Source organism: Sitophilus oryzae, unplaced genomic scaffold (assembly GCF_002938485.1).
Source record: "Sitophilus oryzae breed Bouriz unplaced genomic scaffold, Soryzae_2.0 scaffold_576_pilon_pilon, whole genome shotgun sequence".
NCBI classification, from domain to species: domain Eukaryota; kingdom Metazoa; phylum Arthropoda; class Insecta; order Coleoptera; family Curculionidae; genus Sitophilus; species Sitophilus oryzae.
The window spans coordinates 1,703,407-1,983,379 of record NW_022147169.1 but is presented as its reverse complement, the minus strand read 5'-3'; the positions used below and the strand labels follow the sequence as shown (position 1 = coordinate 1,983,379).

Genomic DNA, 279,973 nt, shown 5'->3' with positions numbered 1-279,973 from the left:
GGACTGTTCGTCTACCTTCGCCAAAATTAGTAAAATTTATTTTCAATTATTTGAAATTATTTTTATTTTTTTTAACAATATAGAAAGAAACGGTTCAAGGGATCTGAAAGTTCAAACTCACTGGATGGTGAATCATGAATTAAACAACGATTACCTTTAAACTAAAACAATGTGAGCTAGTAAAAGTTTCGCAAAAATCAAAACTTCTCAAGTATGTATTGATTTTTACTACCCACACTATATATTTTAAAGATCCTGTTATATTTTAGGAATACAGACTGAATTTCACATTTCAAGATTTATTGCGGAATGTAAATTAATTTCGAACTGGAGGAAGCAAAATTTGGAGCATCAATTGATAATATCTACCCTATGTACTGCAATGTTTCTCAGTTATATTATTATGCAGGTAAGATCATATCTTCATTCACATATTTTCCTCAAATTTATCACAGGTATTTATTTAATGAATTCGTCTCAGAAACAGAAGCCAAAGGAATGAACACTTTCGTAGGGACCTTTTCTCTACCTTCCTTGATATTCATGTCGCTGGCTGAGTTAGATTTAAGTTCAGTAAACTGGATGTTCCTTTTATCTATATTAATATCAAAAGTATATTTTTCTCTGATAATTGTAAACAATTGTTTATTAGGAGACCAATTGAATCTGGGAAGAGCTGGAATATTTTATGTTTGTACACAAAGCGCTGACTTTGCCATAGGATACCCTATAGGTTAGTTCAATTTTAACTGTTACACCAGTATTTTAAAGTCAAACAATGTTTTTAGCGTGGCTGTATACTATCCAGAGCCTCTTCTACCAACTGTTGATGGCGCCTAAGTTTGGCAGCAATTTTAAACAGTATCTTTGTGTAATGGAAGTGGCAAAAACATGCTATGACGAAGAAGAAGCTCTGCTTGTTGAGGGGAATCCCAGCATAAACAATGGAGTTTTCTTACACAAAAAGCGGTTCAAGATGGTGATTGTCATAGTGAAAAATATATTTTTTAATCCCATTATTCTCATGACTATTCAGGGCATTGTGGGAAATTATATGTTTAAGCATGTTGTACCACTGTATCTAGCTGGAGTCCTTAATGTAAGTTTTGTTAATTTATTATTTTAGCTATTAAGTTCTTTGATATATAGTCTATAAAATATGAATAATACTGAATTTTGACAAATTGACCTGCATAACAGGGCAAATATAAATCTCTCAAAGAAATTAACAAATTGAGTGCATGAATGAATCAGATAGGTAACTCTTTTTACTTTCGTGTAAAATAAGAAAATAATAAAACAAGTGACAGTTCTTACTCTTCTTCCAAAAATCAATACGAAATGTCATAATTGACAAAATAAAAGTATCATCAGCTTTTGACATTTCAAAAATATTAGACCACTATATTCTCATGAACAATATAATTCAAGATTTATGACTCGTCACGCTAGTTAGATACTAGGATTAATAAATATGGAAATACATGGACCTATAATTTCGTATTTTGGTTTACCAAAATAGTTTACTTCAAAATATACATAATATACAGTTAATAAATACATAATATATCTATATTTATAGTAATAAATACTTTGGCAAATAAACTATGAACAACACAAATGCAGCAAATGTTTACAATATTCCGCAAATAATGAATAGGTGGTACATAAGATAATGGATAAAATGCAAAATATATTTTAAATTTTGGGTTTGAAAATCGATCTAATTTAACAAAAACATTCAATATAATAGTGATGTACAATTTATTTGCCTATTATAATGTTCTGCAATTAATCAGCAACCTAAACTTGTCAAAAGATTACCACATGTTTTTAAATTATTATTCTTAACACAAAAACTATCTACATTGACTATGGAGTACGATTTTAGCCATATTGTAAAACATTTGCTGCATTTCATAGTTTATTTGCCATAATATTTATTACTATAAACTATATATATATATATATATATATATATATATATATATATATATATATATATATATCTATATATATATATATATATATATATATATATACTCATATATATATATATATATATCATAATAAAGATGGGTAGTCTACGCGACTGACTGGTTGAGAAAAATATTCAAACAGGTGTCTTGGGGATGCAGTCTAATAAGAAGGCCGTTAGTTCAAGTAAAACCCTTTATTGTTTAGTCAAGCTTTCGAGAATTCAGTTGTTCTCTTCTTCAGGACTCTTCAAAACTTTTCTTTTATGATAATTTATCAAGTTGTCTAATGCCTATTTCCCCGTGTAGCATTGATGTTATATTGCGCATGGTCGATCTTGATGAAACAGAAATAGTTGTCAAAATATTTCTATGTAGTTGTTTCTCTTTCACTCTTTTTAATATATGCATAAGTTTATCCTTACTTATCAAGAGTAACATATTTTACCTTTTTTTGAAACTATGGTTTCGTTGAGAGTGACGATCGGCGGTGCTAACCTCAAGCCTCTTACTTTACAAAGAAAATCTTGAAAATTAATTCGTTTCTTTGTCTTTTAATTATTTACAATAAAAAAAAATAATTAGATCGTTCATGAAGCAAAGTCAATTGCTATTTTATTTTAAGATTTTGATTTTTTTTTTTTTTTTTTTTTTTTTTTTTTTTTGTATTGTTTTTTATAAAGTTTTGTAGTTAGTTTTCACGTTTATTTTAAAAGTTGATTTTTACTACTGCATTTGAGAAATGAGGATTCTTTTGATTGTTGAGCAATGTTGCAAACTTTACCATAATCCCACTTTGGTGAGTTGCATTTTAATAGTTTTTTTTTTTTTTTTTTTGTATTTAATTACTATAATGGTGAAGAAGAGTCCTGAAGAAGAGAACAACTGAATTCTTGAAAGCTTGACTAAACAATAAAGGGTTTTTCCTTGACTAACGGCCTTCTTATTAGACTGCATCCCCAAGACACCTGTTTGAATATATATATATATATATATATATATATATATATATATATATATATATATATATATATATGCCACCATATATATATATATATATATATATATATATATATATATATATATATATATATATATATATATATATATATATATATATATATATATATATATATATATATATATATATATATATATATAACACTCTCTCTATATATATTGTATTTATTAACTGTATATTATGTATGTTATGTAAACTGCATCATTTTTAAAATACAAACTAAAAATACGAGGAATAATTATGTTTTCCATGTATTCTACAACATATTTATTAATCTGTAATATCTAACTAGCTTGACGTCATAAATCTCGCCCGAAGCTGTTCTATTAGAGACGGCATTGCGTCAGCATAGCCGCAAGTTGCTAACCTAATAAAGTTAACACTAATAAAGCCCGCGGGAACTGTCAAATTCAAAGTTATTCGTTTTACAGACTATACATATATTCTAAGGATGAGTCAAAATTAAGTGCAGTATTTTTCTTAATTCTTTCAAATGAAACACCTGGTATTTTGTATCACAAATCAACAGGGACATTTGATGTTCTTGGATATACATAATATACTAAATCATATCATATTTTTTTCCACTATTTCAAATGGAACACCCTGTATTTTGTATCATAAATGATCAGAGACATTTTACTAAGTATTTGCTATACCTAAATCGATATTTCTATAGAATATAATTGAAATTTTCTATCCTTTTAATATCAAAGTAGGATTTTTTTTGTTTTGCCACTGAAATTCTGTATTCAGATACACAAAACAATATCTTTGATACAATTTTTTGTTATTCTAAGTATATTAGTGTACATTGTAAAAAATGTACTGAATATTGTACAAAAATATTAGGAAGATACATCCCTTGTTTCTAGATAATCATATTCAGAAAATTTAATTTAATAATTAAATTTATTATATTTTGTTTGGAAAGAAATAAAAGCACTTGCTTAATTCAAAATTATTTTTTTTCAACATTATGATAGCATATAAAAAAATATATTTATTTTTTTTTATATCTTCTTTTTCAAAAAATAAAATAAATTGAATTTTAATTAAAAATATTTCAGGTGTTAGGCTCTGCGTTCTCAGCTAGCGCCCTCTTTCTTCTAGGACTCAGAATGGTCGGAAAAATCCATAAATTGACTGGAGCTACTTTAGTCGTTCCCGGTATATTGATCATGGTTAAATTGTAAGGCTCTTAACAACGGTCTACATATACAGGGACGTTCAAAACAAACTTGGTTTGCCTAGAATCTATCTTTATAAAAAAAATTCGCGTTTCTTTTGAAACGCCCTGTATATTTTTACATTTTTATTATTTTTTTCTAAAAAACTTATTTTAATACTTGCAGAATCGCCTTGCCATTGATTACCAGAGAAGTTATTAGTGTTTTACATGCGGGATATAACAGTTCAGAAATTTTAGATTTAAGTACTTACGGGTTCTTTTATGGTACCTTTCCTTCAGCCCCTGGCGTCTTTGTTTTCGCCACCCAGTATATGGTGGACGTCGATTTGGTAAGTTAGTTACATTTAATTGTTCGTTATTTCTTTCAGGCAATATAATATGATTAAATTATTTTTTTTTGCATATTTTTATCTGCATTATACCGGGTACGTCTCAAAAGTGGCCCACCCTATCACTTTTTTTATTTTTTCAATAAAACAACGAGATTTGTATGTTTAGTATTGGAATATAATTGGAATGATTTTGACGTATTCAATTGTTTTCGGTCACTTCCGCTTTCACCGGAAATGACTAACAACTTTTGATTTTTATAATGGCACTCGCTCGGTATTTTTTTCTTTATTCGATAGAAAATGACACTTTGATATCGAATGACATAATCATATGTCAATTTTTGACATAGTCACTCAAAAACAATTCCATTTTAAAATTTCAATCTAACAGTGCCATGGTGTGTTAAAAACACTATTTTTAATCAAGGAGCCTTGAAAATAGATTTGATCGTCTAATGTTTTTAATGTCTTGTCCTGGCTGGTTAAGAGATGCCTCAATGATCGTATTTTTAATCATATCTCAATTTTTTTCAAATGGAACGAAGGGGGCTCATTATAGTGATCAGGGCCCAAAACTGTTATTTTAGATATTTTTTTTTTTTTTTTTTTTTTTTTTTTTAAAAACAAGCTTAAATTAACACTTAAAAATAACAGGTTTTCTTTATTTACTGCTAAATATCTGAAAGAGTATGAGACGGTCACGCCAGGCGTATTAACGCAACGCAGTTGCAAGTTGCAACATATGATGTGCTCGGTGGTAGTATTCCCAGGGTGTCAAAACATTTCAAAATATCGATTGTTATCTAAAATACCTCTCTAAAAACGGTTGGTTGTTTACAATAAGCGCTGTTTTGACAAATTGCAAATATAAATAAAGCCATTAATTCCGCCACTCGTCTATACCTATTCATTCCGATCTACCTACGCCCTGCCCTCGATCCGCGTAGATCCTGATTTGCGTAGCAGTGTACAGGGTACATCTCACTCAACGGGCGAGAAGCTCTTAGTTATGATTTAACCATTTGCGGTCAAAAAAATAGGCAATATAAGAAAATGTGTAGTATATTCTTAATAAGTAAACCAACTACACTCTAGAGTTCGAATTAATTATATATTATTAATATATCACCTAAACTAGCGTGTACCCGCGACTTTTGTTCGCGTCGAATTAATTAATCATTTGTAATTGGTGATGATAAAGCAAAAAAGAAAAATTTCCTCATTAACATACAAACTGGAAATAAAATTTTCTCACATTTGCCAAAAATTAGCTTTTAATCGTCGAGCAGTTTAAGCAGGAATCGTGTTAATCAATTAACTCAACTTTTTGGAACACCGCTGGTACTGATTTTTTAAAAAATTTCAAAAATCATGTAAATAAAAGGGAGGGACAAAATAAATTATGCGTGTCCAGTTGCTTTTCCCCCGAAAGACTAATCCTGTTTTTTTAAAAGTAACAAATATTGGTAATATTTGAGGGCGTTTTCACGCCTTGTTGGAATCTTGAGTTTCGAGAAACCGCTCCTTATTGAACCTCTACATCCCACAAGTCAATCCGTTTTGCAAAAAAATCAGTCTTTAAACGTCCAGCAGTTTAAGCAGAATAGTGATTATATCAACTGGTTCATAATTTTTATATATATAAAAAAAAAAAACATATTTTTAAAAAATCTTAAAATTATATGTAAAACACTAATAAACACTATACGTGTTTTTAAGCAGTTTTTCCGAAAAATCTTCACCAAGTTTTTAAATAAAAAATATTCTAATATTTCAGAGTAGTTTCACCCCCCTTAGAATTCGAGTTCGTAAAAATCCCTTCTTTATCGAACCTCTACAACTACTAAAGTCAATCCGTTTTCCAAAGAATCAGCTTTTTTACGTCAAGAAGTTTAAGCAGATCGTGATTAATCAATGAACCAGATTTTTCAAAAAACACCCTGTATACTTTTTTTAAAAAATCTGAAAATATTTTCTAAAAATTTTTCAGAATAAATAATACTATAATAATTGAAACTTAATAATAAATACTGAACAAATACAGCCGCCATAATATCTCGAACTCCGTCCGTTATGCTCGTAACGGGTTGAAACAGAATGTATCTAAAACAAGTGATGGCGTTATTCCCCAACCTGTTTCGAACATCCATCGACAATCGATACCGGATGCAGCAGCGTTCCTTTCCCATTCCTATTATCTCGACCGCCGCTTGTTATGCTCGTAACAGGTTGAAAAACAACATATCTAAGATGACTGCTTCTCCACCCGTTGCGAGCCTCCATCGACAATCGATCGATGCAGCAGCGTTCCTTTCCCACTCCTGTTATCTCCATCGCCAGGCTTTATGCCCGCAACTGTTTCAAAAAACCTGCTTCTTTATATCCTATTATTTTTAAGCATGGTACAAAATCGACCATCGACGGTATCGCCCGAAGCAGCTACGTTCGCCGTAGCGCTTTCCCCACTCCGTTGTCCGTTGTCTCGCCGCTTGTATCGATGGTTGTCGAAATAACAATGTTTTCCAATCCATACTAATTGTTTTTTGGAATTGCTTCGAGCAGCATAGAATTTCGTGGTGATGCAGAGCGCCGACTTCGTTTTTCGTTTCACGAGCGGGCGATCTCTACGTGTCGTTATTTTATATCTGTTATTTTTTAGAAGTAGTAACGGTTGCGTTATGTTATTTATAAATAATTGTTATAAAATAACAGATAGTTAAATAACAACCCATCACTAGTTCATTAGCATCGAATAAAGTAAAAAAATAACGAGGGTGCTATTTTAAAATTAAAAGTTGTAGTCATTTCCGGTGAAACCGGAAGTGACCGAAAACAATTGAATACGTCATTCAATCCCAATTTATGTCATATACTGACATACCAAATCTCGTTGTTTTATCTGAAAAAATAAAAAAGTTATAGGGGTGAGCCACTTTTGAGACGCACCCGGTATGCTGCCGAAGTTTCCGGAATACAGTTCGGACTACCCTGTATAACACCATACACTAAATAAATAAATCTATATCCTGGGTTATAATATTTTTTGAGACCTTTAAACTCATGCGCATTAATAGCTATAATAGACATTTAAAATTATTTTAGATCGCTAGTGCCATGGTCGCGTGCACTTTCCTTAGCGCACCTCTGATGTTTGTCTCGGCAAAAATGATCACAATAACCAACTGCGACCCCTCGGAATATATAAAGCAACTGAATCAGTTCACTTTTGACGTCAGCATAGTGGGAATAATCGCCTGTTTTTGGATCGTTTTGGTTTTCATTTTGACCAAAAAAATCTCGAAGTTACCCCACAAAATTACCGCTTGCTTGATCATATCTCATGTAAGTTAAAACTTGCAGCGTTGTAAGTAGATTTTATAGTAAATATATATATTTTTTAGTTTATCAGTTGTTTAGGCGCTGTATTATGGTACGCCATGCAACAAGACGAGAATAGTCGCAGTTATCTACAGTTTTCTCTATTTACTATTGGCGTTTATAGTTCCAGAATATGGACTGGAATTTTATCGATAACTCTCTTGTTTTTACAGTGTCGAAGTTTGTGTTTCGTCTTGAAACTTCAACCGATATTTTTCTCTATTGGATGGGGGTAAAATATAAAATTATACACGTCTATTTCATAAAAGATGATGATTCAAAGTCTACACTATTTACTTCAGACTTGATATCTCAAAAAAACTGTTGTTTATAAGTAACATTTTGAACTGTTACTGCTTTGGAACTGTTACTCACTTAACAAAGTAGATATGGACAAAACTGTTATTTGTAAATATTAGTTATAACTGTTATTTGTAATAATAAATACTTCGTCACTGCTTTGGAACTGTTACTTGCAATAAAATTAGATATGGCAAAAACTGTTATTTCTAAATAACAGTGGGAACTGTTATTTAATAATCTTTTTTATATATGGACAAATCTGTTATTGGAACCGTTATATCTAAATAACATTTGGATCGGTTCTTTGGAACTGTTACTTAATAATATATTATATAATGGAAAAAAAACTGTTCTAAATAACGTCGTGGTATTTATTGCATTACTTCCACTGCATAGTTGGCAGGTTTAGTGAATTTTCCCTAGATTTAAGGAAAAATTGAGGGTTGAAAGTTGAAATCGATTTATTGAAGGTATTTGTTGATCTATAATCAATCATCTTTCGTGAAATAGAGTATATATTTTTATGATTTATTCAGATTCGATTTTTTTTTAATTTTATTCTTTTTAGAGTGTCCGTATTGATTTCTGTAGGTCTGTTGTTGTTGGATAAATCAAAGGACTCGTTTGACAAAAAAAATCCTAATTTTACATATGGCGCCCCTCAAGCTGTAGTGGCGGTGTCTCTTCTGGTTTTATGCTTTATTGGTAAGATTTTATATAAAAATCATGATTTTTCTAGATTTAAAAACCTTGAGAAAGGACAAATCATTTTCATGAATATCTTCATATAATTATTTTTGTTTAATAGTTACAGCAGGCTGTTTGGTACTTCACCAACGATACAGAAGGAGATTTAGTTATTACATGGATCTGAGTAATGAAAGAGGCGTACAAAATCCTCTACAAATTGAGGAGGGTGAGCCAAAAAAATATTTTTTGCTTTTTAAAATTAAGAAAGTGTAATTTAATGTAATTTTCAGAGAGTTCTCTTCAAGAAGCATCACAGACATCTTCAGTTTCTGAGGACGTTTCCCAGAACATTTCTAAATCGAAGTGTTGCGGGTTGCCTACAATTAAGGAAGGTTGCTGCGAGGATAAAGAAATTACCAGTCCAGTGGTTGATATTGAAGATTTGGGAGTGGATAAAGCCAGGTATGTATAAGAAAAAATGTTTTAATATATTAAATCTAATATTGGTACTATATTTTTTTAGTAGTATAATTCACAGAAAACCAGTTACAGAAAATCAAAACGGTAATGTAGAGGGTGGTTCTGTACCATCCAGTGAAAGTTGTTCTACAAAGTATGGTTGTGAAGGACCTCAAAAGGAAAGTTGCAGGTAAAAGGCTTTTTATAAAGAACACATTTATTTTCACTCTGTATATTGAATATTTGAAATTAATAGTTTAAAAAGTAATGGTATGTGGGAGAGGATTATATTACCAATTTTTTTTACTTAAAATATTTTATTCTAGGAGCTATATATGCTCGACGCACTATTATTGCCTGACCCTGTATATTAAAACAGGGCAAGCCCGACCCTGGTACAAAGAGATTAGGCGGTGTTATTCCGTCGCCGTTGCCAGCTTGTCTCTTTTAAATGTAAAATATCAGAATTATTTCTTCTTTATATGTGTACCTGATTTTTTTTGAACGTCTATTTTTCTAACGCAGAGCTGTGGTTGGTCAGTACCAACAACCAATCGACGAAGATCTAGAGCCAATTGAAGAAGAGCCAGAGTCACACGATCCCCAAATTTTGAGACACACAGTGTTGCTCATACTGTTGCTCTGTAGTATGTTTGTTGTAAGTCGAAATAAAAATTAAAAAACACTTATGATCGAAAAAAAAACGGCGTCACAGACAGTAATTTTGGGCGAGGCCAATCTCTATAGAAAAAAAATTGCTAATTTTAAACCATACCATTTAAAAATCATTTTTACTCAATACCAAAATAAATTACAAAGTTCTTAAGGCCAACTTAAGACGTCTAGGACTTAACCTCGCCAAGATTATCATCGATTTTTATTCTCCCAGCTGTCTATGACGCCGTTTTTTTTTTCTCGATCGTACGTTACACGTTTCTTTATCGAAAATTCAAATGTACAGGGTCTGGCCCTTTCCATATGGACGTTAGTGATGGAACAGATCTCTGGAATATATATTGAGCTGTCCTTCCTGGATGCCATCCTGAATTTTGGCCAAAGCGTCATTGTTTTTATAATTTTTGGACTCGATGTTAAAGAAGTAGCACTTCCTATTATAAAGTATTGGAGAAAAATATGGTACGGCGCAAATACACTCAGCCTGCCAGCTTGGGATGAACTGGGATCTGATACTAAACATATCTGTGATCAATTCATCTCGCATCACTTGCAGAACTGTAAATCTGCCATTGCTACTGATAGAAGGTACGTATTTCTTTTTTAAAAAATAATATTGTTTATATTATCATTTACAATGTCTGTTTTTATATAATTCAAGTTTTTGAATGTGGAAATGTATGTTATTTTACTGTAGAAAACTGTTATTTCTTAGTAACATTTGGAACTGTTACTTAATAAATTAGATATGGACAAAACAGACTGCTAAATAACAGCTGGATCTGTTACTTCTTTGGAACTGTTACTTAATAGTAAATTAGATTTGAAAAACCTGTTATTTGTAAATAACAGTAGGAACTGTTACTTCTTTTGAATTATTTCTTAATAATAAATTAGATACGGACAAAACTGTTACTTGTAAATAACAGTTGGATTTCTTACTTCTTGGAACTGTAATTTAATAACAAATTAGAAATGAACAAACAGTTGCAACTGTTATTTCTAAATAACGTTCGATTTGTTCCTTCTCCTAAAAATTTGTATATAACGGTTTCAAGTATAGTATCATAATCTTGACAACGTTCTTTGTATTTCAGATGGCGTCTCACAGCCTACCATGACGTCTTTACCGGCAGTCAATTCATCGACTGGCTGATCGAAGTAGGCCTGGCTATGGACAGGGTCCAGGCAGTGAATTACGGGCGTCACTTGATTGAAGGCAAAGTATTGAAACATATAAACGGAGTGTATCATTTCTATGACAGGAATTTACTCTATACTTTTGACTAAAAGAAAAAAATTAGATAGGTTTTTTTAATTGAATTGACATCGAATTTTTTTAGTTATGTATATATAAAAGGAGTGGCATTATATATTATATATTTTTAGATGAAATGTTTACTACAGCGTTGTGATATATTTTTAAACGTTATGTGATTGTTTTTAGGTACCTAAATATCTAAAAAAAAAATAGTATAGATAAGTTTTTTGTTAGGTTATGTATTATTAAGGAGAAAGTATTTAAAATAATCAGTTTTATTTTTAAAAATGAGGAATATTAAGTGGATGTGCTTGTTTTTAATTGTGCTTGAATGTAATTTAAGGCTTATCCTACATAAATCCAAAGATATAATATTATAAACAGGCAGATACAAATTTTTAAGATATATAATAGATGTGAGTGATAATTGTTAATATTGTTATTGAAAATGTAAAAAAACATAATTGTTGAAGGAAGTCTGATTGGAGACAATATTGTGAATAAAATTTAAAAAATCTTGTTTCTTTATTACCCAATATACCGTATGATCTAAAAAACGGCGTCAAAGACAGCTGAGAGCGACAAAGTCTCGAATTTTAAATTACACGGTTCAAAAATCATTTTTGCTGAAAGAAAAATAAATTACAACCTTCTGAAGGCCAACTGGCAGTAAGCGCCATTAATATAAAAGAGTACGGGCCAAGTAAACGACAACTAGGGCTTGACTTCGCTAAAATTATCATCGATTGTCTTTGACGCTATTTTTTTTATCATATGGTACACACAAATGAGTTGCTACGAATAAAAAAATCATACAGTCCTATCTATAACATTGTAGATGTTACACGTCTATAAAAAAACGCTGTCAAATGTGTTCAAAGAATAGGATTTGGAAATAATTTTATATATTTAAAAAAAATGAAACAATGACTATTATTAGTTGTTTAGGAAGGTTGATATGCTCCGTCTACTAGCGTGACGTCACGACTTAGGGTGTCTATTACATCTCCAACATCGACGGAAAAAAACAAACACTTAAAATATGCAAAACATTTTATTCACAGTAGTGTAAACACTTATACACTTAAAAGGCACATTTTTCAATATACACTTAAAATAAAAATATAAAACATTCATTAAATTAATGTTTTTAGATATATAAGCGCTTAAAAATATATATTAAATATATGCAGGTATTTTTTTGGGTTAGATTTTTTTAGTTCATACAGTCCGTAAAGTTAAAAAAATAAATACAATACCATCGAAAAAAACGGCGTCAGAGATGGCTGGGAACAGAACTGATCGAATTTTTTGTGTATAAAATTGTATGGAAAACGCCCCTAGCCAACTAGAAACCGTTTTTTATTCGATGATACGGTAAAGGTATTTAGGGATTCCCCCACATCCTTATAGCAGTGAGGGCCGCATTTAGTTTTGAGCACCACTGTATCCTTTCTTCTTTTGTGTCGGCTGACAATAAATGCCTATGGGAAAAAATATACAATCAGTTGATTTAAAAATAATATTTTAATATTAATATGATCATATAAATATTTATATATAGTCTATATCATGTAAGATGACGCTTAAAAATAAAGTTTGCCCTTAAATCTCAGTCATCTTTAACGAAATTGACTCTATTTTTTCTCGGTCCACCACGAACATAGAAAACCAAGAGTTAGAAGAGATTACTCACCTTATGATGGTTTTATCTCCTTTCTTTATAACCACCAATGTGTTCAAATCTGTCGGACATGCTGGCCTCTCGCGTTCCAGTAGGAACGTGTGCAGTCTCGCACAGATGTCGCGGCTTACTGGTCCCACGGTTTCTGACGTTACAGACTTTAGGTCGATGGTGTCGATTGGAGGCTAAAAATCATCAAAAAATTGATTTGCTTTTAAAGTATGCAACAGAAAATTCAAGACTGTATTATCAAGGAAAGGAAAGATCATACTAAGGGCTGGCAAAGGTTAGTCTTGGGTCGAGATTTCCGTATGTAAGAAAAGTACAATGCCTTTATAATGTACTGAACAAAGAGAGAACATTAAAAACGTTGCAAAACGTATGAAATAAACAGAGTTATTAAATTACACGTAGTAATTAATAAACTACATTTACTACATGTCACAAGTAGTTTTTTAAATGTCGAGTAGTAAATGTGTAGTTTATGTAACTAATGTAGTTTTTTTAAATAACAGTGAAAACATAACCTAAAAACTTTGTTTGTTGATCATTTTAAAGAAATAAAGGTATTACCGAAATAAAAAATCTATATTTTGTGATGTAAAAAATCATATATTCTCCTGGAGAATGTCTATGGAGAATTTCTCCATAAGAATTTATAGTTTATTTTGTGTTCAATGTTACTTCATAGAAAATACACTTTTGTTGAAAAAAATATTGTCTCTTTTTCTAATGTTGTTTAACTTATACAAATATAAATAACTTCATACTTCCATGATAAGAATTTGGCTTGATTTTTGTTTAAAGTCTAAATTGTTTATGTTTTACTATATTTTTGTAGGTAGTTTTTAACGTAGTTTTTGTGTAATTTTTGAAGGTAGTTTTTAAAATTTTAAAACGTAGTTAATATAAAAAACTACGTTTTTGGCGTGTTTTTTTTGCTTCATAAACTACTTAACAACCCTGGAAATAAACCGAGAAACTATGCACATTTCTAAAAGACGTGGAAGGAGATATAGCAGACTCGTCACGGTCGGCCGGTCGACCCAATCAGTACCATATCAGTACTTAAAATTCTAGAGAAGAGCTTCACGATTTAATTACGTCTCGTGATACTTTATTTGTTTTTTTATTATTAACGAGTCGTAATTTTCCCTATAGCTTGTAAATTTTTAAGTGCAAGTTAGAAACACTTGCACTTTTGGTAAAAATAAGTGAAATTGGAAATCAGTGGTTGGTGTTCGACAGTGGTCGCGCTATTAGAACTCTGAATTCAAAAATTGATATCTCCAAATCCATTAGAAACAATTGATTGTAGTTTTTTTTCAAAAACCTTCTTAATATATCTGCTATATTTTCTTCGCAGACAGTATGTGAAAATCTTTATAAATAAAAAAGTTACAAGATTGCTAAAATTTGCAAAAAGTAATAATTATCTAGTTATCTTTTCGAAAAAAAGTGTTTTAAAAATCAGCGGTTTCCGATCGTTATTTTACTTTACTTGATAGGGAAAGGCGTACCGGAGAAATGTGGCAACCCCGCAACAGCACACCGTTGCATTTCTCTCACTCCGACTTAATAAGATTCCTATGCGAGTTACATCCACACATGTAAATAGTGACCTAAAAGTAAGAGTTGCCAGCACGGTATAAGGGAAAGAGCAGAGGAGACAGAAGATAGATAAGAGATAAGAAAAGGGAGTAGTATGGGGCTTAAAACACCCCCCGAAGAGCGAAAAAAGATAGAGGAAGTAGGATAATCTGGACAGCTGGAACTTCAAAATTTGCAAATATTACTTACGACTTTTTTTTCATCGTCGGGGTACTTCCAGTAGCTGAGACTGTGCCCTTTCAGCAAGCACCATCGCCTGTGCCACGCCCCGAAACCAGAAATATCCTCGAACATGGTCAAAAATCCTCTGTGTTCCACCGAGACGGCCAGTTCACAATTCACCTTCATTTCCACGACCCCCTCCAAGGGACTCATAGGGGGAGTCTGTAAATTTTATTATTTTTTTATATTTCTTCGAATAATTTCCCTAAGGATGACTTACATTGTTCAAACTCCACATTTTCTTGTTAAGGTTTTGAACGGAGAAAATCACGTAACCCATGAGCGCAAACGAAGAAGTCCGTACTACCTGAGGTCCGGCAGGTGACTCTTTTGGCGGCCTTTGAAACCTGGACTCTTGCTTGTTCTTTTTTGGCGTGGTCAAACCTTTAGACGCCTAGAAATACCTTTTTACTACTATGTATATGCGTAGGAAGAAACCTTAGATCGTAAATATAAAAACTTAGCGGATAAAATTATAATATGCCTTAAGTTATTACACAAAAATTTGTTTATTCTCCGAGTAGACACGAAACACTTTTTTCTACTTATTTATTTCTAGAACGTAGTAGAGAGAAATAGAACGTAGAAGAGATAGTAGAAAGAAGTTAAAGGAGAGATGTAGAGAGAAGAAAAGGAAGAGTGTAGAGAAGAAAAGAGAGTAGAAATAAGATACAGGAGAGAACAGAGAATATAGGGAAGAGTAGAGGAGATAAGAAAGAGGATAGAGAAGAATATAAGAAAGAGATAGATGATAAGGGAAAGTGTAGAGCAGAGGAGAACAGTAGCGGGGAAGATAAGTGAGATAGTAGGAAATATAAAAAGCAGAGAGCATCTAAAAAAATAAAGGAGAGCAGAGAAGATAAGCGGGAGTAGAGAGAAGATAAAAGAGAGAATAGAGAGGATCTATGAGATAGTAGAAAGAAGTTAAAGGGAAGATGTAGAGAGAAGAAAAGGAAAAGTGTAGAGAAGAAAAGGGAGTAGAAATAAGATACAGGAGAGAATAGATTATAGGGAAGATTAGAGGAGATAAGAAAGAGGATAGATGAGATATTAGGAAGAGATAGATGATAAGAGAAAGGGTAGAGCAGAAGAGATAGAGAAGATAAGGGAAAGGGTAGAGCAGGGGAGACAGAAGAGGGATAAGTGAGATAGTAGGAAAAAAGAGTAGAGAGAAGATACGGGAAGTAGAGAAGATAAGCGCGAGTAGAGAGAAGATAAGAGAGAGAATAGAGAGGATATAAGACAGTAGAAAGAACTTAAAGGAGAGAGTGTAGAGAGAAGATAAGGTAGAGTGTATAGGAAAAAAAAGGGTAGAGAGAAGATAGAGGAGAAAATAAAGAAGATAAGGGTAGAGCCGAGGAGGCAAGAGAGAGAAGCTAAGTGAGATAGTAGGAAAAATAAAAAGGAGCAGATAAAAAAGATAAAGGAAGAGTAGAGAAAAGATACGGGAAAGCAGAGAAGATAAGAGAGAGCAGAGAGAAGATAAAAGAGAGAATAGAGAAGATATAAGAGATAGTAGAAAGAAGTTAAAGGAGAGAGTGTAGAGAGAAGATAAGATAGTGTATAGGGAAAGAAAAGAGGGAACTCCTACCTTCCTTAGAGTAGAGAATATAAGGGAAAGTAGAGAAAAGATAAAGGAGAGGGTAGAGGAGATAAGAAAGAGACAGAGAAGATAAGGGTAGAGCAGAGCACACAGTAGACTGAAGTGATAAAAGAAAAAATAAAGGAAAGAGTAGAGAAAAGATACAAGAAAGCATAGAAAGGGAGAGTGTAAAATGAAGTGAAAGAGAGAGTAGAGTGAAGATAAGATACAGAGTAGAGAAGAGAGTAGAAAGAAGATAAAAAGAATAGTAGAGGATATAAAGGAGAGCAGAGGGAAGATAAAGGAGAGGGTAGAAGAGATAAGGAAGAGATAGAGAAGATGAGGGGAAGGGTAGAGGAGAGGAGACAATGGTGGGCAGATAAGGGAGAATAAAAGGAGAGAGCAGATAAAAGATAAATGAAAGAGTAAGAAGATATAGGAGAGTGTAGAGGAAAGAGGATATAAAGAGAGTAGAGAAGATAAGGGAGAGGACAGAGAGAGATAAGCGAAGAGAGAGGGAAAGTGAGAGATTGACATTCCAGTAAAGAACGACAATTTTTTGACAAATATTAGCAGGATATCTGGACAAAAAAAAATAAAATATTTTAAAATAACGTGACGTAAAGGAAAAAAGACAAAAGAAAGACAGACGATTGATCTAGTCAATGTCACAGACAGAGACACGTCCTTGATGTTATGACGAACCACATTTATTTATCCACTTATTTTATATATGATCTAAGGTCGAAAAAAACCTTTCAGAGACAAACCTTTTTGTGTATATGGTATTTAACTTCATGAGGAAGGAATTCCTCCTGAGCTTGTAGACAATACACCTCAAAAGTCACAGTAAAATCGCTGAAAATATTGTTTAAAGTCACAGATCCGGGAATATACAAGTCAGTATCGGGATTTTTTTTACTGGCAACCGTGGACGTTAGCTTTGTTGGTACAACTTGTTCGCCGCATTTAATCAGGCACACCACGTGATGTCCTTTACCTCCAGCTTGAATAAAAATAAATATTATTATATTTTCATACTAAATAACATTAAAAAAATAGTTACTAACTCGCAGCCAAGGCAGTGACGTATTTCTGTTTCATAGGCAACACTATATTCGATATAGTTAGCGTTCCTTTCTCCAGGGGCACACTCTGTGACAATTTACTTATCGGTCTTAATGTTCTTTCCACTCTTAACCTTTGAAGTTCGTGCAACGCTGCTTGTCTTCTGTGACCTGTTTTTTTTGGACAGAAAAATCATAAAATTATAATAAAAATCTTAGAAAAAAAAACTTACTTGCAACAAGTAGTACTCTTTCGGCTTCGACTTGTTCGGTAGAACCGGAAAATTCCGGAGTACTACTGCACAAATTCAAAGCCTGACTCGTTTGGGCGATGATATTCTGTTGAATATTCACCTGAAAAACGATGAAATAAATTTTTAAATTATATAATTAATAAAAATATAACTAGTTACTTCTTCCTCCAATACTTTAATCTTCGCCGTTACTGCATCGTCCTCGGTACTATCAGTCTCTACCTCGGAACTTTCCTCAATCAAAGGCTGTCTCGAGATCTGCCTCAAAGGGGTGTGTACCTGAAAAACAGATATTGAAAAAACTGATATTGGTATTTATTTCGCTGAGTAAGAGAGAGAAGAAGAAATGGAGACAGAGATAGGACATGGAAATATGGAAGAGTAGAGGAGAGAGAGGAAATAAGGGAGAGAATAGAAGAGAGAAAAGAGAGTATAGTAGGTAAGAAAAAGGGAGTAAGAGAAAAGGAAGAAGATAGGGAAAGAGTAGCGGAGACAGGGTTGGGTAACGACACGTAGAAAATTATTTTTCTACGTGTATATAGAAAAATGTATAAAATACGCGTACATGTTCAAAATTAATTTTGTATATATAAAGCTGTTTTCTCTAAAAAAAGTTTTCTCCTAGATATGTTCTTTAAATTCTATAAGTGTTAAACCTGTAATATATTAACATGTCTCTATTGTGTGATGGTACTAACTACCGAAGTATAAGAGACATATATATTAAAGTATATTTTCTTAATTCTTATCATTCACTTACATTCATCTATATAGACTGGTGGTAGCAAGGCGGCTGCGGCTTCAAGAATCAAGTGCCTGAGAAAGCCCACTATGATGAGGCGAAACGTCGCATAAAAAAAGTTTCTATTTTCAATTAACTAAAAAAAACCTCATACCCAAGAAAGGAAAAAAATATATATGGATATTCATAGTTAAGGTTTTATGACATTATATTATAATATTATTATTCACATGTTAAATAATAAATAACAATTGATTACTGTTATTAATTTATTTCTTGTACTAATCATTGTGTTGAACTATTTAAAACAAATATAAACGCAAAAATAGTTTCCAATATACAGAACTACTTTTCTACAAATGGACATATTTAAAATGTAGACAAGTGGATGTAGAAAATTCGGTAGAATATGTAAAATTTTCTACCAACCCAACCCTGAGAAGAGATAACGGAGAAAATAGGAGATAAGAGAGAACAGAGGAGAGAAAATAAAAGAGGGAGTAGAGAGAGAATAGAACGGAAAATAAAGAGAAGAGAGGAGATATATGGAATAGAGAGGGAGAGAGTAGAGGAGATAATGGAAAGAAAAGATAAGATATAGAGAATAAGGGAGAGATTATGAGAGAGAAGATCGGGAGAGTATTGTAGAAAAGAGAAGAACATAAGAAAAAGAATAGGGTGGAGAAACTATAAGGGAGAATAGAGAGATAATAAAGAAGAGATAGGAGATAAAGGAGAATAGCGGAGATATATAGATAATACAGGAATATCTCCTTGCCCGAGCAGAGGTGAGAGGTTCTCGCTCTCTCTTGCCCTTTGGTGAAATCAGGCTGTTTCTTGGTTCTTTTACTCTCCCCTTTTTCGAGGAGCATTTTCGCTTTTGCTCCCTCCAAAGCAAATCCTTTGTGGATCAGTCGGAGGTATCTCCGTGCTCATGCTCTGCAGAGATCTACTCCCCGCCTGATTGATCCAGGCAGGGTAGAGGAACCGGTAACTTGTGTAGCCTGTTGGGTCTAGAGGTAGGCTCCCGACCCTTACTAGAGGAGGTGGTAGCTTGTGTGCCGCTTGTGGAGGCTGGCCTCGCATAAGTATCAGTTGCCTCTCCTGTAGTTTCCTTCTTGGAACTTGCCCTGTTAATGTTCCCAGTGTTTTTAGGGAGAGGGTAGAGGAGATATGGTAGACAATAAAGGATTTAATTAATAAGTACAACAAAATTACTTTTTTCCCAGTACATTTTTTAAAACTCTTACCTCATTTTGCTGCTTCCTGTAGAAACTGACGGTGTGCGTGAGCTGTAAAACCTCGTCACCGTCCACGACGACCGGAAGTTCGGTAGATGGCCTGGGCGACGCGGCGACGATTTTTTTCGGAGACTGAAAATTATTCTCCTTCTTTTTACTGTCGTTTGGAGAAGCGAAATTTTTGTAGTGGAACGAGTTGGACTGGTGTGCCCTTGCGTGCTGTAAATTTTTTTTTTATTTGATCAAATTAGAGATAAAAAATATTAGTGATGGGTTGTTATTTAACTATCTGTTATTTTATAACAATTATTTAGAAATAACATAACGCAACCGTTACTGCTTTTAAAAAATAACAGATATAAAATAACAACACGCAGAGATCGAGTGTTCGTGAAACGAAGTCGGCGCTCTGCACTGCCACGAAATTCGATGCTGCTCGAAGCAATTCTAAAAAACAACTAGTATGGATGGAAAACCTATTATTTCGACAACCATCGATACAGGCGGCGAGATACAACGGACAACGGAGTGGGGTATGCGCTACGGCGCGGCGCGTCGTGTTGGGCTGACAACAGCTTAAAAATAATAGGATATAAAAGAAGCAGCTTTTTTGAAACAGTTGCGGGCATAACGCCTGGCTGTCGAGATAACAGGAGTGGGAAAGGAGCGCTGCTGCATCGGTCGATTGTCGATGGAGGCTCGCAACGGGTTGGAGAATAACGCATCAGTTGTTTTAGCTATGTTGTTTTTTTACCTGTTACGAGCATAACAGAACGGCGTTCGAGATAATCGGAGGTTTGAAACAGGTTGGAGAATAACGCATCAGTTGTTTTAGATACATATTGTTTTTCAACCTGTTACGAGCATAACGGGCGGAGGTCGAGATATTATGGCGCTGTATGTTTCAATACTTTGTTATTAAGTTTCAATATTTAAGTATTTATTTATTCTGAAAAATTTTCAGAATAATATTTTAAGATTTTTTAAAAATGTATACAGGGTGTTTTGAAAAATCTGGTCATTGATTAATCACGATCCTGCTTAAAGCCCTTGACGTAAAAAGCTGATTTTTGGAAAACGGATTGACTTTAGGGTGTAGAGGTGCGATAAGAAGGGATTTTTCGAAACTCAAATTCTAAGGGGGTGAAACCACCCTCAAATATTAGAATATTTTTTATTTAAAAACTGGTGAGTTTTTCGAAAAAACTCTTAAACACGTATATTTTATTTTGTTGTTTTACATATTTTGAGATTTTTACAAAATATATACAGGGTGTTTCATAAAATATGACCACTGAGTAATCACTATTCTGCTTAAACTGCTTGACGTTTAAAGCTGATTTTTGGTAAACGGATTGACTGTGGGGTGTAGAGGTGCGATAAGGAGGGGTTTCTCGAATCTCAAATTCCAAGAGGGTGAAAACGCCCCTCAAATATTACAATATTTATTATTTAAAAAACGGTTAGTCTTTCGGGAAAACGATTGGACACGCATAATTTATTTTGTTTTTTTACATATTTTGAAATTTTTTAAAAAATAATACAGGGTGTTCCAAAAAGTTGAGTAATTGATTAACCACGATTCTGCTTAAACTGCTCGACGTTTAAAGCATATTTTTGGCAAATGTGAGAAAATTTTATCCAGTTTGTATGTTAATGGAAATTCTTGCTTTGCTTTATCATCACCATTACAAATTAATAATTCGATGCGAACGAAGTCGCGGGTACAACTTAACAAGTATAGCTAGAGACGTGAGAAATATAAAATAAGAGACGCCCCCCGATGCGCAGTGGACATCCCACAAATTTGCTTCAATCAGATTTTTCGTAGCGTAACTGCATCTCTCTTCCGCCGAATGCGTTCTCTCTCTATCGTGTGCGCGACCGGTGCTATCCCCAAGTCTCTTCCTATATTTGTCAAACTGTACATGCTAGTTTAAGTGTAAAATTAATTCGAACTCTAGTGTGTAGTTGGTTTACTTATGAAGAATATACTACACATTTTCTTATATTGCTATTTTTTGACCGCAAATGGTAAAATCATAACGAAGAGCTTCTCGCCCGTCGAGTGAGATGCACCCTGTACACTGCTACGCAATTCAGAATCTACGCGGATCGAGGGGTAGGGCGTAGGTAGATCGGAATTTATAGATATAGACGAGTGGCGGCATTTTGGCTTTTTTATATCGCAATTTGTAAACAGCGCTTATTTGTAAACAACCCCCGTTTTTAGAGAGGTATTTTAGATAACAATCGATATTTAGAAATGTTATGACACCCTGGAAATACTACCCCGAGCACGTCATTGTTGCAACTGCGTTAATACGCCTGGCGGTGACCGCCTCATATTCTTTCAGATATTTAGCAATAAAATAAAGAAACCTGTTATTTTTAAGCTGTTATTTTAAGCTGTTTTTTATAAATAACTATAACAGTTTCAACTGTTATCTAAAAATAACAGTTTTGCCCATCACTAAAAAATATACCTTTGGAGAGTAATGCCGACCCTGTTTCGGAGGTGACGGTCCTGTTCCGCTGTCATCATCGTCAATTTCGTCCAAAATCTCATCTAGTTCGTTCATAATACTAGAATTTTCGCTGCTAGTGGATTCTTCATATGTTACCTATAAAAAAACATATATAAAATGACGAAACCCTAAAAAAAAATTAAAAAAATATACCTTCTTGGAAGGAGTGACATTTTTACATACTGCCTCTAGGATATCTCTTCCGAAACTTGTGTTAGGATCAGCAGAATCAAAACTGTTATCTCGCGAGCTATTAAAAAATTATTTTGTAAATAGTAAAACTTTGTAAATATCTGTGAATATACATGTTACATGGATTAGTTACAGTGTGTCTTAATGTTAAACGAGTGTTAATAAGATGGAGTTTAACATGCATAAGAGGTGAATGAAATGAAAAAAATGCTATGATGAATTGTATAAATTTATTAAAATTACATATAACATGTATCACAGTATATTTACAGAGAGAATATAACCTTAAAATTATTCTACACATTTTCTAAAAAATTGCCTACACGATTATTATGAGTATTATTAATTAAATATCTAATAAAAAAATAAAGAGTCATATATAATCTTCTTTAAAGAACTAGTATCACTACAGGCCTCTGTAGTGATAATAGATTTTTAAAGAACATATATTTTATAAGGAACACCACATATATTGTAAACACATAAAAATAAAGAGAAAAAAATACCCAGCCCCTAGATTTCATGCTAGACAAAGACAAAACAATATCCAATTCGTTACTTTATCGCACCTGTTCTCTGTTTGGTTCGGAGTGGGTGTCCTTGTATCCGGATCGGTCGTAGTAGCCTCGATATCTGATAGATTCGGGTACAGCCTACCTACCTTAGGGGGCGACACCTTGATTCTTTTCACGTCCTCTAAAGTAAACGCTACTTTGGGACTGTCCGCGTCAGCTGCAAGGAAAATATTTAAGAGAAAACTGTTATTTCTTGGAAATGTTGTTCCTAAATAACAGTAAAAACTGTTATTTAGAAATAACAGGTGAAACTGTTATTTAGAAATAACAGTAATTGTGTAAATAATCGTTACTGCCTTGGGACTGTTACTTAAATTAAATATTGATAAAACAGTTATTTTTAAATAGCAGTTAGATTTGTTGCTGCTCTGGAACTGTTACTTACTTGAGAATAAATTAGATACGGATAAAACTGTTATTTCTATATAATAGTTCGAATTGTTATTTGCAACGACTGAATAATAGGTCTGTTTGTTATCAGTGTAATTGAGTGTTTGTGTAGAAAGTGTAACATAGTGTATATTAAGTGACCATAACGTGCAAAATGTACTATATATACCCAATTTGTAAGAAACACTTTAGGCTTAAGAGAATGTAGTTTAGGTTGCTCTAAGTAACACCAGCGCAGAATAACAAACATATCTAATGATTGATTTATGATAAACTGTCAATTAGAACAATTTAATTTTTAAATTATATTTAAAAATAACAGTTAAAAAACTGTTAGTTACTTTATAACAGAATAAACCGATTTGGTCATTTCAGAGAAGTGTGGTCTGGATCTTAACATGTAAGACACAGATGTAGGCAGCTTAATGGAAAATAAAATGTATTAAAAAGAGATAAAAGTTGGGTTGATACATTTCTTCTGTGCGGTATTGTCGGATTTTGCATCAAAAGCTCAAACCGCACAAGTAGGCGTTTATAGAAAATGTTGCATCTAGGGTTGGAACCTTATTTTTCACAATTAGTTACTCATTTTACTACAGATGTAATAGATTATATTTAGCTTAGATATATTCTCTTCAGTAGTGTGCATGAATGTTTTTAAAACAGTTTTTTTCTACACAAATTTTCTTACAAACGTAAAAACCGGCAACACTGTATGCTGCTTTTGATTTTGTATCTGTGCCTGTCAACTGGTCATATATATTATCCTCTATCTTACACGTTAAAATCCAGACCACACTTTTAAAATTACCAAATCGGTATATGGACAAAACTGTTATTTCTGAGTAACAACTGTAACTGTTATACCAAAATGGTTTAAACTGTTACTCCCTTGGAACTGTTACTTCCATAATAATTAAATTAGACAGGGACAGAATTGTTATTGTATTACTGTTATTGAAAAATAACAGCTTAAAATAACAGGTTTCTGTTATTTTATGCCGACAAAAACGTTACTAACTTGTAATTTTCCCACCGCTTTTCCTTTTTTCTGCCGATCTGCGAGGGAGAGGCGCTTGAACAGTCACTGGCTTAGATTTCAACATGGCCGTTTCCTCATCGGCATCTTCGCAATCTGAATAATCGGACTCGCTGGGCGCTTCTTCAATTATGTCTTCATTATTTGCCACCTAGAAATATACAGAGAAACATGGCAATCATCCATACATATATATTTATTGTCTTAAACAGTACCTGTTTGTTTTTGTTAAATCTGTTCAGTAACATATCCATTTCTTTCTGTCTCTCCGCCTTCATTTTGTTGAAGATTTGTTCTTCGGAAATCGTGGATTTGTTCTCTAACAGCGTTGCCATGGTATTGGCTATACCGCCAGCTTGATGCACCACTGCAACAGTTGGTATTTTTTTATTTGACTCAACTTTTTTATTCTCTTCAAATTTAATAATGTTTTTCTTAAATTTTCCCTGTCCTTCTTCCTTGTTTTTGAAGGTTTCTTTATTCTTTGCGTTATTTTCAGTAATTCCAATAAATTTGCTCTCCGAGGCCTTCATTGTGGTGTCAACTTTGACGGGAGCAGACTGTCCAAAAGGCGCTTTAGGTATCAAGGCATTACCCTTATTTTTCTCAAAAAGAGCTTTCCTTTCTGCCAAACTTAACAAGGCAGGATCTTTCTCAGGCTTTACCGGACTATTATGAACCTTACTCTCAAATATGGCGGCCTTATTTGCCACTGAACCCGGTTTTTTTAATTCACTAATCTCAGATTTTTTTACGTCATTTTCTTGAAGCGTTGGCAGGCTTTTTACGGTACTTTTAGCGGATTCCTCTGTTTTTTGACCACCCTGTGAATTGTATGAGTAAACTAAACGTGAAGACGAAGCCGTGCGTGTGAATCCTTGTGATTGCTACAAACACCACATGCAAATAATTTAAAAAATAACCCTACACTAAACGTTTTACCTGTCAGTTAAAAAGGTCAGATAAGGTGTAAAGATTTTGGTGTAAAGGCCATGGAGGAAGCACTACTATTATTGATTCAAAATTAAATATGAATAAAACTGTTATTTCTAAATAACTGTTTTGGAACTGTTATTGCTCCGGAACCGTTACTTAATAATAAATTTGTTATGAACAAAACTGTTAATTCTAAATAACAGTTTTGGAACGGAACCATTACTTAATAATAAATTAGTTATGAACAAAACTGTTATTTCCAAATAACAGTTGGAAAAATTACTTACTTTCGAACTGTTCCTTAATAATAAGTTAGATATGTGCAAAACTATTAATTATAAAGCAGAGTTGGAACTGTTATTTCTTTGGAACTGCTATTTAATAACAAATTAGATACGAATAAAACTGTTATATCTAAATAACAGTTGGATCTGTAATTCCTTTGGAACCGTTACTTAGTCCAGTTCAAGTAAAACGTTTTTTTACGTCACACAATATTTTATTTGATATCTTTAGACTAAACAGGTAAAACCTTACGTGTAGAAAATAGTTTTATGTCAAGGAATCACAAGAATAAAAAACTAACAAATAATCTACCAAACACAAGGAAAAAAAAAATATTATTTACCAATGTATCCAAAACTTTTGGATCCCAGTTTATTTGTTTGGGTACTGCCCCTTTTTCTACATTTAAAACAGTCTTTTTAGGACTACCATGTACTATCCTTGGACTCTCTTTGGAGACTATTTTTTTATTATCAGAATCTCCCTCAATACTATCTTTATCATTAGATGGTTTGGGTTTAAATAAACTTTTTTTAGGACTGTTTGTTGTACTACTTGGTGGACTTGGTGCTCGAGATTTTGTCGGTTTTTTAGTCGATTTCTGGGGGGAAGATTGATTATTTGTGAGAGGAGGCTGTGGTGCGGGTGGTTTCCATGTTTTTTTAGGTGTGGTAGTAGTAGTACTTTGAGAAATAATCTATTGAATAGTAAATAAATAAAAAAATAAATAAAAAAATAAAAAGAAAAATATAAAATGATGTATGTAAAACTTACTGGATGGCTCATGTCATCTTCCCATCTATTGATTGTCTCTGCCAAGTCCGCTAATTTGCTCAGTCCTTTGTGAGATTTTTTATCAATTTTCTTCGGTTTTTCTGCTTCCTCATCAGTAGCCATGTTTTTATAGAACTGGGCTTCCGTTCTGTGTATTGGAGAAGATATTTCTGCATCTTCCCCACCTAAAAATAAAAAATAGTTTGTAACTGTTACTTCTAAATAACAGTTGAAACTGTTACTTCTAAATAACAGTTGAAACTGTTACTTCTAAATAACAGTTGAAACTGTTATTTCCAAATAACAGTTTGAACTGTTACTGTCTTGGAACTGTTACTACCTTAATAATAAATTACAGTATGTCTCCGGATTGTCTTTACAAGAGGAAAAACTTTTTTATTATTGACAATTTGAGAAAAACGCATTCTTAAAAATTTTTGCTTGTTCTAAAATGGTTAATCCCGTTTATACTTTTACAAATTTCCATACCGTTTTTGAGAAAATAAAAAAAAACACGAAAATATGGTTGAATTTTTTCCTAAAAATCAAAAGGCGTTTCTATGGTAATATAATTTCGATTTTATTCTTTGACAGATGGTTATTATTAATTTTGATTAAAGTGTTATTTTTTTGCTGTTGTTAAAGAGTCTCATTTTGCCAGAACTATTAACACACTTTCTGTAGTACTGAACTAAATTAATTTTGTGCTTCGTATAGACAAAACTGTTATTTATAAAAAAAAATTGAGGAACTGTTTAAACTGTAACTGCTTTGGAACTGTTACTTCCTTAATAATAAATTAGATATAGACAAAACTGATCTTTCTAAAAAATAGTATGAACTGTTATTTCTAAATAACAGTTGGAACTGTTTCTGTTTTGGAACTGTTACCTACTTAGTAATAAATTAGATAAAAATAATAGAAAAAAAAACAGAAATAAGATTTAAAAAATAGAAATAAAAATTTAAAAAATAGAAATAAAAATTAAAAAAACAAATTGTTAAATATATCCCATTTAACCCATATTTACACTGTTTGGTTAGTTTAAACAATTACCAGCATAGAGTTTCCCCAATCTTTTCAGCCTATTCCTAGACTCTTCCCTAAGACCAGCATTTTCCTCATTGTGATTCGAAAACCTCTCTATATTTTCCTCGTTTTCCCTCTCCTCTATTTCCACTTCGACTCGCACATTCTCAGCACTCTTGACCTTAATCTCCATGTTAAAATCATCCTTCTGTATGTTCAGTGTCTTTGTGAGCATGTTATTGTTTGGGGAACCTTCAACATCAGAAGAAATTCGAGTTACTGAGTTTTGACGATGAAATTTAGTTGTGTAGGTTGAATTTAGCATGCCTAAAATGTGTTTGTTAGTGTTCTGGTGATGTTAATGATAGTTAAATGGATATAATAATGGTAAAGTCATATTTAATGCATACTTAATGAGTCTTCTTTGTTGGACAAAGCAGCTAAATTGCCTTCTGAGTGAATTTCTTTGGGGGGAATGGCAGTAACCTTCGTTAAGTTTGGTTCTGATTTATTTGTTTCCCTCAAAGGGTGGCTTTTGGCCTCCCCTATCATCCTTTGTCTTTCTCTAGCCCTTGACAAAATATTCTAAATAACGTTAAAACTAGATTATACTCATTATTTTCACTCAGATAATCCTTAAATCTTTCAGTAAAAACAAGAAAGATATATAAAACTACCCCAAAAAAATACAACTACAATAAAATACCTACTTCAGTGAAAGGGTCCATTTCAATTTTATAATTATCCTCTTTTACTACACTTTGAACTATTTTTGTTCAAATATCTTTGTTAAAAACACCACACCACAAAATTTTGGTACTTTCAAACCATAAAATTGATTACAAAACACAATTTGTCTATGGTTTTTTTAGACTGTTATTTTTGTAACAGTCGTTATAAAGACAAACACAACCGTTTTTCGACAATGCCATTTCAAAAAAGACGTTTTGGAGTTTTTCAGAAGTACCAACTGGTAATTCCTACAAGAATTGGTAGTACTGACATTTTTGTATAAACAAGGTATAAACAAAGAGTTCCACGGAAATACACTAGATGGGGTGGCAACTAGCGCAAAAAAAATAGGAAACTACTCTGATTTAAAACTATTTAAAAGATATATTTTTCAAATTTATAACTTTTCCTTCGCCATAATGTCAAGAATAATGATTTAACATTTTTATTTATGGGAATTACATTTCTTGACTCTTTAATAAAAGTATCTTAAAATACTTGAACAGAATCAACAAATTTCATGAGTGTATGTATGGAAAATGTCAAAAAATTGCCAATTTTTTGGCTGTTTTTTACAAGTTTTTACAGCTCTTAGAAAAATAGTAAACATTGTCGAAAAATTATGAAAATTTTAGCATTTTCAGCAAATTTTATATAGATTTAGAATATGTAATGATTTAATACTTTAAGTGTTTTTATTTTGTAAGAAACTTGATATTTCAAACCCTTGTTTTTGAACGATTTTTCATCGTAGCTAAATTATTATCTACAGGTCATACTGAACTCTTAAGACCAAAATGGCTTAAATTTTGTATTCTACGCCTTTTATTTAGTAATTAACACTGGTGCCATCAAAATCGGAGACCTGTGTAGTACCACAGAATATCTAGCTACTAGCATAATATTTTTAAAATTAATTTAATTTATTTTTCAATTTTTTTTATTAATATATCCTTCACCATAATGTCCAGAATAAGAGGTTTAAAATACAAACACGGTTCGTTTTTTTTTTAATTTTTTAATGATTGCTATTCCAGTAAATAGAATTATTACATTGTCACACATACGATTTCATACATCAAATTTGGTTAAAAATAATTGCAACGAAATTTCTCTAACTTTTTTCACATCATATTTTTTTTTAAATATCTATATCTTACAAATTATTTATTTTTCTCTTCAATAATGCCATACAAATTTCACAGTAAGTTTTCCTCTAAACCTAATTTTTTCAACGTTTTAAGTCATAGTTTTCCTGAAAAATAAATTCTTATTGGCCACTTTGGATTCGAAAAACTTTTTTTTTGTTATTACTAAACTTTATACAATAATTTACAATCTTTTCTTTTATTCAATATAATATGTTTATTTTTTTCTATACAAAAGAGTTTATTTTGTGTGGCAAATAAGGATATATTTTTTTAAAACACTAAAAAATAATTTAAAAATTCCAAAATATACGATTTTTTTTTCTTCACTTAACCAAAAGTGATAAAATTTTTTTTTTGCGCATACATTCTACAGTCTTCCATTCGAAAAAAATGTCTGCTCTACAGTGTATAAGATAGGAACTTAGAATAACTAAAAAAAAAGCAAAAAATATATAAGTTAAATCAAAAAATGGCAGTCAAATTCAAAATAAAAATGGCAAAAACACTTGTTTGTAGTTATTAATAGTAAAAAAAAAATAATAAATCGTTTACAATATAACTCTTAAACCTAAAAATAAACCCTATAATTACTAGGAATATCCAAAAGAGGCGTTTTTGATCAGTTTTTTGCCTTGTTTTGGAATTCTTTTAAAGATATTTATCTCTTAATTAAAGTTCAAGTCTCCTAAAAGTAAAATATTAATAAAAATATATAAAAAAACTCATACACGTATATCCTAAAAATAATTTTATATATATAACTTTTTAAAACATTATACATACATAGATTTTTTCTTTTTAACGTATACATAAAAAACAAAAAATAAATAGATACACCTATAACTGTAGAACACTAAAAATATTCATAATTTTTCGAAAAAAATCATTTGATTTTTTTTCTGTAATAGACTGATGTGTTTCGAAAAAATGAATAAGAGTTCATTAAAACTAAAATGGCATTACATTTTAGGCTTTTTTTAAAATAATAAAATAAATACAACTTTCAAAAATTCTTATACGTACATTATTACACGATACAAGTATTATTATCAAAAAATGACCCCCGATTCTACTAAAAACGTTTATCTTGTAACTTTTTTTGGTTTATACCGAGATATTTTTGTTCTAATTTTGATACAAAAGGAATATTGCACATTATATGTTTGGCTTATTACCCATCTCACTTAACATAGATAGAATCTGCTTTAATTTTTATAAATTGCGAGAAAAACTATAGGCGAAATATTAATATAGACCCTGTAGGTAGATTATATTTTTCGATTTGTTTACTAAATATAATATAAAAGTTTTTTTTACTTGGTTTATTTTGTATAATAAGATTATAGTTTGTGCCTAAGATTTGTTATAATTTTACACCCAAAATTAGATTTAGTTTTTTTATATATACAGTATGTCATCTTTCAAGGTATTAAAACCAAAGGATATTATCCTTATTTGATTTTTAGAACTTATTTAAGAACCATATTTTCATAATTTTTATATTCAGCAGCAAAAACAAGCATGCATTTTTCTTGAAAAGTTAACAATAAAAAAGTTTTTCATACATGAAATTTTTTAAAATATTCTTAGCGTTGTCATGTAACATGGGCAACATAATCCAACACATATTCACAAGCAAAACTGTTTTTTTTTCAGTCTTTCTTGTGTAGAAATAATAATGAAAAACAAACGTTTACAAAAAATGCCAAAAATTACGAATTTGTCAAGTTACAAAACCAAACTTTTTTAGCTAAAAATTGCCTCAAGAGTTTTCTGACATTGATATTTTACCTTTGTAACTGGTACAGTTATAAACAGAAAAAATAACATCACTTGTTAACTATTGTATTATTTAATAATTCAACAACATATATCTAGTAAAATTTAGCTATCATAGTGCGGGTAGTATAGTATATTATTATGTATGTTATGGCAAAGGTATACTTTGGTAAAATATCAATTTTCTTTATGAAAAACACTATTATTTTCTTCGTTTAACAATATTAAATTCATATTAAACTATAACATGGTGTTTTAAAGTGTATATTCAATTTTAAATCATTTTTTTTGGTACCTAAATTTTGCCTAAACGTAGTATCTAGTGAAATTGTGTATTCGACACTTTTTGAATACCCTGTATGATCAAAAAGTTTCATTATTGTACACACTGTATCATTATAATCATCACACAAGTGTTTTCTATGATTATAAACAATTTTTTCTTCAAAAAACAACCCAAAAGTTATTTAATTTTATTAAGTTTTGGTTTGATTATTTATTTAATATCTGATTTTGTATTTGCTTCTAAATTTTGAGCCTTTTCAGTACTTTTTTTAAGTAATTTATATATTTTTAAGTAGTATACAGGGTGTTCCAATATTCCGTGAATATAGTAATAAGGACTCCGGATTTTTTGAATTATGTAATAAGCTTCATATTTTTTTTTAATTATTTAATGTTTGGGTTTATTTTTTATTTAAGCGCTCTAACTGTCCTCTAAAAAAGAAAAAAAGAAAAAAAAAGAAAAATAAAACCAAAAAAAAGAAGAAAAAAAAAGAAAAAAAAGAAAAAAAAGAAAAAAAAAAAAAAAAGAAAAGAAAACAAAAGAAAGAAAAAAGCAAAAAAAAGAAAAAAAAGAAACAAAAGAAAAAGAAAAAGGCGAAAAAAGTTCTAGATCCACGGAAAATATTTGGACAGACTATATTATATCATACCTCTTTACTTAACCATGTTATATATACGTTTATATTACTAGACCTAAACGTAAAAACTTTGAGACAATTTTAGGGGGCCTCCCAACATAACAATTTATCAACAAATATAGCACGAAAACATAACCTCGTTTAACAGTTAATTAGCTAACATTAAAAACTACATTTATTATATAGTATGTGGTTTTATTTTGTGTGTTTGAACGCAATTTTTTAACCGCAGAGAATTTCCATTTTATGCAAGGCCTAAATGTGTGTAGTTTTCCCAAAAGTGACGTTTTGTTTATTTGTATCGGCACTCCTCCTCAAATCCTTTTAATAACTTAGTATAGATTCCAGGATATATATCTTGAATGAATGTGCGTTTTTAGGAAAAAAATCCTAAATTTTTTGAATTTGTGCGTTATTTCGAGATTCGGGGAGGATTGCCAATCAGTTTAAATGTGTTAATGTGTGTAATTTTGACAGAATAACATAAAGTAACACCCGCTAAATTTGATTTTAATTTTAAAAAACTATATACAATAATATATACGGGTTTTTACTGAGTATAGTGTGTATAAATTATATACACACTGCTCAACTCATATGAGATATAGTTTAAACCTCCATATATATTATCGCATAATGTAAAAAAGGATAAAAGTAAAAATATAAAACTTCCTAAATAGTATCATTTTACACAAAAGAGTGTATTTTATCGATTATTTTTGTAACATTACCCGAAATGTGTTTGTGTAATAGTGTTTTGTAATGTAAAAATGTAATATATTTGATTTTATATATTATATTGTAAAAAAATAATAAAAGCAACGAGTTCCTTTTTTGAAAAAATACACCAACCCTTGTTTTTCGTGTGTAAAAAAAATAATATAGTGTAAAAAAAAGTGTCGCGAAATGGTTTTTTTCCTTCTTCCTTAACAAGAATTTGAATATTTTCCCAAAACTATCAACTTGTCACGAAAAAACATTGAACCGAAGTGTGGATTATCGAAATTTTTTGTATAGGGCGTTTGGAAATAAACGTCCGTTTTGGCTATTGCAGTTTAACGGAAAATTTAAACGACCGACGATGCCAAGTCTGGCAATATTTCGTTCCTTTCCAGGGATTTTCTGAAGCTTTTTTCATTGGTTTATATTCGCCTTAAAAGCTAGCTATTATTTGTGTATTACTTATATTATGGGTACATTGAACCATGGGATGAGAGACAGGGGGTACATTTAGTTAGATATTCTAGGAAAAAGAAGAAATTTCAGTACTTAGGTACATTTAGAGGAAAATAACATCAAAAAAAGAGTTATCATCATTTCTTTTTCTGACAACTATCGAATTGACTAAAAGAGTTTTTTTTTTCGACAGGTATACAGGGTGTGTTAATGATTTTTTTCCACGAAAAAAAATACATTTCGAGAAATTTTTTGTCAAATGTATAAATTTACAGTTAAAATTTAATTTTTAGCTAATATGGCAACATAGGTAGTAGACTGTGTAGTCCAGTGGTTTTCATAATTTAAGTAAAAAAACATAATATATAATTAAAAAAAAAATCAATTTAAAATATTTTTTTTTGTCGAAACCTACCAGCCTTCGCGATATGTATTTGTTCTTATTTAAAGCTCACCCTGTGTAATTTATTCGTAATATTATACAGGGCGATTCTTAACTAAGTGTAAATATATTTGGAAGTGCCATATTTTGACACCAGAAATATTCCTTGAGTCTTTTTTCTATAAAAAACGCATTTTTCGATATTTTTTCTTGTAAAATTTTTAAATTTTCTGTTCCAAAATATAGTATCTTGCTAATATGGCCATAAGTAGGTGGTAAATTAAATTTACAGACACAAAAAAATTTAAGGTAAAATAACTCGGGTTTTTTGGACATTTTTAAAAAACGGCAAAGAGATAATTTGTTTCTTTTATCTAGGACTACTAGCTCTGACCATATTTATACTTATTTAACACACCCCCTGTATTTTAAAATACTTCTTTGTAAAGTATACTTAGTATCAAAGTATAGAAATATATTTTTAGTTTATAGACCTAAAATTTTAAAAGTTTTTCTTCTTAGTCACTGACTGAAAGCTATAGAAATTTATTTCCACTCCATATAATTTGCTTAACTATTACATTAAATATTATTTCATAAACCAAAATTGACACAATAACTGACATAACATCTATTGCTGTTCTAAGATTTCGAAATTTTTTTAGCGTGTATACTTTGACTTAGGGGAGACTGGGGGATAAAATCGGTGCTACATTTACTAATCTACGTGTAGGGGAAGCTGCTTGATGCTTTTTTTGGGCCCCGGGAAAGGAACGGCATGACAACGCCGGTCAAAAAACAGTGAACCGAACATTGAACTGAAAACTCGGTGAGAAAATTGAAAAACGACGTGAGCACGCCACTGGAATGGCAGTGACGTACCCGACGCCTTGTAATCGTGGGCTATTGCAAAAAAATTTCATTTTTTCATGTAATTTTACAATAAATATACGACAGTATCGGGCATTTTAGTCGTTATATTTTGTAAAATACACTTAAAACTGGCAACGGCTCAAGGCAACATAAACAAAACCATATTTTCACTCTCTAGAAAGAAATTTCAGTATTTCCAAAAAAAGTGAAAATAAGATTTTGTTATTAGAAAACAGAAAAATCTATACCCTTGAGTCCGCTACTGGAGAATCAAAACAATATGGTCTCGAAGGTCTATCCCAATCAAAGACGAACTCTTTGGGCAATTTCGTCCATCTTAAATTAGAAAAATTTCTTTTAGAAACAACCGTATTCTACTTTACAGCACATCCAAGCTTAAACGAAGAAAGTTCTGAGTTTAATGAATTTTTTTTGTGATTATTACTATTTTTTTTCGTTTATTCTCAAAATTTATACCGTATACACACGTAAAAAAAGGTGTTTCTAAAAAAAACCTTCCCCAGCAGGATAAACCTTCGATTTTGGGCTATGGAGTTTATTTTTGTTTGTGGTTAACTACTCAAGTTATGTCTCGAGTAGTTAAAAAAAGGGCAAAAATGATTGAAGCACTCTGTGCAACCGGGCTATTGTAGTATATTAATTTGTGTATGTATTTTAACTATATATGTATGTTGTATGTCAAAATCGGTTGGTTTTGCTTTGTTTTCAGATTAAATATTTGGCCCAAAAGGACCATACCATTTTTATCGCTATTTGTACCAAAAACTATGATATTTTTTAATTTTATCCCATTCATTTCTGAATGGGATAAAGTATTTTAACCAAAAATTGATTTATCCCATTCAAAAATGAATGGGATAAAAAAGATTATGAATTTTTACATTTTGTAATTTACTAAAATGCTTATAATCCTTCGAGCCAAATATAAAATCTGGGTTTAAAATTATTTGCAAAAAAATCACCTTAATTTTTTTACGAATTAACGGTTTTTTTTGCAAAGTATTTTACTTCGACGAAAATCGGGTGATTTGCGTAAAAAATTGACAGATTCTGTTTTAGAAATTCGTGTTTTTAGCAGAAAATTCTAAAAAATCTGCCACAAAATTACTCATTACATTACTGTCAGTCATCTAGCTACGTCAGAAAATATATTTTTTTTGCGGGGCTTGTAAATAATATTTTTAATTTTCCCGAGCTCACTAACTAGTGTTTTTTTTTTAAATTTTGCAATGTATATGTCAAAAAAGAATGTGTCCTGATATTTTGAGTGAGGGGAAAAATTAAAAATAAATTTACAATACGTTTTTATATCGAAATAAAGTGAAATTTTGAAATGTATGACTGAACTAAAAAGAGAGAAATAATTTTTACGCAAAGTATTGTAGTGAATATATTTTACACTATTGAATCTGTGTCGTTTAGTGTGTAAAATATGTCATTTCTGTCACTTTTATGGGAAATATTGGTCAACCTTAAGTTGGTTGTTAATATAACTATTGTATTTACTTTTTTAACTATTGACTCTTAGTGGCTATGGATGCGTTCTTTTCCGGAAAAAAGTGTAAAATTTTCCGTTTTTATTTTATTCGTTCTATGTACAGGATAATTTTAATGTTACCGAACACGTTTAAAGAGTTAATACCTTTTTTGAATTTATCCAAAATTAATGCTGAGAAAAAAACCACTTTTTTCCAAAAATAAAAACGCACTTGGGGCAGATATATACAAAAAGGCTTCTTAACTGTATTTCGCAGATACATATATACACTGTGAAAAAAAAACAGGAATAAAACCACATTTTACAGAAACCAAATATATCCAAATGTTATTTTTTAAAATTTCTCTTCCAACTGTACTAAAAAAAGTCGATTTTCTTATTTTTAAGTACCGTTTATCTCATTTTGTTTTTGTTTCGTTGAAAAAATATTTGTTCCATACATCCATTCTACATTCGTACGATATTTTCTTCTTTTAAGAAAAATTTCTTCGATTTTTTGTACTTTCAAAAAAAAAAAAATTTTAGCTGGCAGATCGAAAAAAACTTATTTATTTTTAAGTGGGCCTTAAAAAGGTTTTAACTTATTTTTATATTGAGCAAAAATGATTTTTAAATGATGTAAATAAAAATTCGAGAAAAAATAACTTTTTGGAGATTAGATTTTTATGTTTTTTAATTTTTCTCTAATTAGCGTTAATTTTTGACAAGTTTTATGTCAATTTTTAGTTAATGACCAAAATTATTATCGACTCTCATTCCCCAGCCATCTCTGACGCTCTTTTTTTTCGATCATACGATATAATACATCATTGAGTTTTTGTTAGAAAAAAACACTGTCAAAATCTTGTCCGCCAGCTTGCTTCATATTTTCTCTAACGCTTTTTTGATTTTCTTAAAAAATAATAAAAAAAAAACATAATAATCACAGTACAAATTGCAAAAAAAAATAAAAATTATTGCTAAACATACAGGTCCGGCCAATTGTAAATTTTTTCTATCTCTTTTTTATTAAATAAAAAATATTATAGTAACTAAAAAATATATATTTTTTCCTTGGTTGACTAAAATTTAGTTTTTGGTATAAATGGTTGGAATTTTTTTTAAAAAGTTCGAAAAGAAAAATATATTATTATTATTTCAAATTCTCCTATGGTCATTCACTCCTCAGTATTTTCAATATACTCTCTAAAAACAATGATTTCCTATGTACATCTTAAGTAGACTTAGAAAAGAAATGCCTTAAATCATACTCTCTCTTGACTTAAAACATTTCTTCTGTTATTTTTAACACTTAACCTAACATTCTTAAAACGACTTTTTGTAGTGGTGCACTTGTAAAGTGCGATATATAAATGATAAATGCCGTGGGCATTGTTTTATCTATACTGAACACCAACTTGTATTTTGTTAATTTAAAAAAGTTTTTTGGCACATTTTTCATTCTCTACTACAACGAAAATAATATTTTTAAAACATTCTTCTTTTGTTCTACGCATCTACTAATATACCGGGTGTTTCATGAGATTTTCTTTGATTAGGTAGGCGATGCAACACCCAGTATATTTATTTTATCGATATAAAAACATATAGTGTGACAGATAAAGGTCCGCATGCAGAAATGTATCATTAATTTTATCCCATTCAAAAATGAATGGGATAAAATCCCATATTGACGAATTAAATGGGATAAATCCCATAATAATAGAAGATTTAAAGAGATTTGGTTTTACCTTAGGTGAAATATTACTTGTGATAGATTTATCACAACAACTGGCTAAAAATGAGTTTTTTTATAATACCCTCTTTTTAATTTGATTTGGGATTTTGATGGGAAAGTTTTTCGTATTCTTGAGTCAATTTTTTTACAAACAACTTTGTTATTTCTTTAAAAACTATTTATTTATTTTATAAATTTATGATCACTAGATAAATATTAGGCTAGCATCACTATTTTTTTTTCTACCTGGATATTTTACTGCCTGAAGTTTTATCCCGTTCAAAAATGAATGGGATAAAATTCCATACAGACGAATTAAATGGGATAAATCCCGTAATAATTGAATGGGAGTTTAAATGGGATAAATTTCATATTTTGAGATTTTGTTAAAAAAGTCATTTTTAACCAATAGTAGCCGATTCTCTACGTGGAAGTTTATCTGTGACACTATATACATTAAACAAACTATCAGAAATTTAAAAAGTGTGATCTTCAATTATCAGTAATAATAAAAAAGAAGAAAAACTAAGACAAAAAGACTAAATCGAAATCAAACTATTATATTTATTGGCATAAGCTGAGTGTTCAGTAGTAACTGAATTCTCATGGTTGGTTACTTGAGTTCTGTTGCTGACTCTGCTGCTGTTGCTGCTGTTGTTGCATGTTGTTTTGCAGATTCTGTTGCAGATTTTGCTGTAGGTTCTGCTGCAGGTTCTGAAGGTTGCCTGTGCTGCCCAGGGAGAACCCTAGTGACCTGGGATCGCTGCCGTGCAGTCTTAGGGCCTGTTCGAGCCTTTGCTCTTGAAGCCGGAGGGCCTCGGTGAGATCAGGACTGAGCTGTTGAGAAGGTTGGGTCTGGTGCCCTTGGTAGTGCCCTGTAACAAGGAGAAGATAGAGATTTAATTAAAAAGGTATATTTTGAATTGTATAGACTTATAGAAAATTTAAATATTAAAATTATATATAGCAATAGAAGAGGTGTTTTATTCAACTGATTTAAGTGAAGCATATTCTGTGTTTAAATTAGCGATAATACGTGATTTAAAAATACAAAAAGTACGTAAAAATAAAAGACAAAGTTCTTATAAACATATTTCATGATTAAGTAACAGTCCTTGAGATCCTTTACAGCCCTTACAGCCTTTACTTGAAACAAGTCTTGTAAATTTTTAAGATATACTGACACCTTTGAATAAGAAGACTAAGGAAGGAGCATAATGCTATCCATGTATTCATGCATGGTGGGCGGAAAAGCCACCATAAAAGCTCTCTAGGGTGGGGATCCTTGACAGTTCTGTTTGACGATTCATTTGACACATTTGAATTTGATTTGAAATTTTGAGGATTTGTCAGTCTTTACGGAGCTTATTTTATGTTATTTATTATTTATTCTACTACTGATAGTTGTATAAAGGTAGTAAATCTAGATGGAAATTGTGGCAGAACTTAAATTAACAGTGACACTATCGCGATTTATCGAAAAAGACTCTAAAATAGTTGGTTGTGTAGCGTGCGGTAGATCTCGGCAAAAAATTGAGTGAAATAATGGAACAACTTTTCACTAGTAAGTGACTATATAATATACATACGTGTAGTAAACCGATCATTTATGAAATTCACTTAAATTAACTAAATTATATATTTTTCTTGCATTTTAGCTTTTATTTATTACTTGTCAAAGATTAGATGTCAAGAATTTAGATACGTTAATTTGACTTACCTGCTTCAGTAGCGTATCGGATGTTTGTGTTAATAAATACTTATTATAACTTATCTATTTTTATTAGAATTATATATTTTTATAACAATTTTAATAACTACCAACATTTATTCCCAACGTAAAATAAAACAACAAATTATTGAGTCTACCCCACGTCTACCTTACATCATAGTTTTACATTTTTTAAATAAAATTAGAACGACACTGATAAACCGGAATTTAAGTCGGCCATATTTGAGGCCTATCGCGGTGTACCTAAGATTTTTGATATGCTCCTTCCTTAGTCTTCTTATTCAAAGACTGACACTGAGTTGATTTTTTAAAGAATTTGTTGACAATTTTAGACTTTAAAAAGGAATACTAGAGGTAGTGGTTGATATAATATATGTCAAATAACATGCTCAATTTTTATACAAACAAATAATTTTATACAATTTTTTTACTACAGAATTTATGAAAAAATAAAAATAAAAAGTAGAAAAAAAATAAACAAAAAACTTACTTAAATTACAAAATGGTCCCTTTTATGGCCAAAAAGGCGCTATGTGCCTTTCTAAAAAAAAATAAAAAAATAAAAACATAAGCAAAACAATAATAAAGCCAAGCAAACAAAATAAAATTAATCATACACTAGAAATAATTTAGACAACATATTTAAAAATGTGTGTTATTATATTTTTTAGCCATTATTCTTTATTAAGCAGATATACTGAATTTTACCCTAATATTCAACTATACAGGGTGTTAAAATTATGTCCAATATTTACTTTGGTTGAATTACTTATTGAAAATTATTAAACCAAACTCAAAAAATACGTAGTATTTAGTAATTCTATATCAATGGACTATTGAGACACTCCATGTACTCATCAAAAGCATTGTCTATATTATACCCAGCATACGACACTCGAAAAAATCACACTCACCGTTGTGACGCAACGGACTGTGATTGTTCTCTTGCTGATGTTGATTGAGCTGAGGCAACGCCTGGTGCATGGCTAGCCTTAAGGCAGCTTCCGCTTGCGACCTGATGACAGCCTCCTGCATTCTCAGCGCCTCCTGCGCTGCTGATTGCTGCGCGGTTTGTTGCGACGCCTGCGACATATCCATCACGCTGTTGCGCATCACGTCCATGCGCATATCCATCGATGCGCGCATGGCGTTCATGGCGTTCACCGATAGAGACGAGAGCGCTTCGTTGGTGATCGGAGGCGTCGATGGGTTTGACGAATTGTTCACTTGGTTAGCCTGTAATAAGTTTATTTATCGGTTATTGTTGTGTCTACAGTACAAGATGCTGATAAGGATCTTGAATAGTAAAACCTCTCGTTAATTGATTGTGATAAGTTAAGAAAGGTTTTAAGAAATATATTTTTTTTCAATCTTGGCACTACTAGGGCCAATCCTAGGGATAGAAAGAAATTGCTTTATTGTCATAAAAAAATTTTACAATTTTGTTGACAAAGCTTACAAAAAAAAAGAATATAAAAAACATACAAAACTTCACTTAACAATAGAAAAACATATAAAAACTAACAGCAAACATACAAAACTAAAACAATACTTTATACAATTATAGAAATTGTACATTGTCAAAAATTTATTTAATTAAATATAAATAAAATATAAACATACATGTAAATAAACAGCTGTATATAATGTCAATACTAAATTTAAATGGATAGAAAACAAAATCATTTCTTAAATTTAGTGAATGTGTGTTAAATTTAGAACCCTAGATATTAATAAAAAAATCGTTAACCGCGTAAAAGGCTTTCTCCAGTAAGTATGATCTCAAGGCTCTGCGAAATGCAGGAAAGGATGAAATGGAATTAATTTCAGATGGCAGATGATTGTGCATTTTTTTGCATTGTACAATATGGAACTCTTTACTAACTCAGAGTGAGGGGTTGGCAGATACATGTTATGCTCTGCGTTCCTAATTGGATAGCCATGAACTGGCCCTAGAGAAATACTCGATACGTGCTTGCGAACTAGGCAGACGGATTCGAGTATGAATAGGGAAGGAAGAGTTAATATTTTATATCTTTTAAACAAGTCCCGGCAGTGAGCACGACTGGTTAGCCTCAGTGAATATCGCACAGCTCTCTTTTGTAATTTGAAGATACGCTCAAATTGAGTCGCACAACACGCACCCCAGAATGGAAGTGCGTATCGGAGATGCGACTCAAAAAGGGCATAATAGACTGTCCTAGATGTTGACAAATTAAGCACATTAGCAACTGATCTAAGTGCGAAACAGGCAGAACTTAATTTTTTAGCTAAAGCATCGATGTGCAAATCCCATTTTAAATAGTTGTCCACAACAAGGCCTAAAAATTTCACAGAATCAACGACGTCAATGGTGGTATTATCAAGTTGAAAAGGTAGCAACGTACTTTTATATGATAAGACTTTAGTTTTAGAGACGTTGAGACACAGATAATTAGAATCGCACCATGTTTTTATGTTGATTAAGTCACTGGAAATGGTTCTATGAAGTGCCGTGGTGTCCGGGCTGCTCCATGTGAAACAAGTATCATCCGCGAAGAGACAGATTTTACCACTGATGTCCAGACTAGCAATATCGTTGATAAACAACAGAAACAAAATAGGACCTAGCACTGAGCCCTGAGGTACTCCGCATTCTATTGGCTTGCAAGAAGACACAGTCTTATCAACCCTCACACGCTGGTTTCTGTTGTTAAGGTAGGACTTAAACCATTCAAGAGGCGTTCCCCTGATACCATAGTACTGCAATTTGTTAGTAGGATGTTATGATTAACACAATCGAAAGCTTTCGAGAAATCACAGAAAATTGTTGCTGTAACGAGACGGTTGTTCAGACTGGAGTATACATTATTAAACAGCGAAAACATAGCGTCATTTGTACATTTGTTACTCAAGAACCCAAACTGAAAGGGGGTGAGTATTTTGTATTTTAGAAGAAATGATACAAGCCTCTTTTTAACCAGTCTCTCCATGATCTTCGATAACGTGGGAAGGAGTGCAATTGGACGATAGTTGGAAGCTTGCTCTTTATCACCTCCTTTATGCAAAGGAATAATTATCGCCGACTTAAGGCAATTTGGAAAAGCACCATCTTCAAATGACATATTAATTAAGGCTGAAAGATGGTTTAATGTACATTCCGGCATACTAGAGAACATTTTAAGAGTAAGTCCGTCAGTCCCTGCTGAAGATTTATTTTTAATATCATTTAATGTATTGCGAAGCTCTGCCAACCCCACAGGCGTAAGGAAGAAACTGTGCAAATTAACATTATAGTCAGAGAGAAATGATAGAGGATCAAGGGAGGGTGAGATAGTATTCACTATATTCTTCGCCACATTTACAAAGTAATTGTTTAGGTCCTCAGGTGAAGTTGAGGTTATGTTGGACGAAGAAACCTTACTCCTCAAGTCATTCACAATCGACCATGTTTCTTTGGCAATATTACCGGACTCAGTCAACCTCCTATTGCAATAGATGTCCTTGGCGGCTTTTATAGCCTTATGGTAAATTTTCCTGTAAAGTTTCACGTACTCGTGACGATATCCCGATATCCCGCTTCCCGATAAACGATATCCCACTGGTTATGAACACAATAATTATTGGCATTACAGATCGCAGTGTGTTAATATTGAGGAGATTGGGAACATTAAAAGGAATAATTTAATTGAATCTTGTGTACTTACTTGTGTAACACCAAGCCTCATAGCTAAACTTGCGATGTTTGCAATGTTTGTTGCTGGATCCGAGCCTAAATTAGGCGGAACACCTCCTTGGTTTACCATGTTGGCTATAACAGCCATCCGATTGGCCTGGATTTGATCCTCCATATTGTACTGCTGATGCAAACCGTTATTACCTGAAATTGAGTAGTAAAAAGTTGTTATAAACAGATATAATATATTTTGCGATATATTAATAAAAATAACACTTACTTCTTAATATATCGCCTAACTTAGTGTTACAATTATTGTTATTGTTATTTAAGCCTCCAGCTTCTGAGCCAGCTGATGATAACCTTCCATTACCAGAAGAGCTGTCGCTATGAGCGCTAGGTGATGCGCAGATAGGAGACCCAGTTGCTGAAAATAACATTAAAACATTTTTTAGTATCGTTTATAAAAATATCTTCAAAGTTATGTGATATTTTCTTTGATTTTATTAGTTAATATACAGGGTCTTTTTTAAGATTAGTGTATTACCTGCTCCCATAGGAAGACCTAGCAAACCGCTACCACTAGCTGTAGCTGAAACAGCTGCTAATAGTGTCTCCCTCTCTCTTCTCTCCGCAGCTGCTCTTGACAAAACGTACTGCGCAGCGAACTGATGTTTTGGATCCATGCGCATATGTTCCATGTGGCTTAAAAGTCCTGTTAAAGAAAAAAACACAAAAATGTAGTTCAGGATTTTTGGGTTACTATAACTTAATAACATCAATAGCAACAGATTTGAAATAAAATAATGATTAACAATGTTATTACGGTTGCTATTGATTTTTTCTGCATAGTTTTGACATTTTCTATTTTTTTATATATACAGGGTCGACTAATTTATAAAAACACACTATCTATAGTTCAGTGTGAAAATAAAGATTAGTTTCTTCTATCAAAATAGCTTGAAAGTGATACCGTATGATCGAAAAAAAACGGTGTCAAAAACTGCTGGGTAATGACAATCGATGATGTTGAGGTCACTCTCTAGATGTCATTTACTAGAAACTGACTAAAAAAGATAGAACTTTTCCAATAGAACGTTAAATTACACCATTTGAAAAACATTTTTACTCAATCTAACAATAAATTACAATGTACTTAAGGGAAAAACCGGAAGAAATAGCCATTAAAAAAATAAAGAAGAGTCTAGGGCTTGATCTCGCCAAAATTATCATCGATTTTTATTCTCCAGCCGTCTGACGCCGTTTTTTTTCGATCGTATGGTACGTTCTAGTCGACCCTGTAGACTCCCTTTGTCCACATATGTGTTCGGTATGAAACTGAAAAAAATAGTCAACATCATGCAAACAAATCGAAGTGTCTACACTGTCAAAAAATTTATATATAAAAATATATAGATAAATACATAGTAACACGACATCAAAGTATGGAGGAAAGTGCCAAAAAGTCCTGATGTATCTAGGAAAACGAAAATAAAAAATAAAAATGTAAAATTAAAATAATATATAAAGACTGGGGGTTGCTTATTTTTGAAGCCCTTACACATATGTGGACAATTTGAGCGGTTTTTGAATGGTTTCATTGTTTTTGGTTGCATTGATTTTAAGTCCCTAATCGTTTTGTAATTGTTAAAAATATTTCTTTTGAAGAGTATACAGTCTGTTGCATTGCCTTCCTAAACATAGGAAATAGCACGTAAATTTTAAAAATGATGAATAAGTTTTCCCCATTTTATTTTACAGAAAAAATATATTTAAAACTTTCTAAAGAACTGCTCATTTTGAATGATTTATACGAATTCGTTCTTGAATTATGAGAGATATAAAAAAACATATTAATAAAAAAATACTGTCCTGATAAGAATAACAAACATGCCACCTTCAAATTCAATCTTTTAACGTCAAATAGACTTTATTGTTGCCAAAAACAATTTAAAAAGAAATAACTCTTTAGTGTCATATTGATTCGATACGTGCAAAATATAATTTGTAAATTTAAATAACAGAATTTACAATAACTAAAGAAAAAAAAAATAGTTTCTTGGTATTATAGATGAAAGAGTCTACAGGCTGTAAAGGATTTGTTTTTTTTTCCAAATATGCCAGACTAGTTATCGAAGACTATAAATGTAAGAGAAGAATTCCAACACAAACAGTTATTAAAGACTGTAGATATAAAAAGAAGATTAATATTGATGAGGATCATGCAGAAATAATAAAAATGAATTAAATATTCTATTACAAGTGGAATATGTAAGCCAAGAATGTATCAGAATACTTGGGGAAATAGTCGAAAAACATCGTACCAATGTTTGGCGAATTCGGAAGAAGAATTGTAGTGTAATATATCATTAAAAGTCATTTAAATATTCCGAACAGTACTTAATTTTGTGAATTGTTTAGTGTTGAATAAATAAATTTTCTTTTGAAGCAGTTTGGGTACTTATCTACAAAATGCATTTAATTTTTTAAAGGTTCTATTACCCCTTACAGTATACTTTCTGTAACTTTTCGTAGAGATTATAACTTAGGATGCGTTTGACAGATATTTAGAAGAAAATCATAATAGATTTGCCATAATAGTTATGTTTGTTTGACCAGGACAGGATTATATTAATTTTCGAAATAAAAAGTTTCAAATACCTTTTTCTGTAAAACAAAATGGCGAAAATTTACTCATCATTTTTAAAATTGGCATAAAATTTCCTACGTTCAGGCAAAAATAAACCACTCAAAAACCGATCTTTGATGCCTAAACTCTCCCTAAACTTAGAGAAGGAAACCTCCCGACTGTATGTGAGTGAGTGAGTGAGCTGGATACCTGATTCGTGAGTGAACACCGCCTGACAAACCGAACAAGGCCACATACGCAACGAATTGGACAGTTGCGACGTTTCGGGATGGCAAGCCAGGTGTTTCCTCAAAGATCCCTCGTTAACGTAGTGCTTCCCGCACACGGGACAAGGATGATTGGCCGTCCTCCTTTTGGCTAAATAAGGATCGATGACGTCAACAACAGAGAGAAAAAAAGATCAAGCAAAGCACCCCAGGATACCTTATCAAAAGCAATATTATATATAATATTATAGTTCAAGTTTTTTTTGGTTAGTTTTTAAAGTACTAAAACGAGGTAATCTACAACCGTGACGTATGCAGGGTCTAGTTCACTGTCTCTATGTGTTAAATCATTCCAACTAAATGTTCTTTTCGGTATATTAACGGAAATATTTTTTTTACAAAGAAGTGTAAATCATGTACAATCAAGTTATGAAAGTTTTTTTAATTTTACCTAAATAATTATTGTTTTTCTATATACAGGGCGAGTCTTAATTAAATGCACATATTTTCAGGGCTGGTAGATTTCGGTAAAAGACACATATCTTATCTTTACTGTTTTTCAAATCACTCTAAAATAACTGAGATATTTTATTATTTTTTGTTTAAATTTTAAAAACCACTGGATTTTTCTGTGTTTTCTTTACTCTTAAGCCTCGTTTACCACCACAAAATTAGTGGAATAAATTATTGGTTTCAATTAGCGTAGAAGTTTGTACCACTAATTTTAATTTAAGCATTCAGAACGTCAACATTAGTGGTAGTAATTTTTAGTTAGTAAAAAAAATAGAAACTTCTAACTTTTCGGTTAATTATACTTCAAAATTTGCGAGTAATGACATTTTTGGTCTTTGGTCAAAAGTTTATTGTTTTATAAGCTAATTATTAGGCTTTCTCTATGGATGCAACTGACTACACCAAGTATGTTGTTGCTAAGATATTCTATTAATTTTAATTGGCAATAGAAAACACTAATTTTGAAGTTCAGATTGAAGCTTAACTTGTGTTGTTATTTTATCAAAATATTATGTTTTTTAACTGAAATATATTTAAAAAACAAGATATTCCTGGAATATTTCTATCCCAGTGTTTCTGGGTTGCTGGATTGAAATACACCACCTCTAAAAATAGTGCACTTATTTAAGACTCACCCTGTATACAGGATGACCCGTTATTCCGTGAAAAGAGAACTACCACGTATTTTTGGAGTCAAAATGCGTTAATTGAACACTATTTAACGTTAAACAATTTTAACTTTATGTAATTTGTTAAAAATATTTTTTGAGACACTGTCATACCATTAGACATCTTTGCCAACTAAACTATTATCGTCTACTATATTTAAGCGCTTGATTTAGCAAGAAATATTTTTTGGAACTTTTTTTTTCTCAAAAACACTTAAGAGAGTACAAAAATGTAGTAAATACCAAAAGGGAATATTTTTACGAAAAATATGTGATTGATTTGTTGATATGATTCCAAAAATATGTAGTAGTTTTATCAATCATAATCAACAAACCTTTAAAAAGAAATTCAGATTTATCAAAGACATGCTAATCATATACACGATAATTATGAATGTAAACATTTTATTTTAAAAATTTAGTTGGATGTATATTATGTAACAGTGAACTACCCTGATATCGATATAATACACAACTGTAAATACAAATTCCCTAAATTTAGGGAAAATTTAACACAGTAACTGTGCAAGGGCGGAGTTTTTTTAAAGTATAATTAAATTATATCGATATATTTAATAAAAAATTAAATTAAAAAGTGAAAATAACTGATAAAACCAGTCGTATTAGCAAATATTTTATCAGTTACTGGTTGTGATTGGTTAGACAGGCAAAAATAAGCAACTAATTGGAGGACAGGTCCGCTTACAAAGCAATAAAAATAAATAAAAATTAATAAAATAACCAGTTTTAACATGCAAACATGCAATTACTTGTCAGATTTTGTTTATATTGTTAATTCTATATGTCTACGTTGATTCAAATTGGATTTATTTGTATCTAGTTCACGTAGAAAAAGTTTTATATATATAAAAGAGCCGTATGATCAAAAGAAGACGGTTGGGAAGTGACAATCGATTATAATTTTGTCAAGGTCAATCTCTAGACGTCATTTGCGAAAAATTAACTAATTAGTCACTAGAAAGATTAAAAAAGGATAGAACGTTCCCAGACACACAAATATAATAGTTAATGGGTCAAGTAATGATGTCTAGAGCTTGACCTCGCCAAAATTATGATCGACTGTCGTTCCCCAGCTGTCTTGACGCCGTTTTTTTTCGATAGTATCGTATTTTATTGATATGTCTAGTATTACATGGGATAAGTATGAAAAACTAGAAGAAAAATATTTTGTTTGTTAATTTTTCCAGGAAAATGCAATCTATTAAATTTTGATAGCTTAAAAAAAGGACATTTTCAATTTTTCTGTGTTAATTTTTCTTTTATCTTGCTGTCGATTTAAATAATGACGAGAGGAAAAAATAAACATGGTGTTAAGATGAACGAGACGGCATCGGAAACAAAAATGCTTTCAACTTTTGAATGGCTCCCAGAAGAAAAAACCCTTTTATATTTTTAAGTGCTCTCAAGACAGACGATGATTTATTATTGATAGCCATCGAGTTAACTTTCTTTTAGTTATTCTTTCGGCCGATTTCCGCATTCTTTTAGTAGCAAGAAGGGGTAGGGGGAATAAATATGATCAGCTGTGAGTGGAGCCCTAACTTCAAAAAAAAGTCTTTAATGATATTTTTTTTTCTATTGTAAATTTTTTTCTATATGTAAAATAAAGAAGAACTTTTCTCAATTTTTACTCAATTCAAACCAAAAACTTATCGCATTATTTTTTTTTTGTTAGAAGTCTAAAAAAAACTTTAAAAAGCTATTAATTTCATGCTGTAAGTATAATGTATCTTATAAGTGTTCATTTAGGCTATACAGGGTTGTCCGAACTGTATGCCGGAAACTTCGACAGCATGTGCGCAGTTTCGGAAATACAGGGTGTAGAAATTTCATTTTTATTTTTATTTTTTCCAAATAATTTCTGAAGTAACGTCAATATTTGGATGAAAAATGGTATCTGGGAGTTTTTTGACATGAGAAATTTGATTTTGATGTCAACATGGCTTCTATTTGTAGGGGGCGCCACCTACATGTGTTTTAACTGTTGTGAAGGGTAAGAAAATTTTCATCCATACCTGTATAAAAAAAAACTATTGAGTAAAAAATACACATTTCCGTTATTTTTTACGTAAAAGATGTCTATTGGTAGTCAATACATGTCAATGTTGACTAAAAATAAACATGTTGAGTAGATAGTTATTTGATTGAAATGATAAATTTTCTGAACTTCTTATTTTTTTAAATTAATCATCAATTTTTCTTCTTTTTCATAAACAGCACTTTTGGCACTAATAACTATTTACTCAGCATGTTTAATTTATGTCAATGATGACAGGTATTGATAATTTTGATTCCAAATATCTCGAGAACCATTATTCGTAGCGATTCTTACCAAGAGACCTTTTTTACGCAAAAAACATCGCAAATGTATATTGTTTTACCCGCTAGTTTTTTACAGGTACAGACGAAAAGTTATTACTCTCCAAACTATTTAACAAAAATATGTAGGTGGCGCCTTCTACAAGTAGGGGTCATATTGACATCAAAATCGAATTTCTCATGTCAAAAAACTCCTAGACACCAATTTTCATCCAAATATTGACGTTGCTTCAGAAATTATTTAGAAAAAATCAAAATAAAAATAAAATTTGTACACCCTGTATCCCCGAAACAACTCATTTTAAGATATACAGATTTATACGATTTTTTTACTTATTTTTATCAGCAGAACATGCTGCCGAAGTTTCCGGAATACAGTTCGGACCACCCTGTATATTGTTGCTAATAAGTAAATATTAAACGTCCACGGCTACACTACTCGCGAAGTTTTCCGAAGTTGTATGAAGAGCATACTTCGTATTTTTTTATGCAACGTTACTTCGAATTCGTGCAGTCTCTACTTCGTGTTGATCCCTGAAAACGACTCAAGGAAATCGAGAGGTTCTGAAGTTCAACAACGCTGTGCAGGCGACTTCGGGTGTTTCTCCAGGTTGCACGATTGCGTGTAAACGTACTTCGAACTTATATCAAGTACTTCGACTAGTAGGTACTTCATCCAGGCAACTTCGCGAGTAGTATATTATTTACATTTTTTGTGGAACATTTTCAAATTATTTTAGAATAAAATAAATACTTCACATAATATACGTTTAAAGAACTACCTACCCATGCACTACAGAGCATGCTTTAGTACTAACCAATTTTTTTAAATGTGGACTTATCTCAAATTGTCATATAATAGAGTACAATCAAATATTAGTTATTAAAGTAGATTTATTTATATAATTTATATAATACTACACTCAAATCTTAATGAAAAATTAATAAAAATAGTTATAAAATAAAAAAACGCCGACTTTTTACACAAAAGGAGAAATTTTTACAAAAAGCCTATCTATTTTCAGTCACTTTGCAAAAAGCCTAATCAGAATTAGGCATATTAAACAATGACGATATTTTCTGTACACTTCTGCAAACAAACTGCCTGTTTTCAATCATTTTACACAATGCCAAATCGAGAATAGAGCCCAGGCAGATTAAAAAACGATCAAAGTTTAGTCAGCTATGAGCATAAGCATATTGAATAATTTACGCTTTAATAAAAAAAAACCATATTTTCCTATACAAAAACAATAATTATTTATGTCAAAATTTTATTATGCTGAGACGAAATCAACAATCCTATTTCATAAATTTTAATTATAAATAACATAATTTATAACTAATATCACATTAAGATATTATATCGATTCTGTGTACAGGGCTGCTTCTTTGTGGAACTTTGCTTTCTTTTAGAATAAAATGAATTTAGATCTTTGTAATAATCATCCTCAACCATACTCTATTTAACAGAATTATCACTTTTTGTACCATTATTTTCAAATTTTGAAAAAGAAGTTTTAGAAATGTCGTTGGATAAATTTAGGTTAGTTATACCAGTCCCGCGTAATATGTTTTGTGCAATCTGACTAGTCTTCATTAGGCATTTTGCAAAGCGACTGAAAACAGATAGGCTCTTTGTAAAATATCCTTCTTTTATTATTGGTAGTCTTAATACCCAAATTTTAAGTTATTGACCTCTATGGAACGAATAAGAAAAATCCACATTTAAACCTCGACCATTTCAGTGGTATAAATAAATATATATTCTTCTCCAGCGAACTAAGGTACTTACTGGCTACACCCGACGCGTTGGGGTCTTTGTGAGTGTGTTTCATATGCTCCATCAGCGCCTCCCCTCCCAGGAACATCTTGTGGCACAACGGACAGGAAGTGGCGTTGGGTCCACCGATCAAAGCTGCATGTTGCTGCAAACGACCAAGACACTGTTGACAAAATCCCACGTTAATTTTGTCTATTACGAATCAGATTTTTGATGGTTGCGGGTGGGGCACCATGATTTAGCTTCGAGTTGCTTATTAGAGTGCATTTCGATTGACGATTGTCTTGCAAGGGAAAAAATTGTATTCCGTTTCTAAGCTTGGCAATGGTTTTCTGTTTCGTTTTTTGGGATAATAGATATGTTTTAGGAGCCCTTATCAAGCTGGTAAACTTGGTAAAACAACGAAATACAGCTTTACTGTATACTTATAGTTTTATAAAATAGTTTCTCGGATAGTAGGTATGATAATATGTTGAAGTTTTTTTTTGTTCAAGCCATTGATATTTTCTATTAATTCATGGAAGTTTTCTTTGTGACTTTTTTAAATATTTTTAATGCCTGTTTCACCGGAAATGACAACTTTTGATTTTTGAATAGCACCCTCGCTATATTTCTACTTTATTCGATAGAAAATGACATTCTGAATAGAATGTCATTTTCATCATATGTCAACTTTTGACATTTTCGCATATGGTTTATCTGAAATTGTAACATGCCGTTCATAAAGATAATTTGACTCAAAATATGAAGTGTGTTGTACCAAATTATTCGTAAAAAAATGCTTTTTCCAAATATGCTAATGAGCCACCCTTGTTTCATTTGAAAAAATTGAGATATGATTAAAAATACGACTTAGGCATCTTTTAACCGGCCAGTACCAAGCACGAAAAACATTAGACGATCAAATGTATTTTTTCAAGGCTCCTTGATGAAAAATTAGTGTTTTTAACATAGCCATGGCACGCTAGATTGAAATTTAAAATACGATTTTGTTTTAAGCGTTAATATCAAAAATTGACAAAGTACATGTCATTCTACTCAGAGTGTCATTATCTAACAAATGAAGTAGAAATATACTGAGGGTGCCATTTAAAAATCAAAAATTGTAGTCATTTCCGGTGAAATAGGAAGTGACCAGAAACAATTGAATATGTCAATCAATCCTAATTTATGTCGTATACTCACATACCAAATCTCGTTTTTTTAGCTGAAAAAATAAAAAAGTTACAGGGGTGAGCCACTTTCGAGACGCACCCGGTTTCGGGTTTTTAACCAAAGTTTCACTAAATAAAAAAAACCAAATCGCATAATGCTGGAAATGAAAATAGCGTACTATATGCAGACTTTTACGTTGAATCCAAATCTGTCCAGAAAAATTGGGAATGCAATTAAAAAAAAAAACTTAAAACTTCATCATAACTTTTTTTAGGCCACCCTGTATACGGAATTTGATATCTATAGGAAAAATACGACCACACGCAGATATATTCCTAATGAATCACATCATAGTGTTGAACATAAAATGGCTAGTTTAAATTTCTTAGTTCATAGATTACTTAGTTTCCCACTTTCCAACGAAAGATATGAAATAGAAAGAGATTACATTAGGAATGTAGCTGAGTGTAATGGATATTCTCCTTCACTAGTTGATAAATTAATTAGAAAACGTAGGTATAGGTTAATGATTTCTGAAAATTCGACTTTTCAAGTGGAGAAAGACACGTCTAAATATTTTTCGATGCCGTTTGATAGAGAGTTATCCCGTGGTCTAAAAGGAATTTTGAAGAATGTAAATTATAAACTTGTGTATAGTGCTAATAATAAATTACAACAATTATTAGGTAATCCAAAGGATAAAACACCTCCACTGGAAAGGTCGGGTATTTATGAAATTTCTTGTAAAGATTGTAATCAGAAATATGTTGGGCAAACTAGAAAATCAATATTAACTAGATTTAAAGAACATTTAGCTCAGATAAGATATGGTAAACCGGATAAATCTTGCGTTGCCGAACATATTGTTCATAAAGAACATTGTATAGATCTTAATAATTTAAAATTAATTAAACAAGTCTCAAATTACAGGCAATTAGATGCATATGAAAGCATCAGAATTAATAAATGTAAAGATAGTATGAACAGAGACAACGGTCCATTTCCTTCAAGTTCTTTGTTCCTACTACTCTAGTGGCGGAAATCTAACTGTTACGCTCAGTGGGTTCTGCCTCGGTTGGCTAGATTTTGCCACGCCCACTCGGTGCCCACTGGGCGAGTATATAAACGCCCAACTTGTAGATTGTACTTTAGTTTATAATCATCTGCTGATGATGCTAACATGGTTAGCGAAACGCGCGTCCAGTGTAAAAGTAAAAGTGTTTTGGTGTATTGTGGTGATTTAGTGTTTTTATTTTGCTGTGTAACACCAAAGGTTCCAACCCTCAACTGTAATTAACATAGTCAATCAAATTAACTTCTAGATAAATTTACGGATATATACACTCAATCTGAACATTTTAAGCTACTTTTCGGTCCCCTCGTAAAGGTGGAAAGATCAATCGCAATTAACATAGAGCCGTTGGGGCCGAAGTTTAGAAAAAGCTCGAAAGAAGACAATAAAATCGCTAACGATCGCAACCGTTTTCCCGTGCGAACCGCAGCAAAAGCCGAAGATGGCTGAAGTTAAACGCCGAACTGGCTAAAAATCGCTTTCACCGGCTGCGTTCAAATTCTCAAGCGGTGCTGCGACGCTGAAAAAATCGCCCAGAAGGTACCATCCTCTTCCACGCTCATATTTTCTAACGAACGATAATTAAAAGCTTATTTCTTTCGGCTGCAGCGGAAAATATGGCTCGTTAATAAAAAATGCGCGAGCAAATCTGCTAGAGAATACAGGTAATTACACCAAAGTGGGAAAGGCAGAGGCGGCGACAAAAAAATTTCCAAAAATATACAAGCAAAATATTAATAATTATCCTTTTATCTACGTTTTGGCAATAGTTTGGTTTGGTTGGTCTTTATATAATCAGAAAAACATCAGTAATTTTTTATGGTAAAAAATATGTTTCCTACAGATTATACTGAATTATTTGTGTCAAAATAGTCTACATTTTCGTGTTCTACCGCCATTTAATTGTTAAATAATAGTAGTTTCATCAAAATTTTGAGAGTATGTGTGGAAAAAGTAAAAAAACTGCCCATTTTTGGCTATTTTTTAAAGCTATTTTCAAGGGTCTTATAAAAATAGTAAACATGATTGTAAAATTATTTAAATTTCAGCGTTTGTAGAAAATTTTATGTAGATTTAGAATATTCAATTGTTTAATAGTTTAGGCGTTTTGGTTTTGTAAGAAAGTGGATTTTTGGAATTCTTGTTTTCAAACGGTTTTTCTTGGGAAAAAAGTCGAAAAACTGCCCATTTTTGGCTATTTTTTTCAGGCTATTTTCAAGGCTCCTATAAAAATAGTAAACAGGGTTTTAAAATTATTAAAATTTTAGCATTGGTAGGAATTTTATATAGATTTAGAATATTTAATTATTTAAGTGTTTTGGCCTCATAAGAAATTGGATTTTTTGAATTATTGTTTTCGAACGATTTTTCATGGAAACTAAAATGTCACTTACAGGTCGTACTGAACTTGTAATGACAAAATGGCCTATTTTTTCGTGTTCTACTCCTTTTATTTGCTAAATAACAGTAGTTTCACTAAAATCCACATATTTCATGAGTATATCTATAAAAAAAGTCGAAAAACTGCCATTTTTTTAAGGCACTTTTCATGGCTCTGATAAAAATAGTCAACAAGGTCGTAAAAATATAAAAATTTCAGTATTTGTAGTAAATTTCATGTAGATTTAGGATATTTAATTGTTTAATAGTTTAAGCGTTTTGGTTTTGTAAGAAAGTGGATTTTTTGAATTCTTGTTTTCAAACGGTTTTTCTTGGGAAAAAAGTCGAAAAACTGCCCATTTTTGGCTATTTTTTTCAGGCTATTTTCAAGGCTCCTATAAAAATAGTAAACAGGGTTTTAAAATTATTAAAATTTTAGCATTGGTAGGGATTTTATATAGATTTAGAATATTTAATTATTTAAGTGTTTTGGCCTCATAAGAAATTGGATTTTTTGAATTCTTGTTTTCGAACGATTTTTCATGGAAACTAAAATGTTACTTACAGGTCGTACTGAACTTGTAATGACAAAATGGCCTATTTTTTCGTGTTCTACTCCTTTTATTTGCTAAATAACAGTAGTTTCACTAAAATCCACATATTTCATGAGTATATCTATAAAAAAAGTCGAAAAACTGTCAATTTTTGACTATTTTTAAGGCACTTTTCATGGCTCTGATAAAAATAGTCAACAAGGTCGTAAAAATATAAAAATTTCAGTATTTGTAGTAAATTTTATGTAGATTTGGGACATTTAATTGCTTAGTAGCTTAAGTGTTTTGTTTTGGTAAGAAACAGAATTTCTCAAACCCTTGTTTTTGAACGATTTTTCATGGTAACTAATATATCACTTACAGGTCGTACTGAACTTGTAAAGCCATAATGGGCTATATTTTCCTGTTCTACACCTTTTAATTGCTAAATAACAATAATAGTTTCATCAAAATCAATGATCTGGCAAAAATCAACAAATTTGATGAGTATAATATGAATGGCAAAATATAGAAAAATTGCTAATTTTTGGCTATTTTTACAAGTTTTCAAAGCTCTTAGAAAAAATCAGCAATTATAGAGAACTTAAAGGTGTAAATAAAACAAAAACTCCAAGTAAACAGAGTCTAACAATAATATTAATATCAGAAACAAAAATATGTTATGTTAATAGACAAAAATTTATAAATTTATTGTGTGGCAATTTTTTTTTGCATCTTTTTCAAATTTTAAATAAAGTTAAACTTTTTTTATTAAGATGTTTTATTTGTTTTGGTAACGCCACTGGAGTCATTAATTTTTCCCTTGTTTTTTCGCCCGTCCCGTGTCGTCGTTTAAACCGAATAAAATTCTGTGTTAATTAGAAAAACATAACCTCACCTCGGGGGTAGCAAACGAAATTATAAACTTTGAATTAAAACTTCTTGCTGAATGATATAGTTGAAAATGTAAATGAAAAGTCTGGTAAAAAAACCTAGGTAGTAGATGTCATCTACAGACTCAAATTCCTCAAGTGGCAATCGGTAGGACACCTGGCTAAGAGGAGGGACAACAGAGAGACCCGAGGGGTGTCTCACTCGGGTAAAAAATGTACACGTACTGCCAAAATATCATTCTACTGCCAAGCGACTGCCTATGACTACGAAGAAGACTGCCTATGACAGCCGTGTAATTATTATAGGCGACTGCCATAAGACTGCCAATGACTACCAGCGACTGCCAAGAAAATGTACATGCAATTCCAATAGTGAGACACCCCTCGGAGAGACCAGAGAAATTACAGTATGGTACCCGCGAGGTATTGTACTTTTAAATTACAACTAATCATACAGTCTCAGAGCTTTGACAAAAGCCAGTATCTGAGACGATTTTACAGGGGGTAGTTTTTAGAAGAGCCAATTAGCTATCTTTATAGTAAAAAAAAACAACTTTCTAGAGTATAAGAGTATGCTTAAAGTAGCGGGTTTGAAAAATCGAATAACTCCCGTTGAAGAAAATTCGAGCATACTTTATTTTGTATGTTGTTTTTTAATTGTTTTGTACACTTCAACATTTTTACTATGTTTTCTCTTTTAATATTTTTAGAAGGTTATGTCGTTATTTTCTATAATTTTTAATAAATATAGTACTACAGAAGTAAACTGTAATTTTGAGATATGTGGATCAGCTTGAATATTGAGGTTGTAACGTTTTTAGTTCGTTACATGTCTTTTTTATATATAATATATGATGTCTGGGCCTATCATCACCGGATTCCCTCTAGTTCAGGCCGGATAGTTTATTTGACGCGTCATTTTTACGTTCCCTAGTCGCCAACCCTGTTATCGTTCGACACAACCCTGTTATCGCTCTGAGGAGGCGCTGTCAACATCGCTTCTGTCAACCCTCTCCGTGCTTAACCTCACTTTGTTTTGACGCTCTGTTGTATCCCAGCTTTTAGAAATGGTGATTATTTAAATCTTGCTGTATAATTTGAATCAGCTGCTATTTCGAGGCTACAGGTAAAGATGAGTTATTACCTTTTATAGATTCGATATTATTATTGAATATTTTTAGGGTTGAGTTACGGATGTCCCAACTTGTATTTGTGTTTTGCTGGCACGTTGGCGTCCCTTTTCTTTTGTCCTCCAGAATGTCACATGGAAGAAAGGACAGGTTGTTTATTATTTCTTGAGCCCTCGGAAGTATTTCGAGGTAGGTTTATTTTGTTTATTAGACCTTGTTTGGTTTTAAACAAGAGTTTCATATTTTTAGGGTCCAAGGTACGGACTGTGTCCAAGGTACGGGTAGTGTCTTATGTACGGACATTATCTTATGTACGGATGTCCTGTGGACGAGTGTCCCCAGTAAGAACGATTTTTTCTTACATATAAGTGCCACAGCGTGGATGTGGCTTGAGTCCCATGCTGCTTCGTTTCCAGCTGTAAGCTAGTTAGTTACGGCTGTACCAATTCATGGTGCCCGCATTCTGGCCCCTTTGGTTGTGTTGGATGGCTGAGTACAGAGATGCGAGACCACCTCACGCTGTTACTGTTTAAAGCAGGATTGCATAAAGAACAGCTAAGTGTAGATTTAAGTTATAGTTTTGCATTTAACATTTAAAACATTTACAGTCTTAAACAATAATGTACATCTTAAATAATATCGTATAGACTATGTTGAGTGGTTAGTCATTGCATTATGTCTTGTAATAGTATTACTTTTTTATAGATATTATTATTGCACTCTAACATCATATAAAATATATCAAATTAATTAAAGTAATGCTACATTTCATACATTCTCTTAAACTTTACATGTCTTGTATTTTATCATAGTCGTTTTCATAGATATTTAGTACAACTCTTACCACCACTTTCTTTGACATATAACCACTATATATATTTACTAGAACTCTACAATGTCATGTACCAGCAAAAAACATCATGAGTAAATATAGTCATTAGTTTTAGGTAACATACAACTGTGTTTTCTTTCTCTGTACATGCCTGGCGCCCAATATCTATTTTTTTGTTTATTGTTCTTAATTAGTTTTCTTTCTAGTGAAATACCTTATCCACGACTGCTCTCCGATGAAAAGCTGCCGTTCGCAGTGGTAGTTGTTTAAAAAACGCTACAAGGTGATCCAATATTCTTAAAATTTTATTTGTTCTAACTTCCAACAACATTCTTCCTCACCACACTCGTCCTGTACAATAGAATAACTTTTACTGGCAACCTTTAGTAAATGTTACTTTCACTAGTGAATGTTAGAAATTACTAGGAAAAGTCGACAAATCTCTTTAAAATATCACATTCACTGGTCCAATGCGTAATTGTTAGCATTTCCTATTGAATGTTAACAATCACTGAATTTTCAACTTTCACTGTAACATATACATCTAAACTTGTAAAATCAATGAAAAAATATAAATCGTAGAATTTAACGTAAATAATAGATGTGTTGTTCGACTGACGCAGGTATAGAGAAGCATTTCATAAATTTTTTAACAAACTTCCAATGGCGATAGCGGTAAAAAAACAAAAGTAAAAAGACAGGTGGCCGCGTTCTCACACTTTAATAACGGAGAGAAGAAGTCTGAAAGTATCGTAGAAAAAGAGTATAATTGAAAAGAAAATTCGTTTTAATTTCGAGTTGAACGTTGTTTTTCTCGGGAAATTCTATGCTTTTGTTTTTCGATGTGTAATTACGAAAAATATAGCCTGGCAACCGACGGACGGACGGGGAAAATACGGACTTATTTTCTTTTATTTTCCACTGGAAAAACTGATAGAGAGAAAGGGGATTGGTCGGAAAATTATATTAATTTTCCTGTTGGTCCGTTTTTTTCTTGCTTTAAATTGAGCTCAGTCGGCCATATTGACCATTTTTATTTTAAAGAAAACTTTAGTCTTGTTTTTTTTCTGTAATAATTGTAGCATTTTTAAAGAGTTTTTATCCGTTTAAGATATTTAACAAATGGTTTGACAGAGTTCAAGTACATTTGTTCAAGTACTGAGTATAGATATAGCCGTTTCATGTATATACTTATTTCAAGTACGTTGTTAACATTATATTGGTACTTTTCTTGAATAACTACTCAAATAGTACCTGCGGAGAATAACAGAAATAACTAGCAACAAAATTGGATACCGCCTAGTGATATTTTAGGGTTTTGCTTAAACAATGTCTTTTTTAACTGTTTATTATACAGGGTGAGTGTTAAATAAGTGAAAATATTTTTAGGAGTAGTATATTTCGACCCCAGACACAAGATTATGAGGTTTTTTTTCGCGAAAAAAAAATTGAAAATATGAGATTTTCTGAAAAAAAAATTTGGAATTTTTTTAGTCTTTAGTTAAAAAACAATTTCTTGATAATATCGCTGCATATACTAACGGTCGACATTTCTGGTTTTGGGTGCCGATTTTCGTGTGTTCGAAGAGTACGGTCAACACGCTTAGTAAAATAATATTTACCGAATAAAGAGAGACGGCAAATATTTTTCAAAGCGCATGGAATCTAGCGTCAAATTAAGTGATTATGTAATAAATACTACGTATTTTTGCTCTCTCCGACTTACTAGATTGCCATAGCGATTCATATCGGTAATATATTATATATACAAGAAAGAAAACCCAGAAAATATCCAGTGGTTCTCAAAATATAAGCAAAAAATATTTTTTTTGTTGAAAATTTTCAAAGTAAAATAACTCGGTTATATTGGACTTATTTGAAAAACGGTAAAGAGAAAATGTGTGTCTTTTATCGAGATCTACGAGAGCCGGAAATATTTGCACTTATTTAAGGCTCACCCTGTATAAAGGTCTAAAAAGAAATAAAATTGAAATAAAAACTACAGAGAAATTTAAAATAAATTAGATAGACAAAACTAAAGGGACGATTATTATAGTAAGAAAGTTAGTAGAATAGAGAAAAATAATTGAAAAATAGAAAAAGAAGATTTGAAATGTTCTAAAAATTCTTTATATAAAAAATAATAAATTAATACCTAATTGTAATTACTTTTAGCTTTAATCCTTGATGAAAAAAATCGCCAGAAAATCCAGTAATTACCTAAAAACCACCGACTGATGCCTACAAATCATCGCGATCATTTCTCGGCCTTTTAAAGCTATCCTTTAAGTGCGAAAAAGAGTTTTCGCGTGACATTTTAAAGGGTAGAATTATCCCTTATTATTAATATGTAAAACTGCCAAATGATTTAGACGTTCTGTTTCCATAGTGGACCGTAAATAAGTTCTAATACGTTTCAATGCAGAAAACGAGCGTTCAGCAGAACAGTTAGTAATAAAGGTACATGTGAAAATTCTTAATGCTATGAAAGTATTTGGAAACCGGTCTTGAGCGTTTTTTTCATAAATTATTTTAAGAAGCTCTCTAGCAGATGGTTTTGCTGACTTAATGCATTTTAAAAATTCACGAAAATGTATTAATTCATTAGGCATTGACTCATCTAAATCATTTGGATAACAGGTTATTAAATGTCTGGACTTATCGGTAATGTCGTCAATACTTAAAGTAGATAAATCACTACAGAAACCAAACTTGGTTGAAAAGTCATTGTAGGCACTTTTAAAAAACAAAATAGAAACACTAAATCACCACAATACACCAAAACATTTTTACTTTTACACTGGACGCGCGTTTCGCTAACCATGTTAGCATCATCAGCAGATGATTATAAACTAAGCACTTTTCCTGTATAGGAAAAAAATTTCAAGAGTTAATTTATCAATAATAACATTAAATACATTTATCCTAAAATCGTCCCTAGCGTTAAATAGAGTTTCATTATCACTGGTTCCATCAAATTGTCGTTTCCGTTTCACTTTTCTCTTTTTATCTGCCGCATATTCTTTTTCACCGAACAAATCTATGGCCCTTCTTTCATATTCCTCCAATGATTTAGTATTATCTAGATTTCTAATTTTCAGAAAAATATTTTTTTCAATGAGCTATATAAATCTGCAGCAAGATCAATATCCACCATTTTAAGCTTTTTATTGACCGCGTCTAATCTATTTAAAACGTCTGTCCAAAATACCGCCATAAAACCCATTTCTAGGCTTTTGAATTGCTTAAGGAGACTAGAAGCATCTAATCGGGTTTTAGGCTTTTCGGTATCGTCTTCAGAAATTGACTCCAACGTGGATTTTATTTCATTGGAAGACAAAGATAGTGATTGGCAAGCTTCATTTTGTGCAGGCCAACGTTTTTTTAATACATTTTTTAATGTTTTTGAATTTATTTTGTTATATTCGAGGTATTTATGTAGTAATGCAGTAAAAAATAACCCAAACGAATTATATATTTAAACAATAATAACAGTTAAGTAAATAAATATGTAATCGACTAAGGCTATATTCGAAATATTTTATGAACAAATAAAACTTAAAAAAAAAGATAAATATATTGGTACGCTCAAAATTCGCCGCCCGTAAAATCTGCCGCCCCAGGCCGGGGCCTAGTTGGCCTAGGCCTAAGTCCGGCACTGCAAATAAGCCAATAATTGAAACATCAAAACACGAAATATTAACAATTAGAATTATTTCAGAAATATATTTTTAAAATATTTCAGTTACATCCAAAGAAAAACAAATATAATCTATTGTGTCCCCCTTTCTCGAGTTATAACTCATAATACAGCCTCAGGGCTTTGACAAAAATCAGTATCTGAGACGGTTCTACAGTTCTCTATCTTCGATATCAGTCGTACCAAAGTTTATGGTACGAATGGTTGTATTCTCGGTGCACTCAGTGGTAAGGTGATTCCCCATTTTCCTTACAGAGTCTGCATTTGCCATTGTTTTCTTGGGCTCAATCTACTGAGTTCAATCTACTGTTAAAAACCCCGAAGATTGTTCTTTCTTAAAGAGAAATCTTTGATTTTTCTCGGTGGCAAGTCCTGAAAAATTCCTTCGAGTTTCTGGTCCAGTTAGTGGGGTGTTCGCTTCTTGTCTAGCTAGATCGCAAAGAGTAGGAAGATTCTTTGACAACCTTCGAATTGACGAATACCGAGTTGATCGCTTTTAATGCTGTTTGACCATCGGATAAGTCGGCTATTTCTACGATATTAATCTAAGGAAATAACCGAGAAAAGTGGGTTAAACAGTGGACGAAAACTCCCAATTATTAATCCGGTCTGCTGGGGTAAGAGACGGGGTAGAAAAAAGGGGTCGAAAAGAAATCATCGGATTGCCAACGCGCGCGGTCTAAAACCGGCATCAGGTGCAAGTTTAATCGAAAAATCCCGTCATAATCCTTTAATTATTTTCTTGAAATATTCAAAAGTTTTCATGGTCTCGCTTAGTACCTCTCTCTCTCCTTGGAAAAGGGATAAGCCGATCAAAAATACTTATAAAAAAATATTTCTAATTACCTTTTTAACATCAGGTTTTTATTAGTTCAACCATCTGAATATCATGAAATTATTAATGGTGTGGATAAACCCCGTCATGTGAACAGACAGCAAAATTAAAATTTATATGACCTGCATGAGATCAATAATGACATATGGCATAGAAATCCCAGAGGAAACAAACAAGACCAAAAGCATGTTAAGAGTCGCTGAAATGAAGAACTTAAAAACCATAATGGGGAAGACTAGAAGAGACAGAATTAGCAACACAAATATCAGACAACAATGTGGAATACCAGACGTAGTGATATGGGGTAGGCAAAGAAAAAGACAATGGTTCGCACACGTAAAACGTATGGAAGAAAACAGGCTACATAGCTCTTGAAGGGAAACCGATGGCTAAGAGACAGCCAGGAAGACCTCCAAAAAGATGGAAAGACTGTTGGCAGTCCATCTCCCAAGAACTCCTACAAAGACAACCTGAAAATTAACAGATCGACTAGATCTTAAATAAGTAAAAGAAGAAGAAGAAGGCAATTAATCCATACTTAAAAAAAATATTCCGCCAAGCTTTATTTTGCTTTAATCTTTCCAGACAATCTATCAAATATCTCTGTTTTTATTATCGTTTTTCTCCAATAAATTTCCCAATCTCCCTACCCCTCACAAAAAGACCTCCTCTCGAAACCCTGGAGTCTCCAAAGGGGCCAATAATCCCCTCTCACGAAATAGCCCAATTACTTAATGTCCAAAATTCATAAAACAATTGAACCGCCATCATAAATTAATATGAAAGATGGCGATTAGAGCGCAAAGTTTAAAAACATGCGTGCGCCAGAAACATTAAAAATATACGGTGGTATAGCGTGCTCGGGGATATTTTGCTATTGCTTTATTTCGCTACCGTTCTAGAGCTTGCTTGTGTTGCTTTCCTATTTCTATACTATATCTCTGAAAGGCCTTTTGTCGGGCCTTTTTTTTTTGTTTTCAGCCAGAGAAGGAGTCTGATTATTATATGAATCTAAAATGTTATATCTAGAATAGCTAATTGTTATAAAACTTTTGAATCAAACAACATAACAAATTGCAATACTATGGATTCAGGGGAGTGCCGCTCGAATGGCTTAAGTCGTATCTTGGCAACAGAAGGCAGCTTGTGAGGATTGATACGCCTATGTCTTCTTGTAAGCCTATAGAATGTGGTGTCCCTTAGGGTTCAGTACTTGACCCTATTTTATTTCTGGTGTTTATCAACGACATTGCAAATCTAGACATTAGCGGTAAAATCTGCCTCTTTGCGGACGATACTAGTTTCACTCGGAGCGGCCCAGATGTTACGGCACTATATAATACTATATCCAGTGACTTACGCACAATTAAATCTTGGTGCGATTCTAATCTCCTATGCCTCAACCTTTCAAAAACTAAAGTTTTGTCATATAAAACTAGTATACAACCTTTTGTACTTAATAACACCACTATTGACGTCGTGGACTCTTGACTGTGAGATTCTTAGGAATTGTTGTAGACAACTCGTTAAAATGGGACTTGCACATCGACGCCTTATCAAAGAAACTAAGTTCTGCCTGTTTTGCGCTAAGATCAGTTTTTAAGGAACTTAACTCATCAACCTCTAGAATGGTCTATTATGCCCTTTTTGAGTCGCATCTTCGTTATGCCCTTCCATTCTGGGGTACTTGCTGCGCGACAAAATTTGATCGTATTTTCAAACTTCAAAAGAGAGCAGTTCGATACTTATTGGGACTAAACAGTAGAACTCGCTGCCAGAATTTCTTTAAAAATTTCAAAATACTGACTCTTCTTTCCTTATTCATTTTTGAATCCGTTTGCTTAATCCGCAAGCACATTCTCTATTCCGGAAAGGTCTTCTCATAACTATCCACTTAGGAATGCGGAGCACGATATTTATCTGCCAACCCCGAGCTCAGAACTAGTTAAGGGGTCAATACTGTACAATGCCAAGAAAATGTACAATAATTTGCCTTCGAATATCAAGTCACTTTCATTCCATCCCGCTTTTCGCAAAGCTCTGAAATCATACTTATTGGAGAGAGCCCTATATACGGGGTAAACGACTTTTTTGTTTGGTTTGGTTTGGTAAGGTTTTTGGTTAATTTTTAATATTTTGATCATCTCACACACTGGTTAAAGGTCTAGTATTTAATATTTAATATTTTATAACTCTTGATTTTATGATATATAACATGACTTTATCCATTTACAGTTTTCCTTTTGTAAAATTTTCTAGATGCGCCTGTGTTCTGCAATGTCCATATATGTTTTATTTGTAATTTTATGACGTAAATTTTTTTGAATTGATTTGTATTGTATGACATTTTTTTTTATTATTTGTATATTTGTTTTTGTGCTTTTTTGTTTTGTGAATGCTTTGTCGATGAAGCTGTTTTGGCTTTTTGAACAATAAAGCGTTGTTTTTTTTTAAATATATTTTTATTTTTATCTCTACGAAAAGCAAGGCCAGTATCAAAAGAATAAAATAAAATGTGCTATAAAATAAATTGTCTGAAAAGAAGTTAATACCAATCAAAATAGAAAATCCAAACCAATCAAAGTATATTTCCTTCCACAGTCACAATATCTTTTACCGAAAATATAATTTAAATTTAGTTCTTTATTTAAATGTGGCCACTGTCCCTCGTGACTTTTGTCAAAACCCTGAGAGTGTATGTCGAGTTATAGCTCAAAAAAGGGGGACAAAATAGGTCTTTTCATAATAGATATCTAGGATTAAAATAAAGTAAAAAAATAACAGATTATGAATTATCAATTTGGTACACTCTGTATAGATTCTCCCATTTTAGATCGCCAATACTTTTACGCTGTACGTTCGTCAGTACTATAATCATTTATGCAAAATATCCATGTTTTTACACTTTCAATATTACCTTGTAATAGTTATTAAAAGTAGTATGTATCAATATTCGTCGATGTATATATAGAAAATATATACCTATGACATAATTACACGTTTTGCTAAAGACAAAATATTCCAAGACCGCCCCTGACCTACTACAATGCTCTTTCATGAGATATTTATGTTTATTATACAAAGATAGACTTGTAGAAGTAGGAAAAAATGCATAAAACAGCACAAGTTTTCTAAGTTTGCAGATTCTTTCGTAGATTATAAAAGTAATTTATTGGAAGTTTCCGAAGTTTGTTTGTGTTATAGATATAATGTACTTTTCTGCAAAAAATCCTATATATGGATATTTCGCCACTGCAAGAAAATCTACAAAGTCTATTAACTGAAGTTTATAATCATAATTAATTCTATAAACTGAAGTTTATAATCATCTGCTGATGATGCTAACATGGTTAGCGAAACGCGCGTCCAGTTAAAAGTAAAAGTGTTTTGGTGTATTGTGGTGATTTAGTGTTTTTATTTTGCTGTTTAACACCAAAGGTTCCAACCCTCAACTGTAATCTTAAGATTTAACCCAATTTACAGATTTTAGAGGGGGCCCGGGCCCCATGGGCCCCCCCCTCTGTATCCGCCACTGTCCCCAATAAATTAACGCACCACAAAAAAATAACCAAAAGTTTAAGTTAAGTTTTTGTCAGAACCACTTATCCGATTTGGACGATTTTATTTTTTGAATGATAGGTTATTCTTTCCACAATGTTGCTATACTAACTGTATTTTGATAGGAACCCTTTTTATACTAATACCGGGTGTAGCAATTATAACGGCTTTTTTAATAAATTTAGACACCCTGATCAGTTACAGTATCAGTTAAAATTGAAATCACATTTTAGCTTTATCTTTTTTTACATTTTGTTTTTATTGTTCTATTATCTTCCTTATTATTAAGAGAAACAACATTTTATGTGACAACATGATTTAATATTGGTTTAATTAACATTTTTCCATTTTACTCATCAAAGTAAGTGTCCGGTGGAAAACACGGACTATCGCAATCTCAAATAGAGATGCGTTTGCAACCTAGACCATTAGTATCTCTGAGTTTGAAGGGTTCGAGCCAATGAAACGTTGTCTAATGTTGAGTTTTAAAAACGTTCGAATCGGATTGGTTCTTCGATTCCTGCCTTGTCCCGGCCTGCGACAATTACTCTCAGTATCTCTATACCGTTGTATAACTCGTGAAATGGTTGAGTGAGTTACATTAAATCGTTCACCAATTCTTCGGTAGCTCCAACCTCAGACAATATTAATGCTTGAGCACATTCTTCGCAAGTAAGATTTCTTGTTTCACGTGCACGTTGCATATTTTTGATATAATAAAAGAACGAAAACGACTGACACTGACAACAAGCATCTCTATTTGACATTTACTGGTAATCCATAATTTACAGGTAATATGGTTTTTCCATAGCCTACTGCTTACTTTAGTGAGTAAAATGGAAAAATGTTAATTAAAACCAATATTAAATCATGTCATCTTATGAAGTGTATATATTTTTAAAACGTACAAATAAATACATCATCGAGTAGTTTTATTGAATCACTCATTATTATTAATATTCATTTTTACTCATCAGGAAATATATAGGCAGATTAAAAAATTGGACGTCAAGGATTGTTCTCAAGGCCGTATGAGCCAATTCGTTTGCTCGATGATTTAATAATTGAATTTGTTGTAATCTCAATAAAGTCTGGTTCTTTTGTGCTCTTTTATGCGTCATACGAAACGCAGCAGTGTCGTATTTCTATATATGGAACACAATTTTGAATATCAAAAATATATTTTTTCATTCAGTATAAAAAAAACCCTAACTTAAACAACATCAATTGATATAGATTTATTTTTAAACCACTATGAATATTCCTGGAAATAAATTCAAGACATAAAATTTTATGTGAAACTTTGATTTTAGCAGAAATCATTTAATTCCAAAAATATTTATTTTATATGCGATTTCAAAGAGTTACGATTTTATTTTATATTTTATATACTTTCCGTAAAGAACCTTACTGCCTGGTCGCGGCCATTTTGTTATAAAAATAGGATGAATTGTACACAACCGACAATAATTTATCTTAACTTATAATTAGCGCACTATCAGTTCTAGATCTCTGAAGAACGTAATTGCTAGACAATACGAAGTTCACACACAAGTTGAGATCATTCCGTTGGAAAAACAGAGAGTTTTTGCAGTGTTTCTTTTTTTTATGAAAAAAAATCTGCAATATTTGTTGGTATATAATTTTTTTAGGGTTCAATCTGTGCAAAATACAGTAAGAAAAATTGTGTGTGCACGATGTGCGCATATTTGAAGAGAAAAACTTCTTACTAACAGCTATAAAATTGAAGGATTTAAGCCGTAGGTTGTCCTTACCACTTTTCGTCTCGCGCTTGACTGTCAAGGCCTTGAATTTTTACTCCCAGCGCGCGTAAAGAAATTTCACTTCGAAAATACAATTTCAAAAAAACTGTTATTTATGAATAACAGTTCGCAACTGATGTTTTTTTACTTCCAAAAATATATCAGTTATTTAAAAAAAAACAGCGTGCTGACAACCATAATTCTTAATGCGAATTGTAAGAAATGAACTGTTATTTATAACTATATATAGTATTTATAACTATATATAATATATAACAGTTTGCAACAATTTTGCTAAAATTAACAGTGCAACTGCTCTTTTTTATAAATAACAGTAAGCAAATGTTACTTTTCCTTGCAAACAAATATCAGTGATGAAAATAACAGCCTAATGACAACCATGGATCGTAATGTGAATTTTATGAAAATAACTGTTATTTAAAGATAACAGCTCTCGACAATTTTGTCAAAAAATAACATGTATGAAAGAAAATAAAGCGTGCTGACAGCTAGGGTTTGTAATTTAAATTGTAAGCCTGGTTGCGGTGCTGTTGAAACGCATCCGTTTTAATTGTCGCCTCACCAACCATATACAATACACACAACTCCGGTGTTGCAGCAAAAATACATAGTGTGCCATGTCTCATATAAAGGCATGTGTTGACGCGATATCTTTCTGCGGTAACCGCAAAAACGCACAGTGTGCCACAGGGCTAAGAAATGAACTGTTATTTATAAATACCAGCCTTCGACAATTTTTTCAAAAAGTAACAGGTATGAAAGAAAATAAAGCGTGCTGACATCTAGGGTTACTAATGTGAATTGTAAGAAATGAACTGTTATTTATAAATAACAGCTCTCGACAATTTTGTCAAAAAATAACAGGTATAAAAGAAAATAAGGTGTGCTGACATCTAGGGTTCGTAATGTGAATTGTGATAAATGAACTGTTATTTATAAATAACAGGTCTCGACAATTTTGTCAAAAAATAACAGATATGAAAGAAAATAAAGCGTGCTGACATCTAGGGTTCCTAAAGTGGATTGTGATAAATGAACTGGAACTGTTATTTATAAATAACAGCTCTCGACAATTTTGTCAAAAAATAACAGGTATAAAAGAAAATAAGGTGTGCTGACATCTTGGGTTCGTAATGTGAATTGTGATAAATGAACTGTTATTTATAAATAACAGGTCTCGACAATTTTGTCAAAAAATAACAGATATGAAAGAAAATAAAGCGTGCTGACATCTAGGGTTCCTAATGTGAATTGTGATAAATAAACTGTTATTTATAAATAACAGCTCTCGACAATTTTATCAAAAAATAACAGATATGAAAGAAAATAAAGTGTGCTAACAGCTATATGGTTCGTAATGTAAATTGTAAAAAATGAACTATTATTTATAAGGCAACGGCCCAGCTACGTCAAAACACCGGTTCCCGATAGATCACCGAAGTTAAGCGACGTCAGACTAAGCGAATGGATGGACGGGTGACCATCTGGAAACTCTATCTTAGTTTTAGCAGCAAAAAGAAGTCAATGTTAACTTAAAATACTTAACTGTTTTATCTGGTCCTTTCTAAACTGAGACTATCGAGCAAAATTCTCACGTTAACGTTATTTCGCTTCACCGGACACCGCAAGAACTCTAGGAAATCCGTAAAAAACTCTCTAAGTCCTATTTGTCCGGTGCAAAACGTCCGTTTTTCCTATTTGCCGGTAGGAGACTCCGCCTACCCGGATTTTTTATTCGGAATTTTTTCCACGCACGCGAGAATCCGCTCTACTCTCCACCCACTTCCGGTACCGGCAAAGGAAAGAATAAAAAAAGGGAAAACAGCGAAGCAGAGAAAAATTGCGCGGGGCAGGCCGACCGGATCAGCTGGCTCTACCTACAGGGGGTGGATTGGCTTAGGGGGTGGTGGCGTGCGAACGGACAGAAAAAAGTGGACGGTCGTCGTTCAGGGACATGCGTGGCGTAGGGGTTTCTGTGCGAGCTGGCTTTCATGTCTCTTCGAAGGAAAAAAGGCGTTTCATATGTGTGAACATAATATGTAAGTTAAATTTGAGACCTTTGAGAAAAATAGCTCAAAAACAAGGGTTTAAAAATCCATTTTCTCCCAAAATCAAGGCATCTGAGCCTTTTTTTTTGCAAAAAGACTAGGCATATTATAAAACGCACAAAAGAAAGAATTTTTACAAAAAGCCTATCTATTTTCAGTCACTTTGCGAAAAGCCTAATTAGAATTAGGAATACTAAACAATGACGATATTTTCTGTACATTTCTGCAAAAATGCTGCCTGTTTTCAGTTATTTTACAAAATGCCAAATCGAGGCAAAGCAAATTAAAAAACGACCAAAGTTTAGTCAGCTATTGAGCATAAACATATTGAATAATTCACGCTTTAATAAAAAATACCCCATATTTTCCTATACAGAAACAATAATTATTTATGTCAAAATTTTATTATGTTTAGACGAAAACAACTTGAATCCTATTTCATAAATTTTAATTATAAATAACATAATTTTAAATAAAAAATATATTAAAACCTTAATATCAATATCTCATTTAATTATTGATTCGATTCTGTGTAATAGGACTGCTTCTTTGTGGAACTTTGCTTTCTTTTAGAATAAAATGAATTTAGATCTTTATAATAATCATCCTCAACAATACTCTATTTAACAAAAATATCACTTTTTTTCCTATTATTTCCAAATTTTGAAAGAGAAGTTCAAGAAACGTCGTTGGATAAATTTAGGTTAGTTATACCAATCCCGCGTAAAATGTTTTATGCAATCTGACTAGTCTTTATTAGGTATTTTGCAAAACGACTGAAAACAGATAGGATCTTAGTAAAATATCCTTCTTTTGTTAAAAACGCCGGAGTTTTATAATATGCCTTGTCTTTTTGCAAAATGCCGAGTTATTCGACATATATATTCTGAATCTACATAGAATTTCCTACAACATCATCATTTTCATTATTTTATGACTATGTTTACTACTCTTTTAAACAGCCAAAATGGGCATTTTTTTGACTTTTTTTCATAGATTTACTCATGAAAATGGTGATTTTCGTCATGTCACCAATTTTATTAGAACTGCTGTTATTTACTAATTGGTAAGGTGTATGATTTCTTCTACACTAAGGTGTAGAATAAGAGAACATAGACCATTGTGGTCTGACAAGTGCAGTATTAGTCGTCGGTCGTAAGGGAACCATCATCAAAACTAGCTCAAAAACAAGGACCCAAAAAATAAATTTTATCCACAAAAACAAATATCCTAAGCCCTTAAAAGTGTATATTTTCCGAATCTACATGAAATTTCCTACAAAAAGTGACACTTGCGAATTCCTAGAACCAATGTGTCTATACTTTTATTTAGAAACATGATCTAAATAGTTCTAAGACCTTAAGAAACCTTGTATCTGTAAAAATTCTAACCTAAATTGTATTTTTTCTTCTAGGAAATAGTTGTAAACAATCAATCGAGTGATGTAGGATCGTTCGGCTTGAGTTGAACAATTAAGACACGTGGACAATTAGAAAAAAACCTGCATAAATCATCTCGTGCCAGCGAGCGAGCCAAGTGTTAAAAGAGATAGATAATCGCGCCCAGCAAGGCCGTCCAATAAAAATGTTATCCAAGTTCATTCACTCGATATTTTATTGTAACCTTCCTAACCTATCTCAATAAAATTCCAAGCGCACAGGGCCGCAACCAGCCGCTTACGTCACGGCTATTTTTATATGCGAGAATCGGTACCACATTGTTCGTTCCTCAGACTAACAACAAAAACAACACTCTATTAGGATTAATTGTTCTAAAATACAGGGTGGTCCTAACTGTATTCCGGAAACTTCGGCAGTGTATTCTGCAGATAAAAATAAGTAAAAAAGGTCCAATAAATGTATGTCCCAAAATGCTTGGTTTCGGAGGGTGTAGAACTTTCATCTTTATTTCGATTTTCTCCAAATAATTTCTGAAGTAACGTCAATATTCGAATGAAAATTGGTGTCTGGGAGTTTTTTGACATGAGAAATTTGATTTTGATGTCAATATGACTCCTACTTGTAGAGAGCGCCACCTACATATTTTTTAACTGGTTTGAACAGTAATAACTTTTCGTCCGTACCTGTATAAAAGTACTGAGTAAAAAATATATATTTACAACGTTTTTTACATAAAAAAGGTCTCTTGCTAAAAATCGCTACGAGTCATGGTTCTCGAGATATTTGAAATCTAAATGATCGATACCTGTCATCATTGACAAAAATAAGAAAAATTTATGATTCATTTAAAAAAATAAAAAGTTCCCAAATTTATAATTTCAGTCAAATAACTATCTACTCAACATGTTTGTTTTTTGTCAATAATGAGATGTATTGACTATTTCAATTCTAAATATCTCGAGAATGGTTGCTCGTAGCGATTTTTACCAAGAGACATTTTTTACGTAAAAAATCACGGAAATGTATATTTTTTCACCCAGTAGTTTTATACAGGTACGGACAAAAAGTTATTACTTTTCAAAATAATTAAAACACATATAGGTGGCGCCTCCTAAAAATATGAGTCATATTGACATCAAAATTAAATTTCTCATGCCTTAAAAAACTTCCAGACACTAATTTTCATCCAAATATTGATGTTATTTCAGAAATTATTTGGAAAATATCGAAATAAAAATAAAACTTCTACACCCTGTATCTCCGAAAGTAAGCATTTTAGGATATACATTTATACGAACTTTTACTTATTTTTATTTACACCGTATGCTGCCGAAGTTTCCGGAATACAGTTCGGACCACCCTGTATAGATCAGTGTTGTCAGAATTGAAGAATTTCCTTCAATATGAAGGATTTTACAGTAAAATTTTGTCTACTGAAGGGCTGAAGGATTTTTATCCAAAAAGAAGACAATATTAATTTTTCTGGCGGTTTTGCACAACAAAAATTGTTAAAGTATATAGTAGGAGTATTTATTGTTTTTTCTAAATCTATTTTTTTTCACTTTAACGGTGTTTAATTAAGGATGCTCAGTTTAGAGCAACGTTGCTGTCAAAAATTCCGCAATTCAAAAGATTTTAACATTTAACTAAAAATTAATAGATACATTTTTATCTTTCGACATATCTTATTACACACATACCATAACTAAAGCGGCCCATACATTATCAAACAAATTGCGCAACGTTGCGTTGTACAACTCCATCATCACCCATACACTTGGTAACATTTTGGTCAAACTTTTTGTTAAAAATTATGCATTGTTCGAGAAACAAGCGATATCCCGCTAAAAACCGGCGGGCAACTAAAATATTGCACAACGAAGCGCAAAACACACATACACTACACACTACACAACGCATTGCGCAAACAGTCCCGTTGCACAGAAGAATTCAAACGTTCTTGAAACTTATCAAACAATTGCGCAACGCATCAAACAGGGCCATACATTGGCGACTCGTTGCGCAGCAGCCTGCGTTGCGCAATTTGTTTGATAATGTATGGGCCGCTTAAATCAAAGTTCTTGATGTTGAAAAGAAAAAAAAAAGGTAAACGGAAAACATCATAGTCAGTTGATCATGGTGTCATGCACGGTTAATTTATTCTCGGTTCAAGCAATCATTGTAAGCAGTGAATTTTTTGAAACATACTTTATAATACTGATGTCGAGTATCTATTAAAGCATTTTTGATCGTGTTATAATATAAAATACATCGCTGTCCAAGAATTACCAAAAATAAGTTTCTAAAAAGTTTCTCATAATTATAAAATAGGTAAAATACAAGAAATTTGGTGATTTTTCACAAGATCCGGAATTTTTTGCGAAGCTGAAGGAATATGAAGGGTTTTTAAGGCTCCGTTCAAGAAATTCACTCGAAAATTAGGTTAGTTCAGGTTATTTCTTCATCTTCGATATCAATTGCATTTAGTGATAATGTGTTCCGGTGTTTCACCATTTTCCCCGCAGAATCTGCATTCGCCGGTGTTTTTGAGCTTCAATCGATTGAGGTGTTCCTTGACGAACAGTGTCCAGGGAACCCCGTGACAATCCGAAGATTATTCTTACTCAAATCAAGGAAAATCCTTCATTTTTCTCGGTCGTAAGTTCTGGGAAATTTTTTCGAGTGTCTTTGGAGGACCTTTGGAGGATTCCCATTCCAAGCTACGGATGTAATCCTCCAGGTTCTTGAGTTCCATTTTTAAGCTGGTTTCCATTTGGGAAACATAACGGTTCTGGCCCAGTTAGTGGATTCTGCACTATCCTAGCGATTTGTTGCTACTTTTACTTTTCCTACATTGGCTCACTGTTTGCCTTTAACTTTTTCTTTATTTCTTATCACTCTACGGCAAAATTCAAGTGTCGTAATTCTCTCAAACAAGTCGTTTTAAATAACAATCGTTTTATTTTTGTTTTTTTTCTGCGTTTTTGAAAGAAAAACCAGCTACACAAAAGTATTTAGTAATAATTTTCTGGGCTCTAACCTGACATGACAGAAATTCTTGTGCAAATCTATGAATATTTATTACCAGTTTCGATTAATTGTTGCTTATACACCATAATAATGCCGCAGGGTATCTTGTAATTGGAAATATAAATTGTTTACAATTTTTTCCACCTAGTTTATGTGAAGTTTTTGTTTAATTAAATTTTAAAGTAGACTATTGGCTATTAAAATGATTGAACAAGAGTAGGTATTTAATTTTTACAATATTCCCATAGTCTTACATCGCCTGTGATTCCTCTGTGACTCATGTAGGTCAATTTTTAACCCTTCTTTTCTCTATCATCCTTCATAATTATAATTTCGATGAAAGCAACCGATGGGGAGCTCAAAACGGGGAAGATTAAGTACAGGGGGGAGGAAAGCGTTGAAATAATGAGTGTTCTATGAGAAATTACAGTTGGTTTTTGATCTGTACAAAACTGTAAAGCGTAACGGAGTATATAGTATATGCAATATGTAAAACGTCTAAAAATGGCAAGAAACATATGTGTTTTTCTTATTATTTAACGGTAGTGCAAGATTGTTAGGAAAAACATCGGGGTGATTTTTCGCGATGATGAAAAAAATCTGGTAAAATTTGAACTCTTAATATTAATATTGTTACGGATTCCGTGGGTCCACTAATTAAAACTCACGATAAAATACTTAACGAATTTATTTTCTCACTTTATACACAATTACTAACTTATAACACACAACAAACTAACTATTTATAAGATTCCTTCACCAAATTGTCCGATTTTCAATTTCCACGCGGTATATTCAAATTTCAAAAACTGTCTCAGTTGTCGATGGCTCCGGCTTATAAAAAAAGTCGGATATGATTCTTCATTTAATCGACTCGTTTGAAGGTTATTGAAAGTGTAGCAGATTTAGTTAATAAAAAAATATTATCTAAAAACTATATTGTCCCTTGCGTACGGCAGCTTTTCATCAATATGGCAGTCATGGGTTCGTTTGTATTTCACTGTAGGAAGCAAAATTACATTAAAACTAAAAGTATTGAGTGCCAGGCAAGTAACAAAAAAACAGGCCTAGTTAAAAATAAATGACAATATTGATAATCAGGATGATTTCTAATTATTGTAATTAGCGATAATCAATAATTATTGTAATTTTATTTCGCGATAAAATATAAAAAATGGGGAAGTGATCATATACGATTTGAAGTTAACTTTAACCTTCAATAACTTTCAAACGAGTAGATTAAATGAAAAATCACGTCAGACCTTTTTTGAAGACCGTTCAATTTCCTACAAGAGCATGTATTGATTTTTGCAATACGCTTATTTGTTAGACCGCAATATAATAAAATTTCCAAAAAAAATTCCCCGTGTTATTTAAATGGGGAAAAAAGAAATTCACTATATTTTCGCGACAATTAAAAAAAAAATCTTGATGCACTCTCTAATACATTTATACACTAATAAGTGTATTATTGTATTATTATTATGATACTCCTAAGGCTTTCTATTTTTTTTATTAACATATTCCTTTAATAGCAGAGACCCTTCATCAAACTATACTAAATTCCATCTGCCTATAATAACCCATCAACTAGCCGAAAAAAAGCAGAATAAATTCGCAAACGTCTCGAATTTTCGTGGGGTCCACCTTTATTTACATAACTTTCCGTCTAACTGGCTAAAAATTAAGATTATTCGCGATCAGATGGTTCGATAAGATTAAGTGGTACAAAACGGAGTTTCAACACATTATCACAACTACATATCCTGCTAAATAATAGTTATGTAGATCAAAAAGATTATATACCACCCTTGCGAATTTCTTCGAATTATAATTATTCAAACTGATTAAACTAATATACATATACAGAGTGACTCAACTGAAATTTTTACCAATGAATAATAATTACGTTGATAGTATTTAAAATAAATTTTGATTAGACAGTTTCAAAATTTAAAGAATGTCAAAATTAGTGAAACGTAGTGGTAGTAATTTTCAATTAGTAGAGAAAGATATTCTATTAATTTTAATTGTAATATTTTTTGGTGAAACCATTAATTTAGAGGTTCTTAATTAGGCTTAACAGAGCTAGAGAAATAATATAATATTTTGTATTAAATCAAATTTCAGTTGAGTTTTGTTTGAAACTACAATGGTGTAGGTACACTTAGAACTAAAACTAATCAAAACGATGAACTGAACAAGAACAAAAAAAAAAATTAAATAAATCTGAAAAAAAAAACAATATTAAAGATCACAGTGTGTAAAAAAAGGTAATACTACTAAAATATAAGTGAATAAAAATATGTTTTGATTGCCTTGATAATTAAAATAATTTTGAAAATATCTAATAGAATATTTTTGTTAAATCGTATCTAAAAATGTCAGAAATAGTATTAAGACAAAAGATTACGTTTAATATTAACAAAAATTTTCTAAAAAAACAGTGATTTATTAAAAAAAAAAACGTTTTATAGGCAATCAAATTTAAACAGATTATAACCTAGAAAATAAAAATGTGTTTTAAATTTACGTTTACAGTGTTTATGACGAAATATATTACTTTGATATTGAAACAATATGTATTTCCCTTTTCTATACCTACATAAGTTTGCAATTATGTTGGATCTACAGGATGGTACAAAACATAGATCAAAATGAAAAAAAAATCATTAAAAAGTGTAGAATGTAAGGAACATCATATTTCATCATATCATATAGTTTATATATTTATAATTAATTTATTTTTGTTTTCTAAAATATTTTGATTAAAAGAAAATATGTAAATGTAGGCAACGCTGTGCCTGTCAAGCTTAATCACGTGACTAAAAGTTTATTTGATGTGAACTATATAGTTTTTACAAGTAACAGTATTAAACATAATGTAAACTCTGTAAACATAAATTTAAAGTGCTAAAAAAGACGAAAAATAAAACATAACTCAGTGTAATACATACATGGCTTACTTTAGACGTATGCGTTCGCAAGCTAGACTCTGTGGCAAAACCTTTCCCGCAAATGTTACAGTGGAAGGGCCTGTTCTTCGCCCTCTCGACTTGCGCATCGTGATTGCGCAGGTGCTGTTGCAAGTTTGACAGCTGGATGAAGGCTCTGCCGCAATCCGGTAGATGGCACTTGTACGGTCTCTCGCCTGGAACAAAACGAAGAACATGTCAAGCATAGGTTTACTAAGAAAAAATAATAAAAATAATAATAAAAAAAGTAAATATAAGAAATTAAAAAAAAAATATTAATTTAAACAAAAAAAATATAACCACCCAAGTAGCATTTTCACGACTTGCGACTCAAACCACATGTTTACTAAACACAACGTTGGATTAGTTACAAAAAAGAGTTAGCTCCCTACCTTGGGTATTAAAATAAATTTAAACGTTTTTATAACGTTGTGCCGACGTTGGACTAGTACTACAGCAAAGTAGGAAGCTTCTGCGACGTCGAATAAACGTTGTCTTCTAACCTTTTTTGCTTAAGTGATCTTTAGGTGATTCGGACAACGTAGTTACAACGTTGGGCAATATTGAGTTTTCCGACGTCAGTTTCAGGACCTATTCCAACGTTATGCAAACGTCGTTTGTTTTACTAATTCCAACGTTGTTTAGATTTCCTTATTCTTACGTTGGTAGGACGTCGAGTCACTACCTTTTTGCAACTGTATTGAACCATAACCTTAAATCTTAAATTTTCACTTCATTGTTCTGTTCAGTCAGACAGTTCAGTGCTGTTTTTGATTTTATAAAAAAAACTTAATTAAAATGGGACATAAGAAAGGTACATATAAAACTAAATTTAAATATACATCGACATATATTACCGATAGTTTATCCACTCCCTCGTTCATTTAGATTATAGAGGGCGGCACAAGCTAGACTCTAGTATTACCAAATTAGGCAATCTTGCGACTAGTATACTACCTGTTAAGGCCGAACTGCGACTTTATTAGTCCAGTATGCGACTACTCGAACTACTCCATCTTAATCTCCAAAACAACAAAGTGAAAGCCGCCATGTTGTTAAATAAGAAAATGTTTCGTTCCTAAAAAACACGCGGAAACAATTTTTTCGACTGCGAATAAATTATTCTCATTTTACTAAAAAAAAAAATTCAAGAAAATTTTTAAAACTTCTTTAATTTTAAGGCCCATTAGTATTTTTCAAAGTAGAAACAATACATTTATCAATAAAGTTGTTTGCGTTTAACTTTTTTGCCTTGGGTAACGAGTTACAGAGTCGGTTAAAGTGTTTCAATTATTATGATCTTCAAACATCCTCCACACTTAAATACTTTTGTTTTGTTTTCCTTCACTGCCATCTGACATATGTCTCTAACTAAATCATAAAAATAATATTTTTACTATAATTATCCCAATTTAGGATAAAACGCGACTTAGACGCCATATTAGTTTTGTATTTCTATGAATTAGGATTTTAAACAACGTTGCAGTTTGTACTAAATTAGGCTGCTAGCCAACGTAGGTATCCAACGTCGTTTCGACCCAAAAATTATTCTCCAAACTAGTGCAGACTAGGGTTGGCACGAGGTTGTGTCGACGTTGCGCCCCGACGTTTGGTCGCGTGACACAACGTTGTCCCGACGTCCAAATGCTGCTTGGGCAGGAACAATGTTATTAAAATTAATATTGAATGGCGTTCTAATAAAATAAAGTTATCAAGGAAGCTCAGCATCGAGAATTTAATCTCTTCCAACAAAGAACTTTGAATAAATAATTAACTGATGACAGACACAACAACATAAACATTGATTTCTTCTTTTTTTTTAAATCTAATCTATTAAAAAAAAAAGATTATCGTGTAATAAGGAACAACAAAACTAACTATTTGTACAGTAACAATGTGATTTGAATATATTTGTATAAATAACGCATTAATTACAATAATTAGAGCATAGTAAATAAGTTAATAAGAATTATTTAAACGTATATAATGTATATAATAAACACTAGCCAGACCAGACGTGAAAAAAACACAGAAAGACTATTATTCTTCTCGGAGAAAATTGTTAATTATTATTAATTTCTATTTATTAGCTATCGACATGCGTCTATTTATACACCACGCATAGTTTTGTTCTAATTGAAGTAACTATTAACCATATCATATCTCGGTTATGTTAGTGTCATTCATACACAGTCATTTTTTTTATATGTAAAGTCGGGGGTATTCGTATTTGAACAATATAAAAGACATGTTTTCAGAGCTCTTAAAAAAATAGTAAATATGGCCCTAAAATTCCAAAAATTTCAGAATGTGTAGTAAATTTTATGTACTTTTAGAATATATAAACATATACATCTTAAATGTTTTGTTTTTTCTAATAAATTTGATGATTTCGAACACTTTGTTTCAACCCTTCAATTTTTTTAAATTACTCTTAGACCTCTTAGAAAATTTATTTATAAGCTTGGTGCATTCTCCGCCGGTGCTGCCACCATCGGAGAATATCGCAAATAACTAGTATATACAAATACACGGATTTAAATAGCGAGTATACGAAAAAAAATATTTAATTATTTTAAAAGTGTTAGGAAGTATATATATTAGTGAAAATTCTAAAAATAAATATAAAAAAGTAAATATTTTGATATCTTTCGGAAGGTCTACCTTGTATTATAATTTATTATTCCAGTTAAAAACAGTTTTTAGATAAGTTCAACGGTAGCGAGCATAGTTTTAATCACCGGTTTTGCTAGTGGGGCATAATTGGGGCTGTTTCGGCTATAACGAATTTTTTTAAGGTAAATAATTATAATTTTAGATGTTCATAAAACTTTTAATCACTAGTTGATCAAAAAAAGTATACCATTAATATTTCAAATTATATTTTATCCTCTCATAGTAATATGTCTATTTAGGTTTTTGATTATGTAAGGAGCACTTTGTTTACTCACTTATTTCTTCGAACTGCTTGAATCCATTTTTGCTTTTGATCAAATCGGTGTGAGAAACTATGAAGCTATACAATGTTGTTTCGGGAGAGTTGAATATCCGGGAAAGTTGAGTTATTGAATATTACTGCACCCAACAACGCCCTAATTACACTCTCCTTTACGCGTTGATATTTTTTCGGCAATTTTATTAACATTTGAAATTGTCACAACACAACATAACGCCTAGTTTAAATTATTTTTCACTTTATTTCGTACTACCCGAAACAGCGTTACATCACACAAACCTCATACCTGAGTGTTTTATAGTTTCAATAATTCAACTGCACTAGCAAAAAACTAAAATACTAAAATATTAGGACAAAACCACGTAGCGTAAGAGCTGACAACATATTTAGAGAACATATTTTAGGCAAGCTAGAATAACTAAAAATGTATAGTTTATTAACTGGTGAACCCAGAATCCTGAGTCTGGCTGGGGGGTTGGGGGTATTTTGCTACTGCGCAACCCATAACATTTGCAAAAAAATAAATCCAAAAAACATTCTTTAGGCAACTTGAAATTTGTTTATTCTTAAATTTTAGCATCTATTTAACCTATATATAAGTATGCGAGACTTTTTTTTTTGGGTTTAAAGTGTAACCAGACCATTCCAAATATGTTTAATTATTATACCTGGAAAACATACTTTAGGCATTCTAAAATTTTTACAGCGTGTTTATTAGATGATATTAAAAAATATGTGTTAATTGCCAGACGAATTTAATTTAATTGCCAGACGATTTAATACATGCCAGACGCGAATAAAGATTTTAAATGAGCGCGATAAGAAAGTCTTATGAGTATCTATAAGCGCGAGAAAGATTTATTGAGACCCGGTCGGCAGCCGATGCGGCTGACGTAACAACATTTTGGAGTTGTAAAAACTTAAAAAAAAACTAACTAATATTGAATAAATAAAAGGAAACACATTTTAATAAAAATGTATGATTGAAATCCTTTTAATAAGACTTTTTAATTTAAGTATTTTGTATCTGAAAGAATAAAAAGACGAATGATTATTTAAAAATTAGCATAATATAAAATATATTTTTTTCAAACGCCACAAAAGTATAATTATTATTATACTTTTGTGGCATATTATATTATTAATTTTTGCGACCAGATTGACAATATAAAAAAATCAATTAACCCGAGAATACAATTTACTATTGAAAAAGGTATTAATACCATCAATTTTCTTGATGTTACAATTATAAAACAGTCTAATAGATTACAATTTGATATTTACAGAAAACCCACTACCACAGACACTGTAATACATAGTCAATCACACCAATCCTGGCAAATCAAAATGTCACCCTTTCATAGTTTAATTCATAGATTAGTAATGTTTCCACTGAGCCCAGAGAATTTTAAAAAAGAGTTAAATATTATTAAACAGATCGCCATCAACAATGGATATAAGTGTTCCCTTATTGATAATATGCTAAAGAAAAAACAAAACAAAATATTAATGAAAAATTTTTAATCCGCTAATTCTAAAGACAATAACAATTATCAACCTTTAAACTACATTCCTAATTTAACTAACAAAATATCAAATAATCTCAATAAATAGGATGTAAAACTATTAACGTAAATAAAAGAAATTTAGGTCAAATTTTATTAAATAATAAAGACAAAACTAATGTCAAAAATAAGTCGGGTGTATATAGGGTGGATTGCAATGATTGTGATGCCGTGTACATAGGCCAAACAGGTAGAAATGTAGATATAAGGATTAAAGAACATGTAAAGTATATTAATAATCTCCAGCATAGTTCTGGTCTTGCAACTCATTGTATAGTAAATAATCACAAAATTAATGAAAACTCAATTAACTTACTACACAGAGAAACAAAAGGTAGACGCTTAAATTACATTGAACAGTTAGACATACTAAAATCTGTTAAAAACGAAAATAATGTTAACGACCAACAAGGATTTCTAAACACATTTTTTATTACTCCTATTGTAAACTCTCTGAACCCACCCCAATAGCAAATATATATATAGTTACAGTGTAGTTAGACGATTTGTTCTTAAAAATCTCTTGAAAAAGGCCTAACAAGCCGAAACATATATGTAGAGTTAAAGTTACTCTTATTAAAAGTTTTTTGAAACATCTAAAAGCGTGCTTTATTAAAATACTAATATTTCAACGATGTTTCACAAGGAACCAACTACAGCTTCAGTACAATTTAATAAAAAAGTCATTTTAACGCCTAAGCATAAAAGTAAAGCACTTTCACTTACTTTTGAATCTATTTAGAAAGATTAACAATGGTCGGTACTTTAATAAAATTCCAGGATACTTATTTTTTTAGCACTGTACATGGTACCCTTTTGTAGGGACAAGGTTTTCTGTTTGCGCACTTTTAAAAATTCTTTGCATTTTTGTAGTCTGCCTTCATCAAAAACAATAACTTTGTCACTAGTAACTTTTTTACAAACTACACAACTTAAATGTTTTTTTATCCATTGTGATTTACTAGTTAGTAGATAAATTAGTAGTTACTAAAATATTCACTTGCAGTAATTATTCTAAACTATTTACACTATGCACGTCAATATTTAATTTATAAATACATATTTGTACATGGTAACTTAATTCCAACAAAATAATCTCGGAATTAAAAGCCTGCAAATAATTGAAATGAAACCGAAAAAAAATTGTTTTTATGAAAATTTGAAGTACATACCTGTAATACTGTTACGTCAGCCGCATCGGCTGCCGACAGGTCTCAATAAACTATCTTTCTCGCGCTTATAGATAGATACTCATAAGACTTTTCTGTCGCGCTCATTTAAAATCTTTATTCGCGTCTGGCAAGTATTAAATCCCATTGAATTCGTCTGGCAATTAACACATATTTTTTAATATCATCTAATAAACACGCTGTAAAAATTTTAAAATGCCTAAAGTATGTTTTCCAGGTATAATAATTAAACATATTTGGAATGGTCTGGTTACACTTTAAACCCGAACAAAAAGTCTGGCACACTTATTTCTAGGTTAAATAGATGCTAAAATTTAAGAATAAAGGAATTTCAAGTTGCCTAAAGTATGTTTTTTGGATTTATTTTTTTGCAAATTGTATGGGTTGCGCAGTAGAGAAATACCCCCAACCTCCCGGCTAGACTTAGGATTCTGGGTTCACAAGTTATTAAACTTTATTTTTGTTGTTATTCTAACTTGCCTAAAATATGTTCTCTAAATATGTCGCCAGCTCTCCGGCTAACGGTTTCAATATTATTTTAATGCGATCAACATGAAGGCGACGCGCGACGTGAAATACATACTGATAATTTCTGATTTTTGCCGTTGAAGCGCTGCGGTCGGAATTTGTTGAAATCAACTGAAATGCACCAAGCTTATAATATTATACTGTATTATCTATAAGAGTCGATAATTAAAAGTTTTGATAATGTGATAAATTTTTCTATTATTTCTATACAACATTTTGCTTCGTAGGAAGCATTTTGCTTTCGCCTGAATAGCAGACAGCCGTTTCAATCATAAAAAAACACGAAAAAAAAATACACCATGTTATAAAATCAACGAAAATTATAGTCGTTTAAATCTGTTCTATAGCGATACATAAAAAAAACCAACGTGGTAGGAGTCGATAATAAGGCTGAAAGTAGAAAAAATAAAGCCCAGGAACCACCTGTCCTATCGTATGGAGAATTTCACGGCGAAGAACAGATAGGAAGTTAAAAAATGAGAATCGAGATTAAAAGTTGACTTTGGAAGGTACGTCGTTGGTACTACTACGGGCTTAATAGGCAGGTGGACGGTCGTACCTAAAGGTACTGGAATTGTGGGTGGCGTAAGACGTAGGTACAATTTATTTTATTACCTCATTTTTATGCTCTATACCTTATAATGTAGATAATTATGAATTGATATACTTCATTAAGGCATATTATTATCTATACTAATACAGTGGTGGCCAAAAGTATGGAAACTTTTTACTTTTTAAAATATCACAGAAAATATTGCTATGCTTAAACTCTCAGGAATATAAATGAACAGCTTATCAGCAAATAAAAGTATTCCAAAAATTACACAGCGAAAAAAATTTGTTTAGCAGTTTTTGTAGGAGAACAATAGATTTCTTGCGGCCAAAAGTATGGAAACCATAAATAAATACATTAAAATTATTTAGTTTAAGCTGATAAACGGTACGATTTGCTTCAGATAAATATAAACATCATGCCCAAGTCTAAATATTTCTCTACGGATTTAAAAAATAAAATAGTTGAATTATACAAGAGTGGTTATAAACAAATTCAAATAAGTAAAAATTTAAACATTTTAAAAGGCACCGTTTCGAAAATAATTCGTAAATTTAATAAAACAGGGAACGTTTCAACAGCTTTTAAGTCAGGAAGACCAAGAAAGTTGTGCAACAGGACAATGAAAGTAACGAAGAGAATATCAATGGGAGATCCAAGAAAAACATCCACAGACATTTCTCGAGAAATGGGTGAAAGGGGAATATCGGTGTCTGCACGCATGGTGAGAAGAAGGTTGGATGACATGGGACTTTTTGGAAGAGTCGCGGTGAAGAAACCACTAATATCAAAGAAAAATAGGATGGCCCGCTTTAAATTTGCTCAAGATCATCTCACCTGGTCTTATCAGAAATGGAATGTACTGTTTAGCGACGAAAGCAAGTTTCAACTGTTTGGTGGTGACGGGAGACGTTATATCCGAAGACCAAAAGGTACACGGTACAGCCATAAGTACCAGATGCTCACAGTAAAACATGGGGGTGGGAGTATAATGGTGTGGGGGTGTTTTTCTCGCTCAGGTGTTGGTCCTCTCGCTCAGGTTGGATAATGGACCGTTTTTTGTACAAAGACATATTGGATAATAATATGCTGCCTCATGCTGATGAAGAAATGCCACTCAGATGGTTGTTCCAGCAAGACAATGATCCCAAGCACAAATCTCAGTTTGTTCAAAATTGGTTAAATGAACATAATGTTCCACTAATGGATTGGCCCTCACAGTCTCCGGATCTTAACGCCATAGAAAATTTATGGGACCATTTGGATAGGAAAATTCGAAGCCATTCTATTTCAAATAAAAATGAATTATGGGAAGTGCTAAAAACTGAATGGGCGGCCATTTCCAGTAAAGATTGTACGAGATTGATCGATTCGATGCCACGAAGATGTAGAGAAATAATTAATTCAAAGGGATATTCCACTAAATATTAGTAATTTTTATATTATCTTGAATTTTAATAAACATTCTTCTTAAGTTTCCATACTTTTGACCAAGAAAATATTCATAATTTTTTATATATTTTTTGATAGCTGTAATTTTTTATTTAAATGTATTAGGTTTTGTAGGAAATTATTTGTAGGTCACGATTATATAAGTCGTTTTATTTCATATTTTAATTTCTCAGCATAAATGACAAATTAAAAAAGTTTCCATACTTTTGGCCACCACTGTATATAAAATCCTTAAGTGACTAACATACTGATTAATCACGATCCTGCTCAAACCACTCAACGTAAGAAGCTCAGTTTTGGCATACAGGTTGATTCTAGGGTGTAGAGGTTCGATAAGAAGGGATTTTTCGAAACTCGAATTCTAAGGGGGTGAAACTAATCCCTCAAATATTATAATACTTTTTAATTAAAAAACGGTGAGTTTTTCGGAAAAACTCTTAAACACGTATATTTTATTTTGTTGTTTTACATATTTTAAGATCTTTTATAAATTTATACAGGGTGTTTCATAAAATATGACCATTGAGTAATCACGATTCTGCTTAAACTGATTGATGTTTAAAGCTGATTTTTGGCAAACGGATTGACTGTGGAGTGTAGAGGTTCGATTAGGAGGGGTTTCTCGAATCTCAAATTCCAAGGGGGTGAAAGCGTCCCTCAAATATTACAATATTTGTTATTTAAAAAACGGTTAGTCTTTCGGGAAAACGCTAGGACACGCATAATTTATTTTGTTTTTCACATATTTTGAAATTTTTTAAAAAATCATACAGGGTGTTCCGAAAAGTTGAGTAATTGATTAACTACGAATCTGCTTAAACTGCTTGACGTAAAAAGCTTATTTTTGGCAAACGGATTTTTCGAAAGTCAAATTCCAACGAGATAAAACCTATCACCAAGTTGTATAATAATATCGTCATTATTGTTTTTCTCATGCTGACATAAATGTGAGAAAATTTTATCCAGTTTGTATGTTAATGGAAATTCTTGCTTTGCTTTACCATCACCATTTCAAATGATTAATATTCGACGCGAACGAAGTCGCGGGTACACGCTAGTTGCAAAATAAGAAATGTCGATTTTCAAAACTCAAATTTAATAAAACTAAATATTTATGCTTATTATCGTAATTTTCCCTGTATTCTACGCCACTGGGGCAACGGATTACCGACATACATCTTACATTAAAACACGAGTCCAAGGTGTACTTTCGAAATAAGGAACAATTATTCTTCCTACCATATGGTTTCGCCGTATAAAGGGTTTAATTTTTTAATTCCCCGAGCCACCAGCGAGCCTTTTTTTACCGATACAAATATCAGCTGCTTGATATAGATTTTTTTACGTCGCGCTTGTTAAATGCGCGGGTGAATAACATTAATGCCATCGGTCGGAACAAGCAAAAAACACATTTTTATCTGTATCCTTCGATAAGACTATAAATCATGATTTAAATGGATACCATTTTTTTTCTCTTCTTATATTTACGTACAACTTGAGCAGTTTAAGTTAAGGGGGATTTATCTAAAAAAGCAAATTTGCTTTATTATTTTAATTAAGATTAGTAAAGACTAGTATTTGAGATTGTTTATATCGTAATCTAAAATCACAGTAATAACATTATGGTAAAAGCCCAATTACCGTTACTGTCCTAATTATAGTCCTACTCCGATATTTTTTAAAAAAATAAGAAACAGAAAAAATTCAATAATAAATAATTTTAAATTGTTGTTTTATACAGGGTTGTTCACTACATACGACACGGAGTATTGTAGCTAAACGATGAGATTTTTACAAATTGTAAGTTTTGGGTTCGATGAAGGACTATTAGAGGTACAGTTTAAAAATAATTTTACAAGATACAGAGTGTCCCAAATAAGTAAAAAATATCAAAGTTGTATTTTTTTAAATGGAACACCCTGTATATTATTACATTTTTAGTTTCTACGATTTTAATTAAAGATAAATTTGATTACGATTTAATACTTAGTTACCGTTTTTTGAATGCATCATTAATGGGCTAAAAATTTTAAGGGTTCATTTCTCCAAGGGTATCAAAGTTTTTAATACTAAATATTTACTGTAGTTTATTTACTGATCAGTTATTAAGCTGGGGGTATATTGATAAATAAGTTCTAAATTACAAGAAAATGCATTTTCTACGGAAACTTAAAGAGATAGGTAAAAATGGTATAATATAATTTGATAGACAATTAAATTGTGCATCTGATTCTCATAAAATATACAGGGTGTTTCATTTAAATTAAACAAGTTATTGCCGTTTGAAGCTAATAATTATTTAAAATAAATTTTTAGACACTCTGTATAAGGTAGTATTATTTTTATTATTGCAACACAATAACTGATCAATAAGTAAACTTCATTAAATATTTAGTATTAAAAACATTGATACCCTTGGAGAAATGAAGCTTTAAAATTTTTACTGCAATTTCACAAAATTGAAAATATTTCAAAAGCGGTAAGGTTTAAGTATAATAAACCTTAATCAAATTTACCTTTATTTTAATCGTAGAAACTAAAAATGTAATAATATACAGGGTGTTTGATTTAAAAAAATACAACTTTGATATTTTTTATTTATTTGGGACACTCTGTATCTTGTAAAAATATTTTTAAATTGTAGCTCTAATAGTCCTTCAACGAACCCCAAACTTACAATTTGTAAAAATCTCATCGTTTAGCTACAATACTCCGTGTCGTATGTGGTGAACAAACCTGTATATCTGGAAACGCTGCAATACATCTTTTTTCAAATGGCGCACTTTGTTTACATGGAATAACGACTATTTTAGTTGAAAGTTAAAATGTTGACGAGAAACCACACATTTCTTATAAACTAAGCAGAGTAACACTATTCTTGATTTTCGTTCACAATAATGTAATTTAGTATACTAAGGTCCAAAATATAATTAATTAGTAGTGTAAAAAGTTTTCTGTTATATGTATTTATATAAAAAATATGTTTTTTTCTATAATATTAATAAAAAAATGGGTGACGGTTTTTGGGACACGTCCGTCGCAACGGAATGATTGACGAAGATTGGGTCATTAAATTCAGAGATATTTTATTCAAAATAAAATTCATTTTTCTGTAATTTAATATTTTTTTCCATAAATGGCAGTATGAAGATGGGCCATTTGATGTGCCCAATTTTCGTCACCCAATTTTATCATTAATTCTACCTTGAATTATCAATTAAAAATGGATGACCAGAACTGGATGTCTGCGACGGAATTTAGGCCATTAAACATGTAAGCCATATTAATATAGGCTTCCTATAAAATACCTGTGATTTTAAAAATGTGAAATATCAGAGATCTGAAGATATTTTGGACTAGATTTATTAAAAGTGATATTGTTACAAAAATTAAAAAAAAAAAATAAAAGAGGTGTTTATGATATACCTGATTATGATATTATATCTTATTAATATACCTGATCTTATATCTTAACCTGATATGCCAAAGTAAAACTAATTTTTCAAATTAAAAGTTTATTTACCTACTAATTAAAAAGTACTTATCTATACAATTACATTGATTAATCACGATCCTGCTCAAACCACTCAACGTAAGAAGCTCAATTTTGACATACAGGTTGATTCTAGGGTGTAGAGGTTCGATAAGAAGGGATTTTTCGAAATTCCAGTTCCAAGAGGGTGAAACTACCCATCAAATATTACAATATTTTTTATTTTAAAAACGGTCAAGTTTCCGAAAAAACGCTTAAACACGTATATTTTATTTTGTTTTTTTACATGTTTTAAGATTTTTTAACAATGTATACAGGGTGTTTCGAAAAATCTGGTCATTGATTAATCACGATCCCGCTTAAAGCGCTTGACGTAAAAAGCTGATTTTTGGAAAACAGATTGACTTTAGGGTGTAGAGGTTCGATAAGAAGAGATTTTTCGAAACTCGAATTCTAAGGGGGTGAAACTATCCCTCAAATATTAAAATATTTTTTATTTAAAAACCGGTGAGTTTTTCGGAAAAACTCTTAAACACGTATATTATGTTTTGTTGTTTTACATATTTTAAGATTTTTTATAAATTTATACAGGGTGTTTTATAAAATATGACCATTGAGTAATCACGATTCTGCTTAAACTGCTTGACGTTTAAAGCTGATTTTTGGCAAACGGATTGACTGTGGGGTGTAGAGGTTCGATAAGGAGGGGTTTCTCGAATCTCAAATTCCAAGAGGGTGAAATGGCCTCTTAATTAAAAAAAAAAATACATATTTTGAAATTTTTTAAAAATTATACAGGTTGTTCCAAAAGTTGGGTAATTTCTTAACCACGATTCTTCTTAAACTGCTTGACGTAAAAAGCTTATTTTTGACAAACGGATTTTTCGAAAGTCAAATTCCAACGAGAAGAAACTACCCCTCAAATATTACCAAGTTATATAATAATATCGCCATATTGTTTTTCCATGCTGACATAAATGTGAGAAAATTTTATCCAGTTTGTATGTTAATGGAAATTCTTGCTTTGCTGTACACGCTAGTTTACTAATATGATGTTACTGTTTTTTTTGTTTGTTTTATTTATAAAAATGTTTAATACTTTGTATTCACTAATTATTACTACACTATTATTTTTGAGCTGATATTGGAGATATTCTTAATTAAAATTTTATTTTGTATGCTTATTTTTATAATTATTTAATTATTTATGTTTTATTTTTTGCAATGCGTCGCAGTTCCTAAATAAACTTTTGTAGAAAACATTTTTTTTGTGTGTGAAATAACACATATAAGAAAATTGGGACAAGTTGGTGACGATATATAGGTAGAGAGGTGACGATATTTAAGACAATTGTAGTTTTTTTAGTTTTTCTTGAAAATAAAATCAAATTTCTCATGTCAAAAAACTCCCAGACATTAATTTTCATCCAAATATTGACGTTACTTCAGAAATTATTTGGAAAAAATCGAAATAAAAATGAAACTTCTACACCCTGTATCTCCGAAACTAACCCCATTTTAGGACATACATTTATACGAACTTTTTCACTTATTTTTATCTGCCAAATATGCTCCCGAAGTTTACGGAATACAGTTCGGAGCACCCTGTAATCGTACCTAAGTTACCCCGGTATCAATAAGTCTATTTTTGTTGTAGTATAAGTTACCCAAAAACTTCACATAGGCTTTGATAAATTACCGTAGAACGTTACATAACTCATCGACCATGAAAAACCACTCTATCTACCCTCATTTCCATACACCATCGCCCAATTAAATAGAAAAAATTACAACGATGACACACGAAAAAACCGAAAACCATTAAAACAATTGGACACGCCGGCGTACACCCGATCAAAGCGTGCTGTTTAATTTCACCTTCTTTTTTATTCTTTCCTTATTTCGTTTACGATGACCCCTTTTCTATTGATACAGGGGGCAGATGTTACGCGCGGTCACAGTCTAGGGTATCGCGTTACAGTCATAAAATACGATACGTTGGTTAGAATGGTCTAGGCGATTAAAACGAGGAAGACGGGAGACTCACCTTTGTTTGACGTAGAAGGGGTTAGATTTTTTTCTCGCTACCTTGTATTATTGATCCGCTGACCATATGCATATATTAATAGAAAAAATAAACGATTCGGGCACAGTTGGATGATTTTTTTTGTTGTTTGTCGATATGGTGTCGATGTCCTTAATCATTTTTCTTTTTTTTTTAGTTGCCCTGACAGTATTCTTATGTAAAGGACAGACTTTGTTCTATGTGAAAGTTTGGTATCAGATATCAAATTAAAGAAATTGCTGATTTGGGAAAGTTGTCTGGAGAAGAATTTAGTAATTTATATATAATAGCTCTAAAAGCTTAAAAGGCTGATGGCTGATTGATTATCTTTCTCCATTTGTTTCTATCTTTTGCCTTTATTCTCCACCCATCCACTCTCATCCTTCTCAAGTCCTCTTCAACATCCTTTTTCCACCTGGTTCTCGGTCTACACCTCCTTCTCTTTCCACCTATTTCACGTTTCATTATCATACTAGGAATTCTTGCTTCAGCCATTCTTTCAATGTGTCCCAGCCATCCCAGTCTTTGTGCTCTTTCTACTCCCGTTCTACTCGGTGCCCGATATATAGTTGCTTTAATTCTTCATTTGTTCTTCTGGTCCATATGTTGTCTATCTTCTTTCCTTCAAAAATCTTCTTCGGTACTTTTCTTTAAAAGTCATTTTTACTACGAATAGAACACGGTATTTTTTTCAAACGCCACAAATAATTTTTTAAACAATTTCTCAAACGTTGCAAATAATATAAAACGATATAAAAGTGACACAATTATACAGGGTTGTTCACCACATACGACACGGAGTATTGTAACTAAACGATGAGATTTTTACAAATTATAAGTTTTGGGTTCGATAAAGGACTATTAGAGGTACAATTTAAAAATAATTTTACAAGATACAGAGTGTCCCAAATAAGTAAAAAATATCAATGTTGTATTTTTTTAAATGGAACACCCTGTATAATATTTCATTTTTAGTTTCTACGATTAAAATAAAGGTAAATTTAATTAAGGTTTATTATACTTAAACCTTACCGTTTTTGAAATATTTTCAATTTTGTGAAATTGCAGTAAAAATTTTAAAGCTTCATTTCTCCAAGGGGATCAATGTTTTTAATACTAAATATTTAATGAAGTTTATTTATTGATCAGTTATTGTGTTGCAATAATAAAAATAATACTACCTTATACAGAGTGTCTAAATATTTATTTTAAATAATTATTAGCTTCAAACGGCAATAACTTCTTTTAATTTAAATGGAATGCCCTGTATATTTTAGAGAATCAGATGCACAATTAAATTATCTATCAAATTGTATTATACTATTTTTTTACCTATCCCTTCAAGTTTTCGTAGAAAATGCATTTTCTTATAATTTAGACCTCATTTATCAATATATCCATGGAATATTGACATTTTAGATTGTTTTAAAGCAACAAATGTAAAAATGTACAGACTAGTAATATCGTTTTTAGCAAATGATAATATTACTAGTCCATTTGTATGCAAAAAAGAAAACTATTTAAATCTTTATAAAAGAGTATACCATTAATTAAATATAACACCATTATTTCCGCCCATATACTAATTAATGACATACTTAATTGTGTTCGTTAATAAATTATTATAAATAAATGTAGATTTTTGAGTCAGAAATCAATATAATAATAAGTTATCAAATTAAAGTCTTTGTTGTTATAAATAAACATTTATTACTTTTGTGTTACTTTTTATCACACTGTCTAATGCCCATACAAAATTTAGTTTTTTAGTATTTGGAGCAATTATTATTAATCAACGCAAACAGTCAGTTAATGTAGTTTGAATACTGGAATCATATTAATTGGTCCTCTTTAACAAATATTTAAACAGTTTTTTTTATATTTTTTAATAAAATAAACGAATTATATCGACAATATTAGTATCTGTACTCTTTAAAAATTTGGTACATCTTTAAAAATAATCTAAAATGTTAATAGTCCATGGGTATATTGATAAATAAGTTCTAAATTACAAGAAAATGCATTTTCTACGGAAACTTAAAGAGATAGGTAAAAAATGGTATAATATAATTTGATAGACAATTAAATTGTGCATCTGATTCTCGTAAAATATACAGGGTGTTCTATTTAAATTAAACAAGTTATTGCCGTTTGAAGCTAATAATTATTTAAAATAAATTTTTAGACACTCTGTATAAGGTAGTATTATTTTTATTATTGCAACACAATAACTGATCAATAAATAAACTTCATTAAATATTTAGTATTAAAAACATTGATCCCCTTGGAGAAATGAAGCTTTAAAATTTTTACTGCAATTTCACAAAATTGAAAATATTTCAAAAACGGTAAGGTTTAAGTATAATAAACCTTAATCAAATTTACCTTTATTTTAATCGTAGAAACTAAAAATGTAATAATATACAGGGTGTTCCATTTAAAAAAATACAACTTTGATATTTTTTACTTATTTGGGACACTCTGTATCTTGTCAAATTATTTCTAAATTGTACCTCTAATAGTTCTTCATCGAACCCAAAACTTGAAATTTGTAAAAATATAATCGTTTAGCTACAATACTCCGTGTCGTATGTGGTGAACAAACCTGTATATCGAGAAACTATGGTATGACACTCGTTGAATTTGACACTTTATGTCAGTTTAATAATATATTTTGGTATTTTTATGCCTATAGGCTTTAAAATTACTTTTTTATATTGTCAACCACGTCGCAAAAATTAATACTTTTGTGACGTTTGAAAAAAAAACATTCTTATTAAAAAAATGTCCAGAATGACAGTGCCAAAGAAAAAATATCCCGATTTTTCCCGAAAAACTTTTTTATTAAAACAAACGCGTCAAGGCAATGTAACAGACGCGAACCGGACTACTCCGGGTCCCGCTCAATTAAATTCTTACGGATTTTTAATTCGACTCCTCCGGCCCCGGAGTTTCTGGCGAGTATTAAGGAATCGAATCTTTATTAAAAAGATAAATTTTGGCCGATTGGTTATCGATTGCCGGCGAGGGATTTTTATTAGATTGTCGGACACCACTCGCAGCAGAAAGAAAAATGCCTTTTATATTAAAAATCGCTTATTACAATCCCGGACGCTCTTGTGAGTTATTAAAAAGTTACTTTCTTCCTTATGGTTCATTGAGTTTTGCCTAGATTAACATTCTATGTGTTCAAGAAATTTTATAATTAAATAAGAAGAAAATAATGAATTAAATAGCCTGTAGATGGAAAGAAGGAGTCCTCCATCAGTGGTAATTACAAGTTGTTTGTTGATATGTGAATAGATCGCTAAAATTCAGCACGGGATTAGCAGCGACTCAAGAGCATTCTGGAAATGAAAAGACAGGGTTTTCTACAATCATGACTGGAGTACAAAAACGAAACAGTCTCTGATTTACGGTGAGCTTGTAGACGGTTAAGGAGAAGGTCGGGTGGACAACTCAAAAGGTACAAGGATATTTTCCACGGAAACTTAAAGGGGATTAACATGCAGAATGAGTGGGAAGAGGCAGCTCACAATAGAACGGAATGGAGAAGAATTGTAAAGTCAGTTAACAGCAACAACCAAAAAGTAAGGATGCAACAAAGCAATGAGATTTTTGAACGTTCTGAGTGCGGTAGACAGATAACGTCACGTATCGGGCTTTTCAGTCATAGAAAGGCTCATGAAAGAAAACGCTTTGCGTGACCATCTTCTGTGTGTCAAATACTTGTCAGGAAGTAATGGCAGTATGTATGTATGTATGTATGTATGTATCTAGAATTATCTTAGATAGAAACTATCGGAAACAAGAAATAGTCATTTTATCCGATAGTATAGTCAATCAAAGCTGAACAAATTAGGAAAAAAAAATAATGTCCTCCTACTCTGGGTACCAGTCCACTAAGAGATACAAGACAATGAAAAGGCAAATGATCTGGCTAGAAAAGGAGCGAACACTCCACTAACTGGACCAGAACCGTTCTGTTAGTTTGTAGTAAAGTCGGAACAAGTGGGAACCTGGGGAGTTCACAGTGGATTCTGTGGGGAAAATGGGGAAACACCAGAATCACTGAATATGCCGAGATGACAACCATTCGTGTCATAAACTTTGGTACGACTGATATCGGAGATGGAGAACTAGCCTCTGTAAAACTGTCTCAGATACTGGCTTTTGTCAAAGTCTTGAGACTGTATGATGAGTTATAACATCGATCTATGATTATTTGCTTTAATAATAAAATTCTTAAAGTGCGTGTTTAATATTATATACTCTAATTAGTAAATTAAAAAAGGTATTAAGAAATATCACAATTTCAAGGTTTACATCAGCTAATGTTGCACAATAAATTATTATCCTATTAGACCTACTTATTGTATTAAACTCTTAGTTATACCGAAGAAAAAAAATATTTTTAAGAATCTAATAATAATTGATCAGATATTTAATATATTACAATATTGCAAATACGAGGAAAATTGCGACAAACTCATAGGATATAGACAAAGTAAGAAAATTATGTCAATTAAATTAATATACACCACGTAACACTAAATTTATGAAGTCGATCCGTGAGAACCGCGTAAGTACCGCAAGAAATTATCTAAATGAATTCGAAATTAAAGCAGTTTTGGATTTCCTACAAAGACAACGATTTCCTGCAAAAAGAAAAGAAAACAGTAGGTTAATAAATAAGAAACTAGTTAGTAATCAAACGATATAGAAAATATATCAGAATATTGTTGAAAAACCACTTATTTTAATCACTATCCCCTGCTGGGACCATAACATGTATTTCCTAAGGTTTTTTTTCATGGAAAAAGAACTTAAGTAGGTATTCCTAATTCACAGCTTTCCAGGAATACCTGAAGCTATGTTGTTGAATTAATACCCCCCCATTTAGTGATTTATAATATTATATCCTGTTGTTTTTACTCTAAAAAATAATATACAGGATGGTCCGAACTGTATTCGGCAGCATAATATTCTGCATCCTTAAAATGCTTAGTTTCAGAGATACAGGGTGTAGAAATTTTGTTTTTATTTTGATTTTTTCCAAATCATTTCTGAAGTAACGTCAATATTTGGACGAAAATTGGCGTCTGGAAGTTTTTGACATGAGAAATTTAATTTTGAAATCAATATGTCTTCTATTTGTAGAGGACTCTACCTACATGTGTTTTAACTGTTTTGAAGATTAATATCTTTTCGTCCGTACCTGTATAAAACTACTGAGTGAAAGAATATACAATTTCGTGATTTTCTACGTAAAAAATATATATAATAGTCAATACATGTAAAATATATAAACATGTCGAGTAGATAGTTATTTGACTGAAATAATAAATTTGGGAACTTTTTATTTTTTTTAATTAATCATAAATTTTTCTTCGAAAAAATGACGGTATAGCAGTTTCTGTTTGGCACTAAAACATTTGACATTTATGATTTCAGTCTAACTATTTAGTCAACATGTTTAATTTATGTCAATGATGACAGTTATTGATAATTTGGATTCCAAATATCTCGAGAACCACTACCCATAGAGATTTTTACCAAGAGACCTTTTTTAGGTGAAAATCATCGTGATTGTATATTTTTTTACTCAGTAGTTTTATACAGGTACGGACACAAAAAGTTATTACTGTTCAAGCCACTTAAAAAATATGTAGGTGGCGCCCTCTACAAGTAGGAGTCATATTGACATCAAAATCAAATTTCTCATATCAAAAAATTCCTAGACACCAATTTTCATCCAAATTTTGAAGTTACTTTAGAAATTATTTGGAAAAAATCGAAATAAAAATAAAACTTCTACACCCTGTATCTCCGTAATTAAGCATTTTAGGACATACGTTTGCTGCGTTGTATTCCAGCAACAAAATATGCTGGGAATAACCAAGAAAAACCGTAAAAAATAAAGTGGATACGACAAAAGACTCAAGTAATAGAATCAAATCCCTTAAGTGGCAATGAGCAAGATATCTAGCAATAAGGCCTACAATAAATGGAACACAAAAATTACAGCATGGTATCCACGAGGAACTGAGAGACCTAAAAGAAGAACAAACCATGATATTAGGAAATTGGCAGAGATAACTTGGACAACAATAGGCCCAACTAATTGAAAATGGTTGAATAAGCTGAAAATGATGATGATAATGGGGTGGAGACAGCTTTTCTTGAGTTTGCTTTACTTATTTAGATTATTTTCCTCAAAAACCACTTTTAGGTTACTCAATAAATCATGAACAAATCAGATCAATTTCAATAATAGAAAAACTAGGGTTATTCTTTCCGACAAAATAAATTTTCCAATTTGCCAGTCAAAATGGTCGATTTTACGACTATACCGATGAAAAAAAGAAATTGATATACTGATATTACATCAAAATCATGTATGACTATACTAATTCCAGAAATACATAAATAACTTCTTCTTTACGTGCCGTCTCTTTCGTGGAGGTTGGCGATCACATTGGCAAAATCTTCACGATTCTCGGCTTTCCTTATGAGTTCTTCAAAAGTTAGGTGAGTCCAGTTTCTGATGTTTCTCAATCAAGATAGTTTCTTCCTGCCGAGACCTCTCTTTCCTTCAATCTTACCCTTAACTATCAAATGTTTTTCTTATTTTTATTACATTGAGCAATTCTCTGTGATATGGGCTGTCCATGGAATTTTAAGCATTCTTCGATATATCCATGTTTCGAACGATTCGAGGCGATTCATCTCTTGAACTTTCAGTGTCCATGTTTCTGCTCCGTACAATATGATGGACCAAACATTAACAACAGTTCGTTAAGTGTTTAACAACACTTAACGAGCCTAGTTCTCAACTCAAGGTCCAATCTGGGGTTCTGGAAGACGTTCTTCATTTTTAAAAATGCATTTCTCGCTTGTTCTATTCTGGTTTTTATTTCCACGTCGTTGTTCAAGGTGTTAACTATCCAGGACCCCAAATATTTGAACTTGTAGACCTGTTCTAAGGTATTGCCCTCTATTTTAATAGGAATTGGTACATTTTGGTTCTTTCCAAATACCATGACTTTAGTTTAAGAAGAATTGATCTTCATCCCGTATTTCTTACGGGATCCTTAAAGTCGTTCCTCTAAACTCTGGAGACCAGTATCAGAGTATACTGGTCTGTTATTGTATACAGTACAGTACCGCAATCTGTTGAGGAGAAAGCTTTCCAAAAAATCGCCTCAGAATAAACATTAAATAACGAAGGAGACAACACATCTCTGTCTTACTCCTCTACTAAGCAGTTACAACACTACTTGTGTAGGTACGAGTAAATAAACATACAATTTCATTATTGATTGTACATAAAAACAGAACGATCTATTTTTTGTTTAAACCCTCTTCAACTAGATCACCCATTTATGCAAACCAACATTTCCTTTTGCTTTTCCTTGGGAGGTAAAGTTGCAGAAAAAATTCTCCTTAGCTAGGCGCACGTGCATAATAATTCAGGAGGCGTATAATAGTGTGTGTATGTGTGTATATAGAGCTGGAAATTTATCTGTGTGAATTTTGAAAAGGCATTTACATAAAACGGCGGCATGTCGGCTACGAAAGGAAGAGAAATTTCAGCCTGAAAAGAAATTTATATCGCTTCCTTTTTCAGAATACAACCGACGACTTTAGAACGTTAGACTAGGAGGGGTTGTTTGGGGAAAATAGATGTACGCATCATGCAATTGGGGGAAAAACAGGGTAGACTTATTATGGATGATCAAAGAGTTCTTTTTTTCTTTATGGTTTTTTTTGGTTTTAAAGAACGAAATTTGGACAAAAGATGATTTTTTGGGAGATTTATATTAAAATTAGAGGTAAAAGTTTATATATAAAAATTCGTTACTAAATATTTGATATAAAAATATAAGAAAAATACAGTAAAACGGTTATAAACAAGCTTCTAGCATTAAGGCGTCATTTCAAAGTGAGTCTGTAGTCTGTATAGTATAGTTAGATAGAAAGAATATAGAGATTTAACTAATGTGAGAGTTTTTTTAAGTTAATGTAGTTATATTTAGTATAATTTTATGTCTTTAAAAAAACAACTTTATGAACTAAAATTCTGCGTATATTGTACATTGTTTAGTTGTAGCTGTGTTAACATATGCGTAGACGCAATATAAGTGCATTAATTCAAATAAATCTATACAAATATACAGGGTTGTTCACCACATACGACACGGAGTATTGTAGCTAAACGACTAGATTTTTACTAATTGTAAGTTTTGGGTTCGTTGAAGGACTATTAGAGCTACAATTTAAAAATATTTTTACAAGATACAGTGTGTCCCAAATAAATAAAAAATATCAAAGTTGTATTTTTTTAAATGGAACACCCTATATATTATTACATTTTTAGTTTCTACGATTAAAATAAAGGTAAATTTGATTAAGGTTTATTGCACTTAAACCTTACCGTTTTTGGAATATTTTCAATTTTATGAAATTGCAGTAAAAATTTTAAGGCTTCATTTCTCCGAGGGTGTCGAAGTTTTTAATACTAAATATTTGCTGAAGTTTATTTATTGATCAGTTATTGTGTTGCAATAATAAAAATTTTACTACCTTATACAGGGTGTCTAAAATAGACCAAAGCATGCTTTCTTTGTTGGACCTTACAGAGGAGGAGAAACATGAACTCAAAATTGATGAGCATAATGACAGTGAAGATAATGATGGGCGAGAACAATATGAGGATTCAGATGATTAGTTTTTATACTATTATAATTGATATATGACTGCTATAGACTATTTGCAATAGAACATGTCAAAAATTAATGAAAAAGTCGTTTAAATTGGCGCAATAGGATTTACAGTTTGTACGTAATCAATTTTGATCAAGTTTTCATCAATTTTGTGTGTGTGAACACTGTGCACCGGTTCCCATTAGAACACCGAAGTTAAGCGACGTAAGGCGATACTAGTGGATGGACGGGTGACCGGTTCGAAACTCTGTATCGTGCAGTTATCCAAAAAAAGGCAAAAGTGTAAAAACTGTTGACACACACTGCTCATTCACGCCGCCGGTTCGAGGCCGGATGATATCGGATATTTCGTGAGTAAGAGTCGATTTAGACACTTGCCAAGTCGGTAGGCCATTGACCATGATATGGCCGAGGACCGCGGTTCGGATTCCGCGTAAACAAAGTAGACTCCGCAAAAAGGAGACGTTAACTGCAATCTTTACTTTACTAAGTATAAAAAATATACAAAACTAACAAAACTGACGAAAACTAACTAGTTTAAATTACTTGCTGTTGATGTTAACACGGTTAGCGAAACATTCGTCTAGCGTTAAAAGTAAGGGTTTTTGGTGAATTAATCTTATATTTTGTATATCATTGAAGACTTTCAATAAAATATTAATTTACTTAAACAGTTTATTTCAACACTTATACTTTATTCAAACAATATTACTTTTAATAATTTAATTATAGATACAATCTTATAGTATCTCACCATCTTTAAGGGGGTGAAACCACCCCTCAAATATTACAATATTTTTTTATTTAAAAACCGGTGAGTTTTTCGGAAAAACTCTTAAACACGAATATTTTAGTTTGTTGTTCTACATATTTTAAGATTTTTTAAAAATTTATACAGGGTGTTTCATAAAATATGACCATTGAGTAATCACTGAGTCTTGAGTCTGCTTAAACTGCTTGACGTTTAAAGCTGATTTTTGGTAAACAGATTGACTGTGGGGTGTAGAGGTTCGATAAGGAGGGGTTCTCGAATCTCAAACTCCAAGAGGGTGAAAACGCCCCTCAAATATGACAATATTAAAGATTAATTCGACGCGAACGAAGTCGCGGGTACACGTTAGTGTACAGATATTTTAATACAGATATTCTTTGAACCACTAACAGGTTATAAATTTTTATTTTTTATTTTAATTTATGGTTTTAAAAGAAGGTTTTTTAGATGACATAAGTGGGCATTAAAAAGGATTTTTTTTAAATTCGTTCCTTAAGGGGGTAAAATTTAAGGTGAATATTTTTATAAAAATTCCTTACTAGATATCTGGTCTAGGAGTATAAAATATTAGCACAAAGGACCTAGGTGAGGTGAATTGGTCAGTAAGAAATTTATTTACCTATTAGTGACCTTAAGCAAAAATTAACGTATAAAAATAGTGTCTTAAAATGAAGCCCCACACAAGAAATGAACAAAATAAAAGCAGTTATCTTAAAGTACTTTTATGCCTTATTAAAACGTTCTAAAATTCAACGTTCAAATATGTTATTTACAAAAAAACAACAACAAGACAGGAAAAGGGTTATCAGTCCAAAAAGAAGGAAGACCACGTCAAGATTTTTTTTCTCTAAATTTTTTAAGCCGAACGAACCCTTTTTCACACAGGCCGAGACGCGGCCGTATAAGTCAAGTCGCCTATTAAACATATGCCGTACGGCATACGTGGAAAAACAAAAGACGATGATCGAAAAAAACAAGTGAAAGTTGATGTACGCGGCCATGTGGGTGAAGTTCAATTGTTTTCCGTTGGGGAAGTTATTTGGGAAGGCTGTATAATTAAGGCATTAAAAAAGGAAAGCGCCGGGCACATACGACAACGCACAGGAAGTGGAGAAAAGGTCGAAAGTATCGATATATCGAAATATCGATAAGTTTTTTGAACGTTTTTTGTCAACTGAAAAATATTTTGTGTTCTTTACTTACTAGTCGTTACTTCTCCTAGGAGATGCAAGACCTTGTCGTTGGTGGGGAAGCTCCTGGTCAGGTGCTGGGGGGAATCCCCCCTAGCACTTGGCTTGGTCTAAGAAGCATCTCACTCATCGTCTTGTCCCTGACTGTAGTGTCGTGGCCAGGGAATTGCCCCAAGACATATAACGATACCGCGCGGGGCTACGGACAGCCACAACCTTGGGGCACCGGGGGGCACCCCATTGTATTTTACCCTTTACCTCTACATGCGGGGCTCTACTTAATGACCGACTTTCCCTAGCGACTCATAGGACACTATGAGATCTGTATATAATAGTAATAGTAACACATCACCGGTGAAGCTGTGGGGGAAACCCCCTAGCGACACTTGGAACAGTAACAATGAAAGTTCCAAGGTGCCAAACCCAAAGACAACTACAGGAGAGGTGGCTGACACTTGCGTGAGAAACATCCTCCGCAAGTGGCATAAAAGCTACCACCTCCTCCAAAGGGTCGGGAGCCTACCGTGCGCTACTCTAAGCGAACAGGCGACCAAGGCTACGTTTTCGTCACCCGGCCTGGTCGTAGCTCCTCGACTGTGAGTGACACGGGTCTCCGTAGGAAGTTCTGGGACTGTATGATGAGTTACTACTCAAGAAAGGGGACACAATAGATCTCTAAAGGTCGCAGAGACTTAAACCCCCTCCCACATTATTCTAACATTGCTACTAGTCGTTAACAAACGTTCTACTTAGTATACTCGTGTTTTTTTCTTCCAAAGGTAAAAATTTCGACAGGACGATGAACAGAAAGAAAAGCCAGATGATGTCCTTCCAATCTATTTGTATTTTACAAAAAAAAGTTTTTTTTCTAATATTTTTTAAGTTTAACTACTGGATGGGTGTAAATATAAATCCGTCATACGTCGTCTCTTGTTGTTTTTTAACCACGTTTCATGGTTTATTTCAAAAATACAGATCATATTTCAATTTTATTGGTTTGACGGAACGATGAACGACAAACGGACGCCGATGCGTATGAACTCGCCTTTAGATTTTTGAGCCTTGTCAAAGTCTTGCCATATTATAGGTTATAATTTTGTGTCAACTTATGTCAAATTTCTGTGTGTCAAATATCTGCGTTTTGGAAGATGGTGCATTTTGATTCGTGTTATTACGTGTGTTTTGTGTATTTTGGAGTAAAGTGGAGGAAAAACTGGGGGAAAATTAACTGTAGACCCAGAGCACAGTTTATAGGTAGTTAATACTCGCTGCCCAGGCAGAAAGTCTTATACACCAATAAAGTTATCATCAATAAAGTTTATATACCATCTCGTCGTAGATAAGTGCACCTCGTATATACCTACAAGGATCGTACTAAAATATACTACTGGAGTAGCTGTAAAATATCGACATCACACGATAGGTAAATAATGGATTTTAGTACTGCAGAAAAATAATGTCAAAAGGTACTGGTTTAAAAAAATTAATCAACCTTTAAGATATAAAATTTGCTAAGTGTTATTATTAATAAAATAGTTGGTTATATTTATGTTGTTTTATTTATTCCTGTGGAATATTACAAATTTGTATTTGTATATAAGTTATATTGAGAAATATAATAATAAATTCCGGAAGTTTCTTAAAGCTTGAAACTAAGAAATAGTTCTTTTTTTTATTTTTTTTGGTATGTGGTGTTTTGTTCTGGTTTGTTTTGTATTAACACATACCGTTTTTTTTTAAATAAAATAACTCGATTGCATTTTTTCAGTTTTATACAGTTTTTTTCACAATATTTTGAAGTAATCACTCATCAGTCAAATTTTAAATGTATTAATTTCCTGCTATACGTTCCAGTTGTACCACCTTATTTCTTTGTAAAATAAAATAAACTACTTTGAAATTAAAATGACACACACATCTATCACTGTCAAGGATCTTGTCATTGGCACAAAACATCCCCCTTTAGAACTTTTTCTTTAATGGCCATAAGCGGGAGTAAAAGCCCAACCGCCCGAACAAACACTAGAGGCGCCACCGGTCATCAAATGGTGTAAAAATTGCGAAAATTTAATCATCTAATTTTGACACAAAGGGTCGCGCTTAATTTTTTCAATTTTAATTCAATATTCATTGTTTTCAAACTATATTATTAGATTTTGTTGTATTTTGTGAATGTATAAATGTTTTCTTAATATAAAGTTGCATTATAGTAATTCAAATTATATTACATACATATTTAAGATTCAAATATTATGACATATATGTCAGTTGCCGCCTAAAATGTCATCTTGATAACAAAAAGTTGGTTATTGTCAAAAGTAGTTAAAATCATGTTAAAATATTAAAATTTACAAGTTATAATTACATATTTTATATTATTTCAACAACAAACACATAATAGTACAGCGTAATGTTGATATGCAGGTCCAAGACAAAAAGTGGCGTTATATTTTTCAGTTTTCGTTGTCAGCCGCGGAAGTTTCAGTGATTTTAGTGTTGTCGGATATTTTTATGTGAAATAGAAATATTGCGTTTGGATTACAAAACTAAAAGTGGAAGTTTTATTACAATGTAAGTAAGCGTTTGTCCATTTTATATTTAACTTTTTTCATACCTACGACAAATATACATATATTGAAATTTTATAATTCGTTTTATTTAAAAAATGTTAGAAAACAAGCTTGTAATCCTGTAATTTACATAATTGTTATGTAATATATTCCATTTAAATGTAATATATTACTTTACAATTAAAAAAATGTAAATTTAAAAAATATATACAGGCATTAATTGAAATTTTTTGAGTGCAAACAAACACGAGAGGCGCTTTATTATTTACTTTCATTTCTTAACATGACAGACGAAGTTCTAAAGGGGGATGTTTTGTGGTCATTGGACGACTATACATTTGAGGCAATACCTATAGCACCAAACATTGGAACTAGCGTTTGAACGCACTTTTAATAAACGCGTAATTTACAGCCTGGCTTCAACCCATTTCAGAGGAAGTAAAACAAATAGCCACTCTAAAAATATAAGTAGATATTGCCGAAAAAGAACATCCCTAACAGGACGTCGAGCTTGGTCGATTCGGGCCCTTGAGGACTCGATTTTTCTGGTAATTGCCCTGGCCAAGATAAAAGAAGGGCCCACAAGAAATATTTATTACACGACACGGTGAAGGTAGTAATATTTTTGAAGCACACATGTGCGGTTAGAGCAATTAACTTAACCTCTAATTATCTGACTATCCTTCGTATATTTCTCCTTTCGGTATATTGCATGTTTCAAGCCTGAATGAAATGAGGGATTTAAGAGTTTTTTAGTTATAATTTTCTTAGTAATTGAGCGATTTTGTTTTTTATTTTTACTGTAAATTTGTCAGAGCTGGAAGAAGTCAGTTTTAAACTTATTTATGTACCTATTAAGTAATAATAATAGCTCCCGTATATACAGGGTGTCCCAGAAACACGCATATGAAGTTTTTTTCGCGAAAAAAAAATTTTGAGGATTCGAAATTTATTGAAAATTTTTTTGGATTTTTTTTTAGTTTTTAGTTAATAAACATGATTTCTTGATAATATGGCAACATAGGTATTAGATTAAATGTATAAGAAAGAAAATCCAGAAAAGATCGAGTGGTTCTCAAAATTTTAGCAAAAATAATTTTTTTTGGAAATTTTCAAAGTAAAATAACTCCGTTATTTTGGACTTATTTGAGAAACGATAAAGAGAAAATATGTTTTTTTTATCGAGATCTACCTACCTCTCCTTAAAATATTTGCACTTATTTCTGGGACACCCTGTATAACGTTTAACGCCTTGAGAGTACAGCTTGCCATGCTAGAGCCGTTCGGTATTCAAGGAAGGTAATGTGGCTAGCACTAAGCTTCAACCGTTTATTATTACAACAGGATTGTACATCATTTTCTAATATGTTACCTTTTCGCGTTGTTACTGTTCTTTTTGTTGGTATGAGGGGTTCGGATGTTAATAGTTACCTCTTTAATAGACCATATCCATATATTATTTTTTCCTTTTCTTGGGTATGAGGTTTTGTAATAAATTGAAAGATGGAAACTTTTTTTATGCGACGTTTCGCTCCAACATAGTGGGCTTTTTCAGGCACAGGTGGTGTCTCATTTCACTGGAAGGTTCATCAATATCTAATAAAGAACACATTTTTGGAAATACAAATAATTTTGAGTTCTTGTCCCTATGATCAAGCCAAGTATTAACCAGATCGGCGTTGCTTATCAATTTTACTCCATCTGAAAAATATTATAAAATAAACTTAGTCGCAAGCAGACGCAGGTGAACTATACAAAAATTAAAAGTGTATGAATATGACAAAAAAAATATTCAATAAATACGATATGTTTTGATATGTTTGTTTTAAATGCCTTTTTGAAGTTTGAAAACGTAAAATTTTTATACCCATTTAAGAATCATCTTAAAAAATAAATAAAAACTAAACAATCACGAATTTGTTTAGAAATAAATTTAAAGTACATACCTTGTTTAACAATATCCATAGTGGCTTTTAATTAAGTACGTACCGCTTAACTCCATAATATACAGAACTACTATGAATGTTATTCTTTTCACTGATAAGATAATGATCGCAAAATTTATTTTTAGTGAAAATATGTGCTATCAAAAAACGCTGTTTATTAAAAATAATATACAGGATGGTTGAACATTGCTATAAGTATAAAATTAAATATTCAGCTATTACAGTAAAACTTCCATATAGCGGCCACAAAAATTTTCAAAGGAATGTGGCCGTTAAGGGAAGTGGCCACTATTGGGAACAATAAAATACAGATACCAATGTAAAATGCCTTTATTTTGGAAACGTGCAAAGTAATTAAAATTAAGTACGAGCATGTAGTACAAACACACAATACGTGTTAATAAATGATCTTCAGTTTTAGATTTTGGCATAAAAAATAATTCAGTTGTTACAAAAAAACTTTATTACATAAGAATTTTTGAAAAAAACTTACTGTATAATGTATACATATGTATTTTACACATAGGTATTCTTATATACATATGTACAATTGACTTTAAAAAGTTACAAAATGATAACCTTATTTTATATGGTGAAAAACTGATTAATGGTAGTCTGCTTTAAATTTTTAATTTTGATTTTTGTAATTTCACTTTCAAATTTCATCAAAGTATGGGCAATATCAACCGCTAGTTCGTCTTTGTTTTGAATCACCAAAAATTCTGAATGTCTCTTAATTTTTCACATACTTCACTCATATTATTTATAGATGAACACAGAATGTCTTGGCCTTCATCTTCTTCCTCTTCGGCTTGAGTGGAGTCCTGTCTGTACTTGTTGTTTGTAAATTCCTGGATTATTCCCTGCATCTCTAAACTAGGATTTTCCGTAGGGACATCTGAATCGACTGTCAGATATTCTTGAAGATCTGGACTTCCTGGCATGTTTTTTAAAATTGAAGATAACTGACTTAAAGGAATGTCGTCCTCTTCGTCAAATGCATCGTCCCCTTTGACGGTTGCAAATCCCGCTTCAACAGTCACTTCATCCACATCTGCAAACTCACCACAAATTGTTTTGAAGTTAATATTATGTCTCTTGCAAAACTTATTTAACCAGCCAGTTGAAGCCTTAAATTCACTAAGTTTCAAGGATGTAGATACCTCAAGAGCTTTTTCCCGAATTAAGGTTCCCGATATGGGTATGTTTTTGTTCCTTGCCTTACAAAACCATTCGTACACTAGTTGATCGATTGCAAATCCTTCTGTTTTAGGAAACTTTCGTTTTTTATCTGCATTGCATCCTTCTTCTTCAGACATTTTTTTAATTCCACTTTGTTTTTTAAAATGTTCACTTGCGTTCTTCCAACACCAAACTTTTCCGCCAACTTTCGAGCACTGCTGTTATATTTTTCACTTTCCGCGACAATATTTAATTTCTCTTTAATAGACAAACGTTTACGTTTCAAAGACATGGTTGCTGTTCTTTCAGAGTAAGAAACTAAACTGATTCTATATCTCCCAAAAATTTCAGCAAACTACTGACGAATTTGTATTGTATTTGTCACTCTCTGTACCTACTTCTCAAACAAATTATAAATGTTTATTGCTTGAATTTCCTAAAGTGTCCTGAAGCAGCTCTTGTTAGACAAAAAAAAAAGGTTCGAAGGGTTCGGTTTTGGCCGGTATTGGGGCAATAAATTTAATGGGTTTTTCCCTAAAATGTACCTTTGAAGCGGCCGGTGACTGAATTAACGTTATTGAGAAATATTTTAATATAGGAATTCCCCTAAGATTAATTCAAACAACTGAAAATTGACCGCTAACAGAAGTGACCGCTTTTTAGAAGTGGCCGAAATGGGAAGTTTTACTGTATTAAATTTTAACTTTTATTTTCGATTTTTGTCCATGGGACGAAGCACTGTGCGACGGCGACAAATCTGCTATATCCCCTTCTGTGTACACAGTTTCTCGGTTTATTTCATACGTTTGGCAACGTGTTTACTGTTCGCTCTTTGTTCAGTACATTATAAACGCATTGTACTCTCCTTACATACGGAAATCTCGACCCAAGACTTACTTTTGCCTAAGTATAATTGCACCCTTTATACCGAGGATATATACATACTTGTATGTTGCAATATAGTTACTTTTTTCTTTAGTATTATATCTATTTTGCACAAATACCCATCAGACAGTGCTCCGCACACATAAATACGAATATGCATAATAAATAAATAGTTTGACGCATTTCATGTAACAATATTTATATATATATATAAACATTGGCATTTATACATACATACATTTATATTTATTTAAATTCGGGCTTGCATCGGGATCAATACTATACCCTGCCCGGAAAATATATAGATATATATTCACACATACACACTCGTATATATATATATATATATATATATAAACGGGAATTTTTACGCAATAATTCGCAATCGCAATTTCAAAATGGCGTCCGGCCGACACACTGCAATTGCATTGCGGGCGGCGATGCATCCACCACCCCCCGGGGGGGCTGCTGGAAATGCGTCAGGGTTTGGGGTTGAAGGGGGGAGGGCCTTCGCCAGAGCCTATGTACTTTGCGATATATAGTTTTGGAGAGCGCGTACAGGCTCGCACATCGGCTGGCGTCGTTAGAGGGTAGTTTGGGGGATGGAAAACTGGCGCTAACTGGTGGCAGGACGCCGAACTAATCGATGGATTGGATATTTTTTCCCGATAGCTGAAAGGGTGTGTGATGTACGCTCGGAGAACTTTAATTTAAGCTAATGAAGAACGTAATTTAAGTTTAAGACTAGAAAAATACATTAAAAACAAGCTATAAAGAGGTTCTAACATTGTTGACATCTATCTGTAATGGACAAAATACTACAAAATCGGTTAAATTTTATAAAAAAAAACATATTGCTGTGTTTGTAGTTGTTCTGAAAATTAACCGTTTTATTTTATACGGTTTTAGTCTCCTCATCTGTATCTAAAATAAATTAATAATATGATTGTTACTAAGAAAATCGTTTAATTCGCAATACAAGAAAATTAATATTAACATTTAAAAAAAGGAACTTAAATTGAATTCTGGTTGTCTTCCTAATGAAATATTAAGGAGCATATCAAAAAACTTTATATTTTATTCAAAACCTGTAAGAATATGATGTAGTGTAGACATGGGGTAGACTCAATAATTTGTTGTTTTGTTTTAAGTTGTCAATAAAATTGTTATAAAAATATATAATTCTAATATAGAAGTTATTATAATTACTTACTAACACTGTGCTACTGAAGCTGGTAATCAAATTGACGTATCTAAATTCTTTGACAAGTAGTAAATAAAAGCAAAAATGAAAGAAAAAATGTATAATTATAGTTAATTTTAAGAGAATTTCATAAATGATCGGTTTACTATACTTATATATATTATATTTTTTTTGTTTCGTTTCTTTGACCTGTATACTATATATTTTTTGTTTTTACTCTTGGCTTTAGGTCGTTGGGGTTGCAAGGATGTTTCTAGATTTTGTTCATTATTTTATTTTATGACGACGTTTCGACAGTATATGTCTTTTTCAAGCCTCTTGAACTATCCGATGTGATTCCTACAGAGTTAAAAATTGTTAAAACTGGACAAAATACAATAACACATATTAACTATTATTTTAATTGTTTTTGGACATCACACTTACAGTAGTATAAAGCACGTATATATTTCCTAGCAGACCGTTCTGTATGAATTTCAAATCAAATTCAAATATGTCAAATGAATCGTCAAACAGAACTGTCAAGGTTCAACAGAAGTCCTTTGTTTTAAAGTAGTCTACATTTCGTAAAATTTATTTGCATCTTCAGGACACTACAAGTTAAGAGAGATCAAAATACTATCAAAAAATTAACAAAAAAAGAATTCTACAAATACACAATTGGTAAAAACTACCCTAATGCTAACAGTTACATAGCTCTTAACTTGTAGTGTCCTGAAGATGCAAATAAATTTTGCGAAACGTAGACTACCTACTTTAAAACAAAGGACTTCTGTTGAGTTTTTTTTCGGTCCTAAACCAATTAAAAAAACACAGTATAAATTATTTTGGATCGACAACACTAGAACTTACACTTATATGAAGTATTTTGTATTTTTATGTTATAACATATTTTCAAATAGAATTTCAATATTTTAAACCAAAAATAACGAAACAAAATATCAAATATCCTTTATTATTTTCAACATCCTATCCCCAATTTCCAGTTTCATATATTTAATAATAAATAAAATTTATACATTTATACCAAAAACAAAAATATATATTTATATAGAAATTCTTTTGAAAACCCATCGAATGGAAACACAAAACCACCCCCAAGCACATTGGAAATTTAATTTTGAAAATATTTCCAAAACGAATATCTCCACTTTCCGTATATTTCGTTTTTAATCGGGTAATTTCAACCCCCCCCCCGTTAACTATACCCTACCTCACCCCCTTCAATGACGAGGTGCAGCTAATTTCACCCCCCTGCGTTGTTTACCACCCCCACCCCCTGGGATATAGGCCCCCGTCCCAATAAAATCTATATTTCAAATGAAATTTGCAACTGCACGATGTGCATTTTGGCTTTAGCTCGCTGCCAGTCAGTTGCCGGGGGGAGTGGGGGGTGCACAATGACCGAGGGAGGGAGGGGGTCGAAACGTTGGCCGACGTGCAGAGATTTTTGACGGGTCACGGGACGCGTGTGTGGACTGGCCGGACGCTGGATCATATGGTCAGTAGGGATGGGCTTCTAATACAAAGATTAAGAAGTATAGAGTATAATACCAATCCATGGATTTGTTACAGTAAAAGTTGGAAATAAGTGATTGCTAACAATTACTAGTAAAAGCTCACATTTACTGATTTGCTAAGACTACGCCTGTAAAAGTTCAACAGCAATTTTTGAAACCAACTTTTACTAGTGAATGCTAGCATTCCTTGGAAGATAGCAGTGAGTTTGAAAGATTCAGTTGGGCGGTTGCCACAGTCATGTAAAATGTAAGATTAAATAAGGATAAGTTGAATAATAGGCAGTATAAGAATAACATTAAATTGGGCTAAACGATGGCAACGTTGACAGACATCTGGCGTAAATTCGCTTTGTTTTTTGTGGTTATGTATAATTGTTTTGTTATTGCTGTAAAAAGTGCTGTACGGTATTTTCCCTATGGAAGAAATTTTCTGTAAAAAATTAAGATAAACTAGGCTCTGGCAAGCATGAAATAGTGCTTGTTTTTCATTTTTGTAATATAATGAAGTCGTAGCAAAAGTTAAGCGTGCAAGAGAAAAAAGAATCTAGTGACTATGAATTTATTAAACGTTTTGACATTCTTGAAGTCGCGGGTTTGAAGAAAACGAATAGCTCCCGTTAAAGAAAATTCGGGCATACTTTATTTTCCCAAGCAGCATTTGGACGTCGGGGCAACGTTGTGTCACGCGACCAAACGTCGGGGCACAACGTCGGCACAGCCTCGTGCCAACCCTAGTCTGCACTAGTTTGGAGAATAATTTTTGGGTCGAAACGACGTTGGATACCGACGTTGGCTAGCAGCCTAATTTAGTATAAACTGCAACGTTGTTTAAAATCCTAATTCACAGAAATATAAAACTATAATAATATGGCGTCTAAGTCGCGTTTTATCCTAAATTGGGATAATTATAGTAACAATATTATTTTTATGATTTAGTTAGAGACATACCATGTCAGATGGCAGTAAAGGAAAACAAAACAAAAGTATTTAAGTGTGGAGGATGTTTGAAGATCATAATTATTGAAACACTTTAACGGACTCTGTAACTCGTTACCCAAAGCAAAAAAGTTAAACGCAAACAACTTTATTGATAAATGTATTGTTTCTACTTTGACAAATACTAATATGCCTTAAAATTAAAGAAGTTTTAAAAAGTTCTTTAAAATTCCACATTCGCTGGTTCAATGCGTAATTGCTAGCATTTCCTAGTGAATGTTAACAATCACTGAATTTCCGACTTTCACTGTAACATATTCATGGATTAGAGAAGGAATGGACATCACAAAACCCCATTTTTGACGTTTCATTTGACACGTTTGAATTCGATTTGAAATTTTGTGGAATTGTCAATCTTTTTCATTTTTTCTAAACAAAAATAAAATAAGTGACAAAACAAATATTAACGTGGCAAAAATTATTCGCATATCAACAGAACGATATAAAGGTTGGGGTAGGAAAATGCGGACAAATAAAAACTTCAAAACCAAATAAAAAAACCACCCCTACTGTTTCGGGGATTCCCTTTTTGTAATCGCGATCTGGCGATTGAAATTAAATATTTTTTTAGGGCAATTAAAAAGAGGTGGACCTGTCAGTTATTCACCATGTTTTTTAAGTTATCTTGCATTGAAAAATTGTTTGGTTGAATCTTATAGTAAGGGCCAGAAAATATGGACATGATTAATTCAGAAAAAAAACGTTAATTTAAATTGGGCATGCGCTTAAAAAGAGGTATATCAAGATTTCTCTAAAGAATAATATTGAAATAAACAAATTAAAAAAGGAAATTATAAAAAAATACTCCAAAACATTTTTAATACTTTTAATATTTCATTACTTTGTTATAAAATTTAAATGCTAACCATTTTAAACCGAACAAAAGTGTTATTCGACAATGTTATACAATAATAATATAATATTTTAATTTCATAAAAGGTTATATTCACTTTTATTTGCCTCATAAAAAGTGAAAAAGAAATTAGCCGTATTACACTAATTCGATAGTCTTTGTTGCGAGTGATAATTAGCTTATACTTTGTATTTTTGTAAACAAATTATTAGCATTAAGATCAAACTTTTTGTATAATTAACAAAAATGGAATTAATATAATTTAGAATTATGTCCTTTCTGTGTTGTTTTGTTCATTTATACTGTTAATATGTTTCAAATTATTTAAAATACATAGTTATACATTAGTATACAGGGTAGTCGGAATTGATCTGTTTTAACAGAGAAAACCTATTTCCTGACTAGATAGAGCAAAACCGACATAGATGTCATGGGCTCGATTTCTGAGACACGTTTAATAGCATAAACCGCCTGTTGATATTTTCACTGCCAACTGAGATACGGGGTCTTTTTGATTTTTTTTACCATTTTGAAAATTGTCCATAACTCTTTTAATTCGCGGAATAATAAAATTCTGTAAAGACGTTCTTAAGGCACTTTTTTAAGCACAATCCAGTGGCGTAGTCAGTTTTTTTCTATGCTTGCTCTTTTTGTCAGAAACAATAAAAAATATAATTTTTTAAGTGGAAATCATACTTGGCTATGAACTTAAAAAAATGCTGATGTTTAACCCTTTGCAACGATATAAAGTTATCGGTATTTATTTCTAACAATGAGAGAAATATTAGGGTTTTCATCTTTGTATCGAAGTGTGCCTTGATTTTGTGTTGATCTAGTTGTCTAATTATTTTTTATCGCAATTTGATATTCTATATTACTATTTATCTGCATAATTAGAGACTTTTGAAAAGGTAAATTAATATTCTATATTAGTTTTAGTAATTACAATTGAAATCGATACAAAAAACTGAGCACCTCCTTGTTGAATACATAATAAACATCTTTTGCGCACAGAGTTACAGGGATTTATTAGGCGAACTGGTGTAATAAGTCCAAAAGGTTACCCAGTAGCCTATATAAGGTCTTTTAATGTTCCCCATAAAAAAATCGAAAGAAGTTATGGGGTCCCTTGTTTCAATCCGATTCTCTATAAATTCTCCATTTAATGACGTTTTAATTGTAATTGGTAAAACTAATATAGAATGTTGATTATACAAAAGTCTTTAATTTTGCAGATAAATACTAATATAGAATATTAAATTGCGATATAAAATAATTAGGCAACTAGGTCAACACAAAATCAAAGCCCGCTTCGATACAAAGATAAAAAACCCTAATATTTCTCTCATTGTTAGAAATAAATACCCATAACTTTATATCGTTGCAAAGGGTTAAACATCAGCAATTTTTTAAGTTCATAGCCAACTATGATTTTCGTTTAAATAATTATATTTTTTATTATTTCTGACAAAAAGAGCAAGTATAGAAAAAAAACTGACTACGCCACTGGATTGTGCTTAAAAAAGTGCCTTAGGAACGTCTTTACAGAATTTTATTATTCCGCGAATTAAAAAAGTTATGAGCAATTTTCAAAATGGTAAAAAAATCAAAAAGACCCCGTATCTCAGTTGGCAGTGAAAATATGAACAGGCGGTTTATGTCATTAAGCGTGTCTCAGAAATCGAGCCCATGACATCTACATCGGTTTTGCTCTATCTAGTCAGGAAATAGGTTTTCCCTGTTAAAACAGACCAATTTCGACCACCCTGTATAATTATTATGCTACATTCAAGAAAAAAGTATAGTATATTGTTTTATTAGGAGTAAAAGTGACACTTTTTGTTGCGAGACATACAGGCGAGGCACAAAAAGTCATTTTACTCCGAATAGAACATGCTATATTTTTTTCAAACGCCACAAATAATTTTTTAAACAATTTCAAACGTTCCAAATAATATAAAAAAATTAAAAGTCACACCCTGTTAGTAATTATATATCGAAAACTATGGTTACGCTCGTTGAATTTGACACTTTATGTCAGTTTAATAATATATTTTCGTACTTTTATGCCTAAGCGTTAAAATGACTTTTTTATATTGTCAACCACGTCGCAAAAATTAATAGGTACTTTTGTGAGGTTTGAAATAAAATTATTACAATTTCTAAAACGTTACTGTTTAAACCTACCCATCCCAATTGAGCACGAATAACGCTTGCAATTGCTAACATTAATTTAATAAATAAATACAAATTAACAAATTTAGCCATCCGGCAAATAATTCATGTTACATATCATTTAAATAGTGTATTACGAACATAATATTTTTAAAATAAATTTGAATTAACTATTTGGGCTCTATGTATATATGTACGTTGTACGTACATATATTACTCATTATATGCGTGGTTATATTAATAATGTAGAGAGAATGACTTAGGTTAGCGTTAAGATTTGATGATAAATTAGTTTTGAACATAATATTAGAGATAGTTATGAAAGATATGTGGAATAAATTTAATATAAAATTTAAAATGTGGCAGATTACCTTTATTTTACTCTTTAAAACAACAGAGTTTTATTTTTTTAACGAGTATGATATGTGTATTAATCGTTATTTTTTATACAAGACGATAAAATGGTATTTTATCGGCGACCGAAAAGATTAGTGCGAATTAATTTCGGGAGACGATAATGCAGTTTTATCGTCGTGTATAAAACAATATTTTTTTCCATAAGGAGTTACGTTTTAAAAAATATTCAGAAATTATTATTTCAAGCAATTTATTACAAGTAGAAAAAATATTGTGCTGGTTTGGCGTTGGTTTCTATGTAATTTGACAAATAAATAAAGCCGTCTCTTTAGTTGTCAGTTTTGAGTCAATTTTTTTTTAATTCTCTTTCGTGTCGATTGCTGATTGAATTGGAGCCAGAAATGGCTCAAAACAAAATAAGTAAATTACCAACAGATATTCAGGCTGAGGCGACAAACGCCATATCCAAAATACTTCCATTTAAATCCTGAATAACTTATAAAAAGGAATACAAAATTTTTCAAAAATGGAAGCAGTTAAAAAACGTACGAGAAGAAATAATTTTTTTAACCTATCCTCGCCGTTAAAGTATCATTTAATCTACCCTTGCGAGTAAAGTACTATTTTATCTACTATTTTTGATAGATATAAGGCAATTTTAACAGTTGCTATAGAAAAAAATAAAAAAAGTAATAAAAAAAGATGGCTACTGTTTTAAGTTTAACATAACTCTCTGACCCATATTTGCTCAAGTAACCTTAAAAATCCTAATCGATTATCTTACTGCATCATCTGGAGGGTTGTCAGAGAAAAAAAGAACTAAGCTACAATCTCCACCGAGCCTATTTAATTACATTTTTCTTCGAAAGTAATATCATCGGGATGTAGGGCGAAAAAAACAACCCTTACAACCCTTTTTAGACATTTTTTTCGGCTCCCCTCAATGAATATATTAGTTCTCTCTTTCATCCGATGGACTTCTGTTCTCTTAAGAGTCCTGTCTAGTTTTTAATTAAAAAATATTTTTTTAGTCATGTGAATTGAAGGATATTTTTGTAAATTTTTATAAACTTAATAAAATATTGATAAAATTTGATTTTAGATAAACATAAATTCTCTTAAGTTTGATTACACAGTATTCCGTGGATATAGAACTACTACGTATTTTTGAAACCAAAATAAGTAAGATTTTTAAGTCCATTAAACACAATTTACCTTTTATACAACCTCTATACTCTGCTAGGGGGCATCAAACTTTGAAAAAATAAACACATTTTTTAAGATAATTTAAGAGCCGTTATTCCGATTTGAATGAGATTTGGGGTGCTCTAACATTTGGCTTTCACAAAATTTAAGAACAAGTACAGGAAGGGTAAAAACTACCCCCACCCTTGTATAAAATCCAGTATAAATATTTTCCTTCGTAAAATGGTCCCTCTAGTATTTACTACAAGTTTGATGCCCTCTAGTGTACAGGGTGGCTCGAATTCGACGCTCATCATTTCGGAAACCGTAAGAGATACAGGATCGGTTAAATGGAGGCAAAGTTGCGCAATTTGATGCTCAATAAAATGCCGTATTGCATTTTGAAAAATATTGAAAGAAAAACGGAATTTCCAATTTTGTTTTCTATTGTTTCCTGGCTTTATTTGTTAAGATAACTTAAAATGAAAAACACATTTTCATGGCCAGTTTTTCTGCTCTATAACTCTGTGTGATTAAATATTGACTCTGACGTTTCGGCTTTTAAAACTCTATATATAGTCACTTTGATATTTGCCGCCGTGTCGTACAGAAAATTCCATCACCAGAATATTTTATGCAAAAAAAACCGGTAAAAAAAAATTAAAAATAATAAAATATTTTTTTAAATAAAAAATATTTTATTATTTCAGGGATAGTTTCACCCCCTTAGAATTCGAGTTTCGAAAAATCCCTTCTTATCGAACCTCTACACCCTAAAGTCAATCTGTTTTCCAAAAATCAGCTTTTTACGTCAAGCGCTTTAAGCAGGATCGTGATTAATCAATGACCAGATTTTTCGAAACACCATGTATACATTTTTAAACAATCTCAAAATATGTAAAAAAACTAAATAGAATATACGTGTTTAAGCGTTTTTTCGGAAACTTGACCGTTTTTTAAATAAAAAAATATTGTAAAATATTGTACAGTATGTCAGTCACTTAAGGATTTTATATATTAGTATAGATTTATACAAATTTTTTACTTATTTTTATCTTTAGAATATGGTGCCAAAGTTTTCGGAACACAGTTCCGACCACTCTGTATATTTGAACATATAAATAGAGAAACCATTTTTTAGGCGTTTTCAAAGAAATGCGTCTCATGATTACAAAAATTATGAAAAAAAACTGTAATAAAATACAAAAATTTTGATCTAGAAAAGAATAAAAGCTTTTTATAATATATTTAACTACCTAATCTTCGATATATACCGTTAAAATATAATATTAATAAAAGAAAGTATTTAAATCACAATAATAAAATATATTCTTTCTTTCATAAAAAATAAAATTGAACTTGTATCTATAAAAGAGAATAAAGATGGGACTCTTAACAGTTACATTTTAATATTCCAGACGAGGTTTAGGTCGTTATCGAAAATCAAGATAGATGAAAAAGTGTTGCGGCAAAAATTTTAAAAACCATTAGTTTTACGATTATGTGTTACAATATTTTAAAATTACGCGGTAATACTTCCACGTACCAGCCTTGCCTGACGGAGAGAATTTTAAGTGGCTGCTATCGGGAAGCGGGAAATATTTTTCCGGAAGGGTTGAAAAAAATTGGCAATCAAAGTTTATACCGCGTGATTTTTTTAGTTGAAACCAGAGGTGTTGTGTTATTATGTCTTGAAGACTTTCATTATTATGGTTTAATTACAAATGTTTAGTTTTCAAATTTTTCCTATACTTGTACCTAGTGTTTATAAGACAGTATTACTTGCCAAATTTCGAAGTTCTAGGTCAACGGAAAATACCCCATGAATTTTGATTCCGTTGAGTGTCAAAATATCATTTTTTTAGGGCATAAACGGCCGTATCCTTTTTTTACGTTAACTTAGGAGTTTGATTTTTTCACAGTTTCAAGGGACTGTAGACCTGAGTAAAAGGTTTTAATTTCAACTCGATAACCCCACGCGTTCCTCAGATAAAGAGTCTTGACAGCCAGACAGACGGAACCTTCACTTGTCCGAAAAAGTAGTAAAATAAGCGTTCGGCATTTAACGTTTTCTGTAAAACTGGCTAGGTATTTTTACACAAATGAAGACGGAAATTAAAGATAAAGGATTATACTATCTCCGTATTGTAATACATTTTTAGAGAACTTCTATATTTTTAAGATTTTGATGGTCAAACATCAACAAAATATTCCTTATGTTTGGACTAAATTTTCTCGAAAATAAAGAATCTCGTTACAATAGGGAAATAGATTGAAGTTTTGTGACTTCAGTGATATATAATTTATATGGTTTTGTGACAAATTGATCGCTATTTTATGGCAAATGCCGAAGCTCTGTGAACCTTCTTCTTCTTCTCGTCCGTTAACTCTCTAAAGAGTATGGTGATATCATGTCTCAATTGCTCGGATCGTTGTTCTCCATCCATCTCTATCTTGAGCGGCTATAGAAGCCTCTTGCAAGCCATGACCAATATTTTTTTTGGTTTGGTCCACCCAGCGCGTGGGAGATCTTCCTCTTGGTCGTTTGCCATTAATCTTCCCTTCGATTATGATTTTTTCGAGTCCATCTGTTCTTCTCGAAATGTGCCCGAAGTACCTAATGTATGACTGGTTTATCTTGGTTGAAAGTCTTGTGTTAACTTTCAACTGCCTTAGAATTGATACGTTGCACAGTGCTTCGAACATATGGCTCTAGAGGACAAAAATGCAAAACTTCTCTTTTATTGTAGGCAATTTATTCAAACTAGGTTTATTTGACACAAATGATGAGTACTCTCATTGTACTAAATAATGATGTTCTTAGTCCCACGTTTATGAAAAAAAATCTTACTAAATAATAAAAATGTTGGAGCTGTGTTCCATCTAAGGAAATAATAATTTATAGTATGAAAACGGTGTAAGTATTAAATAAATCCCTGTGATAAAAAAGAATTCGAATAACATTAGAACATGATTCCTACAATATAAACCTAATATAAGATAAAAATGTTTTTCTTTAATGAAAAAGAAACATTAATGATATATTTAATTAAAAAGAAAACTTAAGATACTATAAATTTATTCTAGGACAACAAAATGCATAGATCGTAACTACTCTGATTCAGAAGAATCATTGCTGACAGAACCTTCCAAATTTATAGTATCCAAATCACAGGTAGATGAAATATCCTCACATATAAGATATTTCTGTACATCATTTTCTAATATGTCACTTTTTCGCGTTGTTACTGTTCTTTTTGTTGGTATGAGGGGTTCGGATGTTAATAGTTACCTCTTTAATAGACCATATCCATATATTATTTTTTCGTTTTCTTGGGTATGAGGTTTTATAATAAATTGAAAGATGGAAACATTTTTTATGTCACATTTCGCTCCAACATAGTGGGCTCAGGCACAAGTGGTTATCAAATTGGACTGGAAGGTTCATCAATATCTAATAAAAGAACACATTTTTTGAAATATAAATAATTTTTGAGTTCTTGTCCTTATGATTAAGCCAAGTATTAACCAGATCGGCATTGCTTATCAATTTTACTCCATCTGAAAAGTATTAAAAATAAAGTTCGTCGCAAGCGGACGCAGGTGAACTATACAAAATTAAAAGTGTATGAATATGGCAACAAAAATATTCAATAAATACGATATGTTTTGATATGTTTTTTTTTTAATGACTTTTTGAAGTTTGAAAACGTAAAATTTTTATACCCATTTAAGAATCATCTTAAAAAATAAATAAAAACTAAACAATAACGAACTTGTTTAGAAATAAATTTAAAGTACATACCTTGTTTAACAATATCCATAGTGGCTTTCAATTAAGTACATACCGTTTAACTCCATATACAGAACTACTATGAATGTTATTCTTTTACTAATATAAGATAATGATCGCAAAATTTATTTTTAGTGAAAATATTTGCTAACAAAAAACGCTGTTTATGAAAAATAATATACAGGATGGTTGAACATTGCTATAAGTATAAAATTACATATTCAGATATTAGTAAATTTTAACTTTTTTTTTCGATTTTTGTCCATGGGACAAAGCACTGTGCGTTGGTCCGATGTTCTGTGTATGAAATTCGTAGCATTCTTCTGTAGGCCCACATTAAAAAAAACGGATCAAACCGTAATCAAACACAATCTGTAAACCTTAATCAAGCCGTAATCAAAGCACGTGTGTTAGGAATTTTGGGTGTGGCTTAACACGATACGATCGGATTAAACTTTAGGCAGATTTCTGAAATATAATTTTTTTAAATATATACAGGGTGTTTCAAAACAAATGCGAAAAACTTCAGGGGGTGATTCCTTGTTCAAAATAAAGGGTAGTTTGAAGGGTAGTTCAAACGTTGGGTCAAAAGTCAACCATTAGGGAGATATCGCGGTACAAAGATGGCGGAAAAATAATGTTCTTATTTTTTATCTTGAAAACGAAAAGAGATAGACTAATGAAATTTTACGGAAGCATTACTGTTATGAAAACACACTTTCTGGTAATTTTTCACTTTTTTTGGAGTGGAATGGGGTTGAAATAAACTACCCCCTATCATTCTTGTTAATGAAATTTAAAGAAAAATCTTATCAAACACATGCAAAAAATTAATTTTGATAGTTTAGTTTATTTAGAAACTTTTTTATCTCTTGTGTTTTTTTGATAAAACTCACCGATTTGAAATTAAAAATAAAATGTAAAAAGCATTACATGTCAGGACAAAAAACATTTTTAGATAAAAGAATCTAGTGGGCAGCTGTAATTTTTTTAGGAAAAATCTAGTCGGCCGCTGTCACTTTTAGGATGTTTCTAATATTGTTTTATTTGACATTACGCTACTGCAATACGTTATTATCTAGATTATTATTATTATCATTATTATCACTAGATTCTTAATCTAAAATATTTTTAGTCCTGACATGTAATGCTTTACATTTTATTTTTTTTTAATTTCAAATCGGTGAGTTTTATCAAAAACACACAAGAGATAAAAAAAGTTTCTAAATAAACTAAACTACCAAAATTAATTTTTTTGCATGTGTTTGATAAGATTTTTCTTTAAATTTCGTTAACAAGAATGATAGGGGTAGTTTATTTCAACCCCTTCCACTCATTTTAAAAGTGAAAAATTACTAGAAAGTGTGTTTTCATAACAGTAATGCTTCCATAAAATTTCATTAGTCTATCTCTTTTCGTTTCCAAGATAAAAAATAAGAACATTATTTTTCCGCCATCTTTGTACCGCGATATCTCCCTAATGGTTGACTTTTGACCCAACATATATGAAGCAAACTACCCTTTATTTTGAACAAGGAATCACCCCCTGAAGTTTTTCGCATTTGTTTTGAAACACCCTGTATATATATATATATATATATATATATATATATATATATATATATATATATATATGAATAGCATATATATATATATATATATATATATATATATATATATATATATATATATATATATATATATATATATATATATATATATATATATATATATATATATATATATAGATATGTATATAATTTAATATATTTACCTTTACCCGACCCCTGAGAGCGACCCGAACAGTACAGCGTAATAGCCTCTTAAAAATAAAGTAAAAATATTTTGCTATACCTACGTGAAAATGGTATAGTACGCATAGGGTATACCGCTCTTCCCTCTGGATACATAGCATTCATATATCCGTGCAGATCGGTATATTTATTGATCAGCTCGCCGCAATCGGGACTTTACAATAAATTTCCACAATATATATGTAACGAGCCCAAATAGTGCCGTATGCGGTACGATAACGCGTCGTTACCCGATCTCTGATTTGTTTCGCATCGCCATACACGCGCGCATTTGCCGGCCGCAAAATTGCTCCTCTTCGACGCCACAGAGCGACAAATAAACTAGCCAAGTTGCGCCACTAGGGTCGTGTGAATTTTTCGTCAATATCCATTGGGAGAAGAACATTCAAAAGTCCCTGTTTTCGAAGTGAAACTTGGGAGTAAAAATTCAAGGCCGTGGCACACGAGCTAGCGAGATGAAAAGTGTGTATTTTGGGTGGTATTCCACAAAATATGCAGACCAATGAGAAAACAGAAAATGTACAGGGTGGGCCAAGTTGGACGCTTTTAAAGGGAAACACCTTTTTCTATAGGAAATTGACAAAAACTAATATCGGTGTCTGGAGCTCAATTTTTGTCAAAAACATGATGGTGAAAACCGCACATCGATATCTGTTACCGTTTCGGAGGTACGGGGTGTTTTTCAAAAATGTGCATTTTTAACAAATCGCTGTAACTTTTTTGCTATGAAAAATTTTGTATTTTTTCATTGTTACGTAGAATTTAATGGTTTAAGTATAATTTTTTTAAAATTAATAATTTAAGAGTTATCAACAGAAAAATTGATTTTTTATTTGGGACACCCTCTATATTTTTAATTAACTGAAAAGAATTTAAAATTACCTTTCCAAAAATATAGCACACTTGACATTTTGTTATAATCCCCTTCGAAATACAGAATTTTTAAAAGTTCGCCACTTTTAACTAGTAGGCTTTGGACCACTTATTGATGGTATGCCCTTAATGGAACTCGAAAACATATTTTTCCAGCAAGACGACGCACCGCCTCTGAACGCTGAAGTTATCAGCAAATTTTTGCAGCAAATTTCAAGAATAATTGAATAGCTAACCAAGATCCCAAACGTTGGCCGTCGAGGCCGCCTGACTTAGTGCCCATGGATCTAATCCTATGGATATATTTACGGAAGAATAAAGGTTCCTTATTTTTACTTAGCAGTTATGAGAGGGTATCTTTCACCCCTACTGAGTTAATGAATTCCGCGAGAAATGTTCAAAAACTGCCCCGTCTGTCCATAACAGAAGACGGTCGATATGTCGAAAACCTGTAGCAAAATCTGATGTCTTGGTTTGCTGTTTATTTTTATTGTTATTTTTTTTTGTTTCGTTTCTTTGACCTGTATACTATATATTTTTTTGTTTTCACTCTTGGCTTTAGGTCGTTGGGGTTGCAAAGATGTTTCTAGATTTTGTTCATTATTTTTTTATTTTGTGACGACGTTTCGACAGTATATGTCTTTTTCAAGCCTCTTTAAGTACATAAAAACAGTCAGTTAAAATCAATAAGATAAAATGTCAAACTAAAAGGTCTTACCTTGAACGTAGATTCTTACAGAGTTAAAATTTGTTAAACTGGACAACACAATAACACATATTAACTATTGTTTTTAATTGTTTTTGGACATTACACTTTACTATAGAGCACGTACGTATTTCCTTGCAGATCGCTCTGTATAAAACACATTTATCGTTTCAATACCCGATGTCTACTAGTTGTTCTTAGTGCGTTAGAGGATCGACAGATATATTTTGCTTAGATTTTTAGGTCTTTTTATCATTTACCGCGTTTTTTGTTTTTTTTGTATCTCCACCATTTCATAAAATTCTCTCTTTTGGTGATTTTCTGTTTTTAAAATTTTAGTTTTATTAAAATCGAATGTATGATTTTCTGTTGACACATGATTTGTGAGGGCGGTTACATTTTTTTTTATCATACTTGTGCCCTTTCAGTCTATTTTCTAACCGTTGAGAAGTTTGTCCTATGTAAACTTGGGCGCAGTTCGAACATGGAATTTCATATATAACATTGCTTCGTTTGTTTAACGGTGTTATTTACAGATTTTAGTTTAGAGAAATTATTAGCTAACAAGTTATGTGCTTTATGACAAATCGTTATATTATACTTTTTGTGTAACCCTTTGTAAATTGTTGAGACAACCCATTTACGAAGGGGAGCGCAATATATCGTGTATCTTTTTAATGTTTTTTATTTTCTATTTGATTTTGATTGTTTTTGTGTTTAAGAATTCTTGGAGTCTATCTTTGAATATTTTTGTTTATTAGTTTTTGTGGATGGTTATTTTCTTTTAATGCATTTTTTGCTTTTTTTATTGCAGCATCTCTATATTCTGGGTCGGATAGACGAATTGATCTGTCCGCCAAGCCAATTATCACCGATCTTTTTTGGTTAGCTGGATGGTTAGATAAAAAATTGAGATATCTTGAGGACCAAGTTTTCTTTTTTTCACCATCATCATTTTTATTGTTATTAGATATAGTTTAAATGTGTTGATGTTGGTTAAATATATTTTAAATTGTCATAAAATTCTGCATCTCCCATTGCATTACAGCCGGTGCCGTTCAAAGCCTACTTATTTAAAGCCGGCGAATTTTAATATATACTCTATATCTCGAAGAGGAACCAAGCAAAATATCAAATGTGTTATATTTTTAGAAAGGTAATTTTAAATTCTTTTCAATAAATTAAAAATATATAGGGTGTCCCATATAAAAAAATCAAATTTTCTGTTGATAATTCTTAAATTATTAATTTAAAAAAAAATATACTTAAACCGTCAAATTCTACGTAAAAAGGTGCTTTGGAAATGTTTTCATAAAAATACAAAATTTTCCATAACAAAAAAGTTACAGCGATTTGTTAAAAATGCAGATTTTTGAAAAACACCCCGTAACTCCGAAACGGTAACAAATATCGATATGCGGTTTTCACCATCATGTTTTTGACAAAAATTGAGCTCCAGACACCGATATTAGTTTTTGTCTATCTCCTATAGAGAAGGGTGTTTCCATTTAAAAGCGTCGAATTTGACCCACCCTGTACAGATTACAGATATATTTTTATATATCACCTTTTCAAACATGTCCTTCAAATTCTTCAATTTAATAGCTGTTAGTAAGTAGCTTCACCGAATACTGTTTTTTTTGTTAAATATCTATCAAAGAAGAACTATCTTAACAAATTTTGTAGTATATTATTTTTTTCCAAAAGTCTCAAATGAATTCACTTGTTTACCTATTTAACCGTCTAAAAGTTAAGTAAAACTAACCCTTCTTAGAAAATTTCCAATAAAAAACAGCTTAAAACCTATACTATATCGTTTAGACTCGATATAATCTTTAACCAACTTTTCAAAAAAGAATTTAAAAAAAGGAGAAAAAGATACACAATAAATGCCGATAAAAAGTCGAACACAAAGCCTCTGTGGTATTTCTTTTTTGCGGATTTTTTCGAGAGTTTTCACCCCTTTCATCGTTGTTTGCTTTCAACCCTTTCGAGGTTAAAACGGTGTAAAAAGGCACCAGAAAATGAAAAATCGCTGTTTGATTTACCTTTCCAGCGATTAGACAATTTAGTAGATGATCGCCAGCGATTATAACTGCATACAGGGTGGAAAATAAGTGCGTAATATCTCAGTAAAGTGTTTTTTTTTTAATTTTTATATTAGTCATGGTAAGGATTAATCAAGGTTATAAAAATTATGTTTATTTTTTCCAATTTTCAGTATTTCCTTTTGTGTATAATCAAAAATTTTGTTGTCAGTTGTTGTTTCTTGTTATAATCAACGTATATTATACAGGGTGCGCCTGACCCTATATTATACACGGTGACGCCTTAACATAAAAAAAGACTCACCAGTATGCAGTCTGGTATGCTGTTGGACATGACTGAGTTGCTTGAAGCGTCGATCACAGTAGGAACATTTGTAGGGCTTTTCACCCGTATGGACTCGGATATGTTGCACCAATTGATGGTTTGAGCTGAAGGACTTGAGACATTGCTGACATTGGTGCGGCTTGACCTCGGACCTTCCGCTCAAGTCACCCCTTGCATGCATCTGCATAGCAGATTTGTGCATGAAAATCTGTAAAGAAAGATAGAAGAACGGGTTAGTATGGGGTATAACAAAGAGGGGTTGTGGTGTAGTGTACGTGATGTGGAGTGTATTATTGGTCGATTTATGAGCATGATTTGGTGCGGAGTGTGTTAAAATTAATAAAATTATAAAGAAAAATTAAGTTCTCTCTTTTTAAGAAATAAATAAATTAAAAAAATTTTAGTCGTTTTCGAAAAAAAAATTGTAATAACGTGATTGGTTTAAACTGTTGAAAAAAATATTAATAAAAATCTAAGAAGATTGAAACTATACTTGCCGTATGCAGAATTTTATATTCTATCAGAATATGTCTTAGTTAAAGCTGAAACATTAGTAGTTTTGAGGGAGAGCCCGGGAGAGACAACGGTAGTTCCGCTTATTTTGTCCTAAGGTTGAAAAAACAGTATGTGTTTTTCAATCGTTGAAAAAAAATATTAATAAAAATCTAAGAAGATTAAAACCATACTTGTCGTATGCAGAATTTTATATTCTATCAGAATATGTCTTAGTTTGAACTGAAATATCAATAGTTTTGAGGGAGAGCTCAGGAGAGACAGCGATTGTTCCACTTAACATGTCTTAGAGCTGAAAAAAAACAATACGGGTTTTTAAACGGTTGAAATTTTTTTTAATAAAAATCTAAGAAGATTCAAACTATATTTGTCGTATGCAAAATTTTATATTCTATCAGAATATGTCTTAGTTTGAGCTGAAATATTAGTAGTTTTAAGGGAGAGCCCGGGAGAGACAGTGGTTGTTCCACTTAATATTTCTTAATGTTGAAAAAACAGTACAGAGTATATAAACCGTTGAAAAAAATATTAATAAAAATCTAAGAGGATTCAAACTATACTTGTCGTATTCAGAATTCTATATTCTATCAGAATATGTCTTAGTTTGAGCTGAAATATTAGTAGTTTTAAAGGAGAGCTCGGGAGAGACAGTGGTTGTTCCACTTAATATTTCTTAAAGTTGAAAAAACAGTACAGAGTTTATAAACCGTTGAAAAAAATATTAATAAAAATCTAAGAGGATTCAAACTATACTTTTCGTATTCAAAATTCTATATTCTCTCAGAATATGTCTTAGTTTGAGCTGAAATATTAGTAGTTTTAAAGGAGAGCCCTGGAGAGACAGTGGTTGTTCCAACTTAATATTTCTTAAAGTTGAAAAACAGTACAGAGTTTATAAACCGTTGAAAAAAAATATTAATAAAAATCTAAGAGGATTCAAACTATACTTGTCGTATTCAGAATTCTATATTCTATCAGAATATGTCTTAGTTTGAGCTGAAATATTAGTAGTTTTAAAGGAGAGCTCGGGAGAGACAGTGGTTGTTCCACTTAATATTTCTTAAAGTTGAAAAAACAGTACAGAGTTTATAAACCGTTGAAAAAAATATTAATAAAAATCTAAGAGGATTCAAACTATACTTTTCGTATTCAAAATTCTATATTCTCTCAGAATATGTCTTAGTTTGAGCTGAAATATTAGTAGTTTTAAGGGAGAGCCCTGGAGAGACAGTGGTTGTTCCACTTAATATTTCTTAAAGTTGAAAAAACAGTACAGAGTTTATAAACCGTTGAAAAAAATATTAGTAAAAATCTAAGAGGATTCAAACTATACTTGTCGTATTCAGAATTCTATATTCTATCAGAATATGTCTTAGTTTGAGCTGAAATGTTAATAGTTTTGAGGGAGAGCCCGGGAGAGACAGCGGTAGTTCCGGTTTGGTTTGTTTCTTTCATCTGTCGTCTTTGATTGTTCCGGCTGGTAAATCAGGGAACATATTTTCTTATTTGTTTAAGAATTACTTTAAATCAATTCTATAAAACCTACAATTAAAAATAAACACATATAAAGTGAATAATTAACAATTTTGATGTTTTTACGTAATTATTCTGCATTAAGTACAGTGTTTCCTGGTTGTTGATAATCACCTATAGGCGATACTGTACATACATTACATACCTAGGTAAGTGTAAAACAATTAGCGATAATAAGGAATAATAATTAATTATTATTTATCGAGTTATTTGTAGTATTATTATTGTTTAACAATAAATTATCATTTTTTTTTAAATTAATTTCTATATATTTATGTCTTAAATTATATGTTACAATAATTATTGTTGAAAAAACTTTTTGAGATCGTTTTTTTAAGCAGATAAAATTAGTAATTCCGTGTTTTCGATCCGAAATAAGAACAAAATTAGGATTAAACATCCGTCAGGACGACAGTGGAGTCCAAAAAGGGTAATTAAACCTTTTTAATAAGCAGCATTTTGCCGGGATTAAAAATAGAAAAGTATTTCGTTTATATTTCGAAATGAGACTTCTTGTATTTCGCAACTAATTTCCAAACGTTTTTCTTGTTTCGACCAGAACCTTTTCCAGCAAAACAGAAGCGTACAGAACTTTTTTTTTTTAATTTTTTGTCTAATTTTTTTTAATTCGTTAGATATTATTAGAATATTTTGAACTGGAAAACGGTAGTAATGGATCTATATTAGGTCCCTTAAGTGCTGTTAAGAATGTGAGTTTTGTTGATGTAAATAATAACTGTTTATATATTTATAATTAATTTATTTTTGTTTTCTAAAATATTTTGATTAAAGGAAAATATGTACAAGTGTGCAACGCTGTGCCGGTCAAGCTTAATCACGCGACTAAACGTTTATTTGTTATGAACTATAGTTGTCGATTATACAGGGTGAGTCTTAAATAAGCGCAAAAATTTTAGGGTTAGTATATTTCGTCCCTCAAAAACGATTTTGAGGTTTTTTTCGCAAATAAAAAATTGATTTTTTTTTTAGTTTTTAGTTTAAAATATGTAATTTCTTGATCATATGGCAACATAGGTAGCGGATTAAATTTACAAGAAAGAAAACCCAAAAAAGATCCAGTGGTTCTCAAAATTCAAACAACAAACATATTTTTTTGGATATTTTCAAACTAAAATAACTCGGTTATTTTGGACTCTTTTGAAATATTGAAAAGAGAAAATATGTTTTTTTATCGAGATCTACCAGCCCTGAAAGTATTTGCACTTATTTCAGACTCACCCTGTATATTCATGCACTCTATCTTGGTCTAGGACAAATAATCATTATTGTCTACTTTTAGAATTATAGCTTGTATATGTTTTTTACATATTTATATTGTTTTTTTTTCTTTCTTTCTGTATATATTTAACATTTATTGATATTAAAGTAATTTTCACTTATAATATCACAAGAGCTTAAATTATTTTCGGAAATTTTTTTGAGGGCACGAATATTTTGAAAATTATCCCGAGTCGAAGACGAGGGATAATTTTCCTAAAATATTCGTGCCCGAAAGAAAATTTCCAGGAATAATTTAAGCTTGCGTGGTATTCGGTAAGAAAATTTCACACCTAAATTTGAAAAAAAAAATATTAATCCAACATGACATTTTAAAATAATTTCAATTTGTTAATAATATTAACAAATGTTATTATATTTTTAATTAGTTACATCAAATGCTAAAACTCAAATGGGTAATATTTCAATATATAGACATTGTAGTTCATTCACATTATGATTGTAGATCTTATGTTTACCTTTTCAACTGTCAAAAAATTTCCACTAAAGTTTCGTGGCGCCTCGAAAAAATTTCCGGAAATTTTTTCAGTTGCCATGGTAACTAGTCAACATTAAAGCATGTTATTGGTTGAAAAGTAGAGGTGTGAAATTTTCAAAACAAGACACATCACAACAACTCGTCTTAGGTGCTTTTATCAAAAAAAACGTAAAAGTTAATAAAGTATAAAAAAAATTGGTATCGCTAAGGGTACAGTGTACGCCCCTGGCTTCATTTTACCCCTTCTTACTTCTCTTTAATCACAGAATTTCTGTGCTTACCTGCCCGCTTCTCGCTTTAATTCGTCATTATTTTACTTTTAATATTTCATTAGAAATTAAACGTTTTTTTTTGGCTCTCCTCGAGGAACTGTCACACTTTTTGCCCTTTTTGGACCGTCCGACTTCTGCTGCGAGAGGAGCACCGTTGGAAATTTTAAGAGGAAATTAAAAGTTGGAGAAATTCGAGTTTTAATTAATGGGAGGGAATTATTATTGTAGGTGTTTGGAGTGGAACAATTATTTTTAGAGACGCTTTAACTAGGAATTTCCTTCCAAAAAAGGTAGAGTTTTAAGTTTCCCCTTTGGTTTGAGGCTCGATAATGACTGTACTTATCTGGATATATCGTTAATAAAAAAAATAATATATTATTTTTTGATTTAATTACAAATATATGGTTTACGGATTCTCTATAGGCTTAGTGCATTCTCCGCCGGTGCTGCCACCATCGGAGAATATTGGAAACAACTAGTACATACAAACACACGGGTTTAAATAGCGAGTATACGAAAAATTTATTATTTAAATATTCTAGAAGTGTTAGGAAGTATAATTTGGGAAAATTCTAAGAATAAAAATAAAAAAGTAAATATACTCTGTTTTTTTCTCAGGTAAGATTTCGACAGACGATGACAGAAGAAAAGCATATGACGTCCCATACCAATCTATTTGTTTTACTAAAAAAAGTTTCTAATAATTTTTACGTTATCTATGGATGGGTTTAAATATAAATCCGTCATGCGTCGTGTCTTGTTGTTTTTAACCAGTTTTATTGGTTTATTTAAAAAATGACAGATCGTATTTCAATTTTATTGGTTTGACGGAACAATGAACGACAAACGGACGCCGATGCGTATGAACTCGCCTTTAGATTTTTGTCATTTTTGACGCTTGTCAAAGTCTTGCCAAATTATAGGTTATAATTTTGTGTCAACTTTTGTTAAATACCCTGCGTTTTGGAAGATGATGCATTTTGATTCGTATTATTACGTGTGTTTTGTGTCTTTTGAAGTCAAGTGGAGGAAAAATCGAGTGAAAATTAACTGTAGACCCAGAGCACAGTTTATGGTTAATACTCGCTGCCCAGGCAGAAAGTCTTATACACCAATGAAGTTGCCATCGATAAAGTTTGTATACCATTTCGTCGTAGATAAGTATATGGTAGAAGGATCAGACTAAACACATACTAAAAACTGGAGTAGCTGTAAAATATCGACATCACACGATAGGTAAATAATGGATTTTAGTACTGCAGAAAAATAATGTCAAAAGGTACTTGTTTAAAAAAATTAAGATTAAAGTTAATTAATCAACATTTAAGGTATAAAATTTGGTAGGTGTTATTATTAATAAAATAGTTTGTTTTATTTACCTATGTTGTTTTATTTATTCCTGTGGAATATTACAAATTTGTATTTGTACATAAGTTATATTGATATTATAATCATAAATTCGGGTAGTTTCATAAAGCTTGAAAGTAAATAATAGTTCTTTTTTATATTTTTTTGGTATGTAGTGTCTTGTTCTTGTTTGTTTTGTATTAACACATACCGTTTTTATTAAATAAAATAACTCGATTACATTTTTTCAGTTTTATACAGTTTTTTTCACAATATTTTGAAGTAATCACTTGTCATCTTGTCAATCAAATTTTAAAGTGGGATTCTGTAAGCTCCGTAGCAAGAAATTTCCTGTCTAGCCTATGCTATTTGTATACGATTGATGAGTAGGGTTCCCAACTTGAGCATCGGCGATTCCGGGACAATTATTTTTAAATAATTGAAACAAAACATTAAATATTAGAAATTCAAATATATTATATGTAAATGTGATTTTTTTGGTCCCGGCCAAGGCAAAATTTTCGCCGGGACAGACTTTCTGATTCCTGGTTAATCCCGGTCAAACCGGGACGGTTGGGAACCCTATAATGATGAGTCACTAGACAAGAGAAGTGTTTACAGAATCGGGCCTCTGCTATGCGTTCCAGATGTACCAACTTATTTCTTTGTAAAATAAAATAAACTGCTTTGAAATTAAAATGACAGACACATCTATCACTGTCAAGGATCTTCTCGTTGGATAGACTATATTTTGATATCTTCAGATGGTCTAACTTATATCATAATTTATTATTCCAGTTAAAGAAATTTTTTAGATGAGTTCAACTAGTGTAGCGAGCATAGTTTTAATCACCGGTTTTGGTAGTGGGGCATAATTGGAGCTAGTTCGGCTATAACGAAATTTTTTAACGGTACATAATTATAATTTTAGAAGATGTTCATAAAACATTTAATCGCTAGTTGATTAAAAAAGTATACCATTAATATTGTAAATTATATTTTATCCTATCATAGTGTATGTCTATGTCAATTTTTTGATTATGTAACGAGCACTTTGATTACTCACTTGTTTCGTCGAACTGCTTGAATCCATTTTTCCTTTTTACAAATCGGTATGAGAAACTATGAAGCTATAAAACGTTGTTTCGGGAGAGTTGAATATCCGGGAAAGTTGAGTTATTGAATGTTATTGCACCCAACAACGCCCTAATTACGCTCTCCTTTACGCGTTAACATTTTTTCGGCAATTTTATTAACATTTGAAATTGTCATAACACAACATCACGCACTATGGGGTATTTTACCTCAAAACCTAGCCAATAATAATATTTTTATTTTTTTTACATTCTTCCGCCTTTTAAAACGTGAGAAAATAAAGAAATTGCTTCAAATTTTAATACATACCTGGCGTTTTTTTATTGACAAAATTAAGATTGAATTATATAATATAAATACATAAGTTTATACAGGGTGTCCCTCAATAACATGTCAATACTCGAGGGAGTGATCCCTCAGGTCATTTTATGGAGAAAAGTTCCCATAAACATAGGCCAAGAAATGCATTGTTTCTAAGATACAGGGTGTTAAAAGTGAAAAGCACTACATTTTTATTCGATTAAAAAAAATTGTAACTGCCAAACTCGCAAAATTTCTTATCAAGGCCTTCTAAAGGAATACTTAAGCTACAAAACCAGCCAGATTGATATACTTGATAAGGTTCGATTACATACTGAAAGTTTACATAAACATTCTGTTATAAATGAAATAATATGTCTATTATTGAACTGGCAGATTAATGTTGTTCTAACTAGAAAATAACAGTTATACTAAAGAGTAATACTAAACAAGTCTTTCTTCAACCCCTCCATACTAATATCAGATCAATAAAAGATCAGGATTAGTAAGAAAAACTAAGATAATTATTATTAAGTAAATTTTCTAAAAGCAGAGCGATACACAACCCGTCTATTCAAAGAACAATTTGTGATTGGCGCGAAGTATAACACGGCGGGTCATAGACCCCTACCAACCACCCTCAAATACATTCATGTTTATACAAATAATTCCTGGTATCGGTTGGTTGATATCTTGAATTTAGATTTTTGAATATTGGCCAACTTTTTGGGTTAAATACCCTTTAGTGCGACGCCTAGTTCGAATTCTTTTTCACGTATTTTTTACTACACGTACTAGAGTTACATCACACGAACCGCTGCGGTCGGAATTTGTTGAAATCAACTGAAATAGCAACTAAAATCAACTGAAATGCACCAAACCTGTAAGCTTGTTACAAGTTTGTTTATAATACAATAATAAAAACTTTTTTTTCGTATAGTCGCTGTTTAAACCCTTGCATTTGTATATACCGATTGTTTACGATATTCTCCGATTGTGGCAGCACCGGCGGAGAATGCACCAAAATCCTATGGGTTCCTTTTTAGCCGACCATACCAACAGCTATGGTAGGCTATTAAGATCGGCAAAAAAAAGTTTTTTTAATTTCACTCAAAATTAGTTATTTGGGTCATAAATGACCTAAATACAAAATATTTTTATAACACGATAACTCAAAAACCGCTAAACCGATTTTAACCAAATTTGGCACAAAAATACTGTGGCACCCGAGAATCTGGTCATTAGTTTTTGGCTGGGGTGGGGGGTTGGTAAGGGGGTATGGGAGGGGGTTATAAATTAAAAAAAATCGTAACTCCAAAATTACAGTAGTTAGCGAAACGCGGTTTTCAATTTAAGATTAGGAATAATATTTGCAACAAAATTTGTAATAACATCAAAATCAGTCAAAGTCGCAGTTTTTGTCGCAGATCAATGATTATTAACATATTTTAGTATGGGCGGCTATACGTGCCTGCCGGCGCCAATTTTTTCCTTTTGAGGTACGGAACGCTAAAAACTAAATAAATATAACTTAAAAAGAAAAAGAATATTAGTCCCAAAAATAGTCATCAAAATGTTAGATGAGAAAGAATAATAATAAAAAGAATGTATTAAATTCCTAATTCTGAGTAGTACCTAGTACCGTAGAGCAATCTACTTATGACGCCTTCGCAGACAGAGCAGACAGAGCTACTTCAGATCAATTACGCGTGTCGGGTCCTGGTACCACCGCGTAGTCTCTACATTTCAAATCGCGTTCTTCGGTACGTTGGCGATGCGATGGTACGTTTTTTTCGAAACGCCCGAACAAGGAAGTACCTTTAATTGAGTTCGAGACCTCAACATATGCGCGTGTGTGTAGTACTGCGGTCGTATGCAGAGTGGGTGCGGGTCAGTACCAATCCAAGATGGTCGCTGTTATCCGCATTTATTCTAATCACTGTCAAGAAGCTCACAGATTTGTTTTTGTAATTAAGGGTTTTATTTATTTATTTATAAGAAACTAGCGTGTACCCGCGACTTCGTTCGCGTCGAATTAATCATTTGTAATGGTGATGATAAAGCAAAGCAAGAATTTCCATTAACATACAAACTGGATAAAATTTTCTCACATTTATGTCAGCATGAGAAAAAACAATATGGCGATATTATTATATAACTTGGTAATATTTGAGGGGTATTTTCATCTCGTTGGAATTTTACTTTCGAAAAATCCGTTTGCCAAAAATAAGCTTTTTACGTCAAGCAGTTGAAGTAGAATCGTGGTTAATCAATTACCCAACTTTTTGGAACACCCTGTATGATTTTTTTAAAAAATCCAAATATGTAAAAAAACAAAATAAATTATGCTTGTCCAAGCGTTTTCCCGAAAGACTAACCGTTTTTGAAATAACAAATATTGTAATATTTGAGGGGCGTTTTCACCCTCTTGGAATTTGAGATTCGAGAAACCCCTCCTTATCGAACCTCTACACCCCACAGTCAATCCGTTTGCCACAAATCAGCTTTAAACGTCAAGCAGTTTAAGCAGAATCGTGATTACTCAATGGTCATATTTTATGAAACACCCTGTATAAATTTTTAAAAAATCTTAAAATATGTAAAACAACAAAATAAAATATAAGTGTTTAAGACTTTTTCCGAAAAACTCACCGGTTTTTAAATAAAAAATATGCTAATGTTTGAGGGGTGGTTTCACCCCCTTAGAATTCGAGTTTCGAAAAATCCCTTCTTATCGAACCTCTACACCCTAAAGTCAATCCGTTTTCCAAAAATTAGCTTTTTACGTCAAGCGCTTTAAGCAGGATCGCGATTAATCTATGACCAGATTTTTCGAAACAGCCTCTATAGATTTTTAAAAAATCTTAAAATATGTAAAAAAAAATAAAATAAAATATAGCGTGTTTAAGCGTTTTTTCGGAAACTTGGCCATATTTGAGGGGTGGCAAACCAAACCAATTTCGAAAAACCAAACCGAACCTCTACATCGTAGAATCAACCTGTATGCCAAAATTGAGCTTCTTACGTTGAGTGGTTTGAGCCAGGATCGTGATTAATTAAGGCCATGATATTAGGAAGTTAGCAGAAATATCTTGGGCCCGCATAGCCAACACTAGACAACAATAAGCCCAACTACAGAGTATGTGAGATAGGTTACACCATAATTGGAAATGGTTGAATAAATTGAAAATGATGACGATGATGAATCAAGGATTTAGACTACAGCTGTCTCTTCCTCAAAACTATCAACATTTCAGCTCAAACTGTTTGGTTTAAAACCTTAAAAACTTGTAATAGAGCTATAAATATATTTCGAATACAATTTTTACATTAATTTAACTGAATATTTAAGGGAAATAGTCCCTAGAAATCTCCCTAGTATCCCTTTTTTCCTCTCGACCATAATGTCTTTTTTATCTCGCAGAAAGAGGAATAAGAAAGGGGTAAGTTGTAAATTATTATTTTAATTCTCCATCCAAGTCGCTGTTTATTAGGCATAAGATTTGAAAAAACCAGAGCTAAAAAGGAAACGATAAATTTTTATGAAGCAGAATGATTTTTAAAATATTACGCCAGCAATGTCGCCTTTTATCATTTTCTTTTTTTATTTATTTATGTTTCTTTTTTGATTCAGCATCTTTTTTTAAGACTTTTATCCATGTTTGTTTTTCTTGTTATTTAACGAGGGCGTTTTTGAGAATTGTTATAAAATACAAATGGTCTAACTTTGTATCAATGTCATGACTGGTAGTACACATTGGAAGAATATTCTCTTCTTTATATGAATATAATTGAGTGTCTTCTAGCTAACTTAATTCTTCTGTTGATTTCTGGTAGTAGATATCCTGAACTGTGTATTAGTTGTCTCAAATATAGATATATTTCTACTATTTTGAGTGTTGTGTTATTTACTAAAATGTCTTTTCTGTCTACCATTTCGTTGTACAATACTTTAGTTTTTGCTAAGTACATTTTGAGACCTACAGTATTGGCCATAAGTGGATGAACTTTGTTAAAATAATGGGGTTTTCCTAATATGTTTAAAATTAAAATTTGAGCTATATTTACTTGAAGTCTAGTGTCAGTGCTATAAAAATAAATAGCATTGCTTTTTTAAAATGTGCTTTAATAAGGTAGCAAAAAATTTAAATTGAAAAAACTATTGGACAAAAGTAGATGAACAAAATATATATTTAATAAAAAAAAATCTTATGTTAACAAAAACTGAAAAATTAACTTATAATTTACTAGTACTTAGTGTAGTAACCCTTATTCTTAATTACTTTCAGACATCGCTTAGGCATGGATCCCAGAAGATTTTCAATTATAGAAAAATCGATATTTTTCCAAGACTCTTCCAAAGCTGCAAATAATTCTTGCTTATTTTTGTAGAATTTGGTCCTAATGTGTTGATCCAAAATTTCCCATAAATTTTCTGTTGGACTCAGGTCTGGGGATTGCGATGGCCATTTGAGAACAGTCACCATTTCATCTTCCAAAAACCTTTTAACCAATTGTGAGGCATGTTTCGGGTCGTTATCATGTTGGAAGTAGTGTACAACTGGCATTTTTTCCTCCAAATAAGGCACTAAAAGGTTTTGTAAAATGTCTCTGTAGCCAAACCGATCCATTATGCCCTCAGTTTTATGGAGAGGCCCCATCCCATACCCAGAAAAACACCCCCATACCATGATTGAGCCCCCACCATGTTTTACAGTGGGTCGCGTGTACTTTGGTAGCAATCGTGTGTTGGGAGGTCTTCTTACATGTTGAATTCCATCTGATAATACCAAATTAAACTTTGATTCATCACTAAAACAAACTTTTTTCCATTGTGCCACAGTCCAGTTTTGATATTCGTTGGCAAATGCTAATCGGGCCTTCAAATTTTATTTTGATAGCAGTGGTTTCTTGGCGGGTCTTCGGGAAAACAACTTCTGGTCAACTAATTTACGTCGGATAATCGTCCTTGTACTCACTGGTGGATAGCCCATTTCTTCAAGTTTTGCTTTTATCTTCGTTGACGGCAAAATGGATCTTGTGAAGAAATTCGTTTTATGGCTTTTATCATATTGGGACCAACTTTTTTAGGTCGTCCTGGTTTTCTTTTTATAGAGACATCTCCTCTCTCATTATATCTCTTTAAAATATAATGTACCGCTGATTTTCCAAGGCGTAATTGCTTAGCGATTTCCGATTGCTTCAAACCATCCTTAAAATCATTCACTACTCGCAACTTAAGATCTGCAGACAAGTTAATTCCACGTGGCATGATATATCACAAGAGCTCAAATGTTTTTAAATCGCAATTGTTCATAAAAGCAGAACAAATGAAACTATCGATTTTTAAAAATATTTGGTTCATCTACTTTTGTCCAAAACAAAAAAGCAATATTTGCCAATTCTTATCTATAAATGATAAGACTAACAGAAGAATTTATATTTGTTTGCAGTATTTTGGTGAGAATGTATTAAACTTTTAACATACAAAGGTACATAAAATAATTTTGATATTTAACACCTCAACTCTGATTTTCTTCGCAATTATTGGTATTGGTTCATTCACTTTTGGCCAATACTGTAAGTCATTCTATTCAGAGTGTCATTTTCTATCGAATAAAGTAGAAATATACCGAGGGTGCTATTTAAAAATCAAAAGTTGTAGTCATTTGCTGTAAATAGGAAGTAACCAAAAACAATTGAATACGTCAATCAGTCCTAACTTATGTCATATTATAAAAAATACCAAATCTCGTTTTTTTTATCTGAAAGAATGAAAAAGTTATAGGGGCGAGCAACTTTTGAGACGCACCCGGTATATAAACAAAATACTAAAAAAAATTATTGCACCAGTTGTTCAAAAATAACTAAATATAATGATAAAAATTAAGAAAAAAATATATATAAGTTTTCGTCTTTTTCAACTGCTTTACATAAAATAGTACAAAACAGATCTAGTACCTGGTTATAATCAAAAGGCATATGCATACTGGGATAAGCACTGAAAGGAAACACCCCACTTTGACCCCCGTACATTCCGGAACTGCCTTGCCCCGGTTCGAAACCCGTGTAGGGCAAGCCCAGGTGATTGCTCCCGCTAGTACTATACATTGGAGCGGTACCACCACTCCACGATGACGTAGAAGTAGTAGTCGTGGTACTGTTCGTGTTGTTATTCGTCGAGGGCTCTGTGGACGGGGTTGAGGACTCGTTGGTGCTGACCGAACTCGTGCTGTTGATTGGTGCGGACGATACGTTATAACTCGAGTACATTTTTCCTTGTTTCTTGTAGGGTTTTAGTTGAATTTTTGTTCATTTTTTACGCACGTTGAGGATTTCTGGTAAAATTTTTCGTGTGGAGAACTTGCAGAATGTCATTTTTGTAAGACCCTGGTAGTTTTATTAAAGAATCTGTCGTTTAAGATGCGTTTCGGTACTACTGAACGTATAGAACTAGATGGCATGTGTCAATTGACAGTGAATGATTTTGAAAAAAAAAAAAAATATTCACGCACAAGAATTTCTTTCTGATAAGATCTTTCTATATAGAGTTGCAGCATGTCATATTTTTTGTAAAACCCCGGTATGGTTTCCATTAAAGAATGCGTCTAAAATATCTTGTAATAGGCGGCGTTTCGGTACTATTATTGCTGAGAAAAGTGAACGGGTACGATTTTTTCGCGCTTTGCAAAAGTGTGTCAAATAAAACAACTGGTACTTGAAGCTGAATGTCTTAACTGCATTTTAATAGCATTTTAAGTCGATTATTATTAAATATTAAAATCGAACGAATATTGTTAAAAAGGCTGCAACTATTTCGCAATGAAAAATCAACGCGTTTTACAAGTTGCCAGGTTCTATTTTGTTTATTTTTTTTTCTTTGTAACAGAACAAAGCTTTGAATTAACACCGAGTGTGTCAAAAACATATCTTATTAAAGCTTAATTACCCCAAAGTTTCGGTTATAATAGTAAAAATATTCGAGTTGTATAGATAATAGTTATTTTTTATACAAGACGATACGTTTAGCGAGTTACGTTTTAAAAAATATTCAGAAATTATTATTTCATGGAATTTATTACGAGTAGAAAAATATTGTGCTTGGTTGGCGTTGGTTTCTATGTAATTTGACAAATAAATAAAGCTGTCTCTTTAGTTATCAGTTTTCAGTCAATATTTTTTAATTCTCTTTCGTGTCGATTGCTGATTGAATTGGAGCCAGAAATGGCTCAAAACGAAATAAGTAAATTACCAACAGATATTCAGGCTGAGGCGACAAACGCCATATCCAAACTACTTCCACTTAAATCCCGAATAACTTATGAAAAGGAATACAAACATTTTCAAAAATGAAAGCAATTAAAAAACGTGCGAGGAGGAATAAAGTTTTCAACCTATCCTCGCTGTTAAAGTATCATTTAATCTACCCTTCCGGTTAAAGTAGGTACTATTTTATCTACTATTTTTGATAGATATAAGGCAATTTAACAGTTTTGCTATGGAAAAAAGATATAGAAATACCTAGTCAAAAAATTAAGTTAGAGAATGTTTCGAGTTTCACTGTATATATTAGGGTAAATAATGCGGTATTTAAGAAGGCGTAACAATTCTGTGGAACGCTTTTTTAAGAAACTCTGTAGAATGGCCGGCTGTTCATCGGTCTGCTTGGGCTTAATTGATATAATTTGCAAAACGGCGATGCGTACGGAACCACTGTATATATACATAGTTCTACCAGCTAACTCGATTGTTTTTTTTTGTCCCGACACATGTAATTTATAGCCAAAAACATAAATTAATTCGGCATCGTTAGTTCCATAACAAAACCACGCAGGCAGTGGCGTAACATTACAAAATTGTATCGATATTTAAAGTTCTCAAAATTATTTTATATTTACATACTTCCAGAATATCATGAATAATTATGAATTATTGTGATAACCCCAGCATTGTTTAGGCATAAATCTATGCTTTATTATAAAGCATAAGATTTAAGATGTAAGATTTTTCTTGATTTAAGTAAAAATAATTTTCGGATTGCCACGGTTTTTTTAACAGGATACTGTCTCCTCAACTAACACCTCAACAACTCATCATTAGTACTAAGAACTATCGAAAACAGAAAATAACCATCTTATCCGATAATCAAGCAGTATAGCTTGTTAAGAAACCTTGTAAAACTTGTAAAAAATAGCCGAAAAAGTAGCAAACTAAGCGTTCGGCATTTAAAGTTTTATGTAAAAATGGCTAGGGATTTTTACAGCAAATGAAGAAGGAAATTAAAGATAAAGGATTATATAGTCCGTCTAGAAATTATCCGGAATTTTATATTTTTCCTAATTTTAATGTATTTTTTTTTCTGTAACACTCTAAGACAACAGTAATCCATCACGTAGGTTGTACCGATAGTAGGCTATGACCAAAATCGCATGGCAACACCATCTGTCAAATATTATTGATTGTAAACCGGCTTAAGATTTGAGAAATAATGTCGCAAGTAAAAAAAGAGAAATGGTGGAATATTTGCATAGAAAAGGTGTTCGAAACGTTGAAAAATTAGTGCAATTGACTGAACTCGGAATAAGTGCAGTATATGAGACAATAAAGTGGATAAAAAATGGCACAGATATGAAGCATGGACCAGTTTCAGGAAGACCGCGGAAGATTCGCGAAAACAATTTAAACGCTTCAATAGCGTTAGGACGACAGAGTCCGCGCCTAGGGTTTCGCAAATTGGCAGCAAACAGATTTGGAAGTCAGCGAAAATTAAAAGTTTGTCCAGAAACTGGTCCGCATGTCACTGATAAGACAAAAGGCTACATATCAAGGAATCCCAAAAAATCCCTGCAATAACACCTCTACAAAGGCAGCGAAGAATGGATTTTTGTCAACGTTTTCAAGAAGATAATTTTAATAATGTCTTTATTTCTAACGAAAGTTGTTTCCAGCTTGATGGAAACCACCTAAAAATCCTATCAAAAGAATATGTTACCGTTCAACTTTCAAAATTTCCCACTAAAAAATGGTTTGGGGTGCAATATCTCAGCGTGCTGCTACACCTCTGTGTCACAAATTAACTACAACAGATGCGAAAGAACACCGAATTACGCGTTCAGGTTTCTGTGACCTTCAGAAAGAGTTCATAGACAATCCGCATCAATGTATAGTTTGGGTTATTATTTGTTTGGGTGAAAAGAATCTGCACCAATATGTTATCGAGGCATACAAAAAGGTCCACAGACTTCGAGACATACGAAAAATCAAGTCCATTTAGCGTGTGTCGCAATTTTCACACCTTAAAAAATTAGTTTTTTATAGCTATAGCAACTGCAGCGACTATGAAAAAAGCTGTGTAATTTTCATAGAAAATAAGGGCACCTGTAATTCATTTGAGAATGTTATAAATCGCTAAAAGAGGTTTCAAATCTCTTGGATTTCTATTAATATTAAATAAATTTTATTAAAAATTGAACTAAAATTGTTAGTATCACTAAAAACAATTCAAATTCAAAAATTGTATCAGTCAAATTCCCTCATTTAAGGTGAATATTAAAGTAAATATAAATACAGCTCATTCTAAGCTCTACTTATCTTTAAGAAAAATTTAAATCATTGTTGCAATTGGGCCTTAATGCCATTTCGAATGAACAATAGTATTAATAATGTACATTATAATAATAATAAATTTTATATCATAGTGTGTATTAAAACTACTAAAACACTTTTAAATTGGTATTATATTAACAACTTTTGTTTTTTAATCCAAAAAAAAGTTACCAATTTTCTCAATCAAAATATTTGTGGTCCTGAAAAGGACCTTCGTTTTCCCATGTTCGTCAAGGTAGGTAATGGGTAAACGGTAAAAAAACAGGATAATGAAATTTAAAAAATTACAAAAATTGTTCAAAAGTGCCTCCCTCTTGCATTAAACAATAACCCAAACGATCATAAAATCCCCTCCTCACATTGGATAACATATCAGGGATGACAGTGTCAAAGGCATTAAATATTTTCTGCCTTAACTGCTCCAAGTTTTGAATTTCTTCATGGCCGTAAATTTTAGATTTTATGTACCCCCATAAAAAGAAATCATTCACCGAGAAGTCAGGTGAAATTAAACGTCAGTCTAAACAAAATTGTAATTTTTGAAAACTTGTCAAAATTTGGAAACACGCTAAATGGACTTGATTTTCCTATGTCTCGAAGTCTGTGGACTTTTCTGTATAATCTCAGAGTAATTTAATAGATTGCTCATCATATTATATCAGCTCGTAGGAGATTAGAAAAAAAAAGATATTTATAGTATAAAAAATAATTTATTTAACAAAATTTAATTAAAGATGTGACAAAATAGTTACATTTCTATTGGTTCTATCGGACTTTTTGCGACTATATAAATCTTTATTTTTTGTAAACTTTAATGCATAAAATATTTTCAATCTAATAAATAATTTAATGATGTAAATAAGAGGAACTTTCTCACATGGGTGGTCAAATTCTATAGTTTTCATTATATCAAACAGCCTCTGAATGTTTTCTTCAGTGCAAAACTCATCAAAATTTAATATAAATAATTTTTCCAGCCTCTAAATAAAATGAACAAATTTTTCCACTTTCATGATCAAAGGCTTTTAAATGGGTAAATAATTTCGAGTTATCCAGAGATTCGGATTCTTTTCAAATTTTAGACAAATATCACATTGATGTATTTGAAGACCCTTTTTAATGATGTAGTCAAACATAATTAAAGGCATTTTGAGTTGAAAACATTTCTCAGAGGCTGTTTGATATAATGAAAACTATAAAATTTGACCACCCATGTGAGAAATTTCCTCTTATTTACATCATTAAATTATTTATTAGATTGAACATATTTGATGTATTAAAGTTTACAAATAAAGATTTATATAGTCGAAAAAAGTCCGATAGAACCAATAGAAAGGTAACTATTTTGTCACATTTTTAATTAAATTTTGTTAAATAAATTAATTTTTTATATTATAAATATCTTTTTTTTCCTTATAAATAAACACATTTGCATCCCATTTTAAATAAGATATACAAATTACCAAAACTTAGAAATAACAGTTGAAAAGTTCAACAAAAATCCTTCTGTGTGTAGTTGATGGAATAACGGAGTTATTTTAGTTTGAAAATTTCCAAAAAAATGATTTTTTGTTAAAATTTTGAGAACCACTCAATCTTTTCTGGATTTTCTTTTTTGTAAATTTAATCTAATACCTATGTTGCCATATTATCTAGAAATTATGTTTTTTAACTAAAAACTAAAAAAAATTCCAAAAAATTTCGAATTTTAAAAAAAAAAATTTGACACCCTGTATAGTTAAAATCCATTGAAAAAACGAAAAAAGGAAAAATCACGCATAAACAAAACTTAATTAAGATAGTATACCGAGAGGATGTAGGTACTACGCGGTTCCAAATAATATGAAATTAAGTATTCGTCGTTGGCTTAACATATATTTTTATTTGTCGTCTTGCTATTACCGTGAATGAGACTGTAGAAATGTAAGGTTCGACAGAATTAAGTGGTACCTGGGCTAATGTCGGTGTTTAGCAGCGATTACCCCTGGAAATGATGAATTGAAGCTCGCCGAACGAGAAATTGTAATTATTTGAGGATATCGAGAAAGTTGATGAATGAAATCGTGAACAGATTCCAAGAAAACATCGAGTTAAGGAAAAAACAAGGAAATTATGTTTTTCATTGATGCTTTTCTGTATATTACACCTGTAGCTTTTTTGGATATCATTTTTTTTCTATTCTATGCGTATACTTTTATGTGTTATTTCTTTTTTAAGTACCAGCTGTAATTAAAATGATTTTAATTTTTTAAACATTTTTTAGAATAAGTTTTTTCCTTAGGGCTATATTTTACAAATTTTCACAGCTCTTAAAATAATAGTAAAAATTGTCGTAAAATTATGAAAATATCGGTATTTATAGAAAATTTTATGTAGATAGAGATAGATACATATTTAATTATTTTATAAATTAATTGTTTTGTTTTTATAAGAATCTGGATTTTTCAAACCCTTGTTTTTGGATGATTTTTCATGGTGTTTAAAATATAGCCTACAGGTTATACTGAAATCGTAAGGCTATAATGGGCTAAATTTTCGTGATCTACATGTTTTAGTTAGTAAATAACAGTAGTTTCATCAAAATCGGTGATATTAGCAAAATTGACAGATTTAATAAGTATGGAAAAAAGTCGAAAAAATTGCCTATTTTTGGCTATATTTTACAAGTTTTCAAAGCTCTTAAAAAATAGTAAAAATGATCGTAAAATTATAAAAATTTCGGTATCTGTAGTAAATTCTATGTAGATTTAGAATATTTAATTATTTGATAAATTAAGTGTTTTGTTTTTATGAGAATCTGGATTTTCCGAACCCTTGTTTTTGAACGATTTTTCATGGTGGTTAAACTATAGCCTACAGGTTATACTGAAATCGTAAGGTTAAAATGGGCTAAATTTTCGTAATCTTCGTGTTTTAATTAGTAAATAACAGTACTTTCGGTGACCTGAGCAAAATCTACAGATTTCATTGGAAAAAAGTCTAAAAATTGCCCATTTTTGGGCTCTTAGAGTTTTCAAGGCTCTTAGAAAAATAGTAAACATGGTCGTAAAATTATGGAAAGTTCAGAATTTATAGGAAATTTTATGTAGATTTAGAATATTGCATGGTTTAATAGCTTAAGTGTTTTGGTTTTGTAAGAATCTGATTTTTTCAAACCCTTATTTTTCATGGTGGTTAAAATATAGCCTACAGGTTATACTGAATTCGTAAGGCTAAAATCGGCTAAATTTTCGTGATCTACGTGTTTTAATTAGTAAATAACAGTAGTTTCATCAAAATCGGTGACTTGAGCAAAATCGACAGATTTCATGAGTGCTCATTGTTGGCTATTTTTCAAGGCTTTTAGAAAAATAGTAAGCATCGCCAAAAATTATGAAAATTTCAGAATTTGTAGACAATTTTATGTAGATTTAGAATATATAACAATTTAGTAGCTTAACTTTATTGGTTTTTTAAAAAACTGGATTTTTCAAACCCCTGTTTTCGAGCGATTTTTCACGATTGCTGAAATATTACTTGTAGGTCATAATAAACTACTAGAGCCAAAATTGCTTAAATTTTCGTGTTTTACGCCTTTTCATTAGTTTACAATTAACAATAAATAATAATTAAATTACAATAGTTTCGTCAAAATCGGTGACCTAACCAAAGTCCACAAATTTCATGATGAAAAAATTCGAAAAATTTTAGGCTCAAATTTTCAAAGCTCTTAGAAAACTAGTAATCATAGCACTAAAACTATGAAAATTTCACCATTTATAGAAAATTTATTTTTCGGACCCTTGTTTTTGAACGATATAAAAATATAATCTTTATCAGCCTTTTTCAATAAATGCAAAAAAAGTATCCTTAAGCCATCCTCAGGGTTTTACTTGTCTTCCATGACATCCTGCAAGCGCGCACACACAAAAATAAACAAAAACACTAGAATTCACTAATAAGGTGTTCCAAACAATACACGCACTAGTGTTCACAACATTATTTGAAAAATTGAATACTCTCGAAGTATATAAAAGAAGAAGACGCGTAAAACACAAAATAAAACGCGTTGAAATCACGATAAAGCACCGATTTTTGGAAAGCTCGCCTCGATGCGATAGTACCAAAATCCCGCAAAGTACTGATCAATTAATAAAATATCGTTTCTTATTTATAATTCAATAAATTTTGACGGATACATATTATAAATAAGACTTGCTTTTATTTTGTTGCCGTTGTTATTTACGCAAAATTCGTACTATGGTTACTTTTAGCTCTTGCCTTTTCTAATCTGGTAAATGTAAAACATTTGATTATTTATTCATTCTAGTGCTGGTATTTAAATAATTAGCTGTTCTATCAAATTTAGGTCAATTCAAATCAAAGTATTGATAAATGCACACACACAGACCAGTCAGATACAAAATGCAGTTTTCTCGGTGCGGCGCAAAACGTTGTTGCCGATCCTTTTTTTTCTTATTATTTTCCGATTGTAATGGTCGGGTTTCGGATATAATATACAGTGTAAGAGAAAAAGTCTACCTTAGTTAGTTTATGTTTCTTTAAAATCATTAAAAAAAATAATTATTATACAGGGTGAATTTCCTACGATGTTTTTTATGGGTATCTGGGAAACTACTGGAGATAGAGAGTCGCAGTCGGTTAAATGGGGAAAGAATTGCAGTTTTGTGGGGTCATAAATATGCGCATTTCATTTTTGAAAAAGTTCATGGCATACTAGATATTTCGAAAAAAACAAATTTTGGCTATTTTAAAAATTGTGCCCTAAATTCCATTATGAGATTATGACCTATTTTAGACAAAAAGTTATACATATCCCTAATGAGTTTGTGTTCTACGTTCAGTAGTTTCCGAGATACCCATAGAGAACATCGTAGAAGACTCACCCTGTATTGCGAACTGTATTCCGAAAACTCCCGCAGCATATTCTGCAGATAAGAATAAGTAGAAAAGTTCGTATAAATGTATGTCCGAAGATGCTTAGTTTCAGAGATACAGGGTGTAGGTGTAGAAGTTTCATTTTTATTTCGATTTTTTCCAAATAATTTATGAAGTAACGTCAATATTTGGATGAAAACTGGTGTCTGGGAGTTTTTTGACATGAGAAATTTGATTTTGATGTTAATATGATTCCTACCTGTAGAGGACGCCACCTACGTATTTTTTTTAAATGGTTTGAAGAGTAATAACTTTTCGTCCGTACCTGTATAAACCTACTGAGTAAAAAATATACATTTATGATTTTTTTACGTAAAAAAATGACTTTTGGTTAAAATCGCTACGAATAATGGTTCTCGAGCTTTGAATAAGAAGACTAAGGAAGGAGCATATCAAAAATCTTAGGTACACCGCGATGGGCCTCAAATATGGCCGACTTAAATTCCGGTTTATCAGTGTCGTTCTAATTTTATTTAAAAAATGTAAAACTATGATGTAGGGTAGATGTGGGATAGACTCAATAATTTGTTGTTTTAATTTACGTTGTGAATAAATGTTGGTAGTTATTAAAATTGTTATAAAATTATATAATTCTAATAAAAATAGATAAGTTATAATAAGTATTTATTAACACAAACATCCGATACGCTACTGAAGCAGGTAAGTCAAATTAACGTATCTAAATTCTTTGACATCTAATCTTTGACAAGTAATAAATAAAAGCTGAAATGCAAGAAAAATATATAATTTAATTAATTTAAGTGAATTTCATAAATGATCGGTTTACTACACGTATGTATATTATATAGTCACTTATTAGCGAAAAGTTGTTCCATTATTTCACTCAACTTTTGCCGAGATCTACCGCACGCTACACAACCAACTATTTTAGAGTCTTTTTCGATAAATCGCGATAGTGTCACTGTTAATTTAAGTTCTGCCACAATTTCCATCTAGATTTACAACCTTTATACAACTATCAGTAGTAGAATAAATAATAAATAACATAAAATAAGCTCCGTAAAGACTGACTAATCCACAAAATTTCAAATCAAATTCAAATGTGTCAAATGAATCGTCTAACAGAACTGTCAGGGATCGACACCCTAGAGTGCTTTTTCCGCCCACCATGCATGAATACATGGATAGCATTATGCTCCTTCCTTAGTCTTCTTATTCAAAGTTCTCGAGATATTTGAAATCGAAATGATCAATACCTGTCATCAATGACATAAATTAAACATGTTGACTAAATAGTTATTGGACTGAAATCATAAATTTGAAATGTTTTTGTGCCTAAAGATCAACAGAAACTGTTTTATCATCATTTTTTCGTAGAAAAATATACGATTAATTTAAAAATATCGAAAAAAAATTCTAATAACATTATATTGTTCTTATAAAAAATGTTATTAGTTCTAAGCCCTTAGTAAACACCCTGTAAGCTGCCACTGGCAACACCGTAAGCTTACCAATACATTTATATTGAAAATAATCGTAGGTTACTAAAATCACAGCTTTCAGATTACAAAGTTAATGCCTGAATTAAGTCAGCTTGAATAAATTACACTATGTAGCAATAAAATCAAATTTAATATTACTAATTACCCATTTTTGTTGTCGTTTTGTTCAAAAAAAGGAAATTTATTGGCTTATTTATGTGTGCCTACAGAAAACATTACCTATTTGTCTAATAACCACCAGTCCATATACGAAGTGTTTATTATTTCTGGCCCAATAACCAACAACTGAATTGAATTTATGTATGTTTTAATTGCTTAATATTGTCTCTCTACAATATGTCATACTTATAAGAAATTAAGAAAAAAACTAACTAAACTGTATTCCGGAAACTTAGCACTTAACAGCATATTCCGCATATAAAAATAACTAAAAAAGTTCGTATAAACGTTTCGATGATACAGGGTGTAGAAGTTTCATTTTTATTTCGATTTTTTCAAAGAACATTTGGATGGGAATTTGTGTCTTGGAGTTTTTTGACATGAGAAATTTGATTTTGATGTCAATATTACTCCTATTTGCAGGGGGCGCCACCTACATGTGTTTTAACTGTTTTGAAGAGTAATAACTTTTCATCCGTACCTGTATAAAACTACTGAATGAAAAAATATACATTTCGGTGATTTTTTACGTAAAAAATGTCTCTTGGTAAAAATCCCTACAAGCAACCATTCTCAAAATATTTAAAATGGAAATAGTCAATACATGTCATTATTGACAAGAAATAAACATACCGGGGGTGTTGCATCGTCGAGCGGGACATAGGAAATCCCATGTAAATTTTAATGGGGTCAATTATTGACTTCCCTAATTATTTTAGAGAATAATTCTATTTAGGTTTATTGAAGAGCACTAAAACCCACATTCAAAAGAATAACTTTAGATATTTTTGATTAGCTCGTTTACGAGTTATCGCCGATTTCTTTTTAAATATTTCTCCTTTCTTATGGCCCTGTATTTACTTATGAGCACCAGTCAAGGTAAAAGATAACTGTCAAATGAAGTTGTATTTAGTGTTTTATTATTATTGAAAACTCATTCCTACATCGGAAATCTTAAAGATGTATTTATAAATACAAATTAATATGAATTAAAGTAAAATAAAGTAATCAATTACAAGGTTAATTATAGTATTATTACAATATTCAATAACTTATTAATTTAGGTACTATTAAATTGTTAGAACTTTAGGATTTTAGAAGATGTTCAAATATTCCTCCATCGACGGCTAGACAATAACCCAGGCGATCATAAAATTCTCTTCTTACATTCGCTAGTTGGTAAACTGAAATTCTATTGCATTCGGCAGAAATAGCATTTTTTAACTCGTCCAGATTTGGGTATTTTTTATCCTTGTATATACTGTTTTTAAATGGTCCCAAAGAAAGAAATCATTTGGCGAAATATCAGGAAACCTTGCTGGCCAATTTACTGTATGATTTAGGCCAATAACGTTTCCGTTAAAACTATTGTCTAAATATTCCCGAACAGTCCGGGTACTATGTGCCGGGCAGCCATCCATTTGGTACCAAACTTCCTGATTTTCCCTAGCGGCATCATGTAAAGCAGGTAAAATATGATTTTCGAGTAGTTCCAAATAATATTCTGCATTTAAATTTCGCGTAAGAAATAATGGCCCGATAATATTGTGTCCGAATGTCCCTGCCCAAACATTTACTTTCTGTGGATATTGCGTCCTTGTTTCGACAAACCTGTGTTAGTTTTCTTTGTTCCAATATCGATAATTTTGAACATTGGGTTCATTATTTAAGGTAAACATGCATTCCCCAGTGAAACATATGTTTTTTAAAAATTCCCTCTCCGTATTTGCTCTTTCCATCATATATATCAAAACAAAACGCCTGCCGCCGTATTTCGTCCCCATTTCGTAGCTCTTGGTGCTTTTCATATTTGAAGGAATAGTATTTATGTCGTTTCAAAATTCCAAAACGCCGTAGTGTGATCTATTCCTATTTCATTCTCAAGTTTCCTTGTGCTGATCTTTCCATCGTTCTCTTCCAGGCACAATAAAACTTCCAAGTCGGTATCATTTCTTGCATCTTCTCTTTGTTCCTGCCTTGCTTCACATCTGCAGTTATTTATTAGGGTACCTTTGGTCTCAAATCTCTGGATATTTCTTGCGATTGTAGATTTTCCAGGTATCGGTCTATTCGGATACAGAGCAGCAAACATGTCCGACACCTTTTGATAACTATTTCGTTGATAATACCATTTAATCATCAATACTTTTTCTTCGGTAGTGTAATTCATGGCTAATATTTTCGATGTAGGTATGAGTTTTTAATAATAATAATAAAGCACTAAATAGGTAAATTTCTGAAATGACAACTTCATTTGACAGTTATCTTTTACCTTGACTGGTGCTCATAAGTAAATACAGGGCATAAGAAAGGAGAAATATTTAAAAAGAACTCGTAAACGGGCTAATCAAAAATATCTAAAGTTATTCTCTTGAATGTGGGTTTTAGTGCTCTTCAATAAATTTAAATAGGATTATTCTCTAAAATAATTAGGGAAGCCAATAATTGACCCCATTAAAATTTACATGGGATTTCCTATGTCCGGCTCGACGATGCAACACCCGGTATAGCTCTAAACTTCTAATATTCTCAGAAGGTCTACTATTACAATGAAATAAATATTAGTTATATTTATAGATAGGATGATAATTTTTCTTATAAAGTTGTACTGTTCCAGTTTTTAACAATAACTTTTCATATCCTCGCAACCTTATCAAGACACATTTCAAACACACGTTATATGCGTCTTACAAATCCCATTGAAAGATAAAAAGTGGAGAAATAAAATCGATAAAGAAATAAATAAACCGAACAACCAATCCAAATAAAAATTCTTATCAGAATTTTTGTTGCCAAGAGAGAACCACAATTCGTTCCTTGTATATGCCGTGCATCTCTATCCTAAAGAAGGACGGTATTAGTTTAAAAATGGCGTCAGGTCATCTATAAATATACATTTTTAATGCCGGACCAATTATGTTTCTTCCAAGTTATCGGTATTCGGTATAGCGATGGCCCAAAATGTCAATAATTACCCAGCGGTCGAACGAACAATTTTTATCTCTTGTGTAAATATAAATAAAAAATATTAAATAAATTATAGGAATGCGATAAGGCAGGGCGTGTTAATATTAATAATAATTTTTGTTGTCGGTTTAAGAAATTAACAATATTTATAGGAATAACGAAATATTTTTCGGGAAAAGTATGAAAAACAAATTTACTTATCTGACAAGTCACGAAATCTGATTAATCACGATCCTGCTCAAACCACTCAACGTAAGAAGCTCAATTTTGGCATACAGGTTGATTCTAGGTTGTAGAGGTTCAATAAGAAGGGATTTTTCGGAATTCCAGTTCCAAGGGGGTGAAACCACCCTTAAATATTACAATATTTTTTATTTAAAAAACGGTAAAGTTTCCGAAAAAAGGCTTAAACACGTACATTTTATTTTGTTTTTTTACATATTTTAAGATTTTTTAAAAATGTATACAGGGTGTTTCGAAAAAGCTGGTCATTGATTAATCACGATCCTGGTTAAAGCGCTTGGCGTAAAAAGCTGATCTTTGGAAAACGGATTGAATTTAGGGGGTAGAGGTTCAATAAGAAGGGATTTTTCGAAACTCAAATTCTAAGGGGTGAAACCACCCCTCAAATATTAGAATATTTTTTATATCAAAACCGGTGAGTTTTTCGGAAAAACTCTTAAACACGTATATTTTATTTTGTTGTTTTACATATTTTAAGACAGTATTCATACCGACGTTGATTTTTGGCTGTGAAAGTTGGGTATTAACTAAAAGATTGAAGAGTAAGATCCAAAGAATGGAGATGTTATATCTACGAAGAGTACTTGTGGTAACAAGGAAAGATAGACTAAGGAACAGCTTTATAAGAGAGGAACTAAAAGTAGATTCGATCCTGAATAAAATTGAGCAATGTCTTAGGTGGTATGACATTTGATTATATATATATATATATATATATATATATATATATATATATATATATATGGTATGGACATTTGATTATATATATATATATATATATATATATATATATATATATATATATATATATATATATATATATATATATATATATATATATAGCATATATATATATATATATATATATATATATATATATATATATATATATATATATATATATATATATATATATATATATATATATATATATATATATATATATATATATATATATATATATATATATAGTGTCTTGGGGATGCAGGCTAATAAGAACCATAGTTTCAAAAAGGTAAAATATGTTACTCTTGATAAGTAAAAAAAGGATAAACTTATGCCTTTTTTTTTTTTACTTATCAAAAACCCTTACTTATCAAGAGTAACATATTTTACCTTTTTTGAAACTATGGTGTTCGTTAGTGAACGATCGGCGGTGCTAACAGAAACGCACTTTACTGTAAAGAAAATCTTGAAAATTAATTCGTTTCTTTTGTCTTTTAAGTACTTACAATAAAATAATTAGATCGTTCATGAAGCAGAATTAATTGCTATTGTATTTTAAGATTTTTGACATGCAATTTTCGTGCTTTGACTTTGTACTCACATATACGTTGTATTGTTTTTTATAAAGTTTTTGTAGTTAGTTTTCACGTGTATTTTAAAAGTTGATTTTTACTACTGCATTTGAGAAATGAGGATTCTTTTGATTGTTGAGCAATGTTGTAAACTTTACCATAATCCCACTTTGGTGAGTTGCATTTTAATAGTTTTTTTACAAGAATAGAAATTGTATTTAATTACTATAATTGTAGAAGAGTCCTGAAGAAGAGAACAACTGAATTCTCGAAAGCTTGATAAACAATAAAGGGTTTTTCCTTGAACTAACGGCCTTCTTATTAGACTGCATCCCCAAGACACCTGTTTGAATATTTTCTCAACTATCAGACGCGTAGACTACCCATCTCTTTATATATATATATATATATATATATATATATATATATATATATATATATATATATATATATATATATATATATATATATATATATATATATATATATATATAAAGAGATGGGTAGTCTACGCGTCTGACTAGTTGAGAAAAATATTATATATATATATATATATATATATATATATATATATATATATATATATATATATATATATATATATATATACATATTTTCATACTTTTTAAAAATGTATACAGGGTGTTTTCATAAAATATGACCATTGAGTAATCACGATTCTGTTTAAACTACTTGACGTTTAAAGGTGCTTTTCGGCAAACGGATTGACTGTGGGGTGTAGAGGTTCGATAAGGAGGGGTTTCTCGAATCTCAAATTCCAAGAGGGTGAAAACACCCCTCAAATATTACAATATCTGTTATTTTTAAAACGGTTAGTCTTTCGGGAAAACGCTTGGACATGCATAATTTATTTTGTTTTTTACATATTTTGAAATTTTTTAAAAAATTATACAGGGTGTTCCAAAAAGTTGGGTAATTGATTAACCACGATTCTGCTTAAACTGCTTGACGTAAAAAGCTTATTTTTGGCAAACGAATTTTATGAAAGTCAAATTCCAACGAGATGAAACTACCCCTCAAATATTACCAAGTTGTATAATAATATCGCCATATTGTTTTTTCTCATGCTGACATAAATGTGAGAAAATTTTATCCAGTTTGTATGTTAATGAAAATTCTTGCTTTGCTTTATCATCACCATTACAAATGATTCATTTGACGCGAACGAAGTCGCGGGTACACGCTTAGTATACTATACAGGGTGATTCACATCTACGCCACTGGTTGATACTAAAACCTCTTCTTTTTACATTTAAAGTGTCTCTGTTAGATAGATTCCTATAATAAAATTTTATAACGATACCTTCAACTGTTAAAAAACTATTAAAGAATATCTTTAATTTTTCAAAAACTTTATCACCCTGTATTTTGCGTAAGAGGCATTTCCGACCCATAGTGTGCTATATCAAAATTAATATCTCGACGTCCCCTATCATTCCTCGAAAGCATGACCGACTTACAGGAATCACCCTGTATAGTAACACTATGATAATGACTATATTACTGGTTCACCAAGCTACTGAATACTGAAAAAAAAACGTCTATTAAAAAACCCATAAAACACGTCGCGTACAAATTGAAAAAGAAACTCCGCTCGCTGTGTTTGTGTGTGTGCGAAGAAAAACAATCGTACCAGCAAGAATAGAGACATAAATATCTAAAAAAGGCTAAAGAAATTAAGAATGTACTAATTGTACGACTTTAATTCGTTCCATGGAATAGGAATCGTCATATTAACGCTGTCCGGTGACATAAAGAGACTCGGGTACTGTCCCCGTCTCTCTCCGGTACTACCTGGACAAGCGAGCACGACGGAGAAGTACCGCCCGGCGGTCGTACCGCAGCAAATCTTGTTCGGGTGCCTGTTATTGCCTATATAAATTTCTAGGCTCTGGCAAAAAAGTTGCTTTCGGTATTTTAATGGGCTTTTATACGGGGATTTTATAAGCGGCAATCGGAAAAATGCAATTAAAGAGGATTTTTATGGTGTCGGACGGCGTATAATACCGTTTTTTGTGTCTCGCCACTGATTATATCATTCGATTCCCTTAAATGATGATGGATAAATACGGTACAAGTAGATTGGAAAGATTTCGTTTGAATTAGTTTCAAAATCTGTGATAACAACAGCTAAGAAAGAACATAGAAAAGACATTTAATTAAATAACACAACACTAGAAATAGTGGAAGAATATACAGGGAGGTCCGAACTGCATTCCGGAAACATCGGCGTCATATTCTGCAAATACTACTTATATATTATACCTACTTATAACTAAAACGCTTAGTTTTGGAGATGCAGGGTGTAGAAGCACAAATTAACTACAACAGATGCAAAAGAACACCGAATTACGCGTTCAGGTTTCTGTGACCTTCAGAAAGAGTTCATAGACAATCCGCATCAATGTATAGTTTGGGTGAAAATAATCTGCACCAATATGTTATCGAGGGATAAAATCTCACAGTAATTTAATAGATTGCTCGTCATATTATATCAGTTCGTAGGAGATTAGGAAAAAAAAGATATTTATAGTATAAAAAATTAATTTATTTAACAAAATTTAATTAAAGATGTGACAAAATAGTTACTTTTCTATTGGTTCCATCGGATTTTTTTCGACTATATAAATCTTTATTTTTTGTAAACTTTAATGCATAAAATATTTTCAATCTAATAGATAATTTAATGATGTAAATAAGAGGAAATTTCTCACATGGGTGGTCAAATTCTATAGTTTTCATTATATCAAACAGCCTCTGAATGTTTTCTTCAGTGCAAAACTCATCAAAATTTAATATAAATAATTTTTCCATTTCCAGTAAATAAAATGAACAAATTTTTCCACTTTCATGATCAAAGGCTTTTAAATGGGTAAATAATTTCGAGTTATCCAGAGATTCGGATTCTTTTGCAAATTTTAGACAAATATCACATTGATGTATTTGAAGACCCTTTTAATTGATGTAGTCAAACATAATTAAAGGCATTTTGAGTTGAAAACATTTCTCAGAGGCTGTTTGATATAATGAAAACTATAGAATTTGACCACCCATGTGAGAAATTTCCTCTTATTTACATCATTAAATGATTTATTAGATTGAAAATATTTGATGTATTAAAGTTTACAAATAAAGATTTATATAGTCGAAAAAAGTCCGATAGAACCAATAGAAAGGTACTATTTTGTCACATTTTTAATTAATTTTGTTAAATAAATTAATTTTTTATACTATAAATATCTTTTTTTTTCCTTATAAATAAACACATTTGTATCCCATTTTAAATAATATATACAAATTACCAAAACTTAGAAATAACAGTTCAGAAGTTCAACAAAATCCTACACCCGTTTTTAAAAAGAAACATATAACCACGCACTATGTCATTCCAGCAAGCGAATACGACACAGCATAGGTTTCCGGACTAAACGACTGGTGTATTTACACCACTCAATAGGCGTGTGGGGTTTGCCGAGCGGTTTCCGATGCAGTCGCTTTCTTTCGCATCTGTTATAGGTAATTTGTGGTAGAAGTTTCATTTTTATTTCGATTTTTTCCAAATAATTTCTGAAATAACGTCAATATTTGGATGAAAATTGGTGTCTGGAAGTTTTTTGATATGCGAAATTTGATTTTGATGTCAATATAACTCCTATTTGTAGAGGGCGCCACTTATATGTGTTTTAACTGTTTTGAAGAGTGAAAAAATGTACATTTCCGTGACTTTTTACGTAAAAAATGTATCTTGGTAAAAATCGCTACGAGCAACTGTTCTCAAAATATTTAGAACGGAAATAATCAATACCATGTCACCGACAAAAAAAATAAACATGAGTAGATAGTTATTTGACTGAAATGATAAATTTGGGATCTTTTTATTTTTTTTAAATCAATCATAAATGTTTTTGCCAAAAAATGATGAAAAAAGCAGTTTCTGTTGAAGTTGTGGCACAAAAACATTTCAAATTTAAGATTTCGGTCTAATAACTATTTAATCAACATTTTTAATTTATACCAATGAAGACAGGTATTGATAATTTCGATTCCAAATATCTCGAGAACTATTAGGGTAAAAACATAGTGGAGCGACGAGGCTAGAGGCACAGCGACGAGGTAAGAGACAAGATAAGCGACGCGATAGGAGACACGTAGGGTAAAAACACAGTGGAGCGACGAGGCTAGAGGCACAGCGATGAGGTAAGAGACAAGATAAGCGAGGCGATAGGAGACACGTACATAGTAAGGAGACAAAAGTTGCGATTTATTGCTCGACTTTCCCAAGTCGCGACGCTTACCTCGTCGCTGTGCCTCTAGCCTCGTCGCTCTACTATGTTTTTAACCTTTACTCGTAGCGATTTTTACCAAGAGACCTTTTCTACGCAGAAAACGTCGAAAATGTATATTTTTTTTACTCAGTAGTTTTATACAGATACGGACGAAAAGTGATTACTATGCAAACCGGTTAAAAATGTGTAGATGGCGCCCTCTACAAGTAGGAGTCATATTGAGATCAAAATCAAATTTCTGATGTCGAAAAACTCCCAGACACCAATTTTCATTGAAATATTGACGTTACTTTGTCTAAAAAATCGAAATAAAAATAAAACTTCTACGCCCTGTATCTCTGAAACTAAGCATTTTAGGACATACATTTATACGAACTTTTTTACTTATTTTCATCTGCAGAATATGCTGCCGAAGTTTCCGGAATACAGTTCGGACCACCCTGTATAGTAACAATAAAATTACTAGGAATATTCTTTCTATATATGTGATATAATATATCTTTGTGGTCAAATTTAGATAAAATTGAAGTATGCATTAGATAAAAAAAATCCTTCTTTGACCTTAATTAGGCTTCTATGATAGTTTTTTTTTTCAAATAATCTCAATTAAAATTAGTTGTTCATGGGTTTTGTTATTGTATGAACAAAGATAAAAGTGCAAAGATCGTTTGTTTAATATTTTTTCGCTTTTCTTCTGAATGTGAATGTTATTTATTTTGAAATACAAACAAAGCTCTTTATCAAGCTGTTAGAACAAAAATATCCAACGCAGGATGTAATTAAGAATAAGAAATTGAGAACACAATAAATTAAAAAGTTATTTTTAATTTGTTTTACATAGAAAAAAAACTTTAAATCTATTTTTTCGAGATATATGTATATAGTGAACTGTTTTGCTGGAAACAATTATGTAGTAATAAGTTGTTCTAAGAAGAAGGAGAGTTTATGAAAAAGTTATAGCTATAGCCGTTGTAGGCAAAAATATCCGGTTACTGCGAGGCATCTCAAAGAAATTTAAATTATATTTTTATAATCGTTTCTCGGAAAGCAGAAATGCTCTGTGTATAATACAGCTTCCTTTTGTGGAACAGGTTTCTGCATTTGCGAGGTAAAGAATATTTAAGAATTCAGTAAAGAATATTGGTACAATTTTTTATTATAAATAAATAAATTGTTGTATGTAATATGTAATAAAAATATATCTTTCAAGAACTCCTTAAAATAAATAAAATTGTTCATTTTGAATGATTTATACGATACGAAAATTCTAAAATAATGAATAAAAAAAAATAATACGATAATAATTAGAATAATAAAGGTGCCCCACCATAGATAAGAGAAACAAGTTTAGTTTGGAAAGTGCCCATAAGAACAATGTAAATACTATTTGGCGCTATTCTACAACGGTTGCTCTCCAAAGCTTTTGATAATTTCAGAGCGGTTCGGCTTTTTCCAGAATTACATCGCCAAATATTGTTTATTCAAATTTATTATTATTCTCTTTTAATTTTTTAAATAAAATACAGTGCGTTGCATATCAGGAAATCCCATGTAAATTTTAATGGCGTCAGTTTTTGGCTTCCCTAATTATTTTAGAGAATAATTCTATTTAGATTTATTGAAGAGCACTAAAACCCACATTCAAAAGAATAACTTTAGATATTTTTGATTAGCCCGTTTACGAGCTATCGCCGATTTCTTTTTAAATATTTCTTTCTCCTTTCTTATGACGCTGTATTTACTTATGAGCACCAGTCAAGGTAAAAGATAACTGTCAAATGAAGTTGTCATTTCAGAAATTTATCTGTTTAGTGCTTTATTATTATTATTAAAAACTACATCGAAAATATTAGCCATGAATTACACTACTGAAGAAAAAGTATTGATGATTAAATGGTATTATCAAGGAAATAGTTATCAAAAGGTGTCGAACATGTTTGCTGCTCTGTATTCGAATAGACCGATACCTGGAAAATCTACAATCGCAAGGAATATCCAGAGATTTGAGACCAAAGGTACCCTAATAAATAACTGCAGATGTGAAGCACGGCAGGAACAAAGAGAAGATGCATGAAATGATACCGACTTGGAAGTTTTATTGTGCGTGGAAGAGAACGATGGAAAGATCAACACAAGGAAACTTGAGGATGAAATAGGAATAGATCACACTACAGCGTTTCGAATTTTGAAACGACATAAATACTATTCCTTCAAATATGAAAAGAAACAAGAGTTCGAGATGGGGACGAAATACAGCGGCAGGCGTTTTGTTTTGATATGATGGAAAGAGCAAACCACGGATAGGGAATTTTTAAAAAACGTATGTTTCACTGACGAATGCCCGTTTACCTTAAATAATGAACCCAATGTTCAAAATTATCGATATTGGAACAAAGAAAACCAACACAGGTTTGTCGAAACAAGGACGCAATATCCACAGAAAGTAAATGTTTGGGCAGGGATATTCAGACACAATATTATCGGGCCATTATTTCTTACGCGAAATTTAAATGCAGAATATTATTTGGAACTACTCGAAAATCATATTTTACCTGCTTTACATGATGCCGCTAGGGAAAATCAGGAAGTTTGGTACCAAATGGATGGATGCCCGGCACATAGACAATAGTTTTAACGGAAACGTTATTGGCCTAAATCATACAGTAAATTGGCCAGCAAGGTCTCCTGATATTTCGCCAAATGATTTCTTTCTCTGGGGCCATTTAAAAAACAGGATATACAAGGATAAAAAATACCCAAATCTAGACGAGTTAAAAAATGCTATTTCTGCCGAATGCAATAGAATTTCAGTTTACCAACTAGCGAATGTAAGAAGAGAATTTTATAATCGCCTGGGTTATTGTCTAGCAATCGATGGAGGAATATTTGAACATCTTCTTAAATCCTAAAGTTCTAACAATTTAATAGTACCTAAATTACTAAGTTATTGAGTATTGTAATAATACTATAATTAACCTTGTAATTGATTACTTTATTTTACTTTAATTCATATTAATTTGTATTTATAAATACATCTGTAAGATTTCGTTTTGAATCAACTAGCAGAAGCTTTGTTCACATCAAATGAATTATAATAATAAATCGAATATTTTGAGTCAAGTACTGTGTTGTAATCAACAGTACTCGGTGATACAAACAAATGAAATGGTATTCTTCGATCTCTATGAATCCAAGCCCAGCCCATATACATCTATCTTATTCTTGTTCTTCTTCTTTTCCTTCCACTTCTTCTCTTTCTTCTTCATCATCATCTAGTCGCGCTCTATAGGTACTACTCCGTCTCAATATGCTAAACGACTATTCGTTTATGCTTTCTTCTTTGTCTGGCGTGCAAAATAAGGAACTCTCTGTCTCGCTTAGATAAGATTTGATCGATAGCGATGCTGAATAAAAATCGATAATCTAAAATTCAAATGAAAATGGTACGAAGAGAGGGAAAAAATGAAAATAAACAACAATATATCATGGTGTGCCGTGGCCGTACTATGCCATGTCCGACTTGGATGTTAAGAATTATAAGAACGCCCTCTTTTGGCATAGACGGCGTGAAAATTTATTTATTATTTCTTAATTTTTTTGCTTGTCTATTTTTATAGTTAAATTAATTTATATTTGTGTTTTTTTTTCAAACATACAGTAATCGCAAAACAATTTCCGATGCACGTGATAAGCTTTGAGCGACAAGCGATGGCAACAGCGCTGCCACAGTGTGATAAACTTGCGAGATGAATCTTAATGTAAAATTGTAAAACAATATATTTATTATATCATTTTTTAAAGATTGTTATGTTTCATTTTTAATTTAATCACGATCCTGCTCAAACCACTCAACGTAAAAAGCTCAATTTTGGCATACAGGTCGATTCTAGGGTGTAGAGGTTCGATAAGAAGGGATTTTTCGAAATTCCAGTTCCAAGGGGGTGAAACCACCCCTCAAATATTACAATATTTTTTATTTAAAAAAACGGTCAAGTTTCCGAAAAAACGCTTAAACACGTATATTCTATTTTGCTTTTTTACATATTTTAAGATCCTTTAAAAATGTATAGAGGGTGTTTCGAAAAATCTGATCATTGATTAATCACGATCCTGATTAAAGCGCTTGACGTAAAAAGCTGATTTTTGGAAAACGGATTGACTTTAGGGTGTAGAGGTTCGATAAGAAGGGATTTTTCGAAACTCGAATTCTCAGGGGGTGAAATCACCCCTCAAATATTAGAATATTTTTTTATTTAAAAACCGGTGAGTTTTTCGGAAAAACTCTTAAACACGTATATTTTATTTTGTTGTTTTACATATTTTAAGATTTTTTAAAAATTTATACAGGGTGTTTCATAAAATATGACCATTGAGTAATCACGATTCTGCTCAAATTGGTTGACGTTTAAAGCTGATTTTTGGCAAACGGATTCACTTTAGGGTGTAGAGGTTCGATAATGAGGGATTTCTCGGATATCAAATACCAAGAGGGTGAAAACGCCCCTCAAATATTACAATATTCTACTCCAGTTTGTATGTTAATAGAAATTCTTGCTTTGCTTTATCATCACCATTACAAAGGATTAATTCGACGCGAACGAAGTTGCGGGTACACGCTAGTTAAATCATAATAAATATAGTCTTTATTTTAGTTTAAAATTTTAAAATGTTTTGGAGTTCTACACAAACAGTAGACAAATCTACAAAAGCGTATATTTCTTCTTCACAGTTAATCATCGATAGCAATCCCACACATTCCACCTACGAGATAAAAAAAAACGGTCTCGTCAACAGAAATAAAATAAAGAAAAATTAAAAAGAAACATTACATACTGCACACATACAGAACAACGGCCTGCCTGATGCGAAACATGACCCAGGCTAACGATCCCCCTTTTTTTTCTCTCTCCTCTTCTTTCCCCCCGTAATGCTCTCCGGTACTATAGCGGCGTGGTTATTTTTTCCGCGAGCCCGTACCAGATTAAATGCTATTTTTAAAACTACAAACAACATTTTCAAAGTTAAGATAGGTTATGGTTTACAGTCGGCCAGCCGAGGCGTGGAGGCGCGCGACTGTGGCTCAAGCCCAAGCGACGCCTGGCCAACGTCGGGTTAATATACTTTGAAAAAGGCTCCACTATAGCAGGCAGTTTAAAATAAATAAAAATAAAAGTACGAAATAGAGAGAAAGAAGAAAGAAAGAGAGATGGAAAAAACGACGAAAAGGCGAAGAGTTGGCTAGGTCTCTGGCGGTACGGTGGTTCTCTTTTGCATCGTCTATGCCTTGCTATCTCCGTCTTTTCTAATACTAGATTGACCAGAGGCGTAGTAACATATAATTGAGCACATAACATACTTAAAATAGAGTTAGAGATTCTGTGGTGAAAATGGGGAAACAACAGAACACCTCATCACAGAGTGCAATGAGACCACAACCATTCATGCCAGAAACTTTCCGTCTCACTGTAAAACCGTCTCAAATACTGGCTTTTATCAAAGTCCTGAAACTGTTTGATGAGTTATAACTCAAGAAAGAGGGAATTCGCGAATATTCAGTTTTATCGAAAAAAATTTTGGAATTTTTAAACTTTCAAATTATCCGACCTCGTATTTCTTCTATTTTTAACTTGAGACACCCTGTACAGATAGAAAAAGAGGGAAATATGGATAGAAATTTTCTTAGACTATTTTAATAATCCAAGAAAAGTAATTGAAACAAAGAAACTAGACATGGCGTGCAAATAACTTGTAACAACATCGACTAATGTCAAACAGTCACACCAAGTCTATATTATTATTATTATTGAAGACGAAACTTTGTGTCGAATTGATAAAACAACGATAAGGATTATAGGTTTGCAAATATTTTTAATAACTTATAGACGAAATAACGCGAAAAACATATTGTTATTGATGATGTTATTAAAGATTCGCGAAAAAATATCTTAATTTACTTCAGACTGATAACTGCGGTTAGTTCAGAAACAAGGAAGGAAAGTCCAATATTCAAAAAACACAAAGATAAAGAGTTTAAATAAATTATTATAGTTGTTAATTAAATTAATACATTATTTAGAAAAAATAGCTCCTTACTGAAGTTAATAATATGTTGTAATGTTTACAAGAAACATTAAATAACATACAGAAGAATTATTGTTTACTTTAAGATAAATTCGGCAATGTAAAAATTAGGTGTATTTTATTTTGCTGAAGAGATTACCCTCTGTATTATTCTCTTCAATAACTACATTGTTTGATGGTCAATTATTTATTTATTTATGAAACAGTAGAATTGGATTTGACGCAGAGACAGTGGTACTTTTGGTTATTTTGTATTAAAGCTGAAAAAATACTTTGAGTTTTAATTCCGTTAAAAAAAAATATTAATAAAAATCTAGTAGAATCGAAACTATACTTGTCGTATGTAGAATTCTATATTCTATTAGAATATGTCTTAGTTTGAGCTGAAATATTAATAGCTTTGAGGGAAAGCCGGGGGAGAGACAGCGTTAATTTGAGGACTCTTGACAGCGTGAGTTGAGAGACAGAGCTTGTAGAGTTGCGCTTATTTTGTCTTAAAGTTATAAAGTTAGTAATTAGTTAGTATTAGTAGTTTTTATACCGTTTAAAAAAATATTAATAAAAGTCTGTAAGAATATAAACTATATTTACTATAACTATAACAAAAAACATTAAATGACATAGAATTATTGTTTAGAGTAACTAATAGGTAATACTAGCTTTATTTTTTATCTAATATATAAAATTCTCTTGTTACAGTTTTAGTTAGTATACTCCTGCGAAACGGCTTGACCGATTTTGATGAAATTTTATATGTAAATTCGGTAGGTTTGAGAATAAATAGGTTGTTATCTATTTTGATAAGGGTAGTCCACCCCAAATTTCTTTTTGAATAACATTTTTTAGTTTTATTTTTTATTATGTGGAAATAAAAAATACATAAAACCCTAAATTTTCATCCTTCTACCATCAACCCCTATTTTTTAATAGCAATATGACTTGTGCTTGTTGTAAGGTGCTTGTTGTAATTGTGCTTGTTGTAAGGTGCTCGTTGGCGATCCTACACCCGGCATTTCAAAAAGGTCGGCATTTCAAAGGTAAAAAGGTCCGATTAAATTTATATCTCCGAAACTAAAGTTTCAAAAAAATTCGTAATATATCTAGAAATTCATTTACCCACTAGTAGTTATAAAAAGCATTTTTGGTAAACTCTGTCTCAAATAGTTTCTGAAAAATAAAATTAATTTTCTTAAAAAGGTCCGATTAAATTAATATCTCCGAAACTAAAGTTCCAAGAAAAGTCGTAATATATCTAGAAATTCATTTACCCACTAGTAGATATAAAAAGCATTTTTGGTAAACTCTGTCTCTAATAGTTTCTGAAAAATAAAATTAATTTTTTTAAAAAGGTCCGATTAAATTTATATCTCCGAAACTAAAGTTTCAAAAAAATTCGTAATATATCTAGAAATTCATTTACCCACTAGTAGTTATAAAAAGCATTTTTGGTAAACTCTGTCTCAAATAGTTTCTGAAAAATAAAATTAATTTTCTTAAAAAGGTCCGATTAAATTAATATCTCCGAAACTAAAGTTCCAAGAAAAGTCGTAATATATCTATAAATTCATTTACCCACTAGTAGATATAAAAAGCATTTTTGGTAAACTCTGCCTCTAATAGTTTCTGAAAAATAAAATTAATTTTTGTAAAAAGGTCCGATTAAATTTATATCTCCGAAACTAAAGTTCCAAAAAAATTCGTAATATATCTAGAAATTCATTTACCCACTAGTAGATATAAAAAGCATTTTTGGTAAACTCTGTCTCAAATAGTTTCTGAAAAATAAAATTAATTTTCTTAAAAAGGTCCGATTAAATTAATATCTCCGAAACTAAAAATCCAAGAAAAGTCGTAATATATCTACAAATTCATTTACACACTAGTAGTTATAAAAAGATCCTACACCCGGCATTTCATCAGCCGATTATTTTTATTAAAATAAAAATAGTTTGGGTACCTAGGTCGACCTAGCCTTAAATGAGTACTTGGGATTCACAATCCTGAGGTAATAATAGGCGGTTGAAGCGTAGTGCTAGAGCCACATTACCTTCCTTGTATACCGAACGGCTCTAGTATGGCTCTAGCATGGCAAGCTGTACCTTGCTACTCCCAAGGCGTCAAACGCTATATACGGGAGCTATTATTATAATATTAGTAATTTATAGCAAAAATAAAAATATTTATATGGTAAAACAACGTTTGCCGGGTCAGCTAGGTTCTTTATGTTAATTTGGTTTTTATATTATCAATTAATAATGGTATAATTAATTTTTAAGTTACTAATACCAAAAAAAATACAAAAAGGAAAATCTCTGTTACGAATATGATTTGTAAGGATTATCCCGAGTGTTATTACGATGGCAATTAAGAGATTAACTCTTTGTTTTCTTCTTCGTTCAAGATACATTTCCATATCTTTTCAGTTTTTAAAATTCAAGACTGAATTTTTTTGTAAAAATTACAGGAACTTTTTTAACAGATCAGAACATCCAAGGTTGTCAATTGTCTTATACAGACACGTTCACAAGCTTAGAAAAAAAGTACAAAAAACCCTTTTTGGGCTCGTCTGATAGTCAATCTGTGGGAAAAATGGGGAAACATCTCATCACTGAATGCAACGAGACGACAACCATTCGTGACAAAACTTTGCTACGACTAATATCGGAGATGGAGAACTAATCTCTGTAAAATCGTCTCAGATACTGGCTTTCGTCAAAGCCCTGAGACTGTATGATGAGTTATAACTCAAGAGAGGGGGGGACACAATAGATTTAGAATTTTGTTCAATAGATAATATAGTATATTAATTTCAAGTTTTTGTGATAAATAGAATTAATGAAAGAGTGACATAACTTAAATTAAATTTTTTTGTGTCAAGATGAAGCATTACATTTTGAGAGTCACGTGCCTTTGTGTACTTGTTAAAGACCCGCTACTGACCTGATGGAAACAAAGAAAAAAAATAATATATTTTCAGTATGCATTGAGTGGGATGGTCTTGACACTCTCTCTCGTTTTGTGCTCGTTGCTGATAAAAAAAATAAACAAAATTTCGTCTGCCCTTACGTTTAAATAAAAATTGCCTTGAGACAGCCACGGTTTGTACGTGTGTGAGTATATACAAAACCTCAAATAAGCGAACAAACAAAACAAAAATATCGCAGTGTTCTTGAGAAGAAAAAATTATGCAGTGTGCATATTAAGACTGTTTGAACGTAGACATTGATTCAATCGAATAATATGGCAACTATATGTGTCGTAATTTAGTCATGTATCATTGTGTATTTGCTTAAAATTAAAGGAAGAATTGAAATTAGTTATTGAAGGAAGAATTGAAATTAATAGACTCAAATCGTAAATTTGAAATGTTTTTGTGCCGAATGTTCAACAGAAACTATTATATCATCATTTTTGCAGAAAAAATTATGATTAATTTAAAAAAAAATAAAAATTTCCCAAATTTATTATTTCAGTGAAATAAATATCTACTCTCAACGTGTTTATTTTTCGTCAATAATGATATGTATTTACTATTTCCATTCTGAATATCTTAAGAACGGTTGCTCGTAGCCATTTTTACAAAGAGATATTTTTTACGTAAAAAATCACAGAGACGTATATTTTTTCGCTCGGTAGTTTTATACAGGTACCGACAAAAAGTTATTACGTTTCAAAACAGTTAAAACACACGTAGGTGGCGTCCTCTACTAGTAGAAGTCATATTGACATCAAAATCAAAGTTCTCATGTCAAAAAACTCCCAGACACCAATTTTCATCCAAATATTGACGTTACTTCAGAAATTATTTCGAAAAAATCGAAATAAAAATTAAATTTCTACACCCTGTATCTCCGAAACTAAGCATTTTAGGACGTACATCTATACGAACTTTTTTACTTATTTTTATCTGTAGAATATACTGTCGAAGTTTCCGGAATACAGTTCGGACCACCCTGTATAGGGTTGTTCACCACATACGACACGGAGTATTGTAGCTAAACGATAAGATTTTTACAAATTGTAAGTTTGGGGTTCGTTGAAGGACTATTAGAGCTACAATTTAAAAATATTTTTACAAGATACAGAGTGTCCCAAATAAATAAAAAATATCAAAGTTGTATTTTTTTTAAATGGAACACCCTGTATATTATTGTATATTATTTAGTTTCTACGATAAAAATAAAGGTAAATTTGATAAAGGTTTATTATACTTAAACCTTACCGTTTTTGAAATATTTTCAATTTTGTGAAGTTGCAGTAAAAATTTTAAAGCTTCATTTCTCCAAGGGTATCAATGTTTTTAATACTAAATATTTAATGAAGTTTATTTATTGATCAGTTCATTTATTGATCATGTTGCAATAATAAAAATAATACTACCTTATACAGAGTGTCTAAAAATTTATTTTAAATAATTATTAGCTTCAAACGGCAATAACTTCTTTAATTTAAATAGAATGCCCTGTATATTTTAGGAGAATCAGATGCACAATTAAATTGTCTATCAAATTGTATTATACCATTTTTACCTATCCCTTCAAGTTTTCGTAGAAAATGCATTTTCTTATAATTTAAACCTCATTTATCAATATATCCATGGAATATTGACATTTTAGATTGTTTTTAAAGCAACAAATGTACAAAATGTACAGACTAGTAATTTTATCGTTTTTAGCAAAACGATAATATTACTAGCCCATTTGTATGCAAAAAGAAAACTATTTAAATCTTTATAAAAGAGTATACCATTAATTAAATATAACACCATTATTTTCGCCCATATACTAATTAATTACATACTTAATTGTGTTCGTTAATAAATTATTATAAATAAATGTGGATTGAGTCAGAAATCAATATAATAATAAGTTATCAAATTAAAGTCTCTGTTGTTATAAATAAGCATTTATTAAAAAATGAAATATCATTTTTAAGGTGCTACTTTTTATCACACTGTCTAATGCCCATACAAAATTCAGTTTTTTAGTATTTGGAGCAATTATTATTAATCAATGCAAACAGTCAGTTAATGTAGTTTGAATACTGGAATCATATTAATTAATCCTCTTTAACAAATATTTAAACAGTTTTTTCTTATTTTTTTAATGAAATAAACGAATTATATCTACAATATTAGTATCTGTACTCTTTAAAAATTTGGTACATCTTTAAAAATAATCTAAAATGTCAATAGTCCATGGGTATATTGATAAATAAGTTCTAAATTACAAGAAAATGCATTTTCTACGAAAACTTAAAGAGATAGGTAAAAAATGGTATAATATAATTTGATAGACAATTAAATTGTGCATCTGATTCTCGTAAAATATACAGGGTGTTCCATTTAAATTAAACAAGTTATTGCCGTTTGAAGCTAATAATTATTTAAAATAAATTTTTAGACACTCTGTATAAGGTAGTATTATTTTTATTATTGCAACAAAATAACTGATCAGTAAATAAACTTCAGTAAATATTTAGTATTAAAAACTTTGATACCCTTGGAGAAATGAAGCCTTAAAATTTTTACTGCAATTTCACAAAATTGAAAATATTATTTCAAAACAGTAAGGTTTAAGTATAATAAATCTTAATCAAATTGCCTTTATTTTAATCGTAGAAACTAAAAATGTAATAATATACAGGGTGTTCCATTTAAAAAAATACAATTTTGATATTTTTTACTTATTTGGGACACTCTGTATCTTGTAAAATTATTGTTAAATTGTACCTCTAATAGTCCTTCATCGAACCCAAAACTTACAATTTGTAAAAATCTCCTCGTTTAGCTACAATACTCCGTGTCGTATGTGGTGAACAACCCTGTATAAAAAATTATATTTTTACACGTAAACAACTATTTTTTACATGTAAAAAACTATATTTTACATGTAAAAAACAAATTGATAGAGTGAATTGTCTGCGTTCAGACGGACTTAAGGCGAGCGTTCTTGAAAAATGCAAGTTACGAACCTCGAAAATAAACTGAAAAAATAAATGCGTACGGGCCGAGTACCGCAGTACAGTCACCCGACGGCTCGTGGCCTTGTGTATGTATAAAAAGCCACGGCGACAAAATAATGAATAAAAGTGCATAATAAAATTATAACATCTCAAGGAAAAATCGCGTGTAGGCTATTTGCATCTGCGTCGGACGCGGTAAAAATATCAATGAGCAACGTGCTTCTTTGCAAATATTTAAATAAAAGTTAAAATGAATCCAGTCTATACTTATCGTATGCAGAATTATATATTCTATCAGAATATGTCTTAGTTTGAGCTGAAATGTTAATAGTTTTGAGAGAGAGCCCGGGAGAGACAACGGGAGTTCCGTTTATTTTGTCTTAAAGCTGAAAAAACAGTTCGAGTTTTTTAAACCGTTGAAAAACATATTAATAAAGATCTGTAAGAATTCAAACTATACTTGTCGTATGCAGAATTTTATATTCTATCAGAATATGTCTTAGTTTGAGCTGAAACGTTAATAGTTTTGAGAGAGAGCCCGGGAGAGACAACGGGAGTTCCGTTTATTTTGTCTTAAAGCTGAAAAAACAGTTCGAGTTTTTTAAACCGTTGAAAAACATATTAATAAAGATCTGTAAGAATTCAAACTATACTGTCGTATGCAGAATTTTATATTCTATCAGAATATGTCTTAGTTTGAGCTGAAACGTTAATAGTTTTGAGAGAGAGCCCGGAGAGACAACAGGAGTTCCGTTTATTTTGTCTTAAAGCTGAAAAAACAGTTCGAGTTTTTAAACCGTTGAAAAACATATTAATAAAGATCTGTAAGAATTCAAACTATACTGTCGTATGCAGAATTTTATATTCTATCAGAATATGTCTTAGTTTGAGCTGAAACGTTAATAGTTTTGAGAGAGAGCCCGGGAGAGACAACAGGAGTTCCGTTTTATTTTGTCTTAAAGCTGAAAAAACAGTTCGAGTTTTTTAAACCGTTGAAAAACATATTAATAAAGATCTGTAAGAATTCAAACTATACTTGTCGTATGCAGAATTTTATATTCTATCAGAATATGTCTTAGTTTGAGCTGAAATGTTAATAGTTTTGAGAGAGAGCCCGGGAGAGACAACGGGAGTTCCGTTTATTTTGTCTTAAAGCTGAAAAACAGTTCGAGTTTTTTAAACCGTTGAAAAACATATTAATAAAGATCTGTAAGAATTCAAACTATACTTGTCGTATGCAGAATTTTATATTCTATAGAATATGTCTTAGTTTGAGCTGAAACGTTAATAGTTTTGAGAGAGAGCCCGGGAGAGACAACGGGAGTTCCGTTTATTTTGTCTTAAAGCTGAAAAAACAGTTCGAGTTTTTTAAACCGTTGAAAAACATATTAATAAAGATCTGTAAGAATTCAAACTATACTGTCGTATGCAGAATTTTATATTCTATCAGAATATGTCTTAGTTTGAGCTGAAACGTTAATAGTTTTGAGAGAGAGCCCGGGAGAGACAACGGGAGTTCCGTTTATTTTGTCTTAAAGCTGAAAAAACAGTTCGAGTTTTTTAAACCGTTGAAAAACATATTAATAAAGATCTGTAAGAATTCAAACTATACTGTCGTATGCAGAATTTTATATTCTATCAGAATATGTCTTAGTTTGAGCTGAAACGTTAATAGTTTTGAGAGAGCCCTGGGAGAGACAACAGGAGTTCCGTTTATTTTGTCTTAAAGCTGAAAAAACAGTTCGAGTTTTTTAAACCGTTGAAAAACATATTAATAAAGATCTGTAAGAATTCAAACTATACTTGTCGTATGCAGAATTTTATATTCTATCAGAATATGTCTTAGTTTGAGCTGAAATGTTAATAGTTTTGAGAGAGAGCCCGGGAGAGACAACGGGAGTTCCGTTTATTTTGTCTTAAAGCTGAAAAAACAGTTCGAGTTTTTTAAACCGTTGAAAAACATATTAATAAAGATCTGTAAGAATTCAAACTATACTTATGCTATATACTATACGTATGCTATATACTATACGTATGCTATATACTATACGTATGCTATATACTATACGTATGCAGAATTTTATATTCTATCAGAATATGTCTCAGTTTGAGTTGAAAGATTAATTGTTTTGAGAGAGAGCCCGAGAGAGACAGCAGTAGTTCAGCTTATTTTGTCTTAACGCTGAAAAAATAACACGAATTTTAAACCGTTGTAAAACATATCAATAAAGGTGTAAAAGAATCGAAACTACACTTGTCGTATACAAAATTTCATATTCTATTAGAATATGTCGTAGATTGAGCTAAAATATTAATTGTTTTGAGGTAGAGCCAGGGAGAGACAGCGATAGTTCAGCTTATTTTGTCTTAACGTTGAAAAAAAATAGTACGAGTTGAGTACTGTTAAAAAAAATATTAATAAAATTCTATAATAATTCAAACTATACTTGTCGTATGCAGAATTTCATATTCTATTAGAAGCTTTATTAATTTGTGCTAAAATGTTAATAGTTTTGAGGGAGAGCCCGGGAGAGACAACGGTAGTTCTGCTTATTTTGTCTTAAAGCTGAAAAAAGAGTATGAGTTTTGAAATCGTTGAAAAAAAATACCAATAAAAATCTTATAGAATCTAAACTATACTTATCGTATTCAGAATTGTATATTCTATTAGAATATGTTTTAGATTGAGCTGAAATATTAATAGTTTTGAGGTGGAGCCAGGGAGAGATAGCTGTAGTTCAGATTATTTTGCCTTAAAGCTGAGAAAACAGTACGAGTATTTAAACCCTTGAAAAACATATTAATAAAAATCTAAAAGAATCGAAACTATACTTATCGTATGCAGAATTTTATACTCTATTAGAAGCTTTATTAATTTGAGCGTTTTTTTTTTGATTTTTTTTTTGAAATTTGAATAGTTTTGAGGGAGAGCCCGGGAGAGACAGCGGTAGTTCCGCTTATTTTCTCTTAAAGCTGAAAAAAGAGTATGAGTTTTGAAATCGTTGAAAAAAATACCAATAAAAATCTTATAGAATCTAAACTATACTTATCGTATTCAGAAATTGTATATTCTATTAGAATATGTCTTAGATTGAGCTGAAATATTAATAGTTTTGAGGTGGAGCCAGGGAGAGACAGCTGTAGTTCAGATTATTTTGTCTTGAAGCTGAGAAAACAGTTCGAGTATTTAAACCCTTGAAAAACATATTAATAAAATTCTAAAAGAATCCAAACTATACTTACCGTATGCAGAATTTTATACTCTATTAGAAGCTCTATTAACTTGAGCTGAAATGTTAATAATTTTGAGGGAGAGCCCGGGAGAGGCAGAGGTTGTCTACCACTGAATATACGTACTAAAATTTGCTAATAACATTCTTAGCGACATATTTCCATATAAAAGTCTCTATATTAAAAAAAGAATGTTAATTTACAGACGATATAACAGTTTTTTTTTCCTACAAATTCTCTCTATGTGCAAGTGAATAAGTGCTTTTCATCGATGATTCACGCTGATTGAAATCAGGTTTTTCTCTTAGTTCTCTCGTCTAGGCAATATCTCTTGACACCCACAAGAAAAAGGCGCACCTTGTGCCGTAGTCATTGAACCCCGGGCATAATTATGTTTTAAAATAGCACAACTTAACAACAGAAGAGTTATTCTCGACGCAAACCGCGCCGATTAAATAATTTCAAATCCTCGCCATTTGCCTAGGACAGAATAAATTTTGAAACCACCTTAAATATCACTGCGTTTCTTATTTATTGTTATTTCTTTTCTCCGTGGACTTACTTCATCATTTATGACAGGGATTATTAGTCACTTGTCATTTAAACAAATAAGTAAACTGAGAAACAAGGTTCGTTATATGAGACGTCAAGTTGCTAAACGCGACTTAACAATTTAAAAAAAAAATGGGCTAAAGGCATATATTAAGAGTGGACACTAAAATCTACATAAACATAGTGTCTATAGGTTAGGTTAGGTGTCCAAATCAAACCAAATCACCGTTTTTGCTAGTGGGGTCATAATTGGGGCTATTTCGGCTGTAACGAAATTTTTTAAAGGTACATAATAGCATAGAAATTTCATCTAAAGTCCCTAGATATTCATCTAGGGACTTTAATTTCATCATGATTTTATCAAGTCATCCACAGAGTATAGTTTAATTAACAATTCGTTTGATTCTCTGTGGAGTAATTGGAGTAGTTCGAGTAGTTGAAAAATATAAATATTTATATAAAATGTTGATAATTTAACGGTGATGTGGCTTTGTTACCTTATGAATAAACATTGATATGAAGTTGCTTTCGCCAGAAACAATTATAATTAAATAATTTAATAAAAATTTAATTTCTAAGTGACCCGGATCAGTTAGATCAGTTAAATAAATTGAAAAATAAACGTCATTCGATATTTGGCAATGTCTGTCAGTTTCTGTGAAGTGGAAGTGAATTGTGATTTGTTTTTATGGGAATATTTTACGGATTTTTGCGAATTTAGAGTATTTTGGACGATAGGATTGTGAAATTTAAAAGCCAAGTAGTTTAATATATAATATTAATTAATCCCTGTGATAATTTTTATGAAATTTCTCATAATCAAAACAAATTCTTTCAACAAAATGGCTGTCTCAGAAATTTGGAAGATCATTAATTTTAAAGTTTTATTTAAGTGTATTTATATCGAATCAAGAATTTGTATAACATATTAAAAGCTTAATTTTAAAGGTTGTGCAGTAATTTATGTAAGTGTACGCTGTTAGATAAATATTAAATATACAAATTTGCAAAGACAAACAAGTAATTTTAAAAAGATCATTTATTTCTTTAAACGAGTATAATCATTAATCATTAGGTTGAAAATATATTTGTATTTACTTATTTATATATTTTCTATACCCTTGTATTATTTATAAGCCCTATATGTCCTGTTTATTTGAAAAAAAAAATGCTTCGAGTCATCGAGAATAGATTTAATAACAATTTTGTCCCTTGGCTTTGTGTATTATATAATGTGAATTGTAAGATGTTTCTATTTGAATAGGTCATTAAAGTTGAGATTAAAGTTATACCAAATTATATTCACGGTAACTATATGTCTTTTATATAATGAATAATTTATTTATAATTTATAACCTTTTTTATAATTACTTATAACTGATTGTATAAATTCTGATAACTTTTATATATACTTGTATAGTGTTGAATGTGTTATATGTAATTTTATTAACAATGTTATAATAAAATAATCAAGTTACAAATTTTTCGTGTTTTATTCTTATTTCAGGGATAATTTCAACCTAGATTATTAATTTATTTGTATCAAAATACATTATTTTTATTTTGTAAAATGTTTTGTTACAAATAAGTTCATAATCTAGATTGAAATTACCAAATATAAGTAAAAAACTTATGAACTGGCAGTAAAGGTCCATTTAAAATTATGGCGCGAACTTTTAGTTCTGCCAGTAGCCCGCTTGGATCGCGTCGAGCGCGTGTTTCCAGGCTTTAACATAGGAGTTTTCATTTCTTTCAGTTAGTTATTCTATGGTTTTGATCAAATCGGTGTGAGAAACTATGAAGCTATAAAATGTTGTTTCGGGAGAGTTGAATATCCGGGAAAGTTGAGTTATTGAATGTTATTGCACCTAACAACGCCCTAATTACGCTCTCCTTTACTCCCTTACTCCAATTTTATTAACATTTGAAATATCAAAAATAACTAAACATTCTCTAATTCAAACGTTTTCCAAGCAATTTGGTTTTTACAAACTGACCATCCAAGTCTAACCCGACTTTGCATACTCATATTAGAGAAAAATTAACTGAAACTGTTGATTTAAAATTATGTAATAAAATGAAAACATAATTATAAAAATACCGCAATGTTTAAAAATAAAAAAAAACGTTATTGACGATGAAAAAAAAACTTATTGAGGAAATAGACTTAGGTCATTTAATTAACATTATTTGTTATTGACGGTTTTTTTGACCGCTCTTTTTTTATACATACTCCACACTCACAGTATTTAATTGATATCCCGTTATGACGTTAACGTCAATGCGACTGCCAGTGATCAAAGTGCTGCATAATTATTGGAAATTTGTTGAATATTTTTTCGATTTTTTTTCGTCCATTTCCATGGCTCTTTCAAATAAACTCCAATAAATAATGTCGTTTATTTTTACTTAGGACGATGTAAAAAATTAATAGGCATTTTCTATACTTTGAACTGTATATAAGCTTTGCAATTTTTTGAATGTCATTTCGCTTGACAAGACACAAACATTTATTAATCACACTTAATTCATTAAGGAAGACCAATTTTTCAGTTTTTATACGATACGTTCAAAAGGATTATTATAACTGTCATTCTGTCTGGCTATTTGTTTAAGTCAATTCGACCAACAGATGGCGACAGAATCAATAGACTACCGTTATGTTCATATTTATTTTTCCGTTAGTTAAAAAAACATTCTTTCTCATTGTTTTACAGAAACTCTTAGTGCCATATTGGACTTGTAATTGCATATCTATGTAAAACCAGGTAAAAACTTAAAGAATTTTTTAAAAAAGATTTTATATTGTCAATTGTCAATCACGTCGCCAATTTTCTAAGTTAAATAATCGTTTTCCTTCCATTAAATTTACGCATGAAATTGAGAACAACGACAGATTACCATTTCTAGACATGATACAAAGAATACAAGGTATGATATTGCGCAGGTTGGTCACTACGTCACAGGTGATAAACGGCACCATTGGTCGACAAGCTCTGCGCGCCAATTTCAAATTTTCAATATATAACTTTTGGTGTTATGTCCTAATTCTTCCCTATTTTAGGTCATTTTTTATTAGTGGCAATTGTACAATATGGATATTTTTTGTATGGCGTATGACGTCACAGGTGGTATGCGCAAACTTAACGAAATTGGAGCCGCTATCGATCATACCTTGTTTTCTTTGTACCATGATTTCTAGATGTATTAGTTATTAGAAATACTAATAATTGCCTGGAATTTGATATCCATAGGAAAAATACGACCACACGCAGATATATTCCTAATGAATCACATCATAGTGTTGAACATAGAATGGCTAGTTTAAATTTCTTAGTTCATAGATTAATTAGTTTCCCACTTTCCAACGAAAGATATGAAATAGAAAGAGATTACATTAGGAATGTAGCTGAGAGTAATGGATATTCTCCTTCACTAGTTGATAAATTAATTAGAAAACGTAGGTATAGGTTAATGATTTCTGAAAATTCGACTTTTCAAGTGGAGAAAGATACGTCTAAATATTTTTCGATACCGTTTGATAGAGAGTTATCCCGTGGTCTAAAAGGAATTTTTAAGAATGTCAATTATAAACTGTATACTTGTTATAGTGCCAATAATAAATTACAACAATTATAGGTAATCCAAAAGATAAAACACCTCCACTGGAAAGGTCTGGTATTTATGAAATTTCTTGTAAGGATTGTAATCAGAAATATGTTGGGCAAACTAGAAGATCAATATTAACTAGATTTAAAGAACATTTGGCTCAGATAAGATATGGTAGACCGGATAAATCTTGCGTTGCCGAACATATTGTTGATAAAGAACATTGTATAGATCTTAATAATTTCAAATTAATTAAACTCAGTCTCAAATTACAGGCAATTAGATGCATATGAAAGCATCAGAATTAATAAATGTAAAGATGGTATGAACAGAGGCAACGGTCCAATTCCTTCAAGTTCTTTGTTCCTACTACTCTAGTGGCGGAAATCTAATTGTTACGCTCAGTGGGCTCTGACTCGGTTGGCTAGATTTTGCCACGCCCACTCGGTGCCCACTGAGCGAGTATATAAACGCTCAACTTGTAGATTGTACTTTAGTTTATAATCATCTGCTGATGATGCTAACATGGTTAGCGAAACGCTCGTCCAGTGTAAAAGTAAAAGTGTTTTGGTGTATTGTGGTGATTTAGTGTTTTTATTTTGCTTTAAAATAGTAGTTATTTTTTATACAAGACGATAAAATGGTATTTTAACGTCGACCGAAAATTCGGGAGACGATAATGTAATTTTTTTTGTCGTGTATAAGAGCATCCTTTGTAAAACTCAAAACATGTCTCTGCAGTGGAGACATCAACTTAAAGCTTAGATTCAGAATGCTAAGGGGTTTCATATTTGCAACTCTACTCAATGGTTCAGAGGCTTGGACACTTAAAAAGGGCGAAATGAAGAAGCTTGAGGCATTCGAAAAATGGTATTCCCGCTGTATGCTGAGGATTGCATGGACTGACAAGGTTACGAATGTAGAACTGCGACGCAGAATTCAGAAGGACGAAGAGGTGATTAACACCCTTAAAAAGAGAAAACTTGAGTACTTTGGACACATAATGAGAGGACCTAAATAGAAGGAAAGATAAAGGGCAGAAGGAGCCAAGGAAGAAGAAGAACATCATAGCTCAAGAATTTGAGAGAATGGTTTGGAATGACTTCAAACCAGTTATTCAGAGCAGCCGTTAACAAAGTTAGAATTGCCATGATGATTTCCAACCTCCATTAGGAGATGGAACCCGAAGAAGAAAGAATAAAACAATATTTTTTCCATAGCGAGTTACATTTTAAAAAATATTCAGAAATTATTATTTCAAGGAATTTATTACGAGTAGAAAAAATATTGTGCTGGGTTGGCGTTTATCTTCTATGTAATTTGACAAATAAATAAAGCTGTCTCTTTAGTTGTCAGTTTTGAGTCAATATTTTTTAATTCTCTTTCGTGTCGATTGCTGATTGAATTGGAGCCAGAAATGGCTCAAAATGAAATAAGTAACTTTCAAATATGAAAGGTTTGAGGTGAGGTAGAAGATAAGTAAAAGGTTTAGAACATACATATAAATATATTTGAGAAAACAGAAGAAATATAGCTTTAAATATAATATTCACATCTTAATATTTAGATCCCTCGTAAAACGGAAAATTATTAAACTGATGACCATATTATAAATTAGGTTGAAAAATACCATATGATCGAAACAAAAAAACGGCGTCTAGTTGGCTTGGAAATGATGATCGATGACATTCCCCATATAATTTTACATATAAAATAATGACAGCGATCTTCATTTCATAGCCATCCCTGACGCCGTTTTTTTTCGATCATATTGTACTTTCTACAAAGTCTTGACAAAGATTACTAATTTGGTGATTATCTCATAGATATTAAAATGTTTTGAGTTTTCATATTTTATAATAATTTTAATATATTGTGTTAACCATTATAATCTGTTTTTTTTTATGAATGTATAAATAATTTTTTACTTAAATAAAAAGCCATATGCATTACATTATTTCTATCAAAATTAACCTACAGGATATTTTTTTCGTAATATCAATACGTAGTTTATTAAAGTAGTTTTTATGTAGTTAATGAACGGGAAAACGGTAGTTTTTGAAGAAGAACTACACGTACTTATCATTATAATAAATAAAATAAATATTTTTAAAAACTCGGAAAAAAACATTTTAAAACTTCGAAATATATCTGGTGAGTGAAAATAGATTCACAATTTGAACTTTTATCGGGTAATTATCAACGCTGCTAAATAAAGTTGGGCCTCCAGTTGGTGACGTCACAAGATATTTACGTCACAGCTGTTCGGCCTTGTTATTACGGTGGTTACGCACTAAGAGGGGTGCAAATACAGAAAAAATGCGGTGGTTTTCAAAATTTTTTTAAAATATTTTTTTTTCAAATTTTCAAACTTTAATAACTCGGTTAATTGTTCAATAACAGAAAATCCGTATTATTGTAAAAAATCCGCACGTCCGTAGAATATATCCGAAATCCGTAAATCTACGGATTAATCCGTAGTTCTGGCAACACTGTAAGTAAGCAAAGTAGCTTTTCGCCATTTTTCTTTGCCGTAATCTACGCTAGTTGTAGTAAAATTACATCAGCTAGCCTATAAAATACATAGTAAGAGCTCTAGCATCTTCTGTTCAACTCGGTGCATGCAAATTAAGTTGTAGGCTGTAGGCAAAAATACCAAAATAATTACAAAAACGCCGCTGAACAGAATTATCCATCCAACAACGATTTTCCGTGCCCTCTCGTCATAGAACTATCCATTATATACCGTGTGTGCTTTTAAAATAACATTGTAAAAGTCTAAAATGCTCTAAATTACAGGTATATGAGTATTAGATCGGAAAATTTAGGAGAAAAACGGGAAATAGTTGAACCTGTTATGATTTTAACACTTTGTTTGAGAATGTATCTAACAGACACATGCTAAACGATTATATTTTATTATAGTAGATCTTCCTTAGCTCGGATATCAATTAAATGACCGAAAATAGAAAATAGTTAGAAAAGGATTCAAAAAATTAATTTTCTCACAAAACCAAGGTATCTAAAGGTTTATATATTCTGAATCTATATAAAATTTACTACAAATACTGATTTTTTCATAATTTTATGATTATGTTTACTATTTTTCTAAGACCTTTGAAAATGTGTAAAAATTAGCCAAAAATTGGTCATATTTTCGACGTTTTTCCATACCAATTGGCAGTTTTCGTCATGCCTTCGATTTTATTAAAACTACTGTTATTTACTAATTAAAAGGCGTAGAATAAGAAAATATATACCATTGTGATCTTACGAGTACAATATTAATTGTAGTTGAAGATTTAACTGTCATCGAAAATAGTTCAAAAATAATGGTTTAAAAAATTAATTTTCAACCAAAACGAAAGCATCTAATCCTTTAGAGGTATACAGAAAAGTCCACAGACTTCGAGACATAGGAAAATCAAGTCCATTTAGCGTGTGTCCAAGTTTTCAAAAATGACAGTTTTGTTCACACTGACGTTTAATTTCACCTGACTTCTCGGTGAATGATTTCTTTTTATGGGGGTACATAAAATCTAAAATTTACGGCCATGAAGAAATTCAAAACTTGGAGCAGTTAAGGCAGAAAATATTAATGCCTTTGACACTCTCACCCCTAATATGTTATCCAATGTGACGAGAGGGGATTTTATGATCGTTTGGGTTATTGTTTAAAATGCAAGAGACATTTTTGAACAATTTTTGTAATTTTTTAAATTTCATTATCCTGTTTATTTTACCGTTTACCCATTATCTACCTTGACGAACATGGGAAAACAAAGGTCCTTTTCAGAACCACAAATATTTTGATTGAGAGATTTGTTACTTTTATTTTTTTTTGGATTAAAAAAACAAAAGTTGTTAATATAATATCAATTTAAAAGTGTTTTAGTAGTTTTAATACACACTATGATATAAAATTTATTATTATTATAATGTATATTATTAATACTATTAATCATTTGAAATGGCATTAAGGCCCAATTGCACCGATTTAATTTTTTCTTAAAGATAAGTAGAGTTTAGAATGAGCTGTATTTATATTTACTTCAATATTCACCTTAAATGAGGGAATTTGACTGATACAATTTTTGAATTTGAATTGTTTTTAATGATACTAACAATTTTAGTTCAATTTTTAATAAAATTTACTTAATATTAATAGAAATCCAAAAGTTTTGAAACTTCTTTTAGCGATTTATAACATTCTCAAATGAATTACAGGTGCCCTTATTTTCTATGGAAACCACACATCTTTTTTCTTCATAGTGGCTGCAGTTGCTATAGCTATAAAAAACTAATTTTTTAAGGTGTGAAAATTGCGACACACGCTAAATGGACTTGATTTTTCCTATGTCTCGAAGTGTGTGGACCTTTCTGTATATTATCTGAATCTACATAAAATTTTCTACAAATGCTGAAGCTTTCTTAACTATGTTTACTATTTTTCTAAGACCTCTGGAAACTGCTAAAAAATAGCCAAAAATTGGCTATTTTTGACTACTCCATCATCAAAAACAAGGGTTCAAAAGAAATTAAAGGTGTATATATTTATGAATCTACATAAAATTTCCTACAAATTCTGATATTTTCATAATTTTATTACTTTTTTTCTGGGACCTCTAAATATGTGTAAGAAATAGTCCAAAAATTGGACACTTTTTCGACTTTTTTCCACACTTATAGTCATAAAAATTGGCGATTTTTGTTAACTTTTATTTCATTTATCAACTAAAAAGCGTAGAATAAGAAAAATACATGCCATTTTGGTCTTACGAGTATAGTGATAGTTATAGGAGGAGTTTTAACCACAATCAAACTAAGATTATTTCTTTTCAGAGTTCTTTCTTTATTCTTATGTCTACATATCTTTCTTTTTTCAGCTTAATCTGAACGCGCAGAAAAAAAAGCGGTTCCCTATTTGTCAGAACTAACGCATCTGAGTCTCTGTATTACCGTGATTTCTCCTACCAACGCTTCACTCCATCGGCGGTCACTATAAACCATCGCATTTTCCGTTATACCTTATACACATCGTCGGCAGATAAATTATTTGCTCCTCTTTTTTCCTCGTTTTTGTATGAAAATTTCCGCGTTTCAGCTCGAATCTAGATTGACCACGCTACGGAGGCATAATAGCGTACACTAGCCCACATAGGCGAGGCGGTCGAAGTCTTACACTGCTCGCTGTACTGATATTAATATTTTCCGAAACAACACTACTACTAGTAATTATAGGTTGAGGGATATAATTGAAGTATAGTAAGAAGTAGTTGAATCATTATATTACGTATTATTATGTCGGAATTTATTTGATATTTGTGTATTAGTTTTGATCGGTATTGATGGTTATTGTGTTTTAACTGTTAGGTTTTGATTGAATATACCCTCCCTGTAATTTGTGATATTACCGTTACTATTACATACTTTTAATTTACTAAAGAAATAGAGACCGAAGAACAAGCGGGATTTAGAGTCGGAATATCGACGGTGGACCACTTATTTACAAACATTCAAGTAATAAGTAAAAAGAGTAATCTAAACCAAGAGCTACATCTTGTGTTCATGGACCTGCAGAAGGTATACGACAGCGTTCCCCTTGTGAGACTTTGTGAAGCTATGGAAAAAAAAACAATATAAACGTGGAGCTAATCAAAGCAGTAAAATCATTATATAAACAAACAAAAACTAGAGAATAAAAGTCGGCAAAAAGTTAACAACAGGATTTAATGAAACCAAAGGTCTGAAACAAGGGTAGGTACTGTATTTCACCAACACTGTTCAAGATCTATCTCGAACAAGTTCTCAAAGGTTGGAAGAAAAATGTAGAAATATGGGTGTACCCATAGGGGATAAAATGCTCTACACATTTTGCTTCGCGGACGATCAGGTGCTCAAAGCACAAGATTACGATGATATAAATTATATGACACGTAAGCTTATAGAAGAATATCAGAAATAAATAAATAAATAAATAAATGCCTTTATTGTCAAAAAATTTTTCAATTTGTAGACAAAGGTAAATTAACAAAGTAGAAAAAAAACAAGGTACACAAACAAACAAAAAAAAGATAATACAAAACATTATATAAATAATATTGTCAGTCTTATTGTTAAAATAAACATTTATAAATGTTTACAATGTCAAAGAACAAAACATTTAAAATAATATTCAAAAATATTTAGCCAGTTTATAGCAAAATATCAATGACCTCTAAACAAATTAATTTCGATGTCATTAGTAAATATAGCAATAGCAAACATTAGACCAGTGTTTTCAAGATCAAATTCGATTTTCAATTCAAATATAATTCATTTACGGCGTAGAAAGCCTTGTCTAGTAAATAAGAGTTCAATGCTTTGCGAAATGAAAAAAATGATGTTATGGATTTGATTTCAAATGGCAGGTGATTGTGCATTTTTTTCGAGTTGTATAATATTGAACTTTTAACTAACTCTGAGCGTGGGGTAGGTAGATAAAGATCTTGCTCCGCGTTCCTGAGTGGATAAGTGTGAGATGGTCTTTCTTGAGAAGCTGATACATGTTTACGTATTAGGCAAACGGATTCAAATATAAATAAGGAAGGAAGAGTCAATATTTTTAATTCTTTAAAAAAGTCCCGGCAATGAGTTCTGCTATTTAGTCCCAGTGGAGCTGGGAAATGCGGTCAAATTGAGTCGCACAACACGTACCCCAGAATGGTAGGGCATACCTGAGGTGCGACTCAAAAAGTGCATAATAAACAGTTCTAGCCACTGACAAGTTAAGCTCCTTAGAAACAGACATTAATGCAAAACAGGCAGTGCTCAATTTTTTCGACAAAGCTTCGATATGTATGTCCCATTTCAGAGAATTGTCCACAACAAGCCCTAAAAATTTTACAGATTTTACGACGTCAATGGTGGTGTTGTTAAGTACAAAAGGCTGCAACGAGTTTTTATACGACAGAGCTTTAGTTTTAGAAATGTTGAGACTCAGAAGGTGCGAATCGCACCAAGATTCGCACCAAGAAATGGAGACTCGAGATCAATACTAACAAAATATAATATATGTTACTATTACATACTTTTAATTTACTAGAAATAGAAGCCGAAGAACAAGCAGGATTTATTTATTTATTTATTTATCAACGGACAATAATTGCCCAATATAAAAAAATTACAGTGACAGAAAATAGTAAAATAGCTAAACCTAACCTTAACATTAACATATCACAAAGTTTTATTAATTAAATTTAAAAGTCTAACAAACAGTAAAATTTATAAACATATAATGTAAAAAAATAACATCAACATTTAAAGATAATATCACAAAGCACATACATTGTTTACAGACAGTCTTTTAATTCTTCTAAAAGTATGTAATAGTAAACTACTTGAGTAAGACCGATAGTTGAAAACTTTAGCCTTTACTATTAGTAGTCTTCAAGTTGAGCAGTGTATAATGAGGTACCGCCCAATGCCGGCAAATGCCCCACACATTGCGTCTCGTCTGCGTCCGCTCGGTAGTACTAAAAATGCCCCAGCGGTACGTACAGAGATTTCAGCGGAAAATCTGTCTAGATAGAAATATAAATATCGTTCCAGGCATATTATTAACTGATTTTATCAATTTAATGATCCTAATAATATCCACGTTATGCTCCTTTTTTGTACCGGACTACGATATATATGGCGATGAATTTATGTCATCTTTTTTCTATGGTCTACTACAGGTTAGGTATCGACTGATTAGACGACATAGCGGATATAACTGATACAGGGTGATTCTCTTTAATTTGGATTTAGGAATAAGTCGCATTTTCATTGGAGGACACTATATATTTATTTCAAACCAATAATCAACGAGAATATTCGTATAATTTAATAAAATTATTGTAAATCACTATAAATAATGAATTATGTGTAATTGAACTGTAATTTCTGTATTATTAACCCGGTGAATGATGGAGATAAACAATTGTGATTAATTAAAATTTTATTTTAAGATGAAACTTTTGTTAACAACATTCTGAGAATTGAATAATGAATTGAATAATGACAAGACAAGTGACATCTGTCTAAAAAAGACAGCGATTTAGAGTGACAATTTGGTTATGTAAAATTTAGAGTAATGTAACGTTTTTAGTTCGTTACATGTCTTTTTTATATATAATATATGATGTCTGGCCTATCATCACCGGATTCCGTATCGTTCAGGCCTGATAATTTATTTGGCACGCTTGGCGTAATTTTTACGTTCCCTAGTCGCCAACCCTGTTATCGTTTGACACAACCCTTTTATCGCTCTGAGGAGGCGCTGTCAACATCGCTTCTGTCAACTTTCTCCGTGCTTAACCTCACTTTGTTTTGCCGCTCTGTTGTATCCCGGCTTTTAGAAATGGTGATTATTTAAATCTTGCTGTATAATTTGAATCAGCTGCTATTTCAAACCAACAGGTAAAGATGAGATATTATCCTTTTAGATTCGATATTATTACTGCATATTTTTAGGGTAGAGTTTTGGATGTCCCAACTTAACTTGTATTTGTATTTTGCTGGCACGTTGGCGTCCCTTTTTTTTTGTCCTCCAGAATGTTACATGGAAGAAAGGACAGTTTCTTTGTTTATTATTGAGCCTTCGGAAGTAATTCGAGGTATGTTTATTTTGTTTATTAGACCTTGTTTGGTTTTAAACAAGAGTTTCATATTTTTAGGGTCCAAGGTACGGACTCTTTCCAAGGTACGGCATTATCCAAGGTCCTAGTAGTGTTCCAAGATACGGGTAGTGTTCCCCTGTACCGTTGTCTTATGGACGGACTGTGTCCAAGGTTATGGTCCAGGTTACGGACATTATCCAAGGTCCTAGTAGTGTTCCAAGGTACGGGTAGTGTCCCCATATTGCCACAGTATGGATACAGCGTAAGCCCCATGCTGCTTCGCTCCCATTTCTAAGCCTAGTCAGTAGCTACGGCTGTATTGACTCATGGTGTCCTCATTCTGGCCCCTTTTGTTGTTTTGGCCAACAGGATCGCCGACAGACAGTACAGAGATATGAGCCCACCTCACGCTGCTACTCTTTGAAACAGGATTGCCTCAAGAACAACTAAGTGTAGATTTAGGTTCTGGTTTTCAGTCGATTTTCAGTCTTAACTTAACGTACATTTTAAATAATATCGTACAGACTATATTTAGAGGTTAGATTATTAAGAACATTTATGTCGATTTAGTTGTTACAATATGATTTAGATTTTAGGTTTCATTACATTACGCCTCGTAATAGTATTACTTTCTATAGATATTATTATTACGCTATATTAACAGATGAATAACCAGACATAGATTCTAGAATCTACAGGTTGCAACATATCAGATTTAACACAAATCATAAAATTTAACAATTTAAATAAAGTAATGCTACCTTTCTTGTATTTTCTATAACGTTACACGCATTGTATTTTTTCATAGTCTTTTCATAGAACATATTTAATATTATTTACATACATAGCTTTACTCGACATATAACCACTATAATAATTATTAAAATTGTACAATGCTATTTACCATCAGGATACATCATGAATGAATATAGTCACACTAGTTTTAAGTAATAAACAACTGTGTTTTCTTTCTCTGTTCATGCCTGGCGCCCAATATTTATAATTTCGAGTTATTATTGTTAATTAGTTCTTTCCAGTGAAATACCTTATCCACGACTGCTCTACCAACGAAAAGCTGCCATTCGCAGTGGTAATGTTTATAAAAAACGCTACAGTAACAATTTTGACTATGCAAATATGAGTTTGCCTAACGATTGACATTAATTTAAAAATAAAACCCCAACATAAATAATAAACAAAACATTTAAACAAATCTAGTACTAGAAATAAAATGGCGTCTTTTACTATTCATAGTTCGACTACATTGCAGTGCCTTGGTACATTAATCATAGATAGTACCGTATATCAAATAAGATCGACTTTACAATCGAGATGTTTCCTAATCGTACCATACACACACACTCAGTCACAAGTTACGTAGATGGCAAATAAAGAATAATAAAACTGTCGCGTTGTTTATTATGAAAATAAAAACGGCATTGGCATGGCTCGATTAAAGGTTCCTGACCTACCACAAAGGCGCATTGTTAGTAATCTAAATACTGTGTCGTCGCGTCTGATAAAAAATACTCGCACACATATACGCGTATACGCGTATATACTGGGGCGTCAAATAAAACTTGACATGTCAAAGCATGTTCGAAAATTTTGTTTAGGTTTTTTTTTATTAAAACACCATAAAAGCTTATTTTTTATAATGGTATAAAGGTTGATTCTCACTATATAATTTAAAATTACCTTTCCAAAAATATAGGACACTTGATATTTTGCCTGTGATAGAAAAAAATTCTAGCTGTGAACAGCAATTAAAACGAAAATAATATTTGCAATGAGAGATGCAGAATTTTATAACAATTTAAACTATATTTAACAACATCTCAACATCAACTCATTTAAACTATATCGAATAACAATAAAAATAAATAACAAACCAAGAGATTTTGCTACAGGTGTTTGACATGTCGATGTTTATTATGGACACACGGGATCGTTGTAAAACATTTCTCGCGGAATTTATTAACTCAGTGGCGGTGAAAGATACCCTCGCATAACCGCTAATTACTTCTAATTCTTGTCTAGATTATACAGGCAATTTGAAAATAAAAACCTTTATTCTTTCGCAAATAGAAAAATCCATACGCGTTAAGTCCAGCGGCCTCGACGGCCAACGGCTGGAACCTTGGTTAGCTATTCATTATTCTCGAATTGGCTGCAAACATTTGCTGATAACTTCAGTGTTCTGGGGCGGTGCTTCGTTATGCTGAAAAAAAAATGTTTTCGAGTTCCATTAGGGGCAGATAAGGGGTCCAAAGCCTACTAGTTAAAAGTGGCGAACTTTTAAAAATTCTGTATTTCGAAGGGGACTATAACAAAATATTAGTATGCTATATTTTTGGAAAGGTAATGTTAATTTGCGTCAACCACAGGGAATTGCTGAGCATCCTTGAAAGAAGAGGCCTGGATACCCAAGACCTGAAAATTATCCAAAAGCTATACGAACAACAAGTAGCGACAGTAAAACTACAGGACACTGAAACAACAACAATACCTATCAAGCGTGGAGTTAGGCAAGGATGCGTATTGAGCCCTATGCTCTTCAATATGTACTCCGAACTAATATTTCGAAATGCGCTTGAGGGATCAGAAGACGGCATAAAAGTGAATGGCAGGCTGATTAACAACATGAGATATGCTGATGATACCGTCGTTATTGCAGACACCACTGAGGGCCTGCAAAGACTTCTTGATAGACTGTCTCGGTGGGCGACTCAATGGGTCTCAGGATAAATACAAACAAAACAAAAGTCATGGTGATAAATAGAGATGCAAGACAAGCAACGGAGGTAGTCGTAGGTGGGACACCAATAGCAAGAGTCTCAAAGTGTATATATTTGGGCAGTTGGATTAGTGAAGACCTAAACCCAGACATTGAGATCAGAGCTCGAATTGAGATGGCTAGATCAAACTTCCTAAAATTGCGGAACCTACTGTGCGATAAACGTCTCAACATCCATATAAAAGACAACTTCGTCAAGTGCTACGTACTTTCCACACTTCTCTAAGGGGTTGAGTCGTGGACACTCAAAGTAAGCGCAATGAATAAGTTGGAAGCATTTGAGATGTGGGTATATCGCAGAATGCTGAGAATACCATGGACTGACCGTGTCTCGAATGAACGATTTCTAAACCAAATGAACAAGGACCGAGAACTCCTCGACATAATAAAAAAGAGGAAAGCAGCCTATTTGGGCCATATCATGAGACATAGCAAGTATGAATTCCTTCAGCTCATCATCGAGGGTAAAATTGAGGGAAAGCGCGGACCCGGACGACGGCAATGCTCCTGGCTGAAGAACATCAGAGATTTTGGACAGGCCTGGAACAGACAGGAAAAAAAAACAATTCTGCAAGACCTCAGTGCGGAACTCAACTCAAATGGCCAGATGCTACGTCTTCTCTGTGTTACTCTATGGATGTGAGAGCTGGACACTAAATTCACAGATCGAAAAGAGAATAGAAACCTTCGAAATGTATGTGTAGAGACGGATGCTGCGAATCTCATGGGTACAAAGGATCACCAACGATGAAGTACTCCAGCGCATGCAGAAACAAAAAGAGATACTGAACACCATCAAGGAAAGAAACATGCAATACCTGACAGCTACGTCGATTAAGTAGGCTTTCTTTTCATTTTTATCTATCCAAACAATGTCCGGCTTATTATGAACTACTGATCTGTCTGTTTGTATTTGCGTATTCCAGAATACTTTATGATGTTCGTTTTCCTCTAATTCTTGTAGCCTGTATTCATAATATTTCTTTTCAGGGTTCTTAGTGTCTTTCCGTGTAGTGGACTGATCCAAGACTCTCACATCCAGAGCTGATGTGTTGGATGGATTCGCTAATCTTATGACATACTCTACATTTGTCAGTTGGTATGTTTTGTTTTAAAATATGCCTCTTATACGCTCTAGTACTAATCACTTGATCTTGTATTGCACATATTAAGCCCTCGGTTTCTCCCATGAGGTTATTGTTTGTAAGGAATTATATAGATCCACTTTTATCAATTCCTTCTGCCTGGCTTTCGTTAGCATACCTTCCATGCAGAGCCTTTCCTCGAAGTTCCCTCGGCTGTTCCTGAACCGATGGAACTTCCGTTGGGATATGGGAAGCCAGGTTCAAGGAAGAGTAGCCTCGGTCAATCTCGCGTATTGCTCGATGAAGGTAAGTATCCCTTTGCATAAAATAGGTTGCTAGTTTGTTATTTTGTCTGTTGCATGCTCTTTCAACATTGATAAGTCCTCTCCCTCCATGGATCCTGGGGAGATACAACCTGATTTCTGAAAATGACTGATGGTGCAATCTGAACTGTGATAGTGTTCTCCTCGTAGCTCTGTCTATTTCCTACAGCTCTGTTTTGGACCATTTCAAGACTCCGTATGTGTGCGCCAGTATTGACTGCTGCAATCTTTTGTCTGCCCGGTAAGTGTGTTTTACAAACTGTTTTCACTCTCTTTAGGTAAGTATTTTTCATTCTGGTCTTCATTTCCTTATCCTTAATTTTTATATTATTAATATCATATTTTATTCATGTTGAAGTAACTTTTTTAACTTATTTGCTTTAATTTGTACTACATCACGTAATTACAGTAAATCATTAACTTTACAGAACTAATCTCAGTACATAACACGTATTTGCACAATGTCTTGATCTGAATCATTTCATTATCTTACTAAGATATTTCCTTTTTTATTTTTTATATACCTACTTAACAATAATATTTCCACGAATTTAAATAAGAACTTTAATTCATTCTTTATATAGTCTTTTGGTTTGCAAAATATACTCTAAAACCAATCGATTACTACATGGTTTGTTAATATTCCTTTGCCACAGTTTTTTTCCTTTTTTCCCCCATCGAATGGAGCTTTTGAAAAACTACAAAAACTGTTTGTTTTGATTGAACTGATACCAGGAAACCATACAAAGGAGCAAGAGCATAAAAGAACTGAACATAATTTAAGAAATTAAATCAAAATAAAAATTATTTTTTTTTGTTTGTCGTTCTTTGTATACCACGTATATACGAATTGATTATATCAATATCTTTAGTCATGTCGCTCATTTTTTTGCATAAATCGGTATAAATTTAAGAATTAAGGTTGTAAATTAACCTGTGGTGGCTTCATGGCGTTTGTTAGGTGCATAAAATTATTAAAAATGTTTTATTAATTCACACCATTTTAATTGTTTTAACTTTAGTAGGTCTAAAAATTTAAGGTTATTTACCAAATCAAATGCCTGTCCGTATTCATTTTATCGGCATTTTTTATATAAATATTACTGTATTTGTTTATATTTTCTTACGCTACAAATAGAACATATCAGCAGGTGTACATTATGATTCCTTTAACGCATCTGACTCGCGTAAAGCATCTTATAAAAGTATCTTTCAAAGGTATTCCGATTTTATTATGGGCACTTCTTCGGCTAGTTATTATCGAACTATTTTCTGTTATTACTTCACAATTCCACCGCTGCGGCAGCCTGTTCCCCTCTATCTCCCCTGTCTCTTTCACGTAAATTGCGCTGCATTTTAATGAAGTTGTTGTTACACATAAATATCGTACCTATATGAGCCGTTTGGACATATCTGGTAGATTATTATATAGTTCCGTTCTCACCTAGAGGTAGGAGCTTAGGAAATGCTCGAAGTTGCTTGGGATTTTTTTCTATCGTATATAGAGATCGCTAACATTTCAGACAGGTGGAAAAATCTAGGAAAATTAACATTCTAGCTTTCAAAAAAAATTCTTCGAATACAAGGGTTTGAAAAATGTATTTTCTTTAAAAAACAAAACTTCTGAGTTGTTAAGTAATTATATATGCTAAATCTACATAAAATTTTCTACAAATACTGAAATTTTCATAATTTTACGGCCATGTTTACTATTTTTTAAGAACCTTGAAAAATGGGCAATTTTTCGATTTTTTTCCATACATACCGGGGGCGTCTAAAAAGTGGCTCATCCCTATAACTTTTTTCTTTTTTTAGATAAAAAAAAAACGAGATTTGGTATGTTAGTATATGACATAAATTAGAATCGATTGACGTATTCAATTATTGTTTTTGGTCATTTCCTGTTTCATCGAAAATTGCTACAACTTTTGATTTTTAAATGGCACCCTCGGTATTTTTTTACTTTGTTCGATAGAAAATGATATTCTGAATAGAATGACATATCATAATGTCAACTTTTGACATTCTCGCTTAATAAAAAGTCTTATTTTAAAATTAAATCTAGAGTGCCATGGCTATGTTGTTAAAAACACTAATTCTTAATCAAGGAGCCTAGGAAAAATAGATTTGATCTTCTAATGTTTTTAGTGTCTTGTACTGGCCAGTTAGAAAATGCTCAAATCGTATTTTTAATCATATCTCAATTTTTTCAAATGGAACGAGGGTGACTCATTAGTATATTATTTGGAAAAATATTTTTTTTACGAATAATTTGATACCACACACTTGGTATTTCGAGTCAAATTTTCGTGACGAACCGTAAGTTATAATTTCAAATAAATCATATGCGTAAATGTCAAAAGTTGAATATGATATGTCATTCTATTCAGAGTGTTATTTTCTATTAAATAAAGTAAAAAAATACCGAGGGTGCCATTTAAAAATCAAAAGTTGCAATCATTTCCGGTGAAACAGGAAGTGACAGAAAACAATTGAATAGGTCAATCAATCCTAATTTATGTTGTATACTAACATACCAAATCTCGTTATTTTAACTGAAAAAATAAAAAAGTTATAGGGGGTGAGCCAGTTTTGGGACGCACCCGGTAGAATATCAGAAAAAAATATTTTCTTATTCAATTTTCATCAATTTTGGATATGAATTATTCATTAAATAAGGACAGATGAAGCTGTGTTAATTTTTGTCATAAAATACAGTGTTACCAACAAAACATTATTAACAATATTATTCACAACTTATTACGTCATGATCAGCACTTTGTTGTTTATTGACACGAAATTATAAACAAGTAAAATAAAAAAAAATATATTATTAATACCAAAGTAAAATTTAGGATAGAATAATTATATTTAAGTTTTTAGAGAAGTAGTGCTTTCAAGTCTTGTAAAAAATAGGAAAAAATAGTAAATTTTTCGACTTTGGTTTTTTTTCGTTGCTCTTGAAATTTGTCGATTTTGGTCAGGTCACCGATTTTTATGAAATTACCATCATTTACTAATTAAAAGGCGTAGAATACGAAAATATAGACCATTTTACTCTTACGAGTTCGGTACGACCTGTAGGTAATATTTTAGCTACCATGAAAAATCGTTCGAGAACAAGAGTTCAAAAAATCCAGTTTTTTTACAAAACCAGAACACTTAAGCGACTAAATCATTACATATTCTAAATCTACATAAAATTTCCCATAAATACTGAAATTTTTATAATTTTACGACCATGTTTACTATTTTTTTAAGAGCCTTGAAAAATAGGCAAAAATTGAGCAATTTTTCGACTTTTTCATGAAATTGACATAAAATATTTCGATCTTGGTCAGGTCACCGATTTCAATAAAACTACTGATATTTACTAATTAAAGGGCGTAGAACACGAAAATGTAGTCCGTTTTTGTCTGACGAGTTCGGTACGACCTGTAGGTAATATTTAAGTACTATACATCCTTTTGTACTTAATAACACCACTATTGACGTCGTAGACTCTGTGAGATTCTTAGGACTAGTTGTGGACAACTCTTTAAAATGGGACTTGCACATCGAAGCCTTATCAAAGAAACTAAGCTCTGCCTGTTTTGCGCTAAGATCAGTGTCTAAGGAACTTAACTCATCAACCTCTAGAATGGTCTATTATGCCCTTTTTGAGTCGCATCTTCGTTATGCCCTTCCATTCTGGGGTACTTGCTGCGCGACAAAATTTGATCGTATTTTCAAACTTCAAAAGAGAGCAGTTCGATACTTATTGGGACTAAATAGTAGAACTCACTGCCAGAATTTCTTTAAAAATTTCAAAATACTGACTCTTCCTTCCTTATTCATTTTTGAATCCGTTTGCTTAATCCGCAAGCACATATTCTCTATTCCGGAAAAGCCTTCTCACAACTATCCACTTAGGAATGCGGAGCACGATATGTATCTGCCAACCCCGAGCTCAGAACTAGTTAAGGGCTCAATACTGTACAATGCCAAGAAAATGTACAATCATTTGCCTTCGAATATCAAGTCACTTTCATTCTTTCCCGCATTTCGCAAAGCTCTGAAATCATACTTACTGGAGAGAGCCCTATATGCGGTAAACGACTTTTTTGTTGATGTTTAATCATGAACAATTTAGAATTTTAATTTTAATATTTTGATCATCTCACACACTGGTTAAAGGTCGAGGGGTAAACCGCAGAGGAATTATGGTGTACACTATGAAGGAATTCTACAGGAATTCCAAGGAATTACGAGGAATTCCAAGGAATTCCATAGGAATTACTAGGAATTCCAATTATTTCCGTAAGAATTCCAAGGAATTCCAATGAATTCCTTAGAAATTTAGAGGAATTCCACAGGAATTAAGAGGAATTACAAGCAACTTTATAAAAAATTAACGAACATTAGTAAACCATGAATACTATAATAGGTAGTACTATTAGTAGTAGTACTGAAAGAAAAACGTTTTGCAGGCGATTTTTACTATCCGTTTTCTTTTTCGCTTCCAAAATTTCCCAATATCGAATATCTACAGGTTAGATATTCTTTTTAATTTAATATTGTACCCTCGATTATATATCTAAAATATTTTCCAATAGTACGGCCGAACCATCCCCGAGAGATCTACTTATAACGTTCCCTGATTTCGCCATTTTAAAGAAACCCTCATAAGATTTTTTATTCAGTACTCAGAAAGTGTAAAGTTGATTTTTTCATTTCCTCGGTATAATATCTAGGTATATACTATAGGGAAATTAATACAACTTTAGGTGCACTTCATCAATGATACCATGCGTAATCTTATGGAATTTACTGGCGATCGTATTATGACGTGCAACTGAAGTTTTATTAATTTCCTTTCCTATAGATACGAGTATAACTAGGTACCTATCATTTTCAAAAAATCCGAGAAAAATTAATTTTAATAAGTAAGTGCCGACATATTTCCAGTATTTTACCTCATGATCCCCTATTAGTCCTAAAATTTAACTAAAAAAACGTAAATCTCGTAATAGTACTTTTTATTGTTATCTGTGCTATTACTATTTATTTTGTATTAATGATACATTAATAACATTACTGTTATTATTTCATTTCTCTGTCAAAAACAACATATCTCAGATCAATTTAATTTAATATAGATCTCAATCAGATTTAATTTAATATAGATTAATCCAATTTACAAACTTGCGAAGAATGAAACAATATGTTGAACGCATCGTAAATCGCCGACGTATTAGTTTAATACGTCGGTACTTTACGCAGCACCTATACTATATATATTATATTTATACTATTATATATTTTACTTATAGAGACATTAGACATTTATAAAAATCACCAGAAAATTCATAGCGGAACTGCGAAACCGAGGTGGCAACGCTGGTTCAGACTGAAAGAGTTACCGAGTTCGTACCAAGGAATTCCAAGGAAGACCTTGAATGATTGACCTTGACCTTGAAGACCAGGAATTCCAAGGAATTCCGAAGGAATTACGAGGAATTCTGAGGAATTATTTGAGTAAAAGGAATTACGGTGTACACTTTTCCCTCTGCGGTTTACCCCTCGTTAAAGGTCTAGTATTTAATATTTTATAACTCTTGATTTTATGTTATTATAACATGATTTTATCCATTTACAGTTTTCCTTTTGTAAAATTTTCTAGATACGCCTGTGTTCTGCAATGTCCATATATGTTTTATTTGTAATTTTATGACGTAATTTTTTTTTTTTGAATTGATTTGTATTGTATGACATTTTTTGTATTATTTGTATATTTGTTTTTGTGCTTTTTTTGTTTTGCTTTATTGATGAAGCTGTTTTGGCTTTTTGTACAATAAAGCGCGTTGTTTTTTTTTTAGCTTCCGAAAATCTATATTATTACAAAATTAAACCACTTAAACTATTAAATCATTCAATATTCTAAATCTACATAAAATTCTCTACAAATACTGAAATTTTCATAATTTTACAACCACGTTTACTATTTTTTTAAGAGCCTTAAAAACTCGATCTAACCAAACTGAACAATTATTATCATCCATTAAAAATCGCAGAGAGGTGTCAGACCAAAACAAACCCAAAAGAAAACTAGCTAAGTGCGACGTCGTTCCGCTCTTTGGGCTAATCCGCGGTACCACTTCCATTTCAGACACTCTTTCGTTCCTTCGCGCATGTACCATCGAACTTACCGGGCATATACGCATCTTTTTTCATCCGTTCTCTCTTTAATTAATCTCGCCGTGAAACCAGTCTGGCGAAATGTTCTATATTTATAAAGTGGCATTCTTGAATACATAGATAAAATGTATGACAGCACTAGCCAGCTATATAGCATCTTAATCTAGTCGCCTTCCGTAGCGTGGGAACCACCACTCCGGCCATATTATGTAGAGCGTTCCTTTTTTTATTTCGTCTCTTTCTTTATTAATTTCCGTATTTGTAGATAAACGGTCTGAACTTATTAGCTTCGAGATTTCGTTCGGTTTTTGATTGAAACGCTGCACACAGAGGCGTAGGTATTTACTTGGTAATTTATCGGGTGATTTTAGATTTGTCTGTTAATAATATGTGCTTATCCGTGCTTCGTTTAAGGCTTCAGTCAAACTCTCAGAATTAGTGGTTTAAATTATACAATTATTCCAAAAAAAATCCAATTAAAATATTTTTTGGTATTAAGTAATCGACGTAGTTAGAAGAAACAACGAACGACGAAGAGCATTTTAATCTAGGCAGTTTTTTGAACAGGTGGGAGTCGAAATAATATACATGTACTGATTTCTTTCGAAAATCGACAACTATGAAATTTTGCTCCCTTCCCCGAAACAAACGGTACATTGTGAGACAGGAAACTGTAGAGAGAAACAAGCCCTATAACATAGGATACGACATTTTAATGAACAGTACTTTCCATAAAATCAATAAAATGAAAAATATAGGAAATAATATACATGTACTGATTTCCTTGGAAAATCGACAACTATGAAACTATGAACCCTTCCTGGACACAAACGGTACATTGCGAGGCAGAGAATTGTAGAGAGAAACAAGCCCTATAACATAGGGTACAACATTTTAATGAACAGTGCTTTCCATAAAATCAATAAAATGAGAAATATACGAAATAATATACATGTACTGGTTTCTTTCGAAAATCGACAATTATGAAACTATGAACCCTTCCCGGACACAAACGGTACATTGTGAGACAGGAAATTGTAGAGAGAAACAAGCCCTATAACATAGGATACAACATTTTAATGACCAGTGCTTTCCATAAAATCAATAAAATGAGAAATATACGAAATAATATACATGTACTGGTTTCTTTCGAAAATCGACAATTATGAAACTAATGAACAGTGCTTTCATAAAATCAATAAAATGAGAAATATACGAAATAATATACATGTACTGATTTCTTTGGAAAATCGACAACTATGAAACTATGAACCCTTCCCCGACACAAACGGTACATTGTGAGGCAGGAAATTGTAGAGAGAAACAAGCCCTATAACATAGGATACAACATTTTAATGAACAGTGCTTTCCATAAAATCAATAAAATGAGAAATATACGAAATAATATACATGTACTGGTTTCTTTCGAAAATCGACAACTATGAAACTATGAACCCTTCCGGGACACAAACGGTACATTGTGAGACAGGAAATTGTAGAGAGAAACAAGCCCTATAACATAGGATACAAAGTTTTAATGAACAGTGCTTTCCATAAAATCAATAAAATGAAAAATATACGAAATAATATACATGTACTGATTTCTTTGGAAAATCGACAACTATGAAACTATGAACCCTTCCCGGACACAAACGGTACATTGTGAGACAGGAAATTGTAGAGAGAAACAAGCCCTATAACATAGGATACAACATTTTAATGAACAGTGCTTTCCATAATACCAATAAAATGAGAAATATACGAAATAATATACATGTACTGATTTCTTTCTAAAATCGACAACTATGAAACTATGAACCCTTCCCGGACACAAACGGTACATTGTGGGACAGGAAATTGTAGAGAGAAACAAGCCCTATAACATAGGATACAACATTTTAATGAACAGTGCTTTCCATAATATCAATAAAATGAGAAATATACGAAATAATATACATGTACTGATTTCTTTCGAAAATCGACAACTATGAAACTATGAACCCTTCCCGGACACAAACGGTACATTGTGAGACAGGAAATTGTAGAGAGAAACAAGCCCTATAACATAGGATACAACATTTTAATGAACAGTGCTTTCCATAATATCAATAAAATGAGAAATATACGAAATAATATACATGTACTGATTTCTTTCGAAAATCGACAACTATGAAACTATGAACCCTTCCCGGACACAAACGGTACTTTGTGAGACAGGAAACTGTAGAGAGAAACAAGCCCTATAACATAGGATACAACATTTTAATGAACAGTGCCTTCCATGGGCCGTGGAACCTGGGTAATTAGTGTTTTTATAATTTATGAGTAAGTATATTATACTAATTATGTTTATATGTAGTTTCTACAAATATAAAGCCAGCTCTCTTAGAAAACACAATCTCTATTTATTATAATTATTTGCATTTTAATTTTAGCGATTTTTTATTTAATCATAATTGTTCCATGATTTCTCTATATCAATATATCTCTAAGTATTATTTATTCTTTCAGACTGCGTTTCATAGGGCAAATTTAATAGAGGACTGAAGTAGAGGACTCGATACATCCATAATCTCTAAATTGGTAAGTTGGCTGTTTTGATTTGGTTTGGTTTGGTTTGTATCTAATCTTTATTTTGTATCTAATGGCAATTTTGTTCCTATTTTGCTTAGGCGCAGAATTCCAATAAGGTTCTAGACAAGAACAGCAATGAATACGTGACTCTTTATTATAACCTTTGTAATAAATATTATAATTATAAACAAATGTTTATAATTTGAAAAACGCTTTGTGAATTTATAGAAATAATTGTTAATTCAGTATAATAGAATTTTTTAATTTGTTGTTACTCTATAGTAATATTACAAGAAGTTGGCGATTTTAAAAGATAAATTTACAATGAATAAGTAAATTTACAATGAGATACACATTTTTTAAATAAATTTACAAAGAATATTGGTGAATTTAAAGATATATTTTAACATATTTACATACACGCCACAAATTAGCCATACAGCGATTTTACAAACGAATTATAACAATAATCTGTGGCAAAAAATAACCCTCAATATTGTTGATAAATTCACAAAATATAATTTCTTTAGTATACAAACATTTTTAACTGACTAATATTATTTCCAGAAGCATATTAAAGAGTTACTCTTTATTTCTTTCTTTCGCGTTTTGTATGAAATTACTTGTTTGACCTGCTGGTCTTAAAGAACGCCTAATACTATCGATCAAGAACCATGATCGTACGGCAATCAGACAATGAACCGTCAGTTCGATGCTAATTTAAGCGAATTTCACTTCTGATCAAGTCGGTGATCGCCCACATACATGCCCGGCGGAAGCTTGTGTTCTTTTTTCGTTATTTTTTGCCCCCCAAGCGCGCGTTACTTTGCTACGCCAATGATTCGAGCAATAAATAACGAAAAGAAACCTTTTCTTTGAGAGAGAGAGCCCCCTAGCTGCGACTTGTTCCAATTTTCAAATTTATATATTTTACGTTTAATATTTCTATCGCAAAATGTTTTATTGCATCTATTAGAGAACTTAAGAAACGTGTAGCTAAATTATTTGATATTTTAGTCTTTTTTTAAGAAGATAAAATGTTATTTGGGTGAAAGTTTGAAACACCCTGTGGAAGTGTGGAGTTTAGAAACCACTTTGCTTTTTGGTTCATTTTAATAGCTTTATTTTTGTCGGAGATATTCACTTTTTATCTTTAAAACCTTAACTTTGCTTTTGGTCCTCATCAACACACCTACGAAATAGTGTCTGTTGTTTCCGTAATGTCACTCTCATTGAAACGTCAGAATATTCTCTTTTTTGACAGTTACTGTAGCAGAGAAATGGTTTTAAATTCAAAAATTAATCCCTGCGTAAATATTTATATATAAAATTGAGTTTTTGTAGTTAATATTTTCTTTGGAAATGCGTAAACCATTCAGAACGTCGTAAAACGTTTTAATGTTCTCAAAACGTCAAAGTTATAACTGTTTTTCTCTATAAAGTATCAGATTTGTGTAATATCTCTAATAGCCGCTAAGAGAAAATTTATTGATTTAAGTAATACCAGCAATTTGCTGATTTTTATTTAGTTGCAAATTGAAAAATGCCGCCGGTAGCAAAATACGGGCAATCGTGCAGTGGTCATAATATACAGGGTGGTCCGAACTGTATTCCGGAAACTTCGGCAGCATTTTCTGCAGATAAAAATAAGTAAAAAGTTCGTATAAATGTATGTCCTAAAATGGGCTTAGTTTCGGAGAAACAGGGTGTACAAGTTTCATTTTTATTTCGATTTTTTCCAAATAATTTATGAAGTAACGTCAATATTTGGGGAGTTTTTTGACATGAACATTTTTATTTTGATGTCAATATGACTCCTACTTGTAGAGGGCGCCACCTATACAATTTTTAACTGGTTTGAAGGGTAATATCTTTTTGTCCGTACCTGTATAAAACTACTGAGTAAAAAATGTACATTTACGACGCTTTTTTCGTAAAAAAGGTCTCTTGGTAAAAATCGCTACGAGTAATGGTTCTCGAGATATTTGGAATCAAAATTATCACTACCTGTCATCATTGACATAAATTAAACATGTGGACTATATAGTTATTAGACTGAAATCATAAATTTGAAATGTTTTTGTGCCAAAAGTTCAACAGAAACTGTTTTATCATCATTTTTTCGTAGAATTTAAAAAAATAAAACTTTTCCAAATTTATTATTTGATGCCCCCTACAAATAGGAGTCATATTGGCATCAAAATCAAATTTCTCATGTCAAAAAACTCCCAGACATCAATTTTCATCGAAATATTGACTTTACTTCAGAAATTATTTGGAAAAAATCGAAATAAAAATGAAACTTCTACACCCTGTATCTCCGAAACTAAGCATTGTAGGACATACATTGATACGAACTTTTTTACTTATTTTTATCTGCAGAATATGCTGCCAACGTTTCCGGAATACAGTTCGGACCACCCTGTATATGTGAAATGTGGTCTAGTTTGACTAGATCTTGGTGTTATTTTTAAATTCCGAAATCAAAGGAACATTACTTAATATCTTAAACGCCGTCTACTGCAAAACAGAACACTAATTATTCATCACGATACACTAAAACTCTTTGCTTTGAACACTGAACGCGCATTTTGCTAACCATCTGTTGATGATGCTAGTATTATTTCATGCAAATATTTTCTTTATATTGCCGTAGTTCCATTTGTAGTAGATTTAAAAATAAAACAATATCAAATTTATCAAAAAAATATATACTTCATAGAAGATTATCTATAGAAATTTTTATATTGTTCTAAGTAGTTAGATATTAAGCAGTAAAAGATATTAATTTAATTTGATTACATCAATAATTTTGTTTCAAGCATTCAACTTACACAAACATTTAAGGAATTCATTTATTTTATTAAGTGTGATACGGTTTTCATTAATTCACAAGGTTATAATATAAAACAACAGTATATTGAGTTGTTCTCTATTGTGACTAATGATATTGCAATGTCATTATATGTCAGACATAAAAATAATTATAATAGTTTGTTAATTTCTATCTAAGTAATTATATCACTACTAGTTGACCCGCCAAAAAATTATTGAATTATTAATATTACTATTAAAAAATAGGGGTTGATGGTAGAATGGTGAAAATTTAGGGGTGAACCACACTTGTCACTTAGAGGTATAAAAAATAGATAACAACCTATTCTCAAACGTACTGAATAAACATATAAAATTTTATCAAAATCGGTTAAGCTGTTTCGGAGGAGTATGGTAACTAAAACTATCACAAATATTATACTTATTATATATATATATATATATATATATATATATATATATATATATATATATATATATATATATATATATATATATATATATATATATATATATATATATATATATAAGAACAATTAATTTGTATTTTGCTAAAACAAAAACGATTTAATAAAATAAAAAATTATGAATTATGCGTCAGACTTATCAGCCTTTTTCTAGGTTAACCACAATATCAATAATAAGTCTCAATGCCATATAAGCCCGCCATTTTATTTAATTTTAATTTCTTCCTGAGTCTTACAAACTTATTATAATGCAAATTATTAGGTGTAATAAAAATTTATACAATAATAAAATGTGTTTCTTGTAATTACAGTATTTTTTTTTAATTTCCAAAAAAATTAATTAGAAATACGTTATAGTGTTATCAAGAAAAAAATATATCTTTAAGCAGAGTTTGAATGATGGCAGACAAAAATTTCCTATGGGAAAACTTGAAAAGCTACAACTATTTTTAATAATGTATGTATAACCTCAATAATTGCAAAAATTCTAGTAAGAGAAATTTCGTTGGATTGCTTTGAACGTAAAATAACTGTAAAATATAGTATACTTTTAAAATTTGTATTTGTTTTTAAATTCCATTTTTTTTCGTCAGTCAGCGTCTCAAATAAAATGTTCGACATAATCTTACAGAAAATATTTTCCAACAACACTAATATAAGTAACAAATTTCATCGCTAATAACACTTATACCGTATGATCGAAAAAAAACGGCGTCCAGTTGGCTTGGAAGAATTTCACAGCCATCCCTGACGCCGTTTTTTTCTCGACATGGTTCTCAATGAAGCTTAATTTAATCTTACCGAGGGGTCAGGCATAGAATCCATCATTTTCGCTAATTTTCCTTCACTAAATTCCAAATGTTATCACAAAAAAAAACTTAGTCTCCTACCACAGATACGCGGTGACCCACAAACATACACCCCCGATCCGACCCGCCGGCATTATATTTTGACGTTTGACAGCTTTGACGTTTCGCGCGTACTACTCTCTGTGGTAAACCGAGCACGTAAAGGGCCGAAAAAACTTGATAACGTTATTTCGCTTCGAAACGTTCTCAACGAAAAAAAAGCGTAATGAGAGATGCGTAAATTTTGCGCGTCGCAGGCCCACTGCGATGGCAAAAGTGCATGTGTGGTGCGTCTCCTCGCAATGCATTCGAAATTGCAACAACGAGCTTACTTCAAGGCGGCCTTGCTTTGAATCACGGCCTACCCCGTTTTGTTGTTGTTGAAAAAGCAGAGGCTGTTTTTTACGGACGGTTTCTAGAGGGGGAATTTTTCAAGGGTACGAAATATCGCGGATTAATTTAGTTAAAGTGCGAGAAAGAGAGAAAGAGAATATCTCTGTGTGTGTTTAACAGTCGGTGTTGGTGTCTCTTTTATTTGTTTTGTAACAAATGTATACAAATGTAAACAAATATAATTTAATAATATTAATAATAATAAATTGTGTTTATTTCATTTCCTTCCAAAAAATGCAGGCAATGTTAACAAGAATAAATAGATTATATAATTCTTACCGTGAATATGGGAGGTGATATATGGATATATTCTATTAGAATATGTCTTAATATGAGGGAGAGCCCGGTAGAGACAGGGTGAGTTTCACTTAATTTCTATTAAAGCTGAAAAAGCAGTTAGAGTTTTTGAACGGTTAAAAAAATTATTAATAAAAGTCGATAAGAATCTAAATTATACTTGTCGTATGCACAATTGTATATTCTATTAGAATATGTTTTAGTTTAATCTAAAATGTTCATAGTTTTGAGGGAGAACCCGGGAGAGACAGCGATCGTTCCCCATATTCTGTATTAAAGCTGAAAAAACACTACGAGTTTTTAGACACCTGAAAAAAATATTAATAAAAATCTGAAAGAATCCGAACTATACTTGTCGTATGCAGAATTTTATATTCTATTAGAACATGTCTTAGTCTGGGCTTAAATGTTAATAGTTTGGAGGGAGAGCCCGGTAGAGGCAGGGGAGTTTCACTTAATTTGTATTAAAGCTGTTTTAAACGGTTAGAAAAGTTATTTATAAAAGCCTATAAGAATCCACATTATACTTGTCGTATGCAGAATTTTATATTCTATCAGAATATGTCTTAGTTTGAGCTTAACTATTAATAGTTTTGAGGGAGAGCCCGGGAGAGACAGTGGTTGTTCCCCATATTCTGTATTAAAGCTTAAAAAACAGTACGAATATTTAGACCCTTGAAAAATATATTAGTAAAAATCTGAAAGAATCCGAACTATACTTGTCGTATGCAGAATTTTATATTCTATTAGAATGTGTCTTAGTTTGAGCTTAAATGTTAATAGTTTTGAGGGAGAGCCCGGTAGAGACAGGGGAGTTTCACTTAATTTGTATTAAAGCTGAAAAACAGTTAGAGTTTTTAAACGGTTAGAAAAGTTATTTATAAAAGTCTATAAGAATCCAAATTATACTTGTCGTATGCAAAATTTTATATTCTATCAGAATATGTCTTAGTTTGAGCTTAAATGTTAATATTTTTGAGGGAGAGCCTGGGAGAGACAGTGGTTGTTCCCCATATATTCTGTATTAAAGCTTAAAAAACAATACGAATTTTTAGACCCTTGAAAAATATATTAGTAAAAATCTGAAAGAATCCAAACTATACTTGTCATATGCAGAATTTTATATTCTATTAGAATGTGTCTTAGTTTGAGCTTAAATGTTAATAGTTTTGAGGGAGAGCCCGGTAGAGACAGGGGAGTTTCACTTAATTTGCATTAAAGCTGAAAAAACAGTTAGAGTTTTTAAACGGTTAGAAAAGTTATTTATAAAAGTCTATAAGAATCCAAATTATACTTGTCGTATGCAAAATTTTATATTCTATCAGAATATGTTTTAGTTTGAGCCTAAATGTTAATAATTTTGAGGGAGAGCCCGGGAGAGACAGTGGTTATTCCCGATATTCTGTATTAAAGCTTAAAAAACAGTACGAGTTTTTAGACCCCTGAAAAATATATTAGTAAAAATCTGAAAGAATCCAAACTATACTTGTCGTATGCAGAATTTTATATTCTATTAGAATATATCGTAGTTTCAGTTTAAATGTTAATAGTTTTGAGGGAGAGCCCGGGAGAGACAGAGATTGTTCCCCATATTCTGTATTAAAGCTTAAAAAAACAGTACGAGTTTTTAGACCCCTGAAAAATATATTAATAAAGATCTGAAAGAATCCAAACTATACTTGTCGTATGCAGAATTTTATATTCTATTAGAATATGTCTTAGTTTGAGTTTAAATGTTAATAGTTTCGAGGGAGAGCCCGGGAGAGACAGCGATAGCAAGAAACAATATGTCCATATAAATCCAAACACCTTTTGACTATTCTTAATCTTTATATATCTATTAAACCCAGATGTTCACGATCATTTCTATTCCCTACAACACCCTATATATTATTATATTAGATTTAATTTACACATTGGTTTAATACTCAACAAACCATAAACGTACTAATATCCGCTTTAACCCGTAATCTTACCTCATAATTTCATTCCTGTATTTTCAAATTAAGACTCACTGTTTCCGTTCATTGGATGCAAAATCGAATTATCTCTGTACATAAATAAAAAGACATTTTACGCAAAATATAAATAGAATTATATATTATGAAAATCTGTTTAATTTATAATTTTCAATTAAGACGGTGTTATAAGGAGATTAATTTATTTCTGTTTTCCGTCGCGGCGATTTAAATGCACAGTAACGTGTAGTTTTTGTATCCTAGAATAAATTAATTCAATGGTAACGACATATTTGGTATTACATGTCCGCCTACAAGTTTTTGTCTGTGGTTTAAATCAGATTTAAATGCCTCGCTAATTAGGCGTTCAAGTTTTTTCAGTCTAGGCAAAATAAACTAAATTGCAATCTTTGAGTAGAGCTTTCAGCGTTATAATATATAGTTGAGAATCTAAAATATCGAACTACAATATGATCGAAAAAAAAAACGGCGGCAAGGATGGCTGTGAAATGTAGATCGCAATCCTAAATTTTTCTGCGATGAAATGATGATAAAACAGTTTCTGTTGAGTCTAATAACGATTTAGTCAACATGTTTACTTTATGTCAATAATGACAGATATTAATAATTTTGACTCCAAATATCTTGAGAACCATTACTAGTAGCGATTTTTTCTAAGACACTTTTTTTACGTAAAAAATATCGTAAATGTATATTTTTTTACTCAGTAGTTTTATATAGGTACGGACTAAAAATATTACTCTTGAAACCAATTAAAAAATATGTAGGTGGCGCCCTCTACTAGTAGGAGTCATATTGACATCAAAATCAAATTTCTCATGTCAAAAAACTCCCAGACACCAATTTTCACCCAAATATTTACGTTACTTCATAAATTATTTGGAAAAAATCGAAATAAAAATGAATTTTCTACACCCTGTATCTCCGAAACTAAGCATTTTAGGACATATATTTATACGAACTTTTTTATTTATTTTTTTCTGCAGAATATGCTGCCAAAGTTTCCGGAATACAGTTTGGACCACCCTGTATTGGTCAATAATGTCATCTCTGTTCATTTCCAAGCCAACTGGACGCTGTTTATTCCAATCATACGGTATTTTATCTACAAAAGGACACTTAATGTTTAAAAGAATGTCGTTTTTTCTTAATTTTCCAAGAAAGAATTAAAAAAAAATAAAGATACAAAATATATGACTTTAATCGACTTTTCAAACGTTAAATCGATTTGAAACACCTCCCAAATCCAGAAATCCCTGAAAAATATATACAAACATTCGACATTCGTCATTTTCAAGGCAAATAATTTTTGAAAAATCCCTCCAAATCCCCCACTTGGGATCCCCCAAATCTAACGGGGCGTTAAAGCAAACAGCCCTTAAGGGGGGACGGGAATAAAAAATTATATCGCGCCCTTTTTATTTGCACAAAGGCAGAAATTAAAAAGCATTCGAGCGTGTCAATATTCGATTACATTCCTAAGGAATTAAATTTAAAAAAAATCTGTGAAAGAGTCAAAATGTGTTAGTTTTAATGTTTTAGTATTGTGTTTTATTGGTCATAGATTTTGTTCTCATTCTTCGAGTTATAATTTAACATAGAGTCTTAGAACTTTGACAAAAGCCAGTATCTGAGACGGTTTTGGAGACGGCACTAAAGATGAGGTGTTCTAGTGCTTCCCCATTTTCCCTACAGAATCCGCATTCGCCATTGTTTCTGAACTTGCATCTACTGAGGTGTTTATTGACGAGTTAAAAATCCCGTGACAATCTGATATCTGTTCTTACTTAAGTCAAGGAAAATCTTTCATGTTTTCTATATAATAATATAAAAACAAAGTATGCAGCGTTCAACATATCAAACAGTGTAATAAAAAAACTAGTAGTTTCTATTAAAAAATTATGCCAAATTTACATACATAACCTATATAAACTTTCCTAACTCCTATATTATCGATTTTATTGCATTTTATACTACTTAATTCAAATTAAAACAAAAAAAAAACTGGATATAAACGCGAAATATAAACAGTTTTAAAATGTATGCGAACTTTATTGAAAAACTACGCACATAACTATGAACAAAAAAACTATGTATCTAGTATTTCGAGTATATTAACGAGAGTGACATAAGAAATTATCAGCGAAGAACAGTTATTAACAGTGAGAAATTAAAAGAGATACAGACAAGTAAGATAAGGCAAAACGGAGCCAATTAGAGGAATAAAGCGATTGATTTATTTTAATGTGTGTCATAGTCAGTGGCGTTTCATGAGTAGAAAACACATAAAATCCTGCACTTAAAATTTAAATTTCTTATTAAGAACTGCGTATAGCTTCAATATTTCCATAAAATTACTGGAACCTTTCAATTAACACACTTTATATAGTTTACTTTTTATTATCTTTATTAATATGTATATATGTCATCATCTCCAGCTTATTCAACCGTTTCTAACCCTCAACTGGCGTGGTAAATTCTTGTAACGCTTATGGCGTGCTGGGGTCCGACGGACCCCAATTTTTTTTTCAGTATAAAATACATGATGAAGAGATTTTATAAAAAGCTTGTTATTTTAACACTGTTTACAATATATTTAAACTTGTGAACAAACAATTTCATTAATTTTCAACAAATTAATAAGAACGGACACAAAAATAAAGTAAAACGCATTTTTGGGAATTTTTGACAACAGAAATATAACTTGGCTAAGAAACCCATAGAAATTAAAAACATACATATTTTATGATTTTACCGTATTATTAAAAGTACAAACAACTGAAATGTGAAACTAAAGTAATAAACATAAATTATTTTCAACAAAACTGCAAACCTTGAATGTATATAACTTTTTCAAATGCAGTTCATGCTAATACAGGATCTGCATTTGCCGCACATGGATCGTGCACATTTGATTCATGAAATTTTTGTTTTTTGTCATTTCTTCATTGACATATGGTTGCCATATACCACATCTCTTTCTTTTCCGGTATTGATTAGGTATTCAATTTTCTCTCTTTTATAAGTAAAAGATTCAGAATCGGAGTTATGTTTTACTCTTCGGAGAAAAATCAATGTCTCGATGGTCTTCATCTCACTTTAGCCTCTTTAAGTTCATCAAACCACTTAATTAATGCTTCCTCAAATTTAGCGTTCCAGTGAGGCACACTTTTTAGACTACCCACCATCCTAATAATGTAACATTCTTGGCGTGGTGGTGCCACACAGACCCCAATGAAACTTTATCCCCCGCTGCACAGTAGGCAATATGTCCAAACCAAGTTGCAAAAAATATCATCCACAGTTAGCATTTATGGCAATAACATTAGATTGGAAACATATTAGTTAAGAGAAAACCACATAAAACTAACAAAAAAACATATTCGGAGTCTCTTTCGAGGGGCTGTAAAACGAACCTTGCGCAAAACCTACATGTTTAGTTAATTTGTGTCCAATAACTGCCTTTTTTCTACAATTTTACACAGTATTATAACAATTGAATCGGACGACCTTAGCTTGCTGTCAATAATTATTGTGAAATTGTCATAACGTGTTTTACGTAGATTCCCGGTTGCGGTAAATTTAATGTTAAGGTAAGTAAAAAAGTATCTTTTATTTTGATTTTTTGGATAAAAACTAGGTAAAGGTCAAAGTAGAACATAATCATTTAAGGTTTTTTTGATAGTGGCATATATTCTATCTTAGAAAAGTTAAGTCAAAAAAATCGCAAAAAATCGCAACATTAAATTTATTGGAAGCGTAAGCCTCCATGCGTATGTGTATAGTAAGATCCTTTATGTGGATACTTCACATAAATTAATTGTTATAGTAGCTAGAGAAGAACTTGAAATATGACGTTACGTAATTTTTCTCAAGATTTCCGAAGAGGTATGTCATAAATGTCAAATGACATTTTGTGACAAATTGACAAATTTTGATAGTACCCAATTTTTTAAATTAAATGAAATGGTATTTTCTTTCAGATTTAAAAATGTGCACTTCGTGACCATTGCTTCCAGCTGTTATAAAATAAAATATCAGTAAATAGTAGATAAGCTTTTGTGGGAAATATTAGTAATTAGCAAAGTAGGCATTTCAAAATCAGAAGGGAAAATGCTATTTAAATATATCATATACGGGGTATTTTATTTAATTTAGGAATACCTGTTATCTCATTGTGATATTACGCACGGCATCATGTAGAGGATTCTTATGAGTTTTACTGGTAACCATATTGTGATGCACGGGTAATATCACTCCGCGACAACTGTAGGTATTCCTAGCTATTATAGCAATTTAACGATAATTCATTTCAGAGGGGTGTCCAGATATAATGGATATTACTTTACAAAAAAATGCATTTAGACGAATACATCACACATCAGACTAACTAAACTAATCATGTAGGGTTTTCTTTTATACACTGACACCCCCTTTATCTTCTTTATTTGACGTTTCCGAAAACTGTCTCAAATGAAAGTGGTTTTGAATAAATTTGCGAAAAAAGTCTATTCCGCTTATACAAAGTGCTTCAAAAAGTCTGGCCGTGGTTCAACTATCTTATTTCAAATCAGGTATAGGCTATGCTACATAAAAGTAGTTAGGATTTTTAGGAGAAAATAAAAATCAATTAAAAAATTGGGTACCTACTAATTTGAAATAAGAAAGTTGGGCCACACACAGGATTTCTAAGACACCCTGTATATGCAAAGAAGACTGTTTTGAAAAATGTATTCGAGACCATTAAACTTTTATTCAAGACACTTTTTTCGAAAACGTGTCTTGAATAAAAGTTTAATGGTCTAAATAAAAAATAATAATAATAATAAGATATATATATATATATATATATATATATATATATATATATATATATATATATATATATATATATATATATATATATATATATATATATATATATATATATAACAAACCCTGTATATGGCGGAGGAGTAATAATTGCTCAATATTTGTCTGTTTCATCTTGGCTCTGCCAAAAATCGTAAAATTTAGTGAAATATAAAATATTCTTACCGCATTTTGGTAGTTGTATTAATCAAAAGATGATTTTTCCCATTTTATAAATCCCCCCCACCACCCCCAACCACTCTCAAGTCAGCCAAAACTAACTGGGTTCACGGGCTACTGGTATAGAATGTTTTCACCAAATTTGAATGAAATCGTACAAAAAAAGAATTTTTGCAACATACGACGCATGTTTTTTAAGTAAGTACCGTTTTGGAATTAAAAAAAACGTGCAAAGATATCGCAATAATTTTATTTTTACATGAAAGCCGGTACCTTAATCTACTTTTCTACATAATTTCCGTGAATATTGAGGCACTTGTCATAACGTGGCACCAGTTTTTCAATACCCTCCTCATAAAATTCTGCCGCCTGACTGGTTAACCACTGTAACACAACAGTTTTGACTTCGTTATCGTCTTGAAGACGCTGACCGCCCAGGTGTTTCTTCAAGTGCAAGAATAAATGGTAGTCACTGGGCGCCAGATCAGAGCTGTATGGAGGATGATCTAGAGTTTCCCATTTAAAAGATTTGATGAGATCTTTGGTCCGATTAGCCACATGTGGACGGGCATTGTCATGCAGCAAAACAATACCCTTACTCAACTTGCCACGTCTTTTGTTTTGGACTGCACGGCGCAGATTGTTCAATGTCTCACAATAAGATGCTGCATTGATTGTCTCATTACGAGGCAGAAACTCCACTAGTAATACTCCTTTTCTGTCCCAAAAAACTGTGCACATGATTTTCCGGGCAGACATTGTTTGCTTAAACTTCACTGTTTTGGGTGATGATGAATGTCGCCATTCCATGGACTGTTGTTTCGATTCTGGTGTGACGTAGGCCACCCATGTTTCGTCACCAGTAACAATTTTGTCTAAAATCTTCACCTTCATTGTGGTACTGCTCAAGGAAAGTCAATGCACTGCCTAAACGTTGGGTTTTGTGCAAATCCGTCAACATTTTCGGAACCCAACGTGAACACAATTTCCGGTAATTCAAGTTCTCGGTCACAATGCGATACAAAACACTACGAGAACATTGAGGAAAGTAGTCGCACAATGATGAAATTGTAAAGCGTCTGCTTTCTTTCACCTTTTCGTCCATTTTCTGCACCAAATCTTCATTAACGACCGAAGGACGCCCACTCCGTTCTTCATCATGCACATTTGTGCGGCCATCTTTAAATGCTCTCACCCATTTCCTTACCATTCCATCACTCATAATGTTTGGTCCGTAAACTTCATAGATCTCACGATGAATATCGATCGGTTTTACGCCTTTAGCACTAATAAATCGTATGACAGCCCGTACTTCACAATCGGCGGGGCTCACGATTGTCGGAGGCATCTTAAACACTCAATAAACAACGTATAAGAAGAATCAGACTGTACTGGCCTCTGTGCATAGACAAGAGATGTAGGTAACCAGCGCGCATGCGCGGAACGCCGACCGTAGCGCTGCGGCGGCGGAATCGCAAAACGGTACTTACTTAAAAAACATGCCTCGTACTTCTGGATTTTTGTCCACTGTGCGCTGGTAGGAACAATACTTGATAAAATCAAGTGCGAATTTAACAGTTGCATATTGGTACCCTAACTTAAAGGTAAATGGCGCGGCGAGGCCTAATTCGTAAACTTAAACATTTTACAGAGGTTTAAATAGTGCTTGGGGTCCGCTGGACCCCAATCTGGTTATTTTGTATATCATTACTCATAAGCCACGTCTATTCCTGGTTTCGTTAGGGCTTCTATTATTGCCTTAGAATTTATCGATTCCAAAGCCTTCTAAAAATCTAAAAAGACTATGGCTAGTGGAAGTCTAAGAAAAAAAAACTGTGTATTTAATCTGATCCTGGCCACCACTGGTCTTACCTTATAAAACATATTCTACTTTAGATTTAAGTCTGATAATAACTGTCACCTTGCTTTAAAATATAAATTATTTGAGGTCTACTTCTTGACGGAGTTACGGCTACAAAACGCGCAACACTTTTATAACAATTTATTTTATCAATCTAATTAAAATTTATAAAATGTTGCCGCATTGAGCAACATATAGCGGATTAGCTAGTTGTTGCCTTACTTGTACAAGGAATTAAGTTATTCAGTAATTTCTTCCTGTATTTAATTAATTACAAAGAAATATTGTTACTTGTTACTCGTAACGATCTAATTTAAATAGTTTATTTTTTTTCTATTACGGTCAGAGTAGTTACTTATTGAGATATAAATTAATGACGTTCCATCTTGTCGAGTAATTCGAACATATTTCTTTTTTTTTCAACCGTACTGATTGCTCTGGAACATTAATTATACATAGGAAAGAACTTTCTTTAAATGAGATTTTTTTTTTGAAAAAAATACTAAAGATTGCTGGCTTGTTCTAGTGGGTCGATTTTGGTGGTTTTTTAAGAAACTTGTAGCTAGATTATTTGACTCTTTAGTCTCTTTATAAATTAGAAATTAATTATAAATACTTAATAATTAATTAATATTAAATACCTCTACCAACGACGTATCAAGCATCATTTGCAGAAAGAACAATCCAAGCATACTATTGAAGAAGAAGAAACCCGAATTACACAAGCCGTACATCAAGCAATGCAGGAAGCTGTAGGATATAAGGAGCAAATCAAGAACCAACCTATATATGGATGACGGATAAGCTTGAAGAGAAGATAAGTGAAAAGAAGTTGAATTATAATAACTGGTTAGAAAATCCAACAGATGAAAATTGGTTAGCATATAAGAAGTTACAAAAGGAAGTTCGACAACAAGTAACCGAGGAAAAGAATAGTATGTGGGAAAGAAAATGCAATGATATTGAGACTTACATTGGGGGATCTCGATCTACGGAAGCATGGAGAACTCTGAAGGGGATGAAAACAAATACGCACGAACGATGGACGGGAACTATATCTTTAAGTGATAGGAGGAAACATTATGAAAACCTATTAATAGAACAACGACCACAGTTTTTACAAAACAATGAAGCCGTCACGATTACAGAAGCTATAATTATATCGATCGAGGAAGTTAAACAAGCCTTGGTGTCTGTGAAAAACGGTAGAGCTCCAGGACCGGGTGGTATTATGGCTGAAATGCTAAAATATGGCGGAGAATGTCTTATAACAGAAATAACAAACTTAATGCAGATGTGTGTAGATCGGAATAAAATACCTAATGAATGGAAGCTAGCCTATATCACTTCTATATATAAAAAAGGGAACAGAAAAGACCCGAATAACTACAGAGGTCTTAGTGTGAATTGCACCTTCAGCAGACTTTTTACAAAAATAATTAGAAATAAGTTAGAAATATCTACTTACAACAAAATCAGTGAAGAGCAGAGTGGCTTTACTGCAGGGCGTTCATGTATAGATAATCTATTTACTATCCAACAACTGATAGAAAAACGGAATTCACGTGAAGAAGATACACATCTAGCTTTTGTAGACCTTCAAAAAGCTTACGACTCCATCCCCAGAGTTAAACTATGGTACATACTGGAACAACTTGATGTGGATGAATGTCTCATAAATATAATTAAGGTGCTGTACAACAACAACACAGCTCGTGTTAAGAGCGGTAACAAACTGTCTGAGGTAATTTTTACAACTAAAGGCCTTCGACAGTGATGTCCTCTGTCGCCTCTTTTATTTAATCTGTATTTGGAAGTGGTTCTTAGGGACTGGAAGAGCGAAACGCTTGCCCAGCAGTGAAAAGACCATACCATAACTTGGTATACTGATGCTTCCAAAACCAATACGGGAACAGGGATCGGAGTGTTTGGGCCGAGAGCTAATTACTCCGAACCAATGGGCACTTACCCTAGTATCCTACAGGCAGAAATCTACGCTATCGAGAGATGCGTACAACTTATCTTAGATAGGAACTATCGGAAACAAGAAATAGCCATCTTATCTGATAGTCAAGCAGCGTTAAAGGCGATCAACTCAGTATCAATCAATTCGAAATTGGTCAAAGAATGCATAGAGAAGCTGAATAAATTAGGCAAAGAAAACAAAGTCCTCCTACACTGGGTGCCTGCTCACCAAGGGATAGAAGGCAATGAAAAAGCAAATAATCTAGCTAGGAAAGGAGCGAACACTCCACTAACTGGACCAGAACCGTTCTGCTTTCCAAGTGGTAACCAACTCAAGGCGGAACTCAAGAACTTGGAAGATTCCATCCGCAACCTGGAATGGAAATCTTGCAATGGTCTAAGACACTCGAAGAAGTTTCTGAGGGCTTATGATCAAGAAAAATCACAGATCTTCCTGGGTCTTAGTAAGAACAATCTTCGGATTGTCACGGGGTTTTTAACAGGACACTGTCTCCGCAATGAACACCTCAGTAGATTGAAACTAAGAAGAAACGGCGAATGCAGATTCTGTGGGGAAGATGGGGAAACACCAGTACACCTCATCACTGAGGGCGCCGAGACGACAACCATTCGTGCCATGAATTTTGGTACGACTGATATTGGAGATGGAGAACTACCCTCTATAAAACCGTCCCAGATACTGGCTTTTGTCAAAGCCCTGGGACTGTATGATGAGTTATGATTCAAGAAAGGGGGACACAATGGATCTGTAAGGTCGAAGTGATTAACCCCCCTCCCACTCATTCTAAATTCTAAAAAAAAAATTCTCTAGGGACTGGAAGAAGAGGTGTGGGGGAATGGGCGTCCCTGTAGGAGATGACTGTTTGGTTACATTGAATTTTGCCGATGATCAGGTGGTCATAGCTCAAGATGCTTACGACCTTGAATTCATGATGAGCAGGTTAAATTCGGCATACACGGAATGGGGCCTTACTGTGAACATTGATAAAACGGAATATCTAGTGACCAATTCAGATGATAAATTTGACATTTTTATTACTGACAATGCAAAGCTCAGACAGGTTGAATGGTTTAAATATTTGGGGGCACGTATAACCAGAAAGGGACTGGACAAAACAGAAGTATCTGCTAGAATAGAACAAGGGCGGAAAATTATAGGAGCACTGAATGGCATCTGGTGGGACAAAAACATAAGACCAAACACAAAAGTACATATTGGAAGAGCCCTAGTGGAGTCGGTAGTAACTTATGGGTGTGAAGTTTGGACCTTAAAAGCTGAACAAAAGCGAGCTTTGAATGCACTCGAAATGGACTATTTGAGACGCAGTGCGGGGAGTATCTAAACTGGACAGAGTTAGGAACGTGGAAATCAGAGCCAAAATGGATGCCACACAGACAATAGTGGATAGAGTCGAACAGAGGGGCCTTAAGTGGTTTGGACACTTGCTACGCATGGAACACCAAAGATGGCCCTACCGTATCTACAGCTGGTCACCTCCTGGAAAAAGGAAACGAGGACGGCCTAGAAGATCCTGGAATGAGGCCATCAGAAGGGCAATAACTTGGAAGACGTAACGTAAGACGTAAGAAGGACCGTAACTTGGAAGAGGAAGATGTTCTTGATCGTAACAGGTGGCGGTTAGGCGTGGGGATGCGACGTTAGTTGCGACAACCCTGGAGTATATATATATATATATATATATATATATATATATATATATATATATATATATATATATATATATATATATATATTATAAAACCAAACCAAAACAAATTTCTTGCAGTAGAGGTATATAATAAAGAATAGATATAAGGCAATTTTAACAGTTGCTATGGAGAAAACAGAAGAAATAATCTGAAAATATCTAAATAAACTGTTGTTTATCGTTGATATCTCGTCGAAGAACAGAATAAAAACTGATTAATTTTTCGAATAAAAATACGATGAAAAGTTAAAAGAAAGCGGAAAAAAGCGAGGAAAAGGAGGTAAAACTTTGAGAGAGGAGCTTTGTAAACTCGTGCCGCACAAAAGAAAACAAGAATTTATTTTTAAGTGGTCCGAAAAAGATAAAAGAATGGAGGCACTTAGTGGTAATTCACTTAGAAAACATTTTCTTTAACTCTTTGGTCTTAAAAAGTTGTGTCGAAGTCGTCCGATAATTGAGAAAAATCGAGGGAAATATAAAGAAAAGGAAGGTATTTTTCGAGCTTATCTCTTTTGCTTAGTATTAATATAATATTATTGTATTATTTTATAAATATTAGTAAACGTTGAATTATTTTAAAATTTTATTATGATAATATGTGGATACTAGTGGAAAGAAAAACAGTGTTATAAATAACAACAATGGAAATAGTAGAAGAATATATACAGGGTTGTTCACCACATACGACACGGAGTATTGTAGTTAAACGATTAGATTTTTACAAATTGTAAGTTTTGGGTTCGTTGAAGGACTATTAGAGCTACAATTTAAAAATATTTTTACAAGATACAGAATGTCCCAAATAATTAAAAAATATTATAGTTGTATTTTTTTAAATGGAACAACCTGTATATTATTCTATTTTTGGATTCTACGATTGAAATAAAGGTAAATTTGATTAAGGTTTATCACACTTAAACCTTACCGTTTTTGAAATATTTTCAATTTTATGAAATTGCAATAAAAATTTTAAGGCTTCATTTCTCCAAGGATATCAAAGTTTTTAATACTAAATATTTACTGAAGATTATTTATTGATCAGATATTGTGTTGCAATAATATAAAAAGTTTACTACCTTATACAGAGTGTCCAAAAATTTATATTACATAATTACTAGCTTTAAACGGCAATAACTTGTTTAATTTAAATGGAACACACTATATATTTTACGTGAATCAGATGCACAATGTAATTGTCTATCAAACTGTATTATACCATTTTTTACCCATCTCTTCAAGTTTTCGTAGAAAATGCATTTTCTTATAATTTAGACCTCATTTATCACTATACCCATGGAATATTGACATTTTAGCTTATTTTTAAAGATGTAACAAATTTTCAAAGGGTATAAATACTAATATTGTCGATATAGTTCGCTTATTTAATTAAAATAAAAAAAAACTCTTTAAATATTTTTTGTTAAAGAGGACCAATTAATATGATCCCAGTATTCAAACTACATTAATTGACTGTTTACGTTGATTAATAATAATTGCTCCAAATACTAAAAAACTGAATTTTGTATGTGTATTAGACAGTGTGGTAAAAAGTAACACCTTATAAATTTTATTTCATTTTTTGACAAATGCTTAATAATAAAAACAGAAACGTTCATTTTCATAACTTATTATTATATTGATTTCTGAGCCAAATCTACATTTATTTAGAGTAGTTTATTAATTAAAACAATTTAAAAGTATGTAATTAACTAGTTTTTGGTATTTTTGGTCAGAAATAATGGTGGTATATTTAATTGGTGTACTCTTTTACAAATATTTAAATAGTTTTCTTTTGTATGCCAATGGGCTTGCAATATTTACCACCTGTACATTTTGTACATATATGGTGCTACAAAAAAATCTGAAATGACAATATTCTATGGGTATAGTGATAAATGAGGTGTAAATTATAAGAAAATGCGTTTTCTACGAAAACTTGAAGAGATGGGTAAAAAATGGTATAACACAATTTGATAGACAATTACATTGTGCATCTGATTCACGTAAAATATATAGGGTGTTCCATTTAAATTAAACAAGTTATTGCCGTTTAAACTAGTAATTATTTAATATAAATTTTTGGACACTCTGTATAAGGTAGTAAAATTTTTATTATTGCAACACAATATCTGATCAATATATAATCTTCAGTAAATATTTGGTATTAAAAACTTTGATATCCTTGGAGAAATGAAGCCTTAAAATTTTTACTGCAATTTCATAAAATTGAAAATATTTCAAAAGCGCAACAAAAATTTTTGGCTATCGCGCACAGCTCCTTTCAGATCCGTTCTCGAGTAGCCCAGGGCGTAAAGCACTGGAACTTGAAGTTCGCGAATGGAGGACAGCAAATAGGACCAAAAAAACAGTACGACTTTATACTGTTAAAAAAATAGATATCTTATTTTTCCGGACAACTGACGCAATTTTGATAAAAATAAAATATAGAACAAACATTTCTTATGTACAATCTTAAGTAAATAAGTGCAGTAGGTACTTATATTGAAACAAAAGCAATATGCATTTATATAATCAGTGTGCTAAGAACATGTCAGACGTTGATATGTGACATAAATATTTTAAATCATACAATTTAACTTATTTGTCTGCGCAAATTTCCGACTTTTTTGTTAATAATAATATTTTTTTTCTAGTTGGCTAATTTTGATGATTTTTCAAAACAATTTTTTAGGTAAACTATATTACTTTTTTATTCATATTACTAGCGTGTACCCGCGACTTCGTTCGCGTCGAATTAATAATTTGTAATGGTGATGATAAAGCAAAGCAAGAATTTCCATGAACATACAAACTGGATAAAATTTTCTCACATTTATGTCAGCATGAGAAAAAACAATATGGCGATATTATTATATAACTTGGTAATATTTGAGGGGTAGTTTCATCTCGTTGGAATCTGACTTTCGAAAAATTCGTTGCACAAAAATAAACTTTTTATGTCAAGCAGTTTAAGCAGAATCGTGGTTAATCAATTACCAAACTTTTTGGAACACCCATTTTTTTAAAAAAATCGAAATATGTAAAAAAACAACAAAATAAATTATGCGTTTTCCCTAAAGACTAATCGTTTTATAAATAACAAATATTGTAATATTTGGGGGGCGTTTTCACCCTCTTGGAATTTGAGATTCGAGAAACCCCTCCTTATCGAACCTCTACACCCCACAGTCAATCCGTTTGCCAAAAATCAGCTTTAAACGTCAAGCAGTTTAAGCAGAATCGTGATTATTCAATGGTCATATTTTATGAAACACCCTGTATAAATTTATAAAAAAATCTTAAAATATGTAAAACAACAAAATAAAATATACGTGTTTAAGAGTTTTTCCCAAAAACTCACCGGTTTTTAAATAAAAAATATTTTAATATTTGAGGGATAGTTTCACCCCCTTAGAATTCGAGTTTCGAAAAATCCCTTCTTATCGAAACTCTACACCCTAAAGTCAATCTGTTTTCCAAAAATCAGCTTTTTACGTCTAGCGCTTTAAGCAGGATCGTGATTAATCAATGACCAGATTTTTCGAAACACCCTGTATACATTTTTAAAAAATCTTAAAATATGTAAAAAAACAAAATAAAATATACGTGTTTAAGCGTTTTTTCGGAAACTTGACCGTTTTTTAAATAAAAAATCTTGTAATGTTTGAGGGGTGGTTTCACCCTCTTGGAACTGGAATTTCGAAAAATCCCTTCTTATCGAACCCCTACACCCTAGAATCAACCTGTATGCCAAAATTGAGCTTCTTACGTTGAGTGGTTTGAGCAGGATCGTGATTAATCAGTATGTCAGTCACTTAAGGATTTTATATATTAGTATAGATTTAATTTTATGGTTTCAATTAATTTTTAACTCTGCCGAAACTAGATTTCTTCGCTTATTAGAATCTGTCAGAGCTTCGTTTCTTGTACAAATTAAGCAACACGCTATATCCACGAACAAAACGACAGAAAAATCTAATAAAATATCTAAGAATTTCCCGTTCTTTTGCGAAATTAATTTCGAAACCCGGTATTAAAAAAGATTTATTATCAACCCGGCGATGTATATAATACTGTGCAGCATGAAATAGCGAAGAAAATTTTAATAGAGAAACGATAAAAAAAGTTTGATAAAGAAAATTTTTTGAGACAGTCAGTTTTAGCATAACGCAAATTTTGTCATATAAAAAATAACGTATAGTTGATACCGAATAAAGTTTTTGTCACGTGATTAAGATTGACCGGCACAGCGTTGCCCACTTTTGTATATTTTCTTTTAATCAAAGTATTTTAGGAACCAAAAATAAATTAATTATAAATATATAAACAGTTGGTTATTTACATCAACAAAAGTCACCTTCTTAACAGCTCTTAAGGGACATAAAGGGCCATTACTACCGCTTTCCCGTTCAAAATATTCTAATAAAGTTGCGATGGTTTTTTTACGGCTATTAAGCTATCTTGTACAGGGTGGGTCAAATTCGACGCTTTTAAATGGAAACATCCTTTTCTATAGGAAATAGACGAAAACTAATATCGGTGTCTGAAGCTCAATTTTCATCTCTGTTACCGTTTTCATATCTGTTACCGTTTCGGAGTTACGGGGTGTTTTTCAAATATGTGCATTTTTAACAAATCACTGTAACCTACTACCTGAATCCCCAGCCGGAAATTCAAATTCCAGTTAGTCAGCCCGGCGCCGAATATGTCCATGGTTGGCAACAATGGATTTAAAAATCGCGCCCTCGATTACGTAACTAAAAGTTTAATTGATATCACAAATATACATATTTATTTTTTTGTTGAAAAATTAAGATATATATATACTTTTTAAAACTTTTAAATAAATTTTCCTTGATTTAAGTAAGAACAAACTCAGATAGTTACAACGGGTTTTAACAGGATCTCCTCAATGATAGATGGAGAACTAACCTCTGTATAACCTTAGAGCGTAGCATATCAGTCTCAGATACTGGCTTTTGTCAGAATAGCCCTGAGACCATACGATGAGTTATAACTCCATTAAAAAATATAAAAATTGTAAAAATATTGAAATAAAATAATTTATCTGCGATACCGTATAAATCAAAGAATTATGAGAGTACTGCAGTTGAATTTGCCGGACAGGAAACCAATAGCAATACGCAGGTGTGTTATCGCTACCAATTCGCACTTGACCAATACAAAACGAGGAAAAGCTGGTGAAAAGCGCCAGAAGTGTAAATTTTTCTCGGAAGTACGGTTTGTTCTCGCTGCGGCCGCAATTTTGCCAAGGCCCACGTTCCGGAAACAATATAAGACGATAATTTCGTTTTCTAATATGGAAGATATCGACATGCGATACGATAAAATTACGTTTCGAACTTATAATTTGAAAATTTTTAGCTAATAACGGCCGACTGGCACGCCATTTTTGACAAAGCTACGGAAATATAGTAGAGTTTTAGCGTATAATGTCCGTAAAGAGTAAGAGAGTTAAGAATAGACATGTAAATGTATAGAAAACCTGGTTAATATATTTTTTTCCATAGTAACTGTTAAAATTGCCTTATATCTATCAAAAATAGTAGATAAAATAGTACTTTAACCGCAAAGGTAGATTAAATGATAGTTTAAGAGCGAGAATAGGTTAGAAACTTTATTTCTTCTCGCAAGTTTTTTAATTGCTTCCATTTTTGAAAATTTTTGTATTCCTTTTCATAAGTTATTCGGGATTTAAATGGAAGTAGCTTGGATTTGACGTTTGTCGCCTCAGCCTGAATATCTGTTGGTAATTTACTTATTTTGTTTTGAGCCATTTCTAGCTCCAATTCGATCAGCAATCGACACGAAAGAGAATTAAAAAATATTGACTCAAAACTGACAACTAAAGAGACAGCTTCATTTATTTGTGAAATTACATAGAAACCAACGCCAACCCAGCACAATATTTTTTCTACTCGTAATAAATTCCTTGAAATAATAATTTCTGAATATTTTTTAAAACGTAACTCGCTATGGAAAAAATATATTGTTTTATACACGACGATAAAATTGCATTATCGTCTGCCGAAATTAATTCACTCGCGATTTCATCGCTCGTGAATTAATCTTTTCCCGGTCGACGATAAGATACCATTTTATCGTCTTGTATAAAAAATAACTATTTTTTGTAATAACTTAAAGTGATAAAGTGCTTTATTTTGTCTTAAAGCTGAAAGAATAGTAGGTGTTAAAATACCGTTGAAAAAAAATATTTCTTTTTAAATTTTTTGGCGTTACTTTAAATTTATTTCTGTAATCTGTACAATTTCTGTTTCCTCAATAGCCCGCAAATTTTGTGGAATACGATCCAAAATACACACTTCTAGACTATGTTAACGCTTAAATTTATATTTAAGAAGAGAAAAAATGTTGAACCTAACCAACAATTTGTATTTATAGTGGTTCATAGTAATTTTGTTAAATTATACGCATATTCTCGTTGATTATTGGTTTGAAATAAATATGACAATGTCCTCCAATGAAAATGCGAGTTGCATAACTCTAATAATTCTAATTCTGAGCTGACAAATGAGCTAGATGCTTTACCTAGACCGTTATTCAGAAGCAACAAACCTATCGATGAAAATATGCATGAAAACGATAAAGAGAAAATATGTATCATTTATCGAGATCTACCAGTAAAATACTTGCCTTTATTTCTGGGACACCCTGTATATACTTCTGTAGTAATATTTCCAAAAATTTGCATAAATAATTTTATTCTTGTACATTTTTAATCCCGAGAGCGTGAAAAATCCCTGTCGCGCTTCTGTCTGCCAGCGATACAAAATAAAAAGTCCCCGCCAGTCAATCAAAACCCCGGACCACACACAACATTTTTAAAATTCCGTCGCCGGACTCACGCGACCTTGACGTACGCGATTAATCGCCGTCTACACCGCTACGACCATTTTTAGCGCCGCGATCGTCCTTTTTTTTTCGCTCGAAAGGACCGCGGTTCGGCGGCGGCCGTGAAATGTCAAAGACCCCCGAATCTAAACACAACACACACACGAAAATATACTACTATACGCAAGGAACCGTTGAACTTATACGCTGCCGAAAACGGCACATAACAGCTCGCAGGAACGGTTGATCATGTTGAGATGGTCAGGATTTTTGAGCAGGTAGTTTGGGGTTCATCGGATGCTGCTTCGTAAGGTCGAGGAACAGTTTTTTGGGTCATTGATGGAGAGTGTTGAATTGTTTTTTCAGTTTTAAGACAAGACTCAATTTCAGCTCAAACTAAAACATATTCTGATAGAATATAAAATTCTGTACACGACCATGTATGGTTTGGATTCTATAACATTTTTGAACGAAGTGAAACTTCTTAACGCGCGATGGGATTAAAAATTCAATATTACACGACCTTGACACACCTAACCTAACCTAACCAAATTAAAAAACGTTACAGAAGTATTAATTTTTGCGACGTGATTGACAATATAAAAAAGTCATTTTAACGTCTAGGCATAAAAGTAAAGCACTTTTAGGCCTAAGAACAAAAGTACAAAAATATATTATTAAACTGATATAAAGTGTCAAATTCAACGAGCCTAACCATAGTTTCTCGATACTAATTACATACAAGGTATGACTTTTAAATCTTTTTATATTATTTGTAACGTTTGAAAATGTTGCATTATCTCAAATACAAGCATTATTACTAGATACTAGCATTATTACTACTAGCATTGTAGCTAGTAGGTAGCATTGTATATCAGTGTTATAAATTTTAATAAAATTTAGTAATAAATTACATTAATTAAATAATATATTAATTTTACTTTTTTTAAATTTTATTAATAACTAGCGTTTACAAGCGACTTCGTTCGCGTCGAATTAATCATTTGTAATGGTGATGATAAAGCAAAGCAAGAATTTCCATTAACATACAAACTGGATAAAATTTTCTCACATTTATGTCAGCATGAGAAAAAACAATATGGCGATATTATTCTATAACTTGGTAATATTTGAGGGGTAGTTTCATCTCGTTGGAATTTGACTTTTGAAAAATCCGTTTGCCAAAAATAAGCTTTTTACGTCAAGCAGTTTAAGCAGAATCGTGGTTAAGAAATTACCAAATTTTGGGAACACCCTGTGTGATTTTTTAAAAAATTTCAAAATATGTAAAAAAACAAATAAATTATGCTTGTCCAAGCGTTTTCCCGAAAGACTAACCATTTTTTAAATAACAAATATTGTAATATTTGAGGGGCATCTCTTGGAATTTGAGATTCGAGAAACCCCTCCTTATCGAACCTCTACACCCCACAGTCAATCCGTTTGCCAAAAATCAGCTTTAAACGTCAAGCAGTTTAAGCAGAATCATGATTACTCAATGGTCATATTTTATGAAACACCCTGTATAAATTTATAAAAAATCTTAAAATATGTAAAACAACAAAATAAAATATAAGTGTTTAAGAATTTTTCCGAAAAACTCACCGGTTTTTAAACAAAAAAATTTTTTAATATTTGAGGGATAGTTTCACCCCCTTAGAATTCGAGTTTCGAAAAATCCCTTCTTATCGAACCTCTTCACCCTAAAGTCAATCTGTTTTCGAAAAATCAGCTTTTTACGTCAAGCGCTTTAAGCAGGATCGTAATTAATCAATGACCAGATTTTTCGAAACACCCTGTATACATTTTTAAAAAATCTTTAAATATGTAAAAAAACAAAATAAAGTATACGTGTTTAAGCGTTTTTTCGGAAACTTGACCGTTTTTTAAATAAAAAATACTGTAATATTTGAGTGGTGGTTTCACCCTCTTGGAACTGGAATTTCGAAAAATCCCTTCTTATCGAACCTCTACACCCTAGAATCAACCTGTATGCCAAAATTGAGCTTCTTACGTTGAGTGGTTTAAGCAGGATCGTGATTAATATTAATCAGCATGTCACTCACTTAAAGATTTTATATATTAGTATAGATTGTGGTAAATAAAATTGCGTTTATCTCATTGAGGAGATCGAAGTGAACAAAATATCAAGAGCCAACTTTTAATTGTTATTAAATGACCTACACAATTCTCCTAATAAGAGTAAAAAAATCACATGTTTTTTTAGAAAAAATCAAAGTACAAAATATAACAAGTGACAAAAACACAAAATAATCAATTTAAGACATTCCCTATATACATATAGTTTGGTTCAGGTGAATGCGGTCTTATGCAAGTTCCTTATACTAATATAGTTCGTAGCATGGACGAGGCTAAGCTCCGTTATACCGCCGTACTGTAGCAAATATGCAATTAAAACGTTTTCAATATTATAACAAGTAATTAAAAATAATTTATCGATCATGACTTAAATGGAAAAAGGTCGACCCCGCAAAAATATTTTATATTTTATGATAAATAGATGTCACACAAATTGATTTCTATCTTTGCGCTATATACCGCATTACTGTTTTTTTTTTATTTCTAATACTGTTGGCAATAAGGTAACCGGTCATATATTTCATGTTTAATCTCAGTTAATATATTATTATACTTTAACATTTTGCTTTATTTTACTTTAACCGAGAGTGCATTAGAAGTTTTTAGAGAACTACAATCTCTAGATGGGCAATTTTTTGCACATCATTGTTTCACAACGAGATCTATCGATTAAAAATATTTTCAATATGGCGGCACTTCCGGGAATACCGGAAGTTGACGGGAACTTTCTTATTTTAAATGGCTACCTCCATTTTTTATTACATACTTAAATTCTCTATAAAATTTTATGAATCTTGGTATTAAACACTCTATATCTAATATTAACCGTTTTTGAGGAAAAAAAACTTTTGGATGAAAAACTGATGCGTGAAAAAAAATTTGTATAGCCTAAACTAGTGTTGCACAAGACAAGAATTCTTGTCTTGAAAATCAATTTCTTGTCTTGTCTTGAAATTCAAGACAAGAAATTTTCAAATTCTTGTCTTGCACATTTCTTGAAATCTTGTCTTGTCTTGCAAGACTCTTAAAATTTCTTGTCTTGAAAAATTTTGCATTCTAACAAAAAGGTAATAATATTTCTATATTTTGTTTCATAGACAGCGCCGGATACAAAATGTAAAGCCGCGTCCAAGCTACTCGAACAAAACGTTCGCGAACATATATAATTCACACTATATACTCGTAGCAGCAGGTCGTAAACGACGGCACAGCCCATCGCATCGGTCCCGAGGACTGAGGTGCGGGGAAGAATGCGACAACCAGTTTGTTCTATAGATCTAGGATGCGTTTAGGTAGTCGCTGTTTTTTCGAGTGCCCGGATTTCGAGTGCAAGCATTTTATTAAATAAATTAAGCGGTAAACAGTTTAAGAACTTTGGTCGTTAAGAATCAATATTTAGCAGGCGGAGGGTCACAGGGGTCTTTTGGTAGATTATTCGTTATAGTGTATTTTTAAGACCTGTATTCATTTTCAGTCGATTCTACCAGGTGTTTCTCAAAATGGGCTCACTTTTTTATTTTTTCAGATAATACAACGAAATTTGGTTTGAAAGTATATGACATAAATTGGGATTGATTGACGTATTCAATTACCTTCGGTCGCTTCCTGTTTCACCAGAAATGACTACAACTTTGTATTTTTAGCTTGTAACCTAAGTACTTTTTTATTTTATTTAATAGAAAATGACATTCTGAATAGAATGACATACCATACGTCAATTTTAGACAATTCCAATTAAATAAAAATAGCATTTTAAATTTCAATCTAGAGTGCCAAGACTGAGTTAAAACTATTAATTTGCAATCAAAGAACTTTGGAAACATATATTTGATCGTGTAATTTTTTTCGTATCCTTTCATGGCCGCTTAAAAGATGCCCAAATCGTATTTTTAATGATAACTCCAATTTTTCAAATGGTACGAGGCTGGCCCAGCATATTTGGAAAAGCATTTTTACCAATAATTTGGTACCACATACTTGGTATTTGGAGTAAAATTGTCGTTACGTTTATTTATGGCCATTTTTAAATTGAAAATGTCAAAAGTTGGCATATAATATATCATTCTATTTAGAATATCATTTTCTATCATATACGGTAAAAAAATACCGAGGGTACCATTTAAATCATAAGTTGTTTTCATTTCCGGTGAAATAGGTAGTGACCGAAAATAAATGAAAACGTCGATCAATCCTGATTTATGTCCTACATACCAACTCTACGTTTTTTATCTAAAAAATTAAAAAAGTTATAGAAGTGAACCACTTTTCAGAAACACCCGGTATATTTATTTCTAAAAATGTAATGGTAAAATTTCATTTCCGGTGTCAAACTTCCTATTAAGTAGTAATTTTTAATTTCAGAATCCCATAATAATTCCGGTTTTTGATAAAAAAAATCATAAAGGTCTTTATTAACAAAAATGAAATTATATGGACGAAGTCTAGCTACATAGCTATTCACACTCAACCCACAATAAAATTATAAAATCTTTTCTTTGTGTAAACAAATTAGTTGTAAATGAAAAAGAAATTCAAGAAAAGAAATTTTGAAAGTCTTGTCTTGAATTTCTTGCAAGAGTCTTGAGTCTTAGTCTTGGGTACCTCCATGCACGCGAAAGTTCACGAAATATAGAGGATATATTCGTTCTGGGGGCCTGTGCTTAACCTATGCTAGACCGCGGCGCGGCGCGGCGGTTCGGTTGTTCGATTTTTTCATTACCGATAACCGGTTTTTTACGGACGAGCTTTTCTTCGGTACTGCTGCAGTACCAGGAGGAGGAGGAGTACCCGGCCGGCCGCCTGACCGACCCGGCAGACCGTTGACTCGGGCCGCCGCAACGGCTTAAGAGATTTTATATTGTGCAGGTCACTGGTTTTATTATTTTTATCTCGCCCAGTGTATTGCCTTTTGCATCCCGGACTCTACATCTCCATCTCGCTCGCACTGTAGTTGAGTTGGACCTGCGACCGCATGGAGGTCTTTGTAGTGCGTGGTTTGGGCTCTTCCTACGTTCGCAGCGAATCTAATCACTCTCCAATAGAGCTAATAGATTGTTCTAGGCATAACAAATCTTTGTATACGAGTACATAATAATAAAAAAGCTTTTTGTATAGATCCTATCCTTAAAATTAGGTAAACTCTGTTTTTTTTTCTCAGGTAAGATTTCGACAGACGATGACAGAAGAAAAGCAGATGACGTCCCATACCAATCTATTTATTTCACTAAAAAAAGTTTCTAATAATATAAATCCGTAATGTCTCGTGTTGTTTTTAACCAGTTTTATTGGTTTATTTCAAAAATGACAGATCATATTTCAATTTTATTGGTTTGACGGAACGATTAACGACAATCGGACGCCGATGCGTATGAACTCGCCTTTAGATTTTTGAGACTTGTCAAAGTCTTGCCAAATTATAGGTTATAATTTTGTGTCAACTTATGTCAATTACTCTACGTTTTAATTCGTGTTATTACGTGTGTTTTGTGTCTTTTGAAGTTAAGTGGAGGAAAAATCGAGTGAAAATTAACTGTAGACCCAGAACATAGTTTATGATTAATACTCGCTGCCCAGGCAGAAAGTCTTATACACCAATAAAGTTACCATCAATAAAGTTTGTATACCATCTCGTCGTAGATAAGTGCATCTCGTATATATGGTAGAAAGATCGTACTAAACATATACTAAAAACTGAAGTAGCTGTAAAATATCGACATCACACGATAGGTAAATAATGGATTTTAGTTAAGTTAAGTTAATTAATCAACGATTACATTTTTTCAGTTTTATACAGTTTTTTTTCACAATATTTTGAAGTATACACTTGTTAGTCAAATTTTTAATATAATTTATTAATTTCCTGCTATGCGTTCCAGTTGTACCAATTTATTTCTTCGTAAAATAAAATAAACTACTTTGAAATTTAAATGACAGACACATCTATCACTGTCAAGGATCTTGTGGTTGGACAGACTATACATATAATATCTAGTGCTCACATTTGAGCTAGAGCAATATCTTTGGTTGACCTCTGTCTCATATATGAGCCAGAAGCTGAGTTGCATCTAGGAATCTTCTGAAACTATAGGGTATGCTGTTTTAACTTGGTTTATACAGGATGAGTTTTAAATAAGTACAAATGTTTTCAGGGCTGGTAGATCTCGATAAAAGAAACACATTCTCTCTTTACCGTTTTTCAAAAAAAATCAAAATAACCGAGTTATTTTACTTTGAAAATTTCCAAAAAAATATTTTTTGTTAAAATTTTGAGAACCACTCTCGGAACCACTGGATCTTTTCTGGAATTTCTGGGAAATTTAATCTACTACTTATGTTGCCATATTATCAACAAATTATGCTTTTTAAATAAAAACTAAAAAAATTTCCAATTTTTTTTTTAAAAATCCAAATTTTAATTTTTTTTCAAAATAGACCTCATAATCGTGTTTCTGGAGTCGAAATATACTACCCCTAAAAATATTTGCACTTATTTAAGACTCACCCTGTATAGGAAGCTTTGACACATATGCAAGACACGTGATTTCAACCTAAGATTATTCTTTATTGTTTTAATGCAGTAGACATCAAGTACATAACATCAAATTGGTACACGAATAACGTGTTAAGTAAATGAACATTAAAATTTCTTTCTATAAAAGTTCTCTTTTAATATCTCTTGCAATTTTATTCCCTAAATCTCTTTGATTGTTTTTCTTTTCCTCCATTATTTCACCTCCTTTTTTAATTTCAACCCTTTTAACCCATTTATTGCGCATTTTTCAGGTGTATTTGAATTTTTTTACAGTATATTTTTAGAACATTTTTATTTCCTGTTGCTCGGTCAAAAAATATATCAATTATGACATCTTTATTCCCGGTGCTATCACGTTGTCGCTTACATTATGTCGCAGGCATACAAAATAACTTGGCATTTTGCAAAAAAACTAGGCTTATTATAGAACGCCTGCGCTTTTAACAAAAGGAGAATATTTTACAAAGAGCCTATCTGTTTTCAGTCGCTTTGCAAAATGCCTAATGAAGACTAGTCAGATTGCACAAAACATTTTACGCGGGATTGGTATAACTAACCTAAATTTATCCGACATTTCTTGAACTTCTCTTTCAAAATTAGGAAGTAATAGCACAAAAAGTGATAATTCTGTTAAATAGAGTATGGTTAAGGGACGATTATTATAAAGATATAAATTCATCTTATTCTAAGAAAAAGCAAAGTTCCACAAAGAAACAGCCCTGTACACAGAATCGAATTACAGAGTATAATAATTAAATGAGATATTAATATTAAGGTTTTAAGCCCTGCGACATTTACAATTTATATACTCTCTACTAACATCACTATACGTATGACGCACCAATCTCACTAATTGTCACTCTTTCACCCGGCACACGCTGGGGGGTGGTTCACCCCGATCCCAGCCAACCAATACTTATCGACACCCATCGAAATAAAAGAGGGTGGCCCTAGAAATCGGTGCCATTCAATCGTTCATCGCTACAATCGAAGTTGGGTGAGAAAGAGACGAAGAAAAAAAATATGGATGCATCCATCGGTGATTATCGAATTATGAAAGTTTTTTCGAAGAGGGTTGGCACCCCATTTCCGCAATGGGGTGCGAAAATCCATTTTTTACTTGACTTGAGGACGCATTTTAAGGTAAAATATTTTCTGATTCGATAACAGGGCAATCGGAGTTTAGATAAAAGGAGTTATTTGAATAATTGAAACGCTCTTAACAAAAGATTACAAGGGTGCACTAATATTTGGGTTTTAGTATTGAGATTTGTAGATATGGGGTCAAATTTCAGAGTGTTGACAAACTGCAGTCTTTTACTACGTTGTATAGTGTATTCCCTCGGCTACACACCCGCTTTAGTACCCGCTTTAGCTTACCCACGTAATAGACTTTTAAGTAAGAACAACAACAATTTTGTCTCCTCAATGCATACCACATATCGGAGATGGAGAACTGACCTCGGTAAAATCGCCTCAGATACTGGCTTTTCTCGAAGCCCTGAGACTGTTTGATGATAATTGAAAAAAGGGAGACAAAATAGATCTATGCGCCATCAAAAAATAGGTGCTAATAGATCTAGAATCGATAGATAAGAGCTTCAATAAAGAAGAAAAATAAAACAACTTTCTAATCTTATACAGCGAATAAGGATCCGAATTGATTGACAAAAAAATAGAGCACATAGTAACTAAAAATCGAATAAATAGAGAAAGAGCTTTGAGAATTGAGCGGCATCTAAAATTACCCCTACACGCACCAGAGAACAAAATAGATCTTTGTGGAACAGAGAGGGAATAAATACAGAGACGAATGCGTGAGGTAAGGATAGAAATAACCAGGGTGATTTCGGTTTTATCGTCTAATGATACGCATGATATTGTACCACCGTGTACCAAGCCGCGTCACTGTTCGATACGTACAGAGTATGTAGAAAATTTGGCAATTAATCTAACTACTTCCGGTGCATTTTTATTCAACAGTGAAAAAAATTAATTGTAGAAGTTAAAAGAAATATCAATGTGATTTTTTTTTTGAAGACTGTAATAATTGTATCGTTCTCTATAAATATTTTTTACATTTTTCAAAGTGGTAATCTTTATTTTTTGAGGCTAAGTAGCGCAAGCTTTGGACAAAAATAGTTTTAACTTTATAGTTAGTTAATCACGGCGACCTTATAGATCTATTGTATCTCCGTTTCTTCAGTTATAACGAGTTATAACTCATCATACAATCTGAGTGCTTTAACAAAAGCTAGTATCTGAAACGGCTCGACAGAGGCCAGCTCTCTATCCTCGATATCAGCCCTACAAAACTTCATGGCACGAATGGTCGTCATCTCGGGGCACTCAGTGATAAGGTGTTCTGGTGTTTCCCTATTTTCCCACAGAATCTGCATTCGCCATTGTTTCTCAGCTTCAGCCTACTGAGGTGTTCGTTGAGGAGACAGAAATCCCGTGACAATCCGAAGATGGTTTTTACTTAATTTCAAGGAATCAAGGAAAACCTTTGATTTTTCTCGTTTCGTTCTTAGACCGCTGGAGGACACTCATCCCAAGTTACGAATGGAATCTTCCTGATTCTTCAGTTCCGCTTTCAGTTGGTTTCCGTTTGGATTCTGGTCCAGTTAGTGGAGTGTTCGCTCCTTTTCTAGATAGATCGTTTATTTTTCATTATCTTCTATCTCTTGGTGTGCAGGCACACAGATTAGGAGGGTTTCTTTGCCTAATTTGTATGGCAGATCTTCTGCAATTTCTGTATACCTACTTCTTCTCATTCTTTTTTCTTCTTTTTGTTTAAATATTCTCAAAATTCTCATTTTTCTCCAGAAAAATACGAGAAAATTCAGGATAAAATTTCTGTCGATTAAATAAACCTAGACGAACAATTTCAATCCAGTAAAATAAGGAAAAATCAACTAGAACGAATAAAAATCGAAGCATGTAGAAAACGTTGAGAGCCGAACGCGCGTAAAATAGATTTTATACCGGGAGACGTTTTTATACGGGGCAATAAAATGCCCGGCTATGGGCTAGCTATAGATAAAATAGTAATTTATTAAAAGAAAATTTCGCGTTGACTTTTATAGACCTTTTTATGGTGATTTTACTGCTGCGCGCTAACAGAAAAATCGATGATTTTTTGAGAAATTTTATCGGCCAGGGAGCAAGGAACCTATAAAATCAAGCGAGGCCGCGAAATGCCTGTTAGAAATTGGTGGTGTTTTGTCGTGATTCACTATAGAACGAAATGGCAATGAGATGGTACCAAAATAATGTTGAAAAAAGTACCTGATGGTCAGATTAATGTTTTTTAATGTTCAGAGATGAGTCAAGACTAATCAAAAGGTCTGTTGTTAACAGACCTTAAGTAAACTAATCTTAGAGATAGGAACTATCAGAAACAAGAAATATCCATCTTATCCGATAGTCAAGGAGCATTAAAAGCGATCAACTCAGTAACCATCAATTTGAAGTTGGTCAAAGAATGCATAGAATAGCCGAACCAACTAGGCAAAGGAAATAGAGTCCACCTACTCTATTTTTAGTGCCAGACTACCAAGATAATGAAAAAACAAACAATCTAGCTACAAAAGGAGCTCCACTCCACTAACTGGACCGACTACAAAAGCAGAACTGAAGAACCCGGAAGATCCTCCAACGGTCTGAAACACCCGAAGAAATTTTTCAGGACTTAGGACCAAGAAAAATCCAAGATTTTCCTTGATTTAAGTAAGAACAATATCAGGATTGTTACGGGTTTGTTAGCAGGACATTATAACACCTCAGTAGATTGAAAATATGAATCGAAAATAACAAATTCTTTAAAGTTCTTCGGCAAACGTTCAATAACCTCTCCACTTTACTCCCCCCAATTCATTTTCCCCCCAATATACTCTCGATAGATTCTCCCCAATAATTATCACCTATGGGGCAAAACACTAACCAAGCAGATTGCCCAAAATCACGAATATTATTAAAATTTCAAAAGTCACGATCAGTAATGTATAGCCCTGCCTTTCATTCCACCCCTCTGGGGCGGAAACCAACCCCCCTCACCCCCGATCTATTTAGTTTATTGGTTTTTGAAGTAATGCATTACCCCAATATCGTTTTTTGGAGGATACGCTCGAAATTAAGGATGCATTATGTTTGCATAGCCACCAGTGGTGGGTTTTCAGTTTTTTTAGAGAAAAAAGGACCAAGAAAGGCATTTTGTATGAAAGAATTTTTTGTATGAAAAGAAAGAAAAGAACATTTTGTATGAAAGAATCTATACAGGGTGCTACAATGTTCACCAAGACGCCATCAAAAAGGTTTTAAAAATTTCAAGGATTGCTGAGTTTTTTGTTACTTTTAAGAAAATCATAACAAGAAAATTCAAAGAGCTATAAATAAAATTGAACGAAAAATAAATTTGTGCAATAGGGAGGGTGGTAAGCCTTTCGAACATGTAGAGCATTAGAAACTAGTTTGTAGAAGATTTATTTATTATAACTATGATGAATATTACGCATATTATTAGATCTAAAACTGAGACTTCAAATTCACAATAAAAAAAGTTAAAAATAATATCTTTAAATTGCTGACATGGATATAATTTATTTGAATCTTCCAATTGGCTCGATTTTCCTTATTCAATGTTAATTAGCGCTGATCAATATTGTTGGGATGAATATAATCAGATTAATAATTAAAAAAAAACAGAGTCGGACTTGAAATTATTTTAAAAAATAATTAAATCGTTTTTTTGTTGTTAAGGTACCCAAAACAAAAAAAAAGAAGCATAAAGTGTGCATACCATTATTGTACTCAGGAGACCGAGTTCTTTCAAAACCGAAAATAAAAAATGCAGGTCCGTATTTAAAAAAATTAAGTTGGTCTCTGTATTTCACAAATTATTAGCTAATTTGAAAATCTAAAAATACTATCTGATAGCCCTAATAAAGTGGCTATGAGAATGTGCAATTAGTATTTTGATTTTCTTAAAAGTAAGGACAGGAAAAAATAAAATTCATTTCAAAAAAATTCGTTTTTCCAAAAAACTCAGGAATCCTTGAGATTTTTAAAACTTTTTTGATGGCATCTTTTTGAAACTTTTAAGATACCAATGCTAGTACCTCGAATTTGTAGCACCCTGTACTATATTCATATAGATTTTAATAAAATTGCAAGACTGATCAAATTTCGAACAGAACTGAAAAATATATCAAAATTAATGACTTTGATGAGTGTATCAAGGCATCAGTAACTATAAAGAAAAAAAAAACATGATATATGGCTTAAAAAACTTAAAAAAATGTTGTAATAGTTATATATTTTTTTAATTGACTATTTGCAAATCAAACAATAATTTTACGTAAAATTGTTATTATACCTTGGAGCTACATCGTAAAGCATTTATTACTTTGTGGTTATGTTGGAGTTTAAGCACCAGCTGCTTTCACTTTTACTAAAAGATTGCAATGAAAAATAATTAAATTTTTACTTAGAAAATTGAAATATTCCACTTTTCAAATTTAAATATTTTTATTTATTTTTTATTCAATTAGTATTTTTTTGTTTTGATTTTGTATTAAGTGTGCCTGGGAATGTGGAAAATATTTTAGAAAGAAAGCACATTATCTAAAAAAATATATATTTTGTATTTTAAAAACGTTTTAATAAATTTAAAAAAAACCTATACGCATAAAAAACGAATTTGAGTCTGTCACTTCACACGTACGAAACCTCCAAGTCTTTGCATGACGTAGAGGAAAAATGATCGAAAAAAGACCCACCCCTATATTAGTTTTAAATGAAGGGGGTTAGTTTTTTCAGGCCGGATTACTAGTAAATTTAAATTCATTGTTCGTCAATGTGACCCGATGAATATACGATTTGTAAGAAGTTTTTTTTGGCGTATGCTTTCATACTCGCATCCCCAAGCCAAATATGGCAAAAAATTAAATAAATAGATCGTACAGTGACTATGGGAAAATTGTTAATTAATAATACTTCCCTTTATTCCTTTTTTCTATTTGAAATTGATCAAGATTTTGTATACTATACATGTATGTATATTTTTGTTATAAACAAAATAGATATACATACATTATAATACATATTTATGTATATCTATTTGTTTTTGTTTTTGTTTTTGTTTTTTGTTTTTGTTTTTTTTTTTTGTTTTTTTTTTTTTGTTTTTGTTTTTGTTTTTTTTGTTTTTTGTTTTTGTTTTTTGTTTTTTTTTTTGTTTTTTGTTTTTTGTTTTTTTTTTTTTTTGTTTTTTGTTTTTGTTTTTTTATTTTGATCTTTTTAGGTATTATTCACTGAAATTTACTATATTGTGAGTACTGTAGTAGACTGTAATCTGTTTATACTCAAACATTATCTATACTAATATATAAAATCCTTAAGTGACTGACATACTGATTAATCACGATCCTGCTCAAACCACTCAACGTAAGAAGCTCAATTTTGGAACACAGGTTGATTCTAGGGTGTAGAGGTTCGATAAGAAGGGATTTTTCGAAATTCCAGTTCCAAGAGGGTGAAATCACCCCTCAAATATTACAATATTTTTATTTAAAAACGGTTAAGTTTCCGAAAAAAACACGATTTTTAAAAATGTATACAGGGTGTTTCGAAAAAATCTGGTCATTGATTAATTCGAATTTTAAGGGGGTGAAACTATCCCTCAAATATTAGAATATTTTTCATTTAAAACCGGTGAGTTTTTCGGAAAAACTCTTAAACACGTATATTTTTTTTGTTGTTTTACATATTTTTTACATATTTTAAGAGTTTTTTATAAATTTATACAGGTTGTTTCATAAAATATGACCATTGAGTAATCACGATTCTGTTTAAACTGCTTGACGTTTAAAGCTGATTTTTGGCAAACGGATTATCTGTGGGGTGTAGAGGTTCGATAAGGAGGGGTTTCTCGAATCTCAAATTCCAAGAGGGTGAAAACGCCCCTCAAATATTACAATATTTGTTATTTAAAAACGTTTAGTCTTGCGGGAAAACGCTTGGACCAGCATAATTTATTTGGTTCTTTACATATTTTGATTTTTTTAAATCACACAGGGTGTTCCAAAAAAGTTGGGTAATTGATTAACCACGATTCTGCTTAAACTGCTTGGCGTAAAAAGCTTGTTTTTGGCAAAGGGATTTTCGAAAGTCAAATTCCAACGAGATGAAACTACCCCTCACATATTACCAAGTTATATAATAATATCGCCGTATTGTTTTTTCTCGTGCTGACATAAATGTGAGAAAATTTTATCCAGTTTGTATGTCAATGGAAATTATTGCTTTGCTTTATCATCACCATTACAAATGATTAATTCGACGCGAACGAAGTCGCGGGTACACGCTAGTTACTTTATAAAACAATAAATTGTTTATTTCTAACCAAAATTTCTCTAGACCTATGATAATCAAAGGCCAAAAAGGTATTACTTGCAAATTTTGAAGTATAATTAGTGGAAAAAGTTAAAAGTTTGTTAACTTTTCCTACTAATTGAAAATTACTACCGCTAATTTTAGTAATTTTAACTTATTTTGAATGCTTACATTGAAATTAGAGGAACAAACTTCTCTACACTAATTGAAACCACTAATTTCGAGGTTCTGAATGTCGAACGAAACTTAAATGTCAAATTTAAACTCTTAATAGTTTAGAAACCCTAAAAATTTATTTTAAACCTGATCTACCGCATGTTTAAACTTTAATAATTCTTACTTCCGTTTATTTGATATAACAGAGAATATCGTAGCGGTAAAACCTGTTTAACCACTTTTAAAACCACCCCATCGAGAAAAAAAGGAGTCCAACGCGGATATTGTGCGACACTCTGTGTGAGTTTCTAAGGGCGACACTTTTCTACAATAATTAAAACAAAAAAAAAACGGTGTATGCGTAAGCGCGGATCATTTTTCAACGTTTCATCCCCTGCGGTAAGTGTTACGAAAAGGGGTGAGAAACAGTCTGCGGGAGTCCGTTGTTTCACGGAAAAAATTAACCCGTTGATTTAATTCCGTATGTAAATTGGGGCGAAGATTTAGGACAGGTAAAACGGGGTTACAACGTTGTCGGGTTGGGCCAGTTTTATTTCAACTTCTTTTTTGTTATAATTGTGTTTCTATTTTGTTTTTTGTTTTTTGGTTTTTGGTTTTTGGTTTTTGGTTTTTGGTTTTTGTTTTTTGTTTTTTGTTTTTGTTTTGGTTTTGGTTTTGGTTTTGCTTTTGCTTTTGCTTTTGCTTTTGCTTTTGCTTTTGCTTTTGCTTTTGCTTTTGCTTTTGTTTTTGTTTTTGTTTTTGCTTTTGTTTTTGTTTTTGTTTTTGTTTTTGTTTTTGTTTTTGTTTTTGTTTTTGTTTTTGTTTTTTTTTGTTTTTGTTTTGTTTTGTTTTTGTTTTTGTTTTTTTTTTTTGTTTTTGTTTTTGTTTTTGTTTTTTTTTTGTTTTTGTTTTTGTTTTTGTTTTTGTTTTTGTTTTTGTTTTTTTTTTTTTGTTTTTGTTTTTTGTTTTTGTTTTTGTTTTTAAGATTTTACACGCAGTTAAACTTTATATAGATACCGCGACTTCGTTCGCGTCGAATTAATCATTTGTAATGGTGATGATAAAGCAAAGCAAGAATTTCCATTAACATACAAACTGGATAAAATTTTCTCACAGTTATGTCAGCATGACAAAAAACAATCGAGAAACCCTCCTTATCGAACCTCTACCCCCAATGGTCATATTTTATGAAACATCCTGTATAAATTTTAAAAAATCTTAACAAATGTAAAACAACAAAATAAAATATACGTGTTTAAGAGTTTTTCCAAAAAAACTCACCGGTTTTTAAATAAAAAAATACTCTAATATTTGAGGGGTGGTTTCATCCCCTTAGAATTCGAATTTCGAAAAATCCCTTCTTATCGAACCTTTACACCCTAAAGTCAATCCGTTTTCCAAAAATCAGCTTTTTACGTCAAGCGCTTTAAGCAGGATCGTGATTAATCAATGACCAGACTTTTCGAAACACCCTGTATACATTTTTTAAAAATCTTAAAATATGTAAAAAAAACAAAATAAAATATACGTGTTTAAGCGTTTTTTCGGAGACTGGACGGTTTTTTAATAAAAAATATTGTAATATTTGAGGGGTGGTTTCACCCCCTTGGAACTGGAATTTCGAAAAATCCTTTCTTATCGAACCTCTACACCCTAGAATCAACCTGTATGACTAAATTGAACTTCTTACGTTGAGTGGTTTGAGCAGGATCGTGATTAATCGGTATGTCAGTCACTTAAGGATTTTATATATTAGTATAGATTATGTAATCCTTTCTGGAGTTATAACTCATCATACAGTCGCAATGCTTCGACGAAAGCCAGTATCTGAGACGGATATGCTACGATCTAAGCATAGTAGAAGGAAAAGAGTAGTTGCACTCTCCCAAATATTTTCTGTCAGATTTTCGAACTCGCCAGATTGTGGTTGTCGTCTCAGCTCACTTAGTCATGAGGAGTTCTGTGTTAGCTTCATTCTACAGAAGTGTCTAGCCCTAGCAGTCAACTATTAAGCTTGACCAATCAGGTTGGTTAGCGTGGTTATTTGGAGTGTGTTAAGTCATTTGTGTTTGTCAAAAACTCTAACGTGATTGGTCGGGCTAATAGTTGCCTGCTAGGGCTAGACACAAGTTCATTCTACTGGGGTGTTCATTGAGAAGACAATATGAAGATTGTTAAATCAAGGAAAACGAGTCACATTCTTAGAGAAAGTTTGTTCAAAAGTATTTTCTTCCGGCAAAGAACTACTTTCTGTGTATATACTATAATTCTACCATCCAGAATTTTTTAATAGAATCATTCAAGGATGGATCAAGGGTAGTAACATACTTTATCACTGATGCATTTGAGATTGCATTAATTGAACCAAATAGAATCCACCCCAGAGTGGCATTAATAGCACAAGATACACCACTTTTACATTTTTGAAAACCTGGTGGAAAGATCTGCGAAAACATCTCAACGCCCAAAAGAATATCCACATCTGAGCTTTTATAAAAATATTCAGGATCAGCTAGATTATATATTTTAAGATAATTTCACTCATTAGTAGAAAAGCTTGACATGGGAATTGCTTCGTTAGTAGAGTGTTTGTTCACTTCTCTTAAATCGTTTGTTTTTTCATTACCCTCTATCCCTTGGTGTGCTGACACCAAGAGTAGGAGTTTTATTGTTGGCCTAATTTGTTCAGATTCTCTTTGGGCAACTTCGAATTGATGGTTACTGGGTTGATCGTACTTAGGGCTGCTTGACTATCTGATAAGATTTCTAATAAGTAACTACCCTCTAATGTGAGAATGATTCTGATTCAGTAATATTGTAATAGTAATATAGTAATAGTAATATAGTAATAGTAATATAGTAATAGTAATATAGTAATAGTAATATAGTAATAGTAATATAGTAATAGTAATATAGTAATAGTAATATAGTAATAGTAATATAGTAATAGTAATATAGTAATAGTAATATAGTAATAGTAATATAGTAATAGTAATATAGTAATAGTAATATAGTAATAGTAATATAGTAAGAGTAATATAGTAAGAGTAATATAGTAATAGTAATATAGTCAAGTCACTCAGCGAAGTAGAAGATCATTTTATTATAAATTATGCTTAGTAAGAGAATGTTTATTCTATGTTTTCAATAAATATTTATTCTATGGTTTCAAGTTTTAACTATAGAACATTTCATTTATACAGGGTGTCCCACTTAAGAGGGATAAAAGCCAATATCTTTAAGACGGACATTTTGCCCAGGGTAAGAATTTGTATTAACAAACTTAAAAAACAATTTTTTAAAGTAAACAAAATAAATTGAAAATATTTAGTTTTTTTGTATCGTATCTTAATTATTATGGAAGTTATCTGAAAATTTAAACCGATTATTAATTGATAATTGGTTATAATTATTGCATTATTGATAATAAACCTGTTGTTTACCCAGTGGCGTCGTAAGTACTAAAAAAAATAATAATAAAAATAAAAATGTCTTATTTTAATGACGCACCCTGTATCAATATTTATCAAAATTAGAAATTAAGTATCTTAGGCAAGGGGGATTCAATATAATTTATCAGATTTGAAATAAATACTGTCCTAAGGGTAGTTTACTCTTGACTCGAAAAATATCAAACCCCATTAAAACATACGTCTATGAGGTATCGCATTTCTTACCCTGGGCAAAATGTACGTCTTATAGCCATACATCCTCCTGCCAAAAATGAAAAAGATCGCTCAACAAAAAATCAAGATATTGGCTTGTATCCATCTTAAGTGGGACACCCTGTATATACAGGGTGGGTTTTAAATAAGTGCTTATACTTTCAGGGCTGGTAGAACTCGATAAAGGAAACATATTTTCTCTTTACTGTTTTCCAAAAAAGTCCAAAATAACCGAGTCATTTTACTGATGTGAAAATTTCCAAAAAATATTATTTTTTGCTTAAATTTTGAGAATTTCTAGGGTTTCTTTCTTGTAAATTTACTCTACTACCTATGTAGTCATATTATCAAGAAATATTATTTTGTTTAACTAAAAAAAACATTTTTTCAAATATTCAAAATTGTTTTTTCGCGAAAAAAAACTCTGAAATATACCACCCTTAAAAATATTTGCACTAATTTAAGACTCACCCTCTATACATTTAATCATCATACATTATCAATGCTTATACCGAAGACTAAATAAAATTTGGCAACATGGCGTGCTAAGAAGACTCTCAGATGATACGAGGAAGTGAAATCTCATATTAATTCTCACGGGCAAGGGAGGCAGCTTCGAAAATAATAAGAAAGGAAAACAAAGAATTAATTTTTTGTCTGTATCCTATTGTACGGGGTGCACAGGAGATATTTTTAATTGTTGAACGGTACGACCCAATTTTTCCTGTTAGCACAACGGGTGAATCTGTTAAAGAGGCTGTTTTTTTTCGTTTGGGACAAGGTTTTGGTGGGAAAGAACGTTTGAGAGAAAGTTTCGTAGGTTTAACGGTGTATTTTTATAATATAAACTCTTTCAGTTAGATATTAAATGACGCATCCGGTATAGATCTATATCATTTTATCTATTTAATAAAAAAAATTCTATTATATACATTTTGCGTTAAAAATTATCTTAATTAATATAAAATAAACCATTTCAGAAGATATTTACATAAAAATTAAATAATATATAATATTATATGTGTTCATATTTGTAATAATTGTGTTTATGTGCGTGTGTCAAACTTTTGAATTTTTAAAAATACTTACCATTATTATTTGACATTATTTTTTCCAATACCCCAAATGTCACATTTTATCAAATATATTTCGGCAATATGCACATCATAATAAAAATACATCTATATGTTTAAAATTGCATGCATAGTATTAAAAATTTCTAAAAATAATTTGTTGGCAAATAATAAGGGGATTTTTAATGATGATTAACAAAAATAAATCATGCAATCGATAAAGTTGTACGAAAATAAAATGGTTGCATTATTATCAATATGAAAATATCAAACAGACGACTTATAATAAAATTTAGCGAATTTGAAAAATATTTAGTCTAAATTCTTTTTATCTGCCAGAAAAAAATATCTATTTCGTAGATTTTTTCAAATTATAGTCAAAATCTATTTAGAGATATAATAAAACTCTTTGTCTCAGTGTAAAATTTAACTATTGGCAATAATCCCTACCTTTTGATAATATTTCGATTTTTTTAATCTGTCCTTAATATGAGTTGAGTATTATTACTGATTAATGCAAAGATATTTACCTAAAAACAATATTTTTTTATTCTTAATACCGTATGATCGAAAAAATACCTAATAATTTAAAACTGACGACATAGGCATTCAAACAGAAAAATCTAAAAGATGAGGTGATATAGATTAGGAACCAAAAGAAAAACTAGTAAAAATAAAAGGATCTTAGAGTAGAAAATACCTAATTGGTTAAATCTGATGACATAGGCATTCAAACAGAAAAATCTAAAGGTTGAGGTGATGTAAAATAGGAACCGAAAGAAAAACTAGTAAAAATAAAAGGATCTAGAGTAGAAGCCAAGCGTGGGCAGATACTATACACGGTTGAAAAGAAGCCAACTCACTCGCTGCAGCGTGGTCCAGCACTCTTCAAGCGTGCGCTCGGAAATGGCGGATGAGTTCCGTTGGAGTTGATTAAAATCCGGCAGCGTTAATGGTAAAAGAGACTGTTTAGTATGGTTGTTAGTACGGTACTAGGATAGTATATACCGGATGGTGTATCGTCGGCGTCGTTGGAAACAGAGGAAATCCCATGCAAATTTTGAACTGTCAAAATATTGGCAACTATTAATTCTACAGATAAGTCATAAATAGGATTTTTAAAGATCTGCCTATGTATACAAGGTGCTACAAATTAGAGGTAAGAGCATTTTAGTATCTCGGTAAACTTAATAGATACAAACATAGCTAAATTGATCGAGTTCTTTCAAAACCTGAAATAAAAAGTGCATGTCTTTTAAAAAAAAATAAGTTGGCCTTGAGAATGTGCAATTAGTTTTTGGATTTTCTAAAAAGTAACGACAGGAAAAAATAAAATTGATTTTCAAATCCGTTTTTTCGAAAAAAATTAGCAATCCTTTTCAAATTTTAAAACTTTTTTGATGGCATTTTGGTGAACATCCCAGAGCGGCAATTTCGCCCCAATTTAACCATGTTCCTATTTATTATAGTTACCGAGCAATGGTCGTACCTCGAAAATTGTAGTACCCTGTTTATACCGGGTGCGTCTCAAAAGCGGCTCATCCCTAAAACTTTTTTATTTTTTCAGATAAAAAAAAACGATATTTGGTATGTTAGTATATGACATAAATTAGGATTGATTCACGTATTTAATTGTTTTTGGTCACTTCCTGTTTCATCGGAAAGGACTACAATTTTTGATTTTTAAATAGTACCCTCGGTATATTTCTACTTTATTCGATAGAAAATGACACTCTGAATAGAATGACATATCACATATCAACTTTTGACATTTTCGTTTAAAAAAATCGTATTTTAAATTTCATTCTAGAGTGCCACGGCTGTGTTAAAAACACTAATTTTTAATCAAGGAGCCTTGAAAAAATAGATTTGATCGTCTAATGTTTTTCGTGTCTTCTCCTGGTCCGTTAAAAGATCGTATGCCCAAATCGTATTTTTAATCATATCTCAATTTTTTCAAAGGGAACATGGGTGGCTCATTAGCATATTTGGAAAAAGCATTTTTTACGAATAATTTGGTACCACACCCTTGGTATTTCGAGTCAAATTGTCGTTATGAACGGCATGTTACAATTTCAAATAAACCATATGCGAAAATGTCAAAAGTTGACAAATCCAGAGTGTCATTTTCTATCGAATAAAGCAAAAATATTCTGAGGGTGCCATTTAAAAATTATCAAAAGTTGTAGTCATTTCCGGTGAAACAGGAAGTGACCAAAAACAATTGAATACGACAATCAATCCTAATTTATATCATACACTAACATGCCAAATCTTATTTTTTTATCTGAAAAATTAAAAAAATTATAGGGGCGAGCCACTTTTGAGACGCACCCGGTATATACATATACACTTGCGTGCATAGAAATCGGCCCAAGGCAAACTTTTGAAATTAACTGTATATTTTTTATGACCTATTTGTCAGATTAAGAAAAAATACATGCTGTTTGAAAGACAATTTCATATTCTTTAAAAAGAGTTTAGAGATATTAATTTGTATTTTGTGGTTTCTTTGGATTAAAATTATTAAATTAATGCATGAAACAAATTATCGTTTTTTATACCCCTCTTGCTCTAACAACATCTCTCATACAATTTGGCATAGATTCGATCAAATTTGATATTGTTTCTTGTGGGATGTTAAGCCACTCTTCCTCTACTGCAACAATGAGCTCTGGGATAGAAGTTGGGGCTCTTCGTCTAGTACGAATTCTTCGTTTTAGCTCATCCCATATATGTTCTATCGGGTTTAAGTCTGGACTGCATGCTGGCCATTCCATAACCCGAAATCCGACTTCTGAAATGTAATCGTGTACGATTCTTGATGTGTGTGTCCTCGCATTATCATGCATAAATGTGAATTCGTTTCTAATGTAGTCGACGTAAGGTACCACATGAACTGCTAAAAACTCCTCAATATACCTAGCACCAGTTAAACCTCCTCTTCCGTACCGACGGTCGCCCCAACAGATGAAAACTGGGTCGGTTCCCGCAGTTATAGAAATTACATCCCAGATCATGCAGGAACCACCTCCATAAGCAATCCGCTCCTCAATGCAGCATCTGCGAATCGCTCACCTGGCCTCCGGTACACTTTTCTTCTTTGGTCGCTACCATAGAGGCATATCCTGGTCTCATCTGAGAATAAAATAGATTCCCATTGTGTTCTAGTGTTTAATTCAGATGTTCTAGTTCAAAACGCAAGCGTGCTTGACGATGAGCTGGGGTAAGTTTTGGACCAATTGCGGGTGTTTTGGGGGTCATGTTACTTTCCTTCAATCTTCGTCTTACTGTCCACTGACTAATAGTCACTCCTCGTGTTTCACGGAGCTGTTGCTGCACCTGAATAGCATTAAGACGCCGATTTCTTAACATTGTTGACACAATAAAGCGGTTATCACGATCCGTTGTATATCTCTTTCTACCAGTTCCAGATCGACTACGAAAGGATCGAGTCTCCTCATATCGGTCACACACTCTTCGAACCGCTCCGCGTGTCATATGTAGTTGGCGAGCTACAGCTCTCTGTTTAAGTCCATTTTCGATTAAAGCGATTATTTGCGCGGCTTTTTCCGGTGATGTATGCATTAAATTGAAACACTAATCAAACAATGACACAACTAATCAAAGAATAAAAGAACAATGTGAAAATTTCGATTACAAAAGTAGTAATTGCAATATTTGACAAGTTTGTTATTCTTATTGTCACCACAACACATAATAATACCTTTTATTTGTTTACCCGTTGGTACGCATATAAACGATAAGTACCCTGGATAAATTTATGCTCCTATTAAAGCATGTCAAATTGTCTTTGAAACAGCTCATATTTTTTACTTGTCTGATAAATAGATTCTAAAAGACACAGTTAAAACCAAAAGTTCACAGTGGGCCGATTTCTATGCACGTAAGTTTATTTATCTTCTATAGGTTAATCTGATTAACTATGTTAAGAAAACCTGGATTGAAAGAAAAACAATTTCTTCACTTCTGAGGAAGTCAGTGAATTTTGTGTTTAAAAAGTGGATTGTTGGTGGATTATGGAAAATTACTGGATGACCACTTAAGGTACGTTAGCATTTGCCTGGTTTAGCATTGTTACTTGTTCGGTTTTAATTTAAAAAAAAATCGAAAATTGTTCAAATTTGGTTCAAATGTTTCCAACAACGATACACCAACCTAAAATCAACAACACACATGCTAGAAACAATCACACAAAAACAAACATCAAGAAAAAAAAGACAATAATTAAACAAAATCCAATAAAAATAAAAACTTAAAAGTTTATGTGTTTTTTAATTGACTTTAAAGTCTTTATAGATAAATAAAAACATACAGAATCAAGACCCTCAAGGTTTTTATTGCATTTTTAACGGTTATAGTAATAAAGAAATCAAACAATATTGTATTCTATAATTAGATATTAATATGAAGAAGCCATTTTGATGTAAAAATAAAGTGAAGAAAAAACGCATAAAACAAAATGGCTATTGGCAATTAAAAATTGCCTACTTAGAGAGTGTAAAAATATCTCCAAGACATGGTAATTTTACGCTTGGGCAATTTGAATGAAGAATACTATAAAACCAGAATGAGGGAAGCCATTTTAGCAAGAGTTAATACCCATGGCTAAATATGCTAATAGTTGGCAATTATTATTTGCTACCATAATATGTAAAAAATTAAAAAATTATCGACGTTATTATTTTTCATTGTTGAGTGTTTCTCAAGCTGGTCCCATCGTAATATTCACAATAATTTGTACTTATTTAATAAGATTTAATAATTTCTTTTCTATATCATTTATAATTTTTTTTTTTAACTTTTTTAGAAGAAGAAAAGAAGAAAAAAACACATTTATTTCTAAAAACTACCCTTCATAAAACAGGTGATAATAAAAATATATGAAAAACAGTAAAATTTGGCGGTTTTTACGAAATAATTCAAAAGTTTAAAAGAGCGTCTTCATAGCTTCACTACCGACGCCTAAGTGAGACGCCGATAATTAAAAAACGACGCCGGAGCGTCTAGTTTAAAGCGTCGCCACATAGATGGCGTAAGGTGTCTTATTTTCCTTTTATTCGATTTAAAAATATTCGTTTATACAATATTTTTATTCGTTTAAGGTCTACAACTATCGATACAGAATATTTGTTGCTTTTGTTGATTGATTTATTGCTTAAGCTTTATAGAAACGAGTTGTTTAATTAAAATAATTATAATTTAGAATTAATTCGTATTACAAAAAGTGTTCAGATTTAAACATAGAATATTTTTAAGAGGTATTTTTAGTGAATTTGAAGTAGTTTTGCAAAGATTAAATTATTCAAAACTTATTGAATTAGTTTTAAAGATTGGTAAATTTAAATTACTACGATATAATACAGTAGGGAAATTATGAAATACTTTTGTAATATCCTGTGTTAATAAAAACTGTGATGGTATTGAAAAAAGACGAAAATATGTCCATTTTTCAATAAAAAATTTTGACATTTTCAAAGCTTTTTCATGTTTACACATCTCATATAGAATTATGAAAATATCAAAATTTATAGGAAATTTTATGTAGTTTGAGAATATATACACCTATCATGTCTTAGATATCTTGATTTTGAGAGAAAATAATTTTTTTGAAACCTTGTTTTTGAGCTATTTTTTTAAATGCCCAATTTGTGAATATTTTTTTTATACATTTTCAAAGGCCTTAGAAAAATAGTAAACATAGTCGTAAAATTATAAAAATATCAGGATTTGTAGGAAATTTTATGTAGATTCAGAATATATACACCTTTCATGTCTTAGATATGTTGATTTTGTGAGAAAATTAATTTTTTGAGCCCTTGTTTTTGAGCTATTTTTTTTAATTGTCCAATTTTTGAATATTTTTTTATACAATTTCAAAGGCCTTAGAAAAATAGTAAACAAAGTTATAAAATTATGAAAATACCAGAATTTGTAGGAAATTTTATTTAGATTCAGAATATGTACACCTCTGAAGGCTTAGGTACCTTGGTTTTGTAAGAAAATTTATTTTTTGAACATTTGAACATTTGCATGCCCAATTTTTGAACATTTTTTTACAAATTTTCAAAGGCCTTAGAAAAATAGTTAACATAGTCATAAAAATATGAAAATATCAGGATTTGTAGGAAATTTTATATAGATTTGGAATATATAGACTTTTGAATAACCATTTTCCAAAATTTTCCCAGAACAAAAAAGTGACATCACTCAACTCAAGTCATATTTAAGCAACACAGGAAGCTACAAGCTATTTCAATAATTCCTCTCATCGATTTTTAACAAAAATATATTTTATTTATATTTATTAAACAAATATTAACTTAAAATCTTTACCTAAACTCTTTAATCCAAAAAAAAACCGTGATATAACGTCATTTTCAGGCCGGTTACACAAATAGTAGCGTTTAAATTTGACAATTATCTCTAACCTGTCATTATTCATGCCAAATTTACCAAAAAAAATCTCTTAATTATAGCCGGTCATCACCCTACGTCAGGTACACACCATACGGCAAACACGCACTTCATGGTACCTTTAAGACGGTACCATGTGTGGATAAAACGTTTACAGAAAGGGTAAATTTTAATTTCCTTTTGTTTTCTATTCATATTTTACATATACTAATAATGAATTAGTTACTTTTAAAAGGCTAATAACATAACTCTTTGTTATTATCTTCGAGTATATATACGTATTCTTATAATGAGTGTATCTAATTTTTTGTGTTACAAATTAATGTTTTGAGAGATAAATTAATATAAATAATAATAAATCAAAATATAATACAAAAATAAAACTAACAAATTAGGTTGAAACAATGTATTGAATAAAAAACTTCACTGCATGGACCTGGCAAGAATATACTGTGAAAAATAATGTTATAACTGTCATAACAGTGGCGGAACATGTTCAATACTTTAGGGGTTCACAATTTAACAAAAAAAAGTTACATTTTAGAAAAAGTACACACCATACAATCACTACACCAATCTACACACCTAAAAAAACTATAAAAATACCCTACCTGTAACTCGCTAACTAATTTTTCTGTCATTAGTTTGTCGGGACTGTTCGATCCGCTGCCAAACGGTTGGCCCATCATGTTATGCTGACCAAAGGGATGACCATGGCCTGATTGAGGCGTTGGACTGCTCATGTGGCTGGGGTTTGGACTGCCCAGTTGTGGGTTTTGGTTGGAATTTTGAGGTGGACCTTGACCGTTGGCCTGTGGACCAGGAGCCCCACCCATTTGACCATCGGGAAAACAAGAAACTCCTGGAAAAAAAAATAAAAATCATGTACTTTTTAATCTTAAATAAATTTTGATCTAGTAGGCCCATTTTGATGATTTTTTAAGCAATTTGTAGCTAAATTACTGCTCTTTTAAACACTATTTTCAGAATTAAACTCCCTATCTGTCTATTATACGAGGGAAAACATAATGTTCTTATTTTGGCAAAAGTTTGAAACACTCTGTGGAACGGATTGATAAAGTTTAATAAATTTTGATCTAGTGAGCCGATTTTGATGATTTTTAAGCAATTTGTAGCTAAATGATTGGTCTTTTTAACCCTACTTTCAGAATAAAAATTAAACTCCCCATCTGTCTATTATACGGGGGAAAATATAATGTTCTTATTTTGACGAAAGTTTCAAACGCCCTGTGGAACAGATTGATCAAGTAAGGGCCTTAAAGATCACTTTTTCATCAAGATGTAACTTTTTTCTATAGTTTGTTTTTTTATTCTTCACGATATCTTTATTTTTATGGGATATATTTGCTTTTGAAGCAGACTGTAACAAAATACGGCAATTTTGGCAATTAAAAAATTCAATTAAAAAAATCATATACTTTAAATATAAATAAATTTTGTTCTAGTGGGCCAATTTTGATGATTTTTTTAAGCAAATTGTAGCTAAATTATTAGTCTTTTTAACCTTATTTTCAAATTAAAAATTAAATTCACCATCTGTATATTATACGAGGGAAAACATAATGTTGTTATTTCGGAGAAAGTTTGAGACACCCTGTGGAACGTTTTAATACAGTAAGGGATATAAAGACCACTTTGTCATCAAGATGCATCTTTTTTCTATAGTTTTATTTTTGATTCATCACGATAACTTAATTTTTATATGAGATATTTAGCTTTTCAAGTAGATTGTAACAAAATACGGCAATTTTAGCAATTAAAAAACTCAATTAGGAAAAATCGTGTACTTTAAACTTAAATAAATTTTGTTCTAGTGGGCCGATTTTCATGATTTTTTAAGCAATTTCAAGCTAAATTATTGGTCTTTTTAATCCTACTTTCAGAATAAAAATTAAACTCCCCGTCTGTCTATTATACAAGGGAAAACATAATGTTTTTATTTTGGCGAAAGTTTGAAACGCCCTGTGGAACGAATTGATAAAGCATGGGACTTAAAGACCACAGTATCATCAAGATGTATCTTTTTTCTATAGTTTGTTTTTTGATTCATCACGATATCTTTATTTTTATGGGAGATATTTGCTTTTGAAGTAGACTGTAATTTTAGCAATTAAAAAAAAACATTTACTTAGCTCATTGAAATTACTAATATAATAATTTTAATTAAACAAAACGAAATTTTTCTTACCCGTAGGTGTGAGCTGAGGCCCCTGTACATTATTCTGTGCGTTCTGCTGCTGTTGTTGCTGCTGCGCGTTCTGTTGCCCGCCTTGCTGCGCGTGATTCTGACTATTCGGCCCTTGCTGCTGCGCGTTCATCGCGTTCTGCTGGCCCGGATTAGCCTGGTTCTGCGCAGCCGCAGCATTCTGAGCCGCCGCGCTGTTCTGAGCCTGTTGCAAAGCCAACGCTCCCGGCGTTATAACGTGAATCTGACTCGAATTCGATTGCTGAGACGGCGAATGCGCTGGCATCGAGTTAGTACTCCCCGGAACCGGAGAGTTCTGATTGGAATTGCTAAGGTTCTGAGGCATGTTCTGAGGCGGACCTCGAGCCTGGTTCCAGAAGTCATTGTTCATCTTGAAAACGGGTCGGTTGTTGACTTCAGTCATCTGAGGACTTTGTATCTGCAAGGGTTGCAGTGGGGTAGACCTTAGATCCAGAGCTGCATTCTCTTGGAGTTTAAAAGAGTTTTGCAACCATTTTGCTACTAGGTTCTCATGTTCGACTTTGAGGTTGTTGAGAATGTTCTGTTCCTCCGTGGTGAAAATTTTGGCTGATATTTTCCGGACTGGTTACGTGAAATAGTGATTGCCGTGAATAGCGTTCACAGCAACGTGCGTGGAAGAACAGCGTGAACGATTTTTCCCCAAAAAATTGTTAGTATCGATTCTTTGAGATATGGCAAGTGGCAAAAACGTCGCGGTTTGACGTTTTTGTATGGTCGTATTGGATTTGTTTTGTAGGAACTTTAGTTTTCGGTAGTAGACGGTAGAAAAGGTTGGTTGATGAGTCTGTCCTTTTCTGCGTGTCTGGTTTCTGGATTGGATCTGAAATAAAGCAATTATAAGTAAAAAAAATAAAAAAATAACTTAAAATAAAAAAAAACATTTAATTTACATAACATATGCGTATATTAGAGAATATTCTTTTAGTTTATCTAAATTTAAACAAACTACCATACGATCGAAAACAAAACGGCGTCAAAGACGGCTGGGGATTGACAATCGATTATAATTTTGCGAGGTCAATCTCTAGATGTTATGTACTGGGCCCCTACTGTTCTTCATTTTTTAAATGAGGCTTAAGAAGGTTGTAATATATTTTTATACTCAGTAAAAATGATTTTTAAATGGTGTAGGTAGTTTAAAATTCGAGAAAACATAACTTCTTTTAACTCTTTTAATCTTTCTATAATTAGTATTAATTTTTGACAAGTTTTATGTCGATTTTTAATAAATGACGTCTATAGAGATTGGCCTCGTCAAAATTACCACCGATTGTCATTTCCCAGCCGTCTTTGACGCCGTTTTTTTTCGATCGGACGGTATATGACACGTAAGTTATTTGTGTTTAATTGAAATATACAGTATTTTACTTCGAAGTGTTATCTATAACAGAGATTATTCTAGATATTGATAATGCAGATGATTTTAATCATTTTAACAGAACCTCAGCGGTTTTTAATGGACGTATTTACTAAAAAACAACTAAAATGATCTTGAATAGTTATATTCACACACTTTAAATAGTTTTTTTACTATTTTCTTTTTGATATATGTTTCTGACGACAGAAGATGTACCTCCTGAAACGTTAAACTATTTTGTCTGTAAACCGCTGACGAACTGGTTTAAAAAAACCATTTTTTGAAACTGGTACAATTTTTTTTGAAACTGGTACAAAAAATATTTTTTTTTGAAATTGGTACAAAAAATAATTTTATGAAACTGGTACAATTTTTTTAAATTTAATTCTATATTTTTCTAGCAGTGGCTAAATACCCCCGGTGTTTTCGAGAAATGAACCCACCAAATAGGTATAGAAGTAATTAATAAAACACAGTTCTCTGAGTTTCTAAAGTAGTAAATAATAGATTAAAAAAACATTAACAAAGAACTTGATAATACATTTGTATTAAGTATAAGTTTTATTAAAGTTTAAAACAGTTAAAATCAGGAAATAAACAAAATTTCAACAAAAATATTAATTTAATTATTAATCTTTATTTTTGGTATTTTAGTTAGTGGTCTTCTTTTTACTATAATTTTTTTTTTGTTTCAGTCTATTTTTAAACAATATAGAGTATTGAAAAAATCACAAAAATCTTGATATAAATAATAAATTCAAAATAAGTAAAACTGCTTAATAAAATATAATATATAAACCAAGCTACATTACTTTTCTCAATTAAATATTTAGAAAAAAAATATATTACTGTATCTTCAATAAAACTATTAACGATATTATATTAGCACATATTTAGTTTTATTATTTATAATTATTTATATTTCAAAAAAAATCCAGATTTCATTAAAATACTTGGTTGAAATTTCCATCAAAATGAAAAATTTTTGGCAAAGTTAACATGTCTTGTTATAAGTTTACAAAATATATTTAGAGATGTCAAGTTAATTTAATAACATAGTAACTGAAATATGCTGTACAAAAGTTTAGGTATGTGAATTTGATTAATTAATTGTAATTGTTTTAATATTATAACCTTACTCATTGACAAAATAAGTTTAGAATATAATATTTAAAAAAGTATTTTCAAAGAGTTTTGAATGTATTTTAGTAAGGATATGTGTTTTTTTACTAATTATAAAAAGTAATTTTTCCCGAAAATATAGTTAAAAATAGTTGTTATATATGTATTTATTTTAAGGTTTTAAGATCTGATGTATACTCAAAAATTTTTATTTAGCTACAAAGTCTTATTTATTAACGATAAAAAAATGAAAAATTAAAATAATTATTTTATTGAAAGTGACTCAAACTAAATATTATACATAATTTATTAATATTTGACTGAAATTAAATTTATGTTTTATTTTTCTTCAATGTTTTCGTAAATATTTTAAAAATTATTAAAGAATAAAATAGATCTATAAGTCCATAACATATTTTAAGAACCTATAATTTTTATCTATAATTATTTCATAAAAAAATTAAAAAGTAGACTTCAAAATTGAGAAAATGGAATTCAAAAAAATAAAATATTTGTTGATTTATTTACATCAAATTTTCAAGTAAAAAGATAGATTTAATTTCTAACTTTTTGAGAAAAATCTCCAAATATTTTCTGGTAGTTTTTAACCAATATTATGAAAGTTATAATTGAGAGAATTAAAACATAATTAAACTAGTTTGAAAAAATTACAGTACCAAACGAATAATTTTTATAAAAAATTAAATAAAGATACATAGTTTTAAAAACCAGATTTTATAAAATTATTTTTGTATGTTTACTTTTGTGGAAACTTTAGTAAGTTATAACCCATGGTTTACAGTGTTTTCAAGGATATTTTAAGTGTTTAAGGATAATTATAAAATTGTTTTTTGTATTGTTTACCGTTATTTTACACTTTAAATACCCTCGAAAACACTCTGTACAAAAACGTAAACAATTATAAACTACTCACATGACTTAAAATGAGTTTAAACAACAACTGGAAACAGGTACTCAACAAATATATTGCACAAGAGTAGAGAAGATTAACCAAAACTTCCCTTAAGTCGCTGTGTATAGCGCACCAAAAAGTTCCAACAGTTATTTCGCGCACCAAAAAATTTATTTAAAACTTTTTTCCGAAAAAAACTGCCCGTTTAGTATACAGAGAGAGATAGAAAAAATTAAATGATTACTTAACACTGCTTAAGAAAATTCTTCGAAGGTCTTACAGAAAAGATATGAAATTTTCCCGGAAAATTTCCACGGTGCGGCGTCGGTATTCGCGTCGTTCCTTCAAGAAGCGTCGCCGATAACTAAGACAGCGTCGCGACGCCTAAAGACACGAAAGACTACCATCTCCTGAATTTACCCGTCGAATACTAAGAATATACGCGCTCGCTAACATCTCCCCCGACAAACAGAGACGGCCTTATCCAAGAACAACGTTCGCGACAAGGAAGCATGACGCGTCTGAAGAGAGAAACCCTTATACGATCTTCTAATATTTCCAAGAGAGAACATCTAAGGGATGCAACGAAGACAACGCTACGCAAGACGCGCGTACCGAAGCGAGAGCGGAGATCCTTAGACCAGAATCTTGAAGCCATCGCGCATGAGCGTGGTTTAAGGAACGACTCCGCGCTCTCCCACTCCGCTTAAAAAGTGTAAAAGGGGGTCGGAAAAAATCAAGACGCGCGTTTTTTTCAAAGCGGGGCATCCCCTCCTAAAAGAGGGGGTGCCGTGTGGGAGGAGGGGTAGGAAAGAAAGTAGGGGGTGGTCTGGAGTGGATGTAGGGGTGAGAGCGATGCCAGCGCTGGCTGGCGAAGAACTAGGACGTTGTGACGTATTAAATGCTGACCATCGCCGTTCTGTTGGTGTGTGATGTGTGTTTGGTTTTTGTTGCGTGTAGTATTCGTGTCTTGTCTTTTAATGTACGAGTTGTGAATGAATGTATTTTTGTGTGTGTTGTTTTTGTTAGTGTGATTTGTAGTATGGTACGTTTTGAAGATAGTTATTAAATAATTAAATTTTATTTATAGTTATTTTTTCAGTTATGATTTCTGTAGTTTTGGAGATACATTTATTAGGTCTCATTATTATTAAATAAAATAAATTATTATTATAAGTGATAAAAAACATAGCTGTGTTTAGTTAATTATTATTACTTTATACTTTTCAATGTATGCGTAAATAGTGTGTATTTTTTAAGAACGATTTCTTTTTATTTTATTTATAGGTTGTTCATTTATTTATAAGTTTATTGTTCAGTTTTCTATTCTGATTTCTTTGTTTTTTTAGATATTTTTGATAATGATAAGAAATGTTTGGGTCTCTATATTAAAAGTGATTAACGGTTATTGTGATTTGTTTGGAATGTTTTCGTATGTTTTACAATAATAAAGTAAAATCGTATTTTTATATTTTACTTTCTTTTTTTATTGTGATTTTTTTTTGCTTGGCTTGTTTTTTAGATAGATTGAACAATGATAGATTTTTTTCCAATAAGAATTAATTATAAATTAATTCTTATTAATTACTAATACTATATATTATTATTTATTAATAAATTATTATTCTTTTTTTTCTAACTTTGTGTAACTCTATGTATGTATGTTCATTAAATGGTAGGTAATAATTTTTATGTCTCTATATCATATTGTTTTACACTTTTCAATATATGAGTAAATAGTGTGCATTTTTTAAGAACGATTTCTTTTTATTTTATTTATAGATTATTCTTAAGTTTTCTATTCTGATTTCCTTGTTTTTTTAGATATTTTTGATAATGATAAGAAATGTTTGGGTCTCTATATTAAAAGTGATTAACGGTTATTGTGATTTGTTTGGAATGTTCTCGTATGTTTTACAATAATCAAGTAAAATCGTATTTTTACATTTTAATTTCTTTTTTTATTGTGATTTTTATTTGCTTGGCTCGTTTTCTAGATAGTTTTAATAATGTTTTGATATTTATTAATAATAATTATTATTTTCTTTGTAACTTTGTGTAACTCTATGTATGTATGTTCATTAAACGGTAGGTAATAATTTTTATGTCTCTATATCATTATTTTACACTTTTCAATGCGTGAATGAACGGTGGGTATTTTTTGCACAGAAAATATCTAATCACAGTGTGAACTGTGAGCGTGATTTTAAGGATAATTTCTGTGATGATTGGTTTTATATTATAACTTGGCTATACCCTTATATTTTGCAGATATCTACAATAATTGTTATTTTCATAAAAAGAATTATATGTGTTAAAAATAAATTTATATTATCAGTTTTTGTATGTTTTTTTTTTGTTTTTCTATAGTTAGGTAGTCTATAATTAGTATTATTAGTTAGTAACACTCTGGCTCTATATTAATATAATATTCAAACTCTTTGACTGACTAATAACAACATAACAATTTTAATTATATTTTTTTAATTAATCGAATTTGTGTATTAAATTTTTGAAAAAAAATGGTATAAATGAATATATTATTAGTAATCTCATAAAATATTAATAATGGTCCAAAATAAATGAATTTTACAGGAGATATATAAAATTTAATGCATTTTTAGAATATGCTTAGTATTGAAAGAAAATATTGTAAACTTTAAATGTAGCCCGAGATTTAAAAAATCTTTTCACAAATCTGACTAGAGCTTCTGATTTATTATAAATACCGTTAAAAAAAATATTAATAAAGTCTTGAAACAACTGAAACTATACTTGTCGTATGCAGAATTTTATATTCTTTCAGGATATGTCTTGCATTGATCTGAAATGTTAGTAATTTTAAGGCAGTTCTAGGGAGAGGCAACCCTATTTACAGGAATCTTCACTAAAACTATTTGAAACAATACGAATATTCATTTTGCTTAAAATAATAATAATACTTGTCCAAATTAACTGAATTGTGGAGGAAATATATAAAATTTATTTATTATTATTTTTTATTTTAACCAATAATTAGAATCCTTTTTGTTCTTTGAATTATTGGTGCATTTTCATAGAAAATTCTCGAAACAAGTTCCTTTACTAAATTTCCCGAGTTATTTTCTTATTTTTTGTCATTTCAGTGGCGAAAACATACCCAGATTTTCCTTGAAACTTCATACTCACTCGAAATAAAATATTTATTACGTTTTTTATTAACTGTCTCTGGCACTAAAAATAAAATAATTTCAAATAAATGCCGCAGATGTATTTTTGAATCATGATAATACTTAGTGCGATTTTATGTATGTTCTGGACCAATTTTTTCAGTTTTTTCAGTTCCTTTTGGCATTTGCCGCGATTTTAATATATTTTTAGTTTGTGGAACTTTGAGCCATTGCCAAGAAAAATGTTGAAAGCGGCAGATTTCAGCATTAAGACATTGTTTTAAAGTTCTCCATCGTTCTGGTCTCATTAGATCAAAGAAGACAGTGTTTTTCAGATATATACAAAGATTTCGAAGAGATTTACCCATTGTATGCACTAACCAACTATATACAAGACGAGTCCTAAATAAGCGCACATATTTTTAAAGGTTACAGGTATATTTCGATCCCAGGAGCGCAGGAAAAAATCGAAAAATTCTTACTAAAGTTTGATTCAAATCCTCGAAATTAGTGGTATCAGTTAGCGTAGAATTTGTTTGTCTAATTTCAATATTAAACTTTTTAATTCTCTAATTCTAATTTCAATTTTAAACTTTTAAGCTTCGTTTAGAATCTCGCAATTAGTGGTTTCAAGTACACTTTATACTTTTTAATTTACGATCATTCAAATTGTTTAAAAAACAGAATTAAAATCAACAGAGTATCCTAGCAACAGCTTGCATTAGTCAGTTATGTCTTGTCAACTGCCATCCTACTATGGATGCAAGCTGTTGCTAGGATATTCTAGTAATTTTTATTGTATTTTTTTAGACATTGTAAATGATCGTAAACTAAATAATAAAAATAAAAAATATTTCATATATATCTAAAAATTTAAATCTAAATTTTAAGCTTCTAAAACTGTCTACTAACTCAATTAAACGGTTTACCTAAGCCTACTACGCTCCACAACAAAAATATACCGCTATATCCCCACTCCACTTTATTCTAAACCGACCAAAGATAAAAATTCCCCACCCACACTACAGCATTTTTCTTAAATCCCTCCTTTATAAAAATAGCCCGGCCTTTTTTTCCCGGCCTATTATGATACCGAGGGTCCGTTGGTTACTCTTTTTTAAAGAGAACCATCCTATTATTATAATACCACCCCTCGTTTTTAGGGGTGCGTTTGTTAGACTACCTGGTAATGTACGGTATGCGTCACAAGCTGGTAGGGTAAATGGTGAGACCTTGCCTAGAGGGTATATTTAATTTTCTGGTGGAGGAAATAATTCATTTTGTAGTATTTGTGTTTGATTTAGTTAATTGTGTAGTAAATTGTTGAAAAATAGTTATGTTTTATACAAGACGATAAATTGGTATTTTATAAATCGGACCTTTTTAAAGATATAATTTTATTTTTCAGAAACTATTTGAGACAGAGTTTACCAAAAATACTTTTTATATCTACTAGTGGGTAAATGAATTTGTAGATATATTACGACTTTTCTTGGAACTTTAGTTTCGGAGATATTAATTTAATCGGACCTTTTTAAGAAAATTAATTTTATTTTTCAGAAACTATTTGAGACAGAGTTTACCAAAAATGCTTTTTATATCTACTAGTGGGTAAATGAATTTCTAGATATATTACGAATTTTTTTGGAACTTTAGTTTCGGAGATATAAATTTAATCGGACCTTTTTAAAAAAATTAATTTTATTTTTCAGAAACTATTAGAGACAGAGTTTACCAAAAATGTATAAATGTATTTTATGATCGACCGAAAAGATTAATTCACGAGCGTTAAAAAAAATTAACTGTGGATTAAGCTGACTAGTTTTACTTTATTTTTATTTAAAATTGTTTTTATAAATACATAAATTGAATTAAAGTAAATAATTAATATTGTCAAAGTATATTGAATTCTAGCATGTTAACGAGGTAAAAGTATGATCAAAATTTACCGCGACCATATCTGAAATGTCAAGATCTTTCCTTCAAAAAAGTTCTGGTCTAAATCACCTATTACTAATAGTAACAAATCCCACATAATAAAATTAATGATGTGGAAACATTGCAATGTGTACAGACACTTTTTTTTGAATACTTATAAACCTACAAATCAATTATTATGAATTCAGACAAAAATATTGGTTAAATGCGTAATATTTGTGCTTGTTCGTATTTCAGTACGTAATTTTAATTGATACATTCATTAAGTCTTCTAACTAAGTGACTTCCAACGTTGAATGCATGATTCCACGACCTTATGGATGTATTGTGTCTCCCTTTCTTCAGTTTTAACCCATTATACATTCTCAGGATTTTGAAAAAGCCAGTATCTGAGACGGTTTTCACGAAATCTGTAATAATAACTAAAAACATATTTTTTGTTACGTGCGAAAGATTTTCTAGCGGTCGAAATCAAACTCTTCTAAAAAAGTAGTGATGCTATATCCTAATGTTCTTTTTAGAATTTAGATGAGTGTGTGTTACATACATATGTTTAAATAACGAATATTATGGATGAATGGTCAATCACTTCGACCTTACAGATCCATTGTGTCCCCCTTTCTTGAATCATAATCTCATCATACAGTCCCAGGGCTTTGACAAAGCCAGTATCTGGGACGGTTTTATAGAGGGTAGTTCTCCATCTCAATATCAGTGAGTACCAAAATTCGCTGGCACGAATGGTTGTCGTCTCGGCGCACTCAGTGATGAGGTGTACTGGTGTTTCCACCATCTTCCCCACAGAATCTGCATTCGCCGTTTCTTCTTAGTTTCAATCTACTGAGGTGTTCATTGAGGAGACAGTGTCCTGTTAAAAACCCCGTGACAATCCGAAGATTGTTCTTACTCAGACCCAGGAAGATCTGTGATTTTTCTTGATCATAAGCCCTCAGAAACTTCTTCGAGTGTCTTAGACCATTGCAAGATTTCCATTCCAGGTTGCGGATGGAATCTTCCAAGTTCTTGAGTTCCGCCTTGAGTTGGTTTGGTTAGGACCCTACGTTGTGTGCTAATGCTCTTACTTTTGAAGTTATTTTGAAGTTTCTATAATGTTTATTAGTAATTATTAAAGTTTAAATTGTTATTTTATTATTTAGTATAATATCGCTGAATGTATTAATTATATTTTTTTGTGTTATGTTTTTATAGGCATTTGCATCTTTAATTGAAAATGTTAAGAAAATGTTTTTTAATTTCCTCAAAATGAGTTTTTTGGGTCCTAAATGACATAAATACAAAATATTTTTATGGTGTCTGTCTGTCTGTCCATCTGTAACACGATAACTCAAAAACCGCTGAACCGATTTTAACCAAACTTGGCACAAAAATACTGTGGCACCCGAGAATCTGGCCATTAGTTTTTGATGGGGTTGGGGTGTTGGTAAGGGGATATGGGAGGGGGGTTAAAAATTTTAAAAAATCGTAACTCTAAAATTACAGTAGCTATAGCGAAGCGCGGTTTTCAAATTAAGATTAGGAATAATATTTGCAACAAAATTTGTAATAACATCAAAATCAGTCAAAGCCGCAGTTTTTGACTGAGGTACATCTTGGTCTACCATCTCGGAATCTTGTATTAGGAATACCTCTAGAAAAGTTCCTACCCCTGCCTCTTTGCCCTGGAGAAAATCTTGTATTGTTCTGAATGGTCTGGGTTTCTCCTCTATAATTTTGTCGTTCTGATCTGGCACCAAACCATAATTTTGCGTGTTGTTTGACTCAAAATTATTAGAAAAACGATTAGGTGGCCGATTGAGTTTCGATGATTGTATGTAACTTTAAATATTTTATATTTCCTTTCAATTGAAATATATTTTAGTTATTTTATATATCCAATACTTCCATCCTTGACAATATTAACATATTTTAGTATGGGCGGCTATACGTGCCTCCCGGTGCCAATTTTTTCCTAATTTAGTTAAGTTTGTTTCGAGATTGGTTGATGTTTCGAAGTTTAGTTGATGTAATTTTTAAGCTACCTATGTGTTTTCATTTTTGTTCGCGTGTGTTCATTATTTGTGGTCATTTTTACTTTCTCATGACTTAATAATTTGAAATTATTTTCATTTGAAACTCAATTTTTTATCGGTTTTACTTTTGAGAACCATCCCTTGCATGCTAATTAACGAACTCCACAATCATTGAACGAAAATATTTCAGTACGGGTCTGGAAACGCTAATTAATACTACCAATTAGGGTTAAGATCTTTTTGGCCATCACAGAACCGGGCCTCGGTAAGAATAATTAAAAGTTACCTATACTTTTTTCTTTACTTGTGTTCATATTAATTTTTTCATGACTAATTTTTTAATTACTTAATAATTTGATATTATTTTCATTAAAAATCTCAATTTTTATCCATTTTACTTTGCTTTCTGGTTGATAAACTGCACCACCATTGAAGAAAAATTAGTCAGTACCGAAAGTACCTAAGTGGCGCGGTACCGAAATTCCCGGTTCCGAATGTATGATAGTTTGACGCTACAAAAAATATGAGGCAAATATGCAACCATCAGCGTTGTAGAGAATTTATAGAGAAAGGTAAAAATATCATTAAAAACGTTTAAAAAATCATTCACTGATTCTATTCCATCGCCACAAATGATAATTTCGAATCCTATTTGAGACAAGGCATTACGTCCTCTTGAAGTAATCCACTCAAAATTAACGAAGAGTGAAGTAGGCAATTCTCTTAACACAAGAGAATACGCGTTATTGCACCATTGTCGTTATTCGCTGTATTTACCCGATTTAGTTATGTACACGTTAGTTTAAGAAACGAGAAAAAAGGGAAATAAAGGAGTTAAGTGGTGCAGTTAACGCTTGCTTTTAGTTGGAGTACAATCAATGAACTTCGTGAGTCGAAAGGATAATGATACTAGCCAGTTTATGATGCATTAGAGGGCGGAGAACTATGTAAAGATTTAAAAGATATTGATTATATACCGAAAATTTGGCAACAAAAGTTTCGAAAAAGTGTTTAGTTTTTTTTAATTCAGAATTTGAATACAGCATTTAAAAATATATTCAGAAGTTAAATTAATATAAAAGCATGCATTCTGCAAATAAAAAGAAGTAAAAAAGTTCGTATAAATTTATGCCCTACAATGCCTAGTTTCGGAGATACAGGGTGTAGTAAGTTTCATTTTTATTTCGATTTTTCCAAATAATTTCTGAAGTAACGTCAATCTTTGGATGAAAATTGGTGTCTGGGAGTTTTTTGACATGAGGAATTTGATTTTGATGTCAATATGACTCCTATTTGTAGAGGGCGCCACCTACATATTTTTTAACTGGTTTGAAGAGTAATAACTTTTCGTCCGTACCTGTATAAAACTACCGAGCAAAAAAAATTACATCTACGACGTTTTTTACGCAAAAAATGTCTCTTGGTAAAAGTCGCTAAGAGTAATGGTTCTCGAGATATTTGGAATCGAAAACATGTTGATTAAATAGTTACGTTGACTAAATCATAAAATTGAAATGTTTTTGTACCAAAAGTTCAACAAAAACTGTTTCATCATAATTTTTTCGAATTAAAAAAAGTAAAAGGTTCCCAAATTTATCACTTCAGCCAAATAATCTACTCAACATGTTTATTTTTTGTCAATAATGACTTTTTCCATTCTAAATATCTTGAGAACGGTTGCTCGTAGCGATTTTTATTAAGAGACATTTTTTACGTAAAAAACGTTGCAAATGTATATTTTTTTACTTAGTAGTACTATACAGGAATGGACGAAAAGTTATTACTCTTCAAAACAGTTAAAACACATATAGGTGGCTTCCCCTACAAGTAGGAGTCATATTGACATCAAAATCAAATTTCTCATGTTAAAATACTCCCAAATACCAAGTTTCATCCAAGTACTGACGTTAGGTACTTCAGAAATTATATGGAAAATATCGGAATACAATTTGGACCACCCTGTATAACCAGTATAGCCACTTTATCTAAAGAAAACAGGGATGTGTTCTTTCACCACTCCTTTTCAACGTCTACTCAGAGGAAATCTTTAACAAAGCCCTCGAAAATGATGCTGGTGGAATACTAGTTACCACTGAACAATTTGCGCTACGCGGACGATACAGTCCTTCTCGCTGGAAACATGCAAGACCTTCAGAATATGTTAAATAACGTCATCACAACTAGTCGAGAATATGGTCTGACACTCAATGTTAAGAAGACCAAATACATGATTGTGCATCCTTTGTGAAGATTAAGAAGCTGCTCTGTAGCCGCGATTTGAGCTTAGATCTGAGAACTCGTATGCTCAAATGTTATGTATTCCCAGTCCTTTTGTATGGTATGGAAGCTTGGACCCTCAACGAGCTTTGCGAGCGGAAACTGGAGGCCTTCAAAATGTGGGCATACCGTAGAATGTTAAGAATACCATGGACAGAACATGTCACCAACGTGGAGGTTCTGAGAAGAACGAGGAAAGGCGTAGAGATCCTCAAGGAAGTGAAAAAAAGAAAATTGCAATATCTCGGCCATATTATGAGAGGTCCAAGGTATGAGACTTTGCAACTCATAATCCAGGGAAAAATTGTGGGAAAAGACCTGTTGGAAGGAGAAGAATATCCTAGCTCAGAAACCTGCGAAAATGGTTTAATGTCTCGTCATCTGACCTATTTAGGGCCGCAGCTTCCAAGGTCAAAATAGCAATGATGATAGTCAACCTCCGATATGGAGACAGTACATAAAGAAGAACATCTAAAGAAGAAGACGTTCGATCAATGTGTACTACCAGTCATGACCTAGACACTTAAAACCAACATCATAAGAAAACTGCCGGTCACACAACGCTCAATGGAACGAAATATGCTGGGAATAACCCAGAAAGGCCGTAAAAAAACAGAGTGGGTACAAAAAAAGACCCAGGGAATAAATATCATCTACAATAGACAGGACACCTGGCAAGAAAGAAGAAAAACAGGAATTAAGAGACCTAGAAGAAGACCAAATCATTATATTAGGAAATTAGCAGGTATAACTTGGACCCGTACGCCAAAAAAAAACAATAGACCCAATTACAAAGAGATTATCAAAATATGTGAGGGAGTCTACACCATACTTGGAAATGGTTGAATAACCTGGAAATGATGATGACAGAATATTTTATTCTACCCAGTTGTTTATCTAAATCTATAATCATTTTTTTGAAATCCACCTAAACCATATTTTTTCTGAATTCATTTTCAAGGTGGGATGTCAACTTTAATTACCTTTTTAAGCTTAAATTCGTTAATTGGTGCGATAGTATTAATTTATTATCAATTGATAAGGTGAATCAGTTTATCTATAATAAAAATAAGTTTGTTTACCAATAGGGTACTTCCCAATCAAATCCTTGTTGTCCCTAAGTACCTATAGAATCAGTATGGTTTTAAGCAATATTAAAACTTGAAATTTTTAATGATACAGAAATTTTGAAAGCATATTTTTTATATATTTGGATGTAGGAGGTTTTTTTTAAAAAGATAAATTTTCTTCTAGCTATTTTATAAAAAAAAACTACAATAATCTGGATATAAAAATAAGAAATTTTGAAAACAGTAGATACGTTAAAGACTCCTTATAACCCTGTTGTTATATTCAAACACATTTTCTGTGGATTATATACCGTATGATAAAAAAAAGTGCGAGTCGGACTCGCGTATGAAGGGTTCCCGTACCATTCATTATCTATACAACATTCATATTATTATAAACTTTTTATCTGATTTAGCTGAAAATTTGAATGCGCGTATAAGTAATTAAAAAAAAACTGAAGAAACACATTACTAAAAATTGTATTAACCAATAATAAATATGTAAAAAGTAAAAATAAATATGTAAAAATGCGTAAAAATTAAAAAAAAACGATTAAAAAAAAGTCGCCTTGACTAGGATTCGAACCTGCCTTACAACGGCTCCAACGTCATAGCAGCGTAAAGTCGTAACGCTTTAACCACGCGGCCACCGAGGACTTGAAAGATTCTATGTAAAATTCTTACTTAAAAGATAATGTTTAGTGCAAGTACTTTTCTATTTATAAACATTTATTTAATTCCGTTTTTAGTATTTGTTCTTATAGCGGCAAGATATATATATATATATATATACCTATATTATCTGTAAAAATTTCAACTGTCTAGCTATAACGGTTCAACCTTTGTGACAGAAGGACGGACGGATAGCGAAGTCTTAGTAATAGGGTTCCCGTTTTTATCCTTTGGGTACGGAACCCTAAAAATTGACAGATTACAGAAAGATTAAAAAAGGATAGACGCCTCCAGACACACAAATCTATTCCCAAAAAAATATTTTTCTCGAATTTTATAAACTGTGATATTCCCTATATCTCTCTTTGACACCGTTTTTACGGTATTATAACAGACAATTTTTACATGACGTACAGCTCTAATTAGTTAAGTAAACATACATTAATCTAGCAATCCTTCGATAATAAAAAGTGTTTACGCATTGGGAAATTACTTTCATAAAAATCGCCTGCATGTTAGCTGCGAAAACGTGTAATTCTTTAATAAAAAACAACACAAAGGTGTTCTTTCTACCCTTCTAGGCATAATCGTGCAAGTCAAAATGTTAATTCGGTAATTTTACGTAAGCTTATAAAGCAGGTGATCTCTGTATATTTTTTTTTAAACCAGTTAGAATACCTTTAAGAGCTCTTTTTGCATCTACCAGGGTTGATAAAATATTTCCATATTTTTTTTCAAACCTTTTAATACATTTTTTTATACAAATTTGACCATCAAATATAACCGCATGCTTATTAAACACAAACCATGACCTTACACAATGCTCTTGGTGGTTAATTTTCATATTTTGCTGTTAGTTTCAATGTCACAATTCAACTAGAGCAATATTATCGTGTAAAATGAGCTGGAAAATTGCGGGAAATGTTTCAGGAAAACTCTGCACGCCTCCGCGTAATAAAGCACCGAACGAAAGCCAGATCTCAGCATTTTATCGACTTTTCTTTAGCCCTTTTCTTCCAAGGAAATTATAAGGAAAGTTGGAAAACCCGGAAAAACAGAGGAGTTTGTTTCTCGATCCGTTAGATGGCATTGTTGGAATTTGAAAGTGAAAAAATATAAATATAAGTATATTATACGAGATTACGCAAAAGATGTTTGTTTTTAATTTCAGTTATAACTTTTTTTATGTAATGAACAGCAAACAAGTCATACAGCCCGAATATTATTCTCAGTTCAAGTAATTCTTTTGTAGATGAATTCAATTCAGAAAAAAATTAACCACCTTTTTTAAACCATAGAAATTCTTGTAAACAAACAAAAATGTGACATCGAATTTGACAATAATACAAAATCACATTTTTGCTGGTATTTTAATTTTAGCTTTCTCTGGGCAGTATTAAAAATTTTACTAATTTCAAAGTCGATGTTTGCAAATAATTTTTAGGTGACTATTCCAAATGAAACGAAATTCTACACAAAAGTACAATTTTACCGCCTCTTCAAAAAAGTCTAATAGAACCTTTGCATAAAATCGTCTGGAGAGATGATCTTATGCAAAACATTCAAATTCAACCACTGAAAAGTGTTCTTGCACTAACAGTGTTATTTTAGTCAGTTCAAATATTCCGAAAAACACTTCATTCAATAGTATACGAGGTGTTTTGGATGTCTGGAACACACACACGGTTTACATGAGGAAATCACAGTCAAAACGTATGCTTTATTATTTAATTATATAGAAATTTATCTCTTAAATCCCTAGAAACACTTAGAAAATAACATGACCTAGGTGACGATATTGTGTATTAAGTTCGGATTGTTTTCCTCCTAGCCTAGACCATGGTTCGAATTTTAAAATCTATTTATAATCCATACGAAAACTTCAGTATAAATATTGTGTTGGTACTAAAATACTTCGATATTTGCAACAACAGAATTTTTCAAAACACGCTCTAGCAGCCAAAAATTACCAGAAAATTCTAATATGACTCAAGCGATCATTTTCAGATTTTCCTATGAGTTTATCATCAATTTTTTAACAAATTTTTGCAATAACTCACTCAATCTAGGTATACTAATACATAAAATCCTTGTGACTCCCTGATTAATCACGATCCTGCTCAAACCACTCAACGTAAGAAGCTCAATTTTGACATACAGGTTGATTCTAGGGTGTAGAGGTTCGATAAGAAGGGATTTTTTGAAATTCCAGTTCCAAGGGGGTAAAACCACCCCTCAAATATTACAATATTTTTTATTTAAAAAACGGTGAAGTTTCCGAAAAAACGCTTAAACACGTATATTTTATTTTGTTTTTTTACATATTTTAAGATTTTTTACAAATGTATACAGGGCGTTTCAAAAAATCTGATCATTGATTAATCACGATCCTGCTTAAAGCGCTTGACGTAAAAAGATGATATTTGGAAAACGGATTTTTCGAAAGTCAAATTCCACCGAGATGAAACTACCCCTCAAATATTACCAAGTTATACCGGGTGTTGCATCGTCGAGCGGGACATAGGAAATTCCATGTAAATTTTAATGGGGTCAATTATTGGCTTCCCTAATTATTTTAGAGAATAATTCTATTTAGGTTTATTGAAGAGCACTAAAACCCACACTCAAAAGAATAACTTTAATATTTGATTGCGCTTTTACGAGTTATCGCCGATATCTTTTTAAATATTTCTCTTTTCTTATGGCCCTGTATTTACTTATGATCACCAGTCAAGGTAAAAGATAACTGTCAAATGAAGTTGTCATTTAATAGTACCTAAATTAATAAGTTATTGAATGTTGTAATAATACTATAATTAACCTTGTAATTGATTACTTTATTTTACTTTAATTTATATTAATTCGTATTTATAAATACATCTTTAAGATTTCCGATGTAAGAATGAGTTTCCAATAATAATAACTTCATTTGACAGTTATCTTTTACCTGACTGAAATAACTCAAGTAAGAAAGGAGAAATATTAAAAAGAAATAAATAAACAAGCTTAATCAAAAATATCTAAAGTTGATAACGAATGTGGTGGGCAACCTTCAATAAACTAATAATTGACCCAGGAAGCACTCTCGACTTATTGCTCGGTTTCTTGTGTCCCCGTCCGACAATACAACACCCAATATAATAATATCATATATTGTTTTTTCTCATGCTGACATAAATGTGAGAAAATTTTATCCAGTTTGTATGTTAATGGAAATTCTTGCTTTGCTTTATCATCACCATTACAAATGATTAATTCGACGCGAACAAAGTCGCGGGTACACGCTAGTTCTTAATATAAATTAAAAACAAAATATTACCACCGTTAGATCGAAAAAAAAACAGTGTCAAACACAGCTAGGAATTGACAATCGAAGATAATTTTTGCGATGTCAATCTCTTTAATAAAAAATGAATTAAAGAAAGATTAAATAAGCACACCAAAAAAAACTTTAGAAAATTTAAAAATCATTCTTACCCAATATAAAAATAAGTTACAACCTTAACTGGCAGTAAGCGCCATAATGACGTCTAGTGCTTGACCTCGCCAAAATTTTCGTCGATTGTCATTCCCCAGCCGTCTTTGACGCCGTTTTTTTCAATCATATGGTATATATTAAAATAAGTGACTTTATTTTGATATAGAGATAATAAGTTATCAGAATTTTTTTATGTCTATATTTACAAATAAAACTACATACCAATAATACCCTTCGAAACTTGTTGATTGTAACGTCTGTCTTTATTTAATACACTTAAAAGAAACTAAACACAACACCATATATCACTAAAGTTTTATTTTGTTTCAAAAAATAGTCAATTAAGAATTTGAAACTGATCACTCTTTGTCTTGAACTTATACATTATATATCTAGAATCTTTTAAAATATATATTAATCCTGCATAATATTATCTTAGACCGGTATAAATAGTATAAATGCATGATGACCTAGGAAACTAGAACCTTTATTAAGACACATTTTCGTCTAGGATAGATTAAACTAGCTACAATGTAGGATGTATGTTTTCGTAAACAACATAATGTCTGAGAGAATCGCCGTAGATACACACTAAATCCTTTTTTATCTCGATTAAATTGATTTTTTTCTCGCAGGGGGATTTCAAAATGTGATTCAAACTCAAAAATATATCATCAAGAATCGAAAAAAATCAGAACAATATACTTTTTCACGATAACTCGCGATCAAAACTGACTGAAAAAAATCTAATTTTTCTCCACTGTTATAGCCATTTTTCGCTTGAACTTAGACATCCTTATCTATAGATAACGCTTTCGAAAAAAATGGCGATTTTTTTCCTGATAACGAGAGAAATAAGGTTTGATATTCCTGGCATTTTGACCTCTATTTAACATTTTTCTAATATACAGAGTGAAATAATTAAAAAACAAATAATATAAACTTAAATATTCAAATACACACACCGGAAAAGTCTAGGGATACTACAATTTTATCCAGCCATCGTCAGTAATTTTATTATTTGCATTTCTGATATAATAAAATTGAAATAAACAAATAGTTTACAGGACGCATTGGAAATAAAAATGCGAAATTTACCGAATTTTTCAAATTTACCTTGATTTTTATTGAACTCAAAGAAATACACACATATTTTTTTTATTCTAAACTGTGAATTAATAATAAAGATAAACACATTTAACTAGTTACCACTGAAACTGTGAATATATTTTTTTTTATAACGGGATGGGTTTGCAAATATCTAAATCTTGAATTATTAAAGCATTTTTCAGGTGTTCGACATTGTTGTAGTGCCCACGATATATTTCGTATTTCAAAAATCCCCAAAATCAGAAATCGAGAACGGCGAAATCCGGGAATCGAGGAGGCTATCAATATGTGTTCATTGGTTCCAATTCATTGAAAAATAATAATTTAACAGTATGCTAATATTTCCATAGTTATGAGGGGGAATGTTCCCCATCTTGCTGAAAGTATATTTCACGTAAATTAGCTAAAGGAATATCTAAAATTTCCGATACGATAGATTATTCTTACGTATACACGTATTCCAAGATTTACAAATAGCGGTAGAGAGTTAAGTTTCCCTAATATATAAAGAATTTATTAGCGGCTCCCAAAATAAAACAAGAGACAGATAGCAGTATACTTTTAATAATTCTTTAGTTTCTTTTATTATCAATCATGGCCTACTAATAAATATGATCTTTTAATAAAAACTTTTAAATATTGCAGTAAATAGTAAAAATAAATATAGAGTGATATATATTTTTGAGAAGCTTATGGCAAGACAGATCATATGATTTATAAATATACAGGGTGTTCCATTTAAAAAAACATAACTTTAGTTCATATTTACAAAAATATTTTTTTGGTAGAAAAACAGACTACGGCACTGTATTCTACGTAAAAAGTTCTACAACAAACAGTATTCACCTTCTCGATAGCTTTAACAATAACAGAGATACAGGAGGTGTCCCAAATTGCAAAATTTTCAAAAAGACCCTGTAGCTCGGAAACGAAGAGGGCTATGAAAATTTTGTTTACGGCATCTTCCGTTTGACAAAAAAGTGAGAGAGGTTTGTGCAAACCGCACCCTTCTATCTTCACTAATAACGGAGATACCGTATGATTTCAACCAAAATGGGACACCCTGTACAGTACTGACTTTAATGAAGTGAACTCCACTAAGATAATAGTTGTTACACCGTGTAAATCCAAAACAAAGTTTTGACAAGTATTTTTAAATAGTACCTATAAGATAATCATTTTATTTAGTCTAGCAATTCTAACTGGTTTCTAACTGGGTAGAAAAATGTTTTTGGTTCGTATTTTTGCAGACTGTTGCATTTTGTACAAACATATTTTTTTCCGTTAAATAATAATGGTTATCTTAATATAATTTTTTAAAGGTTTGCCTACACATAACGCTTTACCTGTCAGTTAAACCTAGAATTTCTTGGGGTGTTTTGGTCATTCAAAATATTATTGTGATAGTTTTGAAGATTTCTTTTCAACATCAAGAACTTTGTTTGGTTTAGTTATGGAATGTGTGTAATAAGACGCGTTGACAGATAAAAATGTACCTATTAATTTTTTGTAAATGTTAAAATCTTTGAAATTATGGACTCTTTGACAGCAACATATTGCTTTAAACTAAGACTAATTAAAGACCGTTAAAGTAAAAAAAAATGTAGGAAAAACAATAAATACTCTACTACATATTTTAACAATTTTTATTGTGCAAAACTGTCAGAAACCTTCATATTATTGTCTTCTTTTTAGATAAAAATTCTTCAGCCTTTCAATCGACTACACAATTTGATATCAGCCTACACAATTTTGGTATCAAAAGAAAAAAGTCAGTGACACATGTTTTTTTTTCGAAAAGTATTCCACTGATAACCCATATGCACGCCCCTGATAAATTTATCGACACCTTTTTAGCATTAAAATATGTAGCACTTATAGTATTTTTTATCCTCAAAATTTCATTCGAATCGCAAAAAATATATGGAAGGAAATTATAATTAATCGAAAAATTAATAAGCCTTTAACACCCTGTAGCTACGAAACAAAGCAGAATCGGACTTATGTTGATACGAAAAATAAATCATATTTCTACGCGAGGAATCTCCCCACGAGAGATGGCACATGTTTTTTGAAACACCCAACATATAATTGCACATGAAACGAAAAATTATTAAAAAAAAACTTAAAAAAACCTATTTAGAACTGTTTATTTCTAGGAATTGAAATCGAAAAATACAGTTTGGCTGGTAAATACCCCGGCCCCATCTGTTGTATTTTTAAAACTATTTGGATTGGTTAAAAATACTGCCCAATGGAAAATGGCCGATTTAAAAATCATCAAAAGATATTTGCTTAGGTGTCAGTTGTTGAAGTTTTTATAAAAATGTTTATATTGGGCGAGAGCTAGATTGATCGTAATATAAATAAATCGTTTTTTATATATGTACATAACGAATGATCAAGAAAACTAACAGCTGTTGAACGAAAAATAGCAGAAAAATGGTTGATTTTGCCAAAAATTTAATTCGATTTATTTTGAGTGAAAAATTTTAACAAAAACAGTTTTAAAGTAGTGTTTTTGTTGCACTATCAATAATTGCAATGTTATAAAACCAAAAATAAGGCAATTTTTATTAATTATACTTATCTGAGACTAGTTGAGACTAAATTTTATCTTGATTGTGCAATGAAAAATAGGAAATTTTAAAAATAACATTTTTGAGTGTTATTAAAGGCAAATAAGTAAATATAATTTTGTTTACTTAAGTACAATCATACAAATAATACATGAATGATTGTAGAGGAGGGGAAGACTCGTTAAATTGGGACTTGCATATCGAAGCTTTATCAAAGAAACCAAGCGCTGCCTGTTTTGCGCTAAGATCACTTTCTAAGGAACTTAACTTATCGACCTCTAGAATAGTCTATTATGCCCTTTTTGAGTCGCATTTTCGTTATGTCCTTTCATTCTGGTGTACAGGGTATCCCATTTTGGTTGAAATCATACGGTATCTCCGTTATTAGTGAAGATAGAAGGGTGCGGTTTGCACAAACCTGTCTCACTTTTTTGTCAAACGGAAGATGCCGTAAACAAAATTTTCATAGCTCTTTTCGTTTCCGAGTTACAGGGTCTTTTTGAAAGTTTTGCAATTTGGGTCACCTCCTGTATCTCTGTTATTGTTAAAGCTATCGAGAAGGTGAAAACTGTTTATTGTAGAACTTTTTACGTAGAATACAGTTGCGTAGTCTGTTTTTCTACCAAAAAAATATTTTTGAAAATATGAACTAAAGTTATGTTTTTTTTAAATAGAACACCCTGTATATTTATAAATCATATGATCTGTCTTCCCATAAGCTTCTCAAAAATATATATCACTCTATATTTATTTTCACTATTTACTGCAATATTTAAAAGATTTTATTAAAAGATCATATTTATTAGTAGGCCATGATTGATAATAAAAGAAACTATTAAAAGAATTATTAAAAGTATACTGCTATCTGTCTCTTGTTTTATTTTGGGAGCCGCTAATAAATTCCTTATATATTAGGGAAACTTAAGTCTCTACCGCTATTTGTAAATCTTGGAATACGTGATGTATACGTAAGAATAATCTATCGTATCGGAAATTTTAGATATTCCTTTAGCTAATTTACGTGAAATATACTTTCAGCAAGATGGGGAACATTCCCCCCCATAACTATGGAAATATTAGAATACTGTTAAATTATTATTTTTCAAATCAATGAATTGGAACCAATGAACGCATATTGATAGCCTCCTCGATTCCCGGATTTCGCCGTTCTCGATTTCTGATTTTGGGAATTTTTGAAATACGAAATATATCGTAGGCACTACAACAATGTCGAACACCTGAAAAATGCTTTAATAATTCAAGATTTAGATATTTGCAAACCCATCCCGTTATAAAAAAAACAAAAATATAGTCACAGTTTCAGTGGTAACAGTTATTTCAAAAGTAAAATATATCAATTCCAAATAAATTTTAATATGTGTATGACTATTTTAGTAAATACCATTTTGGATTTTTTGTTATTTATCACGGCCTACTAATCAGAAAATGATATATTTTAAATATTGCAGTAAATAGTGAAAATAAATATAGAGTGACATATATTTTTGAGAAGCTTATGGGAAGACAGATCATATGATTTATAAATATACAGAGTGTTCCATTTGAAAAAACATAACTTTAGTTCATATTTTCAAAAATATTTTTTTGGTAGAAAAACAGACTACGCCACTGTATTCTACGTAAGAAGTTCTACAATAAGCAGTTTTCGCCTTCTCGATACCTTTAACAATAACAGAGATACAGGGGGTGTCCCAAATTGCAAAATTTTCGAAAAGACCCTGTAGCTCAGAAATGAAGAGGGCTATGAAAATTTTGTTTGCAGCATCTTCCGTTTGACGAAAAAGTGGGACAGGTTGGTGCAAACCGCACCCTTCTATCTTCACTAATAAGGGAGATACCCTATGATTTCAACCAAAATGGGACACACTGTACTTGCTCATGTGCAACAAATTTTGATCGTATTTTCAAACTTCAAAAGAGAGCAGTTCGATATTTACTGGGATTGAACAGTAGAACTCGCTGCCAGAATTTCTTTAAAAATATTCAAAATACTGACTCTTCCTTCTTTAGTCATTTTTGAATCCGTTTGCTTAATCCGCAAGCACATATCTGCTATTCCCGAAAGGCCAACTCACAACTATCCACTTAGGAATGCGGAGCACGATCTTTATCTGCCAACCCCGAGCTCAGAACTAGTTAAAGGCTCAATACTGTACAATGCCAAAAAAATGTACAATCATCTTCCTTTGGATATCAAGTCGCTTTCATTCTTTCCCGCATTTCGCAAAGCTCGGAAATCATAGTTACTGGAGGGAGCCCTATATGCGGTAATCGACTTTTTTGTTGAAGTTTTATTGATACGTCTTTTTTTGTGTTCTGCAATGTCCATGTATATTCTTTTTGTAATTTTAATGACGTACATTTTTTTTAATTGTATGATATTTTTTTTTATTTGAATATTTTTTGTGCTTTTGTTTGTTTTTTAAATGCTTTGTCGATGAAGCTATTTTGGCTTTTTGTACAATAAAGCGTTATTTACTTATTATTATTTTTATAAGAAAGGAGGACACTGGGTGTTTGCAATTTCTGTCACAGAGTATATACAGGGTGAGTTTCCTACGATGTTCTCTATGGATATCTCGGAAACTACTGGAGATAGAGAGTCAGTTAAATGGGGAAAGAATTGCAGTTTTATGGGGTCATAAATATGCGCCTTTCCGATTTTTGAAAAAGTTCATGGCTTACTAGATATTTCGAAAAAAAAACAAATTTTGGTTATTTCAAAAATTGTCACTAATTCCATTATAATCTATTTTAGACAAAAAGTTTTCAGATAAAAGTAGTAGATAATCACATCCTTAATGAGATCCTGTTCACCGATTTTTTCTAAAGCCTGTCATTTTTGACATATGACACAAACATATGTTTTTTTAAATGGAAACCATAGTTGGCCATGACTTCATAAAAAGCGCCATTTTTTAAGCTTTTCAGCGATATAAATTATAATATGTTTCTTTCACAAAATTACTGAGTTATAGCCAATTCTTATCTTTCTTGACTAATTTCACTCAGTTAGCCATGGAAATAAGTTCAATCGTCGTTGCTCTCAGAAATATGAAATTGTCACATCCAATCTTTGTAAGTTAAAATAAACAAAAATTGTAAATAAGAGTTTTTCAAATGAAGAAAAGCGTGTAGGATTATTGGTTCAACTTTTCTTGGCCATACAGTTTCGAGGATACGTTGACCGTTGACTGGTGAACGTTACTTACGTTTTTAGAGAAAGGTTTTCAAGACATGTTAGAAAAGGTAAATTTATTAATACTCAATACTAAATAGAGTGGTTCCAACATGACTTTCATTATGACACACCAACCCCATCCCCCCCACACACAATGAAAGAAATGTTAAAAAATATTTATATCATAATTATGTAGATTACAGTTGAGGGTTGGAACCTTTGGTGTTAAACAGCAAAATAAAAACACTAAATCACCACAATACACCAAAACACTTTTACTTTTACACTGGACGCGCGTTTCGCTAACCATGTTAGCATCATCAGCAGATGATTATAAACTGAAATATATAAAAAAAACTAAAAAATAACTTTGAGTTTATAATCATCTGCTGATGATGCTAACATGGTTAGCGAAACGCGCGTCCAGTGTAAAAGTAAAAGTGTTTTGGTGTATTGTGGTGATTTAGTGTTTTTAATTATGTAGACTCAGGGATAGAAAGAGGTGGACCAATTGCATGGGTCTCCTCGGTCACTTGACCTATCCATTTTAGATTTTTTTACAAGATTTACAAAAGAACTTATGAATTGAGAGAGGCACTCGAAGAGGTGGAACAGGAGAAATTTAATTAAGTCGACCGGTCGTTCTGTGAGAATAGCTAGAAATTCAGTTTTAAAAAGATAAATTTATGTACTCAAAACAATTGCGGATTTTTGGAAAATTTTCTAAAATAACTTATAGTGATATTATTTTTTTAAGTTTTAGTTTGTGTAATGCAAATTGTAAAGAGCCGTTTAATAATATATTTTGTCTTTTTATAAGTAATAAATCATAACAAAATTAGAATACCATTGAAAACTTGTTTCCATGGCTAACTAAGTGAAATTAGCCAAGAAAGATAAGAATTGGCTATAATTCAGTCATTTTGTGAAAGAAACATATTATAGCTTATATCGCTGAAAAGCATAAAAAATGGCACTTTTTATGAAGTCATGGCCAACTATGGTTTCCATTAAAAAAAAACATATGTTTGTGTCATAAGTAAAAAATGACGGGCTTTAGAAAAAATCGGAGAACACAAACTCATTAGGAATGTTATTATCTACAACTTTTATCTGAACACTTTTTGTCTAAAATAGATTATAATAGAATTAGGGACAATTTTTAAAATAGCCAAAATTTGTTTTTTTTCGAAATATCTAGTAAGCCATGAACTTCTTCAAAAAGCTGAAAGGTGCATATTTATGACCCCACAAAACTGCAATTCTTTCCCCATTTAACCGACTCTCTACCTCCAGTAGTTTCCGAGATGCCTATAGAGAACATCGTAGGAAACTCACCCTGTATAAGGCCTATTCGTTAAAAGCTTTTTAAAAATTGATATTTCTGTCGAGATAGTGCTAATAAAAATCTAAAAAAAATAAGCTAAATATTCTAAATTTTCTAGTGTATCGTTTTTCAGGCAGTACCAAAAATTCGTAAGCTTTATTTTGGCGTGAAATTATTAAGGATATCAGGCCGTACAAACAGCTGAGCGCAGAGTATGCAAAAGCCAATAAAATGCACGTAAACAAATAAGTGCACGCATTTAGGTACAGTGAACCAGTATTATAGGATGCGTGTGTATATATACAGAGTCTCCGCGCTTTCACGGTCAAGTTCAAGTTCATCTTGATGAGATTATTTCATATTGTTTTATTATTTGTTGATTGTCTCCGCATTCACGCTCCTTGTCGCTGAGTATTATATATAAATAATATACCTACCATATATAATCGAGTATTTATTGTAGATTAACGCTTGAATTCATTATATTAACAATTTAATAAAGAGTTTAGTTATAGATATTGTATTGGTTCTGATTTATACACATTAAATTTTTTTTTGATAGTTTTCAATATATGTCATCTATAAGTTGTTATCTATAAATCTATAATATGATATCTATAAATTAATACTATATGTATTTATAATATTATATGGTTTCTGTTGTATATAAGCACCTACATGTGTTTTAACTGTTTTGAAGAGTATTAACTTTTCGTCCGTACCTGTATAAATCTATTGAATACAAAAATATACATTTACGACATTTTTAACGTAAAAAAGGTCTTTTAGTAAAAATTGCTACAAGTAATGGTTCTCGAGATATTTGGAATGAGGAAGATGCATATATTTTATTTTTCGCCAGAAACTGTTCAATTTATTAGAATAAATATGTGTAAATGCGAAAAAAAAACTTTTTTCTTGAAAGCAGTACCACAATTTTATAAAACAGGCCATTATAATACTATGGATAACGCAAACGACGCCTCGCGAATTGAAACGATATTCTATTGGTCTGACGTCACCCGCCGTTCTCGTCGACGCGCGATGTACGACGTTCCGTTTATGTACGTATTTAGGTGGCGTACTAAGACATTTTTGTTGCTTTTAGCGTTGATTGAAGGAGCTTTTTATGCTTTTTTGTGCAGTTATTATTTGTATGTGTTGTGTGTTCTGAGAATTTTTAAGTAATGGCAGATTCCGGCTTTGTAAAAGCACAATCAGATAACTTGCCAAAAGTCGATGCTTTAATGTTGGCTGCTTTTATAAATACAAATTCCCAATTTATTGGTGCTGAATTAAGAGGAAAAAACAGAGAGGTATGTAACATTTATTCTTTGTAGTAATGAGGCATATTTAAGTATAAGTAGGTACCTACTGTTACGAACTTTATATAGTTATAAATTAATGTTAAACTTATTTTTCAGATCAGGTAGGGAGACGTATGGAGATAATGCTGTAGGTTATGTAGAAGTGAAAAGAGACAAAAATATTTGTTTAGTACGTGGAAAAATAACTCCAGAGCATAACGCGAAAAAGAAAGTTTTTTTTATATATTGACACCCCCTTACCCTTGTTATTTTTAAAGATTGTTTTTTTTACGAAATTATAGGAAATAAATTGTTTATCAGTAATGAAAATATTATACAAGGTGTCCCATAAGCAAACGCCAAAATTAAGTTACTTTTTTAAGCAAAACACCCTATATATTTTTGGATTCTTCGGAAATTTCTAGATATTCTAGATATATTTCATGTATAATATCCTATACCTATCTTCAAATGTTTACGAAATATTGACAGTTGAAAAGCGAAAAATACCTACAATTTTCTGCACCACCTTTTTTTGAGACACCCTGTATAACTAGAATTAATTTTAAAAGAGAGTATATGAAAAAACCATGCAACTTTTTTATTTAATGCTTTCTTCTAAAACTTGCAGTTAAGGCTGTATGTGGGAGTCGAAATATAATGAATAACCCTGTACATTCAAATTTCATATACCTATGTAAGACAATATACATAAATATATGAACTTACATCAAAATGATCTTCCCAACAATAAATCGTAAAAATAGAGGATAATTTAACGTTTTTCTTTTCACCTCTTCTCATGGCCTTGTACCATTTTTTCTGTTTTCGCTCATCCATTACTATTTATAAGTGTCACTAATTACTAATTATGTATTAATTAACACGAATAACTAAAATTTTGACTCGGATTCAACAGCGTTTAAAAGCAAACTGTGTAAAATAAACACGCGTCTGGCTCCACTCAACCAGAAGAACGGCGGGTGACGTCACAGCGGCAAGGCGCGGTAGAGAGCGTTTGCCCGGCCATTTAAGTTAACAATATTTAATTATTTTATATTAGAGGCTTAACCGATATCAACGATTTTTTTTTGTTCAATTTGTAATTATATGAACTATTTTTTAAAACCATTATTTAAAAACATGCATTTTCCTCATTGAAATTATCAATACCTGTCATCATCGACATAAATTAAACATGTTGACTAAATAGTTATTAGAC

The 279,973-nt window shown here is 31.6% G+C and overlaps 3 protein-coding genes across 8 annotated transcripts in view; 1 reads left to right on the top strand and 2 right to left on the bottom strand.

Annotated features, from left to right (window-relative positions):
- Positions 1–11,804, top strand: part of LOC115887471 (integral membrane protein GPR155) — a 27,666-nt gene extending 15,862 nt beyond the window's left edge. The window contains exons 2-13 of the mRNA XM_030906916.1: positions 926–1,099; positions 4,068–4,189; positions 4,353–4,518; positions 7,624–7,863; positions 7,923–8,131; positions 8,771–8,907; positions 9,011–9,118; positions 9,183–9,354; positions 9,416–9,541; positions 9,877–10,009; positions 10,313–10,614; positions 11,124–11,804. Coding sequence (XP_030762776.1) covers positions 926–1,099; positions 4,068–4,189; positions 4,353–4,518; positions 7,624–7,863; positions 7,923–8,131; positions 8,771–8,907; positions 9,011–9,118; positions 9,183–9,354; positions 9,416–9,541; positions 9,877–10,009; positions 10,313–10,614; positions 11,124–11,316 — 2,082 coding nt within the window. The 3' untranslated portion in view covers positions 11,317–11,804. The remainder of the gene's footprint in view (positions 1–925; positions 1,100–4,067; positions 4,190–4,352; positions 4,519–7,623; positions 7,864–7,922; positions 8,132–8,770; positions 8,908–9,010; positions 9,119–9,182; positions 9,355–9,415; positions 9,542–9,876; positions 10,010–10,312; positions 10,615–11,123) is intronic.
- A 650-nt stretch (positions 11,805–12,454) lies between these two features.
- LOC115887483 (anillin-like) lies at positions 12,455–28,374 on the bottom strand. 6 transcript variants are annotated; one of them, XM_030906931.1, is made up of 19 exons: positions 28,150–28,374; positions 27,850–28,024; positions 27,467–27,766; positions 26,410–26,594; positions 25,979–26,332; positions 24,630–25,238; positions 24,397–24,565; positions 22,980–23,142; positions 22,372–22,468; positions 22,177–22,314; positions 19,700–19,909; positions 17,867–17,986; positions 17,687–17,807; positions 17,457–17,624; positions 17,157–17,392; positions 15,025–15,198; positions 14,772–14,966; positions 12,984–13,156; positions 12,455–12,771 (listed from the first exon to the last, which is right to left on the bottom strand). In XM_030906931.1, exons 1-19 carry the CDS (start codon positions 28,165–28,167, stop codon positions 12,675–12,677), a joined length of 3,702 nt encoding a protein of 1,233 aa, XP_030762791.1. In that variant the 5' UTR covers positions 28,168–28,374; the 3' UTR covers positions 12,455–12,674. The 6 variants fall into 6 exon arrangements, with proteins under 6 accessions (XP_030762791.1, XP_030762793.1, XP_030762795.1 ...); XM_030906933.1 differs by having other exon boundaries at positions 24,630–25,301; positions 25,979–26,236; XM_030906935.1 differs by having other exon boundaries at positions 24,630–25,301; positions 28,150–28,212.
- An 8,353-nt stretch (positions 28,375–36,727) lies between these two features.
- Positions 36,728–255,672, bottom strand: LOC115887534. The gene is made up of 12 exons (XM_030906995.1): positions 254,634–255,672; positions 251,182–252,040; positions 249,584–249,834; positions 126,465–126,693; positions 77,546–77,739; positions 51,251–51,401; positions 45,918–46,085; positions 43,626–43,793; positions 43,359–43,505; positions 43,110–43,282; positions 40,338–40,659; positions 36,728–38,566 (listed from the first exon to the last, which is right to left on the bottom strand). The coding sequence occupies exons 2-12, from the start codon at positions 251,600–251,602 to the stop codon at positions 38,295–38,297; spliced, it is 2,496 nt and encodes an 831-aa protein (XP_030762855.1). The 5' UTR covers positions 251,603–252,040; positions 254,634–255,672; the 3' UTR covers positions 36,728–38,294.
- Positions 255,673–279,973: the final 24,301 nt, after the last annotated feature.

Coding starts and splice junctions, on each gene's coding strand:
- LOC115887483 (XM_030906935.1), bottom strand. Junction 27,767..27,849: donor CAACAAAGAAGACTCATTAA/GTATGCATTAAA, acceptor AACACATTTTAG/GCATGCTAAATTCAACCTAC. Junction 14,967..15,024: donor AAATGTGGAGTTTGAACAAT/GTAAGTCATCCT, acceptor TAAAATTTACAG/ACTCCCCCTATGAGTCCCTT.
- LOC115887534 (XM_030906995.1), bottom strand. CDS start 251,602: ATGACTGAAGTCAACAACCGACCCGTTTTCAAGATGAACAATGACTTC. Junction 40,660..43,109: donor TGAGGCTTGGTGTTACACAA/GTAAGTACACAA, acceptor AACTTATTACAG/GCTAACCAAGTGAACAATTC. Junction 38,567..40,337: donor CAGTCCGTTGCGTCACAACG/GTGAGTGTGATT, acceptor TCCTTGTTACAG/GGCACTACCAAGGGCACCAG.